The sequence below is a fragment of the Mustela putorius genome, unplaced genomic scaffold, assembly GCF_011764305.1.
Source record: "Mustela putorius furo isolate JIRA1106 unplaced genomic scaffold, ASM1176430v1.1 tig00000129_pilon_pilon_pilon, whole genome shotgun sequence".
NCBI classification, from domain to species: Eukaryota; Metazoa; Chordata; class Mammalia; order Carnivora; family Mustelidae; genus Mustela; species Mustela putorius.
The window spans coordinates 9,157,500-9,416,173 of record NW_025421290.1 but is presented as its reverse complement, the minus strand read 5'-3'; the positions used below and the strand labels follow the sequence as shown (position 1 = coordinate 9,416,173).

The 258,674-nt window shown below is 44.6% G+C and overlaps 1 protein-coding gene and 1 non-coding gene across 6 annotated transcripts; both read right to left on the bottom strand.

The window, feature by feature from the left end:
• Positions 1–38,401: 38,401 nt before the first annotated feature.
• SAMD4A (sterile alpha motif domain containing 4A) lies at positions 38,402–246,774 on the bottom strand. Of its 5 annotated transcripts, XM_004738818.2 has the most exons (13): positions 246,638–246,774; positions 244,741–245,360; positions 123,518–124,036; positions 90,385–90,648; positions 79,197–79,306; positions 76,948–77,034; positions 69,911–70,244; positions 67,483–67,568; positions 62,221–62,339; positions 57,776–57,977; positions 56,310–56,436; positions 48,511–48,594; positions 38,402–42,829 (listed from the first exon to the last, which is right to left on the bottom strand). In XM_004738818.2, the coding sequence occupies exons 2-13, from the start codon at positions 244,934–244,936 to the stop codon at positions 42,801–42,803; spliced, it is 2,157 nt and encodes a 718-aa protein (XP_004738875.1). In that variant the 5' UTR covers positions 244,937–245,360; positions 246,638–246,774; the 3' UTR covers positions 38,402–42,800. The 5 variants fall into 5 exon arrangements, with proteins under 5 accessions (XP_004738875.1, XP_004738876.1, XP_012911825.1 ...); XM_004738819.2 differs by lacking the exon at positions 90,385–90,648; XM_013056371.2 differs by lacking the exons at positions 244,741–245,360; positions 246,638–246,774 and adding an exon at positions 136,694–137,027.
• On the bottom strand, positions 159,338–159,443 carry LOC123390624. Its single transcript, XR_006605159.1, has one exon. It is a non-coding gene; the product is annotated as a U6 spliceosomal RNA (small nuclear RNA).
• Positions 246,775–258,674: the final 11,900 nt, after the last annotated feature.

Genomic DNA, 258,674 nt, shown 5'->3' with positions numbered 1-258,674 from the left:
AAAAAGATTTTATTTTTTTATTGACAGAGACTACAAGTAGGCAGAGAGGCAGGCAGAGAGGGGGGGGGGAAGCTGGCTCTCCGCTGAGCAGAGAGCCCAATGCGGGACTCGATCCCAGGACCCTGGGTTCATGACCAGAGCCGAAGGCAGAGGCCTCAACCCGCAGAGCCACCCAGGCGCCCCCTTTGCCCATTTTTTAGTCAGGTTATTTATTTTTTGTTGTTGATGAGATATGGGAGTTCTTTATAACCCCTTATCAGATAAATAGTTTGCAAAAATTTTCTCCCATCTTACAGATTGCCTTTTCGCTCTGTTCATTGTTTCTTTTGGTGCACAGAAGTTGTTAAATTCGATGTAGTCCCATTTGTCTGTTTTTGCTTTTGTTGCCTATGCTCTTGGTGTCATATCCAAGAAATCATTGTCCATTCCAATTTGTAAAGATCTCCCTCTGTGCTTTTTTTTCTAGGAGTTTTATAATTTTAGCTCTTACATTTAGATCTTTAATCCATTTTGAGTTAATTTTTGTGTATGGTGTAAGGCAAGGGTCCAACTTTATTCTTTTGCTTGTGGATGTCTGATTTTCCCAACCCCATCTGCTAAAGAGAATCCCTTCCCCACTGTAAGGTGTTGGCACCTTTGTGAAAAATCATTTAATTATATATATGCAGATTTATTTCTGGGCTGTCCATTCTATTCCATTGGTTTATATGTCTTTATGCTAGAGCCACTCTCTTTTGATTGTTGTAGCTTTGTAGTATGTTTTGAAATGAGAAAGTGTGAGGCCTCCAACTTTGTCTTCCTTTCTCAAAATTGTTTTGGGTATTTGGGGTCCTTTGAGATTCCATATGAATCCATTTCTGCAAAAAAGGCTGTTGGGATTGCATTGAATGTAGATTGCTTTGGATAGTATGACTATTTTAATAATATTTAATAATCATGAACATGAGATACTTTGCCATTTATTTTTATCTTAAATTTCTTTTACCACTGTTTTATAGTTTTCACTGTACAAATCTTTCCCTATCTTGGTTAAGTTTATTCCTAAGTATTTTATTTTCTTTTTTAACAGACTTTATTTATTAGAACAGTTTTAAGTTCATAGTAAAATTGAGTGCAGGATATGGAGACTTCTCATATACCTCCTGCCCTCCTCATGTGTAGCCTCCCCAGTTATAACCAGCCCCCAATTATTATAACTGATGAACCTACACTGACAGTTAGTAACTATCCAAAGTCCATAGTTTTTATTAGGTTTCACTCTTGGTGCTATACCTTCTGTTGGTTTGGACAATATAATAATATAGTATAATAATTTGCCTCCACCATTACATTGTCATACAAAGTAGTTTTGCTGCTCTAAATATCATCTGTGTTCCATTCATCATGTTTTATTCTTTTTGGTGTTATTGCAAATAGAATTTTCTTAATTTTTCTTTGGATTGTTCATTGGTTGGTATGTTTCATAAGTCTGTTTAAAGTTGTAGATTCACCTCTTTCTCCCTTTCTTTCATACTTTCCTTACAATTTATTTGGTCATTTGCTTTTGGAGAAGCTCCATGTGTACCCCAGGAAATGTCAACAGCTGTGATGTCTGTGACGGTCTGAATGAAGAGGGACTTCAGCTGAGCAGAGGGAAAAGGGCTGCTATCTGCTACAACATTCCTTCATATCCCTAAATTCTTTTTTTTTTTAAGATTTTATTTATTTATTTGTCAGAGAGAGAGAGAGCAAGCACATGCAGACAGAATGGCAGGAAGAGACAGAGAGAGAAGCAGGCTCCCTGCTGAGTAAGGAGCCCGATGTGGGACTCGATCCCAGGAACGCTGGGATCATGACCTGAGCTGAAGGCAGCCGCTTAACCAACTGAGCCACCCAGGCGTCCCATATATCCTTAAATTCTTGTTCCTGAGACAGCCCAGGTCAGCCTGCACTGCTCGGCATTTAAGTTGAGCACATCTCTTTTTAATTTGTACCCTCCTAGGTATGGAACAGAATTTACTCCTCCTTGGGGTGGGTTGGGCTGGAGTGTCTTAACCTTCTGGATAGGCTTCAGTTTTAAAACATTTACCACACGGTTTCCTTGGCTCCCACAGTGTGGTAGTTTCCTTGGCTGCCAAGATTTTGGTTTACTGCAGGACTGGAAATAGTGAATCCCCCAAGACTTGACATCACTTTGAGGGCTGAACCCCTGGGGAATTCCGAGGTTTGGGTTGGACGGTAGGAGTGTTTGGGTACCTGACTGCAGTCACATTTGTTTGGCCTTCTGAGTAAGGATGCCAGGCAGGCTCTGGCTGATCCGGGTGGAGAAGGAAGTGGCACACTGGGTCTTGTGTTTAAGTAGCTTCTTTTGTTCTCGAACAGTGTAGTTCTGACTTGTTTACAAATCCTGTTGGGAGAACTTGTAGCACATGCCTTACATAGCCCTAATACATCCCCCCCCACCCCCGCTTTTCCTCTTATTTCGGCATTCTCCTGTTTGGTTTGAGCAATGTGTCCACAGCACTGACCTTCTGAGAAATCCTTTAACTTCTGGAACTGACTGTCCTGCCCAGAGAGATGTGGTTTGGCTGTTGGTCAACACAGAGAAGGCTCTGTTGAGGGAGTCCTGTGATGAATTGCCTGGATATGTATGGAAACTTCCTCTAATGCTATCACACTTAGGCTTTGTTGATTTTCTCTTCACTTTGGGATGAGAGTCTTCTCCCTCTTTTTTTCTGGATTTTTTCATATTTGAAAATGCACTGAATGACTAGGCAAATGGCTATTTTTCTTTCTAATTTGTCTTTTTTTTTTTTTTTAAAAGATTCCACTTATTTGACAATGATCACAAGTAGGAAAAGAGGCAGGCAGAGAGAGAGAGGAGGAAGCAGGATTCCTGCTGAGCAGAGAGCCCGATGCGGGACTCAATTCCAGGACCCTGAGATCATGACCTGAGCCAAAGGTAGAGGTTTTACCCAACTGAGCCACCCAAGCGCCCCTCTAATTTGTCTTTTTGTGGGGTTTCCCATTACATATGTGATGATACTAATTTTTACAGTTATCCTCTGTCTTGACTGGTAAATGTCATTTTTTTCAATTTTGATTAACATATAACGTATTATTAGCCCCATGGGTACAGGTCTGTGAATTGTCACGGTTACGCATTTCACAGTACTCACCCTAACACATTTGACTGGTTAATTTCTTTATAGAGATTTTTCTCTTTGCAAGGCTGTTTCACTTTTAAAACCTAGAAATAAACTGAAAAGACAGAAAAGCCAGTAAGGAAAAAATCAGTTTAAAACAACTGGAGGGACCTCAGGTTTATTTCATATTGGTCATTTGGAAAGTCATATTAACCAAAGACAACTAATTTCAGAGCAAAATTTCTCATTTCTCATTTCTGGGTTGAAAGTCAATTCTCCTGAAAGTTGGTTCACCTGGGAGCTAGAAGCCAGGTACTTGAAATCCTTATTCAAGTGTTACTGACCGTGCCCTGCTTAGCAGTTGTCAGAATCACCTCATAATGAACAGGTAAGGGGGAGAGTGACTTATGTCAATGCTTGAACATTTTGTTAATGAAATTTCCATATAAACTTAGTATTTAGAAAATAATTATAAAATGAAAAAGGTCTTGTGTGTTTGAAGTATAAGTAGGTCAACATTGAATTCTCATGGCCTTTTCAAAACTAGAGCAGTATAAAAAAAATTAAAATCAAGGTTGAACCTTGAGTGCTGAGAAATGGCAATTTATGTTTCCTGCCTTTTAGTTTTATGGAGACCGAAGAGAAATTTTCCAGATCTAACGTGGTGTGTGTACATGTGCATGTGTACCCAACATTAAGTCTGGAATAGTTGTTATAAGGCACCTTTTTTTTTCTTTTTAAATCGGGTATATTAATCTTTTAATAGTACTTCTCACAGTGTATTTTCTCAACACTATTTTGAGTAAAGAACATTTCTGTTTTATCAGTGAGCAAGTTTGGGCTCCAGGAGACTTAAATGACTTGCGTCACTGTCACTGGATTAAAGAGCAGATGTTCCTATCTTGACTCTCCATCTGTTGGTCTTTCTATTAACCAGTGGGCCCAGGCCATTAGACCACTTTTAGCTCATCATTGCAGCTGGTTAATCTTTTCCAGTTGACCTCTGTATCTCCAAGCTCCCATTGTTTTGAATTGGAATCAGATTTTTGGAACATGTTTACAATTGGCTTCCCCCTTTGAACTCAACAGTGCTCTGGGGGAGTAACTTTAAGATAGGGGTGTGAATTAGCTACCTGTATAGTTCCATCTTATTGTAAGTCTTAAATGCTCACATTTTTAAAAAATTATTTTTTTATACTGGTAATACCTGTATTTAGCACAAAATTCACATAGCACAAAATGATATTAAGGAAAAGCTTACCTTCACTTCTGCCCTTGAGTAAAGCAGGCAACTGTTACCACCAGGGATATCTTATGAAATGCTTTACTGTTATTTCAAATTGAAAACCCTTCTTTCCCGCATGTAGGCTGTTTGTACTTCTAATGGTAACATGGGTGGCTCTTAAGTAGTGAGTGGTTTCTGTAGCCATCAGGATGTAAGATCCATTAAGATTATCATTTGTAGTGTTCTTAGATCAACATTAGATGCTTTTCTGGAAAATTTTTTTAGCAAAAGATTCTGCCAAAAAATTTGTCCACTTTACAGAAATGTGACCACTTTAGCAAAGAAAAGTGCTTCTGATGAGCTGAGTGTTTTAAAGCAGAGGCTCTTCAAAAATTTTTTTTCAATTTTCACCATTTTTGAATAGCTAATGCATTCATTTGCACAAAATTTAAAAAGCATGAAAGGATCTACAGTGAAAAGTCTCTGTCCACAGCCATCCAGTTCCCTTTCCCTCAAATTATTATTTTTTACTACTTTCTTATGTATAATTCCAAAAATACTTAAGGCACACATAAACAAACTCATACACAGATTTATTCCTATATTATGTATAATATATGTGTGTTTGCTTATTTGAATCAGGGATTCCTGACCATGTGTGGCTGTCAGAATCACCTGGGGACTGTTAGATCACATGTGTCTGTACCCTTCCTTCCTTCCTTCCTTCCTTCCTTCCTTCCTTCCTTCCTTCCTTCCTTCCTTCCTTCCTTATTATTTGTATTTGGTTATTCTGGTAGGCTCCCTTGGTTGAGAACCACTAGCCTAAGATATAACTATTCAGACCTATGGGGCACATCAGGAAGCCACTGGGCCCAAGCCCAGGTGATCTGGGCAGGAGAACAGCTGCATGGATCACTCTGTGACCTGTGAGCAATTGGTTCCACCATCCACGGTTAAGGGCATCTGCAACTACTCAGCTGATAAGCCTAAAGGTAAATTGCCCCTTAAAAGGGACTGGCTCCAGATTAATATAATCAGTGCTGCAATTACCTGTGTATAAATAACTTAATTCTCTGGTTTCATTTTTCCAAATATAGCTTACCTTTTCCCTTCTGATTTTTTAGTTGATCATCAGAGAAAATTTAGTAAGGTATAAAGAATATAGTAAGGTATAAAGAAACCGACTAGCTATGCATAATTACATAGTCCAGAGATAACTACTATTAACATTTGTTTTATTTTACTTTTGACGTTGTGTTAATAACATAAGCACACTCCTGGAATATTTAAAGCAAATTCATCCCGACGTTATTTCATTTCACCTGTATTTACTTCAGTATGTAACACTGATCACTGATGAACAAAGGGCAAGGAAGGAATAAAAATACACACACACACACACACACACACACACACACACTACTACACGTAACAGAAATCTACAATGATTACTAAGTATCATAGCCATTCAGCACTGACCTTTTCCCAGATTGTCTCAAATTTCTTTTCAGAGTTCATTATTAACACTTTGATACATACTCTGCCAGCTTTTGTCTCCTCCTTCTCCTTGTGTAACTGTAATTCTTTGGATACTGTAAAGTACATATAGCCTTTCCCTCTTGTTATCTTATCCTGGTACATCTTACAGCTTTGTTTAAATGGCTATGTGACATTCCATGGTAAAAATACAATAATGTACTGCTCTTTTCTATAAAGAAGGACTTTAAGGTTGCTTCCAGTTTTTTTTTTTTTATTATAAATAATGCTATAGTAAACATTTGTATAGAAATATTTACTGTATTTCCAAGAAAAGGTTCTAGATATGGATTTACTGAAACAAAAAGTCCCTCCTCTTCTTTCTCTCTTCCCCTATCCTAATATGTTACTAAGTTAACAAAAATGGATGACCTCTCTTTAGTCATGATGTCTTCCAACCCCAGCAATGTGTAGATATCCTCTTATAAAACTTTCTTACAGCTAAAATTTTTATAACATACACATTAATTTCTTCTTTTACCTAGGGACACCCTAGGTAAAACAGTGATTTATCTTGGCAAGTTCACATTTTTAAACAAAATATTTTCTTGAAACAATTGTAGGTTTACAGGTTATTGTAAGAAATATTACACAGAGATCCCTTCTATATTCTGCAATGGTTTCCCCCAATGCTAAATTTAAAATCATTTTAAATGATACAATATCACAACAAGGATATTGACATTGATACGTTTTACTAATCTTATTTTGATTTTCCCCATTTTACTTGTTCTTAAGTTTAATAATAAGCATGTGGTTTGGTTTGGTGTATCCACCGCCACATTCAAAATAACTCAGCAATTCTAACATCACAAGGAACCATTGTATTGCTTTATTATAATCTCATATTCTTCCTCCTCACATTAAAAAAAAAAAAAACTCTTGAGATCTGAGTTCTGCATTTTGATGTTCTTGGGGTCTTTAGTCCTTTCTAATGACGGTATAAGAAACCACAAGTCATCTTGTTAAAATAAAAATTAAAAAATCACTAGGGCATTGTAAGGAAGACCTTGAAATATGTGTAGCTTCGTACCAGCTAATAAATAGATGAGAATGATTTGTGATTAGTATATTAATTATTTGTAAATGAAAGGGTGTGTTTTGAGGTTATTTGAAAACTATTCTCAGGAGAAACTTTAAGTGGGTATAAACGCACACACACACACACACACTTACACAAAGACTCTTGATAAACATTCCAAATTGCTTCCAGACAAGGTATTACCAACATTGAGTATCATTTAAAAAATGTAATATGTTACTAAGTGAACGATATTTTCATTGTTCTACATTTGTGTTAAAGTCTTTTAATACATTTATTATCAAATTGGGTTTCAAAGAATACTGCCAATATTCTCCTAGAGGATACAGGGCAGACGTTTCTTTCATTTCTCTGGTTGTCCAATACTTCAAAACATTATTTTCAGCAAAAATCTAATCACCAAGCTGCCAAAAACAATAAGCATTCAGACTTCTTCTTTCTTTCTTTTTTTTTTTTTTTTACAATTTTATTTATTTATTTGACAGAGATTAAAAGTAGGCAGAGAGATAGGCAGAGACAGAGAGGGAAGCAGGCTCCCTGCTCAGCAGAGAGTCCAATGCGGAACTTGATCCCAGGACCCTGAGACCATGACTGGAGCAGAAGGCAGTGGCTTAACCCCCTGAGCCATCCAGGTGCCCCAGCATTCAGACTTCTATCTTTAACAAAGCTGGTACTAACTACTCTGCTCATGTGGTTGAGGCAATCATATTTTGCTTAATGGGGTTTTCTGTCGAAGGACAGACTGGAAGACTTTGGCTAAAATTATTTCTAAAAGGGATTTGATCTAAATCAAAGGATGCTTACCTTTTCTGAGTACAGTTTAATGAAAAATAATTTTATTTTCTTTGAGAGGAGGTAATATCTGAGAGCAGGGGCCCTTTCAGTCTCTTTCTGAAAAATGATCATGTTTTTTCTCCTTGTTGCTGGTCAGGGTACTCCAGGTCATCGTGGCACGTTTCCTGGCATGATATCCCCTTTCATGGGGTCAGAATTACTGGTCTACAGTGAATTGGTGTGGATCTACCTTTATTATATACCACTGTTTCTGCTAAAGTCAAACATTGCTGAATTTGGAATTGAGGAGATTATAAACAACACTCTAGGGGTGAACTTGGGATAATAAAGAACAGTGTTGGAGGGAAGATCATGAACAGGTGGCATCAGAAGGGACTGCTCTCAGGCAAATACAGCATGGGGAGGTGCTAGGGTTAGAAATGTAATCTGTGATAAATCGTTCCCTAATTTGCCTGGCAAAATGAATGCATACGATGCATAGAAGATGCAATTTAACTTTAACCATGTGAATCATGCACACTTTAGGTCTAGAAATCATATAGGAAGTATAAGCAAAAGAGATCAAATTCTGAAAGACCCTATATATATTTGTCATTGAAAGCAATAATCAATGTATATATCTTTTGCCCCGACAATTCTACTTTTGAGAACTTATCCATTACGTGTATTTGTGTATGTGTGAAAGTGACATTTGTGTACAAGTTTATTCACTGCAGCACCGTTTGTAACAAGAAAGCTCTTGTTTATAAGAGTATACCCAAAGTATGTGAAATGATCATTTGAGGTTTTGGTTGTGATTTTTAAAGTTCCTCCAGATTCTGATCCCTGTCCACTTTTATCTCTCCGTCTCACACTGAATAAAGTTCTGAGATTAGGCAGGTAACTAGGGTGGTTCTTGGTGAGAGCTTTAAAGATCTTAGTTAGCATTTCGTTCTAGGAATACCAAGAGGCGTGGCCTTCTTGATTTGCTTTCGCTTGAAGAGGCTGGAACAGGGGTACTGGGTATTGGGTCTTTGACAAACATGGTCTATAAGCCGAGGAAGCGAGTGCTGCATACCTGTCCTCCTCACTCTTTTCTTCTTAACTCTTTTCCTTTAGGATTGAAAGCAAAAGGCTCAAACTCTTTCTTATGTAAAAGCCATGCGAGGGTATTATGGCATGGAAGGGAAGTTCAGATCTGAGTGCCTGTGATTCTGAACAGACTGTTTATTTTTCAAGCAACATCTGTGTTTCATAATCTGTTTTATAGATATGTAATTGCTCTGATAATTTGCAGTGTACTGAGTTTAGAGATCATTATTGGAGACCTAGAATTTCTGACAGTATTGGGACACAGAGTTCCTCCTCTTAGCTTCCGAAGACGTGGAACAAAACAAAAAGAAGGATGTGAGAAATATAACCATGGAATGGTCCTTGTTTCTGTGATGAGAAATAGTAACATAGTCAATGGGGCGCCTGGGTGGCTCAGTTGGTTAAGCATCTGCCTTCAGCTCAGGTCATGCCTGGGAGAGAGCTCTAGGCCAGCTCCTTCTCCTTCTATCCCTCCCCCCTGTTTGTGGGTGCCTGTGCACTCTTTCACTCTCTCAAATAAATAAAATCTTTTAAAAAAAGAAATAGTTACAAATAATAATGTAAACACTGATTACTGAGTTAACTAAAAGTTGTGAGATAAACTTTATCTTCCTCTGTAATGATACAGTTCAGATAACATCTAACCTGAACAATCAAGAAAGAGCAATTAAGGACAATTTTTAGTTAAGTAACTACAAAGAGATACAGATAAACCACTTTTAAGAAGTTGTGTCTAGGGCGCCTGGGTGGCTCAGTGGGTTAAGCCGCTGCCTTCGGCTCAGGTCATGATCTCAGGGTCCTGGGATCGAGTCCCGCATTGGGCTCTCTGCTCAGCAGGGAGCCTGCTTCCTCCTCTCTCTCTCTGCCTGCCTCTCTGCCTACTTGTAATCTCTCTCTGTCAAATAAATAAATAAATCTTAAAAAAAAAAAAAAAAAGAAGTTGTGTCTAGGGGCGCCTGGGTGGCTCAGTGGATTAAGCCGCTGCCTTCAGCTCAGGTCATGATCTCAGGGTCCTGGGATGGAGCCCTGCATCGGGCTCTCTGCTCAGCGGGGAGCCTGCTTCCTCCTCTCTCTCTAGTCTCTGACTACTTGTGATCTCTGTCTGTCAAATAAATAAAAAAAATCTTAAAAAAAAAAAAGAAGTTGTGTCTAAGTGGGGAGGTGCAGAGGACTCTTAAATTATAAACCTTCTGTCACTATTTAAGTTTTTAAAAAATCATGCGCCTGCATTTATTTTGTTAAAAGCTAAAAATATACCTTTTTATCTATATATTTGGAGCCAAGAGAATAAAGGTAAGTGTAGTGTTTGTAGTGATTATTTGAAATATCCTCAAACAGCTAGAGTAATGTTTTGGGGAAAAAAGGATAGAGGGGAAGAATGTGAATTCTTGGATAAAATAAAGAAAGCGTTGCTGTCATGTAAACTTATTTGACCTGAATTTTTGCATCTTTATTTCTCTGTAATTCACAGTCCTTTTGGTATGCTAGATCAAGCTAGTTGGCATACTTTTTTTGCAAAGTGGCTGATAGTAAATATTTTCGACTTGGCAGATCACGTGGTTTCTGTTGCAACTGCTCAACTTTGCCATTGTAGTGTGAAAGCTGCCATAGGCAATGTGTAAATGAGTAAGCATGGCTATGTTCCAATTTAACTCTATTTATGGACACTGAAATTTGAATGTCATATAATTTTTATGTGTCACAAAATATTCTTTTGATTTTTTTCAATCATGAAAAAATACAAAAACCAGTTGTACCTTATGGACCTTACAAAAAAGCAGGTGTGGGCAGGATTTGGCTCACAGGCCATAATCTGCAGACCCTGGCTCTAGACTGAACACATTTGTATGATTCTCTCCCATGCATAGCAAAGAGCTGCAGCCATGTGGGCTGTAAGAAGAATTTAACCTGAAGTGGATCAGCATCAATTTCCCAGCATTTACAGCTATGGAAATGATTCCATAGAAGGCTTTAAAGTCCTTATGGCCCCCTTTTCTCCTCTTCCCCTTTTCTATTCTCATTTATTTTTATTGTTTAGCTTATAGAAACATCCCTGTGAATGAAGCTGTATTTCAGTGACTCCTTCATTGTTGGAAATTTCATTACCAGAGAAAGAAAGAATACTAGAGGTCATGGTGTAAAGACTTGGGTTCTCTTTGTTTCAGGAGGGCTGGATTGGGGCACCTGGGCTCCAGCAACTTCTGAGGGGTTGGTTATAAGGGAGGCTTCATAGATATCATGCCCTGTCTCCACTCACAAGTGACCAGACCAGGTGAGTCCTGGGAGAAAGGTCCTCCCTGCCCTGAGAGGGCTATCCTAGAGACAGCCCCACAGCCCTCTTCCTTGTCACCAATAGTTGCTATTGATGGGGAGGACACAAATCTTCTCAGACTTGACTTTGTTCCTTTTGGTTTAACTGTGCTGTATATTAGAATATAAAGATGAGGAAGACTGCCCCATCTTGAGTCTAGTGAGGGACATATGTAGAGAAATATGTGAAACACTTGGATAAAGAGTGCTAATATATGTAGAGCCCACAATGGAGATGGAAGTCATGGGGAAAGAGGGTCAAGGAGGTTGACAGGTGCTAGGATACAGAAGACCCTGCCTATGCCTTGTCCAGGACCTGATCCTGAAGCTCTGGAAAGCAGAGAAGTGTAGGTTGTAATCAGAGTTGGAGGATGGACAGTTTAGGGAGCTATGGCATTAATTCAGTGGGGATAATGAAGCCCAAACTAGATCAGTGACAGTGGAGGCTGAGAAGAAGAGACAGCAGATAGATTTAGGAGGTAGAAACAGAAGAGCCTGGCCTCAAATGGCTGAAGACAATTAATATGGGACAATCCCCAGCTTGGAGCTTGGGTGTCTGGGAATCACAGCAGCACTGATCACTGAGCTAATAATGATAGGAGAAATGGGCATCTGGGGATCCTCAGGGTGGGGGAAGGGTGGGCAGCAAGGCCTTCAGTTAGACATGATCATTGAGGTCCCTTTGGGAAACCCAACGGCAGATGTCTAGAAATGAAAGTTTAAGAGTGAGCTCTAGGCTGGAGCCAGAGAAGCAAAAGTCAACTGCAGACCAGTTGCTGCTGGAGTTGTGCCTGGAGGCGAGGTCAGTCCGGAGAGGGCACAGAGTGAAGAGCCTGGAGAAATGAGAACTCCCCATAGACCATCCACAGTTAGGACTCAGAGACATGCATGCATTCAGTGTCCAGATGGGATTTCCAGAAAGAGAGAATGTGAGGAGATCAAGGTGGATGTGTGTACAAGGTGAATATATCTATGAGGATGTTTATCTTGGCATTGTTCATATTTAAAATTTGAAATAGCTTAAATATCCACAACAGGAACTAAATCATGGTATGACCATATGATAGGGTTCCATGCAGCTATTAAAATATGAAAAATGTATATATATACAAAACACCAGGGGCGCCTGTGTGGCTCAATCAGTTAAGCACTGGACTCTTGATTTCAGCTCAGGTCATGATTTCAGGGTCATGAGATTGAGCCCCACATTGGGCTCTGTGCTTAGTATGGAGAGTCACTTACTAAGTGACTCTCTCTCACTCTTAAATAAATAAATAAATAAATAAAATTTATTAAAATAAACTTTAATAAATAAAATTTATTAAAATAAACTTTAATAAATAAAATTTATTTTAAAAGAACCACTGGTGGAAAGTACATCAAAACGAGTAGTAGGAAATACTATTTTAGTATTTGTTTCTTATTTCTTATTATTTATTAAGTTGTCCTAGTTGCCTTCTCTCTTTTCTGAATGGTATTCAATAAACTTGTATGACATTTGTGAACAGACCCAGCCAAGGAGGCAGGACAACATTGCTTAAATGCCCATTGGATTCTGCATGTGGAAGTCATTAACTCGGTAGTGCCAAAGCTCCTGAGGGGTGAAAGGGAAGAGAGGAAGTAGAAACTGCAAGTTTAGACTTTTCTTTGAGGATGGCTGTGAAGGAAAAGTGAGACCAAGGGGGCCATGTCTACCAGGGATAAGAAGCTGAGAGAATTACTTTCTCAGGTGGGGAGTCTTGACGAGGTCCCTATGTTTAAAAGAAGAATCGGTCAATGAAACAAGATGGGATTGGGAGGGAGACAAACCATAAGTGACTCTTAATCTTACAAAACAAACTGAGGGTTGCTGGGGGGAGTGGGGTTGGGAGAAGGGGGGTTGGGGTTATGGACATTGGGGAGGGTAGTGCTTTGGTGAGTGCTGTGAAGTGTGTAAACCTGGTGATTCACAGAACTGTATCCCTGGGGATAAAAATACATGTTTATAAAAAAATTTAAAAAAATTAAAAAAATAAAAGAAGAATCGGTATCTCAGGAGAGGTTGCAGGTTACAGGTATGAAGAGGATTGTTGACTGGGCAAGGAAGGAGAAGAGGAGAAGGAAGAGGAGTCCAGAGCTGCTTTTAGTGATGACCTGTGGGCGAGAGATGGGGAAGAGGGTACAAAGAATGCAGACAAAATCGATGATGAGTGGCTGTGGAGAGGGAGCCAATGACGTGCATTTTGGAGTGAGATGACTTCTTGTCTGAAATCCACATTTAAGTACTGCAGTGGAAGAGGGGTAGGTAGGGGCGGGGGTAAGGGTTGGGATGGATGAAACAAGATCAGTGAGTTATTGACATTTGTTGAAGCTGGGGAATGGAAGCTTAAGATTCTGAATACTTTTGTGAAATTTCCAAGATTATATAAAAAAGGGCCCTATCCTTACTTGAGGATACCAGCCGAGTCTGATCTGCATACTCCTATCTGAAGCTGTTAAGCCAAGTGCTTCCTACCTCAGCATCCCAAACAGTAGATGCATTGGCTTCCTGGCTGCCTTATTTCCTATCCTAACTCCTCTGGGGAAGGGGCCCCTACCCCACCCCACAAGGCCCTACTACAACTGGATAGCAGTTTTTGCAGCAAGGATTCAGTGGCCAGATGAGTCAACCTGGGGTGGGGGGAAGGAAGCTTGAAGGCAGAACCCCCAAGTAATCCTGGGTCAACAGTCTCAAAACATACAATAAAAAGTAAGTGGGCTTGTGTGTCTTCCAACTCCCCCAGGGTATTGTGTTATTGAGAGGTTCTGTGGGCTGCTGGGTCTCCAGGTTTGAACATACTGTGGACAGTACGCTGGGAAAGAACGATCACTTTGTACTTTGTCCAGAAGTCCAAGAGCCGGGGGCTTGCTCTGAGAGGCCTTCATCTTCTGAGGCAATTATGGTACCCAGAATAAAAAGTTGAGACCTTTTTTCTTGAGAGAATACTTTTAAAGATTTAGGCACATAATGAATGTTCAGCAAATGTTAGGTCATCGTCATCATTGTCATCATCACGACTAGAGCAGAACTTTCTTTCTTTTTTTTTTTTTTTAAAGATTTTATTTATTTATTTGACAGACAGAGATCACAAGTAGGCAGAGAGGCAGGCAGAGAGAGGAAGGGAAGCAGGTTCCCTGCTGAGCAGAGAGCCTGATGTGAGGCTCCATCCCAGGACCCTGGGATCCTGACCTGAGCCAAAGGCAGAGGCTTAACCCACTGAGCCACCCAGTCGCCCCTAGAGCGGAACTTTCAAACAACATAATGTTTTAGTGCGGATACGATCTCAGAGTTCCTTCATTATCAAATCACTCGTTTCGTAGATAAAGAAACGGAGCTCAAATGACTTGTCCCGGGTCACCCAGTTGTTAGTGGCAACCTTTCTCCTTGAATAAACCAGAGTAAGCATTTAAATCTGCTTGTCACCCTTTCAAAGCCTGGGCCTAAGTGGAGGGTGGTGTGGCAAAAGAAATACTGTTCAGGAGCCAAAAGCAATGCCAAACCAGCTGAAGTCCACTGTTGAACCTTCTTTGAAACTTTCAAGACAATCCCGTTCCATAAACCGTAGAAAAAATAATAAAATCTCTTACCTTCATCCACCGCATCCATCTTACCTCCCACAGCCCCAGAATACCACACTCTATAATTCAAGCTCCTCCCCAACATGGCCTCTCTCCCTCGCCCCAGCCGTTCCTTCAGAAGGAAGCCTCCTCCATCTTTGGGAGGGGGAGACAGAGGGCGCCTGCCTGACAAGTGGCAGGTTTGGTTTTTTGGCAGGCTGGCGGAGGGGGCAAGGTGGAGGACGACTCCCATGATAATCGCCTCAGAAGGGCAGCTGGGGTGGAGAGGGCAGTGGTGACAGGCAGGGTCTATGGGACCTGGTTAATGCACATTCGAGGAAATACACTGAATTGAGAGATCGGAGACAGTAATGAAATGATGTGGTGAGAGCAAGACTAGGGGATACAGAGAAAGTAGTCAAGTGGGAATGTCTTCTCCATGTGCCAGCTCCTTCAACAAATCAGGAGTTGCTCCCTCCACCTATGGCCTAGAATTGGGTGATGCCCCTGGACACCCTCCTAGATCCTCTCCCATCAGCTTTAGTGTCCGAGCGAGTAGATGAAGCTTTTCTCTCCCATGCATGTGTATGTCTTGGCTTCTTGGCTGTGATTCCTTCCCAGGTAAGCTTCAGATTCGGGGAGGGTCACCCAGGGATCCTGGCTCACTCTCTTTGTTGAGCTGTGCTGTTCAGTGGCCAAGGAAGGAGGTATATCCAGGTCATTACCCGTGGCTGATCAGGGTGGGCCCTGCCATAGAGGAAGAGGCACCTGGACCTTGTGGAGGGGCTGCCCATGCTATGCTGGGTGCAGGAGAGCCATGGAGATCTATGGGGGGGAGGGGTGAGCCTGTGCCAATTGTTACAGCTCTATCCAGACTTTCTGGAGGATCTGGATGGAGTGGGAACCACTCAGCCTATATTCCTCTCTTTCTATTTATGTGAAGGAAATATTGAGGACTCAACTATATTTATCTTCTTAGGATATATGAGCTTAAACACAGAAATAAATAAGGCAGACAAATTCTGTAGATAAATGGGCAAAGCACTTTTATCCAGTTTTATAATTAAGGATTAAAATGCTCCACCCTCACAGAAAATCTGCCATGTCTCATCAAGACTAATTACAGAATTCATCACTGCCACGACTGAGTTGTTCCTTCCATCCAGGACAAGCTGCTCACAAATCACAAGTTCCTGTTCCACGTGGCAGGTAGGTGAGAGCAGTGGCTTTCTCATTGAGTTTTCAGCCAGTAATCAATCCGGCATCTTACTGAGCTCATACGGTTAAGGAGGGGTCATAGTGGAGGGGGTAGAGTTGATCACGGCTAGTGGGGAGGCCTCCTGTTCTCTAGGTGCATAAAGAGTAAAGAGAAGGTAAGGCTAAGTCGTGTGCAGCCATCAGAGAACAGACTGGTCTATCGTAAGGGCCTGTTGCATGGACTGTTCGTTTCTTCATTCATTTAACAAATCTTTAATAAAGAATTTGGGGTATGTGCCAATACCAGGGATAGAGCAGAGAAGAAAACAAATCCCCGACTTTTATGGAGGGTATATCCTGGGTGGGGGGGCAGAGAGCATGAACAAATAAATAAACATATGGCATATGGTAATAATAAATGATAAGGGAAAGGGATGAAGAGATTGCTATTTAGGGTGCATGGTCCAGGAAGATCTTTCTAATTAGCTGGCAACTGGACAGAGTGGAGAGGGGGCGAGAGCCCCGCTGATACCTGTGGGGAGAGACTCGGAGGAAGCAGTGAGTGTCCAGGACCCAGACGGGAGTTTGTTAAGGAGGAAGCAGTGTGTTTGCAGGGAAGGGAGTGTAGGAGAGTTGGTGGGGGGCAGTGGGTTTGGGTCTGAAGAGCCCTGTGGACTATTTAGGACATTGACTTTCAATAAGTGACTTTCACTGAGCCACTGGGGGGGTGTTGAGAGTGTGTAAGTGTTGCACATGGGTCTTGGGTTTTTTAGGGCTATTCTGTGTGGAGATTAGGTGGGAAGTAGGTGAGGAGTAGAACGGAGTAGGTGGGGAAAGCTGGGTATAACCAGTGGCTCACGATCTCCAGGGAAGAGCTGATAGTGCCTTGCCCCAATGCAGTCATGGTAGGGGTTGAGAAGTGGAGGGATTATGGATGCATTTTAAAGTAGAGCCAGCAGGACCTGTTGACAGATTGCATGTGGGGCGGGGGGGTGTGGGGAGAAGGGAAAGAGGCAAGGATGACTCCAAGACTGAGCATGAGCAACTGGAAGAAAGGAGCTCCCGCAGAGGTTCTAGAAGGGATACAGTCACCGGGAGGGTGACCAAAGGGCTTGGACCCCAATGACTCATGGCATCAAAGAAAAAACTCAGAGTGTATTTATTGATGAATGTGTCTACTTGTAAGGAGGAAAAGGTTGCACATTGGTGGCCCCTGGGCAGAATCTGGCTGCAGACATGTTTGGTTTGGTTCTCACAGTATTTATCAAGCAACTGAATTAGTTGATACTTAAAACCAGTAGGATTTTATATACAAATCTGGATTTCCTGCTTCTTTTAGGAAAGTGGAAGATTTGGCAATGCAGGTGAGGGCTGGCTGGCTCTGAATGACAGTTGGCCCCTCTGGTAGGGCACACCCCCCACTCGCTATTCTCAGATCTGCTGCTCTTCTCTCTCAATCCCGGTCTCCTCATTCGAAAAGAAGAATCACGGTCGTACTTACCTCCTGGTGGTGTTAGGAAACTTAATAGAGATAACTCACGTAAAGCCACTAGAATGCACGGTGTCTACTAAATGTTCAAAAACGTTTGCTATTATTGTAGGTATTATTATCTGTCTGGTCTGGCAGGGCTGTGAGTTTGCAACTCTTGCCATGAGAATTTCAGAAAGCTGGAAGATGATTCTAACAGGGGTTGAGAGGTGAGTGAAACTTCCCTTAATAAAAAATGGCACCAAACCAGAAAGCAGGAGGGAAGGAAGCACAGCTCCGAGACACTTAGAAAATTGTGTCTGCCTGAGCTCTATCAGCCCCACAGATCAGGGTTCATTTCTCTTCTTCCGCAGAGCTGGGCATAGTGGCCTGGATCACCCAGTGACTCATCTAATAGCCCGGTGAGTTTGCCCAGCTTACAGCATCACAAATTACATTTGCAGCCTCCTTATCAGGCAAGCTAGGAAATTAAACCTAAACGGCTACGGCGTTGCTAAGTAATATGGCTGCGTACACAGCCGCCTGAGGCTGAGACCATCACAGCCCTGTTCAAGCATCATTTCCCACTGTGGCTAATACGGTTTGAGACCTTCAAAAAAACCAGTTCTCTTTTAAGGTCAGGAAACAGGGTGATCTGGTTGTAAGCAAGAGAGAGAATTTCCCTTCCAGATGCTAGGTGTGTGTGTGCATGTGTCTGTCTGTGTGGGTGTTTGTATGTGTGTATGAGTGTATGTATGTTTGTGTGTGGGCCTATCTTGGAAATCTATAGTCTTGAGGCTAGTAAAAGCAAGGGGCACGGGTAGATCAGAGATAGCATCTTGCCATCCTGGACCTCTTTGTCGTGGGCCATCTATGTCCATTTCAGGGTTAGTATCCTCATGGCCCCACAAGGTGTAGAGCTCCAGGGCACAGACCCAGGGAGTGAGGCAGTAGCTCCATGGCCCCCTGAGTTCCTGCAGTCGGGACCTAGCATGTGTGTATCACATCTCCCCACTGTGGCTCTTCTTAACCCAGTAGCTATGCTGGGTGAAGTGTGGTCAGGGAGTTGAGACATCTATTGCCCAAAGGTCCTCCACAACTTCCTCTCTGAAAGGACTCCCTTCAACTTCTCTGATGTGATCTCCTGGGAAGGAATGAGGGAGTGAATTCCTCTTTAATTAGTATCTTCAATCACATCTTCTTCATAAGCTGCAGATTATATTTCAAGACTCATTTGGGTAGGAGGGCACCCACATACTTCTGGTTGGTAAGAAGAGCTTATAGGCCACTGGAGGGGGATGCCTGCAGGACAGAGGGTGTGTTTGACTTGGTTGGCTCTGAGGTAAGATCTCAGCTCCATTCTCTGGTAGCTCTCAATAATCTGACCTAACCAGTCCTGATCTTCTCTAGGCAGAAGAACATGGAGAATTTCTTCTGGCCTTTGTTGTGCGGTATGAGACATGGCTGTGCCTAGATGGGACAAGGACTTTCAGATGTCTTCAAATCAAACTTTCTATATGGCATTCTTTCCATTTAGTTGGCAGGCATGGGTCTGTCTCCCTGGGGGTGGGGGTGGGGGAGGCTGTGTTCTGAAAGAACAAGACGAACCCTTGGCCATTGATCTGACTGAGACATCCTCATACACCACCTTCATGTATCCCTCAGGAAACACTTGACCAAGCAAGGGTCAAACTTCAGTCCCGTCTTTTGTGTTAACAAACAGCTGAGGGTAGATATTTATATTCAATCATTAAACCACCAACCCATCCCATTTTGTAGTGCTTTACAAACAATTGTGTAGCTGTGAGCTGTGACTATTTTCACATGAATTTGCATTGGTACTTGGGTCTTATTGGTTAGTTTTCATATAATATATAACTATCTTTGCCAAATGTTTTCACTACCGACGGGTTGCTTAATAAGTTAAATCAACAGCTTCATGATTTGTATCCCTTCCACTTGAAGGCCATATTTAAACAGTGCCTCTTCCATTTCTCCAGAGGGCCACCACTGGTTGAATATATGTGTTTCTTTCAGTGGATCTTTCATGACTCATGTTGGTCTGTTGCCCAAAAGACTTCCAGAGAGTGAGTTGGCCCCAAGCTGCCTCAAGAGTGCCTCTTTAGCTCTGCTTATCTTCTTCTTGATGACTGGTGACCTGCTAAGAACATGTCTGCGTGTCTATGTACTTGCCCATTTCCAAGAGTCAACTCCATCTGAATTCTCTGAGCTGGTACAGAGACAACCTGGGTTAAGGTCCTCCAAGGGGAAGGAAGACCCTGCCCCCACTGGCAGCTTCCCGGGGCAGAACAAGAACAGCTTCAGGACATCCTGATTCTCCAAGGACCTCAGAAGACACCATTCCTACCTAGAATGGTGGCATGTCAGTGGAGCAGCCTTGTGTTTTGGGGACAGTCTCTCCTCATTCAGAATTGTTTCTTCTCCACCTCTGTTGAAATGTCCTGGCCAGCTCTAGGGTCTCGGATTTCTTCTTTTCCTTCAAAGTGAAGACTGGTCAGAACCTCAGAGATGGTGATGCACCTTTAACAGTGAAAGCCTTTTACAAAATTCTGATGATCAACTATTGCAGTGTCATGGTGAAAAATGCTGAAGATACAGAAAAGTACCATAAAGAAGATAAGAATCGTCCATAACCCATCATTAAACTACAGAATACCATTACTAACATTTTGAAATATCTAGTTCAGGATTTTTTTCTACTCACGTATAGATACACCCACACTTACATATGCTTATATGTATAAATTAAAAAAGGAATCATGCTATTTTGTAACCTATTTTTCCCATTAAGATTATATTGGCATTCCTGTGCCATTAAAGTAGTCTACATCATCATTTTGTTTGCCTGTCATTTGTGATATGGACACATTCTGGTTTATTTAGCCAATTCCCTATTGTGTGACATTTAGGTTGATTCCAATACTTTTTTCTTGTCATTAGAATCTTTGCTGTAAGGAATACCCTTGAGCTATGTCAAAGTTTAGCCCATTTTTAAAAAGACTGTGATATTGTCAAATCATTCTCCTGAAAGGGTAGACGTATTTCTGACCAACTGCATATGGATGCCTTTTATTACAATTTAAAATGTATTTGCCAATTTGATGGGTGAAAAATGAGCATCTCCTTGTTAATTTTAATACCTTGGATTATGCGAGGTTAAACATTCTCCGTCATTAAGCGGCTGGCAGGGATATTTTGTGCTCCCCTGCTTCCAGACGATGGAGTTTAAGTGTTGTTAGTTACCACTTAGGAAGATGAAATTGGGGTGTGCTGCCAGGCAGCGGAGGGCAGTGAAATTAGTCGCTATTAGCCTTAGGAGCCGAAAACCAATCTTCCTAAGTGTCTGTTTTCAATTTTTGCTAAGCGGGCCTCCTGATCTGAGGGAATCTTCTCCTCCAGGCTTCCTGTAGGACAGAACTGGATGGAGCACGATGTGGGACCTAAGAGGCTTGGGATGGCTTCAGGATGCAGACAGGGCGCCTGGCTCACTAATAGATCGATATCCTTCACCTGCAGTCATCCCCCCGTTTTCTTCCTCTCATTCATGCAGATAATCACATATCAAATAGCTTTCATTTTGTTTTGTGGTGTCAGCTCCCTTCAATGATGGAGTCACTTGAGTGTTTGGAGCTATTGCTGATATTTTTGTGTCTGATTTGGGTGGATAATCTGCCCAGGAGGTGGTTTAGGACTTGCCAGGCTTCTGTTGCTCCTAGGCGTGCAGGCCGTCAGGACTAGGTGAGGACAGAGGTCACAGCAAGGGAGCTGGATTTGGGAGGTGCCTTACAGGCGTGCGGTCCGCTCCGGATCAGATCTGTGAGCTGTGATGCGTGATGCGCTGGGGGGCCCAGCAATCCCGGGTTGGTGTGGCTGGGCTTTGAGGACATATTGTGGCACCGTGCTCCTTTCATGATACAAAAATGACTTTAGTGTCATTCATTCCAATTAGAAAGTCTAGGGGTGGATCTAGAAAACAGAAATCACGAGGTATTTTGCCAGTTTCGATAACCAAGTTTATGGGGGAGAAAAGCAATGGCTGTGGGGAAGGCCTGCGAGGTGGTGAAGTCTGAGGGGATTCTGGCTGCCCTCCAGCTGAAGCAGGTGGTGTGAGCAGCTCTTGTGAAGGCTGGGCTAGAATGGCCCCTCCATCATCCCAAACTGGCAGGTGCTCCCAGAAAAGCCGCTGAGGTGTGAGAGAAACGGCCTCGTTACCTGGAATGTGGGAAAGAGCGTGGAGGTTTTATGTATAATTTTCTTTCCTCAGAATCCAAAATAGTCATAAATAAGCCCAAAGAGGCAACGGGCAGGAGAATTAAACATGAATGCCTATCATTTCTGAGGAGCTGGAAGCTGAGAGGAATTCAAATAGCATCTTTCACTGTGGGTTTTGACTCTAAAGTAACTTGGCCAAAGCTCCCTGCTGTCAGCATGTGAAAAGGGATCTGCAAGGTGACATCATGCCACAGAGATGAAGATTTTCGCAGTGGAAAAAACAAGTTTGGCATAAGTGAACTCCTTGGTGTGACGGGACATAAGGCCTTTCGGTGTTGACTGCACACAGGAGAGGATTTGGGAGGGACTGGTGGCCCATGCAATTGGCTGCCATGAAGAGAACTGTCTCTCGGAAGAACCTGGAGGCATTCGGTTGAACTTAGTGGTGGGCCAGGCTTTATTATTCATCACAGTGAAACTGCTTTTTCTTTTTCTTGTTTTTCCTGTAAATCTGATTTGATCTTCATCATATAAAATATTTACCACAAGTTTATTGAATTTTGGCTTTTCAGTTGGGATTTGAACACCTGCTGAGGCTCATGGGAGGGGAAGTTTATAACTGGTGTGGGGAAGAAGAAGGTACGTGTGTTTTATAAGTTATGGTAGCACATGTGTAAGGAGTCAGGCACGGACCCTCAGTCCTGTTGGGGGTGCTGTGGAACAAAGGGGAGAGTGAAGACCCCAGAGTCAGACCATAGGAGAGCGGTCTCCTTTATCTGTGGTCCTGCTTTCTGGGATCTCAGGTACCCGCGGGTCAGCTGTGGTCTGGAAGGAGAGGATCCTCCTTCTAACATATTGTCAGAAGGTCACTATTGCCCAATGCCACGCCAGAACACCTCTGTCATTCATCTCACTTCATCTCTTCATGTACGTGTTTTATTGTCACATGTCATTACAAGATGAAGTAGATTTAGAAGTACAGCGCTCCTTTTATGATACAAAAATGGGCTTTCACGTCCTTCATTTCAGTTAGAAGGTCCGAGGATGGATTTGGAAGACCAAAATGATAAGATATTTTGAGAAAGGAAATCACAATCACATAACTTTTATTACAGCATATTGTTATAATTCTATTTTATTATTAGTTGTTGTGAATCTCTTACGGTGCCTAACTTATAAATTAAACTTTATCGTAGGTAGGTATGTATAGGAAAAAACATAATATTACAGATGGTTTGGTACTGTCGGTGCTTCCAATCATTCCCTGGAGGCTTTGGAACATGTTCCGTGTGGATAAGTGGGGAGAGGGGACCACTATAGGTGCCACTGGAACCTCACCTCCCACTCCACCTGGAGGCATCAAGGTCTTGTTTTCTGTCCCAGGGTCTGTGTGTAACTGGAGTGGGAGGCCCTTTTACCTGAGAGTTATTATCCTTGCTGCTTGACTTGAACCCTCCTGACCTTCGTTCTCACTTGTAAAATGAGATAATAATAGTATCCAACTCAAGGAATCGTGTGGTTAACTGGGTTAATACCTTTAAAAAAAAAAAAAAAGAGCACTTAGAGCACAGAGTGAATACTCCCTGCATGTTAAGTATTATAATGACAGTAGTAGTAATGACCGTGAATACTGGATGTCTCAGATGGAGGGAGCCTGGGATGGTTACCTGCTGTCCCTATCTTCTGGCAAGGTTCCAGTGAATTCCCACTTTACACCTCTGTGGCTTTGCTGAGGACATGGTAAAGAGTACCAGGGCTATTGTTCTATGTACTTCTGGAAGGGGCTGATGGAAATGTAACCAGACCTGTGAGCTTATACAATAATACAATAATTGGTCAAAATGGAGAACTTGATCTTGAGAATTTCATTAATCTCTTCAACGGCATTGAAGGGAGCAAGAAAGTGACTTCTCACCTGGATCCCCAAGATTTGAAAGAGTGAATGCTGTCCTCTAAGTCTTTGCCTTGCCCCCATGAGCTGTGTAACCTTGGGCTAGCTACTCAACCTCTCTGAACTGTGGTTTCCTCATTTGCAAAATGGGAAGAATATAGCATTGTTAGAATTCTGAATCAGGTGATATCTGTAGCACTGAAAGCAAATTAAGTTCTTAGAGCCTGGTGAGGGCTCCATAAAAGCCTAGTATCACGCCTATTATTATGTTTATTATAAATGCTTATAGTTACAAACTACCTTTATAGTTTACAATTTAGAAGGCAGGGAACAGGTGACTTTCACACTAGGGCGTGTCCTGGGATGACCTTCTGCCTCACCTAAAAAGATGTTAAGTCTCACAGGAACTCCCTCAGCTTGGCTGAGTCTGATCCCCAGAGCTCAGCGGTTGATTCTGTGAAGACGGGGCTCGTCCATGGGAAGACCTCCATGTGAATACACATTCACACCTTGTTGCACAAGGTCCAAGTCGTCCTGCCTTTGTATGTGTCTACAGCCCCAGGAAACAACTCATGGCTCCTATTGGATGATCAGGACTTTTGAGGCTTTTTGAGGGTTCTAGACTCGGACCCTCCTCACCACTGACTCTTTCCATTGGGCAAATTCCTAGGAGGAGACTGGCAGGATTATATAGTAAGTGTATGTTTAACTTTTTAAGAAACTGCCAACTGTTTTCCAACATGGTTGTAGCATTTTGCATCCTCACCAGTCCCAGTCGTTCAATATCCCCAGCCACTCATTTTCCATTCTTTCCCTTACAGCAAAGTTGGTGCTTTTCAAGCTTAAAGATATATCTATATTTAAAATTTTTTAAAGAAGTAGAACCTTAAAAATAAAAAAGGCCATATCTAGATTCCCCAGTAAGTAAAGCAAATAGGGAGACAGGTGCTTTGGCTGGAGGTTTGGGGAAGTGCATGGAGCCTGAAGCCCTGAGGCACCTCTGCCCACTCTGGGCCAAGGGCAACACAGAGTGAAGACCCCTTCTGGGTTACAAGCAGGGGTGAGGTTTGGCTGAATTTGACTTTCTATTGAATTCTGGGCCTGCCAGAATAGCCATGATGCTGTCCAGGTTCAGGCTACCCACGTCTCTGCTAGCTGTGCTGGAAGCCTTCCGGAGGGTCATCCAAGCTGGTGGCAGAGGGCGAGTCCCTCAGCGATGGACCAGACCCTCAGAGGTGGACCAGACCCATCGCTCCAGGGATGATGTTTCTTGCTGGATGGAAAATGTTTTCAGGATATGAACACTTTTCCATCACCATGGCGTGTCAGTCAAACTTACTCCATCTGCAGGACGAATATCAGAAGCTGTGGGACTCCAGATACCGGGGAACAAAGAAACAAATTGGGAACATTGTGCGCAAAAAAGATTTTAATAAAGATTGAACTGGCTCTGTGCGTAGATTCTGCCACTCTTCTTATTGTGATCTTGACAGTGATGCAGGGCAGGAATGAAAAGCCTGAGACTGAGGCGATTCGTATTCCTGGCGCTGATGGGTGAGTGTCACCTGCGTGGTGGCTGACAACAGAGGTGCCTTTGCAGGGGGCTCCAGGGGCATCTTCCACCCTCGACAGGTCTCCCCTCTCTGCCCTCACCACCCAGCGCCCCCTGGCTCAGGGCCCCACAGCTGAGGCCTCAGTGTGCCTGGGGGAGCTTGATGAAAGCAGATACCTTCATTCAGTACCTTTGGGGCAGGGACCTGAGGAAGCTGAGTTCTCACCAAGCCCTCTGTTGAGAGGAGCCTTCCTCCTCCACATTCTACTTTTATTATGGAAACATTTAAACATATACAAGAGTAGATAGAATAACATTACAAACCCCCATGTATCCATAGCCCTGCTTCAACAGATCTTGATATGGACAATCTTGTTTTGTCTTTAACCATCTCCCCACCTTTCCCCTTGTATTACTATTTTTTAAAATAAGGAATCAAGCCTAGCAAGGTTAAGTGACTCCTTTTTTTTTTTTTTAAGAGTTTATTTATTTATTTGACAGAGAGAGACAGTGAGAGAGGGAACACAAGCAGGGGGCGGGGGAGAGGGAGAGAAGCAGGCTTCCTGCCGAGCAGGGAGCCTGATGTGGGGCTTGATCCCAGAACCCTGGGATCATGACCTGAGGTAAAGGCAGAGGCTTAATGACTGAGCCACCCAGGCGTCCAGACTTTTATTAATTTTGAACCAAATTCCAGACATCCCATTATGTCATCTATAGATAGGTCAGTATGTATGGCTAAGAGAGCAGAGCTTTTTTTTTTTTAATTAAAATATCCACAGTATCAAACCCCACCTGAAAAAATGAACAATAACTTCTGGGTGTTTCTTATGCAGAATCAAGTGTGAGGACCATGGTAGTAAGCTCTCTGTCCTAGGGGAAAGTCCCCTCGCCAGCCAGCAGGAGCCACCCTGACACATGTTGGAGGAGGATGTGTGTTTTTAAAGCTGACAGGAGCTCTACTTCTGGAAATCCACCCTCACAAGAGGAAAACAGCAGAAAGTCTGTTGACTGATGATGTGCATTGCAAAAGCGCCCCTGGCTCTTAGGCCTAGGAATCTGGGAGTCTTGTAGTAGAAGCCTTCTGTTTATTTCTCAAAAAAAATTTATATTTTAACCTGAAGGGCAGAAGGGAGCAGACCTTGAGTTTCTTAGGAATAGTCCTTGGGGCTACCAGTATGACGTCACTCTGGGGGCTCCCTGAAATGATGCTTGCTTTCACATGTCCAGTTAGGAAATCTGGGTTTCCTTCATGGCTCTGCAGTTTATGTGCTGTGTGGTTTTCTTCAGTGAATTAGACAGATGAGGTCTTCTGCCCCAGTTACCTCACAGGGGTGTTTGCTTGAAATAATGACAGTAGATCCCCTGCCTGGTTACATATGTGCTGGAGGCTGGGAGGGTGTGCTGATGCTGGTCATGTGCTCCCCGACCTTCCATGCCAGGCTCCAGTCATGGTTCCTTTTGGGTGCTCAGCAGGAGACAGCCGGGCTTTCCTGACACCCAGAGCCCCCAGAGCTGGCAGGCAGAGCTGGTCCTGCTGGGACTCTTGCCTTGCTTGACCCCCTTCAGGAGCCCTCTACAGTGTGCGGTGTGACTCTCCCTGACAGACTGTCTTGTCTCTTGCTGGTGAAAGCACTATTGTCCATACACAATGGTCTCCTCAGAAGTAAGACTGGTTTGGCCCTGGCTAACCAGGTATCCCTTGATCCCAGCTGGGAATAAGGAACGAGGCAAGGGAACCTTGCCAGAGGAGAAGACTGCATGAGGGGATAGAGACGTGCCAGGTTCTTCTCTTGCTGTCTCTCCTCAGAGACAGGTGGTATTCAGTAGTAAGTGACCACGTAGATGGGCTTACCTGTGTGGAACCCAGGGAAGTGGGGTCAAAGTCTCAAAAGTCCCTGATAACAGCCTTTTCCTCTCAGCAAAGGCCTGATTGTGTCTGGAGAGTGGCCAAAGGAGTAGCTGGGGACAAAGGTCACTTCACTGCCTCCTTTTTAATGCCTGGAGAGGCCAAGGCATGTCCCCAAGAGCCTAGTCTGTTCAGGAGCTACTGCTTGCTGACTGGCTGGACATTCTATCTCTAGAGCCAAGCAGACCCTCCTCCCCCACCCACCCCAAAACCTGGGGCTTCTGAGGAGGTTCATGAGAGCCTAGTGGTGCAGCTTGGCCACCTGGTGAGTATCCACCTGGTGAGTCCTAGTCATGACTTTGTAGTGGGGGGTGTCAGAGAGGAGGCAGGCATGGGGGAGATGGGGCTGGCTTTGGAATCCGTAGATCCCAGCTTCCATTCCCTCACAGCAGAATGTGGGGGGGAGGGCGTGTCAGTACACCGATAATAGAGGGAAGTTTGATGACATCACTCAAAATCACAAATGCACATATCCTTTGATCCAGCAACTCCACTTGTGGAAAAAGACGTACACACAAGGAGGTTCTCTGTGGTGTGTTTGTAGTAGTGGGAGCTCAGCAAAATCTAAATGCCCATCAGTAGCCGTTCTTCCATACGACAAACTCTGAAAAAGAATGAGGCAGCACTATGCATTTACGGCTACAGAAGGATCTAGAGATATTGAGTGAAAAAGGCGAAGCTGAGAAGAGCGTTTGCTTTATTAAAAAGATTCCTTTTATTCACACAGAATAGGTATGGACAAGTAGCCAGAAACTGAAAACCCAGTATATCTTTGGGGCGGTGACCTGGGGGGCTAGTGGTGGGAGAGAGATGTGTTTTTACTGTAAACTCCTTTGTAAAATTTGAGTTTTGTACTATTTGTATGTATTTAAAATAAAGTATATTTCAATGAAGTCTCTGACTTTTATGGGCTGTGTGACTTTGGGCAAGTCCCTTCCCTCGATGAGCCTCCTCTGGAAAACCAGACGAGATTTACGTCACGGCGTTGCAATAATGATGGGAACTAACGGGTAAGCAGTGCCTGGTGCGGAATGTGCACATGAGGGGAATTCAGCCCTGGGAGCTTCCGTGATTGTTTATGATTCTGTTGAAGTTGTTAGCATCTGGATGCCAGGGTGGGGAGAACAATCCCACGCTGAGGTGACTGGGGAGACCGTGGACACCTCAAGGGCGAAGATAGCGCCTTCTCCTGTTCATCCCCTCCACGCCTTGTGCGTCGGGGACCTGGGAGAATTGGGGTTGTGCCGTTTCCAGAGCGGTCTCCAGCCGGCGAACGCACGAGTCGCTGAGACTACTCTGTCCGCTAGAGGGCGTCTGCGGCTGCGTCGTTTTCCCTCTCCTTTCTGGAATCTCTTGGGCTGTCACAGTGTGACAGGAGATTTGCCAGGGAGAATGTCTAAGGTGACCTTTTCCTCCTGACGGTGGCCATGAATACGTTGCTTATTGGTTGCTGTTAGGCCTGGGGGATTCCTAATCACCAGCAGTGCTGCAGGAACTGGCATAACCGTGGGGATGAGTGTGTGTGTGTTTGTGTGTGTGTGTGCGCGCATGCACGCACTTGTGTCGATGTGAATGCAAGGGCTTGCACGGTGTACACGTGTATGTCTGTGCACACATTTGCATGGGTGTGTGGGGGTGTATGTGTGTACACATTAGGCTGTGTGGTATGTGTATGCATGAGCATGCATGGTAAACGTACAGATGTGTGAGTACAGGGCCCTGGGCTGTGAGTTCCGGTCCGTTAGCCTCTGCCTGGAGGGGCCTTCTGCCCTGAAATGGACTGAGTTGCCCCAGGCAGGCTTCTCTGCCCCTGGCAGGCAGGCTATAGGACCCATACCTTACATTTGGAGGACGCCTTATATTCCCAGATACCCCCCTTCCTCCCCTGGACCCCAACTTCTTTCTGGTTCTGTTTATCTGCCATTTCTCACCGCCCCACAGCTTTCTTAATAACCTCTCCCCCAAACAGGAGGAGGAATGAATCCCCAAGAGAATTCCAGGCTCCACATGCTCTTCTCAGCAGGATGGTTTCCACCGGCCCTTGCTGGTGCTGCTGCTGGCGCTGGCCGGGGCACCAAGTAGCCTATGCTTGTGCCCTCTGCCTCCACCTCCCCACTCACAGCAAACACAGAGGGGCTAGGGGACATTTTGTCCCAGGAGCCTCACAGTGACCGCTTCATGGGAGCTCACAACTCCTGACTTTAAGATCAAGTCTCCAAGCCTAGGTAACAGCTGTGGATACCAAGAGGAATGGAAAAATGGTCATGGCCTTTGCAGGCACCTCCAGGTGGGGGGAGGGCGCTGGGAATGACCCCGGTTCTGACTTGTGGCCATCTATGACCCCTGCCTTTGACTAACGTGGTGTGGACTGGACGGGACTTGGGGTTTGTAATAATGATGATATCAGCTATGAACACTCAAGAGCAAGTCCCGTGGGTGAGGTGCTGTTCTAGGTGCTTTGAATACATCCCCTCATTTAATCTTCTGCCTTGCCAGCTGTTTAAGACCCCACTGGGTGTTACCTTTATTTCACAGATAGGGACATGGAGGCAAAAAGATGGGATGTGATTTACTCGAGGACACACAGCCGGAAGGGGCATAGCTAGGAACTGACCTCAGGAAACTGAGCTGAAAGCCCTAGTGATTTGAAGCCAGTCTATTCAGGCTGGTAGCATTTGTTCAAGGCACCCGGATGGGGAGAAATCTATTTTCAAGGTGAAGGAAGCTAGCTTCCAAAATGAATACAATGCTTCCAGTTTCCTGGGATTTTCTCCGATGTCCTGGTTGAGGAACTCCCCATTCAGAATAAACATGAAAAACAAAGCACCTTGAATATGGGCCCGAATTGGGGTGGGGGGGAGCGCGTGCTGGGAGCAGAGACCCTTTCCTGCTCAGGAACCAGTGTCTCAGAGGCAGTGTCTCTGAAGGTACAGCTGAGACCGCAGGAGGCTGCGGAGGCCTCCCACACCTTCTGCAGCCGGGGAGGGCAGCCGGGGAGGGCAGGCCGTTCTCCCTCGGGGCCTCCCCCAGCTGCAGGGAGGGGAAGAGCTGAAGCCTCTTCCCTCGAAGCTCTGGTAGTGGAAGTGGGTGGGAAGCCGCTGCAGGCACTTTGGCTGCTGTATTGGCGGTTCCTTTTAATTTAATTTAATTTTTTTTGAGCCAGTCCCTCAAACGACCAGGTTTGCTGGCTTCCTGCTGGCTCTCCACAGAACCTAGCCTTTGAATGGGAGACTGAGTCCGAGCAGCCTCAAACGTGCCCCGAAGGTGAGAACTGCAGCTCATAAAAGCACCTTTCAGAGCATTAAATTCCTCTGCTTCTAAGTCTTTGAACCTGGAGTGAGCCACAGGTTGCAGCCCAGCTGGAGATGTGTGATAAAAGAAACTGGCCTGCTTACAGTCCTGTGGGAGCTGACCGAGGAGGAGAGTTTGAAAATGTGAAGCCGGGCCTGCAATGGAGACCCTGGTGACTCCTCAGCATGGGTGGACAGGAGGTCACCCTGCCATTCAGGACACCCCCGAGCCTAATGATATCACTTCAAGCTCCTCCAGACTGAAGAGCGGCAGTGAACCCAGATTAAATGACCTGAGCATGTCTACGTACGTAATGGACCCACGTTCCTCAACGGTGGGGATGGATGTGTAGACAAGGGTCCCAGAGGATAAGGATAAGGGTCCCTTATCCATCATGGCCCAGGGTAGATGGTACTTCCCAGTCAGATGCAGCCGTGACAATTTCTGTGGCAGATGAAAAGTGAGCTGGTGGAAGCCACATCCTTCTTTCCCATGACTGAGGCGCAACGTCAGTGCTCCCATGGGGGGCAGCTGTGCCGAACGGGGTTCCAGAGCGTGTTATATGAAACAGAGGGCCCAGCTAGCCTGTGAGGGTCATGCAGCTGAGAAGTTGAGTCTTTGTGGTTTTAAGCCCCTGAGATTTGAGGGGTGTCTGTTAATGCAGCATAATTGCACTGGTACATACATGGATAAGCAGATCGATGAACTCTGACTATGGAACACAGACTAGTGTGTTAGGCATCCCAAGCGACAAAATGTATGAACCCAAAGAGAGTACACAGGACTTCCCAGATGGAGTCTTCGTGGTAGACGCTGCACGCACCACTGCAAGCCACTGGGGAGAAAATTGGGAAGTGGCTCCGAGCAACTAAACCCCACCGCTTATTCTGCCTGGCTTAGAGACTCTAAGTAGGTAGGACACCCAAGGACTGTGATGGGTCAGGTGCTTATTTTTAGTTCTGTAATGAGTCAATGGAAACAGCCACCTTTTGCTCTCATCTGTTAAAGCTACAGAAGCATATCAGAGGCCACTTGAGTAAAGAGGAGAAGCAGGTCCTCTTAATGGGTGGTTCTCACGTTCGCTACACTTTAGAATCACCGGGAAGCTTCAAAGCCCCATGCCTGGGCAATGCCCTAGACCAACCCAGTCAGAGCCTCTGAGGGCGGGCCGGCGCCAGCAGCTGATAAAGTTCCCCGTGTGAGGAGCCTTGGGGGCTCCTCTTCTTCCACTGGGGACCATATTTTCACCAATGCCCCGAGATGTCAATTTGCAGAATCTGCTGCCTACACACAAGGTTGTCTCAACCTTGTGTCTCAGGCTACAACCAATGCTGGAAAGAAAAGGCCTGGAGATGCACTAGGGTCTCTCCTTAGTGTGAGGGCTCATAGCAGCCATGGTCCCATCCTATCAGGATTTGGCGGGAGAGACAGGCCTGGATTTGAGGCTCTATCCCACCCCTCCCTCTAACAGTTCCGCAACCTGAAACAATTTGCTTGACATCTCTGAGCCATCTGCAAAGTGGGTCATCTGATGTTGGCCTTATTGGCCTAGCACAGTAGATTCTGCATAACTACTGGCTAATTATTATTTCTCCCAGGTGACTTGTCTTGAGAGATGAGGTAGGTGAAGTAACAGCAAATTCCATCGCTGCCTTTACCCCAGCCCACTCCTTCCCTGGGGCATGGGACCCCAAATCCTCAGCTGCCTAAGCTGGAAACTTGAGAGGCATTCCGAAGTCTTTAGTCTCTCCCTTAATTCCTACACCCAACCCATCATTAACCATGATGAATATACCCCCTAAGAATCTCATAGATCTCCCAGTTCTCCTTATTCTTACTGCCACTGCCTTTCACCGCCCCCCATGCTGAGTGTTGTCTGCACTCAGCAGAAGCCCCTGGTGGGTCTCCCCAGCTCCCCACTTTGATGCTCCTCTAATCCTCTTCCCAAAAAGTAGAGGGATGTCTCTAAAACACAAATCTCCCTACCAATATGAAAGTAAATTTTAAAAGTTGTCATAGATTAAAACAGTAGGGGTGCTGGTGCATGAATAGACAAACATTATCAATGGAAAGAAAAATAGAAAGTCCAGAAATAGACCTCAATATACAAAGGAAGTTTATATATTTTAAAAAGTAGCATTTCAAATTAGTGGAGGAAAGATAGATTATTCAATAAATAGCATAAGCACAACTGGGTAGTCATCCTTGCATAGAAATAAAATTGGATCTATACCTCATACTTCATACAAGGAATGGTTCAATGATATAAATGTAAAAAAAATGGATCAGTAAAGGTACTGGAGGAAAACATAACATATCTCAAAGTGGAGGGGGCCTTTTAAAATATGACTTAAGGGGCACCTGGGTGGCTCAGTGGGTTAAAGCCTCTGCCTTCAGCTCAGGGCATGATCCCAGGGTCCTAGGATAGAGCCCCATGTTGGGCTCTCTGCTCCGCGGGGAGCCTTCTTCCTCCTTTCTCTACCTGCCTCTCTGCCTACTTGTGATTACTCTCTCTCTGTCAAATAAATAAAATCTTTAAAAAATAAAATAAAATATGACTTAAAATCTAGAAGCCAAAAAGGAAAATAAAAATCAAGAAATGCAACTTAAAAAAATTCTCTATGGCAACAGTTGCCATAGGCAAAATCAAAAGACAAACAAACTGGGAGAAATATTTGTAAATCATATCACAGACCAAAGGTTAATTTCCACAACATGCAAAGAGCTTCTACAAATTAATTAGAAAAAGAGCAACAACCCAATGGTGAAATGGACAAATATATGGAGTGTTGAAAGAAAAATACAAATGACAATTAAGCATATAAAAATCTGCTCAACCTCACTCAACTAAGAGAAATGAAGATGAAAAGGACACTGATACGTTTTCACATATTAGATTGGAAACTATAAAAAGTGCTGATGACATAGGGATTGCTGAGAGTGTAGGTAAAAAAAGCATCATCATTCATTGCTGCTGGATGTATAACTCTATGGAAGTCACCTTGGGAAAAAGTAGTGAAATGACAGTGATGCCTGTGTCATTTGTCAACATGGAAAGGCGATCGTACCCAGTTAATTAATCCAACACTAATTTAGGTGTTGCTGTGAAGGTATTTTTGTAGATGTGCTTAACATCTACAATCAACTGACATTAAGTAAAGGAGATGCGTCTTGATGTAGGTGGTCCTCATCCAATCAGCTGAAGGTCCTAAGAACAAATACTGAGGCTTCTGGCAGAAGGAGAAATTCTGCCTCAAGACCGAAGGAGCAGCTCCTTTCTGTCTGAGTCTCCAGGCTGGGGTCTGCCCTACAGATTGTAGACTTGCTAGCCCTCACAACCAATTCTTTAAAATAAGTCTCTCTCTCTTCTGTGATCTCCTAGTGGTTCTGTTTCTCTGGAGAATCCTGAATGATATGATATCCTTTAATCCAGCAACCCTGCTTTCCCACTTGTGGGAACCTTTGCACACAAGGGAAATGACCCATGTACAATTTATTCATCGCAGCACTGTTTGTAACAGCAAAGAAGGCAATCTGAGTGTCCGTCAGTAAGGGGCTGGTTAAGAAGCTGGGTTAAGCCACAGAGTGAGCACTGTGGAACCATCAAAGAGTATGAGGCAGTGACAGAGGATGGTTTCCAAAACCGATTGAAGAGAAAATAGAAAAATGCCACACAGTGAGGAATGGCGTAGTATGCTCTTTTGTGTGTAAAAGGGGAGGGGGGATATTTCAGTGTTTATAAATATATAAAATATCTTTCGAAGGGGAGGGGGGATATTTCAGTGTTTATAAATATATAAAATATCTTTCGACGGGCACACCGGGAACTACCACTGCATGCCTCCAGGGCAGAGAAGTGGTGACTGGGGAATGGGACAGGAGGGAGACTTTCTACTTAGGCCCTTTTTTTTCACAAAACAAAAATCCCTCATGTCTGATCGTATCACTCCCCAACAAGGAAAGCGATGGTCCTGTAGGCAGAGTCTCCATTTTTCACCCTGGTTTATAAAGTCCTCTACCACCTACCTCTGCCTCCATCCCGTCCCTGCCCCTGACCTCCCATGGCTCCCTATTCTCTGCATTCTCCATACCAGTCCCATGTTTACTCATCTCCATTCCTTAAACTCACATGCTCTCTCTCGGCTCAAACTGGGAATGCCCCGAGGCTCTCTGCACAGTTCCCGTTTTTTGTCCTTCTGGTATTGTTTCCTTTCTGCCTTGTGCCCTGAATGACAAGGCTGGTGTTTGAAGTTCCTCTACCGTGAGCTTGGCTTCCCCAGGGAACCCAAAGATGAGTACAGAGCTCTGCCCACTGGCTTTCTCTGGGCTCTGGACTCTTACAACCATCCTTATTCTCCCTCTTGTACTCTTGGGGACCCCGGTCCCTGAGCTCATCTCATTCAGGCTAAGAGACTCACAAGACCCGTAAGGGGGACTGCTGGGGCATCTCTGTTTTTCTCAGGTAGATGTAGGGAAGAGGCCTCACTGTAGCTGAATTTCACCTATCAGTTCCAGAAAGAACTTGGCATTTGTGTCTTGCAAGGTCTCCTTGGTCTTCAGATAGCCAGCTGGTTAGCACCCAGTCTTCAGGAAGTCCTGTTGTAGGAGGAAGACAGCAAACCTGGGGCCTGCTGTCACAACTTGAGCACTTTAAAGGCAAGCCTGGATAAACACGGTGAACTAGGGCTTAGATTCTGTGTCTTAGGAAAGGACAGGGGAGCGAGTTAGTAGATAAAGCAGGCAGGATCCCAGAGTTCAGGGATGGGGAAGACATGTAGGGTGTGCGTTCTCTGCCCATGGGTTGAATATATGCATTTGGTGATGGATGGGGGAAATGATTTGTCATGTATACATTTTATTTCTCTCAGTCACAGTTTGCTGACTTTGTACATATTCCAGTTTGGTGGGGTCTGATTGGACAGACTGGCTTTGGGGGTTTTGTCCTTTCATCGGACTTCACTCCGGAGCCTGTTAGAATTTTCTTGCATGGATGGGGTGCCTGGGTGGCTCAGTGGGTTAAGCTGCTGCGTTCGGCTCAGGTCATGATCTCAGGGTCCTGGGATCGAGTTCCGCATCGGGCTCTCTGCTCAGCAGGGAGCCTGCTTCCCTTCCTCTCTCTCTGCCTGCCTCTCTGCCTGCTTGTGATCTCTCTCTGTCAAATAAATAAATAAAATCTTAAAAAAAAAAAAAGAATTTTCTTGCATGGAAAACTGGAACCATCTCTTAAAAATGTTGACGTAAACAGGGACACCTAGTCCTGGGGTGTGGTCCCCAGAGGAAGACTTAACTGGAACCTCTCTGCTGTCTCCAGACCCAGCAGCTCCGATGAGACCATTTCACTCACCAAAGCTGTGATTTTTGTTTCTCCTGGATAGGACTTAAAGAAAATAAAACTTCAAAAAACTGTGGAACACACTATTTAAAAACATGCATTCTGAGTCAAGCATAAACACAAAGCTGTCTTTTTATAAAGTCTGAGCTTTATGAGGCTGCCAAAATGTTTCTCCGTCAGTTTTAAAAATTGAAGTAGAAACCACTTAAGAGTGAAAAATATTCCGTGGAGGAAATTCTCAGATGTTGAATTCCCAGGTTTATATCACAGAGAAGTCACTATCTGTGTGTGAGAGCCTTGTGGGCAAAGCTGGTCAGATGGAGCCCTTGGGCCAAGTTATTACCTGGGAGGACACTGTGAAAGACCACTGATTCCAGTGGAACACCTCAATAATTGAGATGTCAGGCTTACGTTCACCAAAATTCCCCAATTTCCCAGTCACCCACGTTTCCTACTTCGTGTACCTGTATCCTAAACGTGCAGACAGACAGACACGCACAGAAGAGCCATCCTCCATTCTCAACCCATCTGGGCCAGAATGGAGCGTGGGAGACACATCTCGGGGGTTGCTCTGGAAACAGTGCTCTATTACTTGTTCCATTTCCAGAGACTCCAGGTTCAGGCTCTCACCTCCCACCACCAGTCCCATTACCTTCTGGATTTTCCTCTTCCTTCCCTTCCAACGTGTCCCCTTTCTCAACTGTTTGTTTTCAGCTCTTAGAAATGAGTGGAGAACAAAGCCATCACTGTTCTTGAGCCCACTTCTGGGTATTTCTCAGACCCGACAGGCACTTCTCTACTGTGTTGTGGGCGTTGTTGACCTGGCATGAGGATCCATCATCTCATCCGGAGGGCAATAGCCCAGACTGATTTTGCACACTCGCCCAAGAGCTTAGGAAGCCAGCACAATGCTACTTTTTTATAGCAATTCGACAGAATAATCTTGTTGACTCTAGTATGATATGGGGACTTGTTTTTAAAATAAATGTTTCTCATGTTTTACAAAAGAATTGGGACTATGTGGATTCAAAATAAATAGCCACAACTGCAATTCATAGATGGTTTTGAAAAACAGAGCGAGCCAGGGCACCCTAGAGCTGCCGTTGACAATCCAGAGGCTGAAGTGCTTAGGGAAGGGGTGGTTTTCCTGTATTGGGACGTGTGGCTGGAAAACAGAGAAGTACTTGTGGAAGGCTTTGGAGTGACATGTGTGAGGGGACCCTGGAGTGTGATGGGCCAGCACTGCCCCCTGGGCACAGTGCAACAGATGACATATGCTTCCCGGTGGGCCAGATCCACGCGGGCCACTCCACATCTTTGTAGAGAAGAATGAGGTTCTAGTTATGGGTGAGGTCTTCGCTGTCCTCAAGCCGTCCTCTCAGCTTCTGCAAGTCTTGGGCTGATAGGGAGTCAGGGTCGTGGCTAGATGTAGTAACTGTTCAAGGGACCAGGCTAAGGTGTTTTCACAGGAGTTTGGATTCTCCTTGTATTGCCCCGTTGGCAGTCTCCTCACTGGCTTAGAGAGCACGAGTTGATAGTGCCCACTTGTGCTGCTTCTGGATTCCTTACACAAGCTCACCATAGCCTCTTCCCACCCAGTATGCTATAGAGGTGTTACTCATCCCCTCTAATAATGGAATTACATCTCTTCTACAGAGAAGACCATTAGGGGAAGTCCTTAATGCTTTATTATGTGAATAATCTCTCCAGGATTGAACATTCCATTACTAAGGTCAATGGCAAAGAGCTGCAGCTTTGCTGATAAAAATCACTAACTCCTTTCAGGCACCATGCTGAGCCCGGTTTCTCTTCATCTTATACCTTTCACATTTACCCTCATTTCACGTGTTGGAAAAGTGAGGGTCAACTTTTCTCTTGCACATTATCCCTTTCTTTTTAGAATACTCTGGTCATACACTGAGCTCTATCTCATTTGAGTTATGAGAATTTAATTCTGGGCAGAATTTCATTTAATATTTCAGCTTATGAGGCATTTCTACATGTTTTCAGGGAGTGTTTTGGATTTTGTGTCTCACTTGAGCAGCTTGAGCCTGGTGAAAAGAGAGTCGGTGTGTGGTCATTCTTACAACGTCAAGCTGTGGTTGCCTTGGATTGCTAAATTTTGGTGGCAATAACTTCTATATACTATGTTTCTTTTGTCTTCATATTCTTTTTTGGATTACAGGTTTAATTATATAAACCTTGAGTATCATAGGCCAAAAAACAAACCAAACCAAGGCTCAGAGAGGTTAAGTAACTTGTTGAATATCGCACAGCCAGAGATTTCAAACCCACATTAGGCTCTTCAACCATTTGCTTAATTGCCATTATTTGTATCAGATATACTTGAATCAGAGGTATTATGAGATTCAAGCCATATGTAGTTAAAATATCAAGGTTCCAAGGAAGCTGTTGTTTCTTTATACCATGGTTAAGGGGTGAAATATGATCTCAAAGACATTGAAAATGGAGAGGAAGCTATAAACATTATCAACCACAAGGACAGAATTTGTAAACCTGGTGATTCACAGACCTGTACCCCTGGGGATAAAAATGTTTATGTTTATAAAAAATAAAAAAATAAAAAAAATATGCCTTCAAGTCAGGTGATGCATATACTGACTACTCGGGGCACATATCAAGTAGCATAAATTTTTATACCTCTACCCCTCCTCTTTTGTTTAAAAAAAAAAAGGGAATCATAGTTGAAGACAGTTTGCATAGACTGGTCAGGTGGTAATTGTTTACAAAGATGTCATGCTCATTCTTCCTTGCTGGCTTATTTCTAAGATTCAGTTCTTGCTTTCTAATCGATCATATCGACAAACAGGAGAAAAGACACACACACCAGTGTTACAAAACCTTGTATTAATCATTTCCCTTCACTTTCAATATAACGTTGATATGAAATATAGCCATGATTCTTAGTTACATGGGAGGAAATGAGTAATAAATACATTGTAGCAAGTTTAAACCACAAGGGTGTTTCACTGGTAACAACATTTGAAAACTGTACACTTGCAAAGAACAGCATCTTCAAACATTAGTATATCTGTATATCAGTAAAGCTTTACATGTAACAAACATGCTATTTCCATATATGACAAATTTAAAAAATATGCATTGCTTGGCAACATGAACTAGGCAAAAATAGTTCTTTGTTCACTAACTTTATACAGGAAAACAGGACGAGAGGCATGCATGTACAATAGGGATGCCTGCACGGGGCATGCAACAAAAGAAAGCTTTTTAAAAGTCAGCTTACATTAGGCATAAATACATGAGGGTTATATATTAATAAGGGAGGAAGTCTTCTGCTTGACATTATTAACATTCCTGTTTTCTTCCTATTCCTCCCAGAGGAATACACATTCACCTTTAAGTAAAGATAAAGGAATTACAAAAAAATAAAACTCACTTTGCAAACATCTCTGATGACTTGTAAAAAAAAAAAATCAACATTAGTGTTATCACAGCCCCATGTGCAAATGATCCTTCCGCAGGTCCTTCTTGTAACAGGCACGCCTGAATGCCTTGGTCAGGCTGCTTCCCTGTACCCAAGCCGCAGCTCCCTGCTGCAGACATCTCCAGAGGGCCAACGAGACTGGGACCTACTTTTCTGCCCCTCGCTGCCCTTCTGGTTGCATGCCTATGCATTCAGCCCAGCTCGGTCCCCCAGCCCAGGCTTTTGGGGGACTCCCGGTGCTAACTGGGGAATGCACGTCTACAAACCTTGCACTGGCAGTCGCTACAAGAGGTGCAGAAGAACACAGGACCCGGAGATGGCTCCCATTCCGTAAAAGGCAGCCAATGACACCTCAAAAGAAAACCTTGTTTCCCTCAGTGTCTCTTCAAAGGAATGGGAGATGGGGGCCCAGCTGTAGTTCCAATCCTGAGTACCAAAAAGGGACCATCAATACACAGGATTTGAGAGCTTGGTGCAAACAGCCGCCCTCTGCAGGCAGACCCAGCAGCGTCTATTTTGCTTGCTGGCCCTTGTTCAAAAAGTGAAACTCAAAAAGCGTGTGGAAAAAGACACATTATCAGCAGCAATGTTTCAATTCTTGTACACAGTTCATGTGTGTCTTCCTACTGTTTCTGGTAAGAAACCACTATGAATAAAAAGCACCAATAAAACATCATACATGGTAACAATATCATAGACCACCACTGTCCCTAGGACAGTGTAGAGGTGCCAAATACATACTGCTTAAATCAGAAAAAGGGGGGGAAACATGTAGTGAAATAGATTTTCCTCTAAGATTTTTTTAACGTTTACTATTAATATAAAACAGTTGCATTTGGGGGTCAATGGGTAAATACAAAAAAAGGCACTGCCGCTTTATTACTAAATATCCGACTTCACAGCCTTACGCATGCAACTGTTTGATTTTTTTTTTTTTTAATAAATAAAGTTCTTTTGCTTTAGGATTTTAAAATTGAGCTGTATACCTGCAGTCAACACAGGACTCAAAACAAGGTGGGGACAGGCTCCTAAAATTTATCAGAACACTCAACTTAAAAAAAAGAAAAATTGAAACATTAATAGCAAAACACAACTAAGTAGATAAATCTATACACAGTCAATGAAAAATAAGCTTTTCTTTTTTTTAAAAAAAGAATTATGTTGTTATTAATAACAGACTTTATCATGGTTACCAGCCATAGCAAGTTAATAAGTAACATATCCAAAATAATATCTCTAATAATCAGATAACCATTGTTTCTATATTCAGTGAAGGAATAAATAGAAATCCAGATTTGCAAATACTTTAAGGTCTTCTTCCTTTTAAAGGATTCATGCTAATGTGATTGTGTTCACAATCTGTTTTCTGAACAACCCAAGTCTTTATGGATATATGTGTTTTGCAGCAGATCTGAGTGCTTTCTCATTTCCCCACAAGATGTGTAATACCTTTGCTTTTTCTTCTCTTTATTAACTTTCTTAGCATCCAAAAATCACCTTCACAAACCCTCTGGTCTTACCTTTGGCCTTCGACATTTTTGATCTTTTCTTCCTGCCTTACATGTGATCGTCCATCCCAACACATTCCCCAAGCAACAGGAAGCTTGTTTAGAAAAGGGGTGTGGAGGATGAATGTTAATGGCACTTGGTTAAAAAAACAAAAAAACAAAAACCAAAAACAAAACACACTAAAAATTGCTGCCCCTTTCTGCACATGGATTTGCATGTTTAGAATGTAGTCCCCGAAGGGGAGGTCGGTCTGTCTTAACGCAAAATGTGATGTGGTAGGTTCAAGCCCCCTTCCCTTGCTAAAGGCGCTCTACGGTTAAGATGCTCCCACCTTTTTAAACCTTAGAAAACTTCAAAAGCAAGGCTGAACTGGGTGCACATTTTCAATCTTGAAGGTAAAAGAAAGTTGTTTAAATTTCATTAAGGCCTTTTAAATCTGTATTTACTTCATTAATTTTTTTTTTTTTTTTTTAATAACCGTAGGCAAGCGCAGTGATTTTCATGGTCCAATCTCTCCAATTTCGACGCTGCCTTCGCCGAAAGCAACGGCACCAGACTCACCCATTTAATAAACAGGCCTTAGACCGTCTCCCCGCTCTCGCCTCTGGCGGAGCATTCATACCATCATTTACACAAACCAATTTTCCAGTGCAAAGCACAACTCCTCTTTGATTTCCTTTAATACCCTCCATTGCCTCGAATCCCAAACATAGTCTTTCTTGCCCTTAAGAAACAGAGCTATTACTTCGCGGTAGCACAGTTTGTTAATATCTCGCCAGGTCAGGGCTGGTTTTCTCGCTCTTCTGTGCCGCCCGATCGACGACACAGCGAACCCCTGACGTACACGTGGAGGGAACCACGTTTGCATCCTGAAGCCGCCCTTCCTCACATCTTCCTTCACAGCCCGCCCTGCCGCGTGGACTGCACGTCTCGCTACACGCTCTCTCTGCCACTTGCTGACTGACCCCTTAGACACCGTCCTGGGTCTGGCTCTCCTCCCCTTCCTCAGCAGAGAGCGAGCCAGGGGGACGCGGCCCCCAGGCTCAGGTCCCTCTGCGCAATCGCAGTGGAAGTGGTCTTTTGAGCTCCTGATCTGACATGAAGGCCTTTCGCAAGGGAAAAATGTCGGTCCTTGTCATTTTTCCTCCAGTGGAACTTGAACCCACGTGTGTGTGTGTGTGTGTGTGTGTGTGTGTGTGTGGAACCTGAACCCGTGTATGTGTGTGTGTGTGAAGTGAGGCAGAGGGCGATAGGATGAAACCCCACCATAGGATGGGGAGGAAGAGGAAGCAAATCCAGCCCAGAAAGGGGCCGCAGGATTCTTTCAGCGTCTCACGGTGACCTGCGAGCTGACCCTAACTGATCACACACACGGTGCGGTCCTTCCCCGCGCTTCCGGTCACGTGCTCGCCCCACCAGCCCACCTGTTTGCCGAGCGCGGCCGCGGTGGAAAGACCGACGCCTCCTCGGCCTACGTGACGCGTCCGCCTTCCCGGCAAGCGCGGCTTCGCAGCCATTTTGAGAGACAACCCTGCTGCTATTATAAAAATAGAGGAAAGAAATGAATCCATATCAACAAATCCTTTACAAAAACCATAGTATGAAGAGAAGTTCTATCCAAACTCTTTACACATTATGTACCCTTTAAAATTGTTATGTAAACAATACACAAATCAAAGTTTCTCTGAAATTTTGTTGGAGGGAACGTTCCCCCCGCTCTGCCGCCGGGGCCGTGCGGCCCTCTGCTGCGGCTCGACTCCAAGCCGGGTCCTCAGGGAAAGCCGGTCCTGGCGGCAGGGAGGGCGGGCCGCCATCTTGCTTTGGTCGCACTCGCCCACGACTGCGTCCTGGGGCCTGACTGCGGAGGCGGGCTGTGAGGGGCGCCTGGGCCCAGGGTTCAGCCTCCCTCCCTCGTCTCTCCCAGCTCTTTGCCAGCGGTACTCTTTTGTTCGTTTCTCCCCCTCTCTCCATCCAGGAAGCCACTTGCCTTCCCTCTCCATCCCCTCCCGGCCCCACATTTCCCTAGAGACCCCTCCCCACCCCGCACACCAAGCCATCCCGTGACAGAAACAAATGACAAAATAACCAGTCCCCGGTCTACTGATATGTTTACAAGGACGACCTACGCTCTCACAAAATCAAAATGGGAGAGGGACCAGGGAAAAAAAAAGGCTGCAAAGTATCTCGGAGGATTCTGTGCAACCCTGAAGATGGCTGACACTGGACCCGCAGCAGTCGATTTCACGGCCAGCGCGGTCACTCTCATCTTCAGCTTCTAGATTGTGGAGGTCCGGTCAACCCCGTCTGGGAGAGAAAGAATTCATGGTGGGCACAGCTGAGCAAAACCGTTCCCTTCACGGCCACCTTGTCGCACACCCTGCACGCGGGGCTTCCCGGTCTCTGAAGACAGGTGAAGACCACACTCCCCCATTCATCCACCCCTTCATTCACACACTCACCCACTCAACATCTGCGGAGTCGCCATTTTTCCAGGAACTGTAATGAGTCTGGGAACCAAGACAGGAGACCTAGTCCTCACCCTGTAAGTACACACATCCTCGTCGGGACAGCTCTGTAAAGCCAGGGGGATGTAGGAGGCATCATTGCTATGATGGAGTTATGTACCAGGCAGAGCAGGAAAAATGGAGGAAGAGTTAAGATGTCCCTGGGAGTCAAGTGCAGTTTAACGGAGAAAGAAAATAACTTTTGTAAGGTGGTGCTTGTAGGAGAGGAGGAGGCGGCAGGAAGGGAAGAGGGTGTGGGGAGGGCATACAACTCATGTACAGGTGTGGTGTTGGTCATTAATTGGTGGGGCAGGGGCTAGATGGGAGGTTTATTTAGAGTGTGGGATGGGGGAATGGAGGAGTGGCAGGAGAGGTGCTGAGAGCTGGCAGGGATACTGAAGCAGACATGCAGGTGGACCTGTCTAGCTCACATCCCTTTCTTTGGTAGCATCCTCCTCCCAGCGAGTCTGAAAGCTGGGGCATGAGGTGGTTGTGACTCTGAGCCCCAATCACAGCTGAGCAGACCAAGGGGATGCGGCTCACCCAAACTGATCTAGATTCTCTGTCTCAAGAATCTGGCTAGGGGCAGACAGCCTAGTTAGAGGTGTGGGCACTGGGAAAGGAAAGATCCTGTGGAAGTGGGTGAATGCTATGCTATGCAACACAGGCTGTGTCTACACAGTCTACACAGAGAGTCAGTGAGACCAGGCTGTAAAGTGGAGGATGTGCATGTCCAACACAAGAGGCGATGAGTGAGACAAACTGCTGGGGGAGCCGAAGGCTGCCTAGCTCCTTTATGGTTGTCTAACACATGGGACTATAGGAGGATCCCCAGAATGAGGCCATAAAGGTCTTGTATACTATGAACAGGAGCTTGGACTTGGTAATTGGGCATTCTAAGCAGTAGAGTAATTAGGTCTGATTTTAGAATGGTTTCTCTGGCAGCTGTGTTAGAAGACCTAAAAAGGGACAAGGCTGGTGGCAGCAGGGCCCCTACAGTGGTCCACGCTAGGGCTTGTCTGACAAGGGCTTATCCAGTGAGCAGAGAGAAGCATGGATGAGCCATTGTAGAGGCAGACATGACTGTGTTCAGTGGCCAGTAAATGAAGGCCAGGGAGAGAAGCAGGATGCTTCCCTGGTTTTGCTGATATCCAAACATCAGCAGGTATGTCCTGGTCTGAGCCTTGATGTCACAAACCTGGTTTACTAGGAGGAGCACCTAGATCCAATAGACAGAACTCAGGTGTGAGAGGGGAGTGGCAGAGTGTTGTGGGAAAGCTGGAAGACCTAAGTGATGGGGGGGGGGGGGGGTACTGAATCCACTGTACAAGCCTCCTTGCCTCCCAATGGGTGGTGCCAGTCTGGTGTCTTGCCAGCAAGGACTTGAAGGAGACATGTTTAATTGAAATTTTGACTGAGATTACTGTAGGTTCACATGCAGTTATAAGAGAGTATCGGGTTTCTGGGTTTGCTGGGTTTCTCCCAATGGTAACATTTTGCAAAACTATAATATTACCATGAAGATACTGATGTTGACACAATTCACTGACCTTACTCGGATTTTCCCAACTTTACTTGTACTTGTGTATGTCCATAAATTTCCACATAGTTTTTGGAGAGATTTTAAAAAAGAAAAGCAAATGACCCTGGGAGTGTTTATGATAATCAGGCCATCAGTCCTTGAGGCTCCCAGATGTGAACTTACAATCATAACGCTGCCCTGACTTCTGCAGGTGTTAACCTGAGCCTCTTATGGTGGTTCTGCAATGGTAATGGGTCATGGGAAACAGTGGGTGCATTAAGTATACACACATGTGTTAGTGTGTAGACATCACTCCCTTGTCTGTAGGAGTGAAGTGCACACACTTGCCAGGGCTCATGGCCTACTCATTAATGCCAACCCTTCATAGCTGTGTAAGTGGGGAGCGAGAAACATAAAAATCCCAACTAATCCACCCCTAAGCTGCATTTTCACTTAATTCCAATCCTATGCTTCATCCTCCAAGGGTGACAGTACTCATCTGTAAGGAAATGACCCACAGGTAAGTCCAGATTCACTATTTACAGTTGTGTAAGGTGTACAACTCCAGGGAGCACCATTTTCATGTATTTGTTGTGAGTTTTATAGTTAATTATGACAAGTAACAAATCAGTGGCAGAACAGCATGTTAAGAAAGTAGAGCCTTTTTCTAATTTACACAAAGTCTGGTGTGGTTCAGTGGGTTAAGCCTCTGCCTTTGGCTCAGGTAGTGATCTCAGGGTCCTGGGATCAAGCCCAGAGTCAGGCCTTCTGCTCAGCAGGGGTCCTGCTTCCCCCGCCCCCCACCCCACCCCTGCCTGCCTCTCTGCCTATTTGTGATCTCTCTTTCTGTGTCAAATAAATAAATAAATAAAATCTTAAAAAAAAAAAAAGTCTCCATATCAGCTAGAAGTGAGGCTGTTAAGTCTCAAGAAGGAATAAGGAAAGAAGGTGAGAAGGAATGGCAAGGGAATCATGTGAAATCCATGAATCCTGGACCACCAGAGAGTGGATGGGACATTCCTCTTTATGATGGAATTCACTGCAGACTCTGTCCTGCTTAGACAAGGCTTGCTTTTGTAGCCATGGCTGTTCCTGCCCATACAACCTCTGTGCAGGAGGAAGATAGCAGCCAGGCCACCAATAAGGAGCAGGTCCAACAGAGCCAGATGAAAGCCTTCAACCAAGATGGCAGAGGCAGCCCACCTCCTTGGCTTCCTCATGTTGGAGGGGTCAAGGGGAGGGCAAAGAAGAAGCAGAAATGGAAAGCCAAAGAGAGAAATGGCTTAGACTGGCACCAGGAGGGTTGTAGTTAGTGTAGGACACTGAAAATAGAGATGTCAGCATAGAAAGATGGGCCCCTCCAAGGCCTGGGGCCCATGGACTAGCCACATTAGAAAGTCCATCATAGGATGTGGTATCCCAGAACTTGGCCACCCTCCCATCCTGTCCTGAGACACAGGCAGAGGAACCTCTTTTACTTTGCTTTCCTCTCCATAATTACATGTCCTCCTGTAAAATGATTTAATTCATTGGCATTCTGTTCCCAGCGAGGTCATCTTCCCAGCACCTGGAAGAGGTGGGCCCAGCAGAGAGGAGCAGTCTCATTGTGGGGCGGGCTCATGGCCACTGTGCCCAACGGGGCCACCCTGAACTTAATTTTCATTCTCTGCTCTGGAAACTGCTTACGAGGCTTCCCACCAGACAGGATTATTGAGGAAAAACACACCAATAAGAAGGCTTAGGAGATTAACAAGATGAAAACATTAGCAAAAAACCCCATCAGTTCATAGAGGTTTTCTGTAAAAGTCGAAGAATGAGCTAAAAAATGAAACCTTTTCAATGAAAACCTCCCTTTAATAAAGAGCATTTGGCATTCTTGCTACTAATGATGATAATGTTAGCACTTAGCAGTTTGATAAGGGCTCCCAAAGTGCCAATTATCGGAGATATATCAAGCCCTGGGGAAGAAGGTCAGTTATCCTTGCTGACTCTCAAAGGCGGAGGGAGTTCCTCACCCACCAGCCACCGTTGGGTGGGTGGGAGCTTGGGCTGCCTGAAGTGGGCTGAGCTTGGCCTGAATGCTCAGGGCCTGGGAGGCTTCCCTTTTTGAGAAAATTGAGATCTAATGTGCATACCACAGATTTCACCCTTTTAAAGTATAATTCCGAGGTTTTCGTATATTCACAGAGTTGTGCAGCCATCATGACTGTCTAATTCCAGAACATTTTTATCCAGTATCCATCAAGCAATCACTATCCACTTGGTAGTTCCTTCTGGCCCCTGACAACCACTAAACCATACTGTCTGTTTCTGCAGATTTGCCTCTTCTGGACATTTCATAAATTCTTAAATGGAATCGTATACTGTGCGGCCTTTTGTGTCTGGCATCTTTCATTTCGTGTAATGCTTCCAAGGTTCATCCATGTTGTAGCATGGATCAGAACTTCATTCCTTTTTAAGCTGAACGATATTCCACTGTGTGGCTATAATGTATTTCGTTCATCCATTTCTACCTGTTGATGGACCTTTGGGTTGTTTCCCATTACTCATTAGGGGCTACCAGTGTGCTGACCCAGTCTCCTTGGTTAGCTGGAGAAGAGCAGTTGGTGGCATCTCCCCACAGAGGGACCAGGAATGGACCAATGGTGTGGTAAAAGCTTCTAGGATATGAGTGGCTAAGAGAGAGAGAGCAGTGTTTGCAAATAGGGTTCCTGGAACCCCATGGAGGTCACATTAGAAGCTGTGCCTTCCCACCATCTGTTCAGTCAGAGGCTCTGGGAGGCCTTGGGATAGCTCGCTTCTGGTACTGAGTGGAGGATTTCTTTGGGCAATGGAGAGCCCTGAACAGCTGAGGTCAGGTAGGTACAGTCCTTGCTTTCCAATCTCCTCCATGCTGAGCATTTGTTGGTCTCATATTTGGTGTCAGGATAAGACTGTGTTTGCAGGGACTAAAAATCTAAAAGTCCCTGGTCAGGAGGACAAAGCCCGCTGGAGCAGCAGCTGACAGCAGCCTTTCTCCCCACCATGGCTAGATAGCGCACATTTTGGCTTTAGGTGTCCTGACTGCCCATCTCCAGGGAGGGTGAGCGCATCCCGACTGGAGAGGACTGTTGGGAAGGGTCACAGGAGGCCTCTCTGACTCAGAGCCTCCCAGAGGTTGGCAGGAAGGGGTGGACATTGCTCCTCTGCCTGCCAAACATCCCCAGGGCTGGCGCAGAGTTCAGGCTGGAGAAAAGCACTTGGTTAGTACCCGGAGGGCACTGAAGGCCTCCCGGGGCTCCAGTGATGACATAGGGCTTCGACCAGACAGGCAGAGGACAACCCAGCTGCTTCTGGAGCTCCTTGCGGGGCTGCAGCCCACAGGCACATGGAACTAGACCATCCCTGTCACATTGTGAAGGACGTCTCACTGCTTGGGGCTCCAGGCATCGTGGAAACCATTTGGAGCAAGGAGATGTAAAAACAAGCAGGGATTTTTGTTTCAAAAATTCTATTTTTAGAACAAGCTGGGATACGCTTGGACCAGACGGGGAGATCTAGTGCCGAGAAGGAAAGAATCCAATTCTGTTGGCGGCGGCAGGGGGGGCGGGGGGGGGGGTTGTTGCCACTAAAAGCCATGTCTTGTGTTTCTGACTCCTCCGGCTCCCAGCATTTGGCTGGGACAGCTGCTGCGCTAGGACATCAGAGTGGGTGGGTGGCTCTGAGGAAAAAGGGACAGCCTTGGTCTCCGGGTCCCTGACTCACCTCCCAGAAAAGAAGGAGCAGGGCATTGTTGGCTCCTCAGTGTGGTATGGCTTGACAAGGATCCAACAGCACCCTGAGGCCATTCTCTCTCTCTATCCCCTGCCTACCTCTCCTTATGCCTTTCCCATTCCTCCTGAGCTATGGCCAGAGTGTAGACAGCAGATGGCTGCTAGTTCTCCCAGGCATACGGTAAAAAGCAAGGAGGACTCACTCACCTCCCAGGGCGTGCTCGGTCATACTGAGGCACAAGGACTCCAGCCTGTTGTTGATGTCAGGTTCAGTCACAGGAAGCTGGAATTCTGCAAGGGACAAAGGGTTATCTTGGTGATAGAGACTCTGAGAACAAGGAGAAGGTATGCACGGTGCTGTGGGGCACCACCCCGTCTACCCTGGAGCAACTTGGGGGGCTCTGAGGATCAGCATGGAGGCAAGTTACACTCTGATTTCAACCAACCTATGAGTCTGTTAGGCGCACGGAATCCATTGTGAACATGGGCAGCTGGAAGAAAACTGCTAACTAAAAATAGCTGGTCAGTCTGTCAGTCCTCTGCTCAGAACCCTCCAGCAGCTTCCCATCAGAGTAACAGCCAACCCCCTGCCATGGCCTGCAAGGCCCACATGATCGGACCCTTATTAACCCTTCCCCGTGTACAGCTTTCCTCGCCCTTCCTTCCTTCCCACGACCTCTTCTGCCCGTTTTTGCACTGCTGTTCCCTCTGCCCAGAATGGTGGTCTCTCGATACTTCCATGACTTTCTCTCTCCCTGCCTTCACATCTCTGGCTCTCCTGTGTCTTTAGAAAGGACATTAGAGATAAGTAGAACTTTCCCAGCCCTATTCCTTTTCCTCTGCTTGCTTTTTCTCCACAGCTGTCACCAACATCTGACCCATTCTTTATTTGCTGCCTGCTCCCAGTTCCATGTGCACTTCGTTGGAGCAGGACTTGGCCCTGCTGCTCCCCGTGCCTAGAAGCGGGCTTGGCGCATTTCTGATTTGTTACAAGGAAACAGAAACCATAGCATGGCACAGTTCTCGAGTGGTCTTAGAGTGACTGGCCAGGTTGGCTGGCTAACACAAGAACCCACAGAACCCACAGGGGTCTGACTCCAGAGCTGGCTCTCCCCAGCATGCTGCAGCCACTAAAGTTGCTAGTCAGTCCTCGCTGCCTCCAGCCACTTAGAAGGTCAGAGATGTCCACTGGGCAGACTCTCACTGCCCAGGACTAGGCTGTGGGCCTTATAGTCACAAAGCCCCCTCTACCATCTGGACCTTCCCTCTCTCTCCAGGCTCCAGTTCATCCTCCGCCAAGCAGGAGGCAGCCGGTAGGAGCCTCCTCCTCTGTTCTGCTGGGCCCCTCACTGTCAGTACGTCCCTCTCTCCCAGTCCCCGTCATCCTGGGAAGCTCTTGAGTGTCTTTCACTGGTTTGGAAGCACCTTGCAGACCGTGACAGTGCTCTCATCTCTTTCTGAACCTCGCCTAATTCCAGCGATGGTCTTCTGGCACACTTCACACATGTCTATTGAGTGATGAAAAAGATGGAAACTCTTGACAGCTAAGAACTGTGAAATCCTATAGTGGGGGTTAGGGGACAGACAGAAATCAGCAGTGGGATATGTTCTGAGGGCCTGGGAATCTCAAGGTTGCCACTGTCTTCAGATGTGACTCTGGGAAACTTCTCTTCTTCATTGGGCCTTCCCTCTTCAGTCTGGAAGTGGGGAAAGGATCCTGGTGGCCCAAGCTTCAGGCCATTTCCTCGCTCCTTTGAATCTCCACCAGAGGGCACTTGGGGCTGGTGGGCGGACGACAAATGAGGTTAGGTTGGTGGTTTAGTGGGATAGGAAGTTGAAACCAATGGCTAAACCAAAGTATTTGTTTTCCTTGATGAGCTACACATTTAGCTTTTCTCTGCAATCTGTGTTCCCCATCACCAGCTAATTCAGAGGCAGATATCATTTCTGTTGTTTAAAATTCTGAGTAGATGGGCAAAATGGATCAATATGAAAAGCACTGGGGAGCAGACAGGGTTCTTTCTGACACAAGTTCCAGCATCAATGGGTTTGAAAGGCAACTGTTGCCAATTCATGAACAGAGGATGACTGGGCTTTCCGGGAAGGGGGGCTGCCGGGAGCCAGGGAGAATGGGAGGGTCTCTCCCACCACCACCCATTGTTGCTGTCAGAGTAGGGTCGGGGCAATCAGACAATCCAGAGGGAAGAGTATTTTAGTATTTTCATCCATTCATGTGAAAATCATATGCATGCAAAATTAGCAGCCTTCAGGGTGTGAAATCTATAAAATAGAAACACAGTTTTATATATAGCCAGTTAGCAAATATGAAAAAAAAAACCCTCAGCAATTATAACCATCCATATGCTCATTGTAAAATTTAGTTTACTCTCTAGCACTCCCCTTTAAACAAACACTGTGGAGAGATTTGGATAAATAAAGATGCTCGACATTTGGAGAGAAGAGTTTCAGCTGCAGGATTTCTTGCCAACACGCAGCAAAATGCCATTTTCCAAGCCTAGGACTGCGTGTTCAAAAAGGGGGCTGAGAAATGCGGGGCTCTCTGCTCTAGCATCTCCAAACCTTAGTGGCTGCTCTTTTAGGTTGAAAGTTGGCACGGTTGCTTTTTCTCCCTTGGTTCTTCCCTCTGGTGCGCCAGGGTGTCGCGACCCCCACCACTCTCAGAGAGGCTCCGAAAAATTCTAAGTCTTGGGAGAAGCCCATATGTTCACACTCCAGAGTTTCCTAATAGTGTGACTTTTTAATTGTGTATTTGATAAAAACAGATCCGTGGCATCTCCCCACACATACAAGACAGAGGGAGACCAGCTGGGTAGATAACAGCTTCCATCTCAGGCTAGAAGCCCTCAGCCAAGTGTGGCTTGGGTGGGCAGAACTCTCAAAGCCCCAGGAAGCATTTGGGCAGCTCCCGCCACCCAGGCACACATGATGCACCAGGCCAGCTCTGCTCTGGCTCCTGCTACGCCAAAGGCTCATTGCATTGAGCCTGGGTCCCTAGCTGTAATGGGACAGGCAGATGCAGTTTTATGTCCTCAGTAAGGCAAAAGGGAAAGACTGAGCCTTCTCTGCTGTTGCTGGAGGCAGGCCTGTTTCCTTAAGTCAGATGATATCTCTGAGAACAGGAATTTTTCCCCTGACCATCAGCACATTCCAGTATTTAGTGAGAGTTCTCCGTCCTAGGAAGCCCAGGGTCTAGGCTGACCTGGGCCTTTTTAAATTGTGCCTTTTCAGAAGTCCCGTAAGTAGAAAGCCTCGTGTACAGGCCCAAGGTCAAGGAGATTCTGGAAGGGAGCAGCTGCCCATGCCTAATGGAAGTGCTTCTGGAGGGTCCACCTGGAGGGTCCCATGTGGCTTTTTCTTGGCAGAAACCAGCCATCCTAGCTGAGTCTCACATGTGTGGCACGTATGGTACAGTCTACAGCTCTCTCTCAGTCCCTGTGGCTGTGGCAAAAAGGCCAGTGTCTTCAGTACTTTAGAAAAAGAAATGGGGTATCCTAGCAAAAACCGCTAGAATTCGACTTTGCCAACAACAGCCTAGGATACTTGTTGAATAGCTAGGAAAGCTTCAAGTTAAATGAAAAATGGGGTTGCTGGGAGGCTGAGGAGGACAGAACAGAGGGTGGAGAAGTGGGATCCGGACTGGGTTAAGGGGTATAAGAAAGAAAGGGAGACAGGGAGGATGGGAACCAAGCAGGACGGGGGAGGGTAGTCACAGAAGGAAAAGAAATCAGTGTGGTCAGGGCAAGAGAGCCACGCTGATAATCGCAGAGACAGTCATGGCGGTCGTGGCAAGTGGCAGAGGAACATGAGTTGCACCCCTGAGTCTGCTATGGCAACACAGTTTGTTCTCTGGTGGCCTCATTCCTAAACCTGCAGAAGTTTGTGCTATGAAAATCCTCTAGGACGCACACTTTCATGAAAAATGATGAGAATATAAGACGATATTGTACTGTCTAGGTCTCCAGACCTAGAGGGACCACCTAGACTAGAGGTTGAGTCACTCTCAGTTGGACTTTCAGAGGCAGGGGAGCACGGCCCAGGTGCGTTCTTGGCTGTGATACAGTTGAGTCATTCATCAACCTCTCTACCTGAGCAGAATTGTTTGCCCTGGCCTACTAGAAGGCAGAGAGCAGAAGTGCACCAGGTACTTTAAGTGGGTCCCTGTTCTGGTCCCTTCCTCTGCATGGCGGCCCCTTGCATTCCCCTAATGGACCCAGTGTATGTACGGCACTCTCCCTCTCCCCACTCTTTTGAAAGGCAGTTCTCTGAAAGGGAGAAACTCACACGAAGGAGGCAATGAATGACAACAGCTTGGGGCACTGTGTTCCCTGGTATGCAGCATTCTAATGGTGGAAGAAATACAGTCACGAGCTGGTGCGTAGGGGAGGTCTGCTATGGCGAACAACTACGATACTTCATGAACGGCTGCCATGCAAGGCACCTTATTACCCATCTCACATCTGGGGCAGTACAGCACCAAGGATGGTTTGCAGATGGTTTTGTGCAGGAAGGAACTCCAGAATAAAGCTCTGTGAGACTGCCCAGACTGCCCTTCCTCAGGCTTTTCTTTCAATGTCGGCTTCTGGTCCCTCAGCCCCTTCCTGTCAGGCCCTCCAGATGGTGAGGAGACTTTGTGGCTTCTCAGTGCTACACCCGGGCTGTTTTGAGATCCTCTCTGACTGGATCTCAGTGACGGCTGAGCCTTGGTCAGCAAGGAAGAGATCTGCTTCCAAGAGAAGGTAGTCCTTCTGCAAGCGATTTCCAAACTAATTTTCCAGTTGGGAAAACACCCTGCCTTTTTGGGAGAACATTACTACACTAGGCACCACACCTGTTTTGAGCTCAAGTTACCCCACTGGTGAGTGTAGAAGACCCTTCTCCCTCTTGCTCTGGGAGGACCAGCTTAGTGTTTCTTACTCTTGCCACAGGCCAGTGAGAGGCGGCGATCACTTAGTGGCTCTCCTTGTTTATCCCAGGAAACATCTAGAAAACTGTTCCTGTGGGAATAAACTAAAATACCACTCCTGACGTGGCCTTCAAGGCGTCCACAAATCCTGTAGATCCAGGAAAGAAGAGATTGTTTTGCAAATTTGTGCCAGGTGACTGATTAATTGATACACAACTCGGGAGCTTGTTCTAGCCCCCAGACTATTCTATATTCTTTGGAGACATTTAAAATTTTCCATCATTTTAATGAAAGCATTTTAAGTTTGAATTGTCATCTTCAAGATCTACCCATCTGATTTAAAATGGAACATTCTAAAGATATCCAGTGGCCAGGAGGAAGCCACTGTGCTGTATTATAATGGTTTTCTGAGGATCTAATTTAGGGTTGGTCACACATCTCTACTCCATTTTGTGTTCACTACCACTTCTGCTTGTGTAAAGATGAAAGCCACTTGCTGCCTTCCTAATTTTGACTCCCTGACATGATACTTGTAGTTTGGTCATGCCCCCCCGGCTGTCAGCCCCTAGACACCTGCCAAACAAACAAGGACATGCTGCTCTGAGTGGCAAGGCCCATCCTGGATAGACCCTGTCTATCTCGTACAAAACTTCGTCTGGGCCTGACTATGGCTGTTAGCTGTGGTAGCCCTGTCAACAAGGCTGACTCCTCAGGAAGAAGGAAGAGCTCTGATGATGACTTGTGGTCTTAAAAACCAGTGTCTGATCTGCCAGGAGCAGGAATGATCTTGGAGACTAAGGCGCCTCCCATGGCAGTGACTCTGTGCAGGGTCTGTTCTCTTCAGCCAGGAATCCCAAAGTCGTGGCTGTGTCTGCCTTGCTCTTCATGACCATGTCCTGGGAAGAACCACCCAGCATGGGCTGAATGTGCTGGGCAGGACTTAAGAGTAGCTCCTGCCCAGTACTCACCAGTTTATTTGCTTATGCAGGAGGCTAATTGAACCCCTCCTTTAAAAAAAAAAGACCTCCAAGCATTCTGGAGTTCTAAGTCCCATTTATAAAGAACATCATTTAGAGAATTTGAGTTAACTACCAGGAAAAGTGAAAATAATTTTAAGTGGCTGTCTCTGGGAGATGAGACTGGGGGCCTAGAGGGGGAGGGGAAGGGGACAGTCACTTTTCCTTAAAAGCCTTTCTATATTATTTGATTTTTTTTTTTTTTTTTAACGGTAAGAACAAGAGGGTGGAAACAATCTTAGGGTTATTGTTGCTCTGAGCATTAGCAAGTGACAACGGTGCAGATAGAGGATATGTATCTACAGACTCAAAGAGTCGTCCTAGGGATGGCCCAGCTCTTCCTGGTGGGCCTGGTCTTCCCAATTCACACAGGAGAATGTGGGGGAAAGTAAGGTGAGAAGAGAGGACTGAGGACTTGGAAGAAGCCAAACGAAGGGACAGGGGCTTAGAAAGGAGCAAGGAGGCCACAGGTGTATAGAGACTGAAGGAGAAGGAGAATGGTCAGCTGTGCTAGGCCTCCCATGAAGCTGCAGGGTGGCTGGTATGTCGTCCCAGGACGGGGCCTGAGATCAGGGTCGAAGGATACATTCAAGGTGAAAGATCTCCTCGTTCCCAGGATATCTTCAAATCTCATCTAGCTTCTCTTTTATTGGAAGTGGATTATACAAAATTCTGCATGAAAACAGAGGCTGCGACTACAAGACCCAGGGAGAAGACCTTCACAACCCCTAAATTTCATCAAATATTTCTTCCCGGGAAGCTACAAGTATCAAAGGCATTTTAAAACAAACATGCACAAACAGTAAATGTTCTAGAAGAAGCAAGTTAAAACAAGCATTTGGACCATCTTCCTTTCCTGACACACCTTACCTCGCCTTGCCATTCCTCCTCAGTGTCTCCTGATCTCCGTCCCACCTTTCCCTCACTCCACCAGGCACACTCCTACTCAGAATCTTCCACACATTCTCCACTGAGAGTGGCTGGGGTCCGAGCTCCTTGGCCTTGGGTTCAGAGCCCCCGTCATCAGCCAGGATCTTTCCAGCTCTCTTGTTCTACTCACTGCTACTTCAGCTTGACCCTTTGGCTCAGCCACGGCTTCTGGAACTCACTGAGGTACTTGGTACGATTGTGGTCTTGCTCCCTTGTCTCCTTCTGCGTGCAACTCCACCCTCCTCTTTCCACGTCTTCACTCTCCGTCCCCTGAAGCTCAGCTCCAATTCCAAGAGGCTTTCTTGCCTACCCAGGCCACAGCGACATTTCTTCTCCTCAAACTCCTGTAAGACTTGCTGTTCAGAGCGTCCCTCTTGCCTAGGGTGGGTATTTTCCTACAGGTACAACCCCTGTACCTGTCTGGTTTTCCCACTTAGAAAGCCATCAAGCTAGATTCAGTCATTGTTTGGATGGCTCTATATTACTCACAGACTCTTAAGAGGTTGCTGTCTCATAGACAAAGTGCAAGTGATCATTGTCTGTGCATCGTTTTGGTAACCCTGCTTTTAGGAGGCACGGTGAGAGATGCCACTGACTTGAAGTGACCACGCTGCTCTTTAACCAAGGAAAGGGAAGATGGCTGGTCCAAGAAGTCATGTTTGCAAGGTGCTCCCCAACCAGGGGTAAGTCTCTTAGCGTCAATGCTGTGGAAGTTTTCTCTTTCTCTGTTTCACTTTCTGCACATCCCCCCGACATACACCCAAAGTAAACACACACACACACACAGACATGCACATGCATACTGCACATGGAACCCCTCCCAACTCCCCCAGATACCCTCCAGTGATATCTCTGGTTTAATCAATCTAGAAATATGACTAGTATCAAAAATATCCCCGTCAGATTGCAACCGACTCTGGGGCTCCATGTGCTGGCTCCCAGCCAACCAGCCGCTATTCATGCTGGCAAGGCACAGTTTAAAAAAGGAAAGGCTTCTATAAGCTCAAAAGAATGCGTGGTGACAGTCGAGGCTAAGCACTTTCCGGCTGGGTTCACAGGGGCATCTATTTTGGCGTCCTGGCCTCCCCTGTGTGTCAGGGGGAGGAGAGAGGGAGAGATCAAGTGCAGAGCCCTACCTGGCTGCTGGAACATCAGCATATTCTGTGGAGAAGTGTGCACGGGCAGCGAGCGGGTCCTTTGGACTGAGCTGTGGGTGCGGCTCGGCATGCTGTTGCTGCCCCCAGGGTTGGCGAACCATAGGTTCTATGAGAAACACAAAACGGGGGACCCATTAGCTCACACACCCTGGGGTCCGGGGAGGGGTGTGGAGCAGGGCCGCCAGCCAGAATGCCAGAGGCAGATACCCCTGAAGAACTCTTTGCTAACTTCTGGGAGAGGGCTCGTAGGCTCGTGCTGCCCATCCACATATTTATAGAGAGGGGGGTTGAGATTCCATTCATTTTCTTCCCCTCTCCAAGCCCCAGGCCTCTCTAAACCCCAGCTTAATCTGGACAGCTTTCTCCTTCACGATCTCCAAAACTCTTTTTATCCCTTTTGTTGCCTTTGCTTTTCCTATCACTTTTTTTCGGAGATGGAAAGAGTTCTATAAATGTTTGCAATGAAGAGCACAAACTATTTCGGGGCTCTCATTTGATTTTCTTTTTGAGATTCTTACAACTTACTACAAAGCGAGGGGGAGAAAAAAGAGTCTTTCAGCTGGCACTGAGCTGGCACACTGAGCTCGCGTTTATTATTATGCGGGTGTCCTGGTGGTGACTTCCTCTTGAACTGATGTGGGGCTTCCCACAACGGTCAGCAAGTGGGGCTTTCTCAGACCTTGTGGTGTATGCTCTGGAGAGGAAATCCTGCCCATTTTCCCGGGAGCTCTTCTCTTGTTTTTAAACCAATCATCCCTTAGTTTCTCATGACAATGCAGACCCACTCGTGCCCCTCCAATCCCAGCCCCCAACTGTGGAGCCCCACAAAGCCTTTCCATCCACAAAGCCGGGCACATAGATGGAAGGTATTGGGCAGGGTGCGAAATGGGACTGGTGGGTGGGGAGCCGTGGGACAGAAATCAAATCTAAATCACACAGTAAAGACCTCTGGGGCAGCCTGGTCTTGACAGGTGGAGAATGTCCCGCTCTTTCTCTGACAGCCTCTCAGGCTCCTCTTTGGATTCCCCACCTCAGCTGGGACGGTGACAAAGGAGCTTTTCGCAGTGAATAAGGCTAAGAAAGCTCCTTAGAACTCTGGAACCCAGATCCGGAGGTGGTGAGTTCTGCCGGGGCAGGTCAAGGACCAGGGGCACATAAAAGGTCTTGCATTTCCTTCTACAGGGTGCTATGTGCAGGGCCCCCAAGGTTAAAGTGGCCAGAGGGCATCCTAAGTAAATCCCACGAAGTCAGGTGCAGCCATGGGATTGCTCGATCTCCCAGAGAAACAGCACAAACCACTGGCTACTTTCGAGCACAGGGACCCCTGTATCTCAGCGCAGCCCTCCTTGGCCTCTGTGCTCACCGTGGGGTCATGTAGGGATAGGTCCTGAAGCCTGGGGCCCTGAGCCTGGCGGCCTACCCCCCTCCGCAGACACAGAACCAACCTGTCTTCCTTGCTTCATGATGGTGGGGTTGGCCGCGGTGCTGCGCTGGGTGGAGCTGACGAATCCACTGGTGCCCAAGAGGCCGAGGCGGGCGGATGGGACGTTCCGGGAGGGGATCTGGTACTGGCGCGGGTTCCGCCGGCCCATACCACCGCCCACAGAGCCGGCTGTCGGGAGGGAGTTGGACTGCCCAAAGCCGCGGCTGCGAGGGGGAAGAGAGCAGTGAGAGGCTGTCAGCCACCCAGTGTAGTTCCCAAACCCCAGGCTGCCAGTGGGCTGCCTTCCCGGAGTCTGCTTGCGTTTTGACAGTTATGAGGTCTCTCTAGGGCCACAGGGTAGCTGCATGCAGGAAAAGGCTAGGATTAAGATGACAGCTAAGAGACATCCGAGAGGGACTATCATGTGCACCATCCTGGGGTTTTGACCCTGATTCTTCAGTCCTCACGAAAACCCGAGGAAGTAGGTGCCCTATCCCCTTTTTCAGCTGGAGAATGAACACTGAGTGCTTCGTGATTTTGCAAAGGTCCCGCGGGCAGAAGGGGACAGTGCTGAAATACGAGCCTGGGAGGTTGGCCGGGGTGCTCTTCAGCGGTCTTGCCTGCCGGGTCTTAGGACCCTGAGCGCTCACGTGCCCATCCCAAAGCCACATAGAGCAAGAGTGCAGAGCCAGGATCCGTGCACCTTCTGCCACACCACAGTCTGTTTCTGATGTCTGTGTAGCACACTTGTAAAGGGTAGCCTGTGAGCCCCGCTAGGATAGCAGCTCTGAGACAGAAAAGACGGCATCCATTCTCAGCAGTCCTGCATGGCCCAGGCCGCTGGCTCCCGGCACAGTGAATGCACGCTGAGTGAATGAACGGACATTCACCTCTGCCATCAGGATGCTTCTCCCTGTGGAAGCGCTGACCCCATGTCTGGGGCTCTGATTCCCAGCTTGAGAGTGGGGAAGGGGAACAGAGATGATGATGTTTGCAAGTATTCTGGACCTAGGACACTGATGGCTCCCCAACTCCACAGGCCCTCCCTGTTGCAGAAAGATGGGGAGGTCCCATGCTTCCCCACATGGACCCAGGGAGGCCGCCATGGACCCGTGGCATGGCATTGGGACACCGTGCTCCCACTTCTCCAGTGACCTCAGCGCTCAAGAACTCCTCCTTCTCCAACATGCTTCAGGTTCCATGATGGTGCGCGGCAGCCAGTAGGGTTTCAGAACCAGCACATTCTTTCCAAGAAGAGTCAGCTTTAGTCATTCACTGATGTTTAACTCGAAATGCTTTACCTCCAATGGCCACAAGATGGAACAGACTTGCTTTCCCAGCCACACAGGGGAGGTTCGTACCAAGCCTGTGAGGGGACTCCAGCAGACCGGGATGATGACGTAGTTTAACCAGCTGAAGAATTTAATGGGGATTGGGGGGGGGGGATGGTTGCAAAATAGTAATTTCCTGCGAAAGAGAATTGTGTGTGGGGGGGCATCTAAGCCATTAGACAGGTGATCTCAGAAAATGTTTCTCTTCTCCCCAGAATGCCTACATTTCCTAGGGGGAAAGGGGGCGGGGAAGAGAATTCCACAGGTGAGCTGGCTGCAACTGATTTCTGGGCCTGTGTCTTCCCACTTCCAGGTTTTTGGGGCAAAGGAAAGGGTTCCTGATTCCTGTCAGGGACTTATCTACATGTAAGTAGATGGGTCTCCCCCACTTCTTCTTCTTTTTTTTTTTTTTTTAATGAACATTAAAATTTTTTGGTTTGGAAGAAATCTGGGCCTGGAGAGGGTAAGAGCTCCTAGATCACACGATCTAGACGACCTCTTTTGGAGGACAGACAGTCTGAGATCCATGATAGGTGGAAACAAGAATCACGTGGTTGTTTGTTTTTTAAGCGATGAAAACTTGTCCTTTGGCCACCTGGCAGATGATTCAGTATTCTAAGACTTTTCCTTATTTAGTGCAGATAGTTTTTTTGCTCATTTTCCTTTTTGGTCGGATTTTTAAAAAGTTATTTCATATGCAAAATACAGTAGTCAACGGGTGACGTTAAAATGATTTGTGCTTCCAGGAAGGCAAGATGATATCCTCGAGCAATATCATGTGGGTAGAAGATTCTGTGATGGGACACTTAGTCACTGAAACCAGGGCTCCAGGGACTCCGACAGCTAGGACCCATGAGCTGGGCTGTATGTGGCAGGTAGAGCCCAGAACATTATGGGATCAGGCTAGATCAGGGGTAGAATTTGGCTAGGCCATCTTTCTAATGGCTGTGGGACCCTACTGTGACACCCTTAGTTGGTTATTACAAAGCCAGAGTTTTGAGGGTTACTTAAGATGACTAGGCTTAATGATCTAATCATTCTTTCTGGGGCGGGGATGGGGAAGCAAAGTGATACTAGTTCAGTTTTCATTTCTCATTCTTTTGCTCAGCCCATCTGTGTCTTTCTCGGATTCCCTAAATCTAGCCAACTGACTTCATTACCTTGAAATGCGTGCACAGGCTGATTAATAAGAACCAATTAAGTTGGTTTTTCTGATCATTCAGGCAGGGGCTGGGCGGCAGTTACCTTTGTATTATGGGAGAAACGGTTCTTCGAAGCAAATTAATAGCATAAAAAGACCCCAGAAGTAATACTTATGAGAACAAATGATTTTTCTAGAGCTTTAGCCACTTCCACAACTGATGATTGAATTCATTCTTATCTCATCAAGAAAAACAGGTCCATCAAGACTCCAATATGGCAAACTTTGGGTAGCCCAATACACACGTTAGTTAGTAACACTCTAGAGAGCTCAGGGTTCAGGGGAACTCCGATATGCACCCCAGACAGAGCAGAGCTGACAGAGGCAGCTCTTCTCTTTTGAGAGAAGCAAAGAGCTCAAAAGCTCTGTCTTCCTCTTTATCCTCTAAATTCCTTCTTCCTCTTTCAACATGTTTCCTGAGGGCCTGGAGGTACAAGAGGGATCTGGAACCTCATCCTCTCGCTTCAGAGATGTACGACTGCCTTTACAAGAAGGGAGAGCGAACCTGGGTAGGGGGCAGTCCCCAGGACAAGAGACCTACTAGCCTGTCTTGCTTTTCACCTGGGCCCCTGGGAATCCTCAGAGTGCACAGGTGGTCCCAGCCCATCTCCCCGGGGAGGGCAACCCCAGAGAGCTCGGATCCAGGGAGCTGCCATGAGGGGGCCGCTCTGCCTGATGGTTTTTTCTGCACATTGGCTGGAGAGCATGAGGGCTGCCTGGCATGTGTAGTGGGTTAAAAGCACGGACTCTGCAGCTGGTGCTGGCCTGCCTGGTCCAAATCCTGGACACCCACTGCCTACCGAGTCCTCTGTAAATGGAAGTTAATAATAGCAACTCTACCTCATATGGTTGTTGCAAGGATTAAATGTATTAATATTCCTAAAATGCTTGGATACCACTTGGCATACAGGAAGTGCTAAATGTTTGTTTAATAAATAACAGTGTAATGTATGCTGGCAGGTGATAACACGTCAACTTTTCCATTAATCTTTAATGAAAACTTTCCATAAATCCCAGCTATCCTTATCTCCCCCAGATGATATAAAACAGTGATGATTTAAGACATACTTCTGCAAATAAATGCCAAAATTGTTAATGACACAGAGCTTCTCTGTGCGCACTGAGAAATGAATTCAGAACTTTTCAGGTGCAGGTGAAAAATTATTTACGCGCTCATGTTTAAAAATGTAAAACAGAGAGTTGATTTTTCACGATGCTTGTACCGTCACCCTTTGTCTCCCCCTAACTGCCTGTCACTGCTGAAGGCTTCACCCCACACCTCCCTAAATTCCTCCCCCGGACTGTCGCTGTACTTCACCTCTAATATGCAATCGGATTCCTCCATTTAAAACCAGATTAAGGTAATGGGTTCTAAAGTACAACGAGGCTTATTTTTAACCGCATCCAAGAAGCGGAAGTACTATGAAAACTCAAGAATGGTGCTGCTTCACTCTGGGACTGCAGCTCAGACCAAAATAGACCAGCACTGGGCTCTTCACCCTGCCACCAACTATAATTAGCTAGTCTGCAGCGAGAAGGGAGAAAGAAATGACACTACCTCAGAAGGTGCTGCTGGAACAACCCATTTTTGTCCCTTTCAGGGCCCCTTTTTGCGGACAACCCCCAACGTGCTTTGCGGGCAGTTCCTTCAACTGTATCCATCTCCCCCTCGATGCCCATCTGGCCCAATGCTGTCATTTTGATCATGTAAAATGCGTTACGAAAGATCATATGTGGTTCTTTTTCTGGGAACGCTCTCTCTCTCTAGCCTTTTCCCAACTCCATCTGTTGAAGGAGTGCGATCTGGAACTCCTCACAGGGCATCCTGTGGACCAGGAACGGTGCCCTGCCACGGTCCTGCACAGGAACCAAGGGAGGCAGCAGCCGGCTAGGGAACCACCACCGTGCATTAAGAAGAATGAAATCCCAACATACTTTCTTTGCTGTCGATATCCTGATATGTCTAGAAGGGTTTTCCGAGGGAAAGACCGAAAGAGCTTCTGCACCTGCTGTTTCCATGACAACAATCTTTTTTTCTGAGTCTCTGTAAATGCCTGCAAAAACAAACAGGACTTTTTAATGGGTGGCGCAGCCTGGCATTACAGGGAGGAAAACGCAATTAATAGGGGGGACATCAGAGTCTCTGCAGCTGCCTTTGCTTCACCTGCTTCCCACCTGGTCCAAACAGCAGTCAGTTTCACTCGGGAGCCACCTGTACCGACAATTTAACATTTGAGGTGCCTGGTTAAGTATGTGCATTAAGCTTTCGACGACGTTTATTTTTGGCTGCATTTCTGGCAGATCTGTACTCATCTTCGCCTTCTTCCTGACTCTACTCTGGACTCTATAGATTAACCAAGAATGAATAGTAAAAATGGATTGTTGTATAATCTGGCTTTTTTTGCAGGGCCCCCTACATTTTCATAATCAATGGAAATGCTAAACCACTCCAAAAATCAATCAGCTTGATCGTGCGTGGTCTGCAGGCTTTCAAAAAATGGCACATGGTCTCCGCTATACACTACACAACACTGTACTATACCATAGGCCAGGACTGGTGCACTGGGGTTTTTGTAGGGCACGGGGCTTTGCTGAGAAATCTCCAGTTAAGGGGCCCCATGCCTTACAAAAAACTCCAGTGCACCAATCCTGACCAAAACTTTTCCTAAAGTTTAAGGAAACAGGTAGATCTGATGCCTTTTCACATGTTTTTAGTAAAAGTGGCACTGAGGCTTGTTTTGCCTGCTTTATAACACACTGTCATCTGTATCACATGTACTTTTGTGTACCCTGAACCCCGGGCAGTGACTTTACGGGAGTTGTGAGTCCCCAAGGTGGAAACGCTCAAATCTGGGATACAGAATCCCTTAAGAAAACTATTAAATGCAGATTCCTAGGTCCCTTCCCTGATTTAATACATCTGGACAGGAGTCTAGAGGATGTTTGCAGCAAGTGCCCTGGTAATTCCATTGCCAATGGAACATGGGCATGTGGCATTCTACATGGGTTAAGGGCCTTACATTCAATATAGGAATGTCCTGTCAGGTGCCTAGAACCATGGTCTACAAGCTATGGGAGAGCCTGCAGCTCTGATTAGCAGTAACTGTGATAGAATACCCGTATAGTTTTGTCAATAAGACATGAAATCCTTTAAGTAGCAATAAACTATAACTTAGAGTAACAGACTATATGAGTCTTTCCCATAAAGGAAACAGATTAAACAGATTAAACGGAGAAAATATGACAGCTTAATTTTTTCCAGATGACATTTAATCTTTAAGGACCTAAACACAGGAGAGCTATAAGAACAAAAGCAAAAGATGTTATGTTGTGAAAAAATTACTGACTTGCAAAAACCCATTCCCCCTGGATGACCTCAGCCAGACGCCTTTAAGGATCTTCATCAAGGAGGGCTACCCAACTAAGGGACTCCATGCTTCCTTAAAGAGGTGAAGACACTGCGCAAGGTACATGGTGGGTTGGTCTCATGGTTACACGGTGAGGCCGCGGTTCTACTTTGTGGTCCCTTCTCATTTGTTGGCAACACTTGGTGAGTGTCCAACTATACATGAATGCCTCTGAAAGCCTGAAAGGCAAGCATTTCTACTGGCCGAATAAAGAAAGGGATAGATAGATTCTGCTTTTGACTGGCTTCCTCTGCCAAAGGTTGAGTGAGAACACAGGATGCAGAGGTGCTGATCTAGATGACTTGGGGAGGAGAGTCCAGCCCAGCTGGTCGGGGGAAGGCTCTGGATGGATATGGGCAGGGCTTGAATCCCTACACATTCTTATGCAAGTTCCTTTACCTGACACTCAGTTCCTTTGAAAAACCCAGGATACTATCTCCCTCCAAGAGATGTCGTAAGGGTTAAATGAGATAACACAGGAGATACACTTAGAATACTTAGGACATGCCTCGGCTTAGTAATGAGCCACTTAGAACTGCAACTCGGAGATCCTCTACTCAGGTTTTTGTGGTCACACAGACCAGACCTTTGGTGGTGGTATATGAGTGTTTGTCACATTTGGCATTCAGCAATCACATTTAGCCCCAATAAATGACTTCAAGTTCTCAAAACTACAATACCAAGCTGGTCTGGAGCCAGCTTGAAGGACAGCTAGCCTGAGTTTCCAAGGGACAAAAGAGGAAATGGCTCACTTTATAGACAGGCCTTCTAAGTGCTTCCAAGGACACCAGTTCATACAGGACATCTCCTGTGGTGGCAAAGACCGTCCAAGAAGATGGAAATGTTTATACCCCAGCACCACCCGGAGAAGTGAGCTCATTCACTCAACACAGGGCAACACGCTCATTTCGTTCCAGGCTGCAGAGAGGACTAAAGCCCTTGTCCATGCTGAGTGAGTGTGGTGGCCACTTCTCAGTCTTGGAGGCTGCAGCTGGGAGGCCTGGAGAGGAGCTAGAGGTCATGGCTGGCAATAAGAGATTTCTAAAAGCTGGTTTGCCTGTATTTGCCTGAAAAGTAGCCCTCCATTGTGGGAGCTCTTTTGCCAGCTAGGATGGCTGACACCTCACTTCAGCCATTCCACTGGCAGCTCTGGCTTGAGCTGATATCTTCCTCAGGGAGTGGAGGGGAAAGAAGCATCCATACAACACACTGACACAGCCAGTCGGCCTCTTCCAAGTCCTCTGTCTCTGTCAGGGCCAAACCAATGAGTCTGTCTGGACGAAGATGGCTAGGATGCACCCTACAACTTTCGTGTAGAGTTAAAGGGCTCAGAAATGGGCAAAAGCTCATCTCCACAGAACCTCCTTGGGATGGCGAGGAGGCAAGAAGCTGGGGATTATAATCTAGGAGATGAAATTCAGAACTTCTCTGTCCTCTCTTCTGTTACTCTACGGAGTTGGTCCCTTTGTCCCTGGGGAGGAAGGAAGGGGTCTAGGTTTGGTCAATCCGCTCCCATCCAGTCAGTTAAGGAATGGCTTATTTGGGCTGTGAAAGGGAGTCCTGTTTCATGGGGCCCAGGTGAAATTCAGCCAGGATGGAGACTGTCGTGCCTCCATGGAGCCTCACAGGGAGGGAGTGTGCTCCCCACACAGAATATCCCAAGCCTGTGGAAAATTATTCAGACATGTTTCCTCTTTCTTGAACTAAAATAATAAAAGTCTTGCACAACATTTTCCCTTCCAAGACAGAGTGCAGGCCCCCTCCATCCTGACATGAATGCAGGCAAGCAGACGTGGCATGAGCTCTACTTGGCCCAGGACTCCCATCAGCCAGAGGTCCCTCTACTGTCGTCAGGGTCTCTTGCCAGCCGATGAGTCTACATGGCGCCATCTTTGCATTTAATCACTTGGGCAGGCAGCGAGGAAAAAACCAGGAATTTCTCTAAATGTTCTAAGGAAATGAAAAGGAGAGCCAGGTTGCCCAAGGAGGGCATGCATGATGGCTGGAAGGTGAGAAGGATCAGGCCCCAGGTTTGGGGCTGGTGGGATCCAATTAGGAAGCATGAGCACTGTCCAGTGGAGGCCACTGGAGGGCTCATTACTTTGTCTTATGGGCAAGACAGAAGGTAACTTACAACTTGTTCTCTGGTGTCTGGAAGGCTCAGCGTGAGCCTGGGCGTGGAAGAACATGCAAGGTTCTGGTTCGCTTTATGAAAGTTTTTAGATCATCCCCTCATCAGTGCCCTCCAAAACCCACTCCAAATGTTCTCCTGCCCAGTAAGACACAGGGGAGCACTCCCTCCTGCTTATGCAGTGAGTCTGTACCACACCAAGACTCGGCTTCCCTTTTGTGCCTAGCTTGGAGGCGGTTCCTCTGAGGCAAAGCCATTTCCGGCTCCTGGTTTGGTGGCCTGGCTCCTTATCTGGGTTCTGCGGGATGCCAGCACAGCCCCAGCCTCACGTGTGTGATCACCCACCCTCCTTTAGTCTTCCCCGCTACCCTCACACCATAAGCTACCTAGCCAGGGACAGGGCCTAGGCGTTTAATAAAGATCTATGGAATGAATGAGTTCTACAGTTCTTTAAGTGCCCTTGCCTTCTCTTCTTCCTGGTGCTTTTTGCTGGCCGAAATGTGCCTTGTCAGGACTGAAAACACCAAAGGGTGAGTTGGGGGTGAGGGGAGGGACGCATAAGAATTTGCACTGCTGAGAAAGGAAATAGCAGAAAGGAGAGTTTAGGGGATTGTGGGGCAGTGGCTGGGAAGGTAACCCAGAAGGAGACCGTGCTCGTGAGCGGTGGGTAATCAGACCGTGGAACGGTGGAGGACCCAACGAATTGGCCTTGGACAGATGCGCCTGTGTGGCAGCTGGAGGGTGGGGACAATGTGAGTGGGATGGTGGGTGAGGGGGCTAGACCTCTGCCCTGGGTGTCTCCTTTCGCTGGGGCCCACCGCACTTCTGGAGCTCTGGATGCCAACCCAGCAACTGTGAGCAGACTTGGGGGGGGGGGGCTTTACCATCTTATTCTAACGTTAAAATCCAACAAAAGGACCTCAGTGCTCTTAAACGTCTCTAAAGCCTACACTGTGATTCTTGTCTCTGTGACTGTTTGTGGAGGGGGTGTTCCCAAAAAACTACTAGAGTCTCGGGTCTGGGGCACACCCCCTGTCTGCACATGCACCTCGCGGCAGCCGGCCAGGCAGGTGGCTGTCCCAGCGGCAGCCCCCAGGACCTGCCCTGCTCTGTCAGGGAGATGGCGCTCACACTGAGTCTAACGGGGCACAGCTCCAGCCTGCCTGGGTCCTCTTGCCAAAGGACATGTGGCTCAACACGATTCCCATAAAAATCACAAATCGAACCACATGGAACATAAACACAAACACATTATTTCTTTTGTACACTCCCCAACCCTCCCCCAAGTTTCCCTGAGTCGAAAGGCAAAAATTTTCAACAGAAAAATTTTAAAAGACTCGAAAACGCCAAGGCAAGGTGACAGGGCCGGATGTTCCCACCTCAGGCTTGGTCACTCAGGGATTCTTCTAGAGCCAAAGTTTCTCTCAGGCATTCACCCCCACATCAGAGCTCTATCTAGATGAATTTCTAGACACCACCGTGTTACAAGCTGTGCTTAGGTTTGAAACCATCATAGCTGAGTTCTGCCCGGGTATTATTTATGCTTGTCTAGTCTTCAAAAACAAGTTGTTGGAGACCCAAAGGATCACATCACAGAACCTCTGAGAACCATTCCTAAGCAATGAGAAAAACAGTTTTGTGAAACCCATTACTACTCACCTCATGAATTAGACATTTGTCTATGAGCTGTAAATAGGAACTTATATTTTCCTCATCAGGTCTGGAGACCAAGAGCTGTGTGCACACTGTGAGTTAAAAAAAAAAAAGAGAGAGCAAAAAAGAAAAGATGAATTAGAAACATGTATAACCATTCCAACCTCCAAGATCTGCCTCTGATTTCCTGTCAGGACCAATATTTTGAGAGGTATGTGAGCCTGTGGTTTTACGTAAGGTTCACAAAAAAGGCCAGGAGGCTCCTCATTCCACTGAAGTCAAAGGCTTGGTCGCCACGGGAGCCCTCGCCTTGAGAAGCCCCTTCGGTTAATTCCAGGCATACCATTCTATATTAAGCCTTCTGCAATCCAGCCTGAGACAGACACTCTGGGAGAAGAAGAATGCAGCCATGTCCTGAGCCCTCTCTCAAAAAGAGGCTCCTTTTGAGAAGGGAGTTCAAAGGCATCAAAGACCGTGGACATCATCAGAGCGCTGTCTCCATAATTTGATGAATGAACTGCGTGCCTCATTTGGAGGCGTGAAGCTCTGGCACATCTTCTAGCACACAAGGTTTGTGGGCACGCACACGAGCAGGACACCTGCTACTCGGTTACTGGAGGGTTATTTTCTCAAAGCGGTAACACACTTACACACATGTTGGTCCACCCACACAGACAAGTAACTGAAATAATAAAATCAGAGAAGGGTGGGTCTACAGGTAGAGCACACTGCTGCTTACCCCCACCCCCTGCCCCCTGAGCTTCCCACAGCCATGCTAGTATGGCCCGTTCGAATCTCGTCCTGGAGGCTCTGATGCTCTGATCTCCATGGGGGAGTTTTGAAGGCCATAGCACAGGTGGTTGGACAGAAGATGTCCATGAGAAGGGAAAATGCCTTACACTCAGGTAGACCATGCTTGAAAACGTAGGCATCATGATTCCTTTCTCCCCCTAATTCTGCATACCCACTCTGTTGCAGAATTCTGCAAATCCCATTTATACCCTATCTTTGCACAGAGACTCCCAGTATAGCATTGTTTGTACTAACAAAAATTTGGAGACCATCTCCATGTCCGTTCTCTGGGGCCCTGTCAAATTATGCCTTATGGGTAACAGTGGAACACGGCATGCAACCTTGGAAAAAGAGATTGGGTGGTGCTATGGTAGTGACAAAATACTTTAAGTATACAATGTAGAAATACAAGCTGCAGAAAAACATGTAAACAACACTTGCTTGTGGATAAAAAGGATACTCGTGTGCTTGTCTAGGACTATTAGGAAGTTTCTGGAGGGGCAGTCCAAACCTGTTTAGAGTGGTTACCTCTGCGGGGGAAGAGGGTGGCACTTGGGGAGAGAGGTTATTTTTCACTTTCCATCATATTGTTTCATTTTGAGTTTTTATGTTGAGCATGAATTGATTTTATAATTTATTTGAAAGTAGCCAAAGTTTAAAAAGAAGCCATGCCAGAGGAGTTTGGGTGTCTTGAGGACAGAGCCCACCATGGACGACTCAGGCATCCACCCCCATACGTATCTTCACCCTTGGGGTCATCCATTCTAATCCCCCACAGTAAAGAGCCCACTCGGGGGTGGGAGGTCAGGACTCTGAGGCGAGTGGGGGGAGACCAAGGACCCACCCTGGCCATCAAGCTACTGGCATCTCCCCTCAAAAGGATATCACAGGTCATCTCTGAACCAGATTTCTATGACTGGACATCTTTATTAGGATGTGTATACACCGGGAGTTTCTCACTGCACCTGTAAGACTCAGGTGTCCATTTCTTTTGGTAAAAGCTTGGTTCTTGAAAATGACTGGACAACCAAGAAAAAATTGTTTCTCCTTCCAAAGGAAATGTAGGGGCATTCACTGCATTTTTAACATAATCACATTTTCTCATGCAACACCACATCGAGCACAAATTCTTCTAGCGTTGGGACTTTTCAAGGATAATCACGTAATCATGGTGCCATTCACGGGGGAGGCCCAGGGCAGTCCAGGTAGAAAGGGTTCTCTCACCGAGAGGACCACACGAGAATTCTATCCCGCCCTCAAGCAGGCATGAGGCATGGCCATGGTGCCAGCCAGGCACGGTCTCCCATAAGGGCTGACTTCCACCCAAGGGCTGATTTCCGCCCACAGGCCCAAAGGCTCCACGAGCACTCACCCTACCAGGTGGGCCCAGCAAGTCCCGGTTGAGGGAGTGGGAAAGAAAGGGGACTGGAGTAAGGAAAGGCCTTTGGGGATTAGAGGGTCAGAGTTCAGATCCAAATGACCACCTCTGAACCTCACTCTCCTCGTCAGTAAATGGGCAAATGGCCTCTACCCCGACAGGTTTATCCAGCACTCTGGGAAAGCTTCTCAGGGACCCAGGGCTCTGGTTAGTGGTGTTGGAGGTGGGGGGGAAGAGGCGGGAGGTGTGAGAATCAGGCTCTACCTTTCCCCATGACACGTGTGAACTGCCCGGGGAGATCCCCCTCCGGCAGCGGGGCGACGGCCAGCTCCCCATCACAGCTACTCAGCTGGTGTGGCTGCAGCCCCCCGCTGGCCCCAGCCGAGGTGGTTGCTGGGACCCCGGTGGCCGAGGCACTGTCTTTGCCATCAGGGCTCTGGCCCTCAGGGCCCATCAGCGAGGGCGTGTGCGGAGCCTGGGGCTCCCGGCGGCGAGCCTCGGGGGTGGTGCTCGGGGAGCTGTAGGCCTTGATAGGAGTCAGGATCATCTGGTGCAGTTCCTGGAGTGGGACGCGCAGGTTGCCCCCCTCGATGATGTCCTGGAGGGTCAGAGGGAGAAGACCTCTGTTAGCGGCAGGAACAGGGGTGACCCAACTGGGTGCCTCCCCTCCCCTGTCCCGAGCTGTTCCCAGATAGGACTCACAGCTGCTGACCCCTTCATTGCAACATTCTTTGGAAGTGCAATCACTTTAATTTTATCATCCTAGGATTAGCCCAGGTAGATGCCCAACGGATAGGCATCTCCGTATTTGCAGCACCTGCAAATCCCACCATCTAGAGGTGATCATTAAAAGGATGTGGCACATTTCCTTCCCTGGCTTCTTCAGTGCATTTCTAGAAAAAGCATTTATATCATCGACAGATACAGACTTTAGGAGCTGTATAAGGAAGCTGGGTCACGCGGTAACGTCCTCTCCTGCATATGATTTGTTGTGCAGGAAGGAACCTGTACACTCCCACCTTCACTCAGCCCCCAACACAGGCATCGCAGGGCAATGGTGAAGGATACATATCAGCTCTAGGGCCCGGCGAGGGCAAAGGCTGAGGCGGGAGCCTGCCGGGAGAGTGTGAGGCAGAGCAAGGTGGCCTGACATGGAGCCGGATGGTGAGGGGAGAGGGCAGGAAATCAGGTCCAAGTTGCTACCGGGGCCTGAGCATAGAGGCATGAATGCTGGAATGGTTTCTAAATGAGACGGAACATCAGGGAAGGTTTTGAGCAGGGGAGTGACACTTTGGAAGAATCATTCTAGAGAGAAATATGTATAATCTATGTGTATAGGATATACAGCTGACCCTTGAACAACGTGGTTTTGAACTCTTGTGTGGTCCACTTACCTGCAGATTTTTTCAATCAATGTGGTGCAGTATTATGAATTTATTTTCTCTCATGATTTTAACTTTTTCTACTCTCTAGCTTACTTTAAGAATACAGAATACAATATATATAACATGCAATATGTGTTAATCCACTCTTCTTGGTATCAGTAAAGCCTCCAGTCAACAGTAGCCTATTAGTACTTGAGTTTTGGGGGAGTCAAAAGTTATACATGGATTTTGAACTGCACAGGGGGTGCCTGTCTACCCCATGTTGTTCAAGGATCCCCTGAAGTTATCTATAATATATAAAGGGCTTTATATATTGTAGAATATAGTTGGGTCCTTCTGTACCTACTGTTTGATCTACTGGCCATTATGTATTAGAAAAGGAGTGAAAGTGGATTTTGATTGACATTTATCTGTGCCCCCGATGCTCACGGAGGCACAGAACAGGCTCCAAGTCTGGGCGCCGGGGGTCAGGTCCTGGGAGTCTTTTGGGTATGGTGAGCAGCCTGGCCCTCTGCTCTGCTGCTGTCCCAGTGCCTCTGCAGCAAACCTCTCCCTGGGACCCAGGAAGGACACTGACAATTGGGGCCTTGATTACTAATGAAGCACTTGGTCTTCTGAGAGCCCAGAATAGCAAGGACGTTGCTGTAAAAGCCTGAAGCACAACTACCAATCCATTCCTGGGATCCTCTCTTACCAAGGAAAATTGTTGGATGATGTCAAGGAACACAAACCCACGGAACACAATCACGTCTACATCCTGACTTCCCAATCAGTCAATTAGAAAAAGGAAACCTGGGGATGAGAGGCTTGGACAGGCAACATTTCAGTTCTAGGCAGTAGACCACCAACAGCCCAGCCCCGTCTTTGGAGGGAACCTGCTTTGCTCAGGATGCTGGAGGCAGAAGCTTAGCTGAGTTGGCACTCAGGGTTATTGAGGAAAGTGAAATGTTAAGTAGCCATCAGAATTGTTTCAGTCTTGCTCAGAGCTACTGTCCAGCCTATTTTAGAGGGGATGGTACATTTTTCTTTTAAAGAGGAGGGTTTTAGGGGTGCCTGGGTGGCTCAGTGAGTTAAGGCCTCTGCTTTCCGCTCAGGTCATGATCCCAGGATCCTGGGATCGAGCCCCGCATCAGGCTCTCTGCTCAGCAGGGAGCCTGCTTCCTCTTCTCTCTCTGACTGCCTCTCTGCCTACTTGGGATCTCTGTCTGTCAAATAAATAAATAAAATATTCAAAAAAAAAAAAAAGAGGAGGGCTTTAGAGTCTACTGCCTTCCTTGTAAGCCTGGCAGATATGGCAGAAGTTAAGACTAGCCTACTGCCTGTGCTGGCAAGCCTGATGTGGGAGCCTGGTGGGCTAGGGCGGGGCTGGGGGGTGCTCCTGATCACTCCCAGTTGTCCTGCTGCCCGGACTGGACCAGCCTCTTCCAGAGTCTAGGGTGCAGCATGCAAATGGTTCCTTGACTTAGGACATGGTGATCCACCTGGGCAGGGTGTATGGAGCTAAGCTAGCTGGCCCACAGCAGAAGAACACCTGTTGTCTTTCCCAACTCAACTGTGTGTCAACTGGGGAAACCCTGCGTCAAGGTCCTCCACTTCTGGCCAACTGCGTAGCTGGCACCTAGGACATGGGGGGCTCTGATCTTGTCCCCCTGACTGAGCCAGGTGAGGGGGAAAGGAGAGAGAAGGGATGAAGCTTCCCTCAGAGTGAGGCTGAGTAGGCAGAGCTGGCCAGCCTATTTGGGAGATCACATGCCTCCCTGCCACGCTACCCCATGTGCCAGTGACCACTGAGTTGACATTTTGTCACCTGCCACCAAGCAACCCCCGCCCGCTCCTGTCACCTGCCAGAAGGCTTCTGTAGTTACTCAGTGATGGAGGAAGGAGATTCTGATTATGCTAAGAGCTGAACTCCTAGAAACAGGAAACATACAGGTGCTCCAAGTTCAAATCTCATTTTATTCCACTGGAGACAACCACCCCAGAAAGGAATCCATAAACCTAATGAATAATGACGGATGCTCTCTGTAAAATACCTTATCAGGAATCATGAAGAGTTTTGTTTTGTTTTGTTTCCCACCCACAGCCTTCAAACCATCGTCTCCAAGAAAACACCTGGCTACCAATAAGTTAACAATGACCTTTAGGCCGGCTCCCATGGGGTTACATGTATGACCCTTCAAAATCCATTCTAGAACTTAACACTCCATTCCCAGGTTGGGAAGGAAGCTAGAAAATGGCCCGAGTGGGACTCACTCCAGTGTCCTCAACTCCCTATAGGAATTAATTCTGCATGTTGACAAAAATAGGGAACCAACCCAAGACTCTCTTGATCCTTCAGACAATAAATATAATCCTACATTATAAACACAAAGAGGCAAAATGAAGCTGTCTGTTCACCTATGGGCAGAGCCGAGGAGCTCATGGCAGAGCAGGTACCACGAGACCTGTCCCGGTGCTCTGCTCAGGGGTCACAACTCAGGGCTTGCATGCGGGAAAGGGAGCTACTTGCCCACCCACCCCTTGCCTGGCTTTCTTAGGTCTTGGAAGAAGACTGCGTTGGAAACTTTCACAAGGCTCGTGAGGGCAGCAAGGGGCAAATCACCTGGAAGACAGGACTCGGGCAGCCAGCATCCCAGCACGCACACACTGTCCGTGGCCCCACCCTTCCCCCTGCGCGGGAAGCCCTGGACTTCTCATGCAGGAGACGGCGGGCTGGCATTGGCTGAGACGGGCTCCCTCGCCACCTTTCATTCACCAGACCCCAGCTCAGCCCTACCGGGAGCCATGACCTAAAGCAAATTCAGCAGAATCCTCGCCCTAAGATGCTTACTGTTCCTGGGCCCATACAGTGTTAGCATGCTGCTGGGACCCGGAGCTGTGGGAACACAGCCCGTGTGTGTGTGTGTGTGTGTGTGTGTGTGTCTCCTTTCTCCAGGCCAGGTTCCCAGAGAAGGGTCCAGCTTTCACAGTTTCGGAGTGAGTTGCAAAAAAAGACAGTGAATGAAAAGCATGTGGGAACATTTTTAGTATCAGAGATCAATGAAAAGTCTGTCCCAGCGACCCGTCTGATCTCCCCTTTTCCTTTTCCACCAGACATCTTTCCCCGATGACCTTCTCACCCATCCACACTCCCTGGCTCACGGGTTTTTGCTCTATCCCTCCATTCTCCTGGCGACCCTCCTCACAGGGGCTACCAGTGACCTGCCGGTGGCTGATTTCGGGGGGCTGGGGTGGGTAGTGTTCAGTCCTCGTGGTATGGGACACATTCAGGACCCCTAATGGGATTCCCTCCTGCAAACACTATCTCTGACCCTCAGGGCAGCTCAGCCTCTGGCATTGTTCGGTCCCTCCATCTTCTGGTGCTCCTCAGGGTCTGTCCTCAGCTCTTACCACTCAACACACACTTCTTGGAAACCAGCTGCCATTTACACACAGATGAACCACAGTGAGTCTTTCAAACCCTTGTGGACTCCAGCGTTGTGCTTCTGGCCACTAACATGCCCTTTGCGCCGCAGTGTCCCGTTGGCACCTCAGACAATCTGTCCAGCTGACCTCCACTTCTCCCGCCCTGGCAACTCCTCCTCCATTTTGTTTCCAAACGGCACGACACCCAGGCCAATGCCCGGACTTCTGCTAAATGACCTCCCTTGTCCCTCTCCACCTTCACACCCCCCCGCCTTAGCTCAAGGGACCACCAAGGCTGGCTCTAGGCTCCTGCCGGGTCTCCAGCCGTGCCGGCCCCTCCATGCTCTCCCTCCTCCCCGCGGCAGAGTGCTTGGTTTTATCCCAGGAAGCCCCCCCACCCCCGTCCCCGCCACCAGCCTCGGCGATGGCGCCCATCACAGGGGATTGTGAGAGCACCACAATGTCTGTGTGACATATCCATGTCGCAACATGCATCTGAGCTCCGCAAAGGCAAGAAACACGTATTTCTGTATTACTCACGGTTAGTCTCCAGTGGATGGGGGTAAATCTAGTCCAAGGCAGCTGCCTAGTACGTATTCAGTGAGTGAGTGGAAGTGCTCTGGACCTAGAGCTTACCTGCAGCGACTACTGATTATGAACTAGCCACGGGCGGGGTCCCAGCTATCTCCTTAGAAATCTCTGGGTTCTATGTGAGGTAAGAATGCTGTCGGCAGGGGCCTGATGACAGCATTTCCAACAGCATAATCAGCTCGGGACATCTGGGAATGCCAGAGAAAGGGCTGGTGCGAGTCTGTGGGAGGAGACCTAAGTGGCAACACAGTAGGGACAGCTGCCTCCCTCCAAGAGCAGGAGGGACCTGGGGCCCAGAGGAGAGAGAACAGAGGCGAGGGCCTGAGTCCTCAGTGGATGCAGGATCCCTACCCCCAGGCCATCATTTCCTGAAGGGATGAGCATACCGGTGTCTGAGATCAGGTGTTCTGAGGCAAGGTCAACGCGTTGGTCTGAAACACACACAAGCTTTCTTCCCCCAAGATGTCAAAATAAACTCCTTACCGCTTTTCTCTTGGCCATTAGCGGCCCTCAGACTTTGTGTGACTTTTGTCATCTTTTTAACAATTCCCATTCCAGTGAGCCTGGCAGAAGGTATTTTTGTGGAATTAATATTATTCAAGGTGTGAAATGGCAACGGGCTTCTCAAAGGCCAGGCAGAAAGTGAGCGGCATGTCAGGCCACCTGTGCCACCTTGCTGCTCTTGTGTTTCCACACTGAGTTGGCCCAAGGCCACAGGGAGTAGAACAAACAGCAGTTCTGTCTCTGTCCCTCAGGTCCTTGTGTTTCCTCAGTGACAGCGTTCCTGTGAGTTTATGAGGAAAGCTCCAGAGATAAAGGGGGCTGATCCCTCTCTCGCCTAATACTCAGCTGTCTAGTCCTTGGGCAGAACACTTCCTGGGCTTTCTAACAAAGACAGAGAAAACTGGCATTTTCATGGTCGACAACAGAATGGGTTCTTATATTAAAGATGGCAACAATCACTCAGTCAGACAAACTGCTTTGTAAATGAAACAGAATTAAGAATAGCCTTGGTTTCAGTCGCTTGTCATCTGTGATTCACTTTAAGGACAGGCCTCTCAGTACGTACGTGCATGTGAGTAGTCTCTCCCCGTCTATCTATCTCAAGGCTTTCAAAGCCACCTTCCTTATGAAGTTATATATGCATATTCTGTAAGTATATGTTACTTTATATTTTATGAGATATGCATTCAGGGTAGCTTTATATATTCTATGTAAAATTATACCCACACATCTTTGTAAATCAGTTAAAAAAAATCCTGTTGCATTATAAAATTTTTACATGCTCACAGAACTTGTGTTAGCCCCACCAAACTCCATGCTTTCTTCCCTTCCAAAGGCACCCTGGGATTGCGAGAGGACATCACTGCTCAGGCTGTGCAGGGAGCACGTGCCTACGGAGCTCCCAGCCCGCCAATCCCAAGCACCTCCCAGCAGCAGTGCCTGTACCAGAATTCCAGGTTGGGGCAGAGGCAACACGGGAATGAGTCTTGCTCTCTTTTGCCCCTCAGATGAAATCATAAAGTCACCAAATCCCAAAAATGATATTGGTACGAGGGCGATGTCTGTATACAAAGATAGGAAGAGAACCTGTGTAGGCAGCAAACAAAAAGAGACAGTGGCAGCTGATAAGTGCTTATCACCCCAGTGATTCTTATGCCTTCTGTTGAAGCCAGAGTCCCCCGGGATGGCCAGTCACAGGCTGCCTGGACCCAGGGAATAAGTATATGGCAGTGGTCAGGTTACACAGGAGTGTGGATAACCAGGAAACTTGACTTTAAAATCCTTTCATTCTTTTTCTGCCTTTGGTAAGGAAACGAGGTGAAAAAACTCTGCAAGGTATGTCTACCCATGACACCTTCAGCTGAGACTTTTCCCATCATGGCGGCAGAGACACGCCCTCCCCTGGCCGTCACTCACCCTTTCCAAAGACTTCAGGAGGTTTTGTCTTTCTTTGAGCTTCTGAATACTGATGACAATTTTGTGTCTTGCACCTTTGGTAACATTCTGTAATTAAATAAAAGTTACACTTAAAAACATATTTTTAAGAATAAGTTTAGAGACTCCTGGAGGCTATTCAGTACTTCACTGTCTTCTTGGTTCCTACGTTTGTGGACTAGTAAATATCCATCAGTCCCCTCGGTCACAAACCTCTCCTTACTAAATGTTCTAACTACATCTGGCTATACATTTGCCTGTGTCCCTTGGCTGTGACCTTTCGGAGAGAAAAGAGAGAGAAAACTAGAACAGCCAATTACCCACCCAGCATAAAATTTCTTGTCTTCAATGATCATTTTAAAGTTATACACTCTTGTCTGTATTTTGTCATTTCATTCCCACCCAGGGTTGCTTGAAGGTTCCAATCCCATACAGAGCTTCATTGTTTTCTCAAACCTTTCCTGGGTTTTCCCATCTCTGAAGGCTGGTAATGGTTCTCACAGGTACCGTACGATACAGGGTAATTTTTGGCAGTTTACAGCTCATCTTTGGTCTCCATAAGGAAAACAAGAATAGAAAAGAACCTAAAACTCTTGTTCAGTCATCACTTGAGCTAAATGAGGAGGATTCACAGTTAGGGTTGTGGATTTTGTCTTAACGGTGTGCAGTGGTGAGCCCAAGGATTTAGTTCAGTGCTTGTTGATTAGAGATACAGCAAAGTTCCAAACAGGAGGTCCTTTCTTAAGTCAGGTCTCTAAGGCAAACTTCTGGTGACTTCTTCTTACACCAACTCATAGGATTCCTCTTACAGAAGGAAAAGATGGGAACACCAGAGGCATCTCCTTCAGAGATATTAACACTCGAGTGATAGCAAAACTCCTTCTCTAAGATGAAGTGCTGAGGGCAGATTTCTCTTTAGCCTTGACTTGGGGTTCAAGTGAATTAAATTACTCTGCATGCCTCTGGCTTTGCCCTCTCTGTCAATTAGGTCTTGTTTTTTCTCAAGTCAAATAACTGAGGACTTAGATTTTTTTTTTTCTTAACTCTGACCCAAATAGCAAAAAATGCTCTTAGAAGTAGGTCTCATCAATCCCTGGGATTGATTAAGGAACAATCAAGAGCTAAAAAGTGGTGGGAGAAGTGTTGGGAAGTTGAAATTAGTGCTTTTCATTCTCTTAGAATGTACAGTGACTTTGGGCTTTGCCTTGCATCTCAATACTGGTATTCACCCAGGCCTGCAGAGGTTAACTGAGGGTACTGATGATGCAATGGGAAACCAGCATCTGCTGGGAGGTAGGAGTCGAGAGCAGTGTTGCCCCAAAGGGTACAATCTCCTCTTCCTGCGAAGGAAATATTATTAGCCTGTTCAGACATTTAATTCTTTTAAATCATTGCTCAAAAGAAACTGAGGTCAATTTGAAACATGCAAATGGCATTTTAAATAAGGGAAACAAAGACATCAGTCAGATTTATTTATTTGAGCACAGCATGCTAGGAAACATGGTCAGTTTCGGGGGGTCTGTTGACTGGCCTAGCCTTTGGCATCCAGACTTGGGGCAAAGATGCCTGAGAAGGAAGGGGAAACTTTGTTCTTTTACGGCACTCAAAAGGGAAATGAAACCAGAGACCTGGGGTAATCCCATTCTCTGCGTCAGTCCCATGTTATTCAAGGTAGTTAGAAGAAAAAAATATTTGGCAGCACTTACTCTGATCTCAACTATGTCCAATCTGAACATGTTCTTGGAAAAGTGCTGGGGAAGGTCTGAGGCATGACTTGGTGTTTCTAATTACTAACTACTAGAAGTTAGCTGATTTCTTATCAGACTGGACAACAGACAACCAATCTGTCATAGTCCAAATAACCCCTTGTCCCACAGACGGAAAAGCAAGGGCAGGGACCCAGACTCTTTGGCGCCTTGGTCAGATGTTCTTTCTAGGCCACTCTACCTTGAACTTAGAGCATGCACCTAGGTATTACCTTTTTCATACTCTTTCTCACTGAGCCTTATTTGCCTTCCAGTTATCTGTTGGTCCCCCACCTCCTACTGAACGCTGAAGACAAGAACTCAGCCTTACTCACCACATAATGTGGGCCAGCACCTGGCAGTTCCTAGAACAAGGCAAGCTACTGGGTGAGGATAGGTATGGGTCCGAACAAGGTCTGTCTTGAGCTGGAACTTCAGGTTCCACCTGGGGCAACTTCTCAGGGAATGGTCACCTGCACCCCTTACCTGAGCCTCCAGCTGGCACTCGGTAAGGGCCATCATTTCCTCGTAGGTCATCTGGGAGAAAAGCGCAGCGTACTTGTGCAGGCGGAGACTTTTTAACCAGGCTGGAACATCTGCAGGGCAAGGTGCGCGAGAGATGGGGAGAGAAATTGAAAGGGAACAAGAAGAGATGACAAAAGATGTGGGAATAGAGAGAGGACAGGAGGGTGATGGTCAGAGGGGAAAAAAGAAGAAAAAAACCCTTTATGTTACTACTTGTTCAATTCCATTTTGGCAACAAATTATGGACTTCGAAGTCTTGGTCTAGCCCTGACATTCCCACTGTCAGGCTCCCTTCTTCTATTTTAGACTAGGGGTTGCTACGTTGGGGTCCATGGGCTGCAGGGCATATAGGAATTCCCTAGAATTATATCCCAATTTGTGAATATAGGAGTATTTTTCTGGTCAGAGGTCATCCATAGCTTCCATAAGATCCTCAAAATGGTTCATGGCCAAAAACATGACAAAAACCACTGCTTTGGCCAGACTATTTATTACTGATTTGGAAAGAGGTGACTTAGAATGTTAAAACTACATAGGATGAGGCTTCCTCTCCAAGGTTTCCTTTTAGGTTCAGTGTAGCTCTCCATGTGTTCTTTCTGCCACTTCCACAGAAAAGAGCTCACCCAGGCAACCGTGAGAGTCCATGGGTGGAGTTGCTGTCATTCTTAGCCTAATCTTTCTTCTGCCTTTTTCCACCCCAGCGGGAATAAGGGCATCCTAGACTCCAAAACTATTACTCCAGTGTGTGTGTGTGTGTGTGTGTGTGTGTGTGCGCGCGCGCGCGCGCGCGCGCGCAGTTGCAGTAACCATTTCTCCAGGCCATGGAATGTGTCTGGATGTGTCTCAGACCTTTTCCTTGAATATTAACCACAAATATACCAGGACTGGAAAGGCCCCCAAATTGGCTACATCATAGGATAATAGAATCTCCAAAGCATATCTGAAATAAGCCCACATTTTGGATTCTAGAGTTGGAAAATTAAATAGTAACTGCATCAAGATCCATGAGAATTATCACCTTGCTAAGTTCAACCAAAACAAAGCACTTGCCCCTGCTCTTTTAATTCAGAGTTTTTGAGCAAATAGGATCTTTGAGAATTCTTTAAAATCTCCTTCCCCCACCCTTCACCCATTTCACAGATGGGAAAGTTAAGTCATTGTCTAGGTCATGGAGCAAGTATATGATGAAATGGGGCTAGAACCAGGCCTCCTGCCTCATGGCTTTTTCCTGCCTTGTATCAACTTCTTGTGAGAGGAGGACCACACAGTCCATCAGTGGTAGGGCTGGGGAAACAATGACATCAAAGTACTTTGAAATGTTAAAGCATTGGGTAAATGTTATTCACGTCTCCTATCAAGTATTATCCATTACTAACCATGTTGATCACAAGATGCTATTGTGCCAAGTGCTTTATTCTGAGGCACTGACGAACACCCAGAGTAAGTGGGAAACTTCCAATTTCCGATTTTTAAAGTAGTTAACTTTAATTGATGAAGAAAACTGGCCCACTCTGTAATCAGGCCCAGCACCCCCCGCAGAACCTGACCTAGGCTTATGGAATGTGGGTATTTGATATCTCCCCAAATTCAAAGATTACAAGGGGAGGGTAGGCCTGGTAAGGTTACCTCATGATCTGCCATAATGTGAAGGCTGAAGAAGGGGAGCCTGTAGAGAAACAGAACTGGATATCCCCAATGCCTTTGGAAGAACAAACTCAGTCATCTTAGGCAAGAAATCAATTTGATTCTGTGCTTCTAGGCCCTTCCTTCTACCATGACAAGCACAGAGTCCCTTTGGGACCATCAGGAACCACAAAGAGACAAGGCTTCCCCAGGCACAGAGTACCAACTACTTAAGTCCTTCTTGACTCAAACTGTGGTTGCATAGATTCCAGGCCCTGCCAGCTCAGGTTCTGGTACTTTCCCTCCTGTGGCATCCTGGACCCATCTTACCAGACTTTATTCTCCACCATGTTTTTTTGTTGAATCAATGCTGATCCTTCTGCAGTGTGAGCAGCAAATAACCACAGCTCCAGCTTTGGGGCCAGTGACTTGTCAACGCTTTGGCATCAGGTTTCATGTTGGCTACTCACATCTTTGAAAAGTCCCAACTTGCTGCTCAGAAAACTCAGTGATCATGATTCAGCAAAGTCTGAGTGACCCTATGGCACACTTGGGCATAATCTGTCACAGAGTATGGAGCATCTCATGGGCCAGACTTTTCACTGGTGCCCTAGTGTTATCAGGCAAAAGCCACTCATGGTAAAACAGAATCCTGAGCTACTAAATCATGTTGAAAGGGTGGGTATTTTATAAGCCAAGAGGGCAATATGGTGTTTTGAGAGTTGGGGACAGTAGGGTATAAATCTTGACTCAGCAAGACTAGCACTCCAGTCAGTACCAGCTCCTTTCTATAAAAGATTTGGACAACTAGAATTCCTGTCAGAGGGTTGGAAGAGCCTGCCTCACCCATTTAGTGAAAATGTGGGCCAGAGGGAGTTTTCTTCCTACCAACTTCACAACATGGTGAGTTAGGCCTTCTGGAGAATTTATTTGTGTATATCTTCCTGGTAAGCACCCATTGGCCACTGTTCCCTGAGGCAGGCACATGTTGACTCTGCTTGTACAGCAAGTGTCTCCATGCCTTGCTTGGTGTTCCATGCTTAAAGAGCTCTCCTTCCTCAAACATGAACAAAGAAGAGAAAATCTCAGTTCTTAAGAACACAGCCTATTAATCTTTCACCCCCTGCTTGGAGACAAGGCGCCTTCTTTTGCCAGAGATTAAAACAAAACTCCTTTAAGAGGGAAAAAAACCCAGAGAGGTGTGCACCCACACCATTCCACTCCTCCCAAGCCAGGAATCCCAATAATTTGGATGCTAGATTCTGTTAAGATGCTACCCAGAGATGAAGCCTAAATGAAAGTTCAGATCCTTTCCCATGGTCCAGGTGCTACAGGTGGATGCAAAGCTGAGAACCATCTCATATAACCTCAGACATTGTTTCTTCATTCTGAAGAGCTATGGCTATGGTTGAACAAAAAAACAAGTAGGGGTGTTTCTCGAAGGTGCTGATACATGATTGGAGGCATGCATGCCTCCTGGGCTCCCCCCTCTAACTGGCACACAGCCATTTAGCCTCCACTGGGCTGCTTCTGCTGGACTTGCCAACGGAGGTCCCATACTAGAAAGTCACTCTCTTACGCAGTGTGAGAAAGATTAAGATGCTTTTGCTATATGCTGGGTTGACTTCCTTGCCACGTGTGAGCATCCTGATATTTGCCCACTCAACCCTTATTGAGTGTTTTCTATGGGGGCCAGGCATGTCCCTGCCATCAAAGAATGACTGACTCAAACAATACATTTATAACAGTTGTAGAACAAGTGCTAGGTCAACTCCAAGTTCTAGGCGGGCACAGAACAATGAGCATTTTGATTTCCCTTGGGGAGTGAGGGATAACTTCACAGTAGGAGCAGCCTGAAAATCACTGGGCAGATCACAGTGAGGAAGCCTCTCTGGAAGCAGGAACAGCATATTAGCAAAGCACAGAGCCAAGAGAGCATTTGGGGCCGAGCAAACACTTGGGTGGGTGATAGAGAATGGCTAGTATAAGGTGGAGCACACAGGATCTGATGATTGAGATCTGTAATGCTGAAACAAGGAGGGTAGACCTGGTCTTTGGTGATGAGGAACTGCTGAAATCTGAGCAACAGGGGTACAATCCGATGAGGATATTAGAAAGATGATGGCTGTCCATGTTAAGGCTGGACTGGAGGATGTGGGAATGGAGGCCAGGAGATGAACTGAAGCCCTGGGAGATGGCTTGGAAGGGCAGTGGCAAGGAATAGGATAAAAAAGGGTAGTATCTGAAGGTCAGGGAAGAATAGAGCCGCCACAGATTTGGGGTGGGAGGGGAGAAATGATGAGGTCCACTTCATGTCTGCTGAGTATCACTGCCTTTGAGCCATCTAGGTGAAGAAGTCGATAGGACAAGATCTCTGAAGAGAGGTCTGAATGGGAGAACTTGTCAGCAGCATATGGTGGTGACTTTAAGCCATGGAAGTGGTAAGATCAGTCAGGGAAAGAACATGGAGTGAGAACAGGGGTGATCCAAGATAGAGCCTTGGGAGCATGAGGTATTTAGGGGAAGGGATGAGAAGAGAAGCCGCCCAGGAAGAAAACTGGGAGGACAAATCCAAAGGGTAGGTTCTGGGAGAAAGTATCACCATTCATATGCAGATGGTGGGTCCCCAAGCACCATCCTTCATGAAGTCCTTTATTGTCCATCCTTCATGAAGCTCCTTCTAGATCTTGCTGCAGTCCACAGTGGTTTATCTCCACATGGCCATTTTTGGTAATAGCACTACACTCAATTTTTACATGCTTTATGTTTACCTGCTGGTCTTTACCAATGGATTCAATTTCCAATTATGTTGGTTTGCCACAGAGAAGCTTTGTGGCACATACAACAGCTCACACAGAGGCTGGGGTCCAATTAGAACCTGAGTTGCTTTTTTCAAATGTTTGCTGCCAGAATGGCTGCATATACCATTCAATGGGCCATGTGTCAACTGCCTCACAAACAAAGAGTCTCCACAAGAATGAAAGATGGAACCAATACTGCAGAAGGGCTCAATATGGGAAGACTTGTAAGGGCAGGGAGTAAGGTGCCACTGGAAGAGAGAAACATGAACAGCCTTGGTTTCCACAATAAGCCTCACCCGTGGTGGTCCTGGTACCTGCAGACAGGAGAGCAACTTCCATTCACCACAGAGAGCTGAGCTACTCTCAGACAACTCTCTCTCTCTCCCCAAGATACAAGCGCATCCTTGATCTTTGAGGGAGAGAAGAGGAAACCAGCTGAGGGTAAGAAGAGACATACTTTTCAGTGTTGAAGTGAGAGGGCAAAGATTCCTTTCAAAAACGAAGCAGAAGTTCAGGAACGGCATCAATATTATGGAAGCCTGTCTACTTTTGGTCAGAGTGGAAGGAGCAGCTCAATGCTGCTCCAGCCTCTGAGCAAAAGAAAGACACGCCTTGGTCTCTGTTCCTCAATCCTGGGAAACATTTGCTGTGGCCTCCAAGAAGGGCTCACCTTGATGGGGAGCCTGTGTGGGTCTCAGAAGGAATGGTTTGAGTAAAATACCAACTTAGACCATTCAATTACAAACACAGGAATTAAATTTCTCAATGTTTCCATGAGCTGTGACACTCCTAAGTGGTGTTCTACATGCAGCTTGTTCTGCGTCATTAAGTGGCGGCTGGGTTCCATGTGGAAAGCTGCCCTCCCCAAGCCTGCACAGTTCTTCAAGCACCACAGCTGAAGACTCATGCTTGGTAAGGAATGGTGATTAAAAGACTTCTATCTTTTAGAATTTGGGGGAATCCTGAAACTTTGCAAAGACAACGGGCCTCTGGCCTACCTGAGAAGAGGGGGCACAATCTGAGCCCATGAGGACCTGCCCATGCAGGATATAGGCTGGCATTTGAGAATAAAGAGAGTGAAGGGAATTTACTAACTCTTGGCCTTCAAGTTAGATGAATTCAAGACAGCATCTAGAAAGTCAACATTCAGAACATGGTGGCTTGTTCCCATGAGAGCCATGCTGAGAAGAGTCCCGGCCACACTCCCAGCCCATCACTCACACCCTTATGACCCTAGAAATGCTGGATTCACCACTTTTCTCACAAAGCTTTATCACAGGGTTCTTCATCTTAAAAAGGATCACACTTGTCAATAATTTTTCTAATCGCATTCTAAGAGAGGCAGAGAAGTTCAAAGGTTTACATTTCAAAACCAACTCGAAACCCTAAACTGGCTACTTCAGAACAGGCAATGCATTTCCTTCACTGTGAGTGAAAAACAGTTTACTTCAGTTTCATTGAAGACGCCTGAGAAAAGGCAACCAAGCCTATACTCCCAGTCCCTGGTTCCCTCCACTCTTAACTGCTAGGTTTCTATCAAGGTAACTGGAGCCACAGGTTTCTTTTGAATCTGTATGATGTCTGAATACAAATAATGCAACAGTTTCTATTACCTCCATATTTTGAGCACCACACCTCATAAGGCAACCCAGTCAACATCCACTCCTGATGGTGAGGCTGAAGCTCGTGTCAAGAGAAACAGCCCCCGACCTCCACCCCTCTCCCGCTGACAGCTGTGATGAGAAAGTCATGGGGGCCTACCACTTTTAGGAGCCCGAATCTATGGGCCTTACTAGCTAGAAATCTGGAATGGAGTCTCCACATCAGCTTCCCCACAGGCAGTCAGAGTGCTAACCTGCGCAGGTGGGGAGAGAAGCTGGGGCTTAGGGAGACCAGCCAGGGAAGAACATGGCACACTGAGGTCTGGCTCAGCTCCTTGGAGTGTCCTCCTGGTTTCCAGACCCACCAGGCCCCACACTGGCCCAGGATCTGTTTCTTCTCTTTGCTATAGAGGACACCATGGGCTATCCAGCTGCCCCGGCAGGAACCTGGGCATTGTCCTAAATTCCTCCCGCTCCTGCGCGGTCTACTTTCAAGAGGACACATTCAATTCCGAGCTGTCTCAGTTCTCTCGCACAAAGACCATGCCCACACACTCCTTGGACTCCATTCTCACTGCTGCTTGCCTTGGTCCCATCTCTTTTTCCTCCTCCGTTACTAAACAGCCCCCACCTCTCAGCTGGTTTCCCAAATCAGAATCCCCTGCTCCTCCTCCCTTCCTATGTCCCCCTCCCCGTCTTCCACTAGGGTCCGATTTCTCAGGAGCAAAGGTAAGCAGGTCACTCTGCTACTAAATGCCCTTGACAGCTTCTGTGAATGCCAAACCTTTCGCAAAGCCTGGCTTTCCCCTCTCCAGACTCCTTCCCATGTCCTTTTGACCTTCAGGCTATAGGAGGTACTCGGTTGATCTGTCTCATCACCATGCTTTTCTTGCATCTTTTTCCCTGTGCACAGAATGCCCTTCCCTCACCTTATGTATTTGGCTAACATGTAACCAGGCTCCAAGACTCAGGTCCAGGCCTCTCCTCCTCAGGAACTTCCCTTGACGTCTCTTGACTTGGCATCAGAGCCCTCCTTGGTGCCTACCCTGACCCAGGGCAAGTCTCCACAACGCAGAGTACTAACCACTATACGATCACGGCCCAGGGCAAGTCTCCAAAGACAAGACAATTTCACAGCTGTGCACCTGCGTCCAGTCCGTGTTTGTTGCTCATGGGACGGGGACTCCCATGAGGCAGGTCCCATCTCTTTCTTCTCTGTGTCCCCAGTAAACTAGTCCAAGCCTCTCTCAGCAGGTGCTTAAAAGCCAACTGACTTGATAAGAACTCAAGTAAAACCCATGAACCAGTCTTTCTTCCCTTCTCTCTGCTTCCATAGAACACCGCCCCACCACCTGTTGACAGCCTTTTGAGAAGTCTTTGGATGTCATGTCTCTACATTATTTCTGAGCACATGATGCTGCTATGAGGGGTAGATGTGCTTCCCCAACCAACAGACTTCTGCTCGTCTAGGTTTCTCTTCCTTGCAGGACATTAGGGGAATGTCTTTTTTCTTCCTCTGGGCCACCTGAAGGCTTTGCATGAGAGAAGAGGCAAGAGAGCCGAGGGAAAGGAGGGTATTATGATTGAGAAGCAACCTGGAAATCATGAATCTTTCCCCTGGGATAAGTCATAGTGATGTTTCTGCCAACAACGAGGACAACTGAATTTAGAAACCCCGATCAGCATATCTGGGCCAACAATGTATAACCAGTAGCCTCCACGGGGCATGTTAAGGGGGAAACTCCTATTCCTGTTGTTTCCTACTTCTGTTCGTTATTTTCTCATCGAGTAGCTGATCCTGCTCCTGCTTCAGCCTGAGATTAGTCTGAGATCCCTACCCGGAGGGACAGCCAATCTGGGCTTTGGAGCTGACTTACATCTTCGGGATGGTATTTACTATAAAAGGAAAAACAAAGCAAAGCAGGCAGATGATGTTATTCCCGTGAGAGTGCAAGCTGGTCTACTTGGGAGAGAACTTTGCGACGATCCCTGGCAGGGTGCTGACCCCAAAACAAAAAGAGGGGCGAGATCAGATCGATCGATGTTCATGAAAAATTAAAAAAAGAAGAATACTGGGCTGTGAGCTTTATTTCACACTCTTGACCCAAGAGGCCCATTCCTAAGGGACAATTCGTAGCCAGGCCTGGCCAGTTTGTCCAGATGAAAAGGAAGGAATGGATGAACACCGTGTTTCCACAAGGTATGCACAGCTGTTGGCAAGAAAGATGAATTCACACTAAATTAAGCTCAATTATGGCGGCTTTTTATTCTTCCCCCAAGGTGCAGGGAGAGGGCTGACACGCATCCTCTGGAGATTTGGAACTCCTCCAAATTCAACTACAGATTCCTTGTTGTTTCTGTAAACCAGGCTTTTAAAAGAACTTTAGAAAAATAGCAATTTACTGATGGTGTCCTCAGGTGGACCAGAAAGTCGCCTAAAAGGGTTGATACTCCTGCCAAAAAACCTGGTTACATGGAAGAAGGGGACGTGGATCTGAGGGCAAGAGCTGGCTCTTTTTAGAAGCGCTTCATTTGATTTCATATTTCATTTCTCAGAAAGTATGAATTAATTTGGAAACTTAAACCTGTGTCTGCTCTCGGACTTGGGAACCAAATGAGAAACTCTTGAGCTGGGCCTGGTGAGGGCTGCCACCTGGGCACTGTCCTGGGAGGCCACCCTGTACAGGCTTCACTGACAGAGTTGCCGTCTCGAGAAGACATCTCCAGGCACCACTAGGGGGCTGCCTTCGGCCCCCCACATTCTGGGAGGCCGCTGTTTCAGGTGTGGACGTTTCTATGATTTGACCTATCAGCTGAACTACAAACACACTTTTCCCACAAATACAACTCTCCGTTGTTTCTGCTGCCTTCTTTCAAATATGTTTTGCCCTCTAATTTGCTACAGACTTTATATTTTGAATCCTGATTGAGTTCTTTGGGAAAAGGACAGTTTGCTAGGTCAGCAGAAGGTGGGTGTATATAGAGTCTTCTGTTTTACCTGGTCACCAAATCCCTTGGGCCTATAAAGAAAATCTTGGATGTAAGAGCTTATCTGTGTCACTTTCTGACTGAAGGATCTCTGAGGAGACAATTCTTATCAATTCTAAAGAAAAGAATAGAAGATGCTTACATAGGAGATATTCCCTGAACTTTGGAATATTTTAGCTTGTATTCTAAAACAGCAATAAGAAGTTTATTCGGGTTTTCTGTCATTATTCTTTTCTCACCTCAAAACAACAGCACATTATGAGCACACCTTTACCTACTTTGGGAGGATGTTGAAGGTATACATTAAAGCTGAAAAAAAGAACGAAAGAATAGATGTACAGAAGGAAGGAAGAAAGAAAAGTAAAAGGAAGAAAGGAAAGAAAGCAGACCTCTGATAACCAGACAGGACCAGCATTCCTCTCTGGGAGATGTCTGTAACCCAGAGAACAACCTTCTTGTAGGACCCTCCTTGCCCTTGAACACAAGGGCCAAGGCCTCTTTCCCATAGTCACCGATTAGAACCACACGTACACTTTCTTGGAAATGTGCTGCCCAAACACTCCACTAGGCCTAGGAAGAAGCTAGTCCAGAGGAACGACTGGCCCGGCCTCCTGGGGTCCCTCGGGTACTTGGGGGGGTCCCCATGACAGATGTCCTACAGGCTTACCTAAAACATGGCTGAGGCTCATTGGTTACCCATCACCTGGGGCTCAGCTGCTAGAGCACAGAACCATACAGCATGAACTCAGAAATGAGTTTTGCTAGGTCTCCAAAATTATGACACATTCCCTCGAAAACTGTGAAAGAGAAAGAGGACACACATCCCCTCCATGCCAAAATGAGCCATTGTTTGTGCTGTCTGTTAAACACCTTTAAAGACCCACTTGTATCAGCGGAAGAAAGCATCAAGACACATCCCACGCACTCTGGGCACTCACCATGGGATGGGGGTGGCATGGGAGCATACGGGCCTGCCGCTGAGGGAAAGGAATGTTCAAGGAAGACACCAGGGAAGGAACTTCCAGCAGCTTTGTTCCCCTAATGGACAGGCTCCCTGTGTCAGCCTGGTGGTCTCACACAACTGGCCCCTGGGTGGCCATGGATATCTCTCTGTGCCACGCTTCCATGGCGGGGAAGGGACTTGGTGGAGAGACTCCTACACCAACACAGCCTTCTCGAGGGAAAGGTTGGAGACAGCCAGTCCTCAGGACTCTGGATGCCAGCAAAGAGGGCCGCTCTCAGAGCCCCCCTGCAGTATTGTACTCCCAAAAGCAAGGCTAATTACTGTTTCTCCATCTAAATCTGTTATTCCTGGGTCTCTGACGAGCATCTTTCCCCGAGGACTTCCCAGACTTTGAACAACTTGGCGTCTAAAAATACAAAACGCATGTATCCTCTTTGAACCCGTCCAGGGTAATTTGGCAATCTCTGTCTCCTGATGAGTAGCTTAAGAGGAGGCTAGATTTACAGGGCAATGTACAAACATTTATTTATGCTGCACGAGAAGGCCTTTATCACTGTACGCGAAGCTGTTCTCAGGCTTAACACCCTGACATAGATTCTCAGTGGTACTGTGTTCACGTTCCTTAAACAGGTGCAGAGGAAAGGGTTTAAAAGTTTCTTTGCATATCAAAAGAAAAGGGAGAGAGAAAGGAAGCACGACTACCATTCTGCATTAGGAGAGACTTAAAAGAAAGAGCCTGTGGTTTGTGTTGCTGAATTATTGACAGTTCCCTGGCCACAGCCAATGAGGTAGAAGGCTGGAGGAGCTCAGCGCCTTTCCAAACAGGACAGGCTGAGCAATGTACGTGCACAGGAGATCCTACCGCCAGTAGCGGTGACTCATTTAATTGCCTGCAAGTCACTGCATTTAAAAAAAAAAAAAAAAAAAGAAGAGCGTTGACCTCTCCTGCTCTGGTTCCTGCATCCCAGGTTTTGGCAAGATACCCTGGAAGGGGAATCGGAGCCCTTTCCGCCAGGGTGGACCCTGGAGCTCTGCAAGGGCTGGGTCAAATGCACAAGTCTGGGGAGGGGGCTGGGCTCCTCTCTCGCTGACTACCTACCTCTCTTTTCACCCTTCTGACTCTAAATAAAGGGACAGATTCTGTTCCCAGTGGTTTCTCGTTCGTCACTCACCTTTCATACCACTACCTTCTTCTTGGAATGTGTTACGAGCAGTGTTCTGATCTTCTAAGTGTTCACTCCCACCACTTCCTGAAGAGGCTACACTGCTTTGTGGAGACAGGGGGGCATGATCGGATGGGAGGCACTGGGGTCCTCTAGCTCGTAAGTCCTCATGAGACATCCATCCGTGGCCTAGAGGCTGGTTTGGCACATTCATGGGTGGGGTAAGGGACACAGATCGTTTCAAAGGGCTGTGGTGTGCCTGGCCTGAGAGAACTGGAAAAAAAAAATAAAATGAAATAGGTTATTCCCCCCCCTTTAGCCTGGGCCACAGAGCACCCACAATACCTTTTAACCCTGAGAAATGACGCTAACTATCTGCGGTCCCCGCAGGCTGAATACAGGCCTGGCAGGGGCCTTCCCTTCAGGGGGTTCAAAGGGATGCATCTGCACCTCTTAGTGGGTTGGGTTTCCCCAAAGAGGCTAAACCTACAGGCCCCACCCATCTGGCCTTCACCTCTGTGGGTCCAGATCTGGTTTTCATTCTAACGCTAGAAATCAGGATCCGTGGCAGGAGGCCTATAAATCAGGTGAGGCTTGACAGCCTGGCAAAGTAGCCATGGGCCAAGAGTGAAGAGAACATGGGCTGGACATTCTCTCTCTCTCTTTTTTTTTGGGGAAACACATAGAACCCGACATTACCCATGTCATTAGGGGTGGACTCCTTGAAGGGTAGGCAGGCTGGTCACCGTTTGGGATCTTGGCTGGGCTGGACGAGAAGGTGGACTAGGCCTGGCAGCCAGGAAGCAGGGGAGCCTCTCAGTTCTGGAGGGGTGTGGGTTCCTGGGGGGCCGCAGGGTGCACACAGACCTCAGGGTGTGTGAGGGACACGGGCAGCTGTGTGTGAAAGGGCCGATTCTTTCCCCAGCTTCACAGGTTAATGCCAAACTTCACACTGACAACACTGCCAGGTAACAAGGCCTTCATTCAGAAGCCGGTGGGGCGCTCGCAGTGAGCTGGGGACGGTTTCCACCCGCGGGATCAACGCTTCCCCCCCGGTGGGCCACATCTGCGCAGCCCCTGTTTTCCATGTCTCTCTCTTCCAGAAAAGGAGGAAAAAGCAACACAACTCCTGTAACTAGCCAAACTCAACTGAGGTCATTTGAGGGAGGGATTTCACCCAAATCAACGCCCGGGGAGCCGGCGTTACCCTCGGTTGGTTTTTCTGGGCGTTTAAGTAACTTTACAAAATAAGTCTATTCATAAGAGTCTCTGAGGCCCGCTTCCTGACAGGTCTGGGGTATTTTGACTGCAGCCACGCTCACATGGAATTGAGCCACATGCATTTTTAAACATTTTTCAGGGAAGCCATTAAGTTCCATCTCGGGCCTTATCCCCTACAGTGAGGTTTTGCTCTCCCAGGCCCGGACAAGCTCTTCCTGGCTGGTGTGAACCTGTGTTTTTTAGTAAGCAGAGCTGACACCACAGTGTAAGAAGCACCCACACCACAAAGACCTGGGCAGCAGACTACCTTGCCCCCACTTCAAAGAGAAAGGCCAGAGCCAAAAGGCTGGGTGCTTCCAGAAAGCATATTTGGGGGCAGTGGTGGTGTGGGGAGGTAGTTCATGGTCAGCTGGCTTCAACCAGGCCTTGAGAGCAATGGGGTCACATCTCTGTTGTCAATGTTTCCTTCCATGTGGCTTCACGTGGCCAGAAGGGAGACAACTTGTGCAAAAGAGGGACAGCCTGAAAGGCGAGAAGCTTCTTCATTAGCAGAACAGGGAGGCAAAAAGGGAGCTGCCCGAGTTTACCATTTGTAACCTGAGAGATTCCCACCTGAGGCAGATTCTATCAAAGGCAAGGAATTATCACTGGACTTTAAAAAAAATGCAAAGGGAACTTTGTTTAAAAAAATTTTTTTGACCCTAACAATCTGAAACAGCTTGCCTTTCCACTAAATAGGCTAGGGAAGAAACTATTGAAAAAGGTTCCCTGGAAAACGCAATCCTACCTGGTTGGATCAGAATTACCAAGAGAAAAAGAAAAGAAAAAAAAAAAAGCAAAAAGGAAAAAAGTAAATAAAAAGGAAGCAGCAGCAAAAATGAAGAGAGAAGCCAATAGGAAAAAAAAAAAAAAAAAAGCCAGACATCCAGAAAATCCATTTCATGCCTGTCTAAGTATTTATATAAAATTGGGCAGACTTGTTGAGGGCTCACTGAGTGCTGGAACAGTCCAGCTTAGACATCTTAGCTTTCTGATACCTTGGCAACTGTTTCAGACTATCTAACTGGCTGATGCTCCGACCAGGTATGCCTCAAGTGGAAATGGGGGTTCCTCTTCACAGCCAGGATTAGAGGTAAACCCCACACCACAAAAACAGGCTAAAGGGAGACACCAGCTTTGAATTGGAAGAACCCTTAGGACCTAGCTTGGTTAGAGGCGACAAGTGAACATGTATGTAATCATGGGTGGGCACACCACTAAGAGAATCCCCTTCTTTGGGTGCTGACAGCGATACCCCAGATATGTAGGAGTTGAATTCCATTTCTGGATGGAATCCATTTGCATCTTTCCACCTAAATTTTTCTTAAATGCCACGCTACCTCCCCATCGATGGGCATACTTGGGGAGGCGTGTTGATCGATATCTGAGGATTCTACCAGTTATTGAGAATGGAACAAGATCGTTACCTAACTTAGTGGGACTTATCGGGTTTTACTCATAGATAACTACACCCATGTCTTCATATATCTCTGAGTTTGACTGACATCACAGGGAACATGGCATCCATTTGGCCTCTGCCTCTAATAAAAAATCAATTATAGCCGAGGGAAAACCAGGGCCTTTCCCCAGTGACTTTCTACTGAAGGCTCACCCTGTCTGCATCATAAAGATTCCCGCAGCTGGCACCCAAACAGCAAGGTCTCCTTAGGAGTCAAACTCCTATAGCAACCAAGCAAAATGCCTCACACACAGCTTCCGATTTACAGAGATGGCCATGTGTTTAGATCCAGGCATGGGACCCACCCCAGTAAGAGTGAAGTCATGCTGGGCAAATGCCGCATTTCTCCAAAGAAAACCAGGCCCAGAGGCAAGACCAGCTCATCTTCCAGTGTGAAGGAGACAGAAGCAGGTGACAGGTGACCTGTCCAATGTGCCATTCTGGGGCAAAGACAATTCTTCAGGTAGAGATAGTAGGTAGAGGCTTGTACCACAAGGCCAATTTTAGGCTTCATGTTCGGCACAAAATGGCAGAGGCAATGATCAATGCCATGGGCAGCATGTAGGCCTCACCGCTGTGGCATGAATGAGGTGGCCAGGGGCACAGCGCTGATGGTCGTCCCCTCACTCCATTTTTTTTTTTAACCAAAGAATTCTTCTGATGTGGTGATAAATAGAGGAAAAATGGATATTCAAGCAAAAGTAAATACCTAAATAAAAAATTCCTTTTTCCTGTGAGTAGAGAGGCAGAGCAGTGAAAACAGTCTTCTGGTAGCTGTCCCAAAATGACTCTAGCTAGAGGCAGACCTTTAGAATGACAACAGTCAATGTTTCATTCAGACTTAAGCTGCCCCTGGGTATCCGAACCCTGAAGAATTAAGTACACATTGGGGGAAAAAAAAATCTCAATATAGATTAGAAATCAGCAGGTTCCGGCAGAATCGAAGTCCTGAATTTATATTGCATTCGTGACTTTAGAATAGTGGAAGTTGGAGGGACAGCGTGTTTCTGGGTGGATTTATTATATTGAAAATCCTACTAAAAATTACTCGGGGAACAAAGGCTGCGCCTCTTTTGCCCTTAAAAAACTGAAGCTAAAACTTAATATAGTGTAGAGTATAAATTCAATATTTTTTATTGTTTTTAGAAGGAAATAGAGGTTCAATATTGCTTATGTCTTCTTACAGGAAATTTCAGGAATGTCCACATATTCACGTATGTACACATAGGTTGGCCAATAGAATATTGTGATTTAGGGGGCATTTATAAATCCAAGTGAACCAAAAATAAATAACAAATACTGAGTAAGTCTAGTTGAAATATGGGGGAAAAAACAGCTAAAAATAATCTTGTTATAGCCATGGAGCCGTGTGATACAGGTTGAGAGGGTCTTATAATCTGGCAATAAACTCTGCCATATCATTCTTGGCAGGCCAATTTCTCTGACCTTATTTAAACTTATGATTTCTTTTTCATCTCAAAACATCTTTAAGGAGACTCCTGTCAATGCCTTTTTAGAGGAAAAGACCATACCTGACCCTGGGACCTATTCTTTTAAGTATTTTCTTAAAAACCTGGAAGTCAGATTTTTTAACCCCTTTCCTTTGACCAAACTTGACTTCAGCTCAATTTCAGCTCAAAATTCAGTGACAGGCTTTTGGGGACAGACTCTTTTAAGAAAATTAGGAATAACTGCTTTTTTTGCTTTCTAATGTGACAAATAATAGGGTTTGCAGAAAGAGGAAGTTTGGAGGTACTGGCCCACGAGCTCTTTGGTTCACCGTTAGGTTAAGCATTATACCTCACCGTGGAGCAGAGAAGAGATCCCCACAAGCAAACAGTACAGATAATTGGACTCCACTGTCAGCGAAACTTTATCCTCACAAACTTTAACGGACATCTTTCAAAGATACATTGCATACTTCCCTGTCCTCCTGAAGCTTATGCATTGAATGCAATTTCTGCTTTAAAAATTATTGTTAGGAGCCTAGATTCATAATGTTTCAGAGCTGGAAGCCCCCTGAAAGGTAATTCAAGAATTCCTAAGTCATGAGCTCTGGGCCCCTGGGGAATGAAATTCCCTTAAAATCCCTGTGTGCACCACACTTTGCTCATGAATGAAATACTGTGTTGCAAATAATCTTTATATATAGGCAAAGTATGAACATTAATAAAAGACAAATTAATTTACATGTTGCTGAGTTCATAGCTCTTTTGGTCCCTTTTTTCTATCAGCAGATTCAGGGTACAATTCTTGCTTTTTGGGGACCCCTATTTTTTTTATAACTTAACAACGGAGCCCCAAATTCAACAAATGGTAGAGATGACTGCTATTCTCTGCTTTGCTGACGGAGGTTTTCATGGGCAGTAAAGGCAGCCTTGGGCACTGTCGTGCTCAAAGTCCCTGGCATGTCTTTCATTGTCAGGATATTCCTTCCAGTCCTGTCCACCAGCACTCTGCGTTGCTACTACTATGTGTTTCCACCTCCTTATAGTCTTAACATTTCATTCTAGAGTTTATAATCTAGAAGCTGACTTCTTTTTGTATAAGGGCAGTAAGTGTTCCCATATTCCTAATCACGCCCTCTTTCCTCAAACCTAATAGCTTGATTTCTCAACCCAAACTTGAGTTCTGTCTTGTCACATCCCTAAGAGTTCAGATGGGATTGGAAATCTTAATCTTTTTTACTCCTCAGGCAGTCTCTCAATTTCTAATTCAACAAGCTGCCCTTCTCACAGGAAAACATGTACTTCCTCAAAATTTCCAAATTCTAGATGCTCATATGATAAAACTTGACAAAATTGCGAGTAAACTTGACAAAAATAACTCATTCTAATTTAGGGATTTGAAGAAGTAGAACGAGGAAACCAAACATCAGCACATGATTTTAAAATATTAACTTCAAAGTTTTTTCCTAAATTAAAACATCCTAGGCTATTCCCTACTCTCAGGATACACGCTGGGCATGTCAACACACTATGACAAAGCCTAGGAATATTCTACGTGTGGGCTGCTAATGGTGTAACTTTAACAGTGTCTATTAGACCTACTCCCCAAAGAAATTCAGAGTATCCACAGAACCTTTGCTGTATACAGCAATTTACTGTATACAGCAATCATACAATTCTTACATTTTGCTATAGGAGATGGTTTGATACTAGACTAGTTTAAAGGAGAAAAAACTCAACCCACTGCCAGCTACAAAATAGCTTCAATTATTGTTTCAAAGTTACTGGGGGAGCAATTCTGATCATTTCTTTAGATTTAAGGGCTGCTTCTCGGGCATTTTTCAGGTGCCATCCAAGAATTTCTTGAGAGTGCTTTCAGGGCATCTAAGGAACTGCTACTAAAGGCTTTCCGTTTTCAAAGAGTAGAGTTCTGTTAACATCACTTGTTTGAATGATTCCAGGCATTTGCTTAAGGGAAAAAAAAAAAAAAAAAAAGCCAGCATTTTCGAGGCTCAGTGGTGAAATGATACCAGAGCCTGGATTCCTCTTCTTTAGTTGGTTTTGTGGGGCCACAACCCGTAACCCGAGGCCCTGTAGTGGGAATCTTTGGGGAAGAGAAGATTAATAGTACTGCAAGAATACATTAAAAAACCAAACCAAACAAAAACAAAACCAGAGTGTTTGATCAGTGACAGCATGCAAAAGAAGACAAAATAACACCACTCACATTTACAGCCAAGTACAGATTGGTGTAAAAGGAGGGGGAAGGGGTTATTAATTACTCAGGTTAAAATTAACATGCTCTGCCATCATTGCTTCAGGGAACAAACTGAAAGCCCATCTAGAAGGTTTCATGCCTCAACTCTGCATGCTTGCTCTCTGCTTCTTGTTGAAAGGTTTGGAAAACCAGTGCTTACAACATCTGGACACCAGAAGATGATTCCCCCAAAACAGCTTCAGACTCCACCTCATTCTGGGGGAAGGGGAGAGAACAGGCTACAAAGCAAAGACGTGGTCGGTGGATAGGGTGTTCCCGACGAGCCCAAAGGGGAAGCCACACACTCTCAGGAAAGAGAAAATGTACACTTGCCTAAGCAACAAAACAAATGGAGAGTCTGAAAGAAGACAAAGTCGCAAAGAACATCGCGACGCGGTTGACAAATACACAGTGCCAAACCTCTTTTTCCCTATTAAATCTCATTTTCATACAGCATTGAAACAAAAGCATTCTGATGCAGGGAAAAGCACCTGGAGAGGCTTTTTCAATAACGCGAGTCCTTGTCTCTGATGTCAGCTCTTATTACTCTCCGGACGGCTCAGCCTTTGGGCAGAGGAAAGATGTATGTTTCTGCCTTCACGCTATCACTTAAACATTTGGGCTTTTAAGAAGTAAATTAGGATGTTTCTGGCAGACTTTTATTGCTGCATTAATCTCTGGTACATTTCATTTGTACTCTTTTGTCAGTTTCTATAATGGCAAAACTGGGTGTCATCCAGTAGAAAATCTATTTTAGATAACGGCTATTTGACTTTGTATTGTCATTATTTACGAAATAAGCTAGACAAGAAGCCAATATAGACATTTTATAGAAATTGGTTGAGTCTCACTCACAAGCTTAACTTCAAATCAAGCAGTCCTAAAAGGAAACTGCCCAAATCCTCTCATTCCATTCCATCAAAACCAATGACATCAACTATGGAAGTAATCTGACACCATGGAAGCAGATGTTGAAGCCAATTCAAGGGACGGCGGGATCAACCCAGCCACTTCTGAAGTTGGGTTAACTTCTACTTTCCTGCATTTTGTTTCTTTTCCTATCTATATTTATACCTACACGTGTTCAACCCTGAGGCTTATCCGTGGAATTTCTACCCACATAGAGACTTGAAGAGATGAAATCCAGAAAAGAATTTAGACAGAGACACAGAATTGGAATCATTTTGTTGATGACACCAAGTAGAGTAAATAACTGAGTCAAGCCAGTGGCCAGGAGTGGATTTAAGAGGGCATGTCCTTTTTCATTTTCCACCGTATCCATAAAAATGCTCCAGTCATTGTGTTTCAGGAAGAAAGTGGAGACACTCAGAAAACTAGATGTTCGATGAAAAAACATCTCTCCTGTCCCTTTCTTAAAAGACAGCTGTCAAATTGTAACTGCTCACATGCCTACCCAGGAGGTCCTTCTTAGCTTTACAAAATGCAATATCCGTCCTCTGTTTAATGACGTTGGGGCTGCTCACTGAGCATGGGTACCAGAAAAGCAATCCTGATATGGAACTGCAAACAGCTGGAATTTCATGATTGAGCAACTCAGACCCTCTCAGAGCATCAGTGCTCCCAAGGCCACAGCACAGTCGCTGAACAAATAGTCAATGACTTCTACAACCTGACACTGCTAGCAAGGCTTCTCCAGAGGAGAAGCAGGTCAATCCCTTGAAATGGGCTCACAAAGGCTATTTAAAAACCTTGTCTATGAAGGCAAAGTCTGCTGCTGGAACTTCAAGGCTCCCAGATAAGAGTCCGGTATGGCTTGTAAATGTCATGGCTCTCATTAGGCAAGGACTGGAATCATTAGATGCCTAAGTCCTGCCTTCGGGGCTCAGCTCAACCCCAGCCCAATGCACTACTCGTGCCAGGATTTCTCTGGGCGTGAAACTCTGAACTTTGCCTTGATCAAGCAGAAATCCTTTTTCTTCTCTTTCTAGTGCTAGGAGAAGGGTGATAAATAATTAGGATGTATTATGTGGTCCTGACTAATTCTTAACTTAGTTACTTGATAGAAGAATGAGAACTGGAGTTTCTCAGCATTGTGACTCGCGGGGCAATTTACTGATTAGGGAACTGGTTCTTGTTTTCATTAAAGCATTCAATCTAAATGTCAAATGTAATAATGCACATAAATGACCATTCAAAAACCCCACAATTTGAGCTTACATGGCTAATTAGATGATTTTTTGTTGTTGTTAATTAAGAGAAATTGGATGGTTTAAGCTCTCCTGGCTTCTTAATTATGTTTGATTGAATTCACCATGTGATTCAAGACAAGCTATCGAGGCTTCACACATCCCAATTCCCACTTTGCTTCACCTTTGGTATCTCCTCAGATTCCGAACTGTCACAGCCAGCTCCAGTGGGTGTTGGAATATGGTGATATTGGTACTGTGTTTGTAAAATTGATTTACTGTGGCCTGTAATTACACATACAGATTTGAATTTTTGACTCGACACTGCATTTTTCACTTAAACCGTACTGTTCTTCTCTACCCCAGAGAAACAGCATTTACGTAATTGCTCTCAACTCATCTACTTGGGTATTATAAATCAGTCCTACAATAAAAGACTTCCAGAGACACTGCAGGCACGAGGTTGCTGGCATAATTCAGCCCCCGGGACTGTTCTAGTTTAAGGACAGGAATTGAACAGCATTCATTTCTTATTGGAGATGAGATGGGAAGGGCTGTATGGAGACTTTGGATCCCGGGGGGGCAGAGAGAAAGAGGCCATAGGGCCATCAGGAGGGCTGGCCAGAACCCAGGCAGCCAGTTCAGATCCATAGGTCCCCTCCCTTTGCTCCTCGCCAACTGTCCCACATACTGTATAACGTTTGTGGGGTCCCCCTCACCTGTCCCACAAACTGTGTGATGTGTTGTCTGTTCTCCTATTCTGTGTCTTATCTGCCGTGGATCCTCCATATTCACAGATTCCATACTTGTGAATTCACTGATCTGCTAAGCTTTATTTGTAGGCCCCCAAATCAACTTGTCTCATTTTCATGGTCATTCGTGGACGTGCTCAGAGGGGCAACAAATCGGAGTCCCTCATGCACAGACTCCCAACTGAGGTTCTGCCTTCCTATGTTGGCTTTCATCCTGTAAGCAAGTGGCCTTTTCCAGGCCTGTGTAGGGTCATGGTTTTCTCACTTTGGTGTTTTTCTTTGGTGATTTTTCTATTTCTGATGGCCCCAAGTGTGGCAGAACTGAGGTGCTCCTTGGTGTTCCTAAGTGCAGGAAGGCTGCAATGTGCCTTACAGAGAGAATACATGTGCTAAATAAGCTTCACTGAAGCATGAGTTATAGTGCTGCTGGCCTTGAGTTCAAGGTTAATGCATCAGCGATACATAAGACACAAGATGTCTTTAAACACATATGAAACAAAGTTACGTACTGATCTGCAGATGAAAATGTGAGGCTTGCAGGAACGTCACCCTCTATCTCCCCTAGGAGCAGTGGTTCAGGATTTGCTAATTTAGTGTTCACAGTGGTTTTATAGAATCTAACTACTGCAAATACTAAGAACTCACTGTGTGCATATGTTGATACCAACTCTTCATCCAAATGCTGAATACAAACTCCACCTCCCATCCTGGGACATGTTGATCACATTTGCCACATTTTTTTTTTTTTTTTTTTGCCTTAGGCTAGTGGTTCTTCACCTTGGCTACACAGTCACCCTAGCTGGAGGCTTTTAAAAAAAAAAAAACCTGATGCCCGGGTCCCATTCCAGACCAAAGAAAGAGACAATCCCTGTAGTGGGTTGGAGTATTTGTACTTTTTAATGCATCTGAGGACCTGTAATAGCTAGCCAGGCTGAGAACTACTATCTTAGGCTATCTTTTGGCCTAAGAGTACCCCCAAAGTGGGTCTGCCATCCTGGACATTGCAAACTTCCCCAGGCTGGATGCCATTTCTGCCTGGTCTTAAAAAGATGCCCACAAACAATGGATATCTTGTTTCCTTTTCAAGTGGCTTTTAAAGGACAACATACAAATCTTTGCTTTTCCTACCAAACAAGTCTTGTTTGCTTTGGATTCACATGTAGAATTCTGTTTGGGCTCTTCAGCTCAGGATTTTATCACTCTCGTTCTGCCCTCCAAATAAAATAAATAATATTTTGCTTCCAGAATTCCAACCTGAAGGATACCTGAGGAGAAATTTCTGAAGACTCCTTAGACACATGTTTTTACTCCTGAACAAGAGTGCCTGCTTCTTGCTGTGGCCATTTTGCTCTTGCTGAGTAAGAAGAGAGGATCGGGGTCAGCGGGAGGCCCTCTCTGAACTCTCTAAGTCTGGAAATTTCTGCTGGTGAAAGCAGAAATGATTTACAAACAGCAAAAACTGTGTTCTGACCAGCACCGACACCACCTGGGAGCTCTTTCCTTTTTTTTTTTCCCTCGCAGAAAGGCTGGACTCTCTTGCCTTACCTCATACCTACAGAGAACCACGATCTGATTTAAGATGCCAAGGGATTTGTGTGCATATTTAAGGTTAAGATACATTGCCTATGTACCTAGCTCTGACCTACTAGCTTGGCACCTGTTCTCTTGATGTTGGGACAGGCATCAACCACACAAAAAGCATCCTGCTAGAGTGAGAAAAATTTGGGGTTTGTGTAATAAGTCATATAACCTTTCTGTGCCTCAGTTTTCCCCAATATTAGATATCAAAGGATACAGTGTGGGATTGTTGGGAAAAGGCCATTTAATGTACATAAAAGGGTTTTGGGAAAAAAAGGGGGGTTGCAAAATGTAAAGTGCTACAGAAATACTAGTTATTAGTTGTCAGAGTAAGAAAACCTCAAATGGAAACCAACACTGCTAATGGAAAAATCAACTCAAATTGTTAGCCAATCTAATGACATTCATGGATCATTTTCAGCATATTATGGACAACATGAAAAATATCTCTGATTATTGATAGTGTTTCACAGATTTACAAGAGATAAATTTCCATCATGGTCTGTCATATCAAAAGGAGTATCTTCCTTGCTCTTTCAGAATTCTTACACTGACAAAATTTTCTCTGCCCTAATCAGAATCCTCTTCCTTTGATTCTGACTCAACTGGGTCTTTCCTTTCCTCTCACATGTTTTATTTTTTAAAGATATGTTTATTTTTGAGAGAGAGAGAGTGAGTGAGTGAGAGAACGCACAAGCTAGGGGAGGGGTAGAGAGAGAGACTCCCAAGCAGACTCCCCCATACCCGCCCCTCACTACTGAGAGGAGAGTCCAATGCAGAGCTTGAGTCCAATGACCCTGAGATCGTGACTTGAGCTGAAATCAAGAGTCAGACACCTAACTAACTGAGCCACCCAAGTGCTCCTCCCCTCACACATTTTAGCGTTCATGTTTCATTTCTATTTTCCGGAGGGTCAGGGCATGTGGCTCACCTTCTTTATCATTAGATTTCAGTACCCAGAACTCCTCATGAGACCCTCTCTTTCTTTGTCCTGATGTTGGTAAGCACCACTGATTGCCCAAAGTCTTATTGAAAATGCTAAGTACCGCCAGTATATTTAGAAATTCAAGCTATAAACCTATTATGTAGCTGGGTAACACTGAGTTCTTCATATGCAAAACAAGGGCGTGGACTAGATGACTTAATTAACTCAGTCATCAGATACGTGTTGAGTGCCTACCATGTTACATGCTCTAAAAGCTGAGGGCACAACATCGAAAAAGCCATTACAGCCCAGTGGATGCTCTTTCAGCCCCTCTCTGAGCCAACCTTCTGCAATGGTATTAGCATGTTGATGCAGTGCCGTTCTCATCTGGACAAGGTATTTTCCCCACATTATGTATTTCTGCATATTTTTAAAAAGTCTGCCTTGTAATACCAATAGCACAGCCAGCCAAGGGTGTCAGGGTAAAGGATCTGCCAGCTGCTCACTACAGGCAAGGTTCTGGAGACCGGAAGGCACTAAATTTTATCATCCTCCCCACTCCTGGCTCATCCCAACGCTCTCATTTTTCCCTGCACATTTTAGGATCTCACAAAAGGGTGACTGGATGAATGAATGCCCTATCCCCTAACTCTGCTTCTTTCTTACCTGCCCCAGGGTGGGGTTACTGTACTGTCATTTCCCCAAATGCAATCTAAAAGACCCATCCCTAAGAACCACCTTTCCTGGTCTTTCATTCTCTGAAGAAGAGACCACATGGCAGTGAGCATGGCACCAGCTACAATTTGCCAATGCCACTAAGTGTCAGCTACAGATTGACATTGTTTCATTTAGTACTCATTTAATGCCTTCTGAGGTAGGTTCTACCATTGCTCCTCCCTCCACCCTGCCCAACACAAATTTCACAGACAGCAAGCTGAGTTGCAAAGGGTAAGGGACTCATCAAAGATCAGATAGCTAGGAAGGGGCAAGAGCCAGGGTTCAAGACCAAGTTCCTCTGACTTGCGAGACTGTCTTCTTGTGACCAGCACTACACTGCTTCTTGCAGCAGAAAGAACTCGTGTGCTTAGACTTTCAGCCTTGACCCTGAACACTCAATATCCAAAATCTTGAGCAAGTCTATTGGCTCCTCAGGTCTCAGGAGCTCTTGTGGAACACAGTTCTAACGATGGTAATGCCTCTTCTACCGACTTCCCAGGGTTGCCGTGGGATCACATGCTCCCTGCTTCATCCCCATCCACCCATCCATCCATCCATTTGCTGAGCATGTGCCTTGTGGTCAGAGCATATGCTGGGCACTAGGAAGGACGATCAAGAAAGACCCACTAAGATGATAGGTGAAAAACTGCTTTTGAAATTTTTCAAAAAAGTTTTTTGAATTTCTTTTAAATTTCCCTTCTTGGGAAGAGATGGTTCAGCTAATCTCCTCATTCAGCAAACACTTAGTGTATGCATAGGACACTGAACTAGTCACCAGGGCCCCAGATGCCAAGGAGAGAATAACAGAAGACAGGGCAGCCAGAAGCCATCGGTATCTTCTACTATGTATTAAGCCACCGCCCGCTATGGTGAGAAGCACATTGCAGCGAGGAGCTTAAGGCAGTGCTAATATTCTAAGTAACACCTTGCACGAAGGTGAAGAAGTGCTGAAAAAGTAAAAATTTTAGGTGATTTCAATTTCAATGAATTCACCACAGTATCTCAAGGACTAATGAGCCTTTTCCAGGAGGTGTAATAGGCCTGGCCCTCTATTTTGGAATGACAATAACAGGATATTTGTGAAAGTCAAAGCTCTTCTCTCTGGCTTCCGCAGTAAATGTGCATGTTGTTTCCTTGGCTGTAAGTTGGCTATTCCGTACAATCATTTAAAATTCGTGAATCTGAGATGCATGAAGATTCCCTATGACTGAATTAGAAATCACCTGTTCAACCACATGGAAAGCATCTCTTTTCCATTTGGGCTTTCCCCAAATGACTCACAAAGCTTATGGTTTGGGTCTTGTGTGGGTAGTCTGAGGGCAGAGTCAGGCAATCATCTGCATAAAAAAGCCAAACCAGGATCTTTTCATTTTAAAGTAAATGCTGGAAGAGCCCCAGACTTAAAAGAAACAACATGGCTTTTTTTTTTTTTCCCTTCAGAGAAGTAAGATAACCACATAATGTGTCCCTGAACAAAAAGCTATGCTTCAAAAATGATTCTCCATGAAATGAAGGAAGCCCAATGGGGGTGCCCGAGGGGGTGAGCTTTTCATTCCTGAGGCAAGCCCTCAGGAGAATTGGTCAAGAGCAACACCAACATTTTATTGAAAAGTAGATGTTGCTGTTGTTTGGGTGCCCAGTAGAGTTGGTCCTGATGGAATTTTAATGATGGTGCTACATTTCTTGGGCCCTTCCTCCAAAAATATTTTCAGAAGACTGGAAGGTATTATACTACAATTTGCTTCCCCCGTTTATTTACTCCCTAATTATCTTGGAATTCCAGAACTTTAAAGCAGAGAGGGAGTTGATAAATAGGATTTAGGAATCATCTATTCCACATCCGTCTCTCCCCTCACTGCCCCCCAACCCCTGCATTTTATCAGTTAAAGAATCAGAGGCTTAGAGAGATACAGCGACTGTCTAAGGCCACTCAACAAAGTTGATACTGAAGCTAAGATGAGAGCCTTGATGTTTTTGGTCTTCATCATTCATATTATATCGACAGTTATTAGTCTTCATATCAGTGATATTGATAAAGAGGAATAGAATAATAGAACTGTGATCTAAAACAGATAAGCCGTCATTTAACACCAGAGTAATACATTGCAGAACCCAGCTGTTGAGGACAATAGATTTGTACAACAGCGTGAACAGTGTAACCCACACACAGTGAAGACCTCTGAAAAATGATCATATGCCATCAGAGTTTTTCCAGAATGAGGGCTGTTGCATCTTCACAGATGTCGGCATTTTCTGGATCTGGGCATTTTGTGCACCTGTCCTCCTCCTATTTGCTGTCTACACTGTTTAGCCATCACCAATCCAGATATGCCACAGAACCCTCTCATATTTATCTCACTGCTCAGAGAGAGAGCCACCACTGATGTGAAATCAAGTATTGTTTATAGATTGGAAAAGGCAACACTTTCTTTAGTCAAAGTCTTCACCTGTAGAAGACTTCTTTCTCTACTATGATTAATCCTGCTCATCAGTTTGGGCTTTATTTCCTTAATTCCATGGTTTTAATTAGACAATACATTTATGGAGAGATTTGCAGCTAGGATGTCTATATGTAGACAGACCTAGAAACCATCATTTATATACCTAATTATCTAAGGAATCAACTGATTTGTCATTTGAAAAGACTTGACATTTTCACTGGGATGTCACTATTGTCTGACGTGGGCCTTAGAGATGGTTATTTATTATTTATTGACACTTTGCAATTAGCAGAACTGCAGAATCTGTCATTTTTGGTGCTGGAAAAAAACTTCAGAGATCATTTAATCAGTATTTCTCTTCTCTGCAGGCTAGTTCCCAGATAAGAAAGTGGAAACTGAGCGAAGATGGCTGACAGGCTGAAAGTCACATCGTAAATGAGAGGCACCAAGCTTGAGTTCCAGGAATCCTTCTACTTGGCATGGGACCTTTCAACAGTCTCTTAGCATCCAAATCCAGCCCTTGCTTTAATGGAAATAGGCGACACCCTATCAGTTATCCAGATTGATGGTGAGAAGATCATCATTAGGAAACGTGCAAACTTGAAAAGGAAGTTCTAGGGAAGGTAAAGATATTTCAGGTACTCCCCCATTAAAGATCTTAATGTAAAAGTAGAAGATTTTGGGGTGCCTGGCTGGCTCAGTTGGAAAAGCATGTGACTCTAGATTGTGGGGTCGTGAGTTCAAGCCCCACTTTGGGTGTAGAGACTACTTAAAATAATAAATAAAAAACTTAAAAGAAAAAAAGCAGCAGGTTTATCCCCATTTAGTATCAATGGCTATGAGTAGCATAAAATTTTATTTCACTGCTTAATCCTCAAAGACAGAAATAGTTATGGGTAAGGTATTATTTTTTAGTGGGATATAGACATTGTACAAAGAGATCTATATCACAAGTATTTCATTCATGCATTCATTCAATAAGTATTTATTCAACATGTGATATGCCAGGCAGGGTTTGGACAATAAAAGTACTGCAGGGAACAAGACCAGGCCCCTGACTTCTTGGATTTATATTCAAGTGGAGGAGACAGATCACAAACAAGTAAACAAATTAAAATATACTTCCAATTTATGCAGATGTTCCTCTGTTCTTTCTGGAAGCTCACTAAAATGACAGCAAATGCAAAAACCCATAAGGAAAAGAGTTCAGACGAGATGACAGAAGAAGACAGAAGAAGACACCAGAAGTCAATATTTTGGAAACTGGAAACAGAAGGACATGGGATAACTGACTCAGCAGAGCAAAGAAAGATGACATGTATGTCCACAGGAAGGAGAAGCATGACTATTCCTGCCACAGGAATCCCAAGAAGTTCCGGACTCAGAGACCAGGTATCTTTCAAGGCAGGGATACGGGGAGGGGCCAAAATTAAAGGTTTGGTAGAAAGTATATCGAAAGCACAAGGAGACCCCTAGATTCTCTCCCACACCCCATAAAATCAAGTGACTATCTTAGCACCTTTCTCATAACAGTCCCTAGAATTCTTGCAGCCAGGCCTGAATCTTCCAGGAGGAGACAAAGATTCCTCTAGGGGAAATGGACTGGTCCATGAGAAAGGAATTATGGCTGGGTGTTTTGTGTGAGCCTCCAACAGAAGCAGCCAGTCCTGTGGTAAAATTCACACATATAAGGTTCTAGCAACTTCCCAGTAAAAGAAAGGACTCTCACTTGAGAGACAGGGTCCAAAGCAAACCGAAAAAAAAAAAAAAAAACCTCTAAGGAAGCACAAGGTTGGGAGCAGAAAAAGACTCCAAAACTCAATTGTCCTGTCTTCAGAGCTATTAGCAAAGATTTTGCACCCATGAAACAAGAACAGAATGCAATACAAAAAGGAAGACTCACAGAACAAGAAAGAAACTCTGTCAAAAGCAAAATGTGATAGCAGAGATTAAAGTTTATATAATAGGTTTGGAGGACTAAAGTCTTAGAAATCATCCAGCAAGTAGAACAAAAAGATTGGAAATAGGACAGGAAAAATTAAGGCGATAACAGGATCATTAGAGAAAGGCTATTATGTAATTAAAAGGAGTTCTAAGAAAAGAGAACACAGAATGAATGAGAGGAAAATATTTTTAAAATTTGAGAAACTTTTCTATAACTAAAGGAGACCAAGTTTTAGGGGTACCTGATGGCTCAGTTGGTACAGCATGTGACTCTGAGTCTCAGGATTGTGAGGTCAAGGTGCACAGTGGGCATGGAGCCCACTTAACAATTTTTTAAAAATTTTTTTTAAAAAATGAAGAACAAGTTTTTAGACCAGGACAGAAACGGAAGGATAGGAGACTCCACAAGGGATATCTTTAAGAGAAAACACCCAGAAGACTCTCTTAATCACTCATGGTGGCGATTAGTCCCCTTTTTATAATATGAGGAAATCAAGGCCAAGAGAGGTTAGGGCATTTCTCCAAGGTCACACAGCTAGTAATCAGTGGAACTGGGACTGAAACACAGGTCGGTCTGACTCCAAAGCATGTGTTCTGAACCACAACTGGTATTGCCTGAGATCTTTGTTGACCCTGTTATCTTTCTGTAACCTAGCATATTAATGACCCTGCCAGATCTGTGCCACCAGCACGAATTCCCGAATTCACCAGAGCATGACAAAGGAGGGAATGTTGGGAAGTGCTGGGTCATTTGCCCGGTCATTTGCCCCAACTCTCCCTTCAATCCTAGAAACAAATTTCTCCAGCACTGAAGGAAGGCTCCCGCCAATGCCGCTCTGTGACAGGCCTAGAGATAGAACTCCTAGAGAATCCTTACAATCATCAAGAACTGGTTTGAGTTAGAAATTCCACCAAAGTTCCAATTGGGTAGGCTTGGCTTTGGGATTCTAGAGATTTGTTAAGCTGAAGAGAAATCCGGGTATCAAGATGGTTTTTCTTAGAGTTCTAGGTTGGCCAAGGGCCCATTCAAATCTTTGCCAATCTGGATGATTCCAAGGGCCTAGGTCTAAGCTGATCTAAATGAGGGAAAGTCAGAGGGAAAGGTGTTCCTTTGCATCCTTCTTTCCCAAAGTCAGGACCCTTTCCCCTCCCCTCGAAGTCAGGGTTCCTAATGAACTTTTTTTCCCTGGTGCTTTGTTTCTCTCAGTCCATACCATTTAGGGTGGCAGAGTGGTTTCACAGGGTAGGAGGATCTCTGGAAGTAGACCATTATTTACTCAATAATAAAGTGGAGTTGAAAACATTGACCTGCAAGCAAAAGCAATCTGCTGGGTCAAGGAATTTTAGCAGCCCTTTTGCTTGGAGTCACATCAGTTTGAGAGTTTGACCCCTGAGTGTGTAAAGCGTCTTGCTCCCAAGCCATTGCAGGGACAGCCAAAATGACAAAGCCTTGCTTAAGGAAAGGCACTTGTCTTTTCTCTTGGCCACTCTGTGGCTGTGGTTCTGGAGTGAAGACCCAAGAAGTAAACAAGATATCCTCTGCTCGCTCCATCCTGTCAGAAAAAGCATTTATTTCTGGTGTTGACCTTTCTAAAAAGTTTGTTCTTGCAACTGCACAAGGGATGGAAGGCTGCTCCCATGCAGACTGTGGGGACGTGAATGAGGAGAGGGTCATGAGCGTGACCTCGGCATCAAGCCCTCCTGGTTGAATGCTTAAAGAGCTTTTCTCCAAACAACTGCTTCTCTAGTACCCCATAATTAGCCTGCTCTCGGAACTGCATACAGATTGAGTGGCTGGGGAAGAGGAGCAAGAGAATAACTCTAAAAGCAAATAAAAATTATGCAGCTGTCTCTAGCTAGAGAGAGAGAGAGATCACCCACAGAAAATTAGGGAAAGAACTGTGACCATACAAAGTTTTCCATTCTTTTTTTTTGCAAATCTCATAGATTGAAAAGAAAGCCTTCAAGCAACACATCATTTGCTTGCAAGACATCTACCCTCTCCGAGTATTGACAATTCTTATTCCTTAACGACAGTGAGCTATGCACCCAGACTTACCTTGAATTGAGGATCTGCAGCTCAGATCCAGCCTTAGGGACCGGCTGGCCTCAATCACGTTCCCAGCTCACACCCCAAGTAGAGACACTTTGGGGAACCAAAAACTCTGACTTTGAAGTTGAGCTCACAGAGCTTTGGGATTTGGAGCTACGTTGCCCAAAGTAAACAAATGTACACATGTGGTCATTTTTACCCAAAGATGCCACTATTACACTTGCAGTGAGCTCTGGCTTTTAGAATAATACTTAAATAGAACATTCAGTTGGGATATTTAAATTATCCTGCTAAAACCAGCAGAGTTAATAACAATATCACAGGCACAGAATAATTTCTTAGATAATGATGAACATATGTGAATAATTAATTCCCTTCCTCACAACCTAGCTCCCTGAAGCCTAATGACTACTCCCCAACTCTTCCAACTTCCCAAACATGCTGCAGTCTTGAATGTTCTCCCACTGCACCCAGTGGATCCAGACCCAGGCGTTATTCTAGCCAAGTACCCCCGCCCCATGCCACCCCCTCCCCCGCCAACGCCCGGGGGGTCAATATCTCTCCTGGTGGGGGGGTTGGCAGGGGGAGAGAGGCACTCTCCACAGTTAGAAATGCAGCCCCAGGGACTTGTTAGAGACAGCAAACCCAAACCAAAAAAAGCCACCTAAACAATTCCACCTTACTAGCAAAGAGGACTATTAATACACATTACAAAAAAAAAAAAAAAATCACCTAATGAAATCTTTCAAATATTTGTTATCTTAAGATACTTCACAAATTATTAACTTTGATAGAAAATCTCAGGAACTGAGTTCCTGCCAATGAAGATCATTAGAAACCAGGATAATGTGCACCCCAAATGAAAGTTCTAGTCAAAGGAAAAATGATGTGATTCCAATAAAGGTCATTTCAGGCCATTTTAAAATAATGCACCCAGCATGTAAATGAGACTTGTCTATATTATATGTTCTCTCCTTAGGCTTCACTTTGACACTAATGATAGATTAGGAGTGTGTGCTCAGTGTCTTCTTCTTTGCCACCACTATATCCCTCTTCCCCTGGGAAGCAGAACTTCCGGGCTGTGTGAGATAGTGTTGGCTGCTGTCGCCCTCCACTGATGCCACTCAGAGACTGCTCCTCAGGGAATTGGCACTGAGGGATACATGTCTTAATTTATTTTGACTTGGGTATTGAAAAAATTGTTGGTGTGTGTGTGTGTGTGTGTGTGTGTGTGTTTTAATCCAAAATGGGTAGTAGCTTTTGCCATAGAGCCTCAAAGCTGCATGTCTCCACTTCCTCTGTGGAAATATTTGACTTAATGGCACAGGAATAACCAGTAGCACTCCAAATGTGTACCAGATCTCTGAAAACAAAGAACCTTCAAGGAGTCCACTTTCTCCCAAAAGAATCTCCTCGAGATGATGCCACAATCACAAAAAAAAAGTGGCTCTCAGGTCATCTGTGATGCGGGCACTAGGCAACAGGACCTGTCGATCCTCTGATGTGTCTTAATTCCTGACAGGGCAGCAAACCCACATTTGTCATCGTAACGTGCTCTGGAGTCTCATCACCACCAAGATCTTTACCTCATTGTTGCCAATTTTCTTTTCTTTCTATACGGCAGAGACCAAAGAACTCATGGTAACGCCCTTCCTATTAACGTGCTTTGATATCCTTCTCAATGATCAAATCACTCCTTATTTAGCCTTATGATTCCAGGCTAGATCACCCTGCCTTTTCTTTTAGATCTTTTTTTTTTCCCTCTCTTTCTTCAGGAACATCTTCATATTGTTTCCACTTTATATCTTTTTTATTTTTAGTAGGTGGTATGTGGCACTAACATGATACTCATTTCAAAAAGTGTTTCCCCTGCAGTCCCTGTCTGCCAGACTTTTCAGTTCCAGCGAGCAGTTACTGGTGGTCACATTCTTTTAACAACGACGGGAACTGAAATCTTACCAGGTTCTCACTGAGAGTGCAGTTAATGCCAAATATAACCGGGGAGCCTCCCCCTGGCTTTGGCAGGTGCTACTGCTCTAACACCAGCCCAGCCCAGCACCCCCCCTCCCCCACTCACTACAACCCAACAGCAGCAGCTCCTACCTTAGAAGTGTAGGATCCAAATACTAACAAGGGTCCTTACAGTCATCCAACCTAATGCCTTCATGAAGATGTGGGAGTCCCCAAGATTGCAGGATCACACACCCTGAGTTAGAGTAGGGCGACTTTCCCAACCCACTGCTCTTTTCACTATGCCACATTTTTTTCCTTCCAAATATTTTAAACTCTTGGGACCGGCAGCACTTCCCTGGCCTGTATCTATATGCCTAGCCTCCTTTGTCTCTCGTAAATCCAGTCCCGTTCCTTAAGTATCATTTTATTTTTTTAAGATTTTATTTACTTATTTGCGAGGGAGAGCACAAGCAGGGGGAGAGGCAGAAGGCAGAAGGAGAAGCAGGCTCCCCCCTGACAGGGAGCCTGATGTGGGGCTGGATCCCAGGACACCGGGATCATCATGACCTGAGCCCAAGGCAGACGCTTAACCGACTGAGTCACCCAGGCACCTCCCCCATCAAGGATCATTTTTATAAATTTGAATAATATCCTTACACTTATCACTAATTTAAAAAAATTATTCCTGTTAGCAGTGGATCCCAAAGAAGTAACAACATATGTTCACCTTACTCTACTCGTGTTTTTTTCTAGTCCATTTTAAGGCTTTAAGATAAATCACTGGAACGATCCTTATGGGTACACTGATATGTGTGCAGGGCAAGCTCTTTATAGAGCTAAGTCAAAGTATCTTGATTTCAATTTAGCATATAAGAAGAGCTTTGTCATAGGGCTACCCCAGGAGCCTAGTCCACCCCCATTTCCTGCAGAGCCTGGCGTGGTGGAAGAGGCAATCCTTACCATATTAGCAATCCTTACCATATCAGCATTAGTACAGAAATAATAATAATAATGAGGGCTATTATTTGTTGAGCGTCTCCTACTGGCAAGAGCTCTACACACATTTCTCATTAAATCCTCACAACAGGGGCACTTGGGTGGCTTAGTCGTTTAAGTGTCTGCCTTCGGCTCAGGTCATGATCCCAGGGTCTTGAGATTGAGCCCCACATGGGGCTCCCTGGTGGGCAGGAAGCCTACTTCTCCCTTTCCCTCTGCTGCTCCTCTACTTCTGTTCCCTCTCTCACTGTTTCTCTCTGTCAAATAAATAAATAAAAATTTTAAAAATATTTTAAAGAAATAGATCCTCACAACAACCCTAAGCAGCTCTCAGTTCATCTTCATTTAACCAACTTGCTAGACCAACCAGTACCCTCCTTTTCCTTAGACTACTTCCTGAGGCCCATGGTATACCAGCTCTTCAACAGAAATTTAACTGTGCACTTCTGCTCCCACCAGCAGACCTGGAGGGGGACCAAGGGTCCATTAATCTTGTTCCCAAACCTGTTTATGCCACTTGCATTTACTGTAAATATGTCACTGAGAAAAGTGTAACAGATGATGACAAAGGAATTATAGAAAGGTTGATTGCACAAAAACTGTGTTACACGATTTAGAAATAGTCATTGTTTTGCTTAAAAAATCCATTGAATTCAGTGAGAAAACTATAAGCTGAATGATAAAAAGACAAAAAGTCTAGAGAGATTCTGTTCTCTGATTGGTTTTTTTGGTTAATGTCTTCACAGTTTCTTGCTCCATTTTGAAGAGATCACAATCACGCACCCAGGGTGTGAATTATGCAGGCAAGACAGAGCAGCCACAGTCAAGAGCGCTATCCTCAAGGAAAGGCCCATCACTCTGCACAGAAGCAGCATCAGAAGGTATGTATTCAGGCTTTAGGTTAATATTTACGATTTTATTCCTTTATGATTCCCTGCTTTAAACAGCTATTACAATCAACACATCAACTACCAATCCTAATCAAATCATTTAAGAGGTCTCCTACTGAAATTCAGTTTCATTTCACAGACAAAGAAAGCTTTGGAGGCCAAATAACTTGTCCATCACCACACACCTACTCATGGGATGAAAACCACAGCATCTGACTTTGAAGCCATGTTCTCGATCTTCATGGACTGTGCCCTGTAATCTATACCCCAAACTTGAATATCTAATGTTCTACTTAGCCTTGTAATTCCCTTTGCACAGCAACATTTTCCTGTGCAGTGGAGTAGACCGAAGTATAAAATAATCTGTTATGAATCTTTTAGCTCCATATGGATTTGCTGGGCTTTTCTGAAAGGATGCATCTTAGCAAGGCTGGCTGTGAAACAAATCTGTACAGCAAACCCTGTGTGCTCATTGGTTCCTCTAATTCTAGCCATGGAATTCGTCTATGGAAATGGGCCAGACTTTTGGCAAAGAATGATTCCTCCAGGGTATGTTAGAAAATCCTATATAGCATTTTCCAGATTTTGGAACTCCCTGCTTCCTTGCTTCCCCGTCTCCATATCCTTTGCTTAATTGGCTTATACCTGAGATTTCCGATACCCAGATACCAGATACCTAGCCACAGATTTCCTATACTTGGACACCGTACCTTACCCAATAGAATGTTGAGAATGGGGGTGGCAGGAACGGCATGTACAGTATTGGAGAGCTAGAAAATATACCCCGAATTGACAGTAAGCACTACCATTAAGATTCAACCTCACTTGAAACCATGAAATTCAAGGGTTTAATTTGGCTGATATTAAAGATGTCAAATACACACACACACCACACACACACACACACACACACACACACAAATAATGTATATATTTAAGTTACATTCACAATACATCTTTCTTCAACGTAAACTGAATTTGTCCCTGGAAGTCTTAAAAGTGAGAAAAGAAAAAACAAGTATAAGATTAAAAGTTTTCTTGTCAAATTTCTTCCTTTCCTTTCCTCTTTTTTCTTTCTTTTACCTTTCTTTCCATCTGTCTGTCTATCTGTCTTTCTTTTTTTTTTTTTTGTGGAGCAGCCTTTGTTATACTATGACCCTAAATCTTGTGAAATAATAGAAATCATAAGACTACAGGGCTCAGGGATGCCTGGGTGGCTCAGTGGGTTAAGCCTCTGCCTTCGGCTCAGGTCATGATCTCAGGGTCCTGGGATTGAGCCCTGCCCTGGGCTCTCTGCTCAGCAGGGAGCCTGCTTCCCTCTCTCTCTCTGCCTGCCTCTATGCCTACTTATGATCTCTCTGTCAAATAAATAAATAAAATCTTAAAAAAAAAAATAGACTACTGGGCTCAAAAAAGTCTTAAAGAAACCACGTTCATTTCTTCCTCCTCCCTCCCCTCTTCCAGGCTAGTCCAATCCAAGCCATGTACCCCAGCCAGAGCCCATCCTATTTTTGCATTACAGTAGAGAATCAGAACATAGCTCATCTAGTATTTAATAACCATCCCTAGAATTAGGGTCGAAGAAAAATCCTTCCAGATAAGGGACGGATGGCACAGCGTCGACCCAAGGTGCAGGGAGCCCATGGAGGTCTTTGACTTTTCCCAAGCAGTGGGATCTCCACTGACTCACAATAAACCAGCAGACGTCTTGTTTATTGTAGTGTTTTTCTGACTGTTGCCCCAGAAAATGAACATGAAGCATGGTGAAGAAAAGCACAGTCCTGTAAGACCTCTGGATACTTGGAAGGGAAGCCTTAGGTAGTGGCAATATCAGGTCCTCTGAGATCTCACTGAGCCACCTTCACACCGTACTATCCAGAAGGCCAGCACCATGCTTAAAAAAAAAAAGTTTCCCCTGAAGGGGAAGGAAGCTGAGGCTAAAAATATATCATGCCAGCTGTTATAAATGCTTCTCAAAGGAAGCAAAGCAACTAGAGTTACCTCTTTGAAGAGCAAAGGAGGGGTTAAGGAAATAATGGAATTTTTCAGTTACATGCCAGCTTGGCTAGATTTGGGGGAGGAAGAAATTTTCCAACCAGGAAGTATGTTGGTAAAAGACAAAATAATTCCATGAAGATTTATTTATACGGCACCAGCGGCTTGGGACGGAGAAGATCTGCAGCCTGCAAAGAAGAACTGGGGTCTGCAGGCCTTGCCCTTTCTTTTCAGTTTCCAAGAGGCCACTCCCAAGACCTCGCTTGCTGTCAGGCTACCTACAGTTGTGTGGCATCCCTCCTTCCCTTGAATACCTGGGTTCTGATGGTTTTCTGCAAACTGAGTAGAATGAGCTTGAAATGGCTGCTGATCTTGTAAGAAAATGCTAAAGGGCAGAGGATTTCTTGAACCAAACATGTATTTCTGAAGGGAGTTGGCCCTGGCTGAAGGGGGTCAATCCATGGGCTCGGGAGGGGTTTTCTCCAGTGGTGGACCAGGGGTTCCCAAAGGAGCCACTTTCCCTGAGACTCATGTCACCCTCACTTTTCCCCTTGCCTGCTGGAGTGTTTTTTTCCAGGTGTTGGCTCCATGGGGCCTAGCCACCCTCCTTCCCATAAATGAATGGACCCTCCACGGTTCTGGAAGGCCAGGTCACAAGGACAAAAGCCTAAGAAATATCCAGGTACTGGATGCCTCGGTAGTTTTTGTTTTTGTTTTTGTTTTTCACTTTTAATTTTGAAGTAACTATAGATTTAACAATCCTGGAATGGAGCCCCACATCAGGCTCTTTGCTCAGCAGGGAGCCTTCTTCCCTTCCTCTCTCTGCCTGCCTCTCTGCCTACTTGTGATCTGTCAAATAAATAAAATCTTAAAAAAAAACAACCAAACCCAAACCCAGGAAATCAACATTTATGCAATACAATTAATGAGATAACGGACATGACTTTGGGTCTCAGGAGTTTTGTACACATATCTGGGGGCGGGTGCTTATAAATTTGCGTACAACCCTATGGCATTTTTTTCACATGAATAAATTCATATAACACCTCCACAATCTCGATCACAGTATGTTATTAAACGTCTGCTAGTACTGAGACCTAGTTGGCAAAATAAGTCATGCAAAAAAAAAAAAAAAAAAAGCAAGAGTAACGACAAATGTCACTATGAGGATTATGACAGAAGGCAAAATGATCAATATCATCACCAGATATTTAGTGAATTCCCAAGGACGTTTTCTCATTTATTTTGGAAATTCATTAACTTCAAGAACATCTGCCTGGTGAGCCCAGGAATTTATTAAGTTCCTACTGTTCAGCAAACACTTACGGCAGGGCGGCAGACAGGCTTCAGCTCACATGTCATCTCTTATTGAATTATAGTGGCTGCCTTGAGGGGTCTACAGAGGAGGACTGGGAGGCCACATCTGGCCCGAGCATGAGACAGCCAGAATCTAACAGAGATGCGCTACCACAAGAAGATGGGAGCTGAACATGAGCCAGGAAATGACCATCTCCACAGTTTCTGTGACTTTTTGAGCCAAGCAAGTGTTCTAGGTGCTGGGAAAGAGGGATCGAGAAGACATAACCCTTGTCTCCAAGGAGTCTGCCTCCCCAAGGGAAGGTAAACATGTCAGCCAAGAACTGTGACACAGAATGCTAAGGGCTGACATTGAAACATCAGGGTCAGTGCAAAGTACCAGGGAAGGGGGGTCCAATTTGGCAGGATCTTAGATCTGTGCGCTATGGAGAACCCTGCGGTGGCAAATTCAGAGTCAGAGTCAAACAAGGGTCTACTAGCTAGTAACTGAGTCGATCTCTGGGAATAGGATTAGGAGAGACAGTCATGTCTCCTTAAGGAGACTGACCGGAATGAGCTTGAAATGGCTACTGGTCTTGTAAGAAAATGCTGAAGGGCAGAGGATTCAGAACCAGACTCTGGAGGCTGGCCAACTGGGTTCGAACCCCGGTTCATCCAAACTTGGTTGGTCTGTGACACTGGTCAAGTGACTTCACCTCTCTGCTACCTCAGTTTTCCTCCTCTGTCAAGTGGGGATAACAATGATACCCACATCATGGAGGTATGAGGATTAAATGAGTCAATATTTGTGGAAAGGGTTTTGAATGGTACCCAGCACAGCAAACAATACACAGCAGTGTGCTATCACTGTTAATTTACTTTTCATGATCTCTGGTGCCAATATTTTTTAAGGTATTGTTTTTATTATAAGAAAAATCAACTGAGACTAAGAAAAGAAATGCGAAGGTTCCAAAGTGTACCATAAGATTGTAGAAGCAGTTTAAATGGAACATTTTTGAAGAATTTCTGTTACCCAAAGTTTCTGAGTTCTTGCCTCATACTAGGCTGAGCAAAGGGCAGCATGTTTTCAAACCCAAATGTAAAGAATGTGAAGAAAAATCAAGTACTGCAACAATTTGAATAGAAAAAGTTTCTTTCATTCGTAACCATAGTACATAGTTTTTTTCTAGGTCCACATCCACCAGCGAAGAGTAGAAAATGGTTAGAAAGGCAGTCTGAAAAAAATAAAAAAAGAAAAAGAAAAGTAAAGAAAAAAGGGAAAGGCAGTCTGTCATAAAAGAGGTGGCACTGACCTCCACACAAGGGAATTCTATGGGCTCTTCAAAAAACCAGGAGGTCTTTTCCTGAATGTTCTTTTCCTGAATGGTTTACTGTTTTCTATAGCAGACTGCAGACAGGAAGCAGACGTAGAGATGCTAAGCCAGGTTCTACGCACTTTACAACTGGAATTGCTTATAATGGCCAAAACAAAGTTGACTAAGGCTTGTGTATGGTTTGCGACAGCCAATGCCTTGGTTCTTTCTGGTCCCATGGGCTCATGAAGAAGAATCTGCATGTTCTTGCTTTTAGTGATCAGACACGTGAATAGCCTTAAGAGTGAGGTACTGAAAAGTACAGTAACGCTTTTCAGAAACACCTTGGTGCTATCCAAAATGTTTACTTGACTTCTCAACTGTCCCAACCCATTCTTTGCTTTCTCATGGAAGTTCTGGCTCAAAGGTCTTATGTGGTCTCACTTGATTTAACGCCAGCAACCAATAAAAGTAACTCTTGATTCTGCTTAAATGGAAGAAAACAGGTTAATTCTCTCATACAGGGTTTAGTTTTTGCCCCCTACTCTTAGCCTCATGCTAATCCCTTCCTTACAAAACTTCCCATGGCACCATCATGCACATTTTAAATATCCTCTAAACATTATTTTTCTCCATCTCAATGTTCTAGCACCTTCTCTAATTCAACACACTCCAAAAATTGAGCTTGTAGCTGGTTTCTCTCCCTATCTTGCTTTTTCTCTCTTTGGCATCACTACCTCAACTTTCTTTATCCCTTAAATGCCTACCATGTGTTAAGTACTCCCAATTTATCTCTAATATTCCTTTTTGATAAATCCAGTGGTTAATTCTTGGTCCTCCTTTTCTTGGATATATCAGCAGAATTTTTTCTGATCACTTTCCCCCCTTGAAACACATTCTTCATTCATTTTGCAAGATGCCCACACGCTTGAGTTTTTCCTGACTTCATTGGTTTCTCTGTGTTTCTTTTTACTTTATCCTCCTCTTCCTCAGTCTTCATGTTGAAGTACCCAGGCTCAGTCCTTGGTCCTCTTCTCTACCTACATCTTTGCTTTGGTAATTTCATTTGATTTCAGAGCTTTAAATACTACTTCTGCACTGGTAAATCCCAGATGTCTATCTCGGATCAGTCCCCCTTCGAAACTGCATACTCATACATCTAAATGCCTACGAGACATGTCTGATCATCTCATGGGCTCCTAGATGCATCACCTGCGACACAACTTCCAATCTTGTTTTCAAACTTAATAGAAACTTTCTCCATCCTTCTAGTTACATAAGCAAAACCTCTGGAGTCATTCTTGAATTCTTTCGCTCATACACTTCATCTCTTTCATCAGGAAATCCCATTGGCTGTACTTTGAAAATACAGTCAGACTCTGACCATTCTTCTCTCTTCTACCTCAGCCATCCTGGTCAGACTCAGCAGTGTCTTGCCTGGATTACTGCAATAGCCTCTGAACTGGTCTTTGTGTTTCCATCCTTGCCCTGGTACAGCCTAGTCTTAACACAGCAGGCAAAGTGATCCCTTTAAAATGTAAGCCAGACCACGTCACTCGTCTGCCAGAAACCCTCCAATGGCTTCTTGGCTTCCTGAGACCAAAAGTCAAAGTCCTTGCTATGGCCTGCAGTGCCCTGTAGGATCTGTCCTTCCCTGATACTTCTGCAACCCCTGCCACTCTCCACCTCACTCAGTCATTCCCTTTCAGTCACTGGCTTTCTTTCTTTTCCCCAACAAGCTGGGAAAAGATCTTAGGATCTTTGCTTAAGCCTTTTCTCTGGCTGGACTATTCCACTTGGCTAACCCCCTTACCTCCTTCAAGTCTGTTCAAACGTTACCTTCTCGACGAGATCTATTCTTACCATCCTACTTAATACTAAAACCACTTCACCATTTATGCCTGAATCTCCTGACCCTACTCTTTTTTTTTTAAATTTCCATGTCACTCACCAATCTCTAACGCACTATATAATTTCCTTATATATTATAATTTATATACGCTAGACTGCAAACTCCACAAGGGAAAGTATCTTTGTCTTGTCCTTGCCTGACCTGCACCCTTGATCACCGAAAACAGGTCAGGCATATAGCAGGTGCTCAATAAACATATTCTAAGTGAATGAATGAACAAATAAATGAATCAATAATGTATATCCCAGTCAGTACTGAATCCTAATTCTCATAATTACACCTAGGAACAATTCTAGGACCCATTCCTTCTGCTCCATGCCTGTTCCTATCCTCATGATACTTTTACTACCGCACAACTGAGATTTGGTAACTCAGCACTTTTCACTCATCTGGTTTGCCCCCAGCAGACCAGTCCCCCTACAGCATTGCTCATATCACTGCCATGTCCATGGTGGGATGCTTGGACTCCTTAGAGCTCTACCAGCTTACTTGGATTACCTGGCTCTCCAATTCCCCACCCCAGTCTACTTTTATTGCCTTCTCTCACTACTCTTTTCCTTTCGTGAACCCCTCCTTCTTCCTCACGGTCTTCCAACCCTGACCGTGTACTACAACCTCTACGCCTTTGTTCACAATGCATGTCCCGAACCCTGCCATATCTATCCTAGCTTACTTGGATTACCTGTTACCTGCAAAGGCTTTCCTGACCCTCTGGTCCACAAGGATCTTTCCATTTTATGCTTTCACAGCCCTTGCAGTACAGACCCCCTGTTCCGCTGACACAACCCTATATTGCCCGATGGCAGCTACTGGGGTTATTTTTTAACTGCACTTTTATGTAATGCATGGGTTATTATGTAAAGCTTTTGCAGATTAGTCTGGCTAGAGGGAGAGATTTCACTTTTAATTGTGAGACTGAGAGATACATCTTCTCTCTCCACTTATATTATTGGTTCTCTGAAAGGGAATCACTTTCTTCAAGCTTCCTTATATTTCCCATGGCCTCAAACAAACACAGTGCTGGGCACCCAGGACAGGCGTAGTGTTTGCAATGAATGGAGGATGCAGGATCCACAAAGGGAGGTGGTCATGGATGCTAAGGCACTTTGCTGGAGCGTAAGGACCAAAGGAGAAAATGTTCATGCGAAAAGCCAAGATTAAAAACCAAAAACTATATAAGGAAGTTGTCTTCTAGTTAGTTTCTTTTCGTTAACTGTCATAAATGTGGTTGGTAATTTGAAAATGTGAAGCACCAATTGATCTCTGTTCTCTTACTGTGATTTATAATCCTGTTGTAGTATGTGACTATCTTTCCCATTTTGAAAGAAGGAAGACATGTAGCTCGTTGGTGCAGCAGGAGAGGTCCAGCAGCCTTCAGCCCAACCCATTTTCTATTGTAGTGAAATGGCCAAAGGTCATGGCATCAGCGAGGACCCCTAGTCTACTCTGCAAGGCCCAGGCTCAGGGAAAGGTGCTTTCATCAGGTGACGATCAGAGATGCAAATGCAGTTAGATTCTGTGGGTCAGTATTAGCACTTTGCTCCTCCGTGTCCTTCCTACTCTCTCTCATTTATTCGCTTAGCAGACGCCATTGCCGGCTCTGACCAGGGCTGGCCATCCACATACAGAATCTCAAGTGCCTTCACCACCCCCCTCCACGATGGATATCATGAATGTTCTCATTTTGCAAGTGAAGACCCTGCTCAGAGAGGTTAAGTAACTTGGCCCAGTTGTAGATCTGAGATTTGCACTTGGTGAGGCTTTGACCTTTGTTCTTTCCACTTCATCAAACCACCTCCCAGGTGCCCAGGATATATGTGATAGAGGCACAAATGAATGAGTGACCCCCAAATTTGTAGCTTTGACAAACACCATTAAACCACCATAGACAATACAGAAGACTAAAGCAGTAGCACTGTTTTGTTAAAGAGATACTGAGATACAAGTGTTGACACAGCCCAAGGGTTTGCATGAAAGTTTCTGGAAGACAGATCTCAGCTTTCTTTGCCAAGGTTCTGAAACAGGGTTCCAGCCCCTTCCTTCTTCCGAGATATGTGATCTAGTTATCTTGTCAAACCTTGAAGTCTCTTTCTACTCAAGTACTACACAGGGACCCAAAGATCTGGGAGGCCATGACAGTCATCTCTGCATTTCCTCCCCTCTGTGGGGCTGGATGAAAGTACCCACGGACAACAATCTGCTAACCACCCCGAAAGTACTAATCTTGTCAAGACTTATAGCCCTGAGTGTGCAAATCAGGAGAGACTGAAATAGGATGACCTAAGATTAATGACATAAAATTCAGTTTTGAGAGGGCAGGCAGCCTGGAACTCGCCTCTCTCCCAGCTATCAAAGAGTTCTGTAATAATTACTAGATTCTGTCCCTGACCCAGGAAACTTGGGCCAAAAAGCTCTGTCATTCAGCCTTCATGTGTCTGCCTTAATAGTCCCAGCCACCTTTCTCTGTCACACAGCGGCTAGTGAAAACGTTCCCTGGATTACTAGTCTGCGAAAGAGACTGCCCCCAGACTCTCTTACATTATCAAGTAACGAGCAGTAGTCCCTTAATTCCCCAAATGTATGAGTTATTGAAATCTCGGTGTAAAAATAAAAAAAAAGGAGAATTAAAAATCTCATGTTGTAGCTTTATGAACACAGTATCTTAAGTATTTCCTTGGTTATTTCAATTAATGTAGTTCTAATTCGATGCTCCTATGTATTTGAGAAAGCCCTTTCAAAGGGCCCATTAGCTGAGAGATCCGAGTGGAGGTTGAGGCCAAGAAGCCGTCACTGTTAATTCTTACTACTCTTAGATCTTTTAATTGGGGGTCCTGCATGTTGACAGGCACGGAAGATGTGACAAAAGCTTTCCCCCGAGAAAGTTATCTCAGTGCTGACACTGTATTCACAGACACAAGCAACTAGCATCAAGGATTTCCGTTTAATGATGTGTGCCCCTGTCCCAGGTTACCACTGTCTGTCACTTTGCTTAACCTAAGTGGGGAACCGCAGAGAGGACTCCTGGCCCTAGTCCCGGCTGTGCTCAGGGGACTTTGCTTCAGTGGTCAAAGGAGCAGAAAGCTGTCCTCTGCTCTCCCCTTCCACAGAGCTGTCCCCGACCCACCTCTCCTAAGTTAGACTGAGCGAGAAAAGGCCACAGCAGTCACACCAGGCCACAGCACAGAGCAGCATTCTCAGTTAGCAGACCTGTTTCCCCAGTCAGGGGAAAAAGTGCCCCCAACAAGGGGGACAAAAACCAGAAAATGCAAGGGAGGGAACATTCCAGGGTGAAATATATTAAAAAAAAAAAAAAAAAAAAAAAAGGAAGAAAGAAAGAAAAAGAAAAAAAAAAGAAGGGAAAAAAAAAAAAGAAAATGCACAAATCCCATGAGGGTGTCTGGTTAACCAGGGGTTAGAATCAGGTTTAGAGAATCACACGTAACTCAGTGTCTTGGCAAATCCAAAAACCCCAGGGTGAAAGGCATGTGGGTAAAAGGCATTTCTACTTGTGGAAACAGGAAGTTTCCTTCTTTTACCATTTATTCTCTCTCTTATTTATTTTTTAGTGTGTTTGTAACCCATATTTGGACCATCGATCACTTTTACCCACCCCCTCCCACCCCCTGCATTTTTATCTTTCCAGAATGAAAGGAGCAACAAAGACGGGATCCAAAGATCCCTTTCCCACAGCCAAGCCCCTCTCTCCTAGGGTTACAGGGGGCTCGGAGCAGACATTCTCAGCAAGACGTGCCACACACAGCAAGTCACCACACCAGACTGCTCTAGAGGGCTTCCAGGGAACTTACTTGTACTTGTGCTGGTTCCAATTGTATTGATTGTGGTGGGGACAGATGAGGAGGAGTAGAGGGGCACGTGGCCGTTCTCACACCCTAGGCTTTTGTCCTGCCAGTTGGAGGCATTGATGCAAATCCCAGAATCCCGAGAGTTCTGCCACCCATTGAGCTTGTCATCGGAGTTCTGTCTTTGGTGATAGTAGTGTGTCTGCCCATAATCCACAGAGTCTGAGCGGCTTCGGTTCTGGCCACCAAAGCTGGTCGATGTGCGGTCCTCCAAGTGATTCAGCCACATGGCTAACGCGCTGCGGTCTTCCAGCGAAGTGGCCGGATGTATCAAAGCATAGGACAGCAGTTGCCTGCTCTCCTCAATGTGCTGGTTGTGTTCAATAGAGTGTGCCAGGATTTTGGGCAGCAGTTTCATATACTCTACTTTTGCATCAAGGTTTCCTGGCTTCAGCAAAGGCAGATGAGTTAACAGGAGGGAAATCACTTTATCCTTGGATTCCTGTTGCCATTGGTTAATGATTCCTGGAAGGGAAAATATACAGGGCAAATAAGCAAATCCACCCACCGCAGCATGAAACACCACACTGTAAAGAGAATTCCTATGGGTTAGAGTCTCCTTCTATGTATCCTGGCTAAGTTTTTTTTTTTTAAACAGCCCATGCATTGGATTGGATAACTAACTCCAGGTTGTCAGGAAGCAGTGACATAAAAGAAACACAGAACAAATGTTCTTAGATGTTGGGGTGCCCAATCTAATTCCCACTCACGTCTCCAAAGAGCCAACAGCTACTTTGGTACAATCAAATAGAATTTACAGAGCGGTGTTCTTAGAAAAGCCTAGCTACGCCTTCAGATAGACGGGGATAAGGATTAAGAAAATCTCCACAGAGAAAAGAAAATCTCCACAGAGAAAAGAAGTGTTGTCTTGTCAGAGGTTCATTGGATCCTTGCGGGGGGTCAGTCTGCTTTCTCTTCTGAAGACATCTGTGGAAAAGTGGTTTATACCTTAGCCAAGGCATTTGTGTGAAGGTGGCAAAACTTCCTAGATAGAGAAACCTGTCAGGAAAAGAAAGGACTCCCCTCATCTCAGTGAAGTAAGACTACACCTTTCTCATGAGAGGCTGCCTCAGAAAACCACTGTGACCTCAAAGCTAGATCTCAAAGCTAGACTTAGTTCAGGTGGCACTTCTGATCACACGTGAGAAGCAAAGCTATTTTTCTTTACATATAGACAACCTATTTAGTTATCTTTATTATGGTAAAGTATGTATAACGTAATATTTACCATATTCACTGTTTTTAAGTGTATGGTTGTGTGGCAATAAGGACATTCACAATGTTGTGCAGCCATCCCCGCCATCCCATTTCTGAATCTTCTTCATCTTTTCAAACTGAAACTCTGTAACCCTTGAATAACAATTCCCTATCTCTCCCCTCCCCCAGCTCCTGGCAACCACTGTTGCATTTTCTGTCTCTATCTGACCACTCTAGTTACCTCATATCAGTGGCAACCTACAGTGTTTGGCCTTTTGTGACTGGTGACTTCATTTAGCGTCATGTCTTCAAGGCTCCTTCATGAGAAGATCCATTTGTGACACACTCTCAAGGATCCCTTCCTGTCCCCTTCTACCCAAAATACAACTTGTTGCCTTTAGGTAAACGTGGATAAATGATGTGCTTTGACTTTGACTAGCCTTTGAGAAGTAGCTTGTTCTGGAAACTGGTAGCTATCCTGAAAAGTCACTCCTGACACCTGAAGACATTGTCTCTGGCCTACTGATTACCCTATATAGGGTAGGGCAGGGCAGTCCTCCTGGCTTTCATGCAGTGTCTGCAGAGTCTCTGGAATTTAGCACAAGGGCTTCACGATTCTAGTGAGGCACAAACATATCAGGACACACTCAAGAGTCATTGTTGACCAGAAGCATCAGCCAAGTACCGTAAGCCCGTCAAGACCAAGGGTATATCCAAAGAAAATTGTCAGGCAAGGAAGGCATGATATATAATGCAAAAATGTGGGCTCTGGAATCAGGCAACCCTGGGCACGGACCCCAGGTCTGCTACTTAATTTGCCGTGGGACCTCGGTATGTTACTCTGCCTGTAGGAGCCTCAATTGTGCCATCATTTAAGACTGTTACCAGCAGCATCTGTCCCTCCTTGCATGGTAATGTATCAAAATGACAGGTCAAGTACTCAATGGCGGAAGTAATGCCTTCTACTCATCTCTACATTGATCAGGTCCCACATTAGACGCTTGTGGGTTGGTTTCAGATACCGAGGTTTAAAAATAATTATAGAGTCTAAAGACCACCTGGGGAAGGTCATTAAAAAATATCAGAGTTGGAAGAGGTAGGAAGTCAAAGGGTGAAAAGAAAGAAAGAAAGAAAGAAAGAAAGAAAGAAAGAAAGTCAAAGGGTGAAAGAAAACAAGCCTTATAACTGAACAACAGGAAGAGATGCTCTATGTGGGGATTTCATAAGAAGACGAAGACTCAGCAATTTGAAGTCCAAGTCTTCAAATGGAAGCAGCAGAGATTAAGACTGGTTGTGTAGAAGAAATGAAGTGTCAGAGTGACAAAAGACCCAGAGGAGTAGCCAAGGAAGGCTTTATCATATCTGTCCTGGGGGCCTGAAGAATAGAGATAGATGGTCTAGGGAAGCGCTGTTGGGTAGAATGTAATGTGAGCCACACACAGTATTTGAAATTTTCTAGCATTAAAGGAAAAGTGAAAAGAGGGAGATGAAATTAATTTTAATGATATATTTTCTTTAATCCAATATAGCAAAACATTATCTCAATTTGCAATTAATATAAATCATCGATGAACTATTATACATTCTTTTCTTTCCATCAAGTCGTCGCCATCCAGGGTGTATATTACCACTGACCTCACATCTCTAACTGGGACTAGCCACAGCTGAAGGGCTCAGAAGCCATGTGTGGCTGCCCAGCCACAGGGCTGGAGATATTCAGATGGGGAAAGAGGATGGCAGGAGGGCACCCATGACCTCAGCAGGTCCCTCCCGGCTCCCTAACTCTATATTTAGCTAACTGCCACCTGACAAAAGACAATCCTGGTGCATTCCATGAGTATGGCCTCCCTTTTAAAGCAGCTTTGGGAGACAGAGGAAGCACCCGTTCCAGCTTCCATCGACACATTTTCAGGAAACACCCAGCATGTTTTTAATTATGAATATGCTTCGGACAAAGATGAAATCTATTCATTAAGTCCACAGAACTAAAGAGTCACTGGCAAGAAGCAAAAGGCCCCAAGAGGAAGATACAGCTGTGTCTGATGCCAGCCCAATGAGCAGATGTGGCTGGCATACATCTGGAAAATGTACGTGTAGAAAGAAAATTCAGGAACCAGTTTCAATACAAATTCACAGGGTTCAGGAACACCCTGGCTTTCTGCAAGGTTACTTTCCTGTTTGGGGATTCTACCCTTCTGCAAAAGGTCAGCCTGGGGGGAAAAAAAAAAAAGAGGAACAAAAACAGAACATAAATAGGACTCGGAGTGCAAACTAACCACGTTATCTCCATGTAAGTACTCTCTGCCAGGGATTAGCAGCAAAGGGGAGAGGAAAACAAGGGCCCTGGCCCTGGTTCCTTCCACGCCTGAAATGGGTCTTTTTCTATCCTTGGGACAGGGCTTGGGTGGTGTGGAACTGGAGTGTAGCCAGGAAGACAACCATGACTTTTGTTTATTACCACCAGGAACCTGGACGTGAGGCTGCCCCCTGAGGGCAGTCTTCTGAGGTGTACTACTGGATCGAACGTTTCCTGAAGCAGCTACAGCTACAACGCTCACAGCTAATGGTGTTGAATGGGGTTTATGTGCACTCTTGTAAACTTTGTGCATGTCATTACTCATTTAATCCTCCCAAGGAACTGATGAGGTAGGTCCTGTTACAGCCTTATTTTACTCATGAGGACAGAGAGGCACAGAGAGGTCAAGCCATTTGCCTCCAGTCTCCCTGGCAGGGGAGGTGGCAGAATGGGGGTATGCAAATTAGCATAAAGATACATAATGGTTACCATGCTAGAAGAGTTTGGCCATAAATTAGATATACATTAATGTTTAGAAATAGGTAAAATGTGATTCTATAATACATAAGATACATAATACATTAACCATATGTAAAAAGTGAAGATGTGTATGATATTTACAAATATCTGAATAGAGTGCATGGATCAGCAGAAGACTTGCCATCTATGGACATGCAGGAAGAAGAGTAGTTACAGGGTGACACTTACTGTGGTTTTAAAATATGTCCACCACTTCCTTGATATTCCTCTAAAAGATGGAGCCTCATTAATTCCTTTCCCATTCAGGGCAGAGCTAGACTTAGGGAGTCACTTCTAACAAACTGAACGTGGCAGAAGTGACGGTGTGTGAGGTCAAGGATTAGGTTTCAAAAGGCACTGAAGGGGCATGTGGGTGGCTCAGTCGCTTAAGCGTCCGACTTCTGATTTCAGCTCAGGTCATGATCTCAGGGTTGTGGGATTGAGCTCCGGGTTGGGCTCTGTGCTGAGCGTGGGGTCTGCTTGCCCCTCTCCCTCTGCTCCTCCTGCTGCTCACACTTGCTCTCTCTCTCTCAAATAAATTAATTAATTAAAAAAAAAAAAAGGCGCTGAAGCTTTTTCCTTGCTCTCTCTTGGGTTGCTCACTCTGGAGAAGCCAGCCACCATGCTGTGACAATACTCAAACCACCCAGTTAGAGAGAAGGGTCTTTTTTTTTTTTTTTAAATTATTTATTTTTATTTATTTAACAGAGAGAGATCACAACTAGGCAGAGAGGGAGGAGGAAGCAGGCTCCCCACCGAGCAGGGAGCCCCATGCGGGGCTCCATCCCAGGCCTCTGAGATTGTGACCTTAGCCGAAGGCAGAGGCTTAACCTGCTGAGCCACCCAGGTGCCCAGGGAGAAGGGTCTTGATAGTGAGGGACTGAGTCTTCCTGCCAACAGGCAACAGTGATTTGCTAGCCCTGTGAGGGAACCATCTTGGAAGCAGAACTCCCAGCCCATTGAGCCTTCAGATGACCACACTCCAGACAACATTTGGGAGACCCTGAGCCAGAAACACTCATATTCCTGATCCACAGAAACTGCATGTGGTAACATGTTAACTGTTATTTTAGCCACTAAGTTCTGGGTTATTTGTTATGTGACCCAAAAAAAACAATATATCTCTTCAAGAGTTTTCCTCTAGAAAAATGGAAGTGTTAGCCACTTGGCTTTGAGCAGTTCACTCCTTCAGATTCTGAGATCTACTCATGAAGCCAACTGGTGCCCTTGAACATTCACCTCAGCCTCCTTCATCCTGATTATCCATTCGTCAACAACTTTCGGACAGTGACTAATCTTCCAGTGTCTTTAGGGAAAGAATGAACTGATCACACAGATTTAAGGTATTTCTAGATTCTGTGATGATGATTTTTCAGGGCGATTTAATGGTTTCTGGTTGTGATTTGGTTTTCTGTGGAAGCTGCCTTCCTGTTCACAGTATATAGACTTTGAGTACATCTGGTCCCTCTGGTGATGGCTCCTCATAGCAAATTAATAAGCCAGCATTGTGGGGTTTACTTCCCTGCTTCCTCATTAGTACTGAGTCAGTCTCTCAGGGTGAACATCCCCAGGACACTGATGAGAGTAAGCATCTCTACCTCAAAATGGGAGCCAGGTCCTTTAGGTGGGAACTTGGGACATGAATTCTGGGTCCTGCCCACCTGTCCATTGGTCTTCTTTGGTGGCATCTGTGCCATCTTCCAGAGAGCAAGGAGCTTTTACTGAGATGTATATTCAATGGATTCTCCTCACTGGGGAAGATTTAGGAATCTTGAAAGTTTAAATTAGTCAATCATTTTTGTGATGCAGTTTCTGTTACCATATACCCCAATATCACTCTCTTCAGTAGACACTCTGGATTACAGAGGTCCAAGAATGGCAAGGTTCAATGGTGCAAACTCACCTCCATTACTCTCTCTGAATATTTTCTCTAGATAAGGAGCAAAGATATTATTTGCTAGATGTTTTAAGTGGGTAAAAGTTGATGATTTATAAGTGACATAAGAGTAGTAAAAAAATTCCTAACGGAACTATAATAAAAGACCATGAGGATTAGGAAACTGTCCTAATGATTCTTAGAGTGACAAAGATTGTGTTTAAATACCAAGTCTGGTAATATTACTACCCAATGGTATGTCAATACTTAAGTGTTCCAGTTGTTAGTAAATTACCCTTAAATTGCTATTTTATTATACCCTTGTTTTCTGTTTAATAACATTTACTATAAAAGGGTTTCTCACAACTATATTTAGGTAATTAGCTTATGTGAGAGATGGCTGGAAAGTAAGTGCACACATATAAGAAGTACTGTTCAAATAAATGCACTAAAAGGCAGGAATACAAGGGGATCTTAAATGGTCAAATTCTCTCTATATGACAAACTCAATCCTAGACACATCGTATAATAAAACCTTCTAAATGAAGTGCAACTCTGCACAACTCAAGGACAGAGAGCACACACTATGCATTTGGTAGGGGTGTGAGCTGACAGGGCACCTAAAAATGGCAAATACCAACATGGAAAACGGTGGGATTCTTGTATTGGCACTGACACTTGCTTACTGTCTCCCAAGATAACTTCTTGAGCTAGAAATGACTGGAGAAACAGTCCCGTGATTTGGTGAAGCCCCGAAAAACATAAGGATTAGACTAGATGTTATGGGGGACCTGGGCAGACTGTAGTTACTGAGTTCCTCTTGTTACAAGTGGTGCTTCGAGCAGATACAAAGGGCTGAGTAGACAGAAACCTTCTCTGTTTTCAAGAAGGGTGACTGCCAGCTTCTCAGCTGGCTCCCATTGACTCCTCTTGGTAGTCACACCCTTGTGTACTCTCCTCCCACACTGAATCCAAACAGGTCTATGTGGCCAATGAGTGTGGTAAGGTGTTATGAGATTAGGTCATAAAAGATACTGTAGTTCCCACCTTCCTCTCTTGGCTCACTCACTCTGCGGGAAGGTAGCTACATCAGCTATGAAGACTTTCAGGCAGCCCTGGGAGAGGCCTGAGTGGTGGGAAATCAGGCCTTCTGGCTAATAGCCAGCATCAGCTTGACAGCGATGTGAGTGAGCTACCTTGGAAATGGATTCTCCAGCTCTAATCAGTATCTTGCGAGAGACCTTAAGCCAATACTGCCCAGCGAGGTTGTCTCAAATTTCGGACCCTTGGAAAACTGCAAGGGAAATACTGTGTGAAGATATTGGGTTTTGGGGTAATCCGTTACACAGCAATAGTTAACTAATATAGCTTACTTGTTAACTAATTAGGGCTTCACATTATTTGGTAAAAAGAAAAAAAAATCACTCAAAAATGCTACTGTCTCTAGAATTCACTAGAAAAGAAAGGGATTTGTGTAGCAGACTTCACAGCCCAAAACTAGAGTTTTCTCTGAGACCATGAAGGTCATTAGCTGTTGGACACTCAAAGACACCTGACCATCTTCAAAAGGTACCCCTGACTCCCAAAATACCTATAATGATCCACTTACCACTGCAGAGTGATCTGGTCATCTCTTCAATGGGGCCTTTCCATCTTAGTCACGTTTCGTCCTGGGCACTGGCATAGCTGAAGGACCCAGTCCAATAGTAAACTAGTTCTGAGATCTCAGCCAAGAGCTCAAGCTGGGATTCACATCCAGGTTTCTGACCTCTTCCTGGCTATGGCTAACTTTTGTAGGACTGAGACTGCTCATTCCCAGAGGATGCACAAAGCCAGCCAGCTCCTCTGACCACTTGCCTCCATTCTGACCTCACATCTGTATAAACAACTCCCACATTTGTATCTCCACCCCAGGTCTCACTCTGTGCTCCCGACCCACACATTCAATTGCATCTTCTATGTCTCCACTCAGATGATCTCCTAAGTTAGTCTTTCCCAAAATGAGCTCCCCCATCACTCTCACAAGATCTGCTCCTTTGGTCCTCTTCTCTATCTCAGCAATGGCTCTTCCATCTGTCCAGCAGCTCAGGCTGAAGGCTTCGAGTATCCTTGACTGCTCTTTCTTACATCCCGTATTTCGCCTGTTAGCAATCCTGTGCACCAAATTTTCAAAATGTACCCAGATTCTGACTACCTCTTACCATCCACCCCCTGACCCATAAACAACATAACCATCAGAACAATCCTTTTTATACTAGAATATAGGTCATGTCACTTCTCTGATCGAACTTTCCAATGGCTTCTCTCCTTACTCTAAGTAAAAGCCATACAACAGCGATTAGGCCCTCTGTGATACAGCCCTAGACTGGACTACTGGTCTCTCATTCTTCTCAGTCCATTCTGGCTTTCTTGCTGTTTCTTCAACATGTCAGATACGTGCCTACCCCCCAACCTTTGCTCTTGCTGCTTCCTGTCTAGGCTGCTGTTATCTCCAGATCCACATCTAGCCCCCCCAGTTCTGTCTTTGCTTAAATGTTGCCCTTCTTGATGAGAACTTTTATATCCACAGTATTTTAAATTTCCCACATCACTGCCTCACCCTACACTTCCTTATCCCCCATGCCCTGCTTTATTTTCCTCCCTACCATTCATCATGTGACCTGGTATGGATGATACCTATTTTCTGTCTTCCTCCACTAGACAAAGGCTCTATGAGGGTAGTGGTGATAACTCCATTTTCCCATCCATTCTCATTTCCTTATTAATCACATTTTATAATGGCTATATAAAGTTGTCCCCAGGCATTTTGTTTGATAGTGGTTTATTAGACTTTGGGATTTCTTACTCAAAATCTTTAGCATTTCCTAGAAATTTCTTGTAAATTAAGACTGACAGAGTGGGTGACCTGCAGACTATAGTGGGTACAAAATGTCACCCCAAAACTGTTTGGTCACCCATTTCTCATTTGATTCTGCAGAATTCTGATTATTTCTAGCTTTAATATCAAATAAAAATAGGAACATGTAAAAGAAGAAAATAAAATGATGAACTTATTTTTCAAAATCTTTAGTTCATTCCCCTCTCAGGATTCTGTTAGGATGGAAAATTTCCCTACGTGCTAGAAAACAAAAGCATAATGGGTGCTTTTCTTGATTATAACTGACACCAATTAAAGTAATCTTCATGATAAAGTATCGTTAGGCTGAGACAGCAGAATTAGATGTATTTAATATGACTCTTTGGCAAACATCTGTTGAAGAAAGAAAGAAAACCATTGCCAATAGGATTGTGTTAAGACTATTGTATATCCAAATTTTTTGGCCATGAGTAATTATGTTCTAATAAAACCTCACAGGAAAGGGTCTCCTAAGAGTCATATAAATTAGAGATGAAGAAAATGTTACCTTACTCCCAACACATACAAGACAAATCCTTATAAACCACATTCGGCTATTTTTTTATATCAGAAACCCCTCAGAGGAGAGGCTATAAATGTTCCAAAAGCAGGAAGCTTTCCCACTCACTAATCTTCAGTACCATCTCCTCCCAGACCACCAGCAACAAAACCCCACATACCACAAAATGAGTCTCCAATAGTATTTCAAAATAATGAATTAGCAATCCTGACACTGACCTTGCAGAGGAGAAAACCATGCTTTGCACTACAACACTTAGATTTGGGCCTTCTTCGAGGAGAAGCACTAGAAATGAGAACCTTGCAAGCAGCACCCTGCTGTCCAGGTAGCCTAACTGCAAACATATTTGTTAGTGAAGAACTCCCAAGACCCAAATCCTTGGCAATGTCCAGATGGGAGTCAATAAGGAGTGCCTTGGGAGGAATATAAACAGGTCAAGTCTCCAAAGAATAGTTTGTGCTGGACCAAATAGACCAAGCTGAACAAGAGCCACTTCCCACAACAGGTTTACAAACCTCACAAAGTCTGGGAAGAGCTGTTTTACCTCTGACAACAGGGAGTCATTCTACATCTTTAAAGGAGTCTGGATCATTAAGTCACTGGGTCCCACGCGTTCTAAAATGTGGAAGTTGCTTAAAACTTCTAGACAAAATTTCCCATCTTCAGAGATGGGAATCCAAAGTGTAAGTGTGAATGTAAGAACCCTGTGATGTGTGTAAACACTGTCACCAAGGAACAGCGTACATACACCCCCAAAACAGACGTGCCAGCAAAGTTGGTAGTAAGACTTATATATCCCTCATTTAGGTATGAAATCTGAAATACATGTGCAAGTTATTCCACGGAGGAGAGAATGGACGATTTTGTGGAGGGGAGATATTCGAATCCATGGTCACAAATTAACTGTCACTGTATTTGAAAAGAAGGGCCCTTGTCCAACTCTGTACAAGGACAGAGTTGGGTGAGCAACCCTAGAATGTTCCCAATCTCACTCACTTGCCCTTACTAGGTATAGCCTCATAGAGGGAGTGAGAGGTATGCCTCCTTTTCTGGGGTTCTCTTGAGCTATTAGCCAAATCCAAGAATTTATGCAAAGGTAAGCAGCTTATGTTCACCTGTTATCTGTGTACCAAACTTGTGTTCAGGTTGGTAGGTCTGTTGATGAAATCAGAACAAGCTTTCACAGATTTTTTGAATAGGGGAGGTCCTTTTTAATTTCTAAAGCCCTCTGAGGCAGCGGGATAAGAAGACGAGCAGGAAGGACAATGGCAAGGGATAAAACTCTGCAACCAGAAATGAGAGTGGCCAAGGCTGTTTCTCTCCTTCTGGGCATCCCACCGTGAAGTTAATAGGCCCATCAGCCACTGGCTGGACCAGAAGAAGGAGCGCGGACCAGCTGAGGACCCTTTGCTTGAGTAGACTTTGTGGGAATACTGCCGGAAGAGACAAGAGCTCAGAGCTCACAGAAAGATTATGAAGTCCTCTCACTTAACCTTCTTGAGCCTCAAACGTGCTGTCTGGAATTCTAAACCAAAGGAAGACCCAAAGACAGCAGGAAGACTTAGGCAACATTGGTCCAGAGCTGGGAGTGACCACAGCAGCCTATTTTGTTTTAATCTACCTTTACGTCACCACCATTAAGGGTAGGTGTATTTATTAAGCTCTTGGGTCTTTATCTTTATCATCTACTCCAATGTAGATGGTGACTGTTAGGATCTGTCCTCTTCGATGGGGTGTGCAGGCTCAGAGATAACCATGGGAAAAGTTTTATACCCCATAGAAATGTCTGCAATACAAAGAATTTGGAGAGAATCAGAGCAGAGAGGTAGATAAAATACTTTAAGAAGGTCTTCAATTATAGAGCCAACTGGCAACTCTGTAAGGAATAGAATCCATTTTCTAAAATAACACCAGAGCCTCCAGCAGACCTCCAACCAGCATCCAACACTGTTTACTGGAAAAACACATAAAAGCTTAATTGATCACCACTACACCAATGGAGACAACTTTGGCTGTTCAAATCTTAAAAGAGAACATTTTTTATTACTCTGCTGCAGAAATGCCTGTATACATCTAAACCTTGGGCCTCCTGACCCCCATCATCATCCATGACATGGTTTAAGAATCTGCCAACTCCCTCGAATCCCTTTGATCTCCTCTGGCCCTCACTGCCTTTCTGTACTGCACAGACCAGCTCAATGACATACGCACTTGTGTGACACTCTCCTCGGTGAGAGTGCTGGCTCCCGGAGGGCAGGGACAGTGCCTCCCCTGATGTGTCTTCTAATGTTTGTCTAGGTCAGTGCTGATCACACAGGCTTGCTGGACCAGACTGGATAAAAGATCCATGTGTTCTTCTATCACAGCCGATGACAAAGCAGATCAGTTCCCTTCTCAGCTTTGTCTGTCTCTGGTTAGGGTGCTCAGTGTTAACAATGGAAACCTCTGCACCGGGGCAGAATCATGAGAGGATACTGGACTCAGCAGAAGGGGAGTTCTGGCCTCCTTTCAGAGGTGGATGCTCCCAGAATCTTCACTTTCGTCCCTCCAGAGGATCTCTGAGTCTCAGTCGGCTCTCAAACAGCCACCTCCCACCAACCTACACACACACACACACACACACACACACACACACAGATGGGAGCCCAACTGTCTGGAAACTCAGACCCTAAGACACAGGTTACAGGTACCTAAGATGGGCTCAGTTTGCCTTGCGGCTCCCTTCTGAGGTATTCACTTCCAAGGACTGTAGGCACATCAGATGCTCTAAGTGGTTTGAGGAAAAGGGAAAGAAAGGTAATGGCCGTCTTGTATGGGATGGAATCTTGAATCCTGATCTTCCGTTTGGTTAGCTGTGTGACTTTGGGCAATTTACATAACCACTCGGTACACTTCGGTTTCCTCATCTGGAAAATGGGATACATCATAGGATCGTCAGGATGTTTGAATTCTCTAATCTGTGTAAAGCAAGGGACCACTATCTGGCCCATCGTAAATGGTGTGTAATTGTCAGTGATAGTTACCATCATCTAAGGAAAATGCTCCATGGACTCCTCTCCTACAGACTTGGGAAGGGGAGGAAGAGAGGACAGGAGAGCTGAAAAGGCCTAAGACACTGGTTCTAAAGTGTAACACCCCCCCCCCACCACCACCATACACACATACCTGGCAGCTGGTAAGAAATGCAAATTCTGGAACCCCGTCCTAGATCTACGGAATCAGAAACTGTTTAAAAACCCCTTCAGGTGATCTGGATCCAGGCTTAGGTTTGAGAACCACAGGTCAAAGGAGCTAGGAGAAAATCAAGGCCTCCAATTTCCAGCTTTGGGACGATGAGCAGCTTAGGCCTGATGTGTAACCAGGTAGGAAAAATAATTGCCTACAAGGAGAGGAGCTAAGAGGAATCAATACAAAGAGAGGGGGGAGGGCAGGGACCTATTTTTAAGAGGAAGCTGTTGAATTTTTAAAAAGTCATCAACAAATAAGCAAGCGAGATGTCATCATATTTCTAGGACAGGGGTGATCTCTCCAGTTTTCCATCCATAAGCAACCGTGCTAGTGAAAAAGAGTGAGCACTAGACAGGGAGGCCATAACCCACCTCCCCTGAGTTTGCAGGGACCTGTCAGAACAGTACAGTCTCTCCAGGCCTGGGGTTACGGCTCTCGATAAAATGAAGGTGAGAATTTCCGGTTTAAAGCATCTTTCCCACAGAACCGCCCACTCCCAAACCACTTCCCCATTGTCCCCCCCCCCCCCTCCCCCGCACGGAGTTCTCTGCTGCTCCCAGAAGGCTGGAGGGGGGCCTGGGAAGCGTTACCTCTAGACGGTTGCTCCGGAGAGCCCTTTGGTGAAGAAGTATCAACTCACAGGTCTGACGGTGAACCACGAGACATGCAGCAACAGGAGCAAAACTCTCTTGATTAGAGGACCGTAAGATTTTGCTGAGTTTGAGGGAGAGGGCACAGACGCTGTACAGGTGATATGGAGCTGACCACATTACAGTTGAACCGGATGTTAGGTGAAAAGCTGTGAGTTGATGGAATGATCACATAAGGGATTGCTCCATCTCCTCCCTCTCCACTTTGTCCTCCTCCTCTTCTCCCCTCCTCTGGTGGCCCCTAGGCACGGCTCCTCATTATTGAGTGTCCAGCTGGGTATTGTGATGTCAGAGGCATCCCCCACTGCGGGCAACGCTGGAGGAGAGAGTGGCGGCCCAGCCGTGTTTGAGGATACATGGCCCTGGTTCCAGTTCCCGTGACACCAGGGGACACCACGCTCCCTCCATTTACCAGTAACATCTCACACTTCATACACATCTCTGGAACCCCTCATTGTCCCCTCTCAAAACCAATATGATGCTTTGGGGAAACTGAGGCACAGAGACGCTCATCCAAGGTCACGCAGCCATGCTCTGGTAGGACTGTGAACAGTGCCAGAGTTTCCTGATCACTCATCCACACCAGTCCAGGGGCCCCGGCTGCCTTTTATAGAAAGTTTCCACACACCTTCTATTCCTAACCTTGATCACAAGCATCGCCGGTCCGCATGCTTTGGAAGCACCAGCAGACTCTGTGTGTCATGGACTTAGTAACGCACCCCATTTAGGACCATGAGCACAATTTGTTTGCACGGGACGTTCAATTCTAGATACCCTTCTAGGGCCATATTTTTGTTTTTACTTCAAACACAGCTAGCTAACTCAGGTTTTCTACATTAAAAAAAAAAAAAAAAAAGCCAACTTCGATTCTCCAAGAAAACTCAGCGGCTTACCACCCACATCCTTTCCAGATCATCTCCGGGACACCAAAGACATCAGAAATCTGCAGTTTTGAGTAGAAGAATACTTTGTTCCTAACTGCCCATGGTGGGCAGGGCCCATCTTTTTTGGTTTCTTTTTTGCAAGCTGAGAGGAATAGTAACAGAATATGAAAGATGATCTAATAAGTAGAAATCATCACCTCAATACAGTTACATACACCCGCACAGATAGAAATATATATGAAGCTATCAGAATGTCTTAACCTTGAGATCTAAGAAGAGAAGGGCCTTTGGAACAGAAGGATGCGAGCCCCTCCCAGTAAGACCCGTAGGCAAAGGTGAAGAGCAGACATAGAGCCTTTAGCACATGATTTGTTCCACTAATCACTGAACACATTCCAGCACCTAAATAAAGCCCCAGAAAACATACACACCGGAAGAACCAGCTCACTAAGAGAACCACTGATGGGCCCAAACACGGACTGTTCACCAGCCAGTGAGGTGACTTGGTTTCTCAACGGGACAGAGGTACATTTCGACTGTGTAGTAAATAAAATAAAAGTTCATTGTAAAAGGGCCCCAACCGTCCCCCATGTGATCCGTCTTTGCTGCCTCCTCATGTGACTGGCCTCCCAATTTAGAGCATAACCAACTCCCAGTGACCTGTAATAACACCATTCCCAAATTAGAGCTCTCAATTTGACTTGGCCTCGCTCCCTCCCTCAAAGCAAAATAAAGCATCCGTTTTCTTTTTTTTTTTTTCACATTCATAATACTCTCCTTTTTGAGTTGCCAACTCAAACCCTGCTCAGTCAGATTGAGCCCTTCCTCTATTTTTTTTTTTTTTTTTTCTGGTTAGCCAAAGAGCCTGATGGAAAAACACCAAGAGACAAAAACAAAAACAAAATCAGACAAAAATTCCAAGTAAGTGACATTCAGCTGGAAAAGCTATGATTCACATGCAAATAAAAATCTCCCTGAATTCACTGTTATATGACGCAAGCCTCTGGCTTCAACATAAAAAGGGCAGAATGAAATCACCCACAATTAAACTCACTCTGGAATACTGGAATTCTCTGGCTAGGCCTCCCTCGCTAATGATAAGAAAACCCCCAACTGTGACAGAATGGAGCTAATTGTGCTGGATCTCAGGATATCCCCACCTCAGTAGACATTCTCTCCTGAACATTCCCTGGCCCAGCATTCCCCATCTTCTCTAACTCCCTGTCCTGGACCCAGCATAACCAAGGAGGTAGGGCTCAGCCAGGTCTCCCAGAGGCGGCCGTCCTCTCTCCTCTCTGGATACACATGAGGGCACTGTGCTGAGAACCTTGGACTTCACCTCCCACCCCTCAGCCTGGGCTGCTACTGTGCAAGTAAGTTTTCTAAGCAGCTCTGGGAAGTTCTCCCCAAGAGTGAGCAGAGCCTCTGAACTTTACAGTATCATCTGTCTCTGATCTCAAATCCCAGCCAGAGACTGTTCCACAAGTCACTCTCCTGACTGGTACATAATTTACCATCCCATTTCTCCTATTTCTCCTGGAGGCAGGGAGCTGGGAAGGGAGGGAAGTTGATCTAATACCACTTTCATTTCCTTCTAGATGGTTCCCTTAGGATGCTCACTCCATCTACCTGAGAATCACAGAATTCTGGAGATGGAAAGGCCCTCAGAGATTCTCTGGCTCCTTCTTTACTAGCTGTGGGGGTCTCATCCCATGATTCCTCCCCAGCGGTCACCAGGGCCAAGCTCCTCCCTAGCCACCATCAAGGGGAGCTAAGATTATTAAAGCTATCATCGGGCTCTCTGCAACTTCTTTCCATTCAACAAAGGTCATTTTTCTGAAACCACAAAGAATAAATCTAGAGACACTTACACACCCGTGTTCATAGCAGCCTTATTCACAATAACCAGAAGCAACCCCAATGTCCATAGACAGATGAACAGATATACAAAGTACGGTATACACACACCATGGGATACTATTCAGTCTTTAAAAGGTATGAAATTCTAACACATGCTACAACATGGATAAAAATCAAAAACATTATGCTGAATAAAGGAAGCCAGACACAAAAGGACAAATATCATAGGATTCCTTTGTATGAATACCTAGAGTAGGCAAATTCAAAGAGACAGAAAGTAGAATGGTGGTTATCAGGGGTTGAGGGGAGGGGGGGAAGATGCTGTTCAATGTGTGAATAGTTTCTTTTTGGGATGATGACAAAGTTTTGTAAATGGATGGTGAGGGGAATACAGTGGGAATATAAGATAATGGAACCATATGGGCACCTGGCTCAGTGGGTTAAGCCTCTGCCTTTGGTTCTGGTCGTGATCTCAGGATCCTGGGATCGAGTCTCACATTGGGCTCTCTGCTCAGCAGGGAGCCTGCTTCCTCCTCTCTCTCTCTGCCTGCCTCTCTGCTTACTTGTGATCTCTATCAAATAAAAAAAATTTTTTTAAGATAATGGAACCATACACTGAAAAATGATCAAAATGCCATATTTCATGTACATTTCACTCCAATCAGAAATACTAAAAAGTTCTATTCCCCCTTTCATGACATAGCTATGTCCCCTGAATTTTCTTTTTTCAGGCTCCAAACCCCCAGTCCCTTCTAATAATCTTTAGATAATAGGACTTCTAGACCCTCACAGCTTCCCGGCCATACTCCTCTAACTGCAGAGGGGAGGGGGGCGGGGGCAGATGGGGGGACCTGAGGTGGGGCAACAAGTCAGCTGAACACTCTCAGGCCTTTCCACAGATTTTCCTCGCTATGCTTGTGTTTGGCAAACGGAAACAGGGCAGGCCCAGGAGGCATCTCTCTCCAGGCACTTGGGGGTGTCCCTTGGCAGCCACCCACCACCAGTCTGAAGCTGCCATCATGGTGTTCACCCCATAAGCTGAACCAGCCTCCCTGGGTTTGACACACTCGCCCCTCTCCATCCCTTCTGGAATAGCTTTTTGGACGTTTGAGGTAGGAAAGTTGCCTTTTGCATTTTAAAGTCTGTTGAAACTGAGCAGCCTGGGTGTTGGTCTGATTCCACAAGTGAGTAATCCATTTCCTGAAAGTAAACTGCTCACCCTTTGGAAGTGGACCAGTGATTTTGGGGTGCCATTTGAAGTGTCTCTCACTGGGTAAATATTTACAGGCACAAGCCATGGAGCTTTTCTAGGAATGTCAGTTAATTTGCTAAATTAATGACCCTTAAGGTGGAACCCTTAAAAAAAAAAAACAAAACGTTAATTCGTCTCTAACGGGTGAGTAATTTATGCCTTGGGACAAGGTATTCGTGGGGGCGGGGGGAGGGTATGCTTGTCTGACTAGTTAGAATAACCACATGTAAATTAAAACCAGGCCTGACTGAAAGTCTCTATCTTCTAATTTTTTTTTGACTCCTGATTTTCTACGACTATCTGAGCCAATGATGGGTTGACTTTGGAAAACTCTTTTCCATGCCAATATTTTGCCTGGAGTTTGAAATGACAAGATTTTTAAAAATCCCTTCTTGGTAAGTCTCCTGGCCTCAGGGATTGCATACAGAAGACCTCATGTATCTGCCACTCACTAAAAGATTGTGCCCACCTGCCTGTACCTGGAGACCTGCCTCCAGTTCTCCGGTGTGGAATAATTCACACTTTAATCAGCTGGCTTGAAAGAGCCTTTTGTCTTAAATAATCAAAAGGTGATTTCTTTGGGGCTCAAATGATCACTTAAACGATCCTTTCAAAAAGACTCCTGTGCCATCTTCTCCCCCCTCTTCACGAGACAGGCAATCTGCAATAAGTCATCGAAATTTTCTGATTAAAAGTATGCAGCTAGATGAGTGTTTCTGGAGCTCTGTTGGGAAGATAAGTTTGTGTGTGTGGTGGGCTCTGGGTGATGAATAAATCAGGCGGAGATGTGATCCTCAAGGCCAGAGTCGTGGAATTTTCTGCATCTGACAGAGAAGAGTCGTTCTGGATTCCCCACTAGCCTCCCTCGAGCACTCTTGTATCTCTGCACAAGCCTGTATAGTAAAGAACTTAGGAATCCCGTGTGACTGATAGGCTCAGCTGTCACCACCACCCTTGCCGGCTTCCCAGACAGAACTAAGGGTTCCCCTGACTCTCCCTGAACCCCGATGTGGTCCTGGGCCTCCGACTCTGTCCTATCTTAAAATCACTTGTGCCTGGGTCTTAGCCCAAGCCTATAAGACTCCCTGGAATTAGTGGCTGGCTCCCTGCTATCCCATTCCCATCAGGGGTCCTCAGAAAGGAAAGGACTCTGTGACTCCGAGCGATGACAGCCCTCCCTCCATGTCCTGGAGCTTAAGCCCACGAAGGCCAGAGCATCAGAACACCCCTCCATCCCTGGAGAACCAGGCCAGGTGCTGGCGGGGGACACAGCTTCCCCAAGAGGGCCCATGTCTGATCAGTACCGGAGGGAAGGAAACAGGTGCAGAGAACCCAGGGCTGGTTATCCAGGTAGCCAGCAATGCTGAACACAGTGGTTTTCCTTCTTCGTTCATTTCCTTCCTTCCCACCAGGCCTCTGTATGAGGCATCAGGGCTCGACACGAGTCACTGAACGCCCGAAAGACAACCGGCCGTATTGTCAGCAGAGTAGGGATTTGGTCTTAATTTATTTCCTTTGATGCTTTAATTTGGCCCATGTTCATTCCCCATTCCATTACCTTTTTTATTTATCTTTTTTTTTTATTTTATTTATTTATTGGACAGAGAGAGAGATCACAAGTAGGCAGAGAGGCAGGCAGAGAGAGAGAAGAAGAGAAGCAGGCCCCCTGCCGAGCAGAGAGTCCTATGTGGGGCTTGATCCCAGGTCTGTGAGACCATGACCTGAGCCAAAGGCAGAGGCTCAACCCACTGAGCCACCCAGGCGCCCCTTTTATTTATCTTTTTAGGAAGGCAGCCACGGCCGGAGTACAGAGACCCACCACAGGAGCTTGATTACGTGCTGAGAAACTCCATCTTAAATATTTCTGGGAACAAAAGTAAATGCTTAAAATACAACTGATGATTAGTAAGTATTAATGCCACCAGGGTTACCAGGAATTGGGGAATGTCAGGCTCACAAGCCGAGCCTTCAATGGGCTGTGTGCTGATTAAGTCGGGGACCCAGATATGGTGTGTGCGTGTCACTTGGCGACTGTTGCTACCAGCAACCAACAGCCCCTGACAAACTACCTTACTTTGTTTTTCTGTGACTCCCTCTTGTACAGACCCGGTCTGGGGAGATGGAGAGGCCACAGAAGAAAGCAAACAGAAGGAAACGGTAGCAAAAGGAGGAGGACATGGAACCCAGAGAGCCCCAGCGGCTTCTGCAGCCTTCTGAGTGCTGGGAGTAAGCCCAACTTCTGGACTTTTCTCCCTGATGAACTCACACTTCGACCTTCTTCCATGCACACGGCAGACTCCCCATGACCCTGAGCAGCCGGCCATGTTGTGGGATGAGAACACGGCTCCTTCTTCATCTGTGGATCCCTCAATCACACACCGCTTTCATGGACTGCCCACCTCACGTGTGTTCCTTAATATTTACCCCCACACCCTCTGTAAGGCCAGCCCTGTAACCAAACGTTGTATATATTTTTAAAATATTTTTATTTATTTATTTGACAGACAGAGATCACAAGTAGGCAGAGAGAGAGTAAAGAGGAAGCAGGCTCCCTGCTGATCAGAGAGCCGGATGCGGGGCTCGATCCCAGGACCCTGAGATCATGACCTGAGCTGAAGGCAGAGGCTTTAATCCGCTGAGCCACCCAGGCGCCCCCAAAATGTTGTATATTATGATAGCTCTCTTCAAGAGCTCTGGGTTTCTCCTTAAGCCGGACCTTGTGTTGGCCATCAATCTTTCCATCACTGGGACCAGTGGTCTGTCATAACTTACTTCTACTGCTCGCCTTTGGGGAAATTTCCAATTCTCACTTTGGTTAAACTTAAACTGCTGAACTGAACTGGTCTCCTTGCCTATTTTTCACTTGAGGCCCCATGAAAAGCGACTAAAAACTTTTCCAAAATTACCCGCGTCCCCCACATATAATGGTCAATGCACACATAGAATCAAACTTTTACCTACTTGGCCTCTGGCTTAGTTCCTAACTTAGTCTGTGGAGTACTTTTTCAAAAACTCCGCAACTCTTTGTAAACATCATCACATCTAATTTTCAAAACCAGCATGAGTGGGTGGGGACCCTGAGGCTGGGGGAGGCAAAGGGCCATGTCGGGGGCTCCCCTGCTGCCCTGACTCTGCTCCCCGGGCCCGGGGCCGGCGTCTCTGTCCTCCCACGGTAAGGCTGAGCAAAGGCTCGCTGGGAGAAGGGTCAGCGCAGTGCAGCCCGACCAGTTCATTTGTTTTCTTGGTTCTTCTTACACATGAATCTAAGTCTAGGTGGACATTAGGAAAATCATAGCCGTTTAAGAGCAAATCCCAGCGTGTCTCCAAAACAATAGAGAATCAAATTCTGAAAGCAAATAAGACGTTGCTTTATTCTTCTTTTCTGCGGCTCTGCTGGCTGGGTGTGAGTGAGTTGGGCGTGTCGGGTGAAGCAGAGGAGAGCCTCCAGAACATACCATTATGATTATCTAACAATAACAACACTCTCACTGGCAATGTCAACTGAAAATATTAAAAGCATGCGGTGTCTTTTTACTTTACATGGCAACTAGCTTCTGAAGTTAAAAAAAAAAAAAGTAAAACTATTAACTGCTTCATTAAGTCTCAGGGATACTGGTTACTTTAAGTACTCTTCACCCCTTAACATTCTAAACTAAAGAATGTGCTGGAACAGAGACTTCTGGATCGTATTTTAACTTGTTACTTTTCAATTTTTAGGAAAGGATAGTTAACACATGTGGTGAAATTTAAGCAACTTCAGCTTAGTTAACTTTCCCTTAAAATAACCACACCATAAAGTAATCGTACACTAAAAAGGCCTCAGTCCTCACATGACAAACCTAAAGACGGTCTCTCCACACAGTCCAGAGACGTGCACCATCCAAGTCTCAGTCACAGACTGGAAATTACACCCCACTGGCAAGAAGCAACATTATAGCAGATGCATTAAAAAAAAAAAAAAAAAAAAAAAAAGAGTGGCAGCTTCTGAGGCCCGATTTGCCAGGCATCATGTTATTAATTTTATATTTTGAGAAGTAACTTTTTTTCCAAATAGAAAATGTGGCAGTTGGGCGCCTGGGTTGCTCAGTCGTTGAGCTCGGGGTCCTGGGATCGAGTCCCACATTGGGCTCCCTGCTCTTCCTTCTCCCACTCCTCCTACTTGTGTTCTATCTCTTGCCGTGTCTCTCTCTCTCTCTCTGTCAAATAAATAAATACAAATCTTTAAAAAAAAAAAAAGTGACAGTTGTAACAGGACCAACACTGTTACTTCTCACTTGAATAATTCTTATCCTACAATCACACAAAACCTAAGAAAAGATCACTGGGTGCAGAAAGACACAGTGACCCCAGACTCGCTTGTGAGATTTTCAGGCAGACACAACACAGGAATCAGTGGTGGTGGAGGACCAGGCATGCGCCCTCCAGGAGCAGAAGACAAGGAAGTATGGCCCCAATGGGACTCTGGATACACATGTTCCATCTTCTCTGGACACACATGCACCTGTCCCACAGCACCCCCCACCCCGGTATTACCTCGAATTTTTTCAGCTCATTTCCCCCTCCTGTCCTCTCTATCTCAGGTCCCAGACAAGATCCCTTAACCAAATCTTGAAGGCTGTCACATTAAAGTGTTTCCCTTGGCCCATTCGGAGAGATTGATCCGGTAAGGATAAGCAGATGGAAGAGTTACCGTGGAAGAACCAGCAATGCAAAAGCAGGTGCCCAGTGGCAGAGAGGTACTCAGGGACATAGTAGTAGGTTCTTGGTCTGGGAGGCAATCTCTTGTATTTCAGATTTCAGTTTTTGGTTTTCTCATAAGAAAAAGAAAACATGATAACCTTCCTGCCACCAGCCACTTCCAAACAATGACCTGGAAAATAATGGTGTGTGGATCTCTAGAGACTCTCACTGGGAGAGTGAGAAGGCATTCACTTTGAATATGGTTGTCTAAAGATCTTTACTCCTATAAATAACAATCTCTCCCAACCCCATGCTCCCCCCCCCCCCCCCACTCCCCCATGCCCATGCCTCAGGGCATCCTCTGAAATCCAGTGTTTGCCTAGAATCAATCCTGCATCATCTGTAAAGGGAAGAGAGTTTAAACATTCTTGGTTGCAGATTGGTATTTTTAGCACTTTTAGAAAAGATTAGACTGTTTTTCATGTAACTCATTTCTCGTAATATTAGCACTTGTGTTTTAAGAGCACGGAGCAGGGAGCTATTGTTAGAGAAGACAGGATCAGAATAAAGTGGCTGAGTTATAAGCTATATTGCTCATTCTTTTCTTTAGCTGAAAATAGCTCCTCAATGTCTACTTTCCTATTAGCAGCTCCCAAATATTCATGGTCCAAAGGACCGTAGATATATAAGATTCACCAAAAACTGACTTTAAATATTTGACCTTCTGTCCCAGCCTGCAAGAATGATGAGAAACTGGCTCATCTGTGTTTCCAGAAAGTCCTACTAGTCTGTCAGACACAAAATTCAAACCTGAGTCAATAAAAAAACAAGCATTTGAAATACCTGTCTTCTTCGTTTCCTCCACTTCTTCCTGCAGTCTATTTGTTGTTGTTGTTGTTTTACAAGCTTATTTTTTATTTCTTCATATAACCCTGAACTGAAGGCAAGATCTACTGCAATGAAAAATAAAGTAGCACCCTCCCACCCCCACCCCAAAAGCGGTTCAGACACATACAATGGATTAATAAGCAAGTCACACGCAATTTTAGGTACACATGTGCTCCTGATTGGGCCCAACCTCCTGCAGTCTATTTTACTACTTTTGAATTTTACAATGCACAAAGAAAGGGGGAATATTACTTGAAAGAATTTGGGGTGGGGGCCACACCCGTTGGCTAGGCAGTTAAGCATCTGCGTTCAGCTCAAGTCATGATCCCAGAGTCCTGGGATAGAGCCCCACCTCAGGCTCCCTGCTCAGCGGGGAACCTGCTTCTCCCTCTGCCCCTCCCCCTGCTTGTGCTCTCTCTCTCTCTCTCTCTCTCTCCCTTCTGTCTCTCAAATAAATAAATAAAATCTTTAAAAAAGAAAAGAAAGAAGTTTGGGGACAAAGTTGGATCAAACACAATGTAAAATAAAAGGTTGGGATTATTCAGGGTTTCAATTATCTATGCTCTCCCAGTAGACCTTATGTGTGTGTATGTGTGTGTGTCCGTGCACACACGCACGTGTGTGTGTGTATATATACACCACATGCACACACAAACACAATTACAGATGGGTAGATCAATAGAATGAATGAGCAAGAATTGGAGACTACTTAAAAAGCGTTCAGATACGCATATACACCCCAGGAGATTAATTCTGTAGACAAAAACGCCCTTTTAACCAAACAGTTCCAACATAAGAGAGAATGTCCTCCTTCCACCAAAGCCAAATATTTTACTGTACATTAAAAGACTAATTAAAACAATATTGTGGTGTTCAAGCACGGTGGGTTATGAAGAGAAACCTTCACTTCATGAGCAAACACTGAGTCACCGGTGAGGCTCATGCAGGAGTTTTGGAGATGTGGTGTGTTTCATCAATATTCACATATCCACTTGGTAAGAACTGTAGCTTGCAACTATGATTTCCATTACAAAGCCCCTGAAATGCCAGGAATGAGTCATGGCTTTGTGCCTGGGCATTGCGCTGATTTTCTCCATTAACCAGACTCACATACTGACAACTTCCAGGAGAAAAGCTGAATGAGTCAGTTTCAGGAACAAACTGCATTAGAATACTATGTGTGAAGAGGAGTTCGGGTAATAGGAATTGGAGCTTTTTTTGTTTGTTTGTTATTGTTTGGTTCTCCTTAAATAGAAACTTCCATAAAATTCATTTCTCCAAAAAGCAGCAAGCATAGATCCATGCAGTTATAAGGGTTCTAACACCAGGACCAAATTGGTTACCCAAACGCAGCACAGGGTGCATGAACTGGCTGGGATCAATTCTAGCTTTTTGAGGACCATTCTGCAGTCACTAGAACACACACGGTGCTACCTCTGAACCAGTCCCAAATATCTTCTCTTGCCCTGGCTCTCTTCTTCAGGTGTCTTCCACAAGCTGACTTTCGCATGGGAATGGGACTCACAGGGAGACAAGTCAGCTAAGGGAAGGAGGGAAAAGCAGGGCCAGAATTTGGGCAAAGCAGGGACAGGGTCTCAGCAGTAACAAGATCCCTAACTACACAGACAAAGCTCTGGCATCAGGGGGAAACTGAGTGCATTCTGTGAGGCTCCACACTGTCAGGACCCTTGCCTTCTGTTCTATTCCCTGGTGCTGTTCTAGGAGATAGGACTCCAGATCTCTTCAGCTCTCCTTTTCCTTGAGAGTTGTTCCCATATTCAAGAGGTGAAGGCCTAGAACACTGTCATCTGGGCCATCTTTTTAAAAAAATTACCTTATCTGGGGTGCCTGGGTGGCTCAGTGGGTTAAGCCTCTGCCTTTGGCTCAGGTCATGATCTCAGGGTCCTGGGATCGAGCCCTGCATCAGGCTCCCTGCTCAGCAGGGATCCTGCCTTGTCCTCTCTGCCTCTCTGCCTACTTGTGATCTCTGTCAAATAAATAAATAAAAATCTTTTTAAAAAATTACCTTATCTGAGCATTTTTGGGGAATGGCAAGGTGGAAATATTCAAAGTACAGTGAGCATCAGAGGCTAACACCTTCTCAGAACTTCTGATCTTATCTGACGTTTGAGACCTGGATCATGAAATGCTTTGAAAACAGCAGGATCACGACAAGTGGAGAAAAACTGAATATGGTATCGGCACTTGCAAAGCCACACTGTGAAGTTAGTTAACGAGAGTGATTCCGCGAAGCTGGTGCCCCTCTCTCCAACACGGGCATCTCATAGGCTCCCCCTGTCTAGGATTATATTCTGTTGCTCTACGTCTTTCCTAGGACTGAGCCACAGGCTTACTTTTTCTCTTTTTTAGATTTGGCCTCCAATGTTTAGGCACGAGTCAGCACACACAGAGGAGTGTAGATGAACCACGCTAATTAAGGGAGCCCTCCCATGGAAGGATTCTCTTTTAGCCCTCTATATTTAGTTAAGCACAATTTCAGCGCAAGACACTGAATTTTCTAAACCTTGCGAGCGAGGAGTCTCTGCCATGAGATCTGCCTCCTACGAGGCTCCTCGCTTGTTCACTGGGGCTATGAGGTCCCCATAACCACAGAGCATTCAAACAAGCCAGTCAAGGTGACCTCATTGAAAGGACGGGGGACTAGCTTCACTTCTGTCAATGCAGCAAGCCTGTACAGTGTTGGGATCCAGACTGGTGAATATCCCGATCGGACAAAACCCACTAAATAAAACTTAATTTGACATGACATCCCTACTGAACTGCTCCCAGAAGCAATCATTTTCATTAAACCACAGGGTTCCTAAATTTTACATTTAGTAGCAGACTGAAGATTTTGAAGCTTCCCATTGCTGAAGCATGGATTCTCATGTTCTTACACTGTTGCTCTGTCAGAACTGATACGTGGTGAAGGAATAAGTTTCACATCTAGCTCTCAAGCAAAAATTTGAGAAAGATTCCGCAGCTTCCTGGCTGTGACACAAGTTGCTTTCCATGATAAGAGATTCTCTGCCTTCTTATAAAATCTCTCCTCATCCCGTTGATGGGAGCATCATTTGGGGCATGGCTACCTCAGTATTAAGGAATATACTGCACTGTCACGATGACAAAAGTCAATGGGTTTCCTCCTCATGTTTTTGACATTTAAAGACATCTGCAGAAAGGTAGACTCCATCTGTGTCCTCCTGCTGGTAGAGACTAAACACCTGTACGGAAGAAACCAAGCCAGGATTCCGTTCCGTGTCAGGATGGGCCTTTGGAGAACAGAATCAATTACCCTCTGCTTTCTCTTTTGTTTCTCAAAGTCTTGGGCAGGCTGAAGTGGTCACGTTTCACACAAGCTGCTGTTGCGTTCTGGCTTTTTTAGAGAACCTCATGCAGAAATGTATACCCAGAAGCAACCTAAAGGAGCAGCAAAGCTCCTGTCCTTTTCTCCCTAAAAATGGAATAAATTTACTTGGCAGCATCTTTGCTTCCACTGAATATATTTACTTCTTAAATGAGACAAATCTCTTGCCAGGCTTCTCACCCACTCTGCAGGGACATAGGCCTCCTTTGCATAACCTCTTCTTCCCAAGAAAAAGAATGAGAGTGCTATGCTTTCATCTTCTGGCATTTCTTGCTGGATGCAAGTAGGATACCAAAACGGATGTAGGTCCCAGGAAGGAGAAGTGAAAGAATCTTCTTCATTCGCTTCCCCCTTGAATCACGTGTGTCCCAGCATGGGGTTTTTACGACTCGTGGAGTAGGCTGTGTTCTCAGAGACTTGAGAAAGCAGAAAAGAGTGGCCTCCAAAGTTAAGGTCTGAACAAGAAGCCGGTCCAGATCCATGGGCTGAGTTTGATGTTTTTAAGACTAATGGCTGTGACTGTGTACACAGACAGAAGATGGTTATTTAAGGGTGAAATTTGATCTACCTTCAGCTCAGCCAAAAGGATGATCCAAGAGAAGTGTAATGCTAGGTCTTCTGAGACTCAGCGGCTGCAGGGTCCTGCAGAAGCAGCAGGACTGGAGGGCTGACACCTGCTGCTCCCTCCCTTGGATCCTAGGCCCAGGACCCCATGGCAGAGCTTCCCCTCAATGATACTGGGTGTCCCAAAGGCAGGTGGGGCTTCAGTAGACTTCCAGAATGTTCCTTCCAAGCAGACAGAGCAGGTCAATGAAACTGGTCCAAACCTCAAGTGCTAAAAGCAGCAGGAAGCCTGCTTTGCTGACACTGTCACAAAACCCATGGTCTAGAACAAGGAAGCCATTAGTTCTCTCCTGGTCCAGAGAGAGCTGGTTGCCTGTATTGTTTTCTAGTTTTGGAAACACCAAATAAGGACGACTTTTGGTTCAAGGTAGGAGACATGGCTCTTTTTATGACCTCACTCCTTCTTACATAATATACTAAACAGGCCCGTTAAGCCAAAGTTTAAAAGCTAAATTCTGCCTCTGCCCAAACATGTGTCATTCCCATTGAAGTTAGTGCGACTTGGCTGTCACAGCTGGGGGCAAACTTCACTCTTCAGCAAGAGTGTGATGGATAAGTAATAGTTTCCAAGACTATTGGAATCTAACGTTCTAATAAAGAAACACTAGAGGACTATGGAAAAAATGCCTTTAAAGACCAAATCAACAAATACTTCCCATCATTTAGGAATGTGCTTGTGGACCTTCCTGGGTTACAAGGAAACCCTTGAAAGAGGGCCCAGGCACCAGTCTGAAGAACATTCAAGATCTCTTTGGGAAAGCTTCTACTGCAGGAGAAATCCAGCCGGGACCGGAAGACCCCACTTCCAACAGTGGACGAGCTGGTGTCTCCCTCCCAGTCACTTGGTGGGGAGATACATAGTGAGTTCTAGAACAACAGATTACATTATAAATCGCACTTTCTCATTTCCCTGCTCCCAGGCTACACACAGACATTTTATGGTATTTGATCTTGATGTGGTACTTATATAGATTTATTGTATACTACGTTGTTCCACAACAAATTTTATTTTTTTAAAAGATTTTACTTATTTGAGAAAGAGAGAGAGAGAGAGAGAGAACAAGTGGGGGAGGGGCAGAGGGAAAGGGACAAGCAGATTCCTCGCTGAGCAGGGAGCCAGATGCGGTGCTCAATCCCAGGACCCTGATACCATGTCCTGAACCGTAGTTAAGACACTTAGCTGACTGAGCCACCCAGGTGCCCAATTCCGCAACGAATTTTAAAAGACTTCCATGGGGTCTTAGGAACTGTCCCATATCCCCGTAACACTTAAAAACAATGAATCTAACTTGAAAACAATATTACTTACTTATGATTATTTTAAAAATTGAAGATAGCCTTTACACAGCTAAAGTCAAAAGTAAACCAAACCTGAGGCATTCAAACCCTCCAATTTTCATTTAAAGACCAAAAGAAGAAGTCATCCTCTCGGCTGTGAACACTGTACAGCCCTTTCCCAGTTCCTACAGAATCCTGCTCTAGGTGCCTAGAAGAGGGCAACATCCACATCCTGACAAAGCATACATCTATAGGTCACTGAAACCAAAGTCTCCAAAAGTCAGCTTTCATCAACCCCACCCTACTCCCCGCCACCCTAGCACAGAAGGTAAAGATGACACACGCATCCCAAAGCTCAAAAGAAATAAAACGACACATGAAGACAAACAAAACAGCTGACTATACCCTAAAGAAAAAAAAATCTGTACCCTAAAAAGGAAGCAGTAGATGGGGGTAATGGTGTGACCTTTCCTGCCGCCCCGCCCCCCTCCTTCTGCCCCTCGCCTCCCTTCGCTCCCCGGTTTTGCTTCCTGCTCAGGCTCCGCTGCTTGTCTTCCCTGAGGTATCATTTCAGGCCTATGTGTTGAGCCCTGTTAATCCAAGTTTCAACTTCATGCCCACTGGCATCTGGTTCATTGCCATGTTCCCTGCCACGGAAATGTAGAGACCTACCCGGAGACACGTTCAGATTCTGGCTTCACACGCACGGACAATGGAACTCTAGAAGACTGATTTCATTGCACATTTTCAGTAAAGTCTAAGGCCCCTGGCCCACACTCCACAACATCCATAGTCTCAGCTCGAGCGGCATTCCCCCCCTCATCTTCTCCCACCCTGTACCTCAGAGCAGGCTCTGCCTTAGTTCCTGTTACTCCTCCATCTAGAAACATTTCTGCCCACCTTTGCTTGGAGGGTAAATTCAAACCTGTTCTAAGCATGTCACACATCTCACTGAATCCTTACACCAACCCTGAGAGGTCGATATTATTATTATACCCATTTTAAAGATGGGGAAGCAGAGGCACAGAGATGTGACCTAGCCTGCTCAAGTAGCCCAAAACAAGGAAGTAGTAAGGCCAAGGTTTGAACCTAATGGCCCAACCCCAAAATCTGTGTTCCTAAGGATCCTAACCAAGCTGCCTCTTTCATAAAACCTGCATGTCCCAACTCTAGCTAAAATTTTGTTCTTCTCCCAAACTCTATAGCCCATGAGTACTGTCTTTCCTATGGTCTTACCATTTTCTACCCAACTTCCTGGATGTTTATGGGCATTTCCTCCTTCCTGGTAGATGGTAAGCTTCATAAGGACAGAATCCATGCGGGATTGAATTTTGGCCCCTAGGGCTCACCTGTGAGCCCCGCCTTTGTGGGTGGGTCCCCCAGTTGGAGAGAAGCAGCTCGTCATTCTTTGTTTTCATCCCTATGTAGTCGCACTTTTATGTTTACTTTTACTGTATTTAGAGCAAGGACAGTGCTCTGGTAAGGATAGCAAGTTGTCTGGCGGGTTAAAGCTGTGTCCTACGTGCATGGGAAGAAGCAGGGGTCAAGTTCCCCTTGGTGCTTCCCACATACAAGAGCTGCTTGGAGAGGCCGTAGTAATGGCAGAGAGGACAACAGCAGAAATAACAAGGAAAACCACCAGCCGCCACAGCACACTAGTGCCGGGCACTTCCCATCCAGTGTCTGTGATCCTTTCAATAACCCTGTAAGCTAGGCCTTGTCATCTTGAGTCCACAGATAGGAACTGAGATTTGGAAAAGTGAATTCTTTTGCTCAGGGTTACAAGAAGTTAAAACCCAGTGCGGTAGCGTGAACCCAGATCTTCCTTCAGGGTCGGTCTGGGCTCTGTCCACTCGAGCAACAATGCCTACAGTCCCCTGGGGGCTAAGAACAGCAAGCTACCTGGTCCATTCATTCTTTACTTCCCGGACTCACTCTTTGGTTTTGTCTTTTGGTGAAAAATGACCCTCGCACACACCCAGTGCTTCCAAGAAACCAAATGAACAGTAACCTACGTTCATGTTGCTCAGAGAGTTCTTAATTACTAGGAACAGACAGGACCGTGGTCATAAAAATGTACCAGGAGATATCCAAGAGGGTGGTGCTGATCCGGGAGGGCAGCAAGGGGTGGGGCCAGACAGATTTGCGTGGAGTCCAAGAGGCAGACAGAGAACTAAATGTTCTGCTTAGAAGAAAGATAAATCACTTTTCATCAACCTATAAAGTTGTCTTAGTTGGACCACAACAAACACTTGATGCGTTCACAACATCACCACAAAAACATTTTCGTGGTCTTGGCTGTAAATAATGGTTTTACACAGGAAGAGCAATGCTTTTCACCCTGCAGGGGCGGGGAGGGGTGGGGGGAGAAGGGAATCCCTCAAAATGCAGCACACACTTAAACATGATTCAGCTGTGATTCATCAAAGCTGGAGTAGTATTCTGTTCCCTCTAGGATTCTGGGTGCAAAGTGTTCTCTCAATGCTGGCAAAATTATCTTCCCATGCTCCTGAATGATAGGCCACTTCCGCTAACATGCTCTAAAGTTCACAATACGTTTAAGATAGATTCTTCTGTGTGTAAGTCTGAGCGGCGCTAGCGTGAGCAGAAATCCCAATAGCTACTGGGAGCCTAGTTAGAAATCAGCCACATTAACAGTCATGCTTCTAAAGATAAAAGCTCCCATTCAATATTCTTTATCAGCTTGCTTTAGCCAAACTTGACGCATTTGTTACTCATGTCTAGTTGTGGTGATTTTAAGTCTGTGACTGTTCCCTTGAAGGCAGCCTTCCGTGAAAAGCACAAGCTCTGGAAGGAGCATCTGGGGAGAGAGCAGCAACCGTTCCCCAGCTTAGGGACTCTGGGCTGGGGGCGCAGGAGCGGTTTAACAGTCCCTAGACCAAGCCTCCTATAACGACTGGGATACAAGGCTGCCAATCTGGGTGCCATGCCTTCAGGGAGTCTCACGGCAACCCATGATCCAGGCAGCAGGGACAAACCCCGTGGTCCGGCCATTACTCCTTCTCAATGGAAATTCAAAGAAGACAGAACATGGCAGCATCATCTAAATGTCCTCTGCTCTGTTGTCTTGGGCACCGATCTGAGGCTCATCCTTCTTTATGTATCTTTCCCTGTCTGTCCATCCTTTATGACTTGGCAGCAGAACACGGTGGAAGAAGAGCACAGGCTCAGTGGCCAGACCCCTTGGGTTCAAGTCCTGACACTCACTTATCAGCTCTGTGACCTCGAGCGAGTCACTTTAGTCTCTCTTGCCTTGGTCTTCTCACCTGTAAAATGAGGCTGAGAATAACAGGACCTATTTCGTAGGGATTTCTTTTTTTTTTAAGTAGGTTCCACGCCCAGCATGGAGCCCAGAACAGGACTTGAACTCACAACCCTGAGATCAAGACCTGAGGTGATATGAAGAGTCTGACCTTTAACTGACTGAACCACGCAGGCGCCCCCTAGGGACTTAAAGGGAGTCAACTAGAAAGGGGATTAAGTTAAAACAAAAGGGCCATATAAGGGTTAGTTATTACTGTTTTTTCCCTTCTTATCTTCTTTCTTTTGCTTTCTTTCAATGAATACTTATTGATTAACCCCTAGATACAAGGTGCTACGCAGGATGCTAGGTAAACTTTGAATATAGACAGGGTAGAGTCCTTGTCCTCCAAGAAAGGACAGAAGGTAAAACGCTGTAGTAGAAAAAGATCACCAGTCTGGGACTGGTGGGAATGGGAATGGGCCTCTGGCCCCAGCACCATCACTAACCTCTCTGTAGCTTCCTCATCTGGAAGCCCAAGAACCTTCTAGGGATCATGACAACAGAAAGCAAGAGTACCCAGCCAGGCCCCACACACCATACCATCAGTACCACAGCTAGAGGGGAGAGAAAGGATCTCTAGCTGGGCCAGTCAGGGAAGGCTTCGGGGATCCGGATTTATGCGTGGCCCTGAAGGGCAGCTCAGAGGCTGGGAGATGGAATTGCCGAAAGGAAGGATAATGTGCAGAGGCACAAGAGTATTTGGGTTAACAACACATTTTGCTGGCAGCTGAGAACGGGTTTGGGGAAAGCAGAAGGGAAAAGAGACGTGCTTAGTTTTTGGAGGGCTGGTGTGCATACAACGCTGGGCAGGTTACGAGGCAGAAACCCTAGCAGGACGGCGGTACAGGGGACACGTCTGGTGGTGGCCTGCAGAATGGACCAGGTGGAGAGCGAACAGTTGGAAGACAGCTGCACAAGGCAGCCTTAAAGACTGAGAGGCTGGGGAGGGAACCTCCCCACCCCCACAGGACAGCTGCCTGGTCTGGGGGACTCCTGTCCCTTTCTTCTCCACAGTTCTCTCCAGTTAACGAGAGGATGATGGAAAAAGTGTTAAGCACGGTGCCTGCACACGATCAGAACTTAGTACCCATTCTTGAGAAAGCAAAATAATGCGCATGAGAATAGTTGTGAACAAGAATTCCTATTCACTTGGAAGTCAGTTATTGGTGAAACGCATAGCAGGTGAAAGCAAAAGGAGGGGACCCATGGAGACCTCGCCCAGGTCACCAGCCCTGTGAGCAGGGAGATATGACAGAGAGCTGGTAATCCAGGAGAATGTCAGGATGTGGAGAAATGGCGTGTACCTCTCCTTGACTCCAGTCCGAATGACGATGGGTTATTGGACGCTGGAACTGCTATGTAGACTAGAGAGAAATTAAATCCAATGTCCTCCCTGGACTTGGATCCCTGACCTACACTCGTGGTCCCTGAGGAAAAGAGGAGAGTTACACCCCCAGACTCTCAGCCTAAAACCACCAATGGTGCCAATCACAGACACCACTGCATCCCGTAAAAAGACAGTTTGTGTAATTGTTCCCATTTTTCAAAGGGAGGAAACTGGCCTGAGGTCACTTGGTGAGTTGGTAACAGCTGAACCCAGAGCCTGGGACTCTGTCATGGACCTGAAAGCCTGCTTCCTTCCCAGCTGTCTCTCAGGGCTGTTCTTTGCCCCAATCAGCCTTCACAAACAGATCTAAAAACCACAGTGCAAAATACAGGAGCATGAAATTGGAAATAAAATAGGTGCTTCTACATCTATTTAAATCTCATTTATTTTTAGTAACTACTGAGGTTAGGCTTTGCATGAAAGGTGAGAAGTTGGTTTAAATCTTGATTCATGTCTTGGTTGACTAGTAAAATACTGTCATTCTGCTCAAGTGAAGAAAAGGCCCATGGAAAATGCCCCACTTATTTAGCTTTTAAAACTAACTGTACATCTCCTGGGCATTTTCTTCTGTGGTCTTAAACCCCTGTGATCTGCCAGATTTTGTTCACCGGTATGTTTCCTTCCTCCAACACGTGCAGATACATAGGTGTCTGTAGGTCTATGGCAACCAAAGGTTTAACGCTCACCTTGTCAGTCACCCATAAGTTCCCATCCTAAATGGGGATCATTTGTCCTCTTATTAAGCGTCTTTGACAATGTTTATAAACTGAAGGCATCTGGCTCAGAACGGGGGCTAATACAATTGCAATAAAAAATAACAGTAATACAAATTGTTTAGCAGGAAAGTCTTCAATATGAGCAAAAACAATTATGTCAATAAGCCTACCCTAATGTGGGAGTAAATGAGAATATCAGGCCGTAGATCAAGAAGCTCACACAGGCATTGTTTTAATTAAATCAAACAAGGCGTTGCTGTTCCTAGTACTTCCCATGGGTGCCTCCTTCATTTGATCTTGGGGGTCTCCTCTCTACCTCCATGGCCTGAAACAAAGCTTCTGGGGTTTTCCCACAATCATCAGCTTCTCCTTATATCTTGTTCCATAGCAGGAGTGACCCCGTCTGTCTTGCTTAGTGATGGGCAGTGAGTCTCTCATTAAACTTAATCTAAGAACCCAAAGGTCTCTGCTTTTACCTGAACAACAGCGGAAGAAACTTGTGTCTTAAACTTACTCCCTGAGCTTTCGAATTCATACCCTGCCCAGTTTTGTCCCATTACCAGGAAAGAAAATCTCCCATTGCTCGAAGGAAGGACAAGATTTCAGGTTGAGGTGGCCCCTCTCTTCTAAAAGCCTGAAAAATAGCAGGTGACTGCTTCTTTCAATCTGTTCAGATTGTAGTCAGAACATTTTGGTTATTCTGGAACCAGAAAATCCTCAGAAATCAGAATTCATTACGGAGGGTCAGAGAGATGGAGATGGATAATGGTCAACCAGGAATTAATGAGGATTGAGAAAATCCAACCAATTTCACCTGGAGATCTCTGTGGCCATCCATCTTTTTCACCATCTGCTCCAAATTTGGACCTATGCCCTGAGAGGCAAAAGACAAACGCATCCATCTTAGAAGTCCGCCCAGGTGAAATGCCATTAAATTGCATTATTGTCCAGAACTGCAGAGAGAAACATTTCTTTCCTAGTTAATCTGGCAGCCATCAGTTGTTCCCCATTAAATTGAGAGAAACATCTGGTTTATGTGCTAGAATAAAATACCTCACCATCTATCAAAATTAAACCCTGAAGAGCTATTACTGAAATGAAGGATGGTGTCTTATTTGTTGGAGGTGGGTATGCATGCTTTCCCACGACGTCTGTGTTCTGGCATCCTTATCTTTGGGATCTGCATTCCCCGGATGAACAGGAACCCAATAATCCTACCTGTTTGATGACTTTAAGCATTTCAGGTTAGCATAAATTAAAGCACGTTCATATGACTGTTGTTGTGAAAGACACCAGCCACAGAGACAGAGGATGGTCTTTCCAAAATGTTTGTAGACAGGGAGGATAGAAAACTGACCTAAAACACATTGGATGTGGGGATACCTACAAAAGAATTCTTTCCTTATATCCCAATCTCACTTCATGGGAAGTAGGTGTATTCCTGAACTATCCAATGGAAGTCACATATTAATAAATCAAATTGCATCATCTCATTATTTACAGGAATTCCCTCTCTCCTTCTGTGTGTGTTGGAGGGGGTGTAAACAAAGATAAACAAACAAATATTTCAAATGTTTTTTAAGCCAAAGACTACCTTTCTTGAAACAAGTATTTGAAGGGACACCTGGGTGGCTCAGTAGGTTAAGCGTCTGCCTTCAGCTCAGGTCATGATTCAGGGAGTCCCAGGATTGAGCCCCCATGGGGATCAAGCCCCGCATTGGGCTCCCTGCTCAGTAGAGAGTCTGCTTCTCCCTCAAATAAATAAGTAAAATCTTAAAAAAGAAAGAAAGAAGCACACTTTGAAATATACTGTTGTTCAACTCCAAATACTCTCTCCCTTATTGATTTCAGAGTCCTCTGAACTAAACTACATTGGTTAGGGAGAGCGGAGAGAGAGGCAGAGAGGAAAAGAGAAGAGGTGGGGGGGGGGGAGTAGGAGAAAGAAAGTGAGTGAAGTCAGCAAACTTTCATAGACAGTTCTCCCACAGCGTCCCCCAGCTACATGGGTCCTTGATGAGCACTATCGGGAAGACTTGTGTCTGTCTGCTCTCTCCCCAGCCTGGCTCAGTTCTCTTGTAACCTGCGTAGTATAAGCATCTTGACGGGCTCAGTGGACATGTGTATTTTACACAACAGACCACAGCTGCAAAAGAGACATTCCCGTACATGACTGGGTTGACACTCGATCTAAAAAAACCAGTTAAAGCATGGAATCATAAAAGTGATACTCTCATTATATTATCTATCTCTATGATATCTCATTATATTATCTATCAATCTATCTATCTATCTATGTATCTATCTACCTAGATATACTCATTGATACTTATTATATAGATTCACAGAATTTACGTGTCATCCTTGCTCAGGGACTATGCTTAATCTCTGTATCATTCCAGGTTTAGTAGATGTGCTGCCAAAACCAGCACCACATTCACAGACATTTAAACATATGAGTGTACACTATCATTCGCAAATTTGGTACAGGAGTAATGCCTTGTCTTTGAAAATGGGTCCACTCTCTGAAAGTCCCAGTTTCCTGTATAAACCAGAAATCTGCTATGATTTTCAGGTTCTAGCTTCCTTCTTTCTTTCTTCCTTTCTTTTTCTTTTAAAGATTTTATGTATTTATTTGACAGACAGAGATCACAAGTAGGCAGAGGGAGAGGAAGAAGCAGGCTCCCTGCTGAGCAGAAAGCCTGATGTGGGCTCCATCCCAGGACCCTGGGATCATGACCTGAGCTGAAGGCAGAGGCTTTTAACCCACTGAGCCACCCAGGCGCCCCAGCTTTAAAGAAGATAAAAAAAATTCCAAAGAAAGCTGAGAAGCAATGCGACTACAGACTCTGCCTAGATTTTTATGATGTTCCCCACCATCTTTTAAGACTATCTTGTTTCTATTTAATTTGCCCATCATTTTTGTTCAGCCTTGACAAGTCTTTCCAAGACAATGGTGTAGCTTCACAGAAATACCTCTCCTTGTCACACTCACGCAACATTTGTTTACATAACATTTAGTTACATGTCTTAAATGGAGAAAGTACAACTGGTGTAAACAGGTTTGGGAACAAACACGTCTCAGTTGCTACCGATAGCCGAGATCAGGGAAGTGGGAGGGGCCACGAGAGAGCAGCTGCCTCAACCACCGGGCACACAGGCGCCAGGCACACAGGCATCGGGCCTGTGTGCTGGGGGACCAGGGCACAGCCTGATTGGGAGTGGACCCAGTGAGCTTCTCTGAATCTCAGCTGAGACTCAACCAAAGAAACAGCTAGTGAGCTATTCTCATGCCAGAGAGGAAAAAAAACTGACCAGGTTGGCCCTAGGGAGAAACTATAGGCCATTCTCTAACCTGATGCCTTTCTATGGCTTTGAAGGGTTTTCTGTCTGCTCAATTTTTATCTTACATAGTATTGGATAAACTTCCTTATAGGATGCAGTAACACTGCTGTAAACAGAACAGAAATAAAAAGTAGTCATGCTTCTGGCCAGAGAAAAACTAAAAAGGCAGAATATACACTGTGTAAGTATATATAAGTATGTGTTGTATTAAGTATACATACTTTAAAACATATATATAAAACTATACATATTTTATATTTATATTCAACTATAATGGTACATATTATGTAAAAATACATATTGTAAATATTTATATTATATTTATATGTAAAGTGTTATTACATATTTATATTCTATATAAAGTACATATTTTACATATTATTTTTATACATGTTTTAAGATGTATATATATATATTTCTGTATGTTATGTATTCTTATATGCCACTTTTTAATTATACGTCTTCTGCCTTTTAGTTACATATATGTGTGTATGTATGTCTATAAGAGTACCTATGCAGGTCTATGGCGTGTGTGTGTGTGTGTGTGTGTGTGTGTGTGTGTGTATGCACTTATATGATGGTGCCTCATGAGGTGTGGAGGTTCACACTCTGTCTTAAGATAATTTGACTAAAAGCTTTAATTCCTAAAATTCCAGGTGGATTGAGACATCGACCTAGTCGCCTTGGTTCATTCATTGGGACCGAAGTCCATCATTTTACTCATCCCAGCTGCTCTCCAGGGTTTGGATAAACTTACTGTAGATGAAAAGTATCTGCAGCTGAATCCAGACTCAGTGTCAAGGGTGCCCACCCCTGATCAGTCACCCACACCAATGTCACTGCTTTGCCACCTTGCAACACTTGCAAGCTGTGAGGGATGGTAGATTGAAAGGGCCTTTATTTAGCACCTGCATTTTGCTTATTTATGATTTATGATTTCCATCCTGCCTACTTCTGCGGATTGGAGGCAGTTTAGCTCTTCAGTTAAGCCCATTCTTAATCAGTTCAGTCCCTTCTCCTTCATCCTGCTGCGTCCGACTTCAATGGAGTAGTCTTCCCAGTGTGATCAATTAACTCGGACCCCTGCGGTCTGGGCCTTCCACTGAGCAACAAAAGCAGTGCCTTTGCAGAGTCTGTGACCTTTGGATTACTGCCCCAGCGATACAGGAAATTCTGGCAGCCCTTCCCAGGGCATCCCTTTTGGTGTCAGGACTTCTCAGGGGTGGCATGGGGTGTGGAGACCCACAAGGCTGTCATCAGTTCCACACCCTGTGCGGAGGGAGCTGAAGAGTGGCTTCGAGGACCTTCCCTGGTGAGGACTTAGGCTGTCAATAGCGTTCCATCTAGCAGGGGTCTCCGTCAATACGTTCAATAATCATACACCCCTTTGTGAGAAATATGAGAATGAGCAAAGCCTCAGTCTCAGCTTCTATGGATGCCCACCCCTCCAGGTTCACCAGTCAAGACTCTAACCAATGGAGCAAAGCATCCACAGATGTTACTTCAATTTGCCATGATCTTCCTGGGCTGAACAGATCACCTAACTTTACTATGCTTGGTTTTTCCATCTAGACCTCCAGTGATGGAAACACTGGTCACCGGCATGCTTCCAGAACCCCAGGGCAACAACTACCATGTGTGGGTCCAGCAAAAGCCCCTGAAGGCTGCTGAGCCTGACAGCTGCTCCTATCTGACCCCCTGTTCAGGCACCCAACCCCTTGCTCCTGGCTTTTTGTTGCCAAAATGGTAGCCGCTGTTGGAGTCTTTGGGAGTGACCCGTGGCCATGGAAGACCATGCAGCTAGCTCGCATGCATAAGGAACGAATCCATGACCCACACTAACAGATTCATGAAGGACTGAGGTTAACGAAAAGACAGATGATCCACATGCTGGTCTTGACTGGAATGGAAGCAAATCACAGAAGAGGAACCTCTGGGCTAGATTCCCCAAGGGTCTACCTCAGTGGTCCATTCTTACCTGCTACTCAGCGGTCTGTCCCAACCACCTGGCGAACCAGTTACAGACTTAGAACATGCTAGACATGCCAAGGGCAGGGCTTTGAACTCTTCACGAATAAAATGACAACAAAACAATCTATAGCCTCTATTTTATGTGTCTGAAGATAGGTATGTAAAATTTTTATTCTATATTATATTAATCTCAGAAGTCAAGGCAAGTAAATGCAGATCCATGTTCTGGGTATAAAAATGCATATAGATCAAAAGAGAATCCCACTTCTCTCTCCATGAAGCACTTCCAAATGCTACCCTTGTGTGGTCTCATTATGGAAACCTCACTTGACAGTCGCGATGACTAGCATGTTTTCCGTCACTGGCAGACCAAGGTGGTGCCTCCCGTTGTTGAGCTGCTGTCCCCCTGGACTGTGCTGCTTCAGTCCTGGGGACTTATGGGCCCCCAGGTTCCTGCTCTCACAAACTCTCTAGGAACACTGCTCGGCCACAGAAGGAACTTTCTCCTGTTCTTTGCAAACAGAAGACACCTGTGGCAAAACTTATGCCGGGGCAAATGTCCCGAGAGAGCAGTAGATGACAGTGTGACAGCTGCCTGGGCTTATGTCCCCAGCCTATCACTTTCCAGAACAAGTTATCTAGTTTCTCAGAGGGCTCTTGGTTCCGTCTGAATTAGGAAGAAAATAAAAATAATACCTACATCCCATATTCCTATAGGGATAAAAGGAAGGAAGGTGATTTGAGAACAGCGTGGCACCATCCAAAGAAGAGTTTAGATACATGGTAGCCTAGAAAATTAGACTGGCCAAGACCTTGGGACCAAGGGAGGGAGACTGACAAGAGGCTCTAGAGTGGGCCTGGCTCATTTCTCTACTTCTCCTTCCCAGCTCCAAGCACACACCCTGCCCCCTCCCCGGTGGTGACAGCAGGCCACCTAAGCTCCGTCCCAGTGTGTTGTTATACAGGGAGCTGAGGTTGTCTTAAGCATAGTCCCAGGAAGTGACGCAGCAGTAGATAGTTTCTAAAGGACATCTTCAGAGCCCAGAGATAGCCAGAACTCTGACAGTTGGGCTCCATGATTGTTTTCAGGTGCTATGTTCTACCTCATGACCTCTATCTCCCATTCATCTTTCTTTCCCTAAAGCACCAAGTAGGGCATCCCCAGGAATGAGAATGAGAACAGGGATAGGGATCCATCAGTTGATTATTCATGGTCCAGATAAAGGAAGGGCCATAAAAGAACCAAATGCCACCACCAAAAAAAAATCCCCCCCACAAAAAGTTTTGCTAACAGCCCTGAAAAGAATGGATACCACCCAGGAAGATGGCAGGCCTCTCAGGCCCTGTGAGACTGAGTTCCTGATCATGACATATCTCAAATCGTCAAAGGTCTGTGGAGATACTGATCCTCTCACACCTCGAGCAGCTGGGCACAGCCTGAGGCAGCTGGGTGACACCAGCGTGCTGAACAAATGTTAGCATTCTCCATGTTCCTGATCATCTAAGGGCCCCAAAACAGCCACAGCAATGTGGAACTGCAATCCCAAATATCTCCTCTTCATAATACAAAGAGCCAGAGCTAGATAGGTACTTGGCTGCCCCATTTCATCTATTTCCTGGCTTGATTCTCCTCTATGACATTAGGCCCTCTCAAGCAGCCTGTGAACAAGGCAGCCACAATTTAAAGGTGCATAAATGGGGCCTTCGAGAAGCCCAGTGACTTACCCAGTGACACTGGGTGCCTCTGAGCACCAGCCTGGCTCCAATTCTCTCATTCTCTACCTCCTGCACAGCATGTAAACCATAGCCAGCCAGAGGTGGGCCTAATTCCTCAGTCTGACTTCTCTTCTAATGAAAGTCATCTTAGAAGATGTGAGAATGGAAACCAAGAGTTAAAAGTAAGGACACTGCAATGGGAAGAGGGTAGAGCGGCTTGGGGGGAAGGCTGGCAAGATGGAATGAACTTCACCTGGAGGCCAAGTGGATACCACAGTGGAAATCTCATAAACGGCAGGGAGAAGTCCGGCCCCAGGCGATGATGGGAGAGACTCTTGGGGGAAGTGGTGGTGTGGGGTGGCAGTCGGGATTTCACTGTCATAGGGCCAGATGGCTACCCACCCAGAGCAGGAAGTCACACAAGCTTTCAGGAGTGTCAGGATGGAGGCCATCGAGAGATGGAATTTGGCAGTCATTTGCCCAAAGAAGGAGGCCGAAACTCTGGCTCGCCGAGGCCTTGTAGGAGAATACGGCCCAGATCCAGCATGTGAAGGGGTCCCTGAGTTTCCATGAGGAGGTCTGGAAGATCTGTGGCCCCAGGTTAACATTTATAATTCACTGGAGAGCTAAATAATGACATCTTCCCTTTAAGCTCCTCGTACATTTACATCGTGTGAGTCAGTTAAAGAGTACTCTTGACCTCAAGGTCCCAGAACCTAAAGTTGAACTGCGTTGTTAAAGGAATCTTCATTCTGCAGAGCCCCAGGGTCCTGGGATGAGGGGGGTAAGGGGGATCTCCTCACCGTGCAATCTTCAGACTAGCCAGATCTACAGAATTGCAAAGTAGAACCCGAAGTGGACATTCTCACCTCCAAGAAATGGGTGGAAAGAAGCCTGGTTCTCCACTGGCTAATTTCAACCGTCCTCACATGGAGTTTCTTAATATTGTCACTTACTCTGTAAGGCTGACTGTCTTCCCGGGGCAGCTGGCCCGTAAGGACAAGCAGGGGGCCATCTGATGTGACTATCCCACCGCAGAGGATGGACAGTGCCTATGCCTTAGCAGAGAACTTGGCACGATTTTGACAGCAAGGCTGCTGTCAAAATCCAGGCAAAAAAACCCTTGACTACAAAGCTAGAAATCATGCTTCCAGTTGACCTTCCTCTTCCCCTTCAAAAACCTGGCATCTCTCTGAGCCCTCAGCCGGCAGTGAGCAAGCAAGACCCCAATCACACAGTTCATTCTGGCTGCCTTGGAAAGCGAGAAAGGAGTCGGGGAGGAGAGTTGCACCTACAGGGTTAGGAATGCAGCAGAGCAGAGAGGAAAATCTTCCTACAAGAACATCATGATCATGTGACTTACCGAAGGCAAGTTTTAGCTAATTATCAGTTTCAGTTTCTCATTACACTGCAGATAGGTGGTGGGCGGACTAATTTGTTTTAGTGGCCAAGGTACCCAGAATATTTTATAATAAAGTATTTTAATGGCCGATAAGCATCACTGTAAGTGTGGTGAGGAAATTGAAAAGTGCCCAGACTATAGGTATTAGACACACGTGTAAGAGTAGATAGAACGCTTACATTCTTATAAAAGGCACCCTAAATTCTCATCAATCTGGCATTGACTTCCACTGGAAAACAGATGTTAGGTTTCTTCAGGGAAAGGAGAAATGGCCAAAACAATAAAAAATAAAAAATCACATTATCTGTCACCTTGCCTTGTGGGCTTGAAATAGGAGAAAGTGCATAAAAAGCTAGTCCCAGAATCAGCTTTACTCTAATCCTGGCTACTTATTTTAGAGGATATCTGTGCAAATATCTCAGCATCTTGTAGTGTCTCAGCAGACAGGTTCATGTTTGACTTACCACGAGTTAGGGGGCATCTCCTAATACCACCAACTAAGGCAAGTCCAAGCTCAAAGGGGAAAAGCTGGGAAGGGGTGACCTAGGGAAGTCCCACTGGGATGGATCCACCTCACCAAGAACAGAAGCTTCTCCGAAGGAGCACCTTGGGGAGAAAAGCCTTGACAGCTTCAAAGAGCCTCTCCATGTCAACAGAGACTAGCCAACCAAAAACGCGATCAGTAAAGAACAGTCTCAACAGAGTGACAGGATATGAAAATCTACTGAAACGATGAAGGGTGAAAACAGAAACCATAGATTTTTGGAGAGGTGAACTCTATAGGAAGGGAATCTGACTTTTTAGAATCTATAACCCTGCCCATTTGATTTTTATCCATTTTCCATGTCCACCACAAAACTAACTTCCTCAATAATATAAATAATAAATAATTGTTGATCATTCAGATTATGCACCACTCTAAGCACTTTACCTATTTCAACTCCTTTCCTTATCAAAACAAATGGCAAATTGTATTATAATTATCTCCATTTTACAGAAGACAACATTAAAGCACAAAGAGATCAGGGGTGCTTGGGTGACTCGGACTGTTAGATGGCCAGCTCTTGATTTTGGCTCAGGTCATGGTCTTGGGGTTCTAGGATGGAGCCCACGTTGGGCTCTGTGCTCAATAGCAAATCTGCTCGAGGATTCTTTCTCTTTCTCCCTCTGCTCCTACTCCCATCCTGGGGGGCTCACATGCGTGCGGGCTCTCTCTTTCTCTCAAATAAATAAATAAATAAATAAATCTTAAAAAGAAAAGGCAGAAGGAGGTCAAATAAATTGCCTAATATCACACACCCAGTAGGAGGCAATGCCTAGATTCACACCCGGCCACTCTGGCTTCAGAGTCCTCTTAACCATTATACTTCAGTGTCTTTCAATGAAGAGGAACATCCAAAGGAAAGGGGGAAAACTGTACGAGTGAAATAAAATGGGCTCTACCTTAAGCTTGCTGGAACACATTCAGTGAGTACATTCCTACTGCTTGGATTCTGTGTTTTCCAAGGAAAGTGAACACAGTGATTGCCTCACCAGCATCCATCCCAGCTGAACCCCACTGTGGGAAGGACATGGGATTTGGGCAGACCAATCGATTGATTGGTCTGAAAAAGCCTATCTTCTGTTTGCAGACAATGAACTATATTTTTATGTATGGGTTAGCCGCCTGAGAATTTGGGAAAGGCAAGTCTTTCCTGACTGTCCATGAGACTACTGATGAAATCATCCTCAAGATCTGGGTAGCTGAAGATCAGACCCTACTTTACAAGGAAAACAAGCTCCACAGAACAGTGTCCCTTGAAGACCAAACTGAAATAGTCATCATGAAATAGCGCCCTTCACTTTTCTAGGAGAGAATAAAAACAAGCATCATTTACTCAACGCACACCATATATGTGCCAGACACTGATGCGTCAGTGCTGTCCTTCATGCATCCTTTGGTCCTCTCCCTGGAGAGATAGGCTGGGGCTTCCCAGCCCCAGAGTGAGGGCTGTGGTTCCAATGCATCACAGACCAACACAGCTTCTGGGACAAACTTCATGCTGGCCTATGGCTAAGTAAGAGAAACACAATACAATACAATAGGGTTTTTTCCAGAAGCTGTATGTGTGTGGTATAGAGGACTGTCCTTTATTATTTTTTTCTTTTTTAAAGATTTTTTTTTTTTTTTTTATCTGAGAAAGAGAGAGAGTGTGTGAGCACAGATGGGCAGGGGGAGAGGGGCAGAAGGAGAAGCAGACTCCCTGCTGAGCAGGGAGCCTGATACGGGGCTTGATCCTTGGACCTGGAGATCATGACCCGAGCCAAAGGCAGATGCTTAACCCACTGAGCCACACAAGTGCCTGAGGACTGTCTTTTATTCTGAGATTATATTCTTCCTACTTCTGGTGTTAAAATATCTTTTCTTTTATGAAAGGATTATAACATTATATGACAATTTTGCTCTTACTGTTTTTAACATCCTAACTTCTCCAGATAAAAGCTAACAATCTTATGTTAAGCCTCTCGGTTAAAAAAAAAAAAAAAATTGTTAGATCATAAAATTCCAAAGTGTGGGGTCACTGGCCCAGGAAGCTGATAGCCTGGATTTTGTCCGACCTCAACCACAGGGGGAATTCAGGAAACAAAGAGAAAATCCCAGGTTCAGAAAAGTACCTGCACTGCCAATGTCTTCCTTGCTAAGCTCCTATCTGACCTCTAGTTACTCCCTGGGTCCCCAGTGGCTGCTACCAGTAGGAATTCCCTATCCTTCCTGGCCAAGCTGACATGCTGGGCAGAGTTCAGGACACAGCTTTAAATGTGGTTTCCTGATTAACAGAGAGACTCCAGTGAGGCAGGAAGGAGTTCAAGCTCGAATATTATATGTCGTAGTCATCTACCGGCTCTTAGGAATGAATACATCCACAGAAATGGCCTGGAGCAAAATACCATTCCTGAGAAAATCCCTTAACAACCCAGGGAGGGACTCCTGTGACTGTACTCCATCTTTTGTGTCTTCTTTTCACAAGAAAATGGCACATGAAAGACTCCATTCCCTGAAAACACATTTACACAGAAAAATATTTAAGAGGGCTGACGGTGACTAAGAGAAATGAGTGCTAAAAAGAACTAGGCATCACATCTATATGACTTTCTGGCTAAAAGGGATAAGTGGAGAACCCCAAAACAGAAGATGGGGTCATTGACTTGGCTCTACCATTAAATTGCCCTTGAATCTTAGGAGAAATCACTCTCTGCCCTTCTCCTTCCTCACTTGCCAAAGAAGATGTCTGGTCACTCTTGAACCTCACATTCTCTGGTTCTATTCGCTGTCTGGAGCAAAGAGTGAAGTACCCTCATGAATCAAGAAGGACACCAAGAAATAACATGGAAAGGAAACATGGTGCGTTTCCAGGGGCATCTCCGGGGAGGGGTCTCCCCAGAGTGAACTTCCAGCCAGAGCAAACATAGTGGCCCTACATTGCTGAGAGCAGGAAAGAGAAAATAAGGAAAAGAGCAGGAAGAAATGAGGAAGGGCGGGGTCCAGGGTGCACCTGGGTAGCTCACGTCATGATCCCAGCATTCTGGAATCGAGCCCCACATTGGGCTCCTGCTTCTACTTCTGGATGCTGCTCCCCCTGCTTGTACTCTCTCTGTCTCTCTCTCTGTCAAATAAATAAATAAAATCTTTTTTTAAAAAGAAAGAAAGAAAGAAGGAAAAGAGGAGGGGAAAAAATAAGAGAAAAGGCAGGGCTTACAATAAGTGTGATCCTTTGATTAGAGAAAGCTGAAAACAGGAAAAGTGAAGAAGAGTAGAGAAAGAAGGGGAAGAAAGGACCAGACCCCTATGTCTCATTTTGGATAGCAACAGAATTTCCTAGCTCTTCTACGATCCACACACCAAAAACGTCACCAGATGTGAGGTCCCGCGGCATTCTGCCAAATTAAATAGAGAAACGCCTCACTCTTCTAGAGAACAATATAGTACCATTTTCCATAATACAGCGAAAACAGAGGCGGCCCATCTGTCCACAGATCTGACAGAGAAAAGGAAAAAAAAAAAAACAACCTCCACAAAAGGTCTATAACCTTTAGGGGGAAAAAATGATTCTGGGCTGAGCTCTCCAGAAATAGAACATTTTGATTACAAAATAAAAACTAGGTCAATAAGATAATGGACGTGATTTAAATGAAAATCACAGTATTTGTAATGGGCTAAAAATGGTATCAATATTACTGCAGAGAAGGAATATAATTAAATGTATTTTTACACAGCAGCTCCCCGCCCCAGCCCTACAAATCCCAGCCCCGCCACCAGTATTCCTCCACCTCATCGGAGAGGAATGTGCTGGCGTGCCCCAAGTTGGTCTGAAGAATGCAGAGTTTCCGTACTCCTTTAGAAGATCCCAAATGACACTGGTTAGCTACATTCTTTCACTTTTAGATCACTGTTATTCATTTATAAAGCAAAGAAATGGAAAGGTTAGGGACTGGACCACTTCATTCTTTCACGATTTCTGCTCTATGGACAGGAAACATGCAGAGGGGAGGTGTCAGTGCCACAGTCCTCTCAGGCCGAGTGACCCAGGAATTCCCCACCATCCTAAGAGGGGGACAGAGATCCTAAGAGGTTTTGCTCAGGCCAGGAATTAAGATAAAGGGTGGAAGGGCCAATTTCTGGTTTTCTTCCTACAACTTGGGCTGTGACCTTGTGGATAAACTCTAACTCTGGGGTGTAATTCATCTTCCAAGCCCTCACAAGGGGAAGGGGAACAAAGAGAAGCGAGATGAATGAGCCATAAGGAATCGTGCACTGGGTGGTGACTGGGTGGCAACTAGCGAGCACAGAAGGGCTGCTGCGGCACCTGCCTTTGCCTGGATGTCCACATAAAAGCCTGGGACTCTGTCTACAAGAAACAGTCAATGGTCCTTCCACATTCAGGCTGCCTTCAGGGATCACAGACTCCTGATTGAGATTAAGCAAGATTACTCTATGATGACTATATTATCGCTTTAGAATATATACATACACCCACAGGCACATGGACAGAGCATTCCTTATGACAGAAGGCCACGTCAATATTGATTTCATGGAAATCACAGAATATGGTATTTGCCTGAGAACATACCATCGTCATCATTCTGAAGAGACTGTTTTCTCAAAATCTCTTTGTGGGTAGCGCCCATTGACTAAAAAGTCTTTTTTATAAGAATTAACTCTTTAATATGTTTCGATTCCAACACCCTGGCCACAAAGGGCAAGGCACTCGTTCACCCTTCGACAGCACAGGCTCACTTCCCATGAAGAAGATCTGTGAAGTGACAAGTGAACTTGCCCAACAAAAAAGAAGTAGAGAACTTAGTTATTTGACGTTACGACTCCTGTAACATTGAACTCCTTAAGGGCACTGAAGTGTGTCTGTAAAGTATCACTCCGTTACTGCCCACTTCACCCTCTCTTTACTTTGAGCATCAGAATACAAGGTATTTCAACAAGCAGCAAGTGGACAAACACCCTCACACCACGAGTCCTTTCTGTAAGTGACTTAAGGAGCTCCGAGCCACTGGTATTCTCAGTCAAGTGAAATAAGTCACTATAATAGGCCTTGAGGAATTCTAAGCCAGCAGAAAGGCCAAAAAGTTAAGGATCATCTGAGCTCATCCTATCACTCTCAGGGTTGTTCTTATTTATAGTTCCTTCCTATCACCAGGGCCTCCAGACCATGAAACAAAAATAGTGAAGCCAATGTGTGGCGAGGGTCACTGCAGACGAGGCAAGATTTCTGCGCGTATCCACAAAGCGTGGCACTCGGTTCTCTGCAGACAAGCAGTCTGTCAATCTCGTTTTTACTCTGACCTTCCATGACCTCGGTTGGGAGATCCTAAGAGGGGTAAAAGAAAAGAACCAAAAGGTCAAGCGAGTAAAAAACACTGAAAGAATGCTCACTGCAAGCGTATGATACGGGGCACGCCTCTGTCCTAGGAGTGTGGTAGAGGGAAAATGGATTATTTATAGGGGAAGAGAAACAAGATGACAAAATAAGCTCTTGACAAAGAGGACAGAAGCTTATGTTTGGAAAAGCTTCATGGAGCGGGGTGGGGCGGGTGGCGGCACTGGTGTTCTTTGCACTGTCACAGGGCAAACGTGGTCTGGCCATGACTTTGGCAGATTTGGGCTTCTTGCAGGGAGGAACCAGCTGGGGGCTGGGGAAACTGGTGTTTTTGGAGAAAGAGAAACAGCTGCTTGAGCATGAATGTCGGAAGGAAGTCCTCTTCCCTACTGCCAACCCACAAGACATAAGTATAATCCAGTCGCGGGAGCTACTATAATGAGACAAAGGGGGACAAGATTGAGTCACTGCTGATCAGTGGCCCCGGACCTCTGACGATGGGACCATGCCAACAAACACACGAAGGGAAAAAGCACGAGCCAATGACATGGGGATCCCTGTCTCGAAACAGGACCCAGGGAAGAAATTCTCATTTTATCTCCTCAAGCAGCTATTAATTACTTATACAGGTTTGGAAACAGGATGGACTGATGAATCCTATGCAATGTAAAGATTTATCTATAAACAATATGTAAACCCTCTATTCCAAGCCTTTGATCTGGTAAAAGTGGGGAGTCTGTTTGACTTAATTTACCTGCATTTGCTCCTCTTCTGTTGACTGTCAGGTGAGAATCAGTGGAGGAGGTAAGTGGTAATTGGAGTGACAAGACCTTTCTCTCTGGAGTAACCATTCCCTTAGTTAAGAGTTCTCAGTAACCCCTTCCACTGCCCTTATTGGTCCATTAGAAGCCAACAACTATAATAGAAAACCTTGCTTTTTTAAATAGCAAACATTCTTATGGTTAAAAGCCTAAGTAGACCAGAGACAAGAATAAACTAGAATACCGAATATTTCAACACTTGGCCATTTTAATGGGAAAAAATATGAAGTACACATTTCCATGTAAATGGAAATCCTACATTTATAAAAGCAGGCAAGATGATTACGTGTGACAAATACTTATAGGCAAATGAGAAAAACTAGCAAAAAGTTCCCTCTTCTAAAATAAACTCCTCTTTTTTCAGCGCACAATTCTCCTAAATTCTGACATTTATGCTTGCTTGAAAAAACAATTTAAGTCAACACTTCCCACTCTGTTATTCAACCCCGAGGCATAAAAATTTGATTAAATAGCCTAAAAATGCCTTCGTGCACAAGGAGCAGGCAACAACTGGCTTATACCATGACAAAGTCAGGCTGTAGCTTGACTTCTACCCAGGTGCTCTGTTGGAACCCTCCTAAATCCATCGTCGACTTTTGCTTTCCCTGCCTTCTCCCTTCTCTGAGAACATACCAAAGCCTCCCAGCGTGGGCTTTCTCCCAGTGATTGCCACCACACTACACCAGCCTCTTGAAAAAACACCTGGTCTGTTTCAACAACACCATAACCAGAAAGGCAAGTTCTCCCATCCCCCACCCCCTGGGTCAGCACCTCCATTCCAAAACGGGATCTTGTAACTTCACACTTCCTAAAATCTCTGTCCCACTCTTGAATACTCTGGCCGCTCAGCTTCTCCTTCTCTTCTGGTTCCTTCCTTCCCCCAAAGACCTTAGCAAATCATAACTCATCAACTCATGAGACAATCCAAGATCACATGTTCAACTGCTTCCTTGACAGCCTCACTAGGATGTCTAGTAGACATCTCTAGCTTACTATGTCCAAAACAGAATTCTTGATTTGGAGTTGTAAACCTGGCACTTCTTCAGAGTTCCCCATAGCAACAAAGGACACTGCTCAACTGCTTAGGGCGAAATCTGAGAATCACTCCTGACTCCCTCGACCACCACCACCATATGTCTCATCCAACAACAACTTCTGTTGACTCTGCTTTGAAAATATCTCTCTGCAATCCAACCACTTGTCTCCATCATGGCTACGTCAGTTTAAGCCATCAGTCTCTCTCACCTGGCGTACTGTAGTTACCTAACTGAGCTCCCAGCTTCCACACCTACTCTGTTACTGAAGTCTGTTCTCTGGACCCCATTCAGAGGGGTCATTTACAAAGCACAAGAAAACTCATGCTCCTTCTCGAACTTTCCGAATGCCTCCCATCATACTTAGAATACCGGCCAAAGTTATATAAGGACTAGATGACCCCTAGTAGCCCCGTAACCTACAAGGCTACCTCTCCAACTTTATTTCTAACCAGACTTTGCCTTGTTCTCCCGACTCCACTCACACTGACTTTCCTACTATTTTTTAAAACACATAACTCTGAATATTATCTGGGTGCATGGATTACATGTTATCACTATTCAAATGCTAAGTCTGTTTATCCACCTACACCTGCTCTCTGATACATCCTCAGGATACACACTCTGTCTATAAGGCATCTGAAGCTAGATGTTCCTATGCCAACACAAATGAGACATTGCAAAAAGAAGCCGTTTTCCTATCACCAGGGTGGAAACCTTGAGGCAGCTGCCAACCTCCAACCTCCACTGTACTGTCATCCACCATCAGTCACGGACCAAACCCTGCCATGTCCCCTACCCCGGACACATCACCTTGTCCCTTTCTTCTTCCTCCCTGAATTTAGAGTTTTGTGTCTGTCCCGATCTATCTCGTGTCTGAAATCCCACGCCTCCACTTGTCGCTTATCTTCCTCATATTGCTATCCGAGTGTCCTTGCAGAGGGCAGACAAGGACTTCTTTCTATACCCGAGTTTAAGTCCACACATGTCAGCCTCCATCTCTGCCTCCCACCACTTAAACTTCCTATTGCCTTTTACTGTTCCTATGCTGTCCAATAATGACAGCCACTAGCCACACACGGCTCTTTACACTACAGTGAGCTAAAATTTAATACAACCCGAAATTCAGTTCCTCCACTGCACTGGTCACCTTTCAAGGGCTCAAGGGCTACACGTGGCTGGTTGGGGACCCTGCTGTACATTTCCATCTTTACAGATAGTGCTACTGGGCAGTGCTGGAACCTATCCCCTCTGGAAAATTTACTCACCTCCCAAAGCAAACCTTTCTGTGAGAACAAATCCCATAACCAATGAGCCCTTTCAACCTATTTTTGTCAAAACCTCAAGCTTCAACATTAAGGAGCTCCTGATACAGTCTTCCCTGCAATCCACCCTAATTTTAAGGGAAGGATAAATACCATACCCTTTGCCCTAACACACATAAACATGACTTTCCTTTCACAAAAGTTCTTTTCTGTGCAAATATTTGCATATTACTATTCAATTTTTTTTCAGTGTTTGATCAGATCTGCTCTTCACTGTCTGCTCAATAGCGTTAACTATTTTAGACTGAACGCCCTTGCAGGCAAAACCAATATTTAATGATGCCAAGTATAGGAAGCTCTTCAAAAAGTGTGTTTTTAATAAGGGTGAGAGCGTAGTGGGAAAGCACCTATGCTTCAGAATTACCCTGCTCTGAGTTCCTGTCCTGATCCTTGCTAGCCACTTGGATCTTGGGCAGGTTCCTTAATCCTTCATTCTCAGCTTAAACATTCATAAGACAGAGAACATGGGGTTGTTGTGATAATTGCATGGGATCGAGCCCATAAATCTCTTAGCAATCGCTGATACATGATGATCACTCATTAACGTCAGCTGAAGAGATCAATGATTTTAGTTAGTTGTACACAAAATAAATTTAAATCATACTTGAGGGGGTTAAAAGCCTGATGAAAAAGAAATGAATGCAAACTGCTCCTCTTACTGAGTCAAGTGAGTGTCTTCAGATACAATGTGATGGATATTACTTAAGTATCAAACGGTGGAAAATATGTACCAAAGTAACATAAATTTGAGCATTTCTATTCTGCTTCTTGGGTAAAAACTGCATAGAGTTTCCAGTTCTTTGGAAAATTTTCTTCAGGAACAGTGGAACCTTGCTTGGCAAGTTGAAGAACTTTCCATTAGTTAAATGCAAGAAGGATGATTTCATTTTAAAAGTGAAATGTGGAAAGTAGTTAAATGGGCAGGCTATAACTAATCATACTAGTCTTTTAAAAAATCTAAAAAACAAAACAATAATAGAAGAAAGACTCATAATTCAAAGCACATGTGGACATCTTTTTGTATTGATTGCTTCCAAGTCCACATACCAGTGAACAACTAAAATGAATATACATATTCTGCACATTCCCTAATCGCTATCCCCGGTGTGGGGCTCGAACACGCGACCCCAAGATCAAGAGTCCCATGCTCTACCGACTGAGCCAGCCAGACACTACTCCACACATTCAGAGCATGAACTATCTCTCCCTTCCTTCAGTAGTTGAAATTCAGAAGGGGCTGTGTATACTTAGTAGCCAAAGCCAGTATATGAATTCTGCCAAACCCGATATCCATCCTTCTCGTTCGATGGCTTCTGAAGGTACTAAGCCCGTGTGGTTATCAAAGTTTGCACCTTGGACCAATAGCAACAGCTGGAAACTTGCAAATTCTTGGGCCTCACCCTGGACCTACCGCACTGGGAAAACTCTGAGGGTGGGGCCCACCCACGTGCGTTTGAAGAAGCCCTCCAGGTGTTTCTAGTGCCAGAGCCTGGGAGGCACACCAGGGGCTGCACCTGGGCCCTCTACTGGAGGCAGCTCCGCAGGGAAGCCGTTAGGCCTTTTCGTGGACAGACTGTATTGAAAATATCTTCAACTGGCTCTCATTTGTTTGGACACGTGATACAGATTCAGCTTCCCTCACTAAGGTATGATCCCCTGATGGGAAAATTAATGGACTCATTAATGACACCAAGCAGAGCCCAGGAAGAGAGGACCCCCCACGGCTCTAAGGCACGAACAAGTCTTCACAATACCACACATTTTGTCTATCACATTTAGAATGGAGTCAAAATTACATGGCCCTGAATCCTACAGCTTTATAAGAAGACTTACTGACCCACAACGAGACATAGAGGAAAGACAGAAAGGTTGGCGGGCTGTGGCTAATTTCCCTTAATGCTTGTTTATTTTTAAATTCGTTTGGGGAAACAAAAGAGTCACATGATTATATAACAAAATTGCACCAGCTATATGAAAAACAAACAAAAAGTAAAGATACTAGACGCCCTCTTAAGAGGTTTTTCAAAACAGAACACTTCCAAACAGTCTAAATTCTTTTAGAGGGGAAATGGAGAAACATGCTCAACCTCAAATTTTCATCCTTCAAAAGTACTTTTAAGCAAGAGTCACCCTCAGTGACTTTTGTTGTGATTTTTTAAAAGGCTCTAAGACAAAACGGAAGCTTATTTTAATACTTTGATGCTTCCATAATGTTCAGAAACATTTTCACAATTCAAATGTTTTCTCCAGCACAGTGCCTTACTCATCTTTCGGTGGCAGGCAATGGAATTCAACATGCATTAATTTAAAGTCTTGTGCTTTTTAAAAGATTTTCTTTATTTATTTGAGAGAGAGTGTGTGTACATGAGCAGGGAGAAGAGACAGAGGAAGAGGGAGAGGGAGAGAATCCCAAGCAGACTCTGTACCAAATGACCGGCTTGAGGAAGGGCTGGATCCCAGAACAGGATCTGAGCCCAAATCAAGAATCAAGTGCTCAACCCACTGCTCCACCCACGTGCCCCTGAACTCTTGCGCTTTTTTAAAAACAGGTTTCGTTTGAAGATCTTTTTATAAGGTGCCTATAGTCATACACTGCTTTTGCAAATAAGAGAATTTAAAGAAACTAGCAGATTCTTTCACAAATTTTTTAAAAAGATTTTATTTATTTATTTGTCAGAGAGAATGAGCATTGGCAGAGGCAAAGGGAGAAGCAGGCTCCCTGCTGAGCAAGAAGCCCGATGTGGGACTTGATCCCAGGACGCTGGGATCATGACCTGAGCCAAAGGCAGCCGCTCTACCAACTGAGCCACCCAGGTGTCCCTCTTTCACAAATTTTTATCACAGACTTATTGCATAGTTGTATATGAATAGCCAATTTCTGAAAGGCCAATTTCTGAAAGGAGAAAACAGTAGTAATGTCTGGGCAATGGGACTGGGGTTGAGGGACAGAGAAATAATACTTTTCTTTTCCCCCCTAAATTCTTAAGCCCTATTCAAGCTTATTTTTGTACATATTTTGTAAAATTCTTTTTTTTTTTTAAAGGAGGCTATGAATACCCTTTTGTGCCGATACAACATTGAAAGTGTTGCACATATTCTAGTATGGGACTGAGTTGGGGAGACATCTTGAACTTCAGAGAGAATTCAGAGAATTAATATTGAGTTCTGAGTGCCTCCTGAAGCCATGAAGATCTTTTTTTTAAATTTATTTGACAGACAGAGATCACAAGTAAGCAGAGAGGCAGGAAGAGGGTGTGTGTGTGTGGGGAAGCAGGCTCCCTGCTGAGCAGAGAGCCCGATGTGGGGCTCGATCCCAGGACCCTGGGACCATGACCTGAGCTGAAGGCAGAGGCTTTAACCCACTGAGCCACCCAGGCGCCCCTGTAAAATTCTTTTAACTACACTAGGCAGAACTAAAATGAGTGAACTTGAAAGTCATAAATCCATGTTGCCGGACCATTAACCTTTGGCATCCATTTCATTGTCCACCCCCTGATAGCTTTGGAAGCAGTTTCTGCCAACTCTGCCTACTTTGGGGGGCACTGTCTCCAGATGGCAGAAGGCTCTCATCTGGTACAACTCAGTCACACTGCCAATGAAGAAACTGAGGTCCAGAGAGGTTAAAGTCGGTCCATGTCATCAAACTTACCGATACCGGGGCAAGGCTCAGCCTGAGCTCCAGGCCTTCTTGGTTTACACTTGGTTTGTTTTTGTTTTAATCCTATCATGTTGCCCATCCCATGATCTACACGCCACTCATGCATTAATCTAAGATCTGAATCATCATCACGAAGGTACTAGAGTGTTACACAGACATGATTCCATTAGAACTAAAGCTGGGCACTGTAACCGAACCCTGCACCTAGCAATGGTCCAGGCAGAGGACCTACATACAAAGCAGCAGAGGCATAGGGGGCGGTGCTGAAGATCAGGAACTCAGCAGTTTTCTGCCTGAATGTGACTCCTCCACTTAATGACTGTTAGACTTCTTGCACATAACCTCTTTATGCCTTCTTTTTCCCATCAGCAATGTTGCAGTTAAAAAGACTATCTAGGTAGGGAGAGGGTGGTGGGGTGATGGACATCCGGGAAGGTATGTGCTATGGTGAGTGCTGTGAAGTGCGTAAACCCCTGTGATTCACAGACCTGTACCTCTGGGGCTAATAACACATTATATGTTTATTTAAAAAAAAAATGACTACCTAGCTACTTAATAGAACTGTGATAATTAAATGACATAATAGATGTCAAATTTGTAGCCAAATGCCTGATACATAGTAAGTGCTCAGTAAAAGTTAGCCAACATCAATTACAATTTAAATTATCAAACTAGGCACAATCCAGAACCTTCCACACTAACTCTGGCCGTTTTTTAACGTATTACATAGTACCACCCTAAAATTTGATTGTAAGTGTTTGTCTTTTGCGAAGATCTGCATTTATCCCAAGTTAGTAACCTAAGAAAAGATGCACCTCCCTGCCCCATTCTTCCCAGCACTCAGGGCTGAGTAGCTCGAATTAATGAATGCATGTGAAAACACTGTGGAATGGCGAAGTCTCCCAAACAAAAGATAGATTTTGTGTTTAGCTTACCCTGAATCATGGCTGGGAGTCAAGGTTTGTTCTCAGCTCTCCTGATCACCCAACGATTCTGATGGCTTCTCCAGCTAGCTGCCCAAACAAGAACTTGCTCTAACAGGTCCCTCCTGGGCCGGCCAGCCTTTCCAGCCCAGTGTTAAGTCCCAGGCCCGCCCCTCTATTAAAGCCCCCTCTTTTCTCTTTCCTTGCTGGTGGAGAGACCCTCTTCTCTAAACCCAAGGTAGGGCGGGGGAGGGGGGAGAAACAAACCACAAAAAACCTGTGAGTAATTTCTTTTCAAATCTGGAGAAGGTAGTTTTCCACTCTTCTCTTGAGCAAAGAAGTCAGTCAAACCCCTGTGACCTCTAACAAAAACATTCTTTGAAGGCACAACAGAATAAGCAATAACTGACAATTTAAACATACCTAGAATACTTTGCCACACATATTTCTCGAGTGTCTTATAACGGCACAAAACTTCAAACAGCAAACCAACCCCTGCCTACCAGCTTAAATGGAAGTCAAGCAATCTAAATCCACTGTCAAGGCATTTCGAGGATGTTTTAAAATGCCTGCTGGAAACAACTACAACCTACAGAGAGCTCAGGCTATAGACCTCTGGGCCCAGAGGACTTCCTAGCTCAAGGCTGGTGCAGCCATAAAAGGGCGGACATTGGCCAGCATCTGGTCTGGCGACAAACTCAAAAAGAACAGCTTTGGATTTTGAAACCAAACACTCAAGGGTGTGAGGCAGGCACTGGCTGTGACCAACAACCGAGCCAAGGAGGCTCGAAGTCAATTCATTTGCAGGGAGTCAGAGCAACAATTACTCTGTGACCTTCACAATTAGGGCAAACAATCCCGAAGGGTGTATTCCTTTTTTGTCTTTCCTATAGTTCTTTTTCCAAATCAGATCTGTTGAAGAGGAGCGGAAGGAAAGTGAGTAGAGCAGGCAATGGAGTCTGTTGGTTTTTTTTTTTAATTGAGATATAATAGACATATAACATTTTATTAGCTTTAGGGGTACAGCATAATAGTTCAACATGTGTATATATTGTGAAATAATCACCACAATAAGTTTAGTTAACTTCCATCACTGCACATCATTACAGATTTTATTTCTTGTTCTGAGAACTTTTCAGATCTACTCTGTTAGGCCAGTTCACGGAGTCTCCACACTGTACATCTCATGCCCGTTACGTCCATGTGGAAGATGTATTGGTCTTATAACTGGAAGTGCATACCTTTTAACCACCTTCACCCATTTCACCTAATCCTCCTCCCCACCCCCGCCTCTCATAATCACAAATCTGATCTCTACCTCTGAGTTTGGCTGAAGTTTGTTTTTAGATCCTACATATAGGGGAGATCATACATTATTTTTTCTTCCTCTGTCTGACTTATTTCGCTTAGCCTAATGCCCTCAAGGTCCATTTGTTGTTGCAAACGGCAAGCTTTCCTTCTTTTTTATGGCTAAATCATATTCCGCTCTACATAGATCACATTTTACCTAAAGGATGGGGTTCCTGGAGCAGGGTTCTAACTCTTCCGCTCCTGCCTGTTGTCATATCGACCTTTACCAAGCTCCTTGCTGATCCAGGGCTTTCTTCTTGCTGAATACCTGCCTTCCTGTACAGAGATTAGAGGAACTAAAGATGCGGTTGAATCAGTAAATCACATGGAGACTTTTAAGGAAACGGACTATTTTCCCATAGAGTCCAGGACTTTCCAGCCACATGTTGGGCCCACTGCTGAGCTCCCCATCATCCAGAGGCTCTGGTTGGGCAAGTGACCCCATTTGATATATCTCCTTTTATCTATTAATGCTCACGGACTTAGGATACCGTGTTCAGAAATGTAGGATTTGTTCGTTCGGTTCAAGTAGACTCACTTCCCCTTGACTCAGAATGCTTTTCTCTTCATCTGACCCTCTGACCCTTCCCTCCAGTCTCCCTCCTCCCCCATCTCCCACCCAGCAACCAGGAAGCTGGATCATTCATTCAACAGGATATTTCATCCCTGTTATTTCAGTGACTAATACAGGCACGTAGCTAGTATTGAGTGAATGTCTGGTGAATGAGCAAAGATTTGCCCGGATTTGGGGCCAGAGTCAATGCCAGATGGCTTCAAAAGGGATTCTTCAACAGACAGTCAATGCCTGACCAATGTGAGAGCAGCAGTTCATGCCAGGTTTGCCACACCGGCCCTTGTTTTTGTGTTGCTTCTCCCCACTTCCAATTCCCCAGCTGTAAACAGTGCCCTCCTCGTGAAATGGGAGCCCTTGTGCTGTACTCCCCAAGCACGACTTTTCCAGCCTACACAAAGCTTTGTCCATATTATCATGACCGCAGTCCTCAGCCTTCAATGAGATGTCAGGAAACAAACCTAGTGAGCAAGTTCAAGCAATAGTACTGGGAGAAGATGAGATAAATGCATTATAGAGAGAGACTCAGAACTCTCATCTACCTTCCAAGAACTCAGAATTGAATGACTTCTTGATAAAAGCCCAGGTAGAATATTCAATGTTATTGCTCCTCTACAAACACACACGTAAAGGAGACCCACACAGAAACTACACTGGACTTGGAGTCAGAAGGGGGCTTGAGGGTTGGGTCTGTCTCCAATCGGCTGGTTATCTTAAGCAATATATGTACTCTCTCTGATCTGAAATTTTATCTCGTGTACAATGGAGAGCACGATGTCCGCATCTCATAGTGCTGTTACTTAGATTAAGTGCAGTGACATTTATAATGCTGCTTGGTCGAATGAAATGTAGATAAATGAGTGAGTATAGTGAAACAGTGCAGAAAAGAAGGACAAGAAGACTATTTGAAAATCCAGAATTGAGTAGAGAAGAGAAAATTGGCACCATAGGAAATGCATTTCAGAGGAGACCTGGGTTGTGATTTGTAGGGTCTAACACGTAATCATAATATCAAAATGACAAGTGCTCCCTGACGGTAGACCCAGTATATGTCTACAGATGGTGGTGATGAAGGACATGATAATGTCTTTACTGAGTGACGATCATATACCTGGCACTATTCTGAGCACTTTATCTGTTCTATCTGGTTCAATCTGACAATAACCCAATGATGAAGTAAGTAATGTTATTATCCCCATTTCACAGATGAGAAAATGAACTAAGACCCAGACAGCTTAATTCATGGTTAAGTGCAATTCTCCCTGAGCGCATACTTATTTTTTAGTAGACTCCTGGGAGAGAGGAAAAAAACATCAGGAAGTGAGGGGCGTCTGCACAGCTCCCGGCTCTTGGTTTCAGCTCAGGTCATGATCTCACGGTCATGGGATCGAGCCCCGTACCCGGGCTCCACGCTGAGCAGAGTCTGCTTGAGGTTCTCTCTCCCTTTCCATCGTGCCAGTACTCCCTCTCTCTCTCAAGTAAACAAATCGATTCTTTTAAAAGAAATGAGGACGTGAAAGGAAAGCATTTATTCAGCAGGACTGAAAGGGTGAAGCGAAGAGAGGAAAGGCTCAAGACCGGGAGTGGGATGAGGTTAGAGATGCTGGAAGAAGCCCACAAGAATCCTACCGGGAAAGACCAAAAGGACATTCTTCATAATGGAAGACAAAATGTATTCTGTGTGTAAGGCGAAGGCCAGTAGGAAGCAAGGAGAATGTAATTGTTAGGAAATCAACAGAGATCATACCATGGCATTTCCCTCACAGCCTGCCCAGTGCACCAGGCACACTAATCAGCAATGTTCTCGTTCTCGGAGGCACGACCCCACTGCTGTGACAGTGGAGGGCTGGGGTCAGAGCACACTGATGAAGCTGCTGCCACCCCAAGAGCCTTGTGCCCCCTCTGAGCCTTCAGTGCCATTCCTGTGAGCAACGACAGGAGGAAGCAGCTAAAGCTAGCTGTCACCACCAGACTGCTAATGAAAACAGTAAGTCTGCAAAAAAAACTGCCAACTTCTTCACAATGAAACGACCACCCAGAAGAGAATCAATTCGGAAAAGGGGTCCCTTCCACGGGGAACAGGTTTCCTCAGTGGTGAGTCCCCGAACAGGCTTGTCTTAAGGGACCATCAACCAAAAGGAGATACATACATCCTGACACTGTCTTTGCCGTTCCATAGTCTTCTCCTTCTACATCAGTAATAACTGAATCTGTGTCAATTGGGACTTATCCCAAACACAGATAAGAGATTTCAGAGATCTTTACGGCCAAGAAAAAGAATTTACAAAACCAGAGTAAAACATGGAAGCCCATGGCACAAAGGCTGCCAGGTCCTATTACAAGAGAGGGATGGAGACAGAGGGCGGCGGGTGTGTGGCGGGGGGTGGAGGGAGGGGTAGATAGAGAAAGAAAACATTTCTGAGGAAAGGGAAAAAAGGCAGTAATCCTGTACTGTGTTTTGTTTGATTGGGGTAAGGCCAACACTAGTCACTCTCTTTCTTGATTTGCTCAGGGTAACAGGTTTTGCATATGATGATTTAAAAGCACGCGGTAAACGAAATATGTAGGTTATCTTTTTATCAAACACAAATATTCTGCTTTAATTAGCCAATGCATGCTGGCGTTTTTCAGCCAAATGTATTCTGTCAAAAATAAACACAATTGCAAAGATTTGGCATTTTAAAAGGGAGTAGTTTGTCGATAGCCGAATGCTAAGACCTCTTTATTACCTCGTCAGTGACCCAGATGTGTTACAACCACAACCTGGTAGCAAGTAATTGTGTGTGTGTGTGTGTGTGTGTGTGTGTGTGTGTGTTAATCAACACCAATTCGACATTTAAAACATCTAATAAAGGTAGGCAAGTACTAGCCACTGCTGGCATCCTGAGGAAATGGAAGCAGTGTGGAATAAACTAACTTGTTTGGAATCCCCAAGCAAAGGAGAAATAATCTAAAAACCCCAGGGTTGAACAAGGGACACAGGTCTACATAGAAATGCTGACACAGTCTGAGTATGAGGAGCCCTCCTGGAGGGAAGGAAGGGAACCACCAACCCACCCCATTAGGCCACATTGGCTGCCATTGTTTCCTGTGGCCTGGCTGGTGGCTGCTGTGAGAAGGACCCCCTCCCCCACCCACTCCCCCCTGGCCCCTCCCCGCCCAGCAAGGCTGGCTACCCCCTACCACCTCGATATCCCCTCATCCCCAACCCTGATGCCTCAGTTGAGACAGAAGGTAGGGTGGTGAAGTAAAGGCAAGATGTTTTAGGTAAGAGCGCAGACATGCTTGAGAAGCACAGATGCTGAGAGATTTCATGGGGGTTCAACCACCGTGTTTCTTTTCTTATGTCTTCAAGACTGGAAGGCTGGCTGGAGTGTGACAAGAATGTCACAAGAAGCTGCCATGGCTCCAAGCTCCTAAGCATGGAGCACGGCGTGAGGAACTTTCCAGCCAATTATTTTGTTTAATTCTTGCAATAACTCTGTGATGCAGGTTATTTCCCCCATAACAGAGGTGAAGAAACAGAAGCTTGAAGAGATTCCAGTATTTTGCTGGGGTCAACGACTGCCATGTGTCATGGCCCACAAATCTGTGGAACAGTGTCCCCTCCCTCTGGCATGCCAACCTTACTCCAGCATCTAGAGAGATGAATGGGATTCTGAGCCCTATGGTGAATAAGCCTAAACTTAGTCAGATTTTAAAAAATAAAACATGCCAAAAGGCAAAGTCAACCCTGTTTGATTTAGGGAGGAACGTTTCTTCGAAGACAGCATTGAAAATAGGCATGGCCGGACATCCACTCCCCTAGAACATGAGTAGACACCGGATCCGGATAACAGAACCAACTTTTCAATTTCTAGCCTGGCTAGAAATGATTATGAATAGTTTCCATGAGAATAGAAGTTAATTTTGAGATTCTGTTATAACTCAGAGTATAACCTATCCTGAAACATTATAGTAAGTGACTGGCTTAATCTTAAAACAAACAAACAAACAAAAAAACCCTCTCTTGTTGTCCAAAGAATAGTAATGGAAACAATTTTACTTACAGATGAATATTCTTATAAACCAAGGACTTATAGATGACTATGCTTTTAAACCAAGGATTTTTAAAAAAAAAATTTTTTCAATATATTCGAGAGAGAGACAGAGTGAGAGAGCATAAGAGGAGAGGTCAGAGGGAGAAGCAGACTCCCCATGGAGCTGGGAGCCTGATGTGGGACTCAATCCCAGGACTCTGGGATCATGACGTGAGCTAAAGGCAGACACTTAACCAACTGAACCACCCAGGTGCCCCTTAAATCAAGGAATTTAACAGCCTCTTTGATAATTATTTTAACTTCTCTTTTTTCCCCACATTTATTCTCATTAAGACAGAGGATAGTTATATTGTTAAAAGTTTATAATACCAATCACTAAATATTCACCCTCAGGACGTCAATATTCTAGAATTCTATTGCCTTTGTTCAAGGTAAAATATTAATGGGTACAGAAATTTGTATAGGATCAACAGAGCCAACTCAGTATGACAAATGGGGCAAATTCTATGCACAACATTATGGAAACATCAGGTTAGTATGCTCCTAACACCAGCTGTTCCGTGCTGGAGCTCCCTGGTATAATCACCTGTGAATCACGAGGATTCACAGTTGCCCCAAGGCTGTGGCATTCACCAAGTGGCTTGCTTGAGCAAAGACAAGACTTCTTCTGCTCCTGGAGAGTGAGGACTCCATATGTTGTGCCGTAATCTTCTTGTAGCAAAAATAGCCTCCGGGATTTATATCATTTCCAGGAAGAAAGGATGTATGGATGGTGACCATTTGGCAAAAAGCTACCCATGTTGGGACTGGGTGCAAGAACAGACCTATTTTGATGTCCGAGTCCTTCCTTACTATAGGAACATATTAGCAGAGAGTTTACAGAGTCTGGGCATTGTTTTTTTGGCATATGAAGAATTCTTAGTAAGAATTTCAAGAATTCCAAAGATCCCGAGTGGCACACAAAACGACTGGGAAGGAAATTTCATCTGCAGGGAATCCTTTAGGATTTTAGAACCAAGTGAACATAACCTTACTGGTGGTTCCTGTTCATCCTCCTGGCTAGTTCCCACGCTCTCCCAGCCTCTCAATGCTCAAATGACTCCGTTCTTGGTCCTTGTCTCTCCTCTACCCTCGCTCCCTTGGTGACCTCATGCAGTTTCATGCCAGGCTGATGGTCTGTAGAGCAATCAACACCCAAGTCCACATCCCCACCCTCGATTACTCTCTTGAATTCTAGACTTGTATATCCAACTGCTTATTTAACAGTGGACTTGGAAGTAAATAAAGATCTCAAACTCAACATGTCCCAAACTGAAGGCACTTAACACACACACATTGAGTCACTTATTTATAACCACTATATGAGAATGCTGAGATTATTCTCATTTTAAAAAGGACAGTAAAGCATAGAAAGGTGAGATGATCGTCTAGGGTCACACCTCTAGTGAGTGACAGACCCAAGAGGGCACCATCATCCTTGAGTTCTCTTCTCCCTGTCTTCCTCCTCCTTGCAACTCTGCTCCCACCCCTCGTCCTCCGAATCCAATCCATCAGCAAAGCCGGCAGACTCCACTTCCTCCGTCCCAACTACCACCACATGCCCCCGAGCTCCATGGTCTCTCTCACCTGAGTCACTGCAATAGCTCCTCACTAATCTCCCTGCCTCCTTCCACTTGCCCTCAACTGTCTAGTGTCTACCTCACAACCAGAGTGATCTGATAAAACCAACCTTTAGACCCTCGAATAGCTTCCATTCCACTTAGAACACACTCTTAAGTCAATATGAACTCTGCCTTCCTGTCCAACTCAAAGTCAGGCACCCTCCCCCTCATCCACTAGCCGTCAGCTGTGGTTGTCTGCTCTCCAGTCCTTGAACACACCAGGACTACTACTTCTGCCTTGTAGCATAGTCCCAGCTGTTGTGACCCCAGATCTCACATGGCCGCTGGCTCATCATCTGGGACTCATCCTCAATGTCACGTCCACAGAATAATCTTCCTTGACCACCCAACGTAGAGTAGCCCCTGCCTCCACCCCACCTACCCACTCTTATGCACTATACTTTGGATTCATTAGACAGCCAGTTGGCAATATCCATCAAAACCTAAATGCACATACCTAGCCATTTGACCCAGCAATTCTACTTCTAAGAATTCATTCTAAATATAAACTTGTACATGTGTGAAATGATATATATTACAGGATTATTTATTGCTGTGTTGCCTCTAACAGCAAAAGGCTGGGAACACCCTAAATGTCTATCAGTAAGAACTCCTTAGATAAACTATTATATGTAATAACAAATAAAATAAATGTATTTGATACCTAATAACCTTAAGAGCTAAGTAGTATTGTAAGCCTTCTTTGTGAGCAGAAAGCTAAGGGGAGTTTAGGTAACCAACCCAAGAAGTGCAGCTAATAAGTGGTAAAGGGGGGATTCAGACCCCAAGTTCTTAGTCTTTATACTTTAATGCTTCCCAGTACATGTATCATGGTGAAATACTATGTGGCCATTAAAGGCATTCAAAACATATTTATATGTACTCATCTTTAAGACATGTTATTAAGTAAAAAAAAAAAAAGTATAGGACAGTGCTTTTTAAAGAAGGCAAATATATATGTTTGCAAGACAAGTAAGAAGCAGTAGGACACTATATAGGAAACAGTGGCTACCCTAAAAAAGAAAAGCAGGTGGCTAAGGGCAGGGGTGGAAGAAAACCAACATTTCACTGCATACTCTTTTGTGCCTTTTGGTTCTGTTGTATATGCACAGACATTATACCCATTGCTTATTCAAAGAATGAAATAATTGAAAACAGATTGCTGAGGTTTTACAAAAGAACAAAAGAGCATACCCACATCACTCTTTCTCATGACATCTGTTGTATTTTCTTTATCTATGTACTAATAAATGATTTATTTCTTAATATGTGCTTATGACTTCACTAGAGTCACTGTCTAAAATTATTTGTATTTTCTTTGTGGGCAGGGCAGTGAATACTTACTGTACTAAGTATACAAGCTCACTAGACCCCATTAGAATGCGAGCTCCATGTGGACAGGGGCTGTGTGCATGCAGTTCAGTTCCACAGCCCCAAAACTGAGCATAGGAGTCATGAATAGGAGTTCAGTTCCACAGCCCCAAAACTGAGCATAGTAGTCATGAATGAATGAACAAATGAAAATCAGTGCCCAAGAGGCTAAGGCTTAGATAATCAGAGTCAAAACAGTAAGAAGCTTCTTATCAAAAATGCACAAAAGCTTTTAATGTTTCAGATCAACAGTAATTTTTAGTATGAAAAAGTAAGATTTGAGTTCAAAGAGCCCATGCTATTAACAGCTGAAAGTAGAGATTCTAAATAAGCAATATTCACAATGATAAGCCCTACTTCCCATGGGACTTTACTTGGGGTCAGATAAGGTCAGAAAATGCTGCAAATGAGCAAAAAGTGGTAAGGTTATAAAGAAAAAAAAAATAATTCAAAGCTTAAAAACCAGGAATGATTTTGTAATGCTATACAGAAATCTACAAAGCTTCCGTCACTGTTTTGGGTATGTAATTTTGGGTTATAAAAACTGTTGATTCGGTCAGGGGAAAACTCCCTCTTTGAGGCTGCATGATGCTAAAGAGAACATCTGCCCTAGAAACAACCTCCACGAGCCCAACAGATATGCTTTGTCTGTTCATATCTTCAGATACAAAGAACTGAGCCCAATAACAGACCCAGACCATAAAACCTACCAAAAAATGATGATCCTGAGAATATTCTTCATTTTCAAACCAATTAGCAAGACAGAGAAGGATGTATCATTTATCAGTGCATGTGATGACTAACTTTGTATCAACTTGACTAGACCATGGGGTACCCCATTATTTGGTCTAACATTATTCTGGATGTGTCCATGAAGGTGCTTCTGGATGTAATTAACATTTAAATTGGTAGACTGAGTAGAGCAGAGTGCCCTCCCTAATGTGGGTGAGCCTCATCCAATCAGCTGAAGTCTAAAGAGGACAAAAGTCTGACTCTCTCTCCAGAGAAAGGAAGAATTCCTCCCCCCTGACTTCGGGTTAGAACATCAGCTTTTTCCTGCCTTTGTACACAAACTGAAACACAGGCTCTCTTGGTTCTCAGGCCTTTGGCCTCAGACTGGAACTAAATCCCTGGCTCCCCTGGGTCTCAAGTTTGTTGACTCACCCTACAGATCTTGAGGCTTGTCAACCTCCACATCGTGTAAACCAATGCCTCATAATAAATATAATCCATATATTGATTCTATTTCTCTGGAGAAGCCTGGTTAATACATGCTGCTTCCTCTGTTAGGAAAGCTGACAGAGTGCAATAGCCCTTGTCTGGTACTACCTATCACTACAAGCCTGAGATGGGAATACAGTGTTTCTCCATCTGTGACCCCCTTCCCAGGAAAATGTATGAATGTATTCTCAGCTAGTGGCAAGAGTGAATGAAGTGTGAGTTCTAGTTTCTGAGAATACCTGTTAAGGGATGGATATCCCAGAATATATAAAGAACTGTCAGAACTCAACAACAAAAAACCAAACAGCCTGATTATAAAGCCAGGCAAAGGATATGAATGGACATTTCTCTAAAGAGAATTTCTCTAATAAGCCATGAAAAGAGGCTCGGCATCGCTAGCCATTAGAAAAATGCAAATCAAAACCACCATGTGATAGCATCTCCTATCCATTAAGATGGCTACTATAAAAAAAAAAAATAGCATGTGTTGGTGAGGATGTAGAGATATTGGAAGCCTCAGAGACTGCTGATGGGAATGCAAACTTTGGTGTGGCTGTGGGGAACAGTATGGCAAGTCCCCCCCAAATTAAAAACAGGATACCGTCTGTCTAGCAATGCCACTTCTGGGTATATATAACCAAAAGATTACTGAAAGCAGGATCTCAAAGAGACACTTGCACACCCATGTTTATAGCAGCATTCTTTACAATTGCCAAAAGGTGGGAGCCACTCAGCAAATAAACGGAGAAATGCACATGGTACAGATAAATGGTGGAATACTATGCAGCCTGGAAAATGAAGAACATTCTGACACACACTGCAACATGGCTGACCCTGGGGGATACGGTAAGTGAAATAAACCTGCCACCAAAAGACAAGTGCTCTATGATTCCACTTCTAGGACATTGCCGGAGTTGTCACATTCCTAGAGACAGACGGTGGAAGAGTAGTTGCCCAGGGCTAAGGGGAGAGGAGAATGGGGAATTTCTGTTTAATGGATGCAAGGTTTCAGTTTTACAAGATGAAAAGTATTCTGCGGATGGGCGATGTTGGTGATTGCACAAGAACGGAGTGTAGTTAATACCACTGAGCTGTCCACTTACAAGTGTTTAAGCCATGGGGCGCCTGGGTGACTCAGTGGGTTAAGGCCTCTGCCTTCAGCTCAGGTCATGATCCCAAGGTCCTGGACCGAGCCCTGCATAGGGCTCTCTGCTCAGTGGGCAGCCTGCTTCCCACCCACCCCCGCCCCCGCCTGCCCCTCTGCCTGCTTGTATCTCTGTCTGTCAAATAATAAATTTTTTAAAAATCTTTAAAGAAAAGTGTTTAAGCCAGTACACTTCATGCTATATGCATTTTACCATTAAATAAGCTAAAAACTTACAGATTTCCAAGATCCACAAGTAAACTCAAAAATAAGGCTAGGGGTACCTGGGTGGCTCAGTCAGTTAAGTATCCAATTCCTGGTTTCGGCTCAGATCATGATCTTGGGCACCTGAGATTGAGTCCCATACTGGGCTCCACGCTCAGCGCAGAACCTACTTGAGATTCTCTCCCTCTACTCCTCCCCTGCTCTCTCTCTTTCTCTCTCTCTTTCCCTCTCTGGAATAAAGACATAAAATCTTAAAAAAAAAAAAAAAAAAGCTTACAGCAAAATGCATATAATATAGGCCCATTATATAAAAACGAATATGAATATATATGCATAAAGGAGACAAATCATCCTTAGCAATTAGCAGTATGGTGGGAAGGGGGAGATAAAGTGGAATAGGAAATGTTCATCTGTCACTCTGTATGTCTCTGTCTCGACTGACTCTGGTATAATAAGCATATATTTGTATTCCCTTCCTAGGACGGCTGTTAACAAACCCAGGAACTTAAATTCTCTCCTTATTCTGAAGGCTAGAAGTTCGAAATCAAGGAGCCAGCAGGCCTTAGCTCCCTCTGAGACTCTGGTGGAATCCTTCCTTGCTTCTTCCTAGCTTCTGGTGGTGGCTGTCACTCCTGGCTCGGCGTCCCTTGGCTCCCAGCTGCATCCCTCCAGCCTCTGCCCCTGTGGTCACACGATGCTCCCAGTGTGTCTGTCTTTACCGCGTATTCTCCTCTTCTTGTAAGGACACCGGTCATTGGACGAGGGCCCACCTAATGACCTCATCTTAGCTCCATTACGCCTGCAAAGACCCTATTTCTAAATAAGGGCACATTCACAGCCACTGGGGGGTGAGAACGTCAGCATTTCTGAGGGGACACAATTCAACCTATAACGACATTCATGTTTAAGAAAATAGTTACTTTTTCTGGAATACTCTATCTGCGAGCCCACAAGGGGATAAGTAAAGATCCTCTGGAGGCAGTTTTATGAGAATAAAGACCCTGGATTCAGGTTCACACTACAAAAGTTCAAATCCCAGTCTGCCACTTACAAACCACAGAACTTCGGGTCCGTTCACAAACTGCCCCCGCCTCAGTTTCCCTGTCTTTCAAATAACAGCACCGAACTCAAAAGGTTGTTATGAGGAGTAAATGTGTTCTAAAGTGCTGAGCATGTAGGACGTGCCCAGTCAACATGAGCAACGGTTACGCTCTCACCACCTTCAGGGTTCTTAAGGTCACCAGGCCCCCCACTCCAGACAGCACTCTGGAAGACAGAGTAGCTTTATGTTTGCAGCACCTACTCAAAGTCCTTCTCTATGGTTCCTCGCCCAAACAGTCTCATGCTTGACTTTCAGAGCACCAGCAGTTTCATTAGATACAGGTTACGCTAAAGATTGCACTAAATATTCTTCATCCACACAGTCATCCAAAACGACCTTCCTGGGGGCGCCCCAGCTGCTGAGTGGCAGACAAGCTCGCCAGGGCTGACTGGGGTCCTGAGCAGCGGCACCTAAGCCATCAGGGCCAAACGCCCATCGCTTCACGTGCAGCCCTGCAGAGGGACTCTGAGCTGTCCTCGGCCTCAGCACCCCCACCCCCCGCTTTCTGTGATCAGTGCCCTAAATTTGGATTTTGATCTTGGCCTCCCTTGCTGCTAAATCTGTATCCAGTTAATCTTACAGGGTTGTGGGGGAGGAGTCACGTTGCCGCGGCAACCCAACAGCTCCGGGCAGGAGGAGAGAAGACTTGGAATTTCAGGACCAACAGAGACCACCAAAGGATCCAGAAGTTCTCCTTTCTGCCTTTGTTTTGAAGATACGAATCTTGATATGCTAAAATAAACAGACCTCTCTTCTCTTTTTTACAAGTTTCCAGCCATTGACAAAAATAAAAGCCTGCTTCTACAAGTATTCTATTCACATGTCATTTCCTAACAGGATAGAAACTAAAACTCGCACTTCATTCAGCAAGTCAGGAAGTCAGCTGATTTCCTTTAACGCTCTCTCCCCGCATGAAACGAGCAATTGTCCAGTCGGGATTTTATACATAATATTACTTTTTGACCTGCAGTTTACAAATAAACTACCAGAGGGACACAAATAGAACTCAGGCCCTCTCATCTCCTGGCGGCTGGGAGGAGCCAGAGGACGGCAGAGAAAGATGAAAGAAACTGCCTTGGGGACACACAGATCTCATCTTCCACGAGGACTCCTTACCCTGCCCACACCATAGCAGAGCCGCTCACCCACGCAGAACCCACACCTTCCATCTCCTTGTCTTTGTTTTCCTGCCAACATTCTGGGGGAGCTTCTAAGCAATAGTAAACGGAAAGATAAATCACAGTCAAACACGTGAACACAAACCAGGCATGAAGACTGTGTCTCATATATGCAGGTGTGAAATCATCTGAAATGAACCAACGAAAATTCTGGTAGACTAGCCCAGGCCACGATCAACCAGGGAACAGCAAGAGAGACGGACAGGCTTCCTCTCTGAGAAACTACTCTGGGTTAAACTTAGCACTGACATCTTAGGGCAGCAGTTGAAATGTTCTCTAAAGGAAACAAAAAAGAACTCTTCAATCTGATTCTTGTTGCTTTCCATGCTTCTTTACCTCTTTTTCCAAGATAGTCTTCCAGATTCCGGCTACAACAGAGCTAAGTATAAGACCGGGCTTTGTTAACTCGAGGGTCAGGGAGTGCGGAGGGGAAAAGGTGGTGCATTCGCTGGGTTATGATTACATAAATTTTCTGAATTTTTAAGGGAACAGCAATTGCTTAGAATCACATAATAAGATTACATAAATAAACAGACCGGAGAAGTAGGATGTGATCAGGGAACGCTCTGGTGCAGGAGTCAGAAGATTCAACCCCTTGGCTGGCCTCTACCACTTAACCAGCCACATAATCACAGACAAGTTAGGTAAACTCCCCGAACCTTGGTACTTTCAACTATAAAATGGGTATAATAATACCTGCCTTGACCTCAATCATGGTAAAGATCAATTGAAATCATATACATGGAGAGGTCTGAGATAAAATATTAAGCACTGCTTGGTGAATATATTGCTATTTCTTTCTTTTATTTTATTTTTTTTTAAGATTTTATTTATTTGACAGAGAAGGAGAACTCACAAGCAGGGAGAGCAGCAGAGGGACAGAGGGAGAAGCAGGCTCTCCACTGGGCAAGGAGCCCAATGCAGGGCTCGATTCCGGGACCCTAGGATCATGACTTGAGCCAAAAGCAGAACCTTAACTGATTGAGCCACCCAGGTGCTCCGTACTGCCATTCCTATTAGACTCTAGATTTGTTGGATGTAGGGAATGGTTATTCGCTCGCTTTGTGTTTCCTGCAGTCTCCAAGGATTTCCTTGTATCTGGCTGGAAAAACAAACAAATGCGACTGAAAACAAGAATGTGCTAAAATCTGCATCTAGGTTTTTAGACCGGTATTTCCTAAAGTAGGTTTAAGGGAGTGCTGTTGGACTGGGAAAGTCAAAGCGGTGGGCCGTCAGCAAACCATCAGCACCGCATTCACCACTCACGAGGTCCAGAGCACCCCGAGGAAGAGCTGCCCTGCCGTCCTCCATGGCACCTCCATCATCGTATCACTCACTGCTGGGCGAGAGTTAAGAAGTTTAAGTTCGTTAAATTCTAGCTGGTAGTATGCCATGTCAATTAGTTGCTTACTCTATGTTCATAGCATTAACACCGAATTAGAACTAATTACCCTCTGAATTGACAATTTAGAGGCCATTAAAATATAGATCAGCATGAAAGAAATACAGTAACCTGTGGGAAGTGAAATTCTATGGAAAGCAGATAAACTCTAACATCTGTTAGTGTGTTAATGACCCTGTGTCTCGGGCTAACGTAGGGTGTTAATTAAAGTAGAGCTACTACCTCTCCTGACCTCCTGAAACCTAGGGTCTAAAAGGACAAGGTCATTCAGACACACACAAGTTCATGCCCATACCTCACAGAGGAGCGGCCATCTGGTCTGACACACAGTCGATTCCAAACCTGGGTCAGGCTCAAAACCCAGACCCTGCTAAGCATGCTTCAGAAACAACCAGAAGTGTTTTTGTTTTGTTTTGTTTTTAAAGATTTTATTTATTTGTTTGACAGACAGAGATCACAAGCAAGCAGAGAGGCAGGCAGAGAGAGGAGGAAGCAGGCTGCTGAACAGAGAGCCCAGATGTGGGGCTCGATCCCAGGACCCTGGGATCACAACCTGAGCCAAAGGCAGAGGCTTTAACCCACTGAACCACCCAGGCACCCCCAACCAGAAGTTTTTAAGCAGAAGTCACAGAGATATCAAATTGGTGTAGGACAGAGAGGTACAGTGTCTGGAGAGATGTAGCAGGGAAGAAAGTGGGGAGAACAAGGCAAGGGAGACAGTAGTTACGAGCTGAACATGCCCGACGAACAAAGCTGCACACAGGAACGCAGAACATTTAATTTTAAAAAATTGTTTTATTACAAAGTTCTATTCCTTCGGTACTTCCTGAGGACTCGGTATTTCAAAACAGGCAAACCACTGTTTAAGGCCTTCTCTCTGAGAAGACCTGCAAATTCCGGAACTAAATTTTTAAAGAGGCATCCCGTGATGGATTTAACCTCTCCTTGTATAAACATCACCAGGGGACCAGAAGAATAACAGTGTATCAACAAACAAACCCCACCTGGGTCTACCAACAAATCAGTACTCCGGGTTCTGGAAGGAAACTTATTCTGGCTATGTTCACTGAACGTGGGGGCAGCTCCTTTCAGAACCGCGGTGTTTACATTCTGTTTGCTACAACCCCACACCTAGTGTAGGGAAGCCTAATGACAGTGTCGCGAGGCAGCAACTGTGGGAGTAATTACTTAGCAAGGCGGAGTGCTTGTAATCTGGATGCACACAGCAGCAGGAAAGCCCATTACTCCAATTGCTGAAATTATGTCTCACTCTAGTCAAGTTTACAGAAATATTTATAGAATTAGCAAAACACTATCATTGGCAGTTTCTTTGGGTTGCCTAATCTCCTGAAAGCCTTTTGGGGCGGGGTGGGGGCGGGGAGAGCGCCTAGGGAAGGAGGAACATGGGAAGCCATCCACCAAAAAATAAATAAGTGTTAAAAAGAAATAATTGGGCTGTTTGCTGTAGTAGCACAGCATTTAGAGACAGTATGGGAAACCAAACCCATGCCATAATTCATCCTAAAGAACAAACAGACGCCTATCGCTGTCAAATCCAGATATGTGTTCCAAAGACTTCTATTAGCCTACAAAATCCTTACATTTGAAAAGCACTCTGAAAGGTGGTATTGATTTTCCTGATATATACGTTTTTAATCACTGTATATCTTTGTCGTATCCTTCATGTTTTAGTAATTTATGGTTACTTTTCCCCACCCCAAAATAAATAAATAAATAAATAAAATCTCTTTTCTCAGGTCGCCATTTACATTACAAAATAATTGTGGTGTTCATCAATTGAATTTGGTAATTGAGAATAACTGCACAGTCATATGAATAAAACTACTTGCTTTCTTGGCAATTCTGTCAGTTCTCAAAATCTATTAAAAGTCACAAGTGACTCAGAGGGAAGACTGCATTTACTTTCTAGGTCTCAACTGTAGGCGTTTTACCAAACCTCAGTGAGCACATCATTTGGGCTCAGTTAAATTGGTTGTTTCTGAAATTTCCTGCTAGCATTGAAATAGATGTCAAAGCAGGTGGTCTCCAAAAGGTCTTAGATCAGTAATTCTTGGGCTCCCTGGCTCAGTGAGAGTTTGTATAATAAGAGTCAATGGAAGTGGTTCCAGAAAAAAAATAGTCATTCCGTAACGTTTGATGTCTTTTTCCTCCCCACATCACAAACTGACATGTAAGTTATCATGTGATGGGAGAGGACTCGATGGAAATTAAATAGGAATACATGAAATCAAACCAGTTCCTCCTGATACCATCCATTATACTGTGCCCTCACCCTAAGGTCTTATGAAAGTAGAAACATCCTTCTTATTTTCTCCCTGGTTGTTAAGTTAGAGGAGAAGGGCCATGGGCAGTCATCGTCCATTTCCTTCCAATGCTTCAGGGAGAGTAGAAAGAATGAGAACATTCCAGGTCAAGAGATTCCAAAGGCAGGTAAGCTGTAATAGCCAGGACCTCTCAGGTTGCTATCCCCAACTATGTTCAGTATATTTCTACATTGATATTTACCCTTACTTCAAATTCAGCAAGTCCAAATCAAGCTTATCCTCATTCCACCCAAAACCTGTTTTTAAAACCTATTCTAGACACCATCCAGCAAGTTCTAGTACTTTCTGGATCAACTCTTTTTTCAGCTACAGAATTAAACCATTTCCAGGTGCCATTAGGACCCTGGGCTATCAAAAGTGCATCTCAGACTTGAATGTACATACTTGGGGCTCTTGTTGCAATGCAGTCTCTGTTTCAGCTGTGCTGGGTGGGACCTGAGACTGCCTTAGTAACAGGCTCCCAGCTGATTCAGCTGCCGCTCCTCCACAGAACACACACAAGAGAAGTAAAAGTCCCAGTCTCCAGGCTATATGGCAGACCCAGGAGATCACAGTCCCAGGGATTGGGACCGGGAGTCAGGAATACTTTGAGTTTTGGATGACCCCATAGGCAGCCAAGGTTGAGACACCCCCCGCCCCCTGGGCCACTGGCCAAGATGCTTTTCCAGGGCCAGGAGACTTTCCCTGGCCGGCATCACTACACTTTACATGCAGGAGCACATAACAAGACTCTGTCTTGCAGAAACCTGGGCTACTGCCATTTCTTGAAGGTCCTCAATGTCAAGGCAAACCGGGACATTTTTTTAAGGGTTTACAGGTGTCCAGCCAATGCCTTTAACACAAAGTACAACTTCACGGATATGCTCGTTTGAAGATAACATCGCAAGCGTTCATGTGAGGCTCATCGTAATCTCCCATCCTGCTTCCCAGAATAGTGCCTCCATTAGTTGCCTGGTTATCTGAGAAAACTGTTCTCTGAGAACTAGATAATGAGAGCGCAAAAATGACAGAGAGACATTGTAACTGTGGCCTTCTCGGTACAACACCAAAATTGATATGACAAAATAACAAACACTAAATGATTAATTTCTAATTTAAACAAAAACAACATAACCTTCATAGAAAGTGCTTTTTTCGCCTCGTTTACAAGCCACAGCATAGTGTCACTGCCACAAAATTCTATCCATTCAAGAAAATTCGTTTTTTTAAGTCAATATCACAAAGATTGTGCATAGGTAACACGTTTTTATATACAGAAAAAATTCAGTGAAATACTTCCCTTCCTCCAGAGATAAATTCTTCCATGAAATATTCATTATTCTAATCCTAAATTTCACATATTACCAGCAACACAAAGGAACCTAAATGAATAAAAATAATTATTAAGAGATTAATTGCTTCTCCCCCAAAAAACTGTCCTCCCCTGCTTCACTGGCATAACCAAAAATGAGTCCAGTTCTCACTTAATGGTTTCGAAATCAGGTTTTCCTTTTTTTTCCTCGTAGACAACACATTACAAAGCATCGATATGTATACATTTTAGGTGGTAGATAGGTTTTCTTTGGGTACGGGAAACTAGAAAGAAAGGATGGAATCTAGGATCGCGTATGTACTTCAAAAAGGCATTCCCGGGGCGCCTGGGTTAAAGCCTCTGCCTTCGGCTCAGGTCATGATCCCGGGGTCCTGGGATCGAGCCCCGCATCGGGCTCTCTGCTCAGCAGAGAGCCCGCTTCCTCCTCTCTCTCTGCCTGCCTCTCTGCCTACTTGTGACCTCTGTCTGTCAAATAAATAAATAAATCTTAAAAAAAAAAAAAAAAAAGGCATTCTGAAAGGTAACACGAAGGCAACAGTCTTCAGGCATTTTAACCATGTGGGTTAAAAATGAGCCTTATTGGGCTCTCTGTGGTGAGTGCCAGCGAGGGAAGGCTATTCTGTGACTGTGCTGTTTGAGTTCAAGAGTTGCTATTTAAAAAAAATCTGAACAGGAAATCTGGGAGTTGCAATGCACGAGACCTTCTCCTAGAGGTCACGCCTTCAAAACAGCTCTCAGATGTCAGCTCTTCCTTTCTCCTTTGTCACCTGATCTGGTGTAAAACTTCAGTTGCACATAAGGAAAAGGGAAAGGAGCAATGTTTTCTTTTCTTAGGTGCAATTTAAAATTACACCTCAGTCTGCTGAGGAAACACCATGGCTTTAGCACATAGTCCTTAGGACCTCTTTCCTATCTGGTTTAATTCCAGTTTCAAGAAAAAGACCTCAGACCTGAAAATAGTCAAAACCATCCCACTTTGCAGCAAGAGCAAGTGTTTCTAAACTGGCAAGGGAGATAACAGCTGAGACATACCCATTGCTTGTTTCTGTTGTAGAGGCAATGTTACGGGCTGTTTCCAATGGCTAATTCTTTCAGTGTTCAGAACAACCTTCTGCGGTGGGCAGTGATATTGGGTCCCTTCGCAGACGAGTTTTGGCTCTACAGTTGCTACCTGTGAGACCTGAGGCAAGTTAACCTATGATGATGCCGACCTCACGGATTGATGTATGGAAGGCTCTCTTCATGTCGTGCCCACCGAAAGGTAACTGTGAGTGTTAGTGGGATGCCTGGTGTAAGAGAGGACCAACAGGGTCTTATGGCTAAGCATCACCTCACATCAAGCTGCGGCTGAATTAGAGACATGGTGGCAGCATTCATGGGGCTACATTTAAGGTCATCCAGAAGACAAACGTTCTCTAGAGATCAATGAAAACAGAAAAGCATCTCCTAAATCCAAAAGAAGACATTATTCCTAAAAATTAACTGACTTGCCTGTTTCTGTTTTTGTCTTCCAGCTCAAACAAAAAAGGTTATTCCTAGCCACAAGCATGATCCCTTTTCTGATTTCTTAATGTGTTCTGTATTAAATTTGTTCTGGTCATTTCTTCAATATATGCTACATACGGAAAGAACACCTGTTATATAAAATGCACTAGAAGTTAAGATGTGTCTTATAGACACAGCTAGAAAAGAAAAATGTAAATGAGAAGCCAGGAGCTCAAGATTACCCCTTCTGCCCCAAGGGATTAAAGGATTTTAAATATAATTTAGGATACTGTGGGAAGAGAGTTATCATTTTCAGTCTTGATAACAACTATATCTGAATATCAGAAACTGATCCTGGCTAATTAACTACTGACTTGAAATAGTTATCTATTAATTATATCAATAAGTAGATTATCATTCCTAGCAATTTTTCCATTTATAATTCATTCCATTTTAAATCATTGTAAATATATTTGACAGCAGTTGTATTCATGTTGGAAATAATTCTACAAATCTACCTCAACACATATTTAAGTGACATATTGGTCAATAAAGGGGCTCTTTCTTATCTTTCTAATGAAAGTTATATATTTTTATTCAAGACATGACTTTTTTATACGATGCTAGCCCTACTATATGGAAAGCCTTAGGAAAGAAGTACATTGCTTTACAGAGATCCAATAAATAGTGAAGTAAAACATTTTTCTTTTCTGCCCAAGCCATCTTTGAGTAAGTAATTTTCCAAAGAACAAGTGTTATCTTAAGAATAAAACAAACAAAAGAAAAGTGGAAAGCATCTTGTTGGCCCACTTCTCTTGCGCGCCAGGCAAGATGAGCAGTCCCAAGGAAATCTTCCTTAGTAACCGCAACTGGCTTTCTCCAAATGGGAAAAGACCTACACCCAGAAGTATCTATTAAATCAATACATTACAAAAAAAATAATAATACAATACAATACAAAAATACATTTTAAAACATATTTATCTATTCTAACCCAGGTTTAAAATCTCTTGTTCATTTTTAAGTTTGAAAGGAAGCAAGTTTAATAAATGCTTGAGTAGAGGGAAGTAGTTTGGCTAAACCTGTGATTTCTTAATGTCAAAAGCCTTATTTGGTATTTCCTTTGTGATCAATCCTGGGTAGATAGTTTAAAAATCTCAAAACTGCAGAGTTTGTACGTCTTGGTTTGAAAGCAGCAGTGTGTTGGTAAAAGTATTATTAATAACTGGCTCTAGAGAGTGGAGAGGAGGACATGCAGGGTGCCAATTTCCTTGGTGTGAAGACTCCCAACATGGCTGATTTCCGGCTACCACAGTTAAGTCTTCAAAAGTCTAATTGGAAAGAGGTGTGCACTGTCAGCTCCTGGGTGCTGGTGTGAATTGTCTCCAGCACACTAGTACAGATAAAGCACATCAGCAACACTATAAAGCTCTAGGCCAATGGTAATCGGAATTACGCCAGAAGCCACCTCATCTAATTTGAAAGCATTTAATTTTGTATTCTTACCATGTTTGTCACCAAAAGACTAATAATGTTTGGGCACAATCAACTGTGAACTCCTTGAGGGGGGAAAAAAAAACAGGCTAATGAATGGAATCGCTCCTTAAAGAACACCCGCTCTCCTACTGAATCTCCAAAAACTCAGGGACATACCAAAAAGACATCATTCATCCTAATGCTGGGAAGGCTCTGAGTCCGTTCCCATACAATACAGTCCTCAATGAACTTGTGTAAACATAGTGTATATTGAGATTAAAACAGGTACTCAACTTTCAAGAAACTTCTACACTAGGCACAGTGATGAGTCGCGGAGGTAAGAATTTTCCTGGGAATAGTTGTTGAATGGTGCTCCAGTTTAAAGTTATTAAGAGGACCTCGCTCTTAGTCCTGTAGAATGATGTGCGACTAGGGGTCGTCAGAACGCTCTTGGAAAAAGAGGTTGGATGACTTCTTGAAATTAATGGTGCAACATAATGACTCATCAGAATGACTGCATCAGTACATAGAATTCCAGACATTTGCTCATTTTCTCAACTTCACGGAAGACAAAAAATGTGAAGCCTCTAGGGAATGGGCTAAACTAAACTATCTTCCTACACTGCTTTCCTCTGAATTGTCAGGCTTTTCCTCCCATAATTTAAAAAATCAGCCTGAACTCCTGTCTTTGAATGAAGAAAATGGTCTATTACTTGCAGTGAAATTACTGACATAGAAATTCATGTTTGCATGTTCTCGTAATATAACTTACTGACCATTTACGTACGTGAATGCGCGGTTGTACTTATTTTTGGTTGAAAAAGCCTATCGTGTTTGGGGAGCTACAATCTTTTCATATACCTCTGGGAAGGAAACACCGTATATATCCTACAGAATCTATTACCTCAAGGAAATGAATGATCCTTTCATGTTCCCTCCTTTATTGTCACAGAATCACAAATAAGAGTACCATATCTAAATATCTCCACATTTATTAACTATTTAGTTTCAGCACCTTTAAAAATCCTTTGGTTTATAAATATATATTTAAAATTCATCAGAGTTTGAATAAGTTGTTTGACACATCCGTGAAGTAAGGATACATTTTACTCAAATGTAAATCCACTAGAAACAAACTCTGGCTTCAAGGTTCACTATAGCTCACATTCAAAATTCACCTTTTGCAATTAAAGGACATTATTTTTCTCCTGCTACCTTATAAAAAGAAATTTCACATACTTTTAAAAATCCAGTGCCCTTAAAACTGTGCATTGTTATATTGGGAAAAAATACACAACCATAGGATTGGTGACAACATAGTCATTATAGGGCCTCAAAATTGTCAAAACAATAATCACATCAATTTAGCAAAAAGAAATCAATAATAGTATATTTAATTCTATAAGAGCTTAGCTTAACCAGAGGAATTCACAATAGTCAAGTCTTCATATTATAAATTCTGGAACAAGTCAATAAATGGCCTCACGCAGGAGGGGGCTTTCCCACACTCAGATCTTATGCTTTCATGGCTATTGACCCAATCACCAAAACATAGAGCTTCATACAATGACACAAAACCATAACTGGCAGAATGGGCTTCTAATGGAATAAGAAAAGAAAAGAAGGGTGGTATATTAGTATGTGATCTTCCTGTTCAGAAAAGACTTAAGAAATGCGAAAGAATCAAAAAGGAAAAATAGGCATTGTCACCTAATTCAGGGGAGAGCTATGGAAAGATTTTTTTCCCCCTAACAATAAGAAAGTATAACTGAATAGTTTTAAAAAGAACAATAGAGACAGATATTAAATGTGTATGACTGGAGGGAACAAGGCAATTTATAATCTCTCCTATGGGAGGGTTTATATTTTCATTCTCTATATGGGATATGCTTAAATTGAGGCAGCTATCTGCCTTTAGTTATCGCCTCTAGAAATAGTGTGTAGTTTTATACAGAGTCACATGGGGCATACCACAGACTGTACAGCCACCTATAAATACAAGTAAAATTTACTTAAAAGACGATAGAATACGTCAAAATTTTATTTTTATATAGGCAATCTCTGATAAATCTCTTCTATTATAAAATTAAATGTGCCTTCTGAGGGAGCAGAGGAGGGGGACTCCCTCTACAAAATAAAATAATGAAGTAAAGCTATTGACTTTGGAGGAAATACTATTGGCTTAGTTCATGATCCCAGAGTCCTGAGATAGAGCCCCGCATCCCGGTCTCCATTAGGTGGAAACCTGTTTCTCCCTCTACCACTCCTCCTGCTTTTGTTCCCAAATTCCTTGTCTCTGTCAAATAAACAAATAAAAGCTTAAAAAAAAAAAAAGAAAAGAAAAGAAAAATAAATAAATAAAATAGTATACTGTAAAACTATCGCTTTCAGGTGAAGTATTCTGACTTTTTAGTGATACCATATTACGATTTCAAGTAAGTCACAAAATGAAAACGATAAACATTTAAAAAGAACATAGTCCCCAACTATCAAATGCTTTGTATTTCAAAAGCTCATTCACATACAGGTTGTGTGGAACTTGAAACACCTCTTTCATGGAACAATGCCTTAAGAGGTGATTGGGAATTTAGGTTGATACCCACAAATACCTACTTAGCCCACAGTACTCCTCAAATGTAGTTCTTACAATATCCAGTCCTAAAAACTGCCTGTAACTGGCTATGTCGCTATGGGAAAGCATTCAGAGCTCCAGCTTGAAGAGTCCAATACATCTCCTATGCTTTGAGCACGCATTTCTCAAGGACCCAGAGCCCAGTTGATGTACACCGTGGCAGAGGTTTTGTGCTGTTAGGATGAGGAAGAGAACGAAGTGTCATCCCTACTAATCATATAACCTCTGGTACTTCCTGAACTACAGTGAAAGTAATGACACCTGCCTTAGTTACTTCGAGGTTTGTTGTAATCATGACATGAGACAGAATACAAATAAATTACATTATAAACACTAGCGGTGCCCCCCACTTCTCTAGGCCAGTATGTCTTTATTTGACAGATGACCCAGAAGCCCTAGGAATGTTGGGTGACTTATCCAAGGTCACAGGGTGAGCTCATGAGTTGCTGAGAGAAGCCAGGACCCTTGACTTCGGGTCCATCTCCCACTCTACTAGGTATGCACTATCTCAGACAGTCTTTCAATAGTTAATCTCTATCAAAAACACATCGGGGGGCGCCTGGGTGGCTCTGTGGGTTAAAGCCTCTGCCTTCAGCTCAGGTCATGATCTCAGGGTCCTGGGATCGAGCTCCGCATCGGGCTCTCTGCTCAGCGGGGAGCCTGCTTCCCTTCCTCTCTCTCTACCTGCCTCTCTGCCTATTTGTGATCTCTCTGTCAAATAAATAAATAAAATCTTTAAAAAAAAAAACACACACATCGGGCAGAGTACCAAAGAAAGGTGATAGTAACGATGGCACATTTTGCAGTGACTTAGCTGAACTCAAGAGAACCAAGTAACAACCTGTCTCACCTCTAAATCTATGACTCTATGAGATGTCACTTTCCACTTCATAAGTTCTATGTCTTTAATTGAAAGAAATAATGTGGCTTCTCCAGTCTTCTTAGGAGACTGATACTTTGGCTTTTATTTTAACAGATAAATAACCAGAGAATCAATGAAATTTTGTCGTAAAGCTGTGTCCCTCTGGCAAAAAGGGCAAAAATGCTTGCTGTTATTAAAGTATTATTGACAACTTGAAACATTTCATGAAAAGAGAATACATAGTAACTAAGTGTTTCCCACATATTTATTTAAGGTTTCAGTCAGGTTTTACAGTTATTGGTGTGTAAGGGCAAGAAAGAAGAGGGAGATGTAACAATTCCTGGCACAGAAGACAGGAGAGACCTAGACCAACTACTTTGTAAAAGTCATTATCAATCTCTGACTTTGTAAACATATGTTTATGGACCATACATTTGTGTTATTAAACCACCAGATTTCTATGTTATAAACAAATGCTTACTTTAAAGCTGTGGTTCTCTACCTATTTAGTCTTAAAATCCATTTCCACTCTTAAGAATTGTTGAGAACCCCAAAAAACTTTTATTTGGCTTATACCTATCTAGATGAACCATATTACAAATTAAAACAAAGAAACTTTTTAAATATTTATTAATTTATTTAAAAATAACAGTAAACCAATTATATATTTTGTGAAAAATAACTGTCTTCCAGGAAAAAAAAACTAGTGAGAAGAGCCAGTTTTCACATATTTACTATTCTTTAATGTCTGCTTTGATTGAAGTCAGCTAGATTTTCCTATCTCCCTCTGCAGTCAATCTTTTGTGATCTGCTCTTTCAGTTAAAGTATATGCAGAAAATCTAGCCTCACAGAAATGTAGTTGGAAAAGAAAGGAGTATTTTAATAGCCTTTTAAAAATTCTTCTTTGATATACACTAAAACTTGACCACTGGTTGTTTCTTAAAGGTTACTTGTGGCATGGAAGCTGAATCCTTATTGATGAACTTATACTCTGTACAGTCATGAGATAATGTGAGCAAAAAAAGGCAAGCAATGTCTTAGTAGTGAAAATAGTTTTGATCTTGCAGATTCTCTGAAAGAGTCTAAGGGACCCTTGGGTTCCCCAGACCACAGTTTGAGAACCACCTCTTTAACTTACTTTTATTCTCTCTTTCTTTCTTTTTTTTTTTTTAGTAGGCTCCACGCTGGGCAGGATGCAAACCAACAACTCTGAGATCAAGACCTGAGCTGAGATCAAGAGTCAGACTCCCAATCAACTGAGTCACCCACATGCCCCAAGAACCTTCACATTAAAGACACAAATTGTTTAGATATATAATTGGTAGAATAAAGGAGACACTACGTGAAACTCAAGAAACAATGTAAAAAGAAAGCTACAAAGAAATGGAAGAATGATCACGTGCAAACAAATCATTCATTCTATGGTCCACTTTCATGTGGACATGGGCTGGAAATCAAGCACTGTAGGAAAGAAGCACCAAAGAAATGGCCCCAGCTGGAGCCTGGCAATGGTTGGTGCACCCTAACAGGCCAAACGTCTCAGAGGATGACTTTTTAACAGTTTGTCTGGGGACACTGTAAAGACATTTACTGCACCGTAACTATTCGCAACCAGCCCTAATCCTTTCAACCAGCCTGGCATGCACACTCCACGAACCTACCTACCAACAGAGGCAAATCAAGAATACCCAGTTCTCGTCCAAGCAATGCCTGCTATCTGCTTCATTTCATCACTACCTGCTCCCACCTCCCTCTCTTCACCACCTAGCTCTTGACCCAGGACTTCTGCTCTTATACATATCCTGTTCTCGGTGTCAAGTGTATTTGCTTTCCTTGGCTTTTCCTCCTTATGAGGCTTGTGATTTTTTCTGTTACTGACTGCCTCACGTGGCCCCTTCCCCACCTTCAGCTCTCCCACTCAGGTCCTGACTCCTAGGTAGATGAGGCTGGGTGCAGCAAGCTTGAACAGGCCATCCTAGAAAACTGATGCTTTCCAGTCTTCTTGTACAAATTTTTCTTTTTGTTTCTTAGCATAGCACAACAGAGAACGTGGAAGTAAGTCATTTTCATGCTATTAGCACATTTAGGAAACAGGCTTCTCCCATAATTAAACTAATGAAGATGACCCTAGACTGAAGAAACAGCAATTAGAGTTGACTGAATAGGCATTAGGGGAAATGAAGACATTCACATTCAAAGAAAGATAAGATTTTAAATAAGAGGTAAAACTAATAATAGCCCAAACTCTGTTGAGGAGGAAGAGCTTCTGATGACTCAAAGGATGGTTGGAGACATGCAGATTAGTTCACCAAACTCAAGTGAATACAAAAATGATGGTATCCTAACACAAAAGTATGGACACTGAGGGATAGAATAAAAGAAATGAAAAAAATTAGAAGAAACTGGCTAACTATATGTAACCCAAATGAAAATGGAAAGGATTTTCTTTGAATAAAATTTTCTTTGCTAGGTAAATTTTCAGTTATTGTTTTCCAAAGATAAACAACCAACTTTTAAAGTAATAATTCAAATTCTGTGCTATTCAGAGATGCAATTTGGAAACCAAAGGAAACTCCATTTCAGTGGTACGGGTACCTAGTACTACCCACCCAGTTCAGCTCAGCAGAGGAGTCTGCACATTCAGATGGGTTAAAGGAAGGCCCGATCTGAGGGCTTCCATCCACAGATTGAGTACATCTGTCTACACTCATCATTAGTTGTGACAACATTTATTGCTGGTTTATTTCCAATCAAACCCAGTGTGATACCTGAATCTATGTATCATGCTCTCCTTGTAACCTTACAGGCAACCAGAGGCCAAACCCAGAGGGGAAAAGGCTATTCCCTAGGACATGACTTCTATGTAAAGGCTGATGGAGTGGTTTGCTGGGACCTGGCACTCCCCAGGGAGTTTTGTCCACTCTGGAAGGCAACTTGAGTTCTGAACATTACTCAATTGCCAAGCACAACAGAAACCTCGAAGGCCACCCATGGGGCAAACAAGGGATATGCTCATTATTTTTGATGCTGTTATGATTAATAAATGGGGCTTTATGGATGAAAAGGGGAGTGAGCTATGGCATTATTAACATTCATCTTCTTCATTGATCCTTCTTTGAATTTTTTAGTTTTTTCCTTTCAAGACCCATATGTCCAGCCAAGATTCAGAGGCTCCCTTTTATGAATTAAAGTACTGTATCTCTATGCATAATCACAATCAATATAACTTTTAATGCATAAATTAAACTGCTATAAATTCTAATTATCATCATGCTGGTTTTTAAATCATTTTTATTTGATGAAACCTTAGGAAAAAACACATACCTATCGTGAACACTAAGAGCTTCCTATTTTAATTCTACAAATTTGGGCCTATCTGCTGGCCGAAGGCAGAGGGGAAAAAAATCTCTTTTTTTCCATCTGACTAAAAGTGCTTTTCATAGTTTATTTTTTCCATACTCACCCCTAAAAAATGCACTGGAGCTGAACTATTGTAAGTTTGTATCAGAGTCAAAGAATTATATCACTATCAGTTATGTCACAGGAGAATTGAACTTTCTGATTTTTTTTTTAAATCAGAATGGACTTTTATAGTAATGAGACTTTATCAACAGTAACTGCACGTTTCATGCAACTTGGCTCAAAAAAAAAAAAAATCAAAGCTTCAGCAATTAACTTTGTCATCAGAAACATTTAGCTGTAAGCAACATCCAGCTGTAGGGCACAGAGATGAGAGACATGGGCTAAGAAATAAATACTTTTCAGACGCCGAGTCGAGAGAATAGTGAGAGCTGGTGTCCGTCCACAGCAGTGCCAGGCCGAGCTAGCTGGTAAGTTCTCTGGTGAAGAAAACGCTTTTCTGGGAGGACTATAATGGGTACTCTGTGAGCTCTGGGGCCTGGGCTTGCTTTTCTATAGATGACTTTGTTCCTTCTTTACATTGTGAAGTTCAGTTTATATTTCTGTAGAAATACATTCTTGTCATTTCAAATGTAGATGCCGATACAGCCCCATTTCAGTTTCATCCTGGCTCGTCTAGAAGAGAAAACCCTGCAGAAGTTCTTGTTTCCCTGTGAAACTTTTATTAACTATTCCGGCCAAAATGGAAGTCACCTAGTTCTGGAAGGGACAGGTCATGTTTATAGTTAAAGATAAAAACCAGGTTACCCAAAGATCGAAAGACGAAGCAACTCCCTAGCTGGTTGGAAGTTAGAAACACAGTGTCCAAGAGTCACCTCCAACTTTAGGGGCAGCAGTGCCAATAAAAGGAGATTTTCAAGGTCATAATGGGCTCCCACTCTTTGGAGCAATAAATTCCTTAGTGGAAAAAGAAAACCACAAAGACGTGGTAATTCTTCTTTTATTTCCAAGATCAGATCATGCCTCCGTTGCTTGCTTAAGCAAGCTTAAACACTCCAACAAAGTTTTCCAAATGATTCTGGTAACTTCTGCTATCAGTCTAACAGACTAGAGACAGAACAAACTTCACCTTCTTTGAGAGTCAGTTAAAAGTCTGCTCTGAGTAATCATGTGGCAGAGAGAAGTACAGTGTGGCCAAGAGGCACTGGTACTGATGTACAGGTCAACCACTGCTATTTCTTTCAAACCTGTGTCCTGTGAAATTCGCCTTCCCCTCCAGATGCAGAAATCAGCCCTCCAGGAAAGCATTCAGATGCCAGAAAGGACATAATTCTCCAGAGATGAACCATCAGGAACAGACATAGCATACCTTTCAGTGACCATTTTGGAATGGCTTGAGTTTCCTGTTGGCTCCCATGACAAATCACCATAAACTTAGTGGCCTAAAACACCCACATTTACTAGTTCATAGTTCTAGAGGCCGGAAGTCCAAAAATGGGTGCCTCTGCACTAAAATTGGGGTGTCAGCTGGGCTACGTTCCTCCTGGAGGCATTAGAGGAGAATCCCATTCCTTGCATTTCCTAGCTTCTAAAGGCTGCCTGTGTTCCACGGGCGATGCCACCCCCCTGTCCTCCACACCTCACCCCTGCCTCCCCAACAGGCAAGAAGTAATGGTTACACAACCTGGAGGAGAATTTCCCTCTAAAGTAGAGTCGGCTCCTTTCTCTCTTAGGACAGCACCAAAGACAGTGCTGGCAAATGTATGAAGATGGGCTGGCCAACCAATACACCTTCAGCAGCACTTTCAGGAGCCAGAGAATCTCTTCAGCCACCAAATGAAAGCAGGAAGGGGGTGAGGGTATAAAAACATGGCGCCAGGCAGCATGCAGCGTGCTGAATTGAGAGCCATCTGAGTCACTCAGTCTCTCTGGACGTTGAAAGCTAAACCTTTAAACCAGACATTATGAGAAGACATTTCACAGAAAACCTCAAAGAAATGTGCTGAATGAATGCTGACAGTCTAGTGATGATTTCCAGAGCACAGAGACCAAACGGGGCCCGTGGCCTTCATCTTCCCAAGGTTAGTGTGCCTGCCGGGGAGAGGCAGCCTCACCCCCAGCCTGGCTGGGCGGGGTGCACCCTCCCTCCCCGGGCTCAGCTCTGCCTCCCGCGAGGGGACGTGTGAGAAGGAGGCACATGCCACAGATGAGGCAGCACCAAGCAACATTTTGCAAACAGCTTGTAAACATGGACGTCATACCAATCTGTGATGTCTAGTCAGGATGGTAATAAGGTGCTCTCTAATCTCGAACTTGCTCTGCTGGAAACCACGTGAAGCCCATAGCATGGAAGCTGCGCTGCAAAAGTGTGCACTAGGGGCACCTAGGTGGCTCCGTGGGTTAAAGCCTCTGCCTCCGGCTCAGGTCATGATCCCAGGGTCCTGGAATCGAGTCCCGCATCGGGCTCTCTGCTCAGCGGGGTGCTTGCTCCCCGGCTCTCTCTGCCTGCCCCTCTGCCTACTTGTGATCTCTGTCTGTCAAATAAATGAATAAAATCTTAAAAAAGAGAAAAAAGTGTGCACGAACACACATGCACACACACACGCACCCACTCAGAATTAAGGCAGATAAAGTCGTGATTGCTTCCTTACAGTAGAAAGTTCAGGCTTCATATTTTCCAAAAGATAGGACTAATCCTTAAACTTATTTGCACAACTTCTTCCCCTTCCTAGTAGTTAGAACAGTCCCAATGTAAAAATGGGCACCTAATACTCACAGAAATGAGTTCATTACTGTTTTATTCTAGGTTAAGGATAACCTGCGTTTAACTAACAAGGATACTGTAAAGGCCTGGATTTCTTTTAAGGTCTGTATATGTAAAGTTAGCAACACTGCAAAGTCTTTTTAAAGTTATATATACCTGTGTGTCTGCTAGATGCCCAATCTATTTTAAGAAAATAGTTTATTCACAAATATGTTTATGAAAACATTAGTTATAACAGTCAATACCAAACAGTGGATCAATGTAGAAATTACTAGAGTCATTAAAATTATATTTATAAAGATATCATGATGCTAATACTCATATCATCATTATATTATCATTGTAAGTATAAAAGGATGCAGAATTGTTTAGAAAGCATGATAACGATCACAATGATATTAAAGTAGTACAGAAAAGAGGGCAAAATATCAACAGAAATTATGTTTGGATAGTGGCAAGAAGTTTTTCCCCATTTTATTTCTATATATTTTCAAATTGCTCTATAACAAATAGTTGCTTTTATAATAAAAATTAATTATTTTCTAAAATAGTAAAATAGCTGACTCAGGACACCTGAGTGGCTCAGTTAGTTGGGCCACTGCCTTTGGCTCAGGTCATAATCCCAGGGCCCTGGGATCAAGTCCGTCATCGGCTCCTTGCTCTGTAGGGAGCCTGCTTCTCTCGATGCCTCTGCCTGCCACTCTGCCTGCTGGCGTGTACTCTTTCTCTCTGACAAATAAATAAATAAAATCTTTAAGTCTGACTAATCTCAGACTTAGAGAAATGCTCCACACTGACTCTTTACTGCAAAATAGCTAGACTTTCCTAAGTATGCATTGTATGGTGTGCACTGGACCAAGCATTTTACAGTCATTACTTCTTAATCCTAAACACCACCCTAAGAGGAAGGCAGTGTCAGTCAGTATCCCTGTTTTACAGACGAGGAAAAATGAGGCACTCAGAGGTTAAGGTAGCTTGGCCAAGGTCACAGAGCTAGTAAGTGGTTGAATGCGCCATGAACCCAAATGGCCTGTCCAATGCTCATCCCCAAACACTCTGTAATTCTTTCTCTATGAGACTGTAGTAGAGACAGTGACTAATGCAACCCCGGCAGGTGCCTTAGCTTCTCTGGGCCTCAGTTTCCTCATTTATAATAGGACCTTATCAAAGCAGTTGCTATGAGACACTTAACACAATGCCTGGCACACAGGAAGCACTCACTGTCAGCTCATTCCTAAAAAAGAACCAGTGCCTTTGGCCATGAGCCCATACCTCCAGCAGGATGGGCACTCCACTGGGCCTCTTGAGAACAGTCATACTAGCCCTCCACATCACTGGGAGGTTTCCCTGCCCATTTCTAAATGACATAATATAATGGTTATCAATTCCTTCACTCTCTCTTTTTCAAAACTCAGATTTTCATCAAAATATGTAGTTATTAAATGTATGCATCCAACCTTGGCTCTTTGGAACTGTAGGTGACAACAAAAAATCCACGTCAGAAGTGACAGGGTAGAACTTTGGTGTCCCCGTCACACATCTAGAAAATAATGACACCTTCAATGGATTTAATGTCGACAATTTAAAGACAGTTTTCATTAGCTATGCTTTCTCCCGAGCCTGGATAGATCAGTTTCTAGGCCCCTCGACTTCTCTACAGCAGAAGCTCAAGCTGATGGATACTCAGCCTGGGCTCAGGGAGGCTACCACTGCTGTCACTGCTACGTGAATAGGAAAATTAAAGTCGTGAAGGATGCTATTATTTTTAAGCAGGATAATTAGCTTGTTAAAGATCAGTTTCTAAGAAGAAGAATTTAACTGTTTTCAAGTTCAGTGTCAGGCAGATTAGAATAAGAGAAACTCTGCTCATGAGATAAAACTGACTGAGCATCTCTCGCTTGGGTGTTCACCAAAATGAGTGCTCACAAATAAAACATCGAGGGGCACATTAGAGCTGTCTAGAAATGCACATTAACAGAGAAAGCTTTAAAGACACTGGTAGGGCACCTGGGTGGCTCAGTCAGTTAGGCATCTGCCTTCAGCTGGAGTCATGATCCCAGGGATGGAGCCCCGAGTCATGCTCCCTGCTCAGCTGGGAGCCTGCTTCTCCCTCTGCCCCTCCCCCCAGCTCAGGCTCTCTTGCTCTCTCTCTCAAAAAAAATAAACAAAATCTTTAAAAAACGTAAAGACACTGCGTAATGTTCTCTTTCTTGGTCTGGGTGGTAGGCACTGAGGCGTTCATCCTATCAGTCTTTAACGGTACATAAATGTGATATATTCTTGTATGTGTGATAAATTTCGCAATTTAAGAAAAGATCAGAAGTCAATGGGAATTCCAACTTTAAAGTGCATATTAGATAGAATGTAAATTTAAGGCAGGGAGCCCTTTTTCTCTTCATTTAGAATTTATAAACAACATTTATAAGAGTTCAAAAATTTCAGACTAGAAAAGACTGAAGATCATCTCATCTAATGGGTTTCCAACAATGTCCCAGAAATAAAATTCCATCTTGCATGGACTTACAATCAACTCCTTATTCAGAGCTGGGAGTTTTCTTGGCACTGAAGCTCATTTTGCATTTCAGAAGAGTGGCCCTAAGTCTCTGTGTAGCAGACATCACCCCGGGTACTTCCTTTCTTTCTTGATTCAAGAGCCTCTTTCTCATCACCTGAATTGCTTCAATAAAGATATAGATTTAATTTGTGTCTTCATTAAATTCAGAGAGAGACTGACAATGTGCCTTACAGAGACCTATTCTATTTAAAAGGCAGTATGAAAATCCATTATTCTTGCTGGAAGGGTAACTAAGCAGGGAGAAACCAGCACCTTGAAACACCAAAAACTCAACCAGCCAAGCAAGGAACAAACAGTTAATCGCACCTCAAACAGGTATGATCAGCAAGGGCACGCCAAGGGAATGAAGCATTCAAATAGGTAAAATTGTGTAGAGGGGGAGGGCATATGGGAAATCTTTGTACTTTCCCTCCAATTTTCCTGGGAAGCTTAGACTACTCTAAAAAAAAAAAAAAGTCTTAATAAAAAATATGAAGAAATTTTAAAAAAATAAAATAAAAAAAACTCACAAAAAAACTCTTTAACTAAAATAAACTAATGTAAGTAGAAGAGTTCTCCATTCTGAGAAAATGTTTTCTAGGATGTGGAATGTACCAATCTATAAAGAAGCCATAAGTGACTGATACACACACACACAGACACACACACACACACACACACACACACCCCGGTCCTTGAAGGATCTGACTCACAGAATTCCTGAAAACGGCACTCACATGCTCAGTCCTATATTGGCTATAGGCCAAAGACCTGTATGATCATTGAAAAGAATCAACTTCACAGGCTAATGGGCATGATGGGAGACAGAGCTATGCACACGGGACTCCAGACAGAGCTGGGCACCACAAGCTTTGTGAATGCTAGCACTGATCAGTGTCTGCTAGCTAGAAGTGAGACGTAGCTTGTGTTAAATCACCTGAGCACATTTTTGTCAGAGCGAAAAACTCCTATTCATACAACTGCCTAATTTATACCCAGTCTACAGTGTTTCCAGGCTTAATTATCTTTGAGCCAATGAAACATAAGATATAAATAAAACAATGACATTTTCAAGTAGTAATGACACTGCAACCAGTTTTATTTATTCCTAAATAAATCGCAAGATTTCTCTACTAACTTTGTCTCAGCAGTTGGGAACCCACCATTGTCCTAACAGATGCTACAAGTTAAGGGAAGCCTGAAAGTCTTAGAGACTGTCTAAGATGAGCCAGCCTGGCCTCTCCCTCCCACAGGCCAAGTTCATGCTTGTCACATGGCCCTGCCCATCCCCTCACCCAAGATGATGACATTGGAGTGGGCACCTGAGTAAAGGGAACATCGCTATAAATAGCCAGGGAACTACAACAGTGTTCCTCAAACCCTAATGTGCAAACAAATCACCAGGAGGTCTTGTTAAAATGCCAGTTCGGATCTGGGGTGGGGCCTGAGATTCTGCATTTCTACAAGATTGCAGGTGATGTCCCTGCTGCCGGTCCCCAGTCTCCACTTGGAGTAACAGGACCTAGACGTTGAGCCTGACAAACACAATGAAGGGAAAGAGAAAGTGAGAACGTAGCTGTCCTGGAAAAAAAGCATCCCAATTCTAGCTCCCCTGAGTTTGGGAAGGTTCCTGACCATGAAAGTCTCACATCATTCTCCCAAGAACGTAATCACATACTTGCACTAAATCCCTGTTTCCTTAAGCTGGTTCATGATGGTTTCTGTCCCATGCAACCGGAAGAGGCTTGACTAGAACAGACACAAAGGGAAGTATGTTCATCCCTGAAAGCCACCGTCTGGGCCATTCTGTTTTTGTTTTGTTTTTAGAAGGGCAGTCTTCTAGCAATAGGCAAATACCAAATTATTTTGGTTTAAAATAAAGCAGCAGCACGTGAATGTGCTTCCTCTTTCAACAACAATTTTTCACTTCCCCCTAAAGGAATGGTCCAGTCCTGGAAAGATGTTCCAAGTAAAGAGGACACTGATTCCATGGGGACCTAATCTATGGCCAACTGTCCCACCCACATGCTAAATCACAAGCCCTCCCCAGGGCCCAGCTGAGACTCCGTGAGAGAGGACAGGAAGCCTCTGGTTCAACCTGGATCTCAGGATCCTGCTATCTCTGGTTTGCTTTCCCCTTGGTTTCTACATAGTTTTTGCCTGATAATCTCCCCGCCACTCCTGCCAGATGTCTTTGGAGTTTTTTTCTTTACCCAATGACCTAGAACTGTCATCTTATCCTAAAGTCTTTAAGTCCCTCTAGCCAGACTGGCTTTCCAACCCTAGTGCTCATGCATCAGTTCTTATGGATAGTGATGTTAGAGTATCTAAAAGGTCAGACTCTTTCCTCCACGTCATCAGCCTTGGTTTCTGCCTAGAACAGGAACTGTAAACACCGATATGAGATTCAACCAAAAAGCACTTTGTAATTCTAACACTGAAGGCTGCAGGGGAGATTTTGGCCACGAAGTCCATTATTTAACCTCAACAAAGTCCCCTACCCAAACACTCTTAACTCCTATGCTGTACCTAAGACAAATGATAGCTATCTGATTCACATGAAAATAAAAATATTTGTACAGTAAGCCTTGTAACTTTATACTTTAAACTACAAAAAATGTTGCCAGGTTTCTGTGGAGGATCCTATCCCTTTTTTGTTCCTATTCTGGTTTTCATCCCCATCGAAATAGGAGCGAATCAAAAAGGATACAGGAGAAGTTCAGAGGGAAGCAAGAGACTAACGCCAAACATAAATCAATAATGTGACTGTGACAAGAATACGAGCGACAGCATTTTATTTATAATCTGAACTCTACCGACTTCCATAAAGGCTTTAAAATGGCTTAAAATAAACACACATACAGGATCACTGAAATAAAGAGAAGAAGAGCTAATCCCCATGGAAGAAAGGGGAGATAACTACCAGGAAATGGAGACGAGAGTTATTGTAATGAAGCACTAATTTTGGCTCTGAGCTTAGGAAACCAAAGCTAAAAAGGAAACATGATAGGTTATGAATTCTCAATTTCATAAACGTGGAAGCAGATGGATTTGTCGGAAGGAACGTCCATTTTCTACTGCTGAGCTGAAAGAGGAATTTATGGCATAGTCCCTCCATAAAATAAGTTAGAAATAAGGAATGGTGATTCCAGCTGAAGCCAGACTCTTCCTTCAACTGCTGGTAGAAGCCAAAGGCCAGATACTGAAATGCAGCTCGGTAACGGCGTATCTGTGCACGGCTGGTTGACACAGCCCAAGCAAGCTGTTTACTGGGGCTACTATGATAAAATGGAAGCTCTTCGAGAACATACAGTAACTCATGACTAACCCCCCTGCAAAATGTCTTCCTCAAGGAACGATTAAGGTTGCTTGAGCATGTCGAGTGCGGCCGATAGGGTACAATCAGCTGCTGTTCCATTCAGGAAAGGAAGGGGTCTGACCTGAATTCTTACCAGAAAAGGGGCTCTCACCTTCTGTAATGGCTCCTATAGGCAAGAGTCCTATTATTTTTCGGTAGCAAGCTTTTAATAAGCTTTACAATGCGAAACAGTTGCCTGAGGAATACCAACCCACCTGTTCTGGATGACAGAGAGAAACAATTTTCATGTAGAAAGTTAAGGGCAGGGGTTATCTGGTGGCTAGCTCAATCACAAAACCACCACGGCATGGTTCCAGCAGAATGACAAATTTGGAGAGAAAATATACCCTATTGGCAATTCACCAAATTCCAAGCAGCTAGGTCTACGGAAACACTGGAAATACTTCATAATAAAGATCTTACAGGAACAAGCATAAAAAGAAAAACAAAAGCAACAACTACCACCACAAAACCGCAGAAAATGTCTTCCAAAGACCCTCATTTCAGGTGTGAGGCATTTAATGCAAAACATGATTTCGTAAGTAGCTGCTTCCTAAGCCCAGACCGTCTGGGTTTATGACAGTGACATACACAGATGAGGGGCCTGGCTTCCCTTTGGTCTGGCAGAAGCCAGGCATCTGACTCGCCTAAAAAGAGAAAAGGGACATTTAGCTCTAATTTAAAAAGGAGAAAGACCAAAGCACAGCTTTGCTTCCTGGATTTTAAAAAACTGAAATCCGATCTGCCCAAAGGTTGTTATTACTCACTGCAGTTGGGCATTAGGAAATGATGTGGCACAAGGTTGGGAGCAGAATTAAGAGCAGGATTAATGATCTGGGAATAGGCAGGAATATGTGTCTCTTCTCTCCAAGTTCCAAGACTACAGGTTCATAAATTCTCCTGAAATGTTCCTTTCAAGATAGAGAGATCCAGTGTTTTAAGAAGAAAAGAGGCACCAAGTTTCAAGAAAATGTCCATCCAACTAATTAATCTGTGACCTGAGGAGTAACCAGAAGGAACTGCATAGAAAAATTTAAGAATAATATTACTATTATTACTAATATTATCAAGAAATTTGTATATTGTTTTGCAGTTTACAAAATGTGTTTTCATCAATAGTAGTGTTTCGCTCTTACAGTAACACTCTGAATCAATTACGGTATCTTCTCCACTGAGTAAATGAGAAGATTAAGACAAGTCAACTAACCTGTCCAAGATCATATAAACAGAGAAACAGCTGGCCCAGAATTAAAATTCAGCTCTTCTGATTCCAATCTTTTATCATAGAGATAATGAGCCCATTTCTCTTGCTACAATCTAAGCAGTATAGTATTTTTTTTTAAGATTTTATTTATTTATTTATTTGACAGAGAGAAATCACAAGTAGATGGAGAGGCAGGCAGAGAGAGACAGAGGGAAGCAGGCTCCCCGCTGAGCAGAGAGCCCGATGCGGGACTCGATCCCAGCACCCTGAGATCATGACCTGAGCCGAAGGCAGCGGCCTAACCCACTGAGCCACCCAGGCGCCCCAAAGCAGTATAGTGTTTTTTAAAAAATCTTCTCACAGGGGCACCTGGGTGGCTCAGTGGGTTAAAGCCTCTGCCTTTAGCTCAGGTCATGATCTCGGGGTCCTGGGATTGAGCCCTGCATCAGGCTTTCTGCACAGCTGGGAGCCTGCTTCCCCTCCTCTCTGCCTACCTCTCTGCCTACTTGTGATATCTCTATCAAATAAATAAATAAAATCTTTAAAAAAAAAAAAAGAATATATGAGAAAAAAAAAAAACCTCCAAAACTTAAGTGCTGAGATTATTTACAATATATGGTCCTAGTAGGTAAAAATGTAGTCTGTTTCTGTCATAAATATCTAACAGGCTGCCTTTATTTTGGGTTAAATGTCCTCACTGTTACTCCAGACATATAGGTCAATTTGACAATAAGAATTAAAAGTCTTAAAAAAGAGGTATGCTGTTTGGGAATGTCTCTCAAAAATTTAAATGCACATTACTGCAGCAATTCCTCTTCTAGGAATTTATGCTAAAGAAATCAGGCTAACTTCGCAAAACTATAAGAAACACGATGCTTCTGACAGCTTGTTTATATCATATTACAAGTTATCTGCTTTTTCTCTCTCTCCCTCTTTCTTTCTTTCTTTCTCATTTCAGCCTTTCTTTCTCCTTAGCATGCTCTTGCACTGAAATAAGGAATAAACTGGAACATATTTTATTCAACGATCTTTGTCCTATGGAAAAGAATTAAAAGTTTAAAGGTAAACACAGAGACTGATCTAAAAAATCCAATTGAATTTCATGTATCTAGCAAAACTTCTTCTAGGTAGTCTAACAAACACTCAGGCTGTGTCTCCAGGGACAAGATTAATCTCCCTGTCTCTTTACATCCTCTGTAGAGAAACGCGTCTTCCAAGACAGACCTTACTGTCTTTCTAGGTTAAGTGTGACTTATCTATCTATCCTTCCTTCTCTTAATTGCTTCAGTAAGGCCAAGGGTCACAAACTGAAATGTCTACGGGGATCAGTCAGAAGCCATGTGGGTTAAAGACAACAATAGGGAGTGGTGGGGATTGAGGCAAAATGAAGAGTTCCTATCTGTCCAAAGGGGCAGCTCCTACTAGGCTTCGCAGATTGTTCCCAATGCATGTTCAGTGCTGCCAAATTTTCCATTTGTCAAAAGAATTGTGAGACTCAGACTTTGAGGTGAATCTCCCCAGCAACAATATAGTTTGCCATTTGTGGTTTTTAAAAGAAAACGCTGTGTGAACCACACAACATACCTCTACATGGGTCTCCCCTTCGTAGTATCTGATCTGGAGGCCTACAGGCAAAAAAAATCCTAACAAATGAAGCACTTCATTTAACCCCTCAAACAAACACATGAATGCTATGGACAATAAAGGCCACTTTTCATAACTTGAAGATTTTCCCCCATCTGGATATTCTCCATTTGTCCCTCCAGATCCACACTCCTCCACTTTGCACCCTGATCTGTGCTCCAGGAGTACTCTCCTCAGACTACTTCTCTTGGCTCTGTGCTTTCTGGGGTCCATTTGGGTTATCCAATAGAACGGGCAGCAAGAAACTGAATGGAGGAAAGAGACACAGGTGGCAATATTTATCCCCCGTGGTCCCTGCCCTGCTGGGCTGCTTTGGCAGTGACTGTAATCTTTCCCCAAAGGCCACAGCTCCTGCCAGGGATAATGATGTTCTGTTGTTGTTAACTCTAGGATTCTTGTGGATTTTCCTGACCCCTGCGTACATCTTTGTTAATAATCACTTTATTTCCTCCATTTCCCTTTCAAGTGAGCCATGTCTTTCTTGCCAGAACCTGACCAATCCATCTTCTCAGGTCATAGACCATGATCTAGTTACAATACTCAACAGACAAGATCGAGATCCCTCCCTTCCAGACCTGTGAGTCTAATTCCAGAGAGGAAAGAGATCTGCTAGTAAAGCTACCTTGACACCAATTTTTTTCTTGAAAAAATATTATTTCTTGAGCCTTACATGAACTCTAGTTTCTAAATCATACTTCTGAATTACTAAAACCTTTAGATTAGCAGTCCCACTCTTGACTATTAACATGGAAGGCAAAAACCAGTATCCTCCCACTAAAAATATAATTTGGAAATCATATGCTCAAGGGGCAAAGATTTTTTTCTACTATCTTCCTAAAATGTCCACATAAGACAGTTAACAATTCCTAAATAACATTGAATGAGACATGCCACTAAAATATATTATACTGAAGCTCTTCTCATTTAACTCATTAAACACTTTTAGGTGTTCTGCTTAATTCCATTGTCTAAATATCCAAATATGATAAAGTCTATATTAAGAAGGACATCAGACTGTCCCTCTACTCCTCTTGACACTGTTTCTTGACTCATTGTATTGCTGTTAGGAATATAAAGATTTTGGTCCACGTTACTAGCTTTTTAGTTCACTCAACCATTTATTCAACAAATATATGCTCCTGTCTGTCTGTCTATCTATCTATCTATCTATCTATCATCTATCTATCTGTCTTGAGCACCTACTACGTATTCATTTTGACTCTATAGCCATGAACATACGAAGGCCCTAACCTCCAGGAATTCAACATCTATATTACTGTGTAGTTACAGGACAATAAGTAATGCCCTCGGGGAAAGGTGTTCGAATGTGAGCTGGGAGGGATCTGCTAAGTCAGTCTGTAGGGCTAACAAGCCTGGACATCAGAAGTGACCTTTGTGTTAGGACATGAAGGATGAGAGAGAGGCTGTCAGAGGAGAGGAAGGTATTCCAGATGGATGGGAAAGCATGTGCAAAACACCAAAAGGGCCGACAGGGGCAGGTTTCACAAGTCTGTATCTCTAATACTGAATATAACAGCACAGAGCAGGTTTTTTAAATGAATGAACAAAGTGGGATTTCACATGCAAAAATTCTACTGCTTTCATTATTGGGCTCTTATGCCTTCCTTTTCTTAAGCTTCCCCTTCTGCTGTATTTTCCATATATAATCAATTCTGTCCTGTTATTTCTACTTATCATTTTACTTCTAACCAGGAGAAACTGTATGTGGTCTGTATACTTCAAAGTTCCTGATTACACTAGCATTTTAAAAAGTAGCACTTTTGTTCTGTGTGTTATGCAGATAATATATGCTAATACAGGCCTAGAGAAATCAAAATGAGCATATCCAGCGCTCCTAAGAGTGGTCATCCAGTGGGAAGGGGGGTGGATTACAGGAGACTTTCACTTTCTCTCACTTTTCTGTACATCTCTAGTATAAATCTCTGAAAACCTATTATCTGTCTTTTTTTTTTATAGGAACTATGTTTTACTTTTTTTTTTTTCCCAAAGATTTTACTTATTTATCCGACAGAGAGAGATCACAAGTAGGCAGAGAGGCAGGCAGAGAGAGAGGGGGAAGCAGGTTCCCCGCTGTGCAGAGAGCCCAATGAGGGGCTTGATCCCAGGACCCTGAGATCATGACTTAAGCTGAAGGCAGAGGCTTCACCCACTGAGCCACCCAGGTGCCCCAACCATGTTTTACTTTGTAATAGAAGAAACAAAGACATTTTCTTAGAGTAGGCAGGCACATGAGTCATCTTCGCGCGTATGACCCGGTGTAGAAATTTCAGCAGGTGCCGCAGAAGAACCCCCATCAGTTCGAGGGCAACAGTAATCCCACTGCCCATCTGACTCTCTGTTCGCTCATCCTCCCACAGCTCACAACGGGCCACATCTAAGGAAAGCATCTCTCTCCACTGCCTGAGATAGTACCTCTTTGAAAAAGAAGCTGCATACCAGAACTCTCCATTTAAAGATGCTGTGTTTTAAAAATACCAAATACACTTGTTAAAATGTACATTTAAATCAGCTCAAGAAATACACATATTGGTTCAGGTACACTTTAGATGCTCACCATTTCAACCATTTTTCAAGCAAAATTAAGCATTTAAAAAATAATTTTCCATTGACCAAAGATTATATTTTACCAGATATTGTTTCTCCTAAAGCCATTTTCTCTTTTCTTCTTGGTTTGCCCCTTAAAATATCTAGAAAGCAAATGCCATCTCCTACATAGTGAGTTTGGGATTTGGGATTTTTTTTCTTCTAAAAGAAGAAGAGGAAAACATGACTAATTATTCTAATTCACTTGAGACTCATTCTGGCTAATGCAAGAAATACCTGATAGATGGAGAAAGAAAAATGATAGTGAAACCAGTTACAGATATGAAATACAATAAAAACCCCAGAACATTAAACTACTAATAATCAGATTTACTTAATAATGAAGAAACTAATTAGGTTCTCCAAAGAGCAAAAATAGTAATTATGACTAGAAATACAAAAACATAAGCATCTAAAATTATAAAAAAACAGAAATCATCGAAATTTTCAAGAAGAGAGAAGGGGTTAAATAAATTATGTATCATCCAAACAACAAAACAGTGTGCATCCATTATAAACTACACATTCAGAATGGCATACTATTGATAATTAGTGAAGCTGAATGTCAGGTATCTAGGAGTTTATCATATTATTCTACTCTTTCATGCCTAAATTTTCCATAAAACATATTTTATATAAATACAGTTTCTAAAACTATTCAGAGACACAGGAAATGCTCATGATACAATATCAAGCTAAATGGGTGAGGAGAGTAAAATACAAATTATAGAAAATACAAAATTCTAATTTTATAAAAAACAAAACAAACCAAAACCAAAACATAGATATACACAGAAAAGACAACGTAGAGGAAGTTTTCTAAAATGACAGCAATGAGTGGCTCTAGATAGCAGATCAATGATAATTGTTATTTTCTTCTTTTAGTTCTCCATATTTAAAAACGTCCTAACAATGTATAGATTTTACTCTTATAACTAGCAAAATGACAGGGAAGAATTCCTATCTGGGGAAGGAAAGAGGACAGGAGAACACAGCTCAGGAGAGGGAGCTGCTTCCTCAGAACGCATGCTTGGACACGGCATGGGATCCAAAGAAGACCAAATCAAGCTGACCATCTGCAGGCAGCTTACAAGCTATTTGAGGAAATAACTTCAACATAAAAAGATACGTAACCTTACCAGGCTGAAGACAGGTGTTGAATGAAGAGCTCTTACAAGTGCTACAGTAGTTTAAAAAAAAAGCAGAGTGGTTGAGGAATGACAGCCTCACAAGGTCGCCTGAAACTGGGCTCTGATGGATGAGTGGGACTTATAGAGGGGTAGATGGAAGGAAGTTGGAGGAAGAGGGATAGTTTGAGTTTAAGGTTCACACGGGGGAAGAGAAAATGGGGAACACACAGTAAAGCACTTTGGCTGAAACAGAGTTTTCGCAGAATCGTGAGAAATAGAGCTGCCGAACTAGGTTGGAATGAAGGACTTCAACCTCATCAGATTCCATGCCCTTTTTATAATCTTATAATGAAAATCACAGTTCATATACTCTAAGCTACACATAATTCTAGGAAATCAGTATTACGGCCTAGCTATGATATAAAAAATAAATAAAAGGAAAATAGTTTGTAACTGTCTAACATATCATAGGTACACTTTCGGGCACGAGATCTCGAGAAGACATCCTCACCCCAATACTACAATCACCATGTAAAGTTACACATACAGACACAGACACCCATTACAGACCACAAGTCATGGTGCTGCCAATGTGGGAAGCAATTCCTGGTAAAATCTCAAAGAAAACAAAATACACACTTCCATTTACTTAACTTGTGCAAAAAACCACCTTCTTCTTATGGAGTTGGCTGTAGGCTCTGACAAGCATTGATAGGGCTTTTCCCGTCTCTGTTGCCAGGTGGTCATTTGAATGTCAAGGGGAATGTTGGGCAATTCTCCGGCATGGGCGGCTGCCCTGGGCATTGCGGGGCTGCTAGTATCATTGGCCCTGCCCATAAAATGCCACTAGTAAACCACCCCTTAATGTTGTGAAAACCAACAACATCCCACAAATTTCTAAGGTACCCCCCAGAGACCACAACCAGTCTTGCTGAGAACCACTGGGATAGAGTCAGCACCTCTCGCTGAGGTAATACTGGCATTGTGGACAGGCCAATTTCTCTTGGACATGGCTGTCTCCTGCAATGTAGGATGCCGGGTATCCTATCATCAGGTGCTAAAATCCAGTCATGGTGATAACCAAAACAGAGCCCCTCAACCATCCTCTCCGGGGTGCTACCTCTCTGCTTTTGAGAGATGCTGAGATCTTGGAAGATTTGAATGACAAGTTACACAACTGAGTGGAAGAGATGAATCTATGATGAATCTGTCAAAGAAATTAAGTTCAGAATCATGTGAACAGAAAATGAAGACTATAATAAAAGTATCTGTGAATGCTTACTAACAGTTGCCTATCTATCAACCCCTAAGATAGCCTTTGGCTACTTCTGGAAGGAGCTAGTTACTAAAAAGCCTGCTACCTGGGAGTCTGGGAAGTACACTGTTCAAGAGTTGACCACTTTGGGTTTTCATGCCATTCAAGTGGGAAGGTCAACTTGGAGTGAGGCATGAAAAGAATGTCGCGTGACTCCTTCGAGAGACTCGGCACAGCTGACAGAGTGGCCATGACAGGGCTAGGAGAGAGGAAAGGGGAGGACTCAAAGACACTCAGGAGAAAGAAAAGGGAAGATAAGACTGCCTTATCAGTGTCTTCTCACCTTTTATAACCCAGGGACTTTTAAAATAGATGTTTTTAGGAACTCTCTGTCTCCTTAGCCTGCTTTATTTTTCTTCATAGCTCTTTCCACCAACCATAGTGTCAACGACACCACAGGTACGGAAATATTCAGTGAAACAATTCATTCAACAAATATTTATTGCATACCTGCAATATTTGATGTTCTCCTTCTGATGCTGAGAAAAAGCATTAACAAAATCGACAACACCCTTCTTTCATGGGCTTTACATTCTAGTGGGGGGGGTTCAGATGACAGATACATAACGTAATACTTCTTACAGTGATAAACATGATGCCTAAAATAAATCAGGGTAAGGGTTTTAAAGAGGGTGGTCAGGAAGACTTCTCTGAGGAGAGTACAAAGACCTGAAGGACATGAAGAAGGGATCCATGTAGACATCAGAGGGAATCAGAGGGAACTCCTGTCTTATTTGAAAACTAAAGTTAACATATATCATGGTTAAAATAAATCAAAGGAATGGACTTTGCTTTCAAATGAAGGAAGAGAAAATGTCTTGCCTACAGCTGTATCCTCATCTTCTAACATGGTATGTGTTCCTTCCCATATAAAATAGTTCTGGGGCACCTGGGTGGCTCAGTCGGTTAAGTGACTGCCTTCAGATTGGGTCATGATTCTGGAGTCCTGGGATGGAGTCCCACATCGGGAGTCTGCTTCTCCCTCTGACCCTCCCCCTTCTCATGCTCTCTCTCAATCTCTCTCCCAATTAAATAAAATTTAAAAAATAGTTCTGAATGCCACAAAATAAAAATTCTGAAAAAAATGAATGACACAAACCACCTTATTACCACCTGGAAAGACATATGTCCTCCCCATATTGAGAATCACTAGCTCTAACTGATGTTAATATCATTTGGCCTCAAATAAATTTGCTTACAGTTGAGTCTTGCTACTTCAATTGGTAACATTAGTTTGATGCTGAAAATATCGGAAAAATAACAACATGGAAAATCCAATATTAAGTATCCACACTACATATGGCGATAAGATTCTCACACACTGGAGTGAAGAAATGAGCTTTTTGACCCAGCAGGTGTCTACAAATCAGAAAACCATCCGTTTTGATTGGCCCATAGCTGTCATTTTTTCTATCGATCTCTCGGCATTCCTGAGAGATGAGTACACAAATTGTCTGTCTTTAGAAAATTTCACACACAATGACTCATTGATCCCTTTTAACTTTCATCCCACCTCTAATGTGTCTTAAGTTGGCATAAAATAAACCAAACTCTAATATGAGGACTTTCTAGCATAAAGTACTAATTTGAGCTCTTTGACATAGTGTTCAGACAATGTAAATACAGAAATGTCTTCTTAATATATAAGCTGTATACATTTTAACAACTTAAAACCTTCCTGAGAGGATTAAAGGAAAACTGAGCAGTTACCTCTTTCTTTCTTCTGGAAAACTAAATGACATCACACAAAGGGAGAGAAATAAGCTTTTGATAGAAATATCACTTGCTCTCAAAACTCATTTTCCTATCAACAGGCTGCATCATAATTTAGCACTTCCCAGCACAGTCACACTATAAGAATGGAAAGGAAAAAAAAAAAACAAAAAACCAACACATGTAAGAAAGAGTCCTCATAAATTAGAAAGTAAAAACAGATGCCCTCATGGAAAAGGAGACAGAGAATAAAAACCACAACTGGATCATAAATATAGGAAAAAGTACCATTAAATAAATGCACCTGAAAATAATAAGTCTATCAAAAAGAGGTATTGTGTTTGTTTTTAATGATAGCCATTTCAGAAAAAAGGGTACAGGAAGTCAGTACTTAAATGTTCGCAGGAACGTTCATTGGGCCAAACCTTCAGAAGGACGATATGGTTAACACACGATATACAAAATTCTAAGAGTGTATGACCCAGAAATTGTACTTAAAGGCATAGATCCAAGGTAATAACCGTGTTTTAAAGGATGTTTACCACAGCATTGCGAGCAACCGGAAATACCCTGAAGGACCATGGGAGGCACAACTGTACTGTGAGAAGCCATACAGTCACTAAAAATATTGTTGTAAGACAATTCATGGTAATGCAGCAATATATGAATGACATACTTGGTTTAAACAGACAGTTTAAATAAGATTTTTTCACAGAACAGCACATAAACACGTATCTACTACTACAATACGGTCATGTGGTCTTAATTTTGTGTATGCATGTAAACAAATTTATTTGTGTATTTGTGCTGGGAAAGAAAACAAAATGAATTCCATAAAAGGAAGAACAGGATCATAGGTGCTAATTGATGTGATTTTCTCCCTTTTTCAATTTTTCTATCATCGGAACACAATTCTTCCCAAGAACGTTGTCTTCTGAAGAACTTTTCTACCTAATTTGCTAGGACCTGATTTGCACAATTTGATAAATCTTTTCAGACACAGAAGAAAGTATACTTAATAAAATAGACCTCTCAGTAATAGTTTTCATGTCAAACTCCATCTCATCCATTCAATGCTTCTAATTCTCTATATTCTAATCTGATCTGGTATAAACTTAGCTTAGAACATTTATTTTAATCAGAAAGCATGTTAACAATTGTGTTGCCAAGCAATTGGGAAAAGGGCAGTAACTGAAAGATCTTCTATTTCCAATAATTAAATCATATTAGAAGTTAAGTAACATCCCAAACATAATTATCTAGTACATTTCATCAAACAAATTTTACTTTGAGTGCTCACTGTTTGCTAAGCACTGGACCGATCATTAATTTGACAGAGCCTTCTTCAGTACCTTGGACCCGAGATAAAAGAAAATTCAAGTCTAGGGGGTTAATCTGAACAGTTGCCCTTAAGCCCAAAGCCCAGGAGAACAGTTCCTCTGGTAAAAATTCCTCTGCTGCATAAAGACGACTCTGGATGCTTTATCCCTCAGCTGCTATGTCTTATCTGTAAGCTTTCCAACTCCTGCACATGCAAGACACCCCACCCTGAACCCAAACCTCAACACTTGAAATACAATTTGCCAAAGATGAAGTCAGCCTAGCACTTAATCACAATTCCAACGGTAAAATAATGCTGTGCTTTATTCGAATCACATTTCAGTGAAAGCAGGCCAACCGAAGCCACCTGTTACTTGCATAGACCCCTCTTTTAGTAGCTCGGCAACAAAATACTATAAATATTCATTCTTTATGAAATTGCTCAAAGGTCACTTTGAAGGGGAAGGTTATCAATGGGACAGCTGGCAATAAACTAGCTGTCTTTAAAGACTCCACACCTGCATTTTAAAGGGCACTGGTAATCGAGAACATTGTAATACACTGTTACTACATCGGTGGGGAAAGTTACTGGAAAATATTACCAAGTGTGTAATTTCTAAGACCATTGTATTTGATAATTTAACCGTGAACATCATCATTTAAATTCTATAAAATACTATTTGCCTGAGCAGCGAGCTCCTCTTTTCAAAAAGTTCACTGAATAATATCGGTGTTACGAATAACCTCCTTAACCCGCAGGAGCAACAGCCTAGATTTCCAACAGCCTAGATTTCCAACAGCTGTCAAAATAGATTCCAGTATCCATTCTACTCAAGTGTGTTAGGAGAAGATCTTAAAACTGTCAGGAGTGTCAGGATGCTGGTAACTTAGTATAACATGTAACCCAGACGACTCCACCAACTGACAGAGAAATGGAGAAAGCTTGAAGCAGCTCCAAGAGAAAAGCTCATTCAAAGAGAGAAGGACGAGGAGGAGAGCAGGTCCGCGAACAGGCCAAGTCCCAGCTCCACGCTCTGACCCAGTGGCTTTTACCACTGGGAGCTACAGAACAGAATTCTGAAAAGACGCAGCATTCATTCCTGGAACAGAGGAACATGTCCTAGGGGCCCCGCATGCTGCGGGTACCAGGGCCGTTGCTCGTTTAGGGCAAAGTTGCCAGATACAGCAAATAAAAACACGGGACCCCCGGTTAACCTTGAACTGCAGACCCATCACGAAGAGTTTCTGAGCACTGTGCGTGCTATAAGCGTGCTCCCATGGCCCACAGGGTATCAGCAGTCCAAAGGTAACTGGACGTCCTATGCAAAGGTCTTCAAACACATCTCTTCCCTTTGGGAGCCAATGTTCCAGTGCAGGATAGTGGTATAAAAAGGTAAACATTTTGAACTTGTTGTTTTTAAAAATGTACTCTCCTGTACATTTCACCAGGATTCACTAATTCTTCATCTTTGTTCACCTTTTAAATAACCGTTTGAGAGTAAGTTGCAGACATCAGGTTCCTTTATCCCAAGACTTCAGTACACATCTCCTAATAATAAGGACATCTTCTGATGTGACCAAGGTCTAATTTTATTAAGAAAAGTCAAAATTGTATATGTTATCCTTATTATCCCCTAAAATGGATAGAGTCCACACTTAAACTTCACCAATTGTCCCACTATCCTTTATGGCAATGCCCCCTCCCCCCAACCTAGGCTCCATTCCAGAACCTCCTGTTGCACTTAGGTGTCCCCTCTGTTGATTTCCTTTGCTCTGGGAGAGTTCCTCAGCTAACACAGTAACTGCAATCCAGCATGCCAGGTGTTGAGCTGGTGATGTATAGGGGTGGGGGGTGAGGGCACTGGGTACCATGGGGCATCTTCTTCTCTTGCCTTCACCCACCCATATCCATTCTACCTAAGGACCAAACCATACTGATGTTTTAACTCTTGAGGAGTTCAACAAAATATCCAAGCATTTTCTCCCTAATTGGAAAAAAAAATCCAAGCATTTCTCTGAGAGTCTCACCCTCTCTCTCAAGGAGAAAAGGGGAGAATCTGAAAGAAAACCAACAGCAGCAATTCACCTCCAAATTACCTCTACAATACCATGAACCCAACATACGCACACGATTGTTTCCCTGTAACCCACCCGTGGCGTAATATCAGAATCACACACGAGGTTCAAGTTCAACCTTACGGATCACAAATTCAATATTTCAACTGTGTTCAGATCATCGGCAAGTACCACAATAATCTGGAAAATGTGCTAACACAGCTCATTCTGCCACAGAAAGGAAATGTGAGAATAGGGAGGTTTTGTTAAATACAAATGACAAGAAACCATTCTCCTCTTTCTACTAAAATTTTGTTCGGTGACAGGTAAAGGCAGAAGTAATATTAAAGAATAAAAAGCCAAGCATAATATTTTCTTGTTTAGCTGAGGTACACAAAAATATGCAAAAGTTTCCCACTCAATGGCTTTAAGTTGAATAATAACTTTTATGAGGAGTTCCTTCTTTAATACTAAAACAAAACAAAACCCAAACTGTAATTATCAACAGATTTTCAAAGAATCTAGGCCTGCCAGTTTATGCATAGAATCCCAGTTTATGCCTCAACGACTTCTTGAACACTCATAGTGTCATATCTGAAGGCAGGAGTATCATGGTCACAACACAGCATTTTAGGGAGCTTTCCCCAAAAGACGTTCTTTAGCACTGACATCAAAGTCCTTCACGCTCAAAGAGAATGCACCCAGTGACCTAATCAACTGAATGGATGAAAGTGGACACCAACAGAACTTTGACAAGTGACAGCCAGGCCAGGCTGTGGGGGCTGCGGGTCATCGACTCCAAGTTCTGATGGAATCAACAGATTCGGGCCTTTTTCCAGGCCCAGAGATGGCCAGCGTTTACCAAGAGAATCTTGCGAACGAGCAAAAGATCTGAAAAAGAATCTATGCTTATGTTTTCCTAGACCTTTTGAACACTCACATTCCTGAATTTTGTATCCCACTGTTTCAGTGAGTCCGTTGAGAATAATGTCAGCCCGCATTTGTAGAACGTGATGCAGCTTCCCAAGTCTTACCTGCCTATAGAATCCCGCTTCATCCTGGGAGTTATCCCTGTGAGTTCCAAGGGGGGGGGGGTACTCCTTTCACAGATGAGGAAATGGAGGGTCAGAAGTTAAATAATGTTTACAAGGGTGACACACTTCTATGTAAGAATGCCAAGACCCCAACCTGGACCTTCTCTAAGGGACTGAAAAGTGACAGCCTCTATTTCTCTCATCCCATCTGGCCTTTTCCCCTACCTCTTCATACCAGCCTCGGGATTATCATCACGTCCTATTTCTTCTTATGAAGTCTTTTTGCGGTTAGGTTCCTCTCACAACCAAGATGTAACCAAGCTAGGGCTAGAAGTTCAGTGTCTTTGTACTCATTCACCACTCTTCCAACAACAACATACGGAGACCACCCAGACGCCATGCACGCTATTAGGTACTGGCGGAGGAAAGTGAACGAGACACAGGCTAGCCTAGAAGGTGGATGATGGCAGCACCCCGTGACTGGTACCGTTAAAGGAGGTACCTGCAGGGTGCAGGCAAGCCCGAGGGGATCAGGGGACACCCTCTGGAGGAATCCTGCTTGGTCCACCACCTCACCATGCAAAGGAGCCGCTTCACCAACCAGTGAATGACATCCCTCCCGTAGGCATGGGGACAGTCATGAACAACAGCCTGCTCTCTGCTGGGATTTAGAGTGACTCCAGCGTGGCCGAGTCGGATTCCCCGTAAACATCATGGAACTGTGATGATGCTGAAATAAAGCCCAAACTTTCTACACTGTTACTCTCTGGTGTTTCAAAATATGAATGCCAGTCATCTTCCAATAAAAATGAATCTGTGCTTTACTGTGAGTAAAGAAAACGGAATGGGTTGTGGACCTGAATTCGAGGAGACCAACCCGATGAACAGCCTTTGACACTCAAGTAAATAGAGCATCCAATAATCCTTGAATGGGGTGACTGCAGCAGCCACAGAAAGTGGCACGATACCAAGTTCTAGGTCATAGATGGTCAGAAGGTGACGGTGGGTAACAGCAGAACTTCCTCACCAGCAGGTACCCCCAGCTGACCTGAGTCTTCCCCAATCTTCAACAGAGGGGCTGGCATAGTTACAGTCTCTCCCACCTCCTGAATTCTATGCTGTTCGAAAATAAAATAAGGGGGATTCACTCTTACTCCAACTGTAACATGTGTTTTCTTAAACTAATCTTCAGAAATTTTCCACCATTTACAAACAATGGGAGAGCTTGTTTTAATTTACAGCCCTCAAGTTGGTGCTTTGCCCAATTCCGGATCCTAAGGAGATCCTGACCCAGCTCATCAATTGCTAGCTTGTCAACGTCAAGGATGCCATGAGCTATTAGATAACACATTCCTCATTCTTTCCTCTCTGCAGCCTGCCGAGCCTGTTTCCTTCCCCAAGTCCTGCCCGTTCATGCATAGGCGGCAGAAGCCTCCATTCCACGAGTCTTTCTTACAGGAAGGGAAATGTCTGAATCGATGCTTTTTGCTAATTAAGAAAAAAAAAAAAAATGCCAGTGGAAAGAAGAAGCCAAACTGTATCAAGCTACAAAGCATTAAAATGGACAAGCCACAAAGAATTCTTCCCAGATTAGATTTCTAAAATATTAGAGGGAAACCTATTAAAATTATCATTAAATATCCTTACGTACTTTTCATTTAACCGCCAACATATTTATTTACCTAAGAACTGGAAGAGCCCTGCAGCGTTCAGGTGGTGGTGAGGATTCAACACGGGCCTTCGGAACAGAAACACCTCAGGGACCTTAGTACCTTTCCAACGGCTCTCAACCTAAGCTCCTTCATCCAGAAAATGGAGATAAGATCTGCTTTGTGGATTTACATAATTTTGAAGCCAGTTAATAAGCACTCACTACGTGCTAAACTCTGGGTCATAAGCACATTATCTAATTATTGAAATATAGTGCATTTAATTTTTACAACCATCAGTTCTGCTCCTTTGTATCATTCATCTGTTCAATAACTGGAGATGGCATCTGAGTATATGTGTAGCTATCTGCACAGTGCCCAACACATTGAAAGTGCTTCTTTAAAAAAAACAAGGGTGGTTCAGTAGGTTGGTTAAGCATCTGCCTTCGGCTTGGGTCATGATCTCAGAGCCCTGGGATCAAGCCCTGCGTCAGGCTCCCTGCTCAGCAAGGAGTCTGCTTCTCCAACTGCCCCTCCTCCCATTCGTTCTCTCAATCTCTCTCTCAAATAAATAGTCTTTTAAAAAATTTCTATAGTGGCACCTGGATGGCTCAGTGGGTTAAAGCCTCTGCCTTTGGCTCGGGTCATGCTTTCGGGGTCTTGGGATCGAGACTCGCATCGGGCTCTCTGCTCAGCGGGGAGCCTGCTTCCCTTTCACTCTCTGCCTGCCTCTCTGCCTACTTGTAATCTCTCCCTCTCTGTCAAATAAATGAATAAATAAAATCTTAAAAAGAAAAATTTTATAAAAAGAAAGAAAAGGTAGCTATTACCCTATATATGGTCACTTGTAGAACCCCATGGAGAAAACAAAAAAGATTTAGAGATAGAGATTGCAATTATGAGTTAACTCTGCTAATAAGTGACTGACGCTCGCAGGGCTTTATCACTGCTCTGGTGGGACCCAAAAGAAACAAGATCCAATTCAGCTCATCACATCTCTTAAACAGGATGGCCAGATTCATCATAGTGATCTAGCCTCACCTCACTGCCTACTTCAAAAAAGAAAAGAAAATCACCCTACATATTTCTTTTTTTTTTTTTTTTAATTAAGTTTGGGAACCAAAGCATTAATGTTTATAAGGTTTTGGGTTTTTTTTTTTTTTTAAAGATTTTATTTATTTATTTAACAGAGATCACAAGTAGGCAGATTGGCAGGCAGAGAGAGAGGGGGAAAGCAGGCTCCCCGTCAAGCAGAGAGCCCGATGAGGGGCTCGATCCAGGACCCTGGGATCATGACCTGAGCTGAAGGCAGAGGCTCAACCCACTGAGCCACCCAGGTGCCCCACCCTACATATTTCTTAAACAAAAGCCACAAATCAGGGACACCAACAGGCCAAGAAGTACAGAAGGAATCCACTGGAAGCAATCTGAAGAAGGCCCTTAAGACCACTCATACAGTCTCTCTTTCTCCTCTGCTCCCAACAGCTTTGTTATTCGTATCTTTATTCCTGATTTGCCTAAGCCATAGAATCTTAAGGTTAGAAGGGACTCTGGAGGTTATCAAGGAGGTCATAGTTTCTTTTTTTAAAGAAACCCATGGAGTGGGGGGTGCGCCTGGGTGGCTCAGTCATTAAGCCTCTGCGTTCAGTTCAGGTCATGATCCCAGGGTCCTGGGCTAGAGCTCCACATCAGGCTCTCTGCTCAGTGGGCAGCCTGCTTCCTCCTCTCTGCCTGTCTCTCTGCCTCCTTGTGATCTCTGTCAAATAAATAAATAAAATCTTAAAAACAACAACAACAAAAAACCATGGGGTCCCTACAGTGGAGAAGCACGTGGGATTGTCTGGAAGTGAGACTGCTTGTTTCCTCCCTGACCAAGGGAATAATGGGAGTTCCTACCTCATTTCATAGGGTTGTTGGGATGCGTGCCCGGGGTAACGGATGCAAAGAATTCAGGATCGTGCCTGGCGCACAGCACGCACTCCATAACAAGGAGCGGGTCTCATGCAGAAGCATTACTCGGTGTCTGGCGCTGTCCTGAATGCTCACCCACCCCCAGTGAAAAGCCAGCCTCCACCTCCTACAGCAACTAAAGCCACTGTCCGGGAGCTCTAACCATCAGAAAATTTTACTTTGAGCTAAACTTCAGCTTCCATATATTATCCTCTACAAGGATACTGAATTAAAGCCCTCAGCTCCAAGCCAGACTTCCAAGGACCAATGACATTTGTCATGTTCTCTGCCCACCTTCTTCTCCAGCCTAAATGCTCCCCTGGTTCTTCAAGTGTCCCCCATCCTTTTTCCTCTGGCTACAACCTCAGCTGTCCGTCTCCCTCAGCATGTGCACCAGAACTGCTCTCCGGACTCAAGGCACAGTCTGGCCGGCAGAGAAGACCTGTTTCTAAAGACAATATTATTATACACTATATTAAACATACAATGTATTAGTAAAGGTTCAGTGGCTTTGGGGCAACCGCATCGTGCCATTATTCATTCTGAACTCGAAGTCTACTGAAAGCGAGAAGTCCTTTTCCTGCACACTACTGTGGGGTCGTCCCTCTTCGGGCTGGGGTCTGGGGGATACGAATGTAAGGGCTCTGCCTACAAGGATTTCAGAGTGATCCTGTTACATTCAAGTATTTTGGCTCATGAATCAGTCACCAGGTGCCTGGTTGTCCCTCTAGGTTCATCCATGGATTTGATAACTACACCTGGGCTTACGCTGTAGTCCTTGTCATAGCCACCAGCCTTGGGCGGGTGTGACCTGACAGCTCCACGCCTCAGTTGTACCACTTCTCTCCAGCTTTCTGCCTTCTGGCTTCTCTGTCACCCCAGTGTGGGACCCTGGGAAAGACTCAGCACTCACGATGTGCAAACTGGGTAATGCAGAGACTTGGTACCCCAGGGCAGCCCTTGACCAAGGGGAGAAGGGAGCCATGGACCAGTGCCACCTTGTCTCTCCCTTCTGAGGCACGGGCAGCAGCAGTGAAGCTGGATGACATAATCCTGTGTTGGCTTTCCCTCCTTCTATTTCTCTCCAGAGTGCCCTCTCCTGTCTCTGGGATCAGTGCCCTAAATAAGCTACCTGAACGACAGCCCCTGCCTAGGGCTCTGCTTTCTTGGGGACCCCAGGCTAAGTCACATGTCAACACGAATAATGATGGCAGACAGAACACGTGAGCTCTGAGGAATGGCACCAAACTCCTCCCTTAAGGCTGACAGCGCCAAGCCAGGCCTGCCTGTCAGTTCCTGATGCCACACTGAGGCCACATAACTAGACTCTGACCCAGCCTCCACATCTCCATTTGATTCAGCAGGAAACAAGGGGATTTGTCAAAGGCTGTGCTAAAATTCAGATAGGGGCTGGCTACCAATTCCTGTGATCTGCCTGGAATACAGAAGTCTCCTGTAGGCTATCTCCCTTCCTTTCCCAATCTCCCATCAAAAAGGAAATGACATTAGTTCTCCACAACCCATTCTTTCCCTTCTTATGAAAGCCAGGCCACTTCCTACTTCCTCATCCAAACACTCGCAAATCAAATTTCAATTACTCTTCTGGTATCTGACACAAGATTAGTGTTAACTTCATAGGTCCCTGCACAGAACCTACTTTCTCCTGCTCTTTTACAAACTGAGACAAGGTTATTTCTCAAGGTTCTCATGATTGTCTTATTCCTTGACCACTCTTCAGAAATTCACAAGTGGTTCCACATTGCCATTTTAGTCACACACATTTCCATCACGTATTTCGTGCACATATGCACACTGACAGAAAAGTATACAATGAAAAGTCAATGTTCTATATGCATTTATGCTGCACACACAAACACTTGAATTCTACTGACAGACCAGGGTGAGCTGCCTCAGAAATTCCGATGATTGTGCTGTATGGGAGTGCGCTGGGGAAGTAGGAAGAGATCTCTCCCATCCGGTCTCTGGAATTAACATTCCTGCTCTTTCCAGCTCAACTTTACAGCCCACAGCATCAGCAAAAAACGAATCTCTCCTGGAGCCTCATTTTCCATGGGACACTGATCATTAGAATGCCTAAATTCCAGCAGGGACACCTCGAAAAAGCTCAGGGAAATGCTACCGCAGAGCCTGGCGCTGCTTTCCTCCAATCCAGACTCATTTCGGGCTGGGGAAGAGACGGTGGGAAAGCCTCTGAGCCAGGGGAAGAAATCATAGTGCTTGGACAGAGATGATTTTCAAACTGCTCTCCTCCGAGTTAGGGTGGGGGAGGGGAGGAGCATCCACTTCCCATAAGCCTTCATGTAAAGTTTCATTTGCAGCAAACAAAACTCTTCTGATTCAAGGCATCCATAAGACGTGAAAGCCAGGGACGCCTGGGTGGCTCAGTTGGTTAAGCAGCTGCCTTCGGCTCAGGTCATCATCCCAGCGTCCTGAGATCGAGTCCCACATCGGGCTCCTTGCTCAGCAGGGAGCCTGCTTCTCCCTCTGCCTCTGTCTGCCATTCTGTCTGCCTGTGCTCGCTCTCTCCTTCTCTCTCTCTGATAAATAAATAAAATCTTTAAAAAAAAAAAAGACGTGAAGGCCAGTGCACCAATCACCTCTAAATAACTTTCCATCTCTAATCAGTCTATGATCTTTCCACTCAAAGAGTGGTCCACAGACCTGCAGCAGCATCACCTGGGACTTTACTGGAAATACAGACCTTGGGGCGCCTGGGTGGCTCAGTGGGTTAAGCCTCTGCCTTCGGCTCAGGTCAAGATCTCAGGGTCCTGGGATCAAGCCCCACATGGGACTCTCTGCTCAGCCTCCTCCTCTCTCTCTGCCTGCCTGGGTGCCTACTTGTGATCTCCCTCTCTCTGTCAAATAAATAAATAAAAATTTAAAACAAACTAAAGAAAGAAATACAGACCTCCTCAATGAGAGTCTTCAGTCTAACAAGATCCCCAAATGATTTATGAGCACATTATATTTTGAGAACTAGTCTAAGCCACTTATGCCTTTTCCTACACATGTTCAAAATGTTTCTGCTGAACACGAGTTCTAATCAAGATAACATCTAAAAGTACTCTGCTGGGAGGAGCCAAGAGAACTATGACTAAGTCTCATAATTTTATGGCTAATATTAGGAATAAAAATATTAGGGGAACAGATATTTCATTTAAATGTTAGAGATCACATGGGTGCCTGGGTGGCTCAGTGGGTTAAACCTCTGCCTTCAACTCAGGTCATAATCTCAGGGTCCTGGGATCAAGCCCCACATGGGGCTCTCCACTCAGCGGGGAGCCTGCTTCCCTCTCTCTCTCTGCCTACTTGTGATCTCTCTCTGTCAAATAAATAAATAAAATCTTTTAAAAAATAAATAAATGCTAGAGATCACAAAAAAAATTTTTAAAAAATTAAATGTTAGAGATCACAGAAGTGTTTGGATTACTCCTGCTATGCAGGAATTCATTCCTGATAAACAACAGACATCACGCTCCCCTATCTCTAACGTAATCATATTCATCCTTCAAAGGCCCAGGAAGTCTTCCGCTTTCATGGCTCACACACAGAATCCCCCTATATGTGTGGTTTCCTTTATAAAACTTGCATTACGGATACTACAAAGGCAAGAAGTGCGAGAGTCTTAAAGCACTTCGTTTCAAATGACACGTTCAGGTTTATTCCTTCTGCTCATTACTTCTTGGACTACCCAGCCCACCCTGTTCTCTTCCTTCCATTCAGCTCCATATTCGTTCTCTCATGGAAACCCCAGCATGTAGTAACTGTTTATGGTCTAACCATTACATATATTGATGTTTGCTTTACCTTCACAACTCAAATGTAAGTTCCTTGAGAAGAATCATTATACCTGGGGCGCCTGGGTGGCTCAGTGGGTTAAAGCGTCTGCCTTTGGCTCAGGTCATGATCCCAGGGTCCTGGGATAGAGCCCCACACCCGGCTCTCTGCGCAGCAAGGAGCCTGCTTCCTCCTCTCTCTCTGCCTGCCTCTCTGCCTACTTGTGAACTCTGTCTTTCAAATAAATAAATAAAATCTTTAAAAAAAAAAAAAAAGGAATCATTACACGTAGTTCATGTTTTGACGTGGACCTCGTTCTCTGCTCTGATATTTGGGGAATGAATAGGTCATAAGGAACTTGGTACCACAGTTTCTTTTTTTTTTTTTTTTTAAAGATTTTATTTCTTTTTATTTATTTTATTTCACAGAGAGAGAGATCACAAGTAGGCAGAGAGGCAGGCAGAGACAGAGCGGGAAGCAGGCTCCCTGCTGAGCAGAGCCCGATGCGGGACTCGATCCCAGGACACTGAGATCATGACCTGAGCCGAAGACAGCGGCTTAATCCACTGAGCCACCCAGGCGCCCCGGTACCACAATTTCTTATCCATTAGTCCTTGCCAGGTACCAGTTGATGGTATCATTTACTGTGTAAAAGAAACCACCAAATTATTTGCTTGATTTTTTCTTTCCCCTAGTAAATCAAGCAAGGAAAACTCTATTACAATGTTGCTATGTGGAGTGGGAACAAATTCCTACAAGTAGCTTATGAGTCCCCAAAGTGATGTGCTCCTGCATAAAAGGAGGCGATTTCGTCCCAAACCCCATGCTGGCCTTTGGGTACAGGCCTCAGAGCAAGGCCCTGGCATTGGACTCACTCACCAAGCCCTCTTGGGCTTTCCCTAAGCTCACCTCTCATTCTGAAAGTTCTGCTTTCTTTGGGAGATCCCTGCCTCAGGCAGCTTACACAGAAGCAAAAAAATAGCTCAGAGGAGACATCTGATTCGGCATCTTAATCTATGTGAACTGGTAAAAGTCAGGAAGGCCTTAGAAAGAATGATTGGGAGGAAGGGAAAAGAAGGAACCGGCTAAAACCTCAAGGCAACAGTTCTCTTTTAAAAAGAAAACAAAAACAAAAACAAAAAACCACACCTTTCCTGGCAGATGAGTTCCACAGAGCACTTCACTCAGAGATGCAGACCTCTGAATTTCTCCTCAGATCACGGAAGAGAAGTATTTTGCCTTCTCTGGTGTTGTCACGGCTCTCTTTAGAATCACACCTGTGCAGGATATACTGGGAAGTTTCCGGCTACTTCTCAATCCCCTGTGACCCTCATTTCACCCCGCTTTGTTTATTGAAATGTAAACACACCGATGGTAGCTGTTAAGTTTGTCTACCTCTCACTCGCTTTCACAGGACCTGCTTATGACACATATGCCGTTGCCTGAAGCCCTTGAGCACGGAAGCTGAACGGCCAAATCCAAGTGCTTCACAACAGAGAGCATAAACGTGCGTGACCGGCCACCTGTCATGCTAGACCAACCCATAGAAAATGACACCTTCGGTGGAAAGTGCTTCAGATATAAAGTCCTTACACATTTTGTTCAACAAAACGACTTCTGCTTTTCACATTCACCAACTGGAAGGGAAATAAAAGCATCACCAAGTTATGTAGGAACAGTGGGCCAGGGTCAATTTTTTTTTAGGACCCAACATGATAAAGAATAGAAGAAAGCTGACATGCAGAAGGTGGAGGGAGGTAGACTTGTATCTTTTCGGGGGCCTAGTCATCTTCACTCTCTTCTTGATCATCTTTTCGAGAAAAAGAGTTCCTCTCATCTCCAATTCATATTCCACATTCCACATCCACTGGCAATCCCAGTGGAGGCAATCCCACATAAGTGAGAGGCAAACTGAAGCCATGCAGCATAGAAGAGGTCCTCAGTGGATTATTAACAAGTAACCTCTGGACAATAACAAGGTTTTATGAGCTCCATTTTACAGATGGGAAAACTGAGTCTCAGAAAGTAACTGACTAGCCCACTCTTATTTCAAAATCCATACTCTAAGAATCCCTTACAACAGATGCCCTCCCATGGATATAATAAATGCCCACCTGGACAGTATCTTCTTTTCATCTCCACATCCATCCTTTCTCCTCCCCCACAGATCAATGCTGAGAGCAACAAAGCTGTCCAGAGCTGACGATGCCACCAGGTGACCAAAATGGAAATGGAAATGAACCACACTTGACCTCATTTCTCCCTTTGTGCCTCTCAGAGGATCATGCAAATACTAGAAGCTCCTTCCCCAAAGTGTACAAATACACACACACCCCTTCCATCTTCTACCTCCTTTCCTAAAATCCTTCTTGGGCTTTCTAACATCTCTCCAGGATTGAATCCAAACATCCTAGGCTGGCAAATCCCACACACCTGCAGCTTCTGTTTTAACTTTCTCCTCCTCATGGTCAACATTCTGCTCTCCTCTAGCCACCCTGAACTCACTATTTCCTGCACAAGCCCCTTCAAGAGGCAACATTCTTATCAAAGCTATCCCTTCTGCTTGAAAAATGCCTTCATGCCTACTCTTTACAATTCTTTGGACACACTGAACCAACTCCTAGTCACCCTTCAAAATTCAACTCAAACATATCTCCTTTCCAGTAAAATGTTCTCAGATTCCCCTAGACAATTAATTAGCTGCTAGGTTCACAATGCTCCCAGAAGCCCTTCCTCCACCTTCTTTATTCCCATAATTGTGCTTCAGCACAATGATATTGTATTAGTCATTTATTCGACACTGGGCATCTATGGACCAGGCTCTGAAATAAAGCAAGGCACCTGTGCCCCACACTGCATAACACAGGAGCAGGAAAGTAGTAGGCAGTCAGAAAATGAATGTTGAATGAATAAGGGAAAGGAAGAACTACACACAAGGTCTCCTCCAGGATCATCAGGAAAATCTCCATCCTCTGCTTTCCTTTGACTCCATCTGTGATCTAAAAACAAGCACCCTGGGGTATGGCATACCCACACTGTGGAAACCAAACACCATAAAAATCACAGAGTCAACATTTTCATCCTCAAATGAAAGTAAATGGGCACACGGGTCCTTGTACAATTTCCACAGCTGGTTTTGTCTCAAGCACTGCCATTTCAGATCATCTTTTCTGTTGTATTAATTGTAAGTAAAGCAACAATCTTTTTGCCATTTATTTACCACAAACATATGCAACTGCCCCAGAGTATGCACTGTTTTGGAAGTCTTCATGGATTCACTTGTGACCCTCCATTTGTAAAACTATTTCCACCGCAAAACATATTTCAAGTCCAAATGACAAAAGTCATGAATAAACAATGCCATGCAACCTATTTTTCTTTAGGAAACTGCAAATAAAGCCAGTGGGTTCCATTTTTGCCATTTTAATGCATCAAAGGAATTGTTAGCCCCAGAAACACTCACCTACAAACTGAGGCTGGCCGGAAGTCTCATGGTTAATCTGGGTTGGTGGTCAAAGTGCACTAAAATCTACGATTTCAGGGTTCTGGAATTCAGCCTCTACTTAGGAAGGTGACCATTAGCAATACCCATTGGTAAATCTAGAAGGGAAACACAGACACACACACACACACACACACACAAGCCCACAGGGATGGATTCAACCATTTTTTTGGATCTCACATGACCATGAACTCAAGGCAAAGGATAAACCAGTGAACCCCTAAATTCTCAATAAGTGCTAAATTTAAGAGACTAAAAAGTTAGTATCAAAATACATCCCACAGATCTCAAACAAGCCATGCTTAACGTGAAAAACTCTCTCTCTCTATTTAAAGTCAGTCCTGGAGAAAACAGAGCCAAGTTCATACTATGACTAATTAAATTTTTTATTATACTGAGATCATGCCTTAGATAGGAATTTAGTTCCCATCCAGCAAGGTTTAAAATCTCTCAACACCAAAAGAAATATTTGCTTTTTAATTGATGATCACAAAGTACAGTAAGTGATACATGATGATTTTGGTATAGGAAACCCCAGCCAGCCAATGAATGAGTCATTCCACACAGCCTAGTTTTCTGAATGGGTAAGAGCTTTACACACCAAAACCGCCTTGGAGGTTAATTATCTTGAGTGTCAATATTTTCAAAGTTTATGGCATATTTCCTTCTCTTCTCAAAGACTGTACTTGAAAGCATACCTTTTGGTAGTTCACGCTCATTCATGCTAAATAGTAATTACTGATTTACATTATTACAGAGTAATGCCTGCAAGATCAATTGAGCGTTTCTATCCTCACATATCCAAACCTTAGGGCTTCTGCTCCCAATTCTTGTGTCGAAAGTAAGAATGCTTCTATCACTTTCCTGGTGGCCAACCTGTCTAGGGTCACCTTGCACTGCTGGTGACAGCAGCCCCTCATCCCATTTTAAAGGTGCTACCCCTAAGAGACTATGGATTAATTTTTCCCATTAAAAAAATTGTTAGGACTGTTGTCTAAAACAAGAGTAAGTATGTTCTGAGAAAGGGTTTGAAATATTCTCCCATAATTTCTGCCCTCTATTCTGATTGCCGGGTGGACACTTTTGCCCCTTTCCTGGCTCTTGGCTAGGTTCCAGGTACGTGAGAGTCATACTCCAGACATGGATGGATAATGACAAAGCTTGATGTTCTTTATGAACCTCCTAGAGAAGTAAATCGACTCAACACACACCCTTACTAATGAATTTCTGTCCTGGCCATACAACAAAGCGAGTGTGAAGTTTTCCAAGGAAGCAAAATCAGGTGGAATGATTAATTCAGAAACTGGAAAAGGGTCCCTGTCTTACATAATGGCTCTAGATTTGGTATCCCTATGGCATTTGGCAACAGGAACAGGTAGGCTTACACAAGTTAAGTGTAGTGAGATAAAATTTGGGGTGGGGGGGAATTACCAAGTGACTTTTAAAAACTCAGAGAAATTCATTTTTCTCTTGGTTTATTCAATGGCAAGGTTTTTAAAACGAGCAACTTCTTTTTGCACCACACGTTGAATGCTTTCACTTACTGAACTGCTGCTACGTGGGGGGAAAGTCTCTAACTCGAAGGGTAAAAATGTTGCTCTAACATTTGAGTCACCTAAAGATTCATTACCATTCTTTGAAATAGTCCCTACAAGCGGTGAAGTCAAGCATTGGACATCAATGGCTATACTGAAATCTCCTGCATTCTCTAACACCTGAAAGTTTACATAACCTTGTTTGTCAAACCTGAGAAAACAAAATTGAGCTGCTGAACCAGGCCACCCTGTCATATCAAGGACAGAAGTCAAGAGAGTAGATCATCCCTTTTCCTCGTTATGCTTCCACACCCTTATGAAGGAGGCTGGTCCTTCAGCTATTTATAAATGTGGAACTGAACAGAAAGGGCCCCCCCCCCCACTGCCACCCCTGTAAGGGGGTAGGCTGTCTGGGCTCTGGCTAAATCCCAGTGGGGCCTGTGTGATCTCTCTCATGTGGCCTTCCACACCTGGCAGCACAGGGACCTCTGGGTCCAGTCCTGTCTGGTTAAGAAAAGGGCTGTGAGGATTTCCCGGCTCACTTCCAGCCTGTGATCCTATATATGGAAACATCCCATCCAAGGGTTTTCAGCCTCATGAGCACCACACCAGGGAGGAGGAGTGAGGAGGAGGCCAGCTCTCCTCTTGCTGCCCAGACAGCACACTCACTCACTCTGGTGTCTCCCAGGCCCTGCTGCCCTGGACTGGACCTTGTCATCCAAAGGCAGCCCAGACCTCTGCTGAGTCTTGCAGACTGGTGGCTTTAACATGGAACAGCTGGAAGAAGACCCTGCATTCTTTCCTCTGCGTAAACACTGGGGGCTCTGTTCACCCTCCTGCTGCAGCATGAACGAAAGAATTTCCCCTATCCAAAATTATACGACCAACAGACCTTTCCCCCATCCCCCATCCTTACCCCCACTTCCCCACCCGAAGATATAATTTCAGTCTGTCACCACCCATACTAGCAAATAGAAAACTGCAGCACGTTCCCAGTATATTCACTTTCTATACTAGTTGAGATGTCTGTAAATACTAGCCAAGTATGAAACAATTGTTATATTCAGTAAAGTTTTCCGACAAAGAGCATGACAGACCCTGATTCACGCCTTCTCTCCGCGGAGACCCTTTCCATAAGATCCTTTCTACAAGATCCATAATCAACACGATAAGGTCGTGATTGGTCAGTATAACCCCATAGAATACAACCTGCAAATATCATTTTAATAGTCTGTAGCGTCACCTGCGTCTGAGTCTGAAGACAGAGCTCTAAAACTGGAATATCCATGGGGGGAAACGAATGATAAAATTGAATTTCCATGTATTCCTCATACAGCCTAATCAAAGCTCGGCTTTCTGAAGGGCAGTCCGGCTTCTTCATGTGTTGCTGAAATCCAGAGAGCCACGTTGCCCAGAAGGAGAAGAAGAAGAAGGGGGTGGGGGGAAAGCCCAGAAAATCCAGACTCTACGTGACCTGACTTACTTATTTCCCAGGAAACTGCATGAGAGAAAAATCAATCATTCATGCTACCGTGGCTACCACACGGAATGGGCTGAAGGAGTTGACAGTGGGCAAAAAACCAAAGCGGCCAACGGAGGTAAGTGGGCGGCAGGGACGGGGTGGGGGCGGGGAGGTGGTGGTGAGATGCCAAGGGCCCCGGCTCGCGCCCTCCGCGTACCCGCTGGGAGGCGGGCGGGGGCGGGGCCCTGGCCGGAGGCTGGGAAGCAGGAGGGGGTGGGGGAAGGAGGAAGGTGGTGGGGGGGTAACAGGCGGGACAGCCGTGGCCGCGCACTTACCGGGGCTGTTGGCCTCCCCTTCGAGGACGTGCAGCTCGGCGCAGTCGGCCAGCGAGTGCTCCAGGCAGAGCTGAAGGAAGCGGGCCTGGGTCTGGCTCACGCGCTTAAGCAGCGACAGCAGCGCAACAGTCTGCTCGCACTCGTTCCAGCCCTTAAACCAGCCCGCCAGCACCCCGACCTGGTCGCGAAACATCATGGTTAGGGGGCGGCCCTCGGTCTACGAAGCCCCCTCGGCGCCCCAGCCCGCCCCGCCCGCCCCAAAGTTTGGCGGAGCCGCAGCCCCGCGGCCGCCGGAGACGCGTTCCCGTTCCAAGGTGGCTCTGGTGCCCGGACGCTGCAGGTACGGCCTCGGCTCCTGCCTCTGTCGTCTGGTTTCGGTTACGTTCCGGTGGTTCTGGCTGATTTCCCCAGAGATGATGACAGACAGTGGCACGGAAATGTTTCTTTTTTAAAAAATAACGATTAAAAAAATTCCCCACAAGGCACACAAACTGAAAGAATGCTCTCTTTCCCCCCCTTCTCGCAGCTTCGGGATGGTGATTTCCGGCGTCCCGGGGTCTCTTCCCCGCTGGGCGGCAGCTCGGACCCTTCACACCCGCATTCCCGAGCGGCGATCACCACTGGAAGGAGAGAAAGGCTGCAGTGAGACCTCGGCCAGGGAGAGAGCGCGCCCGGGAAACGAGTGCATCAGAAGGGGCGGGGGGGCGCCCCGCGGGGGGCTGGTCCCCCCCAATTCTGGCAGCCCCCCTCCGAACCCGGATGCGCGAGAGGAGCTATTCCCGTTCTGGGAATCGCCAGAAGGCTCCTTCCCAGGTGCGTGAGGAGACCCCACGGCTTCCTGTTGCTGCCGCCGCCAACCGCTGGTGCTCCCCACACACCCCACCCGGGGTGGCCTCGAGGGCTGAGCCTGCAAACGCCAGCACCAGCAACAGATCCTCGCGCGGAAAACTTGCAATGCGGCTGCGAAGGGGCGCGGGGGTGGGGGTGGGGGCTAATGCAAAACAGAGGCGGAGGGAGCAGCAGCCCGAGTTCCTTCCTCCTCCTCCTTTTCTACCTCCTCCTCCTCCTCCTCCTCTTCCTCCTCCTCCTCTACCTCCTCCTCCTTCTCTCCCTCCTCCTCCTCCTTCTTCTCTACCTCCTCCTTTACCACCTCCTCCTCCTCTTCTCCTCCTCCTCCACCTCCCGGAGAAGCAGCCGAGCGGCTGCAGCTCCATCTACAGCAACAGCCAGCATCTCCACCGCCAGGCGCCCCTCTGGATTTAGGCCGTGAGCAGCCGCGGCAGCAGCTCGAGACAAAAATAAACTCCCCACCCAAAGCTCGGAGCCCAGCGGGCGGAGGCGCAGCCGGAGCCCCGGCTCCCCTGCGCCGCGCCGCTCCAGCCCATCCGGGAGGTCTCCAAGGGCCTGCTTTGCCCAGAGCGATCAGATGTGTGCGTGCGTGTGCGTTTGTGTGTACGAGCCTGTGCGCTTTAGGCATTCTGCCCTGACTGCCACCGCCTACGGGCGGGTCCCGCCGGCCCAGCGCCTCGCCCGCGCTTCCCAGGCCGGAGACTGCACGGCCCCGGGCGCGCACCAAGCGCGGAGACCGCCTGAGTCCGAAACACTGTTTCCCCCGGCGGGCTGGGCGGCTCCGCGGAGACTGCGGCTCCACGCCGCCCGCACACGCCCCCCAACGACCGCAAAGAAGAAAGTTCAGCTTCGGGGGGCTCCCCCACTCTTATCCCTGTCCGGGTGGCCGCCAGCGGCGGAGAGAGGAGCCCAGCGGCTCAGCCCTCGAGGGGCCAGCATCCCTCTTCCCGCCTCCCAGAAGTTCTCGAGCAGAGGGGGAGGTCTCTCGGGAAGGAGACCCAGTGGCCGGCAGATCCCCTCCCGGGGTCGGAAGGGTGGGGGCGCTCACCTCGGCGCGGCTCATCCCGGCGGCTCGGGGCCCCACGCGTGTGTCGGGGGCCGCGGCGGCTCTCAGAGAGGTTGCGGGCGCCCGGAGCGCGGGCCGCGGGCCATGCCGTCGGGGCGGGCGGCGCTGAGAGAGTGCGGCGCTGCGGGTCCGGGCAGCCGCCGCCGCCGCTGCTGCTGCCTCCAGTGTCGGCTCGCGAAGGACTGAGCCGCCGGAGCCGGAGCTCCCCACATGCTACTGATTAACATACACCATTACATCATGGGCTTGGCAGGGAGCGCCCGAGAGGGGGGAGAGGAACCCGGGCGGCGGCGGCGGCACGCGGGGGGGAGTCGGGGGGAGGATCCCCGGACCCGGCCGGCGACGGGGGTGGGGGGGGCGGATTCCTAAGTGGGGACCAGAAAAGGGGAGGGGAGCAGAGAGGGAGGAGCCGGATGGCGCAGAGGGGTCGGGTTGGAAGAACCGCCCGGCGGAGGGAAGAAGTTTGGGGAAGGGGAGGGGTCCGAGTGAATTCCTCCCCTGGCCGCCAGCGAGTCCTGGAGAGGTCAGGGCCCTAGAGCCGCGGGCGTGCTGGCCATAGAGGACCCGAAGGGCACTTGAGAGGGGGCGGTGCTGCCACCGGCTGCTCGTCCTTGGGAATGTGGTTCGCCGACTCGGGTGACCCCTAGGTCCCACTGGGGCCCGGGGGTAGCAGATCGGTTTGGCCGGCGGGCGGTGGAGAGATGGGGTCACTGCCGCTGGGCGGGGGTGGTTGGTAGTGAAGGGGGCGTGGGCGGGTTCCGAGGGTCGCGAAGCAAAGCGAAGGAAACCGAGGGGGCGGTACGCAGGGCTGGACGTGCGTGGGTGTCGGGCTCCTTGTGTCCCTGGTCCCAGCTGCGCGAGAAGTGCCCGGCCTGATCACCCCTCACCGGGCTCTGGCCTTGGCTGCCCTTTGCTCTTGTCCGCGGCCTCGCGGGAGACCCGGCGCCCCTCTCGGGCCTCGCTCTCCCAGGGGAAGCCGCCGGCCTTCTGGGGCCAGCTTGGGAGCTGTGCCTGGCGCGCGGGCTGTGGCCGCGGACCCGGAGTGGGGAAGAGCGCCGCCCTGGGCGGCAGGAAGGAGAGCGAGGCCACCTGTCAGCGCGTCTGAGTCGCGTGGCTGGGCAGTTTACCTGGACCTGGACTGTGCGCCAGGCCGACGCCGGGCTTGGGTCAGAGGTCCAAGCGTGCGGGAGAGAATAGGGGGGCGCGGCGCGGGTCAGAGAGGCACCGGGTGGGCTGCACGAGTGCTGCCGGATTGTCTGGAAAGTAGAGGATGGCTTTAAAAAAAAAAACCCTAAATCCTAAAAATCGCTGTACCTTCTATTTTCAGGTGAATATTCGTGGGGGGGAGGGACTTGATGGCCTAATCCAGTTCTCTCCGTGTTTTCGATGAAACACTGAGCCCTTGAACATTTTCTCCTGTGACTTGAAGCTTTGTTTATAAAAGAATACTTCTGAGAAATCGGTGAAAGGCGCGCTTCAGTCTCAGCCTTCCCTACTCTGGCTAACACAATATTTTTGTAGATAAAGTATTCGAGATATTATCCCACTAGTTCACACATTTCCGTTTTTCAACTCCAGCATATGCCACTGGAATTTCAGTCCTGCTTTCTTTCTTAAAACCTAGTTTCTGCACCGTTTACTTCGTGTCAGACTTGAGACAACCCGTATCTGTTTTTGGAAGTATTCAGAGATCTTGTGGAACTACAAAAGTTTAGGTGTTACCATTAAAATAGGGTATGCGAATAATTTTTCAAGCTCATTATTAACTAACCAGGAAAGACATCTGCATAATTTAATGAATCTTTTCCCTAAAATCGAGAATTCTAAAGTCGGTGTTTTATTTTTGTTTTGTTTTGTTATTAGGCAGAAAATCTTGTCGACATTTGCTCCGAGACATTGCCATCTATTAGCTAGTTCTTAGTAATAACTTGGGTCAGGAAATGGGGAGGAGGATTAGAGCTATCTACCCTGTTGTACATATACCTTGCTATCAGTGGCAGCAGAAGTTCAAGTTGGGCATCTGAGGCTTTTGAAATCAACAAGGGTGATTTTTTTTTTTTTTGAAGTGAAAGAAAAAGAAAATAAAAACGTGATAGAAACCTCAGTTTCACTAACTTATTTATTGTCACCTGCAGGTTTCTGAAGGAATAGTAAAATTAAAAAAACAAAAACAAAACCAACAAACCTTGAGGCAAATGTTTAAGAATTCTACTGAATTCTACTACTTTCTACTGAAGAAAGAAAACACTGCCACCTACTGGAAAAATGTACCTTACACCAAGCTTTAACCTAAAAAAAGATCTTGATTTAGCTAATTTTTTAGCTATTTTTGAGAAATACAAAGATAAGCATAACTGAGTTGCTAGTCCCCCTTTTTTGGTGGATTCACAATCCTTGTGATTTCCCTTGCCTTTTGTCCTTTTTCTCTGATGAGAAAGGGAGTATAGATAAAACCCAGTGATGCAGCTTCATTATTCTGAGTGAAGACTGAAGGAAGGAAAGTAATACTAACAGTTAAATATATGTTTTTGTATTAAACGTGGAATTTTCTCATATGAACCTTTATCCAGCCTTTATGGATAATGATGCAGTGGCTTGGGACGCCTGGGTAGCTCAGTCAAGTGTCTGGCTTTGACTTGGGTCATGATTCTAGGGTCCAGGGATGGAGCCCTATGTTGGGCTTCTTGCTCAGCGGGGAGCTTGGTTCTTTCTCTGCCTGCCATTCCCCTGCTTGTGCTCTCTCACTCTCTCTTTCTCTGACAAATAAATAAAATCTTGAAAAAAAAGTGGCTAATAAGTACTAAAAATCTACACCACTTAGAAAAGGAATGAAAATATGGGTTAAGAGAGATTATTAATATGTCTGTGTTCACTATTTTTCTATTTATTCATACCTATTGTTCACCTACTTTGTTCCAGGCACTGCATTAGGCAGTGAGTAAACAGCACAAGTACTAAGTCTATAATGATGTTCCAACCAAGAGAGTCTCTGTAAATTAACATTCTTTGAACACTCTTTTGCTTTTCTCCTTCCTAGAATCTGGAAAGGGAAGAAATTGGTGTTTTCTCAGTGAATAATAATACTTTTGATCAAATAATTCATGTTCAAATATTTCAAAGATAAATCAATTACTGCTTAAGAAAATGTCTAGGTATTGGGGTGTCCAGGCAACTCTGTTGGTTTTGCATCTGCCTTCAGCTCATGACATGATCCTAGGGTCCTTCCTCTCCCTCTGCAGCTCCCCCTGCTTGTGCTCTCCCTCTCTTTCTCTATCAAATAAAAAACAAAATCTTTGGGAAAAAAGATGTCTAGGTATTATTTGTATCAATAAGGTATCTCCAGAAGCCCATGTTTATAGATTCTAAATTCACATTTCTTCTAGTAGTAATAAGATAAAATAAGAAAAAGAAGTGCATTAGGTATAGAGACATTAGAGCAAGTCATCTTTAACTATTTGCTGTATGAATTAGTAAAACTATTAAGATCTCCACATAAAGGCAAAAGACAATGAAGAGTTATTCAGTCATTTAATAGATGTGTATTGAGTATTTATTCTGTGTCAGGTCCTCAAGACACAATATTGAAGATAGATGGTGTTTTCTATCTAACATAAAAGACTATATATGTGTGTGTGCATATATATGTATATATATGTATATATATAATATTTGTATTTAATATATAAATATAGTATACTTAATTTATAAGGAAAATGTAATAACAAATAAATAGTAATAAATAATAAAATAAATAAGAATTTTAAATGCTGAAATAAATAAAATTTCATATATCCTCTATATATTAAAATATATTTTATTGCATTTATGCATAGAAAAAGGTGTTAAAAAGATTTCCACCAAAATTGTACCTACTCATCATTTTCCCTGGATGGTAGAATTACTGAGAACTATTGCCTTGTTTCTCTATATTTTCTAATTTTTCTACCGTATGTACTAAAATAACAACAAAACGAAACACTGCATAAGCTCAGGACCACTGACCAAACTTAAATTCAGCAAGTATCTTAAAAACACACACACACACTGTAGGGGCGCCTGGATGGCTCAGTGGGTTAAAGCCTCTGTCTTCGGCTCACATCATGATCTCAGGGTCCTGGGATCAAGGCAGCGTGGAGCTCTCTGCTCAGCAGGGAGCCTGCTTCCCTTCCTCTCTCTCCCTGCCTTTCTGCCTCTCTGCCTACTTGTGAGCTCTGTCTGTCAAATAAATAAATAAAATCTTTAAAAAAAAAAAAAAACCGCACTATAAAAATTGGGTCTTCAACTCCCAGTAATTGTTTAAGGGTCTGTTTGCTTCCTCCTGGGATCCTGTTCCAGCCTCATTACTAAATCTCTGGGCTTCAACTCTAGTCTTTCCAGGTCCAGTTCAGACACTTCCTGTGGTTTCTGAATCAACATTGAATACGTTCCAGGCTCTTTGGCCTGAAATACAAAGACTCCAGCATTTGGCCACTATCTGCTGCTCTGGACTTGACTCCCGAATTTCATTCACTGATTCATTCAACAAGAAGTGTTTATTGAGTATAAATCGCTGTGCTGGGCAAATAGAGGATACAAAGGTAGGAGGAAGGCACGCTGTCTTCAGCCTCTGTGAAGGACACAAATTACGTGCACGCACACACTTCACTACAAGGTATGATGTGCAGTAGGTATAGGCGAAGGCCTCACACAGTGTTGAATGAGACTGTGGAGGCAGAAATTTTTCCAGAAAATTCAGAAAGGCACCGCTCAGCTGGTGCTTTTTGACTTGGTGCTCATTGATTGAGTAGTTTGAACAGAGATGGGTACAATTTTAAACGCTGACAGCATCTGGTGGGAGGAAGGATGTATGAGGCCTTGTACTAGTAAAGTGTCTTGAGAACTCCATGTTTCTATACTTTTAGTCCACACCTCTTCTAGCAGCGATAACATTAAACAAGGAGAAGAAATGCAGACCTTTCCAGACTGTTAGTGGCATTGTACTTGTGGAAAGCGATCCAACAGTAACTACTTAATGAGGCATATCCCTTAACCCAACAATCTCATTCTTAAGAATCTATCCTACTGAAGTTAAAGCATTATTACTACAAGGAATACAAAAATATACAAGAATGTTAATACAAGAATGTGAATTTTAGCATCGTTTATGAAACAAAACACTAGACTGCTTATCTGTAGAGGAATGTGAGGATAAATTATCAAAACTCCGTACTATAAATCTTTCACAGCTATTTTTTAAAATGAGTTATAGTTGGAAAAAGTCTATTGGGGCGCGTGGGTGGCTCAGTGGGTTAAGCCTCTGCCTTCAGCTCAGGTCATGATCTCAGAGTTCTGGGACTGAGTCCCGCATCAGGCCCTCTGCTTGCTTCCTGCTCTCTCTCTGCTTGCCTCTCTGTCTACTTGTGATTTCTCTCTTTGTCAAATAAATAAATGAGGGACTCCAGGGTGGCTCAGTGGGTTAAAGCCTCTGCCTTTGGCTCAGGTCATGATCCCAGGATCCTGGGATCAAGCCCCACATTGGGCCCTCTGCCTGCTTCCTCCTCTCTCTCTGCCTGCCTCTCTGCCTACTTGTGATCTCTGTCTGTCAAATAAATAAATAAATCTTTAAAATAAATAAATGAATGAAATCTTAAAAAAAAAAAGAAAGAAAGAGGATGGATTGATGGATAAATAGAGGGATACATAGGTAAAGTAACATGTGATAAATATGAGAAAATGTTAATTGTAGAATCTAGAGTGTATGTTTAACATAGAGTGAATGTTTAACATTCAATTCTTCTAACTTTTTTGTATGTTCGTGTTTATAACAAATTGTTGGGAATCAAAATGATAATTCAAATTTCATGTATTGGCCTAGACATAAGCTTTATAAAAGTGTGGAATAATATCTATGTTATGATCCCGTTCTTGTGGTTAAGAATCCCACCTCTAGAACAAGAGTCTTGGGTCTTGGAACACAGCCCAACACTTCCTAGCCATTTGACCTTTTACTAGTCACTTCCCACACTGTGCTTAGTTTCACTGGTGACCTGGTAACAGATCTACCTCATTATTGTTATGAGTAAATCAGTTAATACATTTAAGCTTCTCTAAGACAGTGCAGGCATATAGCAAGTGTTCAATAATGTTATTATTAAATATGATTGAGAAGGGAAATGAGAAGTGAAAGAGGTTATGTGGGATGGGAGAAAGCGAACAAATCTTTGTCTCTATAAATATGGGTTGCCTGGGTGGCTCAGTGGGTTAAAGTCTCTGCCTTTGGCTCAGGTCATGATCTCAGGGTCCTGGGGTTGAGCCCTGCATCGGGCTCTCTGCTCAGCGGTGAGCCTGCTCCCCACCCCACACCCCCCACTGCCTACTTGTGATCTCTGTCTGTCAAATAAATAAATAAACTCTTTAAGGAAAAAAAATGCTATAAATACAATATACACATATTTGTATGGGAATGTTTGTTTGTTTGTACCTTTGATAGAACCCCATGAGGGAACAATCAGGCAAATCCAGAAAGAGGAACATTCTCCAAGACAACTGGTCTGGAAAAAGTGGTGGAAGGACTGTTCTAGATTAAAAGAGACATAAGGCACATAAAAATCATATGCAATGTATTATCCTTGATTACCTCCAGGTTTGAAGAAAAGAGCTATAGAGCCTATTAAATTTGGGGGACAAGTAGGGAAATTTTGAGCATAGGCTTAGAATTAGTTGATGATAAGGTAATTGTTATTAGTTTTGTTAGATGTGACTATGATGTGGTTATAAAAAAGATATTTTTTTGTTCTGTTTTAAGGATATTCATGCTGAGGTGTTTGGGTGAGGAGGTCAAGGGGTCAAGATGTCCGCAGCTTACTTTGAAATCATTCAACAAGGAGGGGTGTCCAGGTGACTCAGTGGGTTAAGGATCTCAGCTCAGGTCTTGATCTCAGGGTTGTGAGTTCAAGCCCCATTTTGGGCTCCAAGACGGGCATGGAGCCTACTTTAAAAAAAAAAAAATAAAAAAAAAAAAATATATATATATATATATACACTTATTTTATTTATTTATTTATTTTAGTGGGGGAGGGGCAGAGGGAGGAAGAGAGAGAACCTCAAGCAGACTCCCCGCTGAGCACAGAACCAGAGGTGGGACTTGATCCCATAACCTCAAGATCATGACCTAAGCCGAAATCAAGAGTCTGACGCTTAACTGACTAAGCCACCCAGGTGCCCCCTGTTTGAAATTTTTCTTAATAAAAATTTGGAAAACAAAGTTAAGTTGAAGGGTCTTAAAACACAGCAGTGGGATTTATGAACAGCATTTGCAAAGGCCAGGAGATGTGCAAGTTCATAGTAAATGCTATCAGTACTTTGGTGTCACAAACAAAGGCATGAGTTGTAAAAAGGTCAGACTGACTGCAGTATTTCTCAAAGTGGGGGTCCAGGAACCTCGTGCATCAGAATCACCTGGGAGCATATTTTAAAATGCAGATCTCTGAGTTTCCCCGCAGATGTCATGAATCAGAATCTTAAAACTTCAAGTTTCTATGTGAGTCTCAATTACAGTGCTCACTAAGCTTCTGTTGGCACAAGATGAATCTGGACTGTTTAGTAACATAAGAAGATTCCGAGGCCCCTTGCCTGATAATTCTGATTGATTTGGGCTGCAGACTTGAGAATCTGTATATTTGGAAAACGTTCTATGTTATCCTGTGATTGGATTAGTTTGGAAAACACTGAGTCAGAAAATTCTGAAGAGCCTCCTAAACACACTTGGTAAGAATCACCTGGGCTGTTGCTATGAGAAAGATGCATATTTGTAGCTCTCACCGAAACCTCCTAAACAGGATTTTCTGCGGTGGGCCTAGAAGGCCATATTTTCAATCAAGTGCCTCTGTTGATTCCTTTTTTTTTTTTTTTTTTAAAGATTTTATTTATTTATTTATTTGACAGAGAGAGCGAGAGAGGGAACACAAGCAGGGGGAGTGGGAGAGGAAGAAGCAGGCTTCCCACTGAGCAGGGAGCCTGAAGCAGGGCTTGATCTCAGGACCCCAGGATCATGACCAGAGCCAAAGGCAGATGCATAACCACTGAGCCACCCAGACGCCCCCGCCTCTGTTGATTCTTGAGACCAGACAAGTTGTGGGACAGGGCGGGGGAGGGTATCAACACACAGGTGTGCAAAACCATCTGGGTAAGAATGGCCCATTGAAATAACAAGGTCAGCCACAGAAGCAATGAGAGAAGAGGGCCCATGAAAACTCTCTCTAGAAGAAAGACAGCACCCAGGGTCCCTGAGTAGCTCAGTTGGTTAAGAATCTGACTATGGCTTGGGTCATGATCTTAGGGTTCTGGGATCAAGTCCCACATTAGGCTCCCTGCTCAGTGGACAGCCTGCTTCTCTCTCTCCCTCTGCTGTTCCCCCTGCTTGTGTTCTCTCTCTTTCTCTATCAAATAAAGAAATAAAATCTTAAAAAAAGATTTTTTTTTTTTTTTTAGAAAGATAGCCCCTTTCTCTTCTTGGTCATTCAGGTACATCTCTAAGCATTCTAATCGCCACATTCCAGTGCCAAGAATCTGATTAGAGCCTGTCTTCCCGCACAGAGTACTTACAGTTGAAAACGTGTCCTGGGAGTGTGCATGCAGATTTTTGGTGCCCTTGAAAGTCAAAGATCTCACTGTAAATTAATACCCGGTCATACTAGATGTATGCAAAAATCTCACAAATGTGCTCAATATATGTCAAGCCCTGGAAGATGGAACAATTTTTTTTTTTCTTTAGCCTGCAAAAAGGAAAGCCCTGATGAATTTGTAAGGTAAGTCTGTCCCTTTGAATGTTTCTGGGGAAATACCCAGGCATCACTCTTCAAGCCAACTTCACACTCTGCTTTCCCGTGAACTTCCAGCGTATTTAGACAAAGAGGAATATCTGTCACTGAAATAAGGTTGTTAGAGCCCTGGACCGGACTCTCAGCCAGACACCCTGGAAATTCGTCCTGCCGGATCTCTCGGGCTGCCTCGCTTTCCCCCATTTCATGTCCCAGTCCCCCCGCCTCTCACCCCGCCTAGGTTTCACCTCCTCAAATGGGCCAAGCTCATTCTCTTCTAGAGGACTTTGCACTTACTATTCCTGGAGAACTATGTCTTCCTGGCTTCTTGTTTAGCACTTCAAAAGCCTGGCTCCTCCATTTGCTCAAAAGTCACCTTCTTAGAGAGGCCTTTTCAGACCACAGCTATCTAAAGTCGTGGTTTTTTCCTTCCCGGAGCAGGCACCACGAGGGAGACCGTAGTGCTCAGTTACTGGTTTTCTGCTTCTTTCTCTCTCTCCACTCACCGAATTGTAAGCCACACAAGCTCAGGGACTGAGCTCAGGACACTCACTATCTTCCGGGACCCATCCCACAGAAGTGCACGGTCAATATTTGTGAGTGGAATGAATGAGTCTCGGTGCCCCATCCTGTACGTACATACCCTTGAACTGCGTTTCGAGATCCAGCCCACGAGCATGTTTTTACCTAAACTGCGGCAAAATGAGAGTAGCAAGAACAACGTTTTTTCATTGTTCGAAATGTTTTCAATTCAAAGGGCTTTACTCTGAGATTATGTTCTCCGTGCATTGGGGGGTATTAAAGTATCTTATATTAAATGATGGTGGTAGTAAGGAGTATTTCACTATTAATGTCTTAGGTGGAGAGATTTTAAAAAATGAGGTGGGGGGGGGGGACTTTAGTTGGTCTGCTAGTTTTTCTGGCCCATGAAATTCAGAAGTCTGCAAGTCAGAGGTCACATCACTCCCTCCAAGCGGCTGTTTCCATGACCTGGGGTGGCTGCTGGCATTGGATGATTATTATCTGCTTTCTTCAAGTCCTGTGACTTGCACATGCGGCAGCCACGGACAGGTACTGGTCAGCTCTCCCCTGAAGGGTCTGCCCCAGGATAGTGTGGCCGACCCCAGCTGCCACCTCTTTGCTCGGGGGCACACTGTCCACTTTGTAGGGACTTTCTCAGAAGTGTGCTGTGGTCTGAGGCCCTTCCTCTCACTCCTTCCTCCCTCTCTGCTTTCACCATCCTTGTCTGCAGGCTCTCCCTGCCCAGTCCTGCTCCCTCCCCATGGAACCTTCAGGAGCATTTCCCCCCAGTAAATGGCTTACACATCTAATGTTATCTTCTTGAAGGACCTGCCTAACAGACAGCCTATCCACTGGCTTAAAGTGACCCTGGGGATCACACAAGGGATTCCAAATGTGATCTGACCAACTGCGCAACCAGGGATAGGTGACAATCTTATTTCACCCTCTATAAAATGGAGAAAATACAGAGCTGTTGTGAGACGTGAGTGAATTACACATGCACTGCCTCCCAGTGCCTGTCAGTAATAGCAATGGCCTGTCCCCCACTCTCCCTCGCCCTGAGGATATGGAAATGCCTATTCAAATGCTGTTCTGATCTAGGAAGAAGTGTTTCACAGGTTCAAGGGAAAAGTGAACCAAAGTGTAGATTCTTTGAAAGTTGTACATTTGAAAGAACCTAAATGAAGGTCTCCTAGAGTAATTAGTGTGTAGTATCAGACGATCACATGTAAAATGAGCTCGAGTGCAAACTCCAGCTTCCAAAGAGCAGATGTTCGGGCTGTCGTCTGGGTGGAATGGTGTTTAGCTGAGCTAGAAATGTCACTGGCAGGTGGCAGAACCGTTTCCTGGTGGAAGGAGACAAGTGCAGGTGCTTCTCTGTCCACTGTCCTCAGGAAAGGAGCAGAAGCACTGACAGGCATGCTGGTGAGAGTAGGCTGTTCGGGTGGAGGAGATGCAGAGAAGGAATGGACGATGAAAAGACTGGACTCAGGCCAGCACTGATTCTGATTTAATTCTGATTTAAAGTGTCTGCATCAGGGACGCCTGGGTGGCTCATTTGGTTAAGCAGCTGCCTTCGGCTCAGGTCATGATCCCAGTGTCCTGGGATCGAGTCCCACATCGGGCTCCTTACTCAGCGGGGAGCCTGCTTCTGCCTCTGCCTCTGCCTGCCATTCTGTCTGCCTGTGCTTGCTCTCTCGCCCTCTCTCACTCTGATAAATAAATAAAATCTTTAAAAAAAAAAATGTGTCTGCATCAGACAGAACTCTGCATTTCCCACTGGGGGCTAGGGTGCTTCTTGGAAAGCAGACACAGCTCTGATAAAGTAGCTTCTGCATGAAAAATACTGTTTAGGGGCACCTGACTAGCTCAGTCCGTGGAAGCGTGCAACTCTTGGTCTCGGGGTGCTGAGGTCAAGTCCCACATCGAGCAGAGAGCTTACTTAAAAAAATATATTATTTACACACAATTGCAATGCTGGCTCTCAGAGGTTCATTAGGAGGTCTGAACATAACTGACCCATTAGGAAGTACTTGATAAATAGTAATTTTCCTTATTTCTGTGCCCAGGTTAGAGTGTGTTTGTTTGGCTACTTTACATCTTAGGGCTGCCTCGCACGGAGACATGCTTGGTTCACTCTTCAAAGAGTTTTGCTCTCTCAAAATCCATATTATAGGCCTAGGACAGGATTGCCAGGGCTTGAGTCAGGATTGGAGGGGATAAAGAGAGAGATGTGGAGGAAGGAACTGCAGAACTGGTGACAGATGGAATGTGGGAAGGCTAAATCAGGAGTCAGGTTTGCTAAGATAGCAACAGTGACAGGCAAGCCAGGGAAGGCCCAGGAGCCATGGCCTGGCAGACTACACTTGAGTTCAGCTCTCATCAGAAGAATGCTCTGAAACATCTGTGTTGGCAGGGGCACACATGCGGATAGAAAGCCCAAGTTCTATGAGCCCAGGGCAGAGTGGGGATTGCCTGGACCAGCTTCCCACATCTCAACTGGGTCGTGCGGGCCTCGGGGAAGGAAGGCAGACTCTTGAGAAATCAGGTTTTGCTTTTCATTAGGGTTCTTAATTCTCTCGGGATCATTTTCAAATTTTGTTCAGTTCCTCCATTTAAAGACTTCTTCCCGGGGTGCCTGGGTGGCTCAGTGAGTTAAGCCTCTGCCTTTAGCCCAGGTCATGATCTCAGGGTCCTGG

Bases quoted from the DNA above. Each gene is read 5' to 3' on its own strand.
- SAMD4A (XM_004738818.2), bottom strand. From the start codon at position 244,936: ATGATGTTTCGCGACCAGGTCGGGGTGCTGGCGGGCTGGTTTAAGGGC. The intron at 90,649-123,517 runs GTAAGTTCCCTG...TTTTTTTTCCAG, and splicing joins TGGAACCAGCACAAGTACAA to TTCTCTCAGGCCAGGCACAC. The intron at 67,569-69,910 runs GTAGAGCCTGAT...TTTAACTCACAG, and splicing joins CACACGTGTCATGGGGAAAG to TGTGCACACAGCTCTTGGTC.